At 44.2% G+C, this 288,358-nt stretch overlaps 6 protein-coding genes, 1 long non-coding RNA gene and 1 pseudogene across 14 annotated transcripts; 5 read left to right on the forward strand and 3 right to left on the reverse strand.

Moving 5' to 3' along the window:
• Nucleotides 1-1,660: 1,660 nt before the first annotated feature.
• Wdfy2 (WD repeat and FYVE domain containing 2) lies at nucleotides 1,661-127,370 on the forward strand. 6 transcript variants are annotated; one of them, XM_063274283.1, is made up of 13 exons: nucleotides 1,925-2,041; nucleotides 43,329-43,417; nucleotides 52,143-52,210; nucleotides 65,907-65,980; nucleotides 89,130-89,184; nucleotides 96,261-96,411; nucleotides 100,035-100,147; nucleotides 109,192-109,318; nucleotides 114,943-115,048; nucleotides 118,072-118,173; nucleotides 119,120-119,250; nucleotides 120,927-121,035; nucleotides 122,396-127,370. In XM_063274283.1, exons 3-13 carry the CDS (start codon nucleotides 52,204-52,206, stop codon nucleotides 122,423-122,425), a joined length of 1,005 nt encoding a protein of 334 aa, XP_063130353.1. In that variant the 5' UTR covers nucleotides 1,925-2,041; nucleotides 43,329-43,417; nucleotides 52,143-52,203; the 3' UTR covers nucleotides 122,426-127,370. The 6 variants fall into 6 exon arrangements, with proteins under 6 accessions (NP_001100739.1, NP_001402031.1, XP_063130353.1 ...); NM_001415102.1 differs by lacking the exon at nucleotides 43,329-43,417 and having other exon boundaries at nucleotides 1,722-2,041; XM_039093325.2 differs by lacking the exons at nucleotides 1,925-2,041; nucleotides 43,329-43,417 and adding an exon at nucleotides 40,289-40,443.
• Nucleotides 96,711-106,294, reverse strand: LOC120097010 (uncharacterized). The gene is made up of 2 exons (XR_010058167.1): nucleotides 106,039-106,294; nucleotides 96,711-98,443 (listed from the first exon to the last, which is right to left on the reverse strand). It is a non-coding gene; the product is annotated as an uncharacterized LOC120097010 (long non-coding RNA).
• Nucleotides 127,371-152,471: 25,101 nt separating the features above from the next.
• Defb42 (defensin beta 42) lies at nucleotides 152,472-159,431 on the reverse strand. Its single transcript, NM_001037532.2, has 2 exons — nucleotides 159,321-159,431; nucleotides 152,472-152,766 (listed from the first exon to the last, which is right to left on the reverse strand). The coding sequence occupies exons 1-2, from the start codon at nucleotides 159,376-159,378 to the stop codon at nucleotides 152,561-152,563; spliced, it is 264 nt and encodes an 87-aa protein (NP_001032621.1). The 5' UTR covers nucleotides 159,379-159,431; the 3' UTR covers nucleotides 152,472-152,560.
• On the forward strand, nucleotides 155,924-157,063 carry Rpl23a-ps2 (ribosomal protein L23a, pseudogene 2; annotated as a pseudogene).
• A 13,371-nt stretch (nucleotides 159,432-172,802) lies between the features above and the next one.
• On the forward strand, nucleotides 172,803-176,874 carry Defb41 (defensin beta 41). The gene is made up of 2 exons (NM_001037526.2): nucleotides 172,803-172,887; nucleotides 175,170-176,874. The coding sequence occupies exons 1-2, from the start codon at nucleotides 172,830-172,832 to the stop codon at nucleotides 175,349-175,351; spliced, it is 240 nt and encodes a 79-aa protein (NP_001032615.1). The 5' UTR covers nucleotides 172,803-172,829; the 3' UTR covers nucleotides 175,352-176,874.
• Nucleotides 176,875-189,695: 12,821 nt separating this feature from the next.
• Defb43 (defensin beta 43) lies at nucleotides 189,696-194,590 on the forward strand. Its single transcript, NM_001037528.2, has 2 exons — nucleotides 189,696-189,873; nucleotides 194,280-194,590. Exons 1-2 carry the CDS (start codon nucleotides 189,816-189,818, stop codon nucleotides 194,432-194,434), a joined length of 213 nt encoding a protein of 70 aa, NP_001032617.1. The 5' UTR covers nucleotides 189,696-189,815; the 3' UTR covers nucleotides 194,435-194,590.
• Nucleotides 194,591-212,517: 17,927 nt separating this feature from the next.
• Defb30 (defensin beta 30) lies at nucleotides 212,518-216,279 on the reverse strand. Of its 2 annotated transcripts, NM_001037531.2 has the most exons (3): nucleotides 216,177-216,279; nucleotides 214,439-214,610; nucleotides 212,518-213,247 (listed from the first exon to the last, which is right to left on the reverse strand). In NM_001037531.2, the coding sequence occupies exons 1-2, from the start codon at nucleotides 216,232-216,234 to the stop codon at nucleotides 214,441-214,443; spliced, it is 228 nt and encodes a 75-aa protein (NP_001032620.1). In that variant the 5' UTR covers nucleotides 216,235-216,279; the 3' UTR covers nucleotides 212,518-213,247; nucleotides 214,439-214,440. The 2 variants fall into 2 exon arrangements, with proteins under 2 accessions (NP_001032620.1, NP_001399513.1); NM_001412584.1 differs by lacking the exon at nucleotides 212,518-213,247 and having other exon boundaries at nucleotides 214,266-214,610.
• A 13,412-nt stretch (nucleotides 216,280-229,691) lies between these two features.
• On the forward strand, nucleotides 229,692-231,383 carry Defb44 (defensin beta 44). 2 transcript variants are annotated; one of them, NM_001412579.1, is made up of 3 exons: nucleotides 229,692-229,849; nucleotides 230,007-230,166; nucleotides 231,002-231,383. In NM_001412579.1, exons 2-3 carry the CDS (start codon nucleotides 230,112-230,114, stop codon nucleotides 231,172-231,174), a joined length of 228 nt encoding a protein of 75 aa, NP_001399508.1. In that variant the 5' UTR covers nucleotides 229,692-229,849; nucleotides 230,007-230,111; the 3' UTR covers nucleotides 231,175-231,383. The 2 variants fall into 2 exon arrangements, with proteins under 2 accessions (NP_001399508.1, NP_001032618.1); NM_001037529.2 differs by having other exon boundaries at nucleotides 229,692-229,746.
• Nucleotides 231,384-288,358: the final 56,975 nt, after the last annotated feature.

Raw genomic sequence — 288,358 nt, forward strand, 5'->3', positions numbered from 1 at the left:
ACCCACTACCTCTATGGGTCTCAGAATGCCTTATGCAGCTGAGTTCCTGGGTATTTCATCAGATGACTCCAGGGCCCCAGATCCCCGCCCAGTCTTTTATTACCAGTTTTGCTTGTGGAATGTGCCAGAAAAAAAAATACACACTGTTTGTTACTAAAAGGGTTCATGGAGTTTGCTGTGTCCCTTCCTTTCCTTATCTCACAATTTCATAATTGGCCATCCAAGAGTGAGAAGTTAATCTAAAAGAAGTCATTTTAATCCAATTATTAAAAATAGCCTTGGTAGTAGGCATTAAGAGATGGCTTAGCAACTAAGATCACTTGTTAGAAGACATAACATATTGTGGCTCACAATAGGTTGTAAATCCAGTTTCAGGGGGTCTACCTCTTCTGACCTTGATGGGCTCCTGTGCACATGTGGCATACATACAGACACTCAGGCACACATACACACACTTACTATAAAATAAATAAAAAATAGTCCTCTTGGGACTGTAGAGATGACTTAGTAGTCAAGAGTACTGGACACTCTTCCAGAACTACATTTGATTTAGAGCACCCACTGGGAGCTCACAACTGTCCATAACTCCAGTTCCAGGGATCCAGGCACACGCCTGGTAAATGACATACATGAACCCAAAGCAGCCTAGACTGCTTTATTCCTTTCTCTCCCAATTCTGTGCAGCCACTAATCTGATTATTTTATGTAAGTGGAATCATAAAATAAACGATCATTTATGATTGGTTCCTTTCAATTAGCATTTTGCTTTCAGGGTTTGCCTTGCTTTGCTCTCCTAATGGACACTACAGATACCTAGTAATCCAGTTTCTTTTGGACCTGACAGTAGCAGTGCTTATCCCTTGAAGCAAAACTACATTTTCCCCTAAAAGAGAATGCGCCATTTTACATCCCCACCTGAAGTGTATGAAGGAGCTCCAATTTTCCCATAGCCCAGACAACATTTATCCTCCTTATTAAGGTCATTCTATATTGTGATTGTATTAACTGTCCATTGTCACTGGAAAAGCAAAAATGTTGAATTGCTAGGGATTGGAAACAAGATTAGACCTAAGTGTGAGTCCTTTAGTCATAACAGAAAGAGAAGATTGATGCGATGATTTCTAAACTCCCTCAAAGAAGCTTGTATGAGAATCTCTGGGTTGAGAAGTGTGCGTTATTGCTTTCTAGAACAAGGACGTTGAGGATTGAGAAAACTACAACACCCAAGAGTCCACGCGGTGCAGACGAGAGCCGCTTAACTATGGTCGACAGTACAGCGCCCTCTCCGGTGTATTATTGTTAAAACTTAGAGGTGAGTCATCTGCGCGCATGCACACTCTGGTCTCAACTAGTTTAGCGTCTGTCCTTCCTGCAGGCGCTTTTCCGGTCCCGTTTGACGCAGGCTTTACCCCGCCCCATTCTCAGAGTCTGGAGAGGGTGGGGCTCTGGGCAAGCGCGTTCACAGATTTTCAAGAGGGAGGGGACCAAGCTTTGGGTGTGGAAGTGAGAGGACAGCGGGGCGCATGCGTCCCGACGGCGCTGCCCGCCTCGGCGAGTTACAGGTGGCGGGGCGGAAGTGGCTGCTGAGTTGACGCACGCGCATTGGCTGCTAGTGCCCATCCTCCGGAAGTGGGTTGGCTGCCCAGCGACAGGCCCCGCCCCCGCCCCGCCCCCTGATCCCCGCCCCCTACTCTCTTAGGTGGCGCCGGCTTGCGGCCGGTGTGGCGGTGGTGTTGGTTCTAGGAGCCGGAGCGTGCACGTTCCTCGGACAGGCGGCAGGGCTATGGTCGCCGGCTTACGAAGGCCCGCTCCGTATCTCAGCCCGATCCTGAGCGCAAGCCTGAGCATTCTCTTCAGCCAAGTCCCCCGGCGCGTTCGGCTGCTCCCCGGGCGCGCCCCCTCCGATGGCGGCGGAGATCCAGCCCCAGCCACTGACCCGCAAGCCGATCCTGCTGCAGCGGGTCGAGGGGTCGCAGGAGGTGGTCAATATGGCGGTGATTGTGCCTAAGGAAGAGGGTGTCATCAGCGTCTCGGAGGACAGGTACTGACTGCTTGCCCCTCTGCCTCAGGGAGGTCCGGCCCTTGCTTGGTGGGAGTGTAGACCGCATCTGCGGATTCGCTTCCAAGCGCGGTGGACTCGGTCTCAGCAACTGGCTTCTGGCGAAGTCCAAGTAGCCCTTGGGTTAACAGTGCAGGAGATACACAGACCTGGTCCAGTTTAGGGAATGGGAGGACCAGAGGGAGGAGCCGCCCGGCTTTGCAGGTGTTTTATCTAGGAGGACCCTCCATTCATCGGGATGATTTGGAGCCGCTGCTAGTTGGTCCAATTCTTGGTTACCCGAAACGAGAAAGGGAACGTATTTTCTTTCTTCCATACCGTTCAGCGAATTTGTGTATCTGCAGGACATCTTTCACCGAACTCATGGATTTGTTAAGTTGTAAAGAGAGTAACTTTGGGCTTCTGCGTGTGGTACCCCCCTTTCCTAAAAGTTTATGTCTTGGAGCTCAAGGGGAAATGTCTGGAAGTTGCAAGGGATCACTTTTGCAGAAAACTGCTTGAGTTTCTTCCTTTTGCCTACTTCCTTTCTGATTGCTTAATTAGCAGAAGTAGCTCTGGTTCTGCCTTCAGTATTCCCCCTTGCATTGCGTTTTTGATTTCCAGAGGAATGCCGCTTGAATATATGAACTAGTGTAATTTAATCTGAAATTACTATTTGGTTAATATCTACAAGCATTTTAAAAACAATTGTAACATGGTAGAGGTATGTAGTTGTCTGGGTTTTAAGCTTCTGTCAGGTAGTTAGGTTTTTTTTATATTATAAGTTGATACCATGACAAGGTAGAGTTATTCTGTGACTCTTAAAATTGCAAAGATAGAGCAAAAAGTGTTCACTTTAAAGAAAATAATCACTTCAGCACCTTTCTATAATGTAAATTCAAACATTTTTACTTGATTTGTTTCTTAGGTTTTTGAATATAAAGGAAGAGTCTATTATATGCGTGTATTACATATCTACATCTGCATCATTCTTGATGTAAATGGCGCCTGCTTCATTTCCTATGCAGATCTGTGGGGAAACATTGCCAACATATGTTAATGGCAGTCAGTCCGGGAAGAACTGAAGAAACTGGTTGACAGACGTGGGAGCCTTTTAAGATTCATAAAGAAGTCTTGTGACAGTATTTAATTTTTTTCCTTTGGTACAACATGCTTAGACTGCAATAGATTTTTCTGGGCTTTAAATTTTTGTCAAAGAATTATCTTTTTGGAATATTTTCCATAAAATATATTGAAGGAATATATTGATAAACGTCCCTTTCCAGTACTAGAGGTGAAATTGATTCCTGATTTGTAAGCAATTTGTAAGTTCATTAAATCCAATCGGAGGAGGAGAAAGGTTGTCCGGACCTCAGCTCCATAATATTACTTTAGAAACATCTGTTTCCCATTTCTATGTAGTTTCCTTGAAGGGAACAACTTTAGCGTAGGTAATATTCAATGCCTAGAGGGGCTAAAGTGCATGTGAAGAGTATGTTTCAGTTCATTGCAGCACAAAGGATCTCTCACTTTCCTGGTTTGCAGTGCACATAACAGAATTTCTCTTACTGTGGAGTTACCGTGAAACGGGCCTCTATAGTAATTCTGGGTCCTCGTCTCTGTAAATGTTATTACTCAGGTTGACAAGTCTATGCTTCTTTGGGTCAGTCAACCATGAATGTAACTGTTTTAAGGCAGTTTTCATTATGGTTTTCCCTAGAAGAAAGAATCGATCTGCGTTCTTGCTTTTCAAAGACAATCTTAGTGTCGCTTGAGATGATGCTAAAGATAGGAAGATAGGATATTGATTTTCATCAACACTTAGAAAATTTTTACCATTAGCTGCTTTGCCAGTTCTCCTAGTTGCCCTTCTCCATTCCCACTCATTATAGCCTTTATCTGCACCTTAATGTTTTTTGTTTTAAACAGTGATATACCTATGTTATGTCTGTTTTGTCTTCCGCAAGTTCCCTTGGGAGCTTTGTGCACCTTACTGATGAGTGAGCTACATACTACCTGGCACACAGGAGTCCCTCACCACTTGTTTTATCCGTGTCTGATGTAGGACCACCCATTTCTGAAAATCCAGAACTTAAGTATTCTGGATTAATTGATGTTTGTTAAGTGAGTATTGAGATGACTTGTGAAAACCTTACGTAAACAAATAAACATTTGTGGGGGAAATATTAGACTAGGTGGCCATGCACATGTGCACACGTAATGACAGTGATGGTGATGACCAAGTCTTTTCAAGGTGCTCACGAAGTTGAGTAGCAGAAATTTTAGAGTGTAGGTTTTGTTTTGTATACTCGCGTGGTGCTAGGGATGGAGCTCTGAAGTCAGGGCATGTTAGGCAAGATTTCTACCACTGAGTCACACCCCCAGGCCAAGAATATTATGTAATAAGACCGTTATGTTTAAGACAGAGTATTGAAACCAGAACTTTATGGTGAGGAAGAGTGGCTGGGCTGCACAGTCCCTGCTTCTCCCCCTCAGAGGATTGTTACACTTGAAGTACAATTTCATTCCCAGCCTTCTCTCACCAGTAGGCTGGCGGCTCTCAAATCTTCAAGCTAAAGAGTAGGTGAAAGAAACCTTTGCTTTCGTGGTCACTGTGGCCCAGGTGGGACAACTGGGATCTTTATTTGATGTCAAAGGAGCAAACATAAAGGAATTAAGAACTATAATCAAACCGAGTCGCTGGTGAAGCTTTCTGCCCCCATGCAGAACCTAGTCCCAGAACTCACTGGCCTTGCAGAGGCTCTGGTTGTAAGTAGGTTCTAGTCACAAAGGCTATACCAGTTGTGGGATCTAGGGTCCCTCGTTTCCCTGCTGCTTCTCAGGCTGCCCTTTCTGGACTGATGGTGTTTCAGTGGTCCTGTGTAAGAGCTTCATCTGGGTTGCAGAGATGGCTCAGTGGCTAAGAGCACTGGCTGCTCTTGCAGAGGATCCTGGTTTGATTCTCAGCACCCACATAGTGGTTCATTACTGCTTATAACTCCCGTTTCAGTGAAGAAATGGATCTGTGCACATACATGCATGCAGGCAAAACACTAATACACTCACAGAAGAAAAATAAATGCTAATAAGTAGTAGTACACGCCTTTAATCCCAGCACTTGGAGCCAGAGGCAGGCAAATCTCTTGAGTTTGAGGCCAGCCTGGTCTAAAATGAGTTTCAGGACAGTCAGGGCTACACAGAGAAGCCCTGTCTTGAAAAATCAAAATAAATACTTAGAAAGAGGAGAAAAGTAGGTTGAAAAAAGAGCATCATCACAGACCTGTGTGCTCTGTGTTGGTCAAGGTTTTGTAATTTACAAGGGGTGTTTTATTTAGTAGAGCATAGATGAAGAGAGCCAGGAAGGGCCTCTGTCCAGGTATGACCCAGCCCAGTCAGATGCTTATCTTTGGTCTTAGTTAGGTTTCTATGGCTGTAGTAAAGACCATAACCCAAAGCAACCTGAGGATGATAGGGTTGATTTGAAGCACAAAGTCAGGACTGGGACCTGGAGGTAGCAATTAAAGCAAAGACCTTGGAGGAGTGCTGCTTAATGGCTTGCTCAACCTGCCTTCTTATACAGCTCAGGACCTGCCCACGGGTGTCATGCCCACAGTGGGCTGGGCCCTTTCACACCAACCATTAATTAAGAAAATGCCATCACAGAGTTGCCCACAGGCCAGTCTGGTGGAGGCATTTTATCCATTGAGGTTCACTTTTCCAGAAGATTCTCGCCTGTGTCAAGTTGGCACACTAATCAGCACATCTTCCTACGTTTATTGTCATGCACAAACTCTAACACAGGACAGCTATCTTACCATACAGAGTCTCTGTGACTACGAGTAAGGTAAGACTGGAGTAGCCTATGCTAGTCAGAACTCCGCTCAGAGTGTTGCCATACTGTGGGGAGTTTGGAGGACGAGTGGCTCCAGGAGTAACTAAAGCCAAAAAGGGAAGAAAAAAATTACAGAAACACCTGGGTACAAACATTTGGAATTTTTTTTCTGAATAAAATGACTTGTGGAAACAGGAGTGGGGATGGAAACCTTGTGAGAGGGAACCTGAGGGAGGGGGGCCTAGTTTGATTCCTGCTAAAACACTATGCCAAAAGTATCTTGGGGAGGAAAGGTTTTATTTGGCTTACTGGTCCAATCACAGTCCATTATCCTGGGAAGTCAGGACACAAGCTCCAGGCTGTAGCTGAAGCAGAGCTTATGGGCTTGTCCTGCTGGTTTTCTTACATAGGCAAGGACCACCTGCCTTAGGTTGATACTACTCACAATGGGGTGGGCCCTTCCCCATCAATCATTAATTAGGAAAATGCTACATAGACTTGTCTATAGTCCAGTCTGATGGAAACAGTTCCTCAATTGAGGTTTCCTTTCCCCAGTTGACCTTAGTTTGTGTCAAGTTGACCAAAACCAACTGGCACAGAGAGATTAAGTACTACAACGGGAACCTTGGGGAGCCCCCTCAAACTTTGACTTTTGAGATCCAGCCTTTCAGCAGCTTCCTTTAGGGTAGAACTCATGAATAATAAGGGTCAGATTTACATCTCTGTAGAAGGAAATCTGATGCCCAGTGGCTTTTACTGAGGACTTTGCCAGTTCCTTAAGTGAACTCCTGACTCTGAGAGGTAATTGCCAGAGTTTCCCTAAACAGATACTTAAAACTGCGCCTTAGAGAAATTTAGCAGCTTGCCTGAGGCTGGGATAACCGGGTCTTCCTGGGATAGAGATGCCAATGACCTGGGACTAAAAGGGTTTTATTTCTTTAAAGCTTTACACTTCTAAGTCTCTCAACTGTTGTGTTTCTGAGTGGCCTTATGCTAGGAGAAGGGCGGGGGTGGGGTGGGGTGGGTGTATCTTTGATGGGCCCTTGAGAAGGTGTGCCACCAAGAGATCACACTATGCAACAGAGCTGGAGCAAGAGGTTTGGGGGAATTGGGGGTGTTGGGAGGGGTGAGGGGGGTTAGGGGTGTGTGTGGTAGGGTGGGGGGGTCTGGGGGTGGAGTGGGAACATGAATGAGAGAGAATGAACAAGATAGGGAATGAGAGAGAGGAAGAGAGGGGGGAGGAAGGAGGGAGGTGTAGGAAAGGAGGGCGGGAGAGAGTGGGGGGAGGGAGGCGTGTGGAAGGAGGGGGGCTGTCAATTGATCTGTGGTGGCTGGGGCCTTTTAAGTACTGCACCTGGTGGTGGCTGGTGATGACATAATCTGATGCTGGTGAGTCACTGAAAGGCAGGTTGGCAGAGCATCTAATTTACAACACCTTAATTACTTAATTTTATTTTGAAAAGGTAGGTTAGACTTTTATTTCATCTTATAAATCCTCATAGTGTTGGCCCATTTGCTACTAATTCGTTCATTGTGATGTGAAACTTCACTAATACTTAGACCACAGTTGTTGGTGTTCTCTCTAAGCTCCACCCCCACAGCTACCTGGCAACTGTAGCTTACTCCCCTCTTACCCCCTCTTACTCTTGTTCTTTGCTGCTCTTGCCCCCTTCCTCATCCTTCCCTCCACGTGCCCATGGCTGGCCTTTCCTCTCCTTTACTCTTTCTCTCATTAAACCTCTCCACGTGGAACCATGGTGGCTTGGTGTTTTCTGTCCGGGCGTGGGCTGAGATTTATTTTATGATACTTGCATACAATTTTTTGGAAGAAGTGCAAATCAAAGTTTATCCTACAATTGAAGTTGTGAAAGTTGAGAACTTCTTAGATGGGTTGAAGTTCAAACTAATTTTTGACTATGTGAACTCTTTAATGGTGTAAAATTAGTGAACTTTCACCTCTGCACTAGATCTATCATTTCACATCTGCACTAGAGATCTAACATTTGGTACTAATACTCCTGCTTTCAAGTCCCAAAGGAGTGTACTTCATGGGATTGTTGAAAGTGAGGTCTTTACGCTGCATTCAAGCCAGGCCCAGGAGTCTGCAGATGGGCTGCCTGTATGGCCCCAAGGTCAGGAGCAGGATGACTCCTAGATCTTCGTGGGAAAGCATGCATGTTCAGCTCACTACAAGACTGCTGACAGCTCTGAATTTCTCTTACATTGTGGAACCAGCTTTTCTGTAGGACTATACAGATCTTAATCACTGGAATTGCAACACTGAAAAGTGCCAGGCTGGCACTTCTGAGACTCCTGACATGAATGATTTTGAGACTATGATACATAACCCTAAACAAGAGAAAGAAAAATCCAGAAGACACTTGAGAGAGAGAGAGAATCCAAGCAAAGGAGATCAAAACTTTGAAAAGCAATCCTTTTTTTTTATTTACACAGTATCTTCCTTCCCATAACTGTTTTTGCTTTGCTTTTTGGCATAGAGAGAGGGACATTTTTTTGTCTTGATGTCATTAAGCAAGAGTTGGGAGAAGAGGGGATGTAGTTCAGTTGGTGGGAGCCCTGGATCTTTGGGAGAATCAAATAAACTGGGTGTGGCAGCACACACCTGTCGCCCCTGCTCCAGGGAGATGGAGGTGGGAGTCAGTCAACCCTGGCTACATATGGGTTGTGGGTTTGGAGTTTGGAGGAAATTAAGCCGTGTTATGGCATTAGAAGTTAGTAAATTATGATTTCAGACAGAAGTATTTATGTGCACTGTAGCACTAAACTAAATGGTACACAGTGTATATGTACTTGCTTCCCTAAGTAAGGGCCCCTAAGTGGCTGTCCTGCACACCTACACTGTTAGAGTATCAGTCTGTTGAAGGGACAACATTTTGTATGACTCGGTCTCCTGAGGAGAGTGCTACACATAGAAATCCTCTGACACATAGCCTGACTTCCTGGTGCAACTTCTGCAAGCCATTTCAGTGACTTTTTTCCCCATTCAGAGGCAGGAGGCCTCTTGGTTCGTATGCTTCATTTAATCATTAGTAAAAATTAATCCAGGATTCTGAGAAATGGCCAGTAAGGCCAAAAGAGCAAAGAGGTTGCTTACTTGTCCTCTGTAGCATTTTCTGCCGTGGGCTTTTCTGTTTTTAATTTAAAATTCTTGAAAAAGAACCAGGGCGGGTGCTGAGACCAGAGCCAAGTCCATTTCCCCTCACACTCAGACTGAGTCTCTTCATCTTGGAAAAGGAGGGAATTTGTGTCTCAGAACCACTTTGTGCCCTTGGAGTGCCTGGGTGAACAAAAATTCCCTGCAGTTACCTCCCCCTGAGACCACACGTGAGAAAGAATGCAGTGGGGAGGAAGTGAGTGGCAGCTTGTGTGAAATTGTCCCGTTTCATGGAGCAACTGGCAAGCAGAGCTTTGGAGCTCTGGGCCAGCAGCGGTTTCTCCCGGCTCAGTCTTCCCATGCATTTGTTTTGTTTTGGTACCTAATACCCAGGTGAACAGGAGTCACCACATTTCTGCCTTTAGATTTATCCTGAAGTTTCCAATAGTGAACATTTACTTCTGGGTAGCTTGCTAGCACACAGTCAGCACCAGAGTGGGCAGAGTAGTGTTTTGGAAAAACTTTTTGACCACAAATCAGTTTTTGGCACCTCTTTCCAGCCCCCATCTCATCCCTCTCTCACAGAACTGGAACAGAGGGTCAGATGGGAGCCAGCTCTGCTCTGACCTTGGCATTTCCTGGGTTTCCTATGCTGTAAGCTAGTGGCCTTCTCATATGACAAGCACACTGACTTTCTGCTCTTAGTTCTTCTGAAATCCTGATTGTACACATGCCTTTTGGTTAATTTCCTGACCCGTTAATGGTTTGGGAACCAGAGTTTGCAGTTCAGCTCTCTAGAGGAGCTGCTCAGGTCTTTTCTCTGCTTTTACAGTGTTTGGTTTTGTGGGTTTTTAAGAGTATGAAACACAATAAGATATGGTCATGATGTTGTCAATCCCAGCACTCTCCCGCAGAGGCAGGTGGATTTCTGTGAGTTTGGCCAGGCCTGGTTACATGGTGAGTTCCAGGTCAGCAAGTGCTGTGTAGAGAGACTCAAAAAACAAAACAAACAAAACAAAAGATCTAAAATGCAGTTTAATTTGGGGGCTTATATCCTGTGAGCCAACCCTGGTCTTTCTTGAGACCAAAGTCCTATTAAAATACCTTATCCCTGGTCTTCATAGCCAGGCAGATCTCTGTAGTGTGGTGCAACTTAAAGATGTTAGTGCATTTTCTTGTAACTACATTTTTTAAAAATTGAAAATAAATTTATTTTCTGATATATATTCTGATCACAGTTTCTCCCTCCACATCTCCCAGATTCTGTCTACCTCTCCACCCTTTCAGCTCCAGGCCCCCCTTTTTTTCTCTTAAGAAAACAGCATCTTTACTCTAATTTTTAGTGACCAACTTAATTTTAAGCAATCATAATTCTTCTGGAATATTCTTTTATCTTAATAAATATAGTTATCAGTACCGCAGAGAACAGTGGTTGTTGTTATGCATTACCTTCCAGCAGGTTTCCTAAGGCGGGCTTTAAAACACGATTATGATCATACATGTCCTTATCATTGCCCCACTTAAAACCTTGCCAGGAGCTAGCTCGTCTTAGCTGTCGTGTTGAACATGGTTTCTTCCCCTCACATTCACTGGTGCCTACTGACTGGCTGGCCTGAATGTTCTGGGTCATGGAGTCCCCTTTATCTTTTGCACGTGTTTTGCTGTTCTTGCTGACTTCAAGCACTCCGTGAACTGGATTGGGAATGGGTGGTGTAGTAGACATCTTTGTCCTCTTCCTGATTTTAGTGGAAGTGCTTTGAGTTTTTCTGTTCGGCAGATGTTCACAAGGGGCTCGTTGTATATTGCCTTTATTATGGTAAGATATTTTCCCTCTGTTCCTAGATTCTCTAGGACTTTTATCATGAAAGGATGTTGGATTTTTGTTTTCATTTAATGAGATGACCATGTGGTTTGTGTCCTTGAGTCTATTTATGTGATGAAATAAATTTATTGATTTATTTTTATTGAACCATCCCTGCATCTCTGGATCAAAGCTGACTAGATCATGATAGATGATCTTTTTCTTTTTTTTTTTTTTTTTTCTTTTTTTTTCTTTTTTTTTCGGAGCTGGGGACCGAACCCAGGGCCTTGCGCTTCCTAGGTAAGCGCTCTACCACTGAGCTAAATCCCCAGCCCCGATAGATGATCTTTTTGATGTTCTTGAGTTCACTTGGCAAATATTTTACTGAGAACTTTTGGGTCCATGTTCGTCAGAGATACTGGCCTTACTTAGTTGGGTCTTTGTCTGATTTGGGATCAGGGTAATACTGGCTTTGTAAAAAGAATTTGGAAATGTTCATGCCTTTTGTAGAATAATTTCAATAGTATTGGTTTTTTTTTTTTTTTTTTGTTCTCTTTGAAGGTCTGGTTGAATTTTACGCTGAATTCTTCTGGCCTTTGCTTGGTTCAGTTTGAATGTTTTTAATTACTGCTTCATTTTCATTGAATGTTATGAGTCTAAGTAATTTATTTCATCTTATTTTAGTGTTAATAGACCATATACATCTAGAAATTCATCCATTTCTTTTAAATTTTTCTAGTCTTGTGGAATACAGAGCTTTAAAATGTCTTTTAAGAGTATCTGAATCTCATCAGTGTTTGTTGTGATGTCTCCTTTTTATCTCTAACTTTATTATTTGGATCCTGGTTTCTTTCTTTTGGTTAATTTGGCTAAAGATTTTCCAGCAGTGTTAATCTTTCCAAAGAATGGTCTCTGTTTCATTAATTCTTCGTATTGTTTTTTGTTGGTTTGTTTCAATTTCATTAAGTTTATCCCTAATTTTGATGGTCTCTTCCAGACTACTGTGTTTAGATATTCTTTGTTTTGTTTCTTCAAGGCATTCAGATGTATTATTAAATTATTAACTTAACCCCCCTTTTTTTAATGTTGGTCCTTGTTGTATCCTGTAGGTTTTGAATTAACATTTAAATTAGAATATTCAATTCTAGGAATTTTTAAATTTTCTTCTTGATTTCTTCCTTGGCCCAACTGTCATTTTGTAGTGTTGGTAGGTTTCTCTGGCTAACCTGGAACTCGGTCTGTAGACCAGGCCGGCTTTGAACTCAAGTTTTGTGGTGGTTGGTACCCAGTTTCATTTCATTGTGGTCAGATGAAATGCAGGGTGTTACTTCAATTTCCTATATTGGGTGTAATTGCTTTGTGTCCCAGTATGTGGTGGATTTTGGAGAAAGTTCATGGGCTGTTGAGAAGAATGTGCTCTGCCGTGTTGGGTGGAACATTCTGTAGGTGTCTGTTAGGTCCACCTGATTTGACGTCATTCAACTCTAGAGGCTCCCTATTTAGAGTTTTTAGATGACCTGGCTGTTGGTGAGAGCCAGGTGTCAAAGTACCCACTTATCACTGTGTTGGTATTGATTGTGTGTGTGTTTTAAGAAGTCCACCACAGTTTCTTTTATGAAATTCAGTGCTCTGGTTGGTGCATATTTGTTTATAATTGTAATATCTTGGTGGACTTTTTTTTCCTCTAGTGAAGCTAAACTTTCCTTCCTTATTGCCCCTGACTAGTTTTGTTTGAGGTGTATTTCATCAGATATTAGAATAGCTACACCAGCTTGTTTCTTAGCTCCATTCACTTGGAATACCATTCTCCATCCTTTTATCTTAAGGTGGTGTCTACTGTTGATAGTGAGGTTGTTTCTTAGAGGCAGAAAAAAGGTGGGTCCTATTTTCTGATCCAGACTGATAGTCTATGTATTTTTACTGGAGAATTGAGACCATTAATATTCAGAGTTACTATTGAAAGGCATGCGACTTGTCTATTCTTGTTTTTTTACTCCTAGCCAGGACATACCCAGGAACATTTCCAACTACTGGCCAAGGACACAGATCTTGGTTCCTGTTCCTAAATCTGCTTGACCAGTTTCTGCCTCCCATTCTTTCCATTGACGTCTTTCTGTATCACACACTTCATTGTACTTTTCAAGACAGAGTCTCTCACTGAACCTGGAGTTCACTGATTGGCTGGCTGGCCTGTAATTTTCAGGAAAGCTTGCCTACCCAGCTTTGGGATTGGTAAGTGAGTGCTGCCAAGGCAGGCAGGCATTGGAGACAGTTTAGTATGCTGGGGCCTCTCTTGTACTAATGCACTTGCTAGCCTACTTGTCACTTACAAGTGCGATAGACACTCATTCCCCTTCAAACAGTGCAGCCAACAACCTCAGAAGCCCCTTGGTCTCCCACCTGTATCAGGTACACACCTGCCATTTCTCAACAGCTGTGCCAGTTTTTCTTACCCGATAACAATCGACTTTGCAGTTTCTATTCAAGTGCGTTCTCATCGTGTCTGGGTATGAATACTAGGAGGACTGGTCTAGCGCAGAGTCTAAGCAGTTTGTAGCTTTACAGTAAAACAAACTGTCTGTCCTCTAGTAGCATTTTTGGGAGAGTCCTCCCTTTACCTTCTTATGCCTGTACATAACTGGTCATGCATAGGTTAGAATCGGGCATTATAGGAAGGGGTATGCACAGTAAGAAAGGGAATATGGACCTAATCTATCAGTAACAGCAGAGAACCACCCAAACTATGTCCCTTGGTAGGACCAGCCCCCCTCTTTTTAGACCCCATAAAAAGAGACCCCAGGCAGTAGTGTGGGCCCTAGAATAGCCTCATTCCTGTGGCCTGTTATCAATCTTGATAGTGTGTCTTCTTTAATCTATACTATTGTTTTGCTACAAGTAGAGTTATCTTGCTTCTTTTGCAGATCTAGGTGTTCCTTATTTTCAATTCTTTGGGAAAGAGGTGCTATGTTTAAAGAGACCATCTACTCGTTACCTTGGAAATTCATAGAGATGCCAGGTATGGGATACCTGCCTAGAAGTTATTGGTCCGGAAACCCTAGATGTACCCCAGCCTATTGCCATAGCGCTTGATTACCCACTGGAACTAGATGGAAAGATCCTATTGCTGAAGACACAATACACTGGTTGTAGTCATATAGAAAAACCAAACCGGAACTGACCTGAAAACTTCCTCTGTTGGCTAGCTATCATAGTGCTGGAAGGTACTATCTGGCCGTGTGAGGAGAAGAGCTATTCATGATATTACCCATTGGTAAACTGATCTGCTAAGGCAAGATGTTTCCACTGGTGCAGTAGTGTTATACTGGCTGTTACAGTGAGGGGTGGCTAACCAACCACTTTTGAATTGGATTTGAGGTCTGCTACACAGGAAATAATTCTTTTGCCTTGTACTCTAAGTCTGGTCAAAGGCCCCAGAGGGGAGCATGCTGTTGTTGCCTTGCTAAGAGGACATGTTGTCAAGCTGCCTTCTAAACATTTATGTTTATACACATAGATTAGTGACTGCCCTCAGCCTTGGCCAGAGAAGCGTCTCTGTAGTGCTTAGCTGTTAATGCACACACCCCAAAACTAGTCAAAGTCCTGAGAATGTCAGACTGTCATGTTGAAAAGATACAGATCTTGGGAGCTTGTACATCAAAGATTTATTTCTTACCAATGTTCCACCACAGAACTGATAGGCAAACAAGCCGTAAGCAACTTGAGCAGAGCCTTCCCCCATGCCCAAGAGGAGGGTTTGGGAGCATCTGCCTTTCCCAGCAGGGACCCCTGTATGGTGTGGCAGACCTGGAAGGTGCTGCTCACCCTGGAGAAAGAAACCGTGTTTGGGCAGTTGCTGTGTATGACGGTCAGTGCAGAGGTCTCTATCCCTGTGATGTCTGTCTTCGAGTGGTGACTTGTTCTCTTTGTGACATCCTGGACTTCCTCTTTCCTTTCTGACCCTTTCTTTCCCACAATCCTCCTACTCTTTGTATTCTTTCCATCCCCAGGAACTCTGCTCTCTCATAAACGAAAAGTCATTTCAGGACTTCCCATTCCTCACCATGGAACATTCACAATAGATCTTTCCCCAGAAAAGATCCAAGAGGTTATAGAAAATCTCAATTGCCACTTGAGAACAGTGGCTGCGTCTCAAGCTTCGTTGTTCATTATGCTTTAGACATCCTCTATTGAGATACGCAGTCAAGCTGTCCGAGCCTGGAATTTTCCGTGTTCAATTCTATGACTTACTGCTTTAATTTCACATCTGTAGTCATCAAGCTGGAAAAAGCTTTTAAGGGGTCTTTATATTTCAGACTGGTTTATAAAGGATGACGCTGCCTGTGTTACTCGTTAGTCCCCCACCATTATTCAACAGTCTCTGTCTGACCCTAGAAATCCTATAATGAAACCAGTCACTTAGGCTGTTGTGAATGCTCTTAGATAAAACTTCTTTGTTGATGTATTTTAGTGTCCAAATGTGGAATGCTTTGTCAGGAGAAGCTGTGAGCATTCTCTGAATTCTACAGGATGTTGAGTCAAAATGTAGCCCCCACCTCCAACCGGGCTTTATTCTACATTTGCAGCTCTTCGTTCGGCATATCGAGCAGGAGAGCGAGCAGGGATGAGAATTAGAGCACATGCACACATGCCTCACATAGTTGAGCACTGCTTATGTGCGAGTACGGTACTGAAGTTAGGTCAGTGGCTGGCTGTCCTCACATGACTGACAGTGGTACTAGTGATAAATTAAGAATCAAGGTAGTGCTTACTTGGTCCATTAATGGCTTCTGAATGTCTTGAGGTCAGGGATTATATCCTGTGCCACTGTGAGCCACAGTAGTGGTACAGGATGTATGACCTGCAAGTTACAGATCTTCCCTGACATACAGTGGGGTTGTGACTGCATGCTTATGGGAAAGCACATGAAACTTGATCTGTCTGAGAGCTGATTTCCTGAAGGACAGAATGGATTTAAAAACAGGAAAAGGAAGAAAAGAAAGAGAAGCCTCCTGGTGCCCATCATTAGTAGAAAATAAAGTCAAGTGCATTGATTCACCTGCGCTATCTACTGTCCTAGTTCTACAACACTGACATGGCATCCACTGTTTACCAGCATGCTTTTGACTGGACACTGCAGTTGCTACCATGGAACGCTGGGAGAGAAGAGGGCCAGACTGCAAATCACTGTTGTGTAAAAAAGAACCAAATTCAAAGTTGAGTTCTTACCACAATTTTCACTTTTATACCACTGCAGAGTTGAAACATAAGTCAGAACACTGGGAACCAGTGGCCATCTGTAGTTAGAGGAGTGCTTCCGTGACTAAAGGGATGATTAGATAAATGAGTAAGCTCACGGAAGGACTGCCTGCTCCTCAGCCGGGGTCCTGTGATTTAGAGATAGCTAATGGATCTTGCGCGTAACTACTGAGTGTTAGAAGAGTTTCCTAAGTGGTAGAATACAGTATACTCCGTCTGTCTGTGTAAAGTGAGCCAAACCGTTCCTGCCAGTCTAAATACCACTCTTGGTTCAAAGCGTCTGTCCCCAGCAAAACAACTCAGATTTCTCGAACACAGAACATTATAGTTCTATAAAATGGACACTTGCCAGTGCAAAACAACAAGGACTTAGTGGACCTCTCTAAGGAGAATCCGTGGGAATCCTGGAGGAGGGAGTGCTGAAGAGGGGTGGGCATACCATAGACATTTCCTTCAGCAGTGGTCACTTAGGCTACCGTGCAGTGCCTGTAGGTAATGGTGAACTGTGGAGCCTAAAGGAGGGAGAAGCCAGTGGGCCCCACTTGGCTTGTTGTTCCTTTGTCTCAGCTCTCACCTTCCACTCAGTTGTCACAAGATCTTCCTCTTCTGCTGCTACAGGTAAATAGTCTAGACTGATTTTGTAGTTATTACCCCAGTCCTTTCTAAATTAGACAGTAGGAGTGAGGTCCTTCACACAAGATTGGGGATGGCTTCTCTGATGCTACTTAATGTGTGGTCAGTCTACCTCCAGGCAGAGACAACTCTGTAATTTATATAGACAGAATGAGCTTTTATGTTCTAATAATTGGACTGACATTTCTCATAGGTTCCTTCCTTGTATAGACACACACGCACATGCACACATGCACACACCATGTATTATACATACATATCACACATACATATATACATACACACTCACATACACAGATACATAGACAGACACACATACACACACACACCATGTATTATTATACACACAGATACATGCATACATACTCACCACACATACTCACACATATACATACATACTCACATACACAGATACATAGACAGACAGACACACACACACACACTTGACACAAAAATGACAGCTCTCATTTTAAAGGGAGTAAGAGATAGTTTATTCTGGACCATTTTGAGCGACTATGGCCTGGGAACACAGATTTAGGTTACCCCAAGTTGCATGCTCTAGAGAGAAAGCAGTTTCATGACATTTTACAGTTTTATAGAACAAAGGAAGTCATAAGTCAAGGCAGGTTTATAATACATTGGTGGGTATACCAGAGAGGCAATCATAGCAAGACGGGGAAGTTTTCCTATAAGCCCAAGGTGTTCTCTGATAATGAATGTTCTTAGCCTGGGCTGGTGAAAGTGAGAGGCCTGCTACACTAATAGAGTCTGAGTCTCTTAGTCAGGGGATACTCCTTCCGACATGGATGTGCTCAAGGAATGGCTGCTCCAGAAGGGCAGAACTAGCCCAAGGGAAGGCAGCGAGACCTTGGACCTGCAGTCTTGTAGTCTGCCCACAGCATTGCAGTTCTCACCCGTCATTTAGTCGCTGCAGACACATTCTCTTCAGGAGTTCTACCTCACATTACCCTTCAGTCCAGAAAATGAGTCTATTGCAAGTCTTTTGCCAGATTTTGGAAAAGTGCTTTGTTTGGAAACTGTTAATGTCTCAAATGCTGGTTCTTCACCTTTCACATTTCTCATTAACATGGTGTCTAGGAGAAGGGGAAATGGGTGGTTGAGAAGCTCTGCAGATGCACTAGTCACCTCTGGATCCTGTTTTGGTCGGCTGTGGTCTGAGTTGAAGAGTGGTTAGGGAGGTTCCCTCCTAAGTGTCCTCTGTTGGAGACTCAGGCTGTTCTTGTTCGTCTTGGCCAGGTCATACTTGTGAGTCAGTCTTTACCCAGAATTCCATGTGGGAAGTGTGGTATAAGCCTCTGTACTCTAGGTTTCTCTTACCCTGTGACCAAGCACACTGTAAGAGGACAGGACAGAGTGGGCGTACATGTTCATGCACTTCCTCTTCTGCTCTGCCGTGTTCTCCTGCCCCCAGGTCCCACTGGCTTCAGTGGTGAGCTTCATTCTTTTGCGGGAAAGCTTCTCTCCTCCCCCCTTCCCCTGCTTCCCTCTCTTCCTCCCTTTCTTCTTCCTCTTCTTCTTCCTCTTCCTCCTCCTCCCCTTCCTCCTTCTTATCTGTTCTGTAGCATTTATGACCTGACAGAAGCCTTGCCCAGAAGACCTAACAGTTGGGGTCATTTGTGCTGAGTACATAGCTTTTGAAAATAACCCTTCATGGGGGAACAAAATAATCATGGGAGGCAGAGAGAAGGAGTGATCTAGGTGGGAGATGGAGGGGGAGACAAAAGGGGAACAGGATCAGGTGGGGGGTGGTTAGAGAGAAGCCCAGAGGGCCAGGCGAATGAATGAAAATATGCAGTCTCCGGAGGTGGGGGGTGGGGACCCTCCAGAAAGTACCAGAGGCCTGGGAGGTGAGAGACTCTCAGGACTCAATGGGGGTGACTTTAGCCAAAATGCCCACCAGTGGAAGAGGGAATTTGTAAAGTCTACCTCCAATAGATAGATAGGGCCTCAAATGGAGGGACAGGATTACTAACCCACAGTCAAAAATTTTTGGCCCAAAATTGTTCCTGTCTAAAAGAACTGCAGGGACAAAAATGGAGAAGAGACTAAAGCAAAGGCAGTCCAGTGGCTGCCTTCTGAGAGGCCCGACCAGTAGCTGACTGAGATGGATGCAGATACGTAAACCCAACCATTGCACTGAAGTTGGGGACCCTTACGGTTGAATTAGGGGAAGGAAGCTGAAGGGGAGGGCAACCCCATAAGAAGACCACCAGTCTCAACTGACCTGGACCCCTGAGAGCTCTCAGAGACTGAGTCACCAGCCAGGCAGCAAATAGCAGAGGACTGCCTGGTCTGGCCTCAGTGGGGGAGATGTGCCTAATCCTAGAGAGACTTGAGGCTCCAGGCAAGGGGGAGGAGGGATGGATGAGGAATTGTGGGAGGAGGGGACTGGGATGGGGTCAATAGCTGGAATGTAAATAGATAGTGAAAAAAGTAACCCTTCATTAGATACTACATTAATGAGGAATTGATTACCTTGGAAAACAAACTTAAGACACACTTAAGGACTATTTTGAAGAGTCTGAAGGACTTCATATTTTAAACAGTTTTGAGTAATAAAGTAGAAATGTCTCAGCACTCTGATTAACAGTTTTAAAGGGCACACGGAAGATGCCATATTGTTCCATGTTCCCTCAGGCACAAATGACTAAGGACAATTTCCCCTGAGCCCTCTCAGATTTCACCAAAATAAACTGGCAAAGTTTAAATAGAGAAAAACACAGTTAAATTTATTGATGTATGTACTAGTTACTCAAAATAATTTTTTATATTCATTTAGTTACTTTGGGGGTAGGTACTTCCAAAGCATGTGTGTGGTAGTCAGAGGACAATTCTTAGGAATTGATTCTCTCCTACTCCATGAGTTCCAGGAATTGAACTCAGGTCACTGGCATTGTGGTGAGCACCTTTAACCACTGAATGAGCCCAAAAGGCATACATCATCCTGTAGAGGAAGTTGTGGCAGTTTGAATGAGAATGGACCCCCATAGGCTTTTATGTTTGAATGTTTGGTTCCTACTTGGTGAACTGCTTAGGAAAGATTAGGGGGTGTGGCCTTGTTGGAGGAAGAGTGTCACTGGGGGTTGGCTTTGAGGTTTCAAAAGCCCTAGCCAGGCTCAGTCTCATTCTCTCTTCCTGTCATTTGCTTATGGATCAGATGTGAGCTCTCAGCTATTGCTTCAGTGCCATGTTTGCTTGATTGCCTGCCATGCTTTCTACCATGATGGTTATGGACTAACCCTCCACTGTATGTCAGCCCCCAATTAAATGCTTTCTTTCGTAAGCTGCCTTGGTCATGGTATCTCTTTACTGCAATAGAACAGTGACTGTTTTATTGCTGCGAACAGACACCATGATCAAGGCAGCTCTTATTTTTTCTTTAAAGATTTATTTATTTATTACATATAAGTACACTGTAGCTGTCTTCAGACACACCAGAAGAGGGCATTGGATCTCTTTACAGATGGTTGTGAGCCACCATGTGGTTGCTGGGAATTGAACTCAGGACCTCTGGAAGAGTAGTCGGGTGCTCTTAACCGCTGAGCCATCTCTCCAGCCCAAGGCAGCTCTTATAAGGACAACATTTAATTGGGACTGGCTTACAGGTTCAGAGATTCAGTCCACTGTCATCAAGGCAGAGCATGGTAACTTCTAGGCAGGAAAGGTAAGGGAGGAACTGAGAGCTCTACATCTTCATCTGAAGGCCACTAGAAGACTGGCTCCCACATGGTTAGGAGGAGGGTCTCAATGCCACCCTCACAGTGACACACTTCTTCCAACAAGTCCATACCTCTTAATAGTGACACTCCCTAGGCCAAGCATATTCAAACCACCACAGTGACAAAGACAGAAGCCCATTCAAGTGAGGCTATATTCCTTTGTCTTTTCTGTGACATACCTAGGTGGGACTGAGAATCATTTGAATCCCCTTTTTCCAGACTGTTCTTAATGAAGGTATAGGAATCCCAGAGTCAACTAAAAACTAGGAACCTCAGTTGAGAAAATGCTTCCGTAAGATTGGCCTGTAGGCAAGCCTGAGGGGCTTGACTATTGATGTGGGAGGGCCCTGCCCACAGTGGATGCTGCTACCTCTGGGTCAGTGGTCCTGAGGCATATAAGAAAACAATACGATCAAGTCAGGAGGAGCAAGTCCATAAACAGCATTCCTCCATGGCCCTTGCTTCAGTTCCTGCCTCTAGTTTTTTTCTGATGATAGACTAAAAACTGTCAGATGAAATAAACCCTTTCTTCCCCAAGTTGCTTTTGGTCATGGTGTTTTTATTATAGTAATAAAAGCCCTAAGGAAGATAGATGGTCAGAGGATGTGGTGGTTTGAATAGGTTTGGCCCCTATAGACTCATGCGTTTGAATGCTTGGCCTACAGAGAATGGCAGTATTAGGAGATTGGCCTTGTTCTAGTAGGTGTGGCCTTATTGGAAGAAGTTTGTCACTGGGGCGTGGGCTTCGAGGTCTCTTGTGCCTAAGTTCTGCCCAAGGCTGTGGAATCACAACCTCCTCCTGGCTGCCTTCAGATCCAGATGCAGAGCTCTCAGCTCCTTCTCCAGCACCTTGTCTGCCTGCACACTGCCGTGCTTCCTGCCATGATGATAATGGACTGAACCTCTGAAACTGTAAGCCAACCTCAGTTAAATATTATCTTTTATAGGAGTCGCTTTGTCCTGGTGTCCTTCACAGTAATAAAACCCTAACTAAGGTAAAGGACAACCTGCGGGAACTGGTTTTCTTCTTTTACCTTTAGGTCTTAGGTATCCAGCTCAGGTCATCAGGCCTAGAGGTTAAGCCCCTTCAACTGCTGAGTTATCTCTCAGGCCTGCCCCAGAGTCGGTCTTTTTAAATCAAACTGTTCAGCGTGGACAAACCCAGCTTGTTTGGAGGTATTATTCTCTGAGCCCCAGTAGCAGTCATGATCAGAAAAAAGAAGACTACAATTAAGATTATCATATATGCTGCTAACCATAATAAAAGACTGGTAGAAAGAACATTAAATAACTTCAGTATTAATACGATGAAACAGTACTAGTTAACTTGAATGCTTTTTATAGTCTCAATTCAATTTAAAATACATTTTGATCCTTTATTTGTAATTTGGTTTCCTATTTTGATTGATGTAGAAAAATGAGGTGTTTGTGAGAGAGAAGGGGAGGAGGGGTCTGACTAGTTTACTTTTGTATTAAATGTTGCATTTTAGGTCTTTGAAATTACACTGAACTTGGAGAGCTTTATTCATTCTCTTGTCACAGAGGTCCAGGGGTTACCAGAAGCGCATTTGTGTTCTGACTTAGTGCAGGCAATGGGATGGTGAGGTTTGTGGTGTCTTTGACCCTAAAGACAAGGTTTGAATTTACAAGAGTGTTAGTGCAACACTACCCTCTTTATTTCCTCCCTGTCCCTTTAAGTGGATTGTTTTCATTGTTATTTGTGTGTGCTCGCTGTGTGTTAGTGCATGTGTGAAGGTGGCACCAATATGTGTCAAGCTCAAGGGTCATTCTTTTAAAAAGTCAGTGTTTTAATCCACTCTCAGAATTTTATGCAATGTCTTTTCATTATATTCATCTAGTTCCTTCTCTCCCTAAACTTTTTCCGGATCCACCCTATGGTGGTTGGATGAGACTGGCCCCATAGGCTTATATATTTTGAGTGCTTGGTCCCCAGTTGGTGGAATTGTATTGGGAAGGATCAGGAAATGTGGCTTTGTTGGAGGGGAGTTGTGGTACTAGGGATGGGCTACAAGATTTCAAAAGCCTGTGCCAGGTCCAGGGCCACTCCGTCCTCTATCCTGACACTTCTGCTTGTAGATTGATCCTTCTCTATGTCTGTTAAGGAGGAGCGACAATGTTTGCATGGGAGAAAGAAGGCAAGTTTTGAAGTCAGACTGGTTTGGTTGATTAAATTAACTGTTTGTTTAGGACGCCTGCGCAACTGAAATAAGCCTGTGAGTATTAGTGGCTTCTCTGTAAAGAGGCAGGGTGGAGGCCATACAAGACAGCGTGCACAGAAATGCAGGAGCGTCCTCCATCTACAAGACTCTGCCAGAGGCTCCTTCCTCTTTCTTCACCAGTGAGACTAGATTGTTAATTTTGATTGGCACTTAGCCCTTTAGCTATTGACAGTCTAATTTTGTAAAGGAAGTGTATTTCATTTAGTAAATGATGTGGCTCGTGTGTGACAGGTCTGAAAGATAATTGAACAAATTTAACACAGTTTTATTTTTGAGAATCTTCTGTTTAGAATTTGGTGTTCACAGACACTTGTCTGTAATGCTCTCATCACATGCATTTGGTCTTTGGTAAAGACAGCCACAGTGACATTCTTTATGAGAGACCCAAAGGAGACAGGATGACCTAAGAGGACCCTTGTTATATCACAGATGCTTTTAGCAGGTTTGCTCTGGCGTGTTCACATTCTGTTTGTCTGTTTGTCTGTTTATTGTGGTGCTGGGAGTGGACCTCCGAGGCCTTTGAGCATATGTCTGGCAAGTGCTCTACCACTATGTCTTCAGCCTCGTACCCTGTGTTCAATTAAAAACATTCTTACAGGACAGTTTGTAATATCAAAATGTAACAACAAAATGTTTCTAAAATGAGACCTAATTGTAAGATTGAATAGCACAAAGCAGTCCTGTAGACCTTTCTAGAATATGTATTTGTATACTTCATTAAATATTCTGTCTGTGAATGTGACCCATCTTATGTTTTCAAAGTGCACATCAAGAGTTTCCTCACATTGGAAATAAGGAAGTTGAATCTAGTCTGTCTTCGGCTTGCTTTGAAGTTGAGAATGTGAGATTTCGGTTTTAAGGTGTGGGGATGGTAGTCCTGGGAAGCTGTTGATAAGCCAGTGGCTAAGTGATAATCTGTCTGAAGGAAGTCGTCAGGCATTTGCCGTTCATATGTGGAGGATATTTCTAGAAGGAAGTTGCAGACACATACCTGCTCTATCCTCTGAACAGTATGTTTACAGTTCACTCAGAAACACAGGTGGATACTGATATTAAATAGCTAAAAGACCTGGGGCTTCATAATAGCAGATGTAACTGTGGACTGTGAACAATATTATTCCGTCTTTCTGAAATGCAGTGAATGAAGAGGGTGCTGTTTGGGCCAGTTAAATGTAAATGTCCTGGCTTAATGCAGCTGTGAAACAGGCTCTGGAATGGTGGAAATTTCTAATGGTTTCTCATTGCAAAATAGTCTGGCTCTTTTTATTTTTACTATACATTACTTACTTTTCTTCTTCTTGTGACCAATAACTGACGAGTAGCAGTCTGAGGGAGGAAGGATAGCTTTGGCCCAGGAATTGAGGCTGTTCCATTCCAGGGAGGAAAACATGGCGGTAGGAACAGGAGGCAGATAGATAGCCACGTGTCTGCAGCCAGGCAGGAGATGAGTGCTTGTGTTCAGCTTGCTTGCTTCCTTCCGCCCTTTATTCCCTGTGACTGCCCAGCCCAAAGGATGGTGCCCACCCACACTCTGTGTAGCCTTGGCTGTCATGAACTCGCTCTGTAGATCAGGCTGGTCTTGAACTAGCTGCACCTGCCTCTGCCTCTAGAGTGCTGGGATCAAAGCCTGCGCCAGTAACACAAATCCCAAGCCTTATGGCTTGTGCCTACAGCCTCAGATTGGCCAGCTGAGACAAGAGGTTGCTTAGAGTCCAAGGGCAGCCCTGGCTATACAGTAAGTCCTTCAGTGTGAGACAAAGACTGTATGTACATACATTTGTGGGTCTTTCTTCAGTTGGGCCTCTCCAGAAACCTCCTCATGGTGTCCAGAGGCTTGTATCCTAGGTGATTCTAAATCTAGTCACACGCTGACAAAGATTAACTGTCACCCCATTTTCAATAAGGGAGGTAATAAATCAGGGCATGCACAGTGCTCTGTGAACTGTGCATTTATTTACATGTTATACTCTAGGTATGCTTACCCTGAGCAGTAGCATGAACTTCTTTTGTGGTAGATGATTGGAAATTTTCATATAAATCAACTTGAGAGAGTCCATACCTGAGAAGCAATGGTTTCTCAAGAAACCTATGGGATGGCTGAGGGCAGTTGAGCTTCCTCTTTCCTTCAATATCACTTCCCTTTTATTGCTTTGATTTATACACATTTCTTCTTTTTTTGCTTATACATGTATTCTTAGGAAAAATATAAGAAGTCCAAAAAAAAAATATAAGCAGCAAAAGATGATAAGCTACCCATGATCACACCATCGTGTGCAACCATGATGTATCTATAAATTGTTATATCTGTATATCTATACACACACACACACACACACACACACACACACACACACACACACACACACACACACACACACACACACACACACTGAAGGACTTACTGTATAGCCAGGGCTGCCCTTGGACTCTAGGCAACCTCTTGTCTCAGCTGGCCAATCTGAGGCTGTAGGCACAAGCTGTAAGGCTTGGGATTTGTGTTGCTGGCGCAGGCTTTGATCCCAGCACTCCAGAGGCAGAGGCAGGTGCAGCTAGTTCAAGACCAGCCTGGTCTACAGAGCGAGTTCATGACAGCCAAGGCTACATAGAGAAACCCTGTCTCAGAAAACAAACATACAAAATTACAAAAAGCTTATATTCACCTGACATGATGTTTCCTCTAACTCTGTAGGTAATAGATTGGAAATATGGAATCTGCCATTATAAAGGAATTAAGATCTTTAGCCAACTTATAGCCTTGTATCTTTACATTCTTTTGTTTAAATCATTTTTTTACTTGAAATCACTGATTCAATCTTCATATGAGTAGCAGCCAAACAACACCCTAAACAGAGAAAACTGTTGAGTTTATTAATTACTGCCATGTATGAAGTTCTTGCATGTATGTGTACCTACATGTTTGTGTGTGTGCCCTTGCATATGCCAGAGGTTGATGCTGGGCACTGCTTCCATTGATCTCTGCCTTATTTTCAGTGAACTTGGAGCTAGCTCACTGACTCAGCTAGACTGACTCCCAGCATGCCCTGGAGTTGCTGTCCCAGGAGTGGGACCTCAGGTGTGTACCTCTGCACCTGGCTTGCTTGTGGGTAACCAATAGCCACCTCCCTGGCCTTTAATTGCAGCACATGACTGTAGAGTAAACAGGTACAAGTAGAATTTCTTGGTTAAAGAGGATACCTCCTCATGCCAGCTTATCACGAGACTCTTAAGTTTGGTTTTTATAATTTTTATTGAATTTGATTTTGGGTTATATCTTTCTGTTTTGTTTGTGACACACTGAGTTTAACCAGGGCTTTCTGTGTAACCTTAGATTTGGAGGTCTCCAATTTAGCCTGGTGGGCTCAGCAGTGGGCACAGGACTCAAAAGACTGTGTGATCCTCCTCTGGTATCCTCAGCAAAAGACTGTGTGATCCTCCTCTGGTATCCTCAGCAAAAGACTGTGATCCTCCTCTGGTATCCTCAGCAAAAGACTGTGTGATCCTCCTCTGGTATCCTCAGCAAAAGACTGTGTGATCCTCCTCTGGTATCCTCAGCAAAAGACTGTGTGATCCTCCTCTGGTATCCTCAGCAAAAGACTGTGTGATCCTCCTCTGGTATCCTCAGCAAAAGACTGTGTGATCCTCCTCTGGTATCCTCAGCAAAAGACTGTGTGATCCTCCTCTGGTATCCTCAGCAATTTTCTTTTAGTTTTGTAAATTTTTGTTTGTTTGTTTGTTTAAGCTGGTAGGATTTCCTTTTTTTCTCGTCTTTTCTTTTTTTCTTTCCTTCTCTTTCCATTTCCCTCTCCTTCCTCCTTCGTATTCTCATATTCTCTCTCTGTCTCTCTGTTTCTCTCTGTCTCTCTCCTCCTCCCTCTCCCTCTCCCTCCCCCCACATCTCTCTCTCTGTGTTTCTTTCCTTGTTTTTTTCTTGTTTACTCCAAACGAGGTTTCTTTGTGTAGCCCTGGCTATCCTGGAACTCACTGTGTAGATGAGGCTGGCTTCAAACTCAAAGAGATTCCCTTGCCTCTGCTTCACAAGCACTGGAATGAAAGGCCTAGGCCATCACCGCCTGACTCTTTTTCTTTCAGTGTCTGCAGCATTTCTTTCTTTCTTTTTTTTTTTTTTTTTTGGTTCTTTTTTTCGGAGCTGGGGACCGAACCCAGGGCCTTGCGCTTCCTAGGTAAGCGCTCTACCACTGAGCTAAATCCCCAGCCCCTTCTGTACTTTTCTTAAGCGGCTGCTATGTATTCAGTATTTCTGCATCGTTTGCTTCACTGTTGAACTCAAGAAGATGGTGCTAGCTGTAAGGTGGCAGTACCAGTAGCCTCCTCTCCCACGCCCTCTTTAAAGACAGGGTCTTGTAATATCTAGCCATCTGGTCTCAGACTCTCTAGGTAGCTTAAACTGCCCTCATATTCGTGACTCTTCTGCCACCTCCCGGACCCCCAGCTAGGGCTAGAGATGTGCGTTGTGCCACCATGGCCAGCCTAGGGTCTTGTTTCCTAAGGGTAGTTGACTACCTGCTTGGATGTGCCTTTGGCCTATTTTGTATGGTAGGTTTTAATGTTATTTTTGTTCTCTTGCATACTGTTTTCAAAGTGGTTTTTATTCTCTTTATATTTTGCTCTTTTTTTTTTTTAGAGAAGAAAAATGTTTTTTATGAGCTAGGAGTTTTAGTTTCTGATCTTAGTGTAAGTACATTTAAAAATTGAACTTACTATTTTAACAGGGTCTGTGGGGTTTCCCTAAGCCAGATGAGCACTTCAGGGTATTATTTTCTTCTTCCTTCCCTCATCTTCTGAATTTTGTTGAATTAATAAGAAATATTTGGTCATATGATTTTTTAACAATGTGCTCCCTTACTGAATATTTGCATTGTGATTTCAAGCCATGAGCACACATTGTGTGTACAGTTCAGCTGTTGAGTGTTATAACTTACTGTTACCTTTTGTAGGTACCTCTGGAAGAGCAGTCAGTGCCTTTAACCGCTGAGCCATCTCTCCGGCCCCCTATCGTGAATTTTTTGTTTGTTTCTGATGGTGGATAAGTGCATAGATGTATGTTTGGTAGTGTGGTTTGAATATGCTTGGCCCATGGGAAGTGGTACTATTAGGAGGTGTGGCCTTACTGAAGGAGGTATAGCCTTGTTAGAGGAAGTGTGTCACTGTGGAAGCAGGGCTTTGAGGTCTGTACTGGCTAGTTTTGTGTGTCACTTGACACAAGCTAGAGTTATCATAGAAAAGGAGCCTCAGTTGTGGAAATGCCTTCTTGAGACCCAGCGCATTGTGGGTGGTGCCATCCCTGGGCTGGTGGTCTTGGGTTCTATAAGAAAGCATGCTGAGCAAGCCAGGGGGAGCAAGCCAGTAAGAAACATCCCTCCATGGCCTCTGCATCAGCTCCTGCTTCCTGACCTGCTTGAGTTCCAGTCCTGACTTCCTTTGGTGATGAACAGCAATATGGAAGTGTAAGCTGAATAAACCCTTTCCTCTCTAACTTGCTTCTTGGTCCTGATGTTTGTGCAGGAATAGAAACGCTGACTAAGACAAGGTTACATATACAGATACAGATACAGATACAGATACAGATACAGATACAGATACAGATACAGATACAGATACAGATACAGATACAGATCAACTCAAGCTCCGCCCGGTGTGAAAAGAGACCTGGCAATCTTCTCCCTCTGTCTTCATTTGAATCAACATTTAGAACTCTCAGCTTCTTCTCTAGCACCGTGTCTGCCTGCACGCTGCCATGCTTCTCCCATGGTGATAACGGACTGAATCTCTGAGACTGTAAGCCGGCTCCAGGTTTTTTTTTTGTTTGTTTGTTTTGTTTTGTTTTTTAAATGAGAGTTGCCTTGGTCATGGTGTCTCTACATCAACAAAACCCAAACTAACACAGGTACTGAAAGTGTAAAATCACCGTGAGGCTCCAGATGTATACAGTCTTTGAATCTGGTTAATTTTAGTATTTTTTTTTTATTTGCAGGATTCAAAAAACAAATTATACTTTAATATACTTTGTTATAATAGAATATAAGTTATAATAATAAGATACATAATAAATATTTTTATAATTAAAAGACCCTCAGAGTCTATCATACTCCCCTGTCTGTATTGTGTTAGGTTGGTAAATTATCACGTTTTACTGAATTCACCTAGAAGTCAACTCTGGAGGCAGGGTTGCCTCTTCCCCCATTTCAGACCCGAGCATGTTTGTTTTAAAAGTGTCTTCCAGGGCCCCCTAGTTTGGGGATGGTTGGGCCCCACAAAAGAGAGAACAGCACTAAAAGCCTAAGAGGCAAAATACTGTGCCCTTGAAAAGCTACGTGGTTAAACCAGTGTCAGTATGGTCCATGATAGAACTAGAACTAGAAAAACGATTCGCTTTATGTTTCTTGCAGGAGAAAGAGGACCTGGAAGTGCAGCCAGGGGAGCCTCAGCGGAGTGTAGCTAAGTCAGCTAGGAACACCAGTTTTGGTTGGATGTTGTGGATATCCGGTTTGATGACATTATCAACTGATATTTGTTCTTATTCTTGGAAGCCTCTTCCAACAGGACACTTCTCTATGGGGAACTCAAGCTGACTACTCTAGGGAGGCTTCCACAGTGGCCCTCTGCTAGATGTTTTAACGTTTCCCTCAGTCCTTGCTGTTTATTCTTTTGCTTTGGCTTGCTATATACTTAATGTTCTAGTTCGGTTGCTGTTGCATTGATAAAACATTCTGACCAAAAGCAACTGGAGAAGGAAAGGGTTTTATTCCACCTTCCTGGTTAGTCCGTGGTCAAGGGAAGCCAGAGCAAGAGCTCAGGGCAGTAACCCAGAGGCAGAACTGAACCAGAAACCAAGGAAGAGCATTGCTTGCTCCTAGGCTCACTTTCGGCTGTCCTTCTTATACTGTGCAGGCTCATTTGCCTTGGGATGGCCCCTCCCATGTAGACTGGGACTGCCTACCTCAGTTAGCAACCAACACAGTGCCCCAAGGCACTCCCACACGCCGATTTGGTGGAAGCAGTTTTTCAGCTGAGGTCCTCTTTTCCAAGGTGTGTCAAGTTGACAATCAAGATTAGTATCTCCAGTCATAAACTCACTCATTCAAAACTGAAGATTAGCTACCATAGACTATTATCTTGATCAAACAGAACAGTGTAGAGTATGAAGTGTGTGTGTGTGTGTGTGTGTGTGTAGATGTGCCTCCCTCTTCAGGTATGTCTGGAAGCCATTTTTGTTTATTTTGAGACAGGATCTTTGAGCCTCACCGTAAGCGTAGATCCAGCTCGCTGTTCAGTCTTCAGGATTTTCGTGTAATCTCAGTGTAAGTCCGGTGCTTATTCTTCCCTTTCCCTTTACTGTAGGATTTTTCTTGGCACACAGAGCATTCGTGTTGAGCTTTGCTAACTGCGGAGTGACGACTTTCAACCTGATAAGCTCAAGTTTAAGTTCTGCTCTTCCCCATTACTTGCAGTTATTTCATTTGTAATTTTTTGTTAGATTTGTAGTTTGTTAATTCACCCCCTGTGTTTTCTGAAATCACAGTCACAAAATGCTCTGTGTCTTAAAAGTTAATGCTGATTAAAAGACTCAGACAGCTGAGCACAGTGGTACCTGACTCATTCCAGGGCTTGGAGGGCTGAAGCAAAAGGATTTTTAATTTGAAACTTGTCTTAAAAAAATCAAACAAACAAAAAGCCAAAAATTGAAGAGGCTGAAAGCTGCAGCCCCCTTTCTTTCTTTCCGTTGTGGAATGACTTGGAAGGCCAGAGGAGGCCCCTTGACCTTGGCCTTGGACTTCCTGTGCTCTAGAAATGTGAGCCAGTGTATTTCCATTCACTATAATACCCTGTCTGTGGTCCTCTGGTAGCAGCAGCAGGAGGCTCTCAGATCCACATGTGTTCGAGCAGCTGGTTCTACCAGTCCGGTCTTGTCATTGTGTAATTTCTTATTTTCCATTGGTTTCCTGGGCATCAAGATTGGGTCTCCAAGGGGTTGGGGATTTGGCTCAGTGGTAGAGCGCTTGCCTAGCAACCGCAAGGCCCTGGGTTCGGTCCTCAGCTCTGAAAAAAAGAAAAAAAAAAAAGAAGGTAAAAAAAAAGATTGGGTCTCCAATGGCAGCCGGTCAGGGTTTCTGCACTAGCAAGCCTGCACTTTATTGCCACTGTTATTTGAGGCAACAGTTCTGTGTCTACCTTCAAATATTATATTCTGTTGCTGTTTGTCAACTTTTCTCAAAGTAACCTTCTTATCAGTGACTGCAGTATCTTTTTGGATCACAGAGTGTTCACAGAGAATTTATATTTTAAAAATATTTCTTACAGTTACCCTAATTGTTCAGATTTTTCCACTTCTCTTAAAATAGTCTTTTCTCCTGTGTCGCCTGTTGACTCCTCTGCCCAGTGTGATAGTTGGTTCATTTTAGTTGATTGCATTGTCAGAGATCTGGAGGTCATTGTTAGTTCTCATACCAAACACTGAAAACAGTTACAATTTACCTCTTTTGCTGGCGGGGTTGGAACTGAGATAGGGAGTGTGGGGTGGCAGCTTAGAATTCTAATAATTTGTATGGGATAGGGTTGTGGCTGCAAGGAGTGGGAGATAGCTGCAGGGCAGAGTGGACCTTTGTTCAGAAACAGTGTTCTTTTGTGTCCCCTTGGCCCCTTGAGGCAGGCTGGGGCCTGGCCTTGGCCTCTGGGCAGAAGTGACTACTCTGCTGGTTTCTCCTGCCTTCCTATAGGACAGGAAGGCACTGCAGCAGGGCGGATTGTGGTGGAGTTGGGTGGGTCTTCTGTGGATAGTGGACTGATGGGGAGTTTAAGTTTGATTTCAGTGGCCGTTGTGTTCCTGTCCTAGCTTGGCTTATAAGTGTGTGGTGTGGACCTTCTGTCCACTCTGTCAGCAGTGTTCCTCATGTGTATGATAATTTGAAATTTGTGATGGCTTCAGACACTTAGAAGGATGTCTGGCTCTCATAACTGATGAATGGGAGAAATTTTGCTGTCTTGATTGCTGAGTGAATCCTGTCCTTTCTTTTTCTTTTAACAAAATTCTACTTACTGTGTGTGTTTGTGCACATTTTAATGAATGAGGTAGTAAAAGATCTACAATTCTGTAATTGGTTAAATTCACATTCCTCCCATTATTTTTCCATGTTTTCAGTGTGCTTGCTAGGTGGATCTGTGTCTGGGCTTTAAGAAGACCAGTTTATCATGGCAGGAGAGGACAGAGTTAATGGCATTGGAGGTGGGCCACTTGGGTGTAGATCCTTCAGGCTAATTTTAATTCCTAAGAGGTTAAATAGATTAGTTATGTCCCTGTGCCATTTATCATCTCTAAAGGGACATAGTGCTAATGCCAGTTTATAGGGCTCTAATAAAGATTAAAGCAGGGAATTCTCTTAAAGTAATTAAAACTGCTTGGTTCAGAGTAAGGGCTTAATACAACTTCCTATTCTATTTTGGTGCACACCTTTAATCCCAGAGGCAGGTGGATCTCTGTGAGTTTGAAGCTAGCCTGGTCTACAAATTGATATCCAGGATATCGAGGACTACACAGAGAAACCCTGTCTTGAAAAACAAAATAAAATAAAATGAAATTTTAACTAACCTGTTCCTTTTGGATTTTCTGTTATAGATACAGCTTTCAGAGCTATTGGCAGGAGAATGTAGATTTTCTGTTTTATGATTGTCTTTCCTATTTATTCTAAGAGACAATCCGAAAGGGCTTCAATAACACCAATAGCTAGTTTTCTGTGTAGTTTACTTTATTCCTTGCTGGAACAATGCCTGGCCAAAGCAACTTAGAGAAGAAAGGTTTACTTTGCCTCATGCTTGGAGAGGAAGTTCAGTAGGTGGGAAGGATAGAAGCTGGGTTTCTGGACTTATAGGCTTGAGCCTCCAGACCCACTTTAATATGTGCTTTTGAGAACGAGGAAAACATCTGTAGCCATATTACTCCCAAATGTGTCCGATCTTTCTTAATATTGGAAACTAAACAGGTCAGGCCTGGTCAATACTTGGATGGGAGACTACCTGGAGATTCTGGGTTCTGTAGGCTGAGAAAGGAAGGAGGGAGGGAGGGAAGGAAGGAGAGAGGAAAGGAAGGAAGGAAGGAAAGATGAAGAAAAAAAGCAACTTTCAACCCTTTTTATACTCAGAGTTTTAAAATATCACAAATGCAGGCAAGAGTTAGTTGAGCTAGTGTAAATATACAATACCTATCACCCAGTGAGACCTCAAAAGACTTTTCCTTCACATGTTCACTACCAAAAAACAAATCCTAGAACAAGGAAGCTCTTTCTTTGCTAAAACATTTACGTGCTGATCAACTAGGGATGTTATTTGAATTAAATGAATCTCTGTAGTGAACAAAGCTAGGACAGCATAGAGATCTGACCCGAGAGATGTTCTGAAGCTTTTGAATGACAAGAGTTGACAGCCAATGACTTTGAAATGAGCATTGTTTTCTCTGAAGAACAACAGCTCTGTAATAGGCACATGACAGCCTGGGCTTTGCATGCTCTCCTATACCCACAGGCGTAGGTTAGGATGTGGGGTGCCCAGGAGCTTTCGCACCCTGGCTTCTCAGTACTAAACATGTGGCATGCTTCTGTTTTCACCCTTCGTCCTACTGGTCTGAGTTTCTCTTCTCTCAGCATTAAACAACTTCAGAAACAGTTGTGGCACGGGCTGAGAATCTCCAAAATCTGAAATTGGCAATGCTCTAAGTTGGGACAGTTGAGGACCGACATAAGTCTACAAGCGGAGAATTCCATGGCTGACGTCCTGAGCTAAGTTGCCGTCAGAATGCAGGTGCACCGAGGCTGTAGAGAACATAGTGAGGCTTGTCTGTAGACTTGAGTCATGATTCTAAGCTATTTACTTATGTGTGCATAGGCATCCTAAAACATGGAACACTTCTGGCCGTAAGCATTTCCTTTTTTCTTTTCAAACAGATTTTTATGTAGCCCAGGCTAACCTCTAATTCACTGTTAAGCTGTAGGCAGCTTTGAATTTTCTGATTTCTTGCCTCTACCTTCCAAGTGTTGACATGTACCAGACACATCTTGTTTTATGTGGTGCTCAGAATCGAGCCCCAGGGCTTCATTTGTGCCAGGCGAGCGAATCTGGCGGCTGGGCTTCACTCCCAGTATTAACCTTTCTGGTGAGAGACCTTCAGTCGGCCCAGGTTTGCCTCTACTGTTTCCACGTTGCTTCCGAATGAGAATGTAAACAGGATCTCCATCCTAGAACCTGTGTGAGGTTAAGCACTATAAAGAAGGAAAGCACCGTGTCCTGAAGGACAGCTGCGTGGCATGCCCGCTGTCACTCTTTTGTTTTCTAGTCTGTTAACTGTCTTCTCTAGTAGCATGCTATGGTTTGGAGTGTTCGCCAAGGGCAGTCTTTTGCCAGTCTGTGGTGCTATTAGGAGGCGGTTTTTAAGAGGTGGAGTCTAGGAGGAACACTAGTCAGTGAAGAGTTTCCCTGGGCCTAGCCTTTTGATTTTCTGTCTTTTTGCTTCTTGACCTCAAGAGATGAACAGGTAACTCTGCCACAGACTTCCACTTACTGTGTATGGTGCCTCTAGGGGCCGACAGCCTTCTGGCCAGGCAACTGTACTCAGATCAGCCTTTCCTCCTTCAAGTGGATTATCGCAAATATTTAATCACAGACAGAGGAGAGGTGGCAGCTTTGATCACATCTCCACTCTCCATTCTCCTCCCATATCTGGGTGGGATGGACTCACTTCCTCTTTAAACTCTTATCAGAGAGATGCAGTTTTGTCTTTTGCTAGGTCACATGGACGTTTACATACTCTGACTTATAAACTCATTTAGACTAAAAGGCTCCCTCCTTTATACGTATCAAGTTATTTTGCCTGAGTTTACAGGCCTGTTTTTTCTACCGGAGGCGATTGAGAGGGAACTGACCTTGATCTATTTTGGTAGGATAGAAACCACTAGTACTTGTGCCTTGTGCTAAGGAAATTCGTTTTAACCATGGAAAGCAAAATCCAAAAGCATTCAAAAGACTTTGAAGTGTATTTATGTTGTGTAGGCAGAGGCAGAGGAGGAGGAGTGGGAGGTGGGCCCTGTCCCAGGTCTTCTATTTATTTGCAGAATATGTTTGTCCTCGGATCTGGAGCCATGAAAGACAGCTATGAGCTTGGCCTAGAGCATCCGTTCTCAACCTGTTGGCTGCAACTCCTTTGTGGTCAAATGACCCTTTCATAGTGGTCACCTAAGACCATTGAAACTACAATATTTACATTATGATTCACAACAGCAAAATTGCAGTTATAAGGTAGCAATGAAAATAATTTTATGGTGAGAGGTCACCACAACATGAAGAACTGTGTTAAAGGTCACAATATCAGGAAGAATGAGAGTCATTCATTAGTCTAGACAGACAGATGCAGGACAGACTACAGCTCACAAAGAGACCTACATAAACATGGTCAATTTGACTTTTGGAAAGAGCAAGAGAAAGTATATTCCTTAAAATAGGCGAACAGTCGGATTTCCACCTGTGAGAAGGTAACTTCAAGCCGTTACAGACCTCTCTCCACATACAGAAATGAACAGGAAGCAAGTTATAGATTCAAATGTGAAACTTCTAGAGGAAACACAGGCCAAATTATTTGTGATTGGAACTCAGTGTGTTGGACATGCCTATGATCCCAGCCGTCTGGGAGGCTGAGACAAAAGACCATGTGTTTGAGCTTATCTGGACTATGTGAAGAATTCAAGGACAACCAAGTCTGTCTCAGAAGAAAAGCAGCTAGAGTTTCAGTTAACCTAGCTTGTGCACAGCTCTGGTGTGTTGGTTACTTACAAAATACCTGATCAAAGGAATGGAAGGAAGAGAGGGAGGGAGAGAGAGAGAAAGGAAAGGAAGGGAGGGAGGGCAGGCAGGCAGGGCAGGTGGGTGTATTTTGGCCAAGTTTGAAGGTATAGCCTTTTACGATGGGGATGTCTGCAGGAACGTGCGGCAGCTTGATCATACTGGGTCCACAGTGGGGAAGCGGAGAGAGGAACGCTGCAACTCTACTCACTTCCTTTTTATTCAACCCAGGACTCTCATCCTTGGGATGGTGCTGCCCAGTCACTGTGCCTTTCCTCCTAAGTTAAATCTTTGTTGAAACTCCCCCATAGACACACCTAGAGATGTGTTTCCACAGCATTTCTAAACCTGTCAAATACATACTCAGTACCAGTATCACACCTGGGCTGGATTGCTAGCTCTGCTTACAGGTGTGCAGACGTGCACACACATTTACACATCGCCAGAATTCCCATCTCATTAAGATGCTCAGGCTGTCTTTCTATGTGTTAAAGTTGGAAAAGTCCCTGTGGTAAGGTGAGTATTGAAATTCACTAGCTGAGCGGATGGAGGAGGTTGGGAAGGACAGGATGCTTCAGCAGAAGGCCAGTGTGCACATTCTCAAAGGAATGGTGAATTAGGGCAGCAAACTAACAAAACTAGTTTATACAGGTTTTCAAGTGTGTGGGGGTGACACACACATAGAGATCAATCCAATCAAGATTTTCATTTTTAAAATGTAATTTGTGTAAGTTTTAAAATTGTAAGATCATATTTCATAGCTTTTTAAAACAATAAAATGAAAGTGTGAACAAATTATAAGTTGTTCTTATTTGAACTCTTTTTTGTTTACGTGACCTACCCTATTGGCTGTTTTTTGATATTGTTCTTCACAATGTATGAAACTGAAAATTGGCACGTGCTGAGTAAGAGCGCTAACAGCAGTTCAGCAGAGTACGGGCTGTTGGGAGCTGGATGTATAGGGCGGGAGCAGCCAACGAGGTGAGATGCTGGAACTGTACTTGGCCCTGTGAATATTGCGTGACTGTTGTAATAAGGTTATTTCAGTGGCTTGTTGTAGAGGACCAGAGTCTCTAGGAGTCTCTCACAGAAAGCAGTGAGTGTAAAATAAGGCAGTGCAGATAGCAGACAGGACTGATCTCAGATTAAGGGTAGAGGTGTAGAATTAACGGGTTAGTAATTTATTGGATGGTAGAGGCACTATTATTATTTAAATTATTCTGACTTTAATTTTTGTTTAATTTAATTTTCTTGGGTAAGTGCAAGTCAAAACTTAGCAATGGGTTGAAATAACGAGTGATTGAGCTTCTGTGCAGTGTAGTCTCTCAAGACAGAGAAACTCATTAAAGTGTTATCAGAGAGCTAATCCATCCTCACACCCTCAGTACCCATTCATGAGAAGCTATGCCATGTGACTCAAAAACTGCAGATCTCATTCATTGTTTTACTCCACCCCTTGGGACAGGGCTGGCTAGCGGTAATACTGGCGACTGCTAAGCTGCATACACTCTCCTCCCCACAGGCCTTCTCTCCATACTGGTGCATATTACGTAGAGCAGGGATTTCCCCAGCAAGCCTCCATTATACAGTGGCCTCGAGGGCCCAGTGCCAGGGATTGTGTGGCTTCTCAGCTTTCGCTCTGAGGCTTAGGCATTCAAATATTTTTGCAGTTTAGTGAATTCTTGAGAGTTTTAGGAAATAATTAAGTTGTAGCTGTTCCTTTACTCCCTACCCCAGCCCAAGAAGCATAGATTCACTAATAAATGAAGACTCTGTTTCTCCCGCTTACGTTTAGTCAGTTTACTTTTATGCTTTTCAGTAAGTAACACTTGAAACCAAGCAGATCAAGAAATCATCAGTTCTTTCTGTTGATAGTTATTTCTCCAGCCAACAGAGAGAGGCATTTTTCTGTTGTAGTTCATCTCTGTTGTTTTGTACTGTGCATTTGGCACGTTGGGGAGCAGTGATGAATAACTCTGGCAGTTACAGGAAAGGCTCAGTGTGAAGGAAAGCTAATGTGATTTCACTCTGAGGCTGTTAGCATTCATGAATATACATTAGCATAAACACCCACAGCAAGACATTGATATCTATATGCTTTAGTCTATCTGTCTGTCTTCCTTCCTTCCTCTACTTCTACCCCACCCCTTTCTTTGAAGAAATGGTCTTACTGAATAGCTCTGACTGTCCTGGAACTGTGTTAATGAGGCTGGCCTCTGGAACTCACAGAGATCCTCCTGCTTCTGCCTCCCGAATGCCGAGATTAAAGGCGTGCTGTACTATATGCCCTTTTCTCTATGGCTTTTCAGGATACCAAGAGTTTTTGTTTGTTGTTGTGGTAAATATTAAATAAAGCAGGCAGGACACCAAACACCATGCCACTCTACCTCCTGCTACTCTCTGTCCCCGGCAGTCTTTCTGCCTCCATGGCTAGCCCCACCTTGACTCTGGCTACTCTCTGGCCCCAGCATTGGCCACCTTCTTCCAACTCTCTGCTGTGAACTCTCTTCACAATCCCAGCATCCCGTAAAACCAAAACTCTAGCAGCTTGTAATTTATCAATCAGATTTATATCATTAAATTCTCACTCCACAAAGCTTTTACATAGTAAACTCAAGTCAATAGATATTTATATAAACTGCCCACCTAGATAAGACAAATCATCCTGTAATAATCCATCCGTTATAAGATATTCATAGCTACTATGACTAGTAAAGCCACAAGGGTGGGCCATCCTTCTCCTCCATCTCTCTTCTCCTTTTTCTTTCTCTGCCTTATAAAAACTCTGTCCCCAATCACAGGCCTTGCCTTCCCTCACCTGCATATAGACATCAATCCACATGTTGTTTTAACCATTGATTCTAATTCATGACTTCATATCAAACATCATCACGGAGGGCAGGAGCCACTCTTGTATGCTCACTTGACTAGAGTAAAACTGTAGTATCCTTTATTGTCATTGATTTTCCTGGTTCCTTTGTATAGAACATCAGTTTTGTATTAAGTTTGTCAGAAATATTAGTCTTAGTTACCTAACAAATGTGTTCATGAGTTCCTAGAGGCCGGAAGTGGGTGGCAGGTAGACCCTAGGGGCTGGAGTTAACAGGTTTTTGTGAGTCAGGTGACATGGGTACTGGATCTGAGTTCCTGTCTCATAATTAAGCAGTAGCAAGTGCTGTTCACTGCTAAGCCACCTCCCCATCCTGTTCCAGTTACTTCCTAATCAAAGGGCTTGAGTGACTCCAGAAACTCAATACTTGTCTGTGTCATAAAAGAGAACACACACATGTTCATAAGCGATTGGATTATATAATGTGGAGTCTTGAATTATTTCATGCCACAAGTGTTTTGCAATTGGGAGAAGCCTTTTTTTTTTTTTTTAATGGAATTATGGACAGCACTGTAGAAGTAGACATTTTCAATTCTCTCTGCTTCCAGAAAGCCTATTTACCACGGTGCTCTGCTCTGCAGTTTGCTGCTGTTCTATTGAGAAGTTTCGATGTCTCTGAGAACTTAACATTTTCTTTTCTGGTAGGAGGATTTGGTGCTACATATAAATTTCTTAACATTTGGGTACATATATTAGATAATTAGCACTAACAGGTCAGAGTTTTAAAAATATAACCCATGCAAGATTTGTCGCTCTGCAGAAGCACAGAAGGTATATTTATATGTGAACTACTTACCAATATCAACAAAGGCTATTAAACCAACTCAAATTGCAAAGTGGATGGCAAGTGCTTAGTGCCACTGGAATTAATGTCCACTATGGCTTTCCTATTTATAAATCTCTGTGCTCCCAGAAGAGGGTGTCTATATAGTTAGATACAGTTGTTGGTAAGAATCAGGAGCTCAAATAATCTAGAAGCAATTTACTGTGAACAGTCTCCAACATACGCAAGACCCAAATACAGTGTCCTCATCCGTACCCAGTCAGTGCCACCTGTCTGTTGTTAGTTGTAACTAGTCCACTGTGTGTAGGTCCTTTTGTCTGGAGAAACTGTTGGGGGCTTCTGTGAAGTTGAGTGTTTCAGTCAGCCTAGGTTTGTTTTTGTTCCTGTGTTGCCTGAGGACAGTATGAAATAGGACACTTGAGACTTTTTTAGATGATGCAGTAAGATTTTGCACCTATCGCCTCATTTTAAAGAAATCTCATTTTTATCCAGACAGGTTTCCTTTGCCGGCAGCTTTTCCCAGGGCAGGATTTATTGTCACTCATCAGCACGCTTCAAGGTCACCCTTGAGACCTCCATTGAGGTTCTTGACCAGAACCTTTGCCTTTGCTTCTGCATTCAGACCAGTGCATTAAATGGGTACTGGAGTCTCCAGAGTTTAACAGGAGCTCTTAGGGCTAAAACATGGAGGTAAATTGTTAAAAAACCTTTCTGTTGCTGGGTTTGGGATCTGTGGTTGCTTTACTCACGTTGGCAGGGTTGGTTGGGTTGGTTGTGGTTTTCAGACACACACACTCCTCCTTTCCTGGTATGATGGTTCTGTCAGGTCTCCTCTCTCACGCCGCTTCAGCTCACTGAGCTTTTCAAATAGTCCTCTCTTGAAGAGTGGTTTGACTTGTGTTTTGTTTTGTGTTGACTGTGTTTTCTTGTTTTTAAAATATGGGTTAATAAGCCTGTTACAGTAAGCTTGCAAACTAGAACAATTCCTTCTTCCTTCCTGTACCCCAGTTGTTACTACTTTTAAAGTCAGCGTTTGGAAGCATCCTCTGTCATTATCAACCGTGGTTCAGAAACTCTTTTTGTTCCTTCTTTCTTAGGGCATCACATCTGACTCTTTCTGCCCAAGTCTCAGTTGGATTTTAGTGCTGCCCTGCTCTCAAGTGGCTGAGTGGGTTCTGTTATCTCGACCAGGATGGCTTTGGGCCACTCGACTTGCTGTTGCATTCTGAGTGCTGTGTTATTGGCAACTCTATGAAGATAGCCGTGTTAGCAAGGTAGTTATTCCTCTGAGTTGTATTTATTTAGATTTTCTTAAAGATGGGATCTCTCTAGCAGGCCTGAAGTTTCTTATATAGACTAAGCTTGCTATAAGCTGGCTCTGGACTTACAGTAATCCTCCTGCCTCTACCTCCTGAGTGCAGGGATTATAGCTGTGTGCCATTTGCTTATTTGTTTTTATTTTTTTACCACACATACCCACCTGCAGTTTTAAGTGTATGTTTTAGGTGGCTTTATGTAGATAACCAGCATTGTAAAGCAAGCAGCACCATTTCCTTCCAGAACATTTTCATCATCAGAATGAGTCTGTCTTTTCTTTCTTCCCCAAGAAGGAAATCTGAGAGAGTTAAGGCAACTGGAAGAGAACAGTTGGCTCCATTTGCAGATTTGGGGCACTGACAGCCCAGAGTCGATTCTCTTGCTGCTCAGTATTTCATGAAGTTTCTCTGGAGCCTTCACCCCATGCCTGCCGCTTTCACCACAGGGCACAGGGATGTACTGGTATGTGATGAAACAGACCATCCCTCTGACCGGGGCCAGGGACAGTATTTAAATATAGGTCATTCCTCCAGTGACTTCCAGAGCTTTCCCTCTGCGCACTGCTGAGAAGCACAAACAAATCACTTAGGGTCAAGGTTTCCACTCTCCTTTCTGTTGTTGTTGGGGCTTCTGTGAGGACAGATGACACACGGCTAACAACCAGGACTCTGCCAGCCTCTGATCCCTGTCACGGCACTCCTGCTGCTCACTGGATATAAATATGTTTACTTTCTCTTTACTTTTTGTTTTTGTTTTCCTTTTATATAGTCACTTAACCTTTGCAAAGCAAGTCCCCTGTGTTAAATGCTGTATGTGATAAAAAATATCAGTATTGCAACATGTAAATCCAGGGTTATTTTTAAGAGTTAAATATAAAAATACTCAAAAATAATTTCCAAAGTTGTCAGAGGACTCGTTGTCTCCCCGGTGGGCAGCCTTGCTGATTAGTGCTGATAGCTGATGTCATGTGTCCTCAGGGATTTGTGCAAGGTGCAGGGTGACACCAGAGCTTCGTTTTGCCTGAGAAGCCCCACAGACCTCAGATGGGGGTTCTTCTTTAAAGAGAAGTAATGTGTAGAAACACTACAAGTAGGAGAGTGTCCAGGAAGCCAGAAGTCCAAAGCAGTGAAGACAGAAACTGTGTAATACACTCAACACTAAAATCAAATCACAGCTGAGGGAACAGAACAAATAAAGGCTAGACCACAGCCCAAAGACAGTTTGCAGACATGATCCCTGCTTACTGCCACAGCTACTCAGTAAAGCCCATGGGACTTCCTCCAGGGCCCTGACTGCTACCCTAGGACTCTGCTTCTGTTTTCCAGTACTTTCTCACATTAAAATGGCACACAATAGAAACAGAAAAAAATAAATCTACTTATGGTTTTGCCTAAAAACTGATGATAGAAAAAGTCTTAGCCTGTGTCTACTTGTCCACAGTGCTATTACAGTTTCCAGACATGGTGGCAGGGAAGCTCAGGAGCACTGGGCATGCTCACAGTGATCTAGTTACCAGAGCTGGACTGAGAGTTTATTCCTTTTCCCATCATGGAACTTCCTGTAGGAACCCTAACCCGTAACCTCATTGCATGAGTGCTGACAGTTGACAGTGCAGTTGTAGTCTTTCTAAAGGTACTTACGAAGCTGACAATCAGGCCACTTGGTGTGGTTTTTATAATCAATGTAAACTGTTAAGGTTCTCCCAGAACCTTTTCACTTTGGAGTAAGAGAGACATGCCTCAGATGGTTAAAATGCCCAGGGGAGGTGGCTGTCATGTGTATGCCTCACTGGCTCTTGTGTGACTTCAGTTGACCAAAGGCTGATAATGTTTGTAGTACATGACACTTCTTTAGCCACCGGCAGATGGGGCCTGTGAGAGTTACTGCATCTGAGAACATTATGGTGTCTGTGAGTCAGCAAAGCTGTGTAGGTCTTTCATAGTAGGGTCCTTGATTGGAGGAATTGAACTGTGTGGCAGAAGGGACCAGGGACTGAGTGGTACCCAGCTTGAGCTGCCTTTATGCGCTGAAAGCTTTTAGGCGTCAAAAATATATTGGGCATTGATGGAGACCAGATTTAGTTTATTTGCTGTGCGAGTTGAACGTGGTGTTAGGAACGACACAGTGATCAGAAATCTAGTAAACGGAGAGAGAGCTTTCTTCTTTAAGTTATTAATCTTTCACATACACTTTCTCAGAATCTCTGCAGTTGCCTTTCCATTTGGAACATTGTATCCTTTAAACAAATTACTGTAAAAAACTACCAAAAGCCGTTGCGGGGCATCTCATTGCCGGGCATCTCATTGCTCAAACTTCTCCTATTAGCAGATGGCTTCGGGGCAGGCTCCTGGCCCGTGTACGGTGTGTTGCTGCTACAGTGACTAATCTATTGAAGAGGCATTCCCTGGAAATCCAGACCTATCACACACAGTGGAATTTGTTCTCTACCCCTCACCCCAAGTTACTTCAGTGATACAAAAACAATTGTCCTCAGGGAAATGAGGCTCGTTGCCGTGGTAACTAATGAAGGTTGCTTCATTCTCAGGCACAATTTTAAAGCCTAGATTTCAACATGGATAGACCTTTTTTTTTTTCAGTAGCTTAGCAACCTGTGGTACAATGTTTGTTGACACCCCTAGCCCTCCTTTTTCTCTTTAGAAAAGAGTGAGCTCTGGAGGTAGTATTTCATTGTGTGCTCGCTGTGAATTTGGTGCAGTTCTTAGGCATGTTGTTGACAGTGCCCTGACTTTCTAGATCCCAAATCACATTCTGTCTCTAAAGGGCAGTTCTTTTACTCTTCAGTGATCTCTGAACATGCTTTTCTTCCACAACCCTTGCCTAGGTGAATCGTTGGTGCTATCCAGGGGGCTGGATATTCTCTTCTTACTTACTGATCTCAGCACTGAGCTCACACCTTACAGTGACTACCAGGTAGGTGGTTCATGCTACCACAGCCCGATTGAATTGTCCAAGGTAAACATTGCCTTCCATAGAAACTCACTAATGAAAGGCTCCACTGTTCACAGATGCCCACAGCCAGCCAGCACCCAAGCCTGATGAAACACTTCCCAACTGCTACAAATGCATCCTTGTGGTTTCACACCCTTGGCTTGCTCTCTCCCTACCCTGCTTACTCACCCGCTCACTTTGATAGATCAGGATAGATCAAGGCAATCTCAGCAGAAGCAGAACAGTTGAAGAGTGCCAGTGTCTACCTGGTAGTGGGGTCTATATGGCTTAGGGTTGCAACTTTATAGGACAGAAGGGGGACTTTTGGGGAGGAGAGTTTTATCAATGGATGTGTCCCTGATGGTTCCAAGGTTGAATGAGTTCAGCATTCAGCAGATGTCCTGTGTGTTGGCTTTCTTCTTAGGCAGGCCTTCTTTCCCTGTGTTAAATCTGGAGTTTCTCTGCTGTCTCAGGTTCTTTGTTTTGGGTCATTAACCCTTCACTGGGGGTCTGGAGATGGGCTGTACATGTTAGACAGTGTTCTACCACTTAGCAAAATCCCCCCCTTTTTTTGCCTGGTATAAGTTGAAGTTTCTGAAGGTCGGGAGGTGGAGGAGAGAAAACAGGTTTGTGTTAGTACTTGAATCACTGATAAAATTCTGTGACTGTGGATGGTTAGAATATTGCAGAACCAGAGCCAGCTATCTGGGGACTATTTTTAAGTCCTTTGAAAGTCTTTTGTTGCCCACTTCTATTTCTGGCCTGATATCCTTTTGATTATCTCTTTTTTTTTTTTTTTCTTTTTTTTTCGGAGCTGGGGACTGAACCCAGGGCCTTGCACTTGCCTAGCAAGCGCTCTACCACTGAGCTAAATCCCCAACCCCTGACTATCTCTTAAACCTTTGACACATATTATTTTCTTATTATTTTCTTTATGTCTTCACTAGCATATACTAGTTATACATAATAGGCATCGTATCATTTTCATACATGTGCATAATTATTTCACTGTCTTTTGTCATTGTCTGCCTCTTTTCTTTTTAAGCATCTTCTGAGCAGAGCACTAACTTCCTGCAGTAAACTAAGGATGTCATTAGCTTGTGGTTCCCACCAGTGAACTGTTTTTGGCCTGGCTTATGGCTTTGTTTTGCTCAGTAACTAATAAAAGCTCAAGTATTTACTGTCAGTGTAGAACATGCTATTTGGTATAATCCAAATTCCTCTTCATAGATTGTGGCCTCTCATAATTGGCTCGGGATAAATTACCCCTTATAACTTTGGGGAGACAGCAAACCATTTGCTGTAGGGTAACCAGGACTTTCCCTGGCTTCCCACAAACAAACAAACAATTGGGATTTTGTCTCTGGATCCTTGTTCTAAGTAGCCTCTCCAGCCCTCTGTGGCCATCTGGCTGGTCCTTTACACATTGCTGCTGCTCAGTAGGACGGCCCCCTGGGCTGTCCATTTGCTTCTCTATCAGGAACTTACTCCCATTCCTCTCCACGTTGCCTTACTTGGGGCCCCATACTCAGTGTCCAGGGCCTCCACATGCTGCCAGTCTTTAGTCCTTACCTCACTGTAGTTCCGCCACCTGCCAACTCTCCTCGGGCATGCGCAGCTCTCCCTAATCCAGAAAGATGGCAGGGCATTCAGCAGGGATTCTGTCTCCCCAGCACACAGACCTCTACTGCCTTAAACTTGTCTCTGAGTTATAGTTATTTTCCTTTCTTCTTCGCTTCCCTTCCTTCATCCACCCCTCCTCTCCCCATTTATTTTATGTGTATGGTATCTCGTCTGCATACCATGCTTGTAGTTGTCAGAGGAGAGTGTCAAGAGTCCCTGGAGCAGAGTTACAGATGATTGTGAGCCACCATGTGGATGCTGGGAATTGAACCTGAGTCCTATGCAAGAATCCCTGTTAAAAAATAAAGATAGGGGTTGAGGATTTAGCTCAGTGGTAGAGTCTGAAAAAAAATAAAGATAGGGCCTTTGGGTTTTGTTTGTTTGTTTGATCAAAACCAAAATCACTTCCCTGTATAGATCAAGCTCACAGAGAACTTTCCAGAGATCCCTCGGTCTCTGCCCCTGAGTGCTGAGATTACAGGCCTCAGTGACCAGGGCTGGCCCTCCCTCTCCTTCCCCTGTCTTCCCTTCCCTGCCCTCTTATGTCTTGGCGCTGGGCAACAGCCCTGGGCTTTGCACACTGCCCATGCAAGTACAGGGTCAGTATCCCTGGCCATAGTTGATTGTTTCTGAAAAAAATCTTTCAAGAAAAAAGGTTTGCTCTTACTCTTAAAAACTTTTTGTATGGTTTTTAAAAATATGATTTTCAGAAAAATTAAATCCTGTAAGTTCTTTACAGTGGAATTTGTGTTCAGGAAATTTCTACTCATCTAAATTTCACTTCTTATCTCTAGGATGCACCTTCCTTCCCGCCCCCTATGCCAATACAATGTAAGTCTCAAGAAGGCAGTATTTAGTGAGGAGAGGAGTATTTGAGGGCTTTTCTGAGCATGAATGTCAAGCTGTTGGGGACCAGACATTTCTTTAGAAATATTTATGTTTTTAGAAACATAAGCAATTTTCTGATCTTGAACCTTGCAACCTTGCTTATTTTTTTTTTTTTTTTTTTTTGGTTCTTTTTTTCGGAGCTGGGGACCGAACCCAGGGCCTTGCGCTTCCTAGGTAAGCGCTCTACCACTGAGCTAAATCCCCAGCCCCAACCTTGCTTAATTTTAGCTTATAATAGACTCACAGGCATGCACAGTGAAGTGTTTGGTTGTGCATATGTACACGTGTGTGTGTGTGTGTGTGTGTGTGTGTGTGTGTGTGTGTGTGTGTGTGTGTGTGTGTGCAGGTGCAGATAGAGCACTCCTTTTCCAATGTAGATGTCTTTACTCGTTACTTTTCTTGCCGGCTGTGGGTATAAACTTGACAAGAAGTAGCTTATGGGAGGGAGGAACTGTTTTGGCTTACAGTTAGTTGGCTCTGATAACAGTCTCTCAGGGAGGCAGGGGTATGTGTCTGCAACCAGCAGACAAAGGTGAATGCAGCCCTCTGCTTGTTTTCTCCTTTTTATTCAGTGTAGGGTCTGAGCCCCAGTCAACTTGACAAGATTAATCAGCACAGCTTTTATCTATTTGACTATCCAAGTTGTGTGGCAGTGGTTCAAAGGGTTGGGTTGGGGCAGGGGAGGCTTTCATTCCTTATCAGTGAGTATGCTGTTAGTGTAAAGTTTTCACGAATACTTTGTGTGGTGTGGTTCATTTTCATTGTTGCTTACCTGGCTTTGGAATCACCTGGGAGACATATCTGGGTATGTCTGTATGGGCATTTACAAAGAGGTAATTTAAGAGAGGAAGACTCACCACGATTGTGAATGATTCAGAGTCATAGCAGTAGCAAAATTACAATTGTGAAGTAGCAATGAAAATAATTTGATGGTTGAGCATCACCACAACATGTGGAACTGTATGTATTAAACAGTTGCAGCATCAGGAACGCCAAGAACCACTGAGTTCTTGACTGTAGATGTTTTTCCTTATTTTACTGATAACTGTGATTTTCTTACTGACCCTTGCATGTTGGATTAAGTCCCATGTGGCCATGACATGGTCCTTCAGTTGTGCTGTGAGTTTGCTTTGCCAGTATTTTGTTGAGAAACTTAGCATTGTATTCATATGAAATATGAACTTGAGCTTTTTAAAATGACATATTTGCCTGGCTTTTGTATCATAAAGCCAGCCATTAGAGTATGTGATCAGGTATTCTAGAGTATGGGATCAGGTATTCTCTCCTCTTTCTGGAAATTTGAGCAGCATCCTTGTCAGTTTCGTCTCAGCGATGTGGCTGACCTCGTCGGTGAAGCCGCTTTGGTCCTGTGCTTTCCTTACCTTGAGGTTTTTGCTGTAGATTCTCTCTCCGATGGGTAATGATTTCATTTCCTCTGCAGTCTGCCCTATAGCTAGTATGTCTCACAGATTATCTCACTTGCAAGCATATAGAACTCTTAGAATATTTATGATTTCTGTAGGAACCCCACTTTCATTTCCAATATAATTCAGTTTCCTTTCAGTTTTTCTTAGCTTAATGAATTCTTTTAGTTTAAAATTTTACTACTTTTCTTCACCTTTATGAAAATTGACTTGGTTTCATTGGTCTCTATTACTAGTGTTCGGTGGGGTTTTGTTTTCATTTTTTCTGATCTATATTGTTTCATGTTTCTGGAGTGTTAGGTTTTCTTTTTCTGGTGCCGTAAGTATACCATTGGGTTGCTGGCTTGTGATCTTGTCTAACTAGATACTGAATGTCGTATTTCCCACCGAAACTGTGACTTCACCTCCTAGGTTTTGCTATGTTTGCTTTCAAATCAGCTTATCTTAGTGCTTTTTAATTTTCCTGACAATTCCCCCAGCTCATTGTGACTTTTTCCTATGTCCCTTCTATTGCTGATTTTAGCTTCATTCAGTGGTAGCTATGTGCCTGTCAGATGTGTGTCCTGCCATTGAGGTGTGGTGTGCCTGTAGGTCTCACTGATTGATGGCGGAACTTGGGCCTATAACTTCCTTCTTGATTCTCTGACTAGTTGCTTTATCTGTAATTGAAAGTTATACATGGATGCATTTTATTAGCTTGTGTTTATCTGGGACAATCTTAATTTTTTCTTCATCTGTGGGAGAGATTTAGGAAAAAGAGGTTTTAAGTTATTAGCTCGTGGAGAGTTTTGGGTTTTGTACAGTGTGGTTTTGTACACTATTCGCCTCCTTCCCTACCTCTTCCCACATCTACTCCACTTTGTCCACTGAACTTTGTGACCCCCCACCCCTTTTAAATAAAACAAACAAAATTCCTTTAGGACCAATTTGTGCTGCCCAAATATTCTTAAATATGTACTCTTCCACTGGAGCATGGAGAGCTTATCAGATGTGTTCCTTTAGAAAATTGTCTCTTTTTTTCCGGTACCTAACGATTGCTAGGAGTGGAGTGGAATTGTACATCTGACTTTCCTCCCACGCTGGGATTTGGTCCAGCATAGTCTGGCCCAGGTTTTGTACATGCTGTCACAGTGGCCATGAGTTCCTGGTGCAGCTGTTCTGCTGGGTCCAGAAGATGTCTCCCTGTACTCACCTACCACGTTTGACTCACTCCTTCTGCTCCCCTTTCTGGAATGATCCCGGAGCTGTGGGGTGTTTGTGTGTGAACTCCTGATGTAATGATCCCGGAGCTGTGGGGTGTTTGTGTGTGAACTCCTGATGTAATGATCCCGGAGCTGTGGGGTGTTTGTGTGTGAACTTCTGATGTAATGATCCCAGAGCTGTGGGGTGTTTGTGTGTGAACTGATGGGGCTGAGCGTTCTACAGTCTCTTGTTCTGTGCTCTTCAGCCAGCTTTGGTCTCTGTTCGTCACTCTCCACTGCACATAGGCGCTTGCTTAGTTGGGGTTTGGAGACACACTGATCTGGTGATCCCCTTGACCGTCCTTCAGGTCTGAAGGGAAGGTCATCTAGGTAGCTCTTGGTTGATAGTTGTTTTTTCAATATCGCCCCTCTGTGCCCTCAGATTCTGAGAGGTCGGCTGTTGATACCCTATTGCAGAGTTGTTTTTCTCTTGATGCCTGTAAGAGTTTTCTCCTTGGCATTTGATGGCTTGATTCTGCCTGCCTGCCGTCTGTCTGTCTGTCTGGTCTGATACAGTCTGTCTTCCTTGGATGTGTTTATCTTTTATCAAATTTGGTCTTTTTTTTTTTCCTGAGCTATTTCCTGTACCTTTCTCCTGAAGGTCTCTACATTTGTAAGTTGCTAACTTATAAACTGCTCAGGTCTCTGAGGCAGCCTTTTGTTGTTCTTTGTTTTGCTTTTGTCCGTTGTTCTTTTCAGTTTCAGCTCACTTGGATTAACTGTCCTAGCTCAGACCTCCTGGGAACCTCTCTAGTCCTAATAGTCTTGTTTCAATTACTGTGATCTGCAGTGTTTCAACCCAATTTTCTTATAGACTCTCCGTTAGAAGGACTATTCCTGGTCCATTCAGACATTCTTCTCATCCTGATTTTATGGCGTTGTCTGTGAGCTCTTGTTAGCATATTTTAGACTGTCTGCAGTAAGACCAATGCTTACACCTCTTCCTGGGTAGTTTCTGTCAGTTTTGTTCCAGGGCCCCAAGATGATCTATACTTCTGTTTCATGAGTATTTCCCAGTGTATTGTTGAGAACAGATAAGAATGCAGTAATTCTGGAAGTCAGATTCTCTGGAATATAGCTCTCTTACTTATTTTGTGGTTCTTATGTGGACTGTGTTTCCTGTGTCTGATCAATGAAAGCTCTTTTCTACTTATTTTCTCTGAGGTCAGCCAACAATCTGGGTCCAATGAGGAAAAGGAATGTTTTTCTATGCCAGTCATTTCTTTTGAAAGATTCTCTTCGGGAAGCCCTTCATCTCTAAGAGGGTTGAGTTAATGAGTAGCCTCTGTTCTGGTCACTCACTGAATAGTCAGGTAAATCAGACCAGGCCTTAATTGTAGACATGTTTGAACCCTAGCTCTAGCCGGCTCCTTTAGGAAACAAGCCATTTGCCAGAGCTTTCCAGGATGCTGGAAGTTACTGAATGCTAATTCAGCGAAGTACCTCCAGCCCCCTTTTTTCTACATAACACTTTTCCAGGTGCTACAAGCATTGTTTAGGAGACCTCAGTCTGAAACTGATTTTAACAGTTCTTATCGACTTATTAGTTGATGTGGTATGGGGACTGATTTCAGAGTATTTACCCCAGCATTCTAGGATATCACTTCTGTATTGATTGTTAAATATAAAAGGTGTACTCACCCTTCCCCTCAGGCTGCAGCAGTTGGGAAAGAGGGCCCTGCTCCTCACCTGGGCAGCATAGTAACTGGCTCTGGTAGAGAGGACATGGGTGAACCAGCCCTTAAGGCAAGAGGGAGATAGAGCTGGCCTCACTGCTGGTCTGCCATAAGATGGCATGGGTGTGGGTGTGACACTCTCCTCTCTTCACCCCTCACCACCTCTGCCAGTCAGGAGAGCTGGCCCTGGTGTCATGAGGGTGGGTGAGCTGGCCCTGTGCCTAACCCACTGTAGTGGGTCCAGCATCTTACCTGAGCAGTAGGGTAAAGCTACTCCTGATGGAGGGGGCACAGGAGAGCCCCCCCCCCCAGCCCCACCAAGGGCAAGAGCAAGGGAGAGCTGGCCCTCTCACTTATGAGGTGGCCAGGGAGAGGTCCTCTCCCACTCTCCCTTGTCATCCATAGTAGTTAAAAGAATTGACCCTGGGGTCATGGGAGGGGTGTCAGCCATGACCCCACTGATGAGAGTAGGAGAGCTGGCCCAGCCCTCCACCAGTTTCGGCACTTGGGAAAGTGGGCCCTGTGTCTTGACTGGGCAGCACCGTGGAGCTAGCTCTGGAGGCATGGATGCTAGTGAGCCAGCCCCGAGGGCATGAGAACAGGAGAGCTGAGCCTACCCCTCCTGATGGCAGCGTTGAGTGCCCTGGCTGGAACAGTGCTGGAGAGTGTGCCCTAGTGGTGTGGTTAGGTAGGGCCAGGGCGCTGACTAGCTGGTCTACCACCCAGACCCAGATCTGGGGCTGAGTTGGCTTACCCCAAAATCTGTTATCATCTGTGAATGATTGGGATGTGTTGGGGGTGGGGGTGGAAGGGTCCTGCTGATCCAAGACTGCAGGATCTCCATGGCGTAGGACAGCAACGCATGGCTGGGAAGAATCCTATTTTATTGGTGTATCCCAGGAGTGGGAGACCTTGAGCCAGACTAATGACTCATAAATGACTCATTGCAATGAACATTTTTAAGTGGAGATATATGGACAGAGATGGATATACTGTGGGACACACTGTGACACACTACAGCTTCTACGATGAAGTGTTTCCCCCCCCCCCTCTCTCTCTCTCTTCTCTCTCTCACTCCCCCTCTGTGTGTGTGTGTGTGTGTTTATTTGGCGGATGAGGCGGCCTGGAGGTTGCAGGAGCTTGGGGAGGATGTGAGGGGACAGAGAGATGGGTAGGACTGGAGTGCATGATATGAATTCATGATTCAGTGAAAAGTTAAAAATGTGTGTATATGTGTGTTGATGTCTGTTTGTATATGCAGGTGTGTGTGTTTGTGTGTGTGTGTGCGTGCATGCATTTATACTGTTCTTGAGATCAAGGCCTGGCACACAAGATGTAAACCTACCGTTTGACCCTTCTCCTGTCACATTTGTATATTATGTCATGTGTCTCTGCACTTCCTCCATAGAGCAGCTCCCTGTGCTTCGCTAGTGAGCTCCTGCGGCTCCCTAGCACACTGGATGCTTCTAGGTCACTATGCAGAGGCCAGGCATTTGGAAACAGTGAAGGGAAAAATTTTAAAAAACATTCAAGATAGATATATGCATTCCTATATGAAGGTGGCATTTGGGTTATATAATTCTGAGTGCACAGCACCCTTAAATTTAAGGAATATGGAATCCTCAAAGAATTCATAAAATAGTTTTTAAAATATAAGGAATATAGGATCTTTAGTATGTTTCTTTAGTATGTGGTATTTTTTTCTGTTTATTAGTGTGTGTGTGTGTGTGTGTGTGTGTGTGTGTGTGTGTGTGTGTGTGTGTACTTACAGTGTTGGGAGATTTGGTTTCTGAGTGTCACCGTCTTTGCATGGCCCAGTGTTGAGATGTCATGTATACCTTTTCTCCTGTTGCAGGACAGTTCGTGTTTGGTTAAAGAGGGACAGCGGACAGTACTGGCCAAGCATTTACCATGCAATGCCTTGTAAGTATTTGGGTTTCGTGAGAACACAGGTCTTTACCCCCAGTGACTCTTCCTTCCCTGTTTACTTTTTCTGTATTTTCTTCTTGAGTAACTAAGACTAAAGGTTGGGGATCTTATTAAACTGGAAAGTACCATATTAAATACTTTTCTAGTTTCCTCAGGCTCTCACTATGGAAAATAGGAGATTGTTTAGAAATTGACTATCTACTGGTAGTTCTAATGAGAAGAATGGAGAACAGACACAGGCTCTCTGGTTACCTCAGTCCATCTTGTCTCTAACTTTGCTTTAGCTCTTCTGAAGTCAGTCTGTGTCCTCAGGCAATTCAAAGTTCTGCTGACTAATTACATGTATGAAGTAAATTTGTCCTATTATTTTTAAACCTTTTTAAAAAAAATTCATGACATTGTGCTTTGAGCATTGAGTTCTCAAGGATTTGCTGAGGCTTGAGGCATTCTAATCAGAAGTGGATTCCATTTCACCAGATCTTACCCAAGGAATACGCCCTTGTACAGACTGGCACAGTAGGTGTACCAGCCTTGATGCCATCCACATAAGCCATCAGGGCAAGGGTGGACTCAAATCAAGGGCAACAGCCAGTTTTCCACTCTGGAAGATCATAGAGCTGAAAGAGAAAGGAGAGGAGAAGACTGGGGTGGGGTGTGGGGAGAGTGGGGGTGGGGAGGAAGAAAGGATTTCTTTTCAGTTTGTTCGGTTAGTACAAGTTCCTCTACAGATGAGGAACTGGCCTGTTAAGTTAGAAAATTACTTGTAGTCTAGAGATTTTATTTTTTAAAATGAATAAGACATTCTATTTTATTTTTCTGTAAAATAATTGAATTTATTATAGTAAACATCTTTCTTTTTTCTTTTAAAGATAGGGTTTCACTATGTAGCTGTGGTCTGGCACTTGCTATGTAAATTAGATTGGCCTTGAACTCACAGAGCTCCATCTGCCTCTGCCTCTATCTCCCCCCCCACCCCTACCCCCTCACCTGCACCCCCCAGTTTTGGGGTGGTATTGGGATTAAAGACCTGTGTGACCAATCTCCATGGTTTGTTCGGCTCACACACCCTTTGGCTGTCTGTAGTATATATCTCATCCCTTCAGAAGTATCCTGGCTTCAGAAGCTCATGGCACTATGCCAAACCAAAGTAAGCTCTAGGTGATTGTGTTTGTTTATGCCTCTGGCAGAAGAGGACTGTAATATTTTGTGTGTTCCTGAGTAATTGGTTTATGTTTTATAAAATTTTTTCATGTAGTATATTGTGAGTGTGTTTCCCATAACTCATCCTAGATCCTCCTTACCTCCCTACCCAACCAATTCTGTTTTCTCTGATTTAAGAAACATAAAGCCCTCCAATGAAAATCAAAATAAACAAGCAAAACCCAGTAAGACCTAAAATGCCAAAACAAAACCAAAAGCCTCCCCAACACACACACACACACACACACACACACACACACACACACACACACACACACACAGACCAAACTTGAATTCACTGTGTTAGCCCACTGCTATGGACATGGGCCTACCACAGAGTAAAATCTAAAATACATAAGAGTAAGATAAAACAAAAACTAGCACATCGAAGTTGGATAAGATAAACAGAAGGAAAAGAGCCCAAGAAAAGGCATAAGAATCAGAGACCCATTCTTTTGCACATTCAGAAATTCCATAAAAACACTAAACTGGGGACCATAATATAGGACCTAGTGTCTCCACAGCAGGCCCTGTGCATGCTTTAGTCTCTTTGAGTTCATAAGAACTTGGAGCATGTTGATTTAGAAGGCCTTGTTTTTTGATGTCTTCTATTCCCTCTGGCTCTTAACATTTTTTTCTGCCTTCTCGTCATCAGAGTTCCCTGAGCCTTGAGAGAAGGGATTTGATGGAGACCTCCTATACATTGTACAGACGCTCTCTGTACAATGTCTGGCTGTGGGTCTCTGTATTTGTTCCTGTCTGCTGCAGGAGGAAGTTTTGCTGATAAGACTGAGTAAAGCACTGATCTATGAGCACAATACAGGGTCATTAGGGGTCGTTTTATCACTGCTTTGTTTTTAAGACCAGTAGTATTTAGCTTTACCCTAAGTCCCTGGACTACCTCCTCTGGTTCTTGGTCACCCAAACAGTGTTGGGTATGGACTCCGTTTTCTTGAGTGGGCCTCACAGTCAAACTGCACACTGGTTGGCTCCCATAGGCATTGCGCCACCATTGCCGTAGCATAGCTTGCAAGCAGGACACCATTGTAGGTCAGAGGATGGCTGACTGACTTGGTGTCTTAAGTTTTTCTTTGGATAGCATGCTGAACCAGATATGCTAAAACATAGGAGTGAAGGCTCGGTGTAGGCACCAGCCTGACTTCTCCGTGTTCGGTGAGCTCTGTAGGTTTGTCTTCAGCCATGAGGTCTTTATGGACAGTAACCTATTTATGTTGGCCACAGCTTGGGTTGTTTGGAGATTGTTCCTTGGCTCCTTTGGACAACAGCTCAATTAGGTGCAACCCAGTCTTTGTACTGGAATCCTCTTTTGGTGACAAAGGTGGCCAGTTTGGACTGTCTCCCCATTATTTGGCGACTTCATTTAGATTGCCTTCATATTTGTATATACTTTAGGAAGTATCCACTGTGAAAGCTTCTCAGACCACCCCTCAGATGGTCCTTAATCTCATCTGGCTCTTGCTGTGTTCTCTCCCTCATCCTCACTTTCCTTATCATTCCAACTTGACTCTCTGGTTCCAGTCCCTACTCCCCCCTTGACTATCTATTCTATCTCCCTTTCCTAGTAAGATCTATCTGTATCCTCCAGTTCCTTACTCTACACCTGTCATCTGTGGATTATAACCTGATTTTCATCGATTTAACATCTAACGTTCACATACAAGCACACAGCATGGTGTTGGTACAAAAGCATATTGATTAATGGAATTGGTACAACAGCATATTGATTAATGGGATTGAATCGAAGACCCAGACATAAATTCACACAGCTGTGGGTGCCTGTTTTTGTTTGTTTGTTTTGTTTTTTTTTTTAATTAAAGAAGCCAGAAACACGCAGGAGAAATAAAAGCATCTTCATCAATGGTGCTTCAACTGGACGGCTATATGTAGAAAAATACAAATAGATCCATACCTACAACCCTGCATGAAACGCAACTCCAAATGGATCTAAGGCCTCAACATAAAACCAATTGCACTGGACCTGAATAAGAGAGAGAGAGGGGAATAGCTGTAAACTCACTGGCACAGGAAAAGACTTTCTGAACAGAACACCATTAGCACAGGCACCAAGATCAACAATTAATAAATGGGACCTCATAAAACTGAGAAAGAACTGCAAAGGACACCATCAATCAGACAGCGCAGCAGCCTACAGACTAGAAAAAGATTTTCACCAACTACACCTATTAAATCAAAATTTATAAAGAACTTATAGCCTACATGTCAAGAAAGCAAATAACCCAATTAAAAATTGGGTACAAATTTAAACAGGATTCTCTCGGGTTTTTTTGTTTGTTTGTTTAATTTTATTTTGCTTTGTTTTTTTTTGTTTTTTTGTTTTTTTTACATTTTTTCTTTTATTGGATATTTTTTCTTTATATTTTAAATGTTATCCCCTTTCTCAGTTTCTCCTCCAGAAACCTGCTATCCCATCCCCTTCCCCCTGCTTCTATGAGGGTACTTCCTCACCCACCCACCCACTCCCTTCTCCCTCCCCACCCTGACATTACCCTACACTGTGGCATCGAGCTTTGGCAGGACCAAGGGCCTCTTCTCCCATTGATGCCCGACATAGGCATCTGGAGCCATGGGTCTGTCCATGTGTACCCTTTGGGTGGTGGCATAGTCCCTGGGAGCTCTGGGAGTCTGATTGGTTGATATTGTTGTTCTTCTTATGGGGTTGCAAACCCCTTCACCTCCTTCAGCCCTTCCTCTAACTCCTCCATTGGGCCCTGTTCTCAGTTCAGTGGTTGACTGAGCATCTGCCTCTGTATTTGTCAGGCTCTGGCAGAGCCTCTCAGGAGACAGCTATATCAGGCTCCTGTCAGCAAGCACTTTTTGAAATCCACAGTATTGTCTGGGTTTGGTGGCTGTATATGGGATGGATCCCCCAGTGGGGCAGTCTCTGGATGGCCTTTCCTTCAGTATCTGCTCTACACTTCGTCTCCGTATTTCCTTCTATGAATATTTTTGTTCCCTCTTCTAAGAAGGTTTGAAGCATCCACATCTTGGTCTTCCCTCTTGAGCTTTATGTGGTTTATGAATTGTATCTTGGGTATTCCAAGCTTTTGGGTTAATATCCACTTATCAGAGAGTGATCCAGTCTGTTAGTCTATGTCTTTTTAGTGGGGAATTGAGTCCATTGATGTTGAGAGATATCAGGGACCAGTGATTGTTGTTTCCTGTATGTTTGTTGTTAGAGTGGAATTATCTTCTTTTGGGATAGTTGAAAGAAGATTATTTTCTTGCTCTTGTACGGAGAGCTGTGGCACAGGGTCAGCTCCAAGTGCAGACAGAAAGGATCCTGTCCCAGACTGCTCCTCAATTCCTGTGTCCTGAGGGCTTCAGGCAGGTTCCTCAGAGCGGACCTGGTGGTCTCGCCTGTGCTCTCAGGTGTGTCAGCACTAGTGGGAGACCAGCTCTCTCCCAGCAGGATCTGGGTCCAGAGAGCTGTGGCAGAGGATCAGCTCCCCTAAACAGGATTCTCAATAGAGGACACTCAAATGGCAAAAAAAAAAAAAAAAACACTTAAAGAAATGTTCGATATCCTTAGCCACCAGGGGAATGCAAATAAAAATGACTTTAAAATGTCATTTTATATGTTTAAGAATGGCTGGGATCAATAAAACAAGTGACAACTTGTGCTGGTAAGGATGTAGACTAAGGGGAACGCTCCTTCATTGCTGGTGGGAGTGCAAATCTGTGCAGCCACTATGGAAATCAATGTGGCAGTTCCTCAGGAAGTTCAGTATCAATATACCTCAAGATCCAGTTCCACCACTGTTGGGCATCACCCAGGAGGCATTTCATTCTACCACAGAGACACTTACACAACCATTTTCTTTCCTGTTCTATACATAATAGCCAGAAATTGAGAACAACCTAGATGCCCCTCAACTGAAGAATGAATAAAGAAAATGTGGGTACTAACTAGGCTGTGGTGGAGCATGCCTTTTATCCTAGTACTTGGAAGGCTGAAGCACGTGGATCTCTTTGAGTTTGAGGCCAGCCTGATCTTTAGAGCAAGTTCCAGGACAGCCAAGGCCACACAGAGAAACCCTGTTTTGTAAAACTAAAAAGAAGAAAAAAGAAAATTGATATATTTACACAATGTATATTTATTCAGCTCCTTAAAGAAAATCATGAAATTTGTAGGTAAATAGAAGAAGCTAGAAAAAAATCATCCTGAGTGATTTATCCCATACCTAAAATAACATACGTAGTATGTATTCATTCACACACACACACACACACACACACACATGCACGCACGCTAGCTCTTGTGATTTTAACAAAAAAACCCTAAAAACATTTTCTATGATTTTGACATGGTTTTCTTCCTCTTCTTTCATACCTATAATCTAACCGTAGTGTCCCTGATTTCCTGGTGTGTGTGTGTGTGTGTGTGTGTGTGTGTGTGTGTGTGTGTGTGTGTGTGTGTGTGTGTGTATATATATATATATATATATATATATATATATATATATATATAAATAAACAAACATTTTCTTTGTCTTTTTCTTCTACATTGTCTGTAGCATGCCCAGTTGTCTCTCCCATGTCTTGAGATTTACTTTTGGTCTCATGTCCTATAGTTTTCATTGTCAGTTTGGGTTTCCTTAAGGACTGATTGTCTTTGTTCGTTGATTCTACCTTCACTCTTGAACTGCCTTCCCCATGGCTGTAGCTGTTTGTGTTTCTATGATCTTCAGTAAGGCATCCGTATCCTCTAGGGTCCTTGAGCATATTCATAGTGGATCCTTCGAGGTCCGTGTCTTGTGCTTCAGCCACTTTTCTCAGAGCCTCTTACCGTGTGGTTGTTGCCTTCTGGATGAGGCATGTCTGGTCTTTTCATGTATGTGTTTGCACTGAGATCTAGGCACTGGGTTACAAGGTTTGAAGTTGTGGTGTTCTTGGTGTAGATATCTGGGGCTTTCGTTGGCTGGGTGTTTGGGTCTGAGTCAAGAGTCAGAGTCTCTATGAGATGGAGGTGAGCTGGACATGGGCTTCTGTGGTTGTGCTGCACCATAACCAAGAGCAGTGTGGAGAGACCAGAACGGAGGGTGGGAAGGGCCTCCCTGGGTCCCAACCTAGTGTGGCCACTGGGGTCCCTGATACCCTAAGACTTTTAAGCTCTGGCAGGGATGATGTTTGGGAGCAGGGGGAAAAAGGAAAAATTCTGTTTTCCCTTTACTTCTCCTTCAACTTTAAGTAAAATAACCAGTCTTTGCTCTGGTTTTGCTCATCACACGTGACATTAGCTGCCACGAAGAGGCAAGGAGAGGCTGTAACTGAACAGGGATTTGTAGCTCCCAGGGCTGTGCAGAGCAAAGAAGCAGAGGCACCTGGGCAGTATGGCAGTTACTGAATAAGCACTGTTCAAAGGTGGCATCTAACCATAGAATGATTTCCTGAAGAGCGACAGCTTTGTATCTGTGGCACATTGGCTTTGAGATGTAAGACTGTGTAGGTATTTGTGCAGTCTTCTGAAGGGAATTAGGACAGGCCTTCATTGATCCTTAGACAGTTTTCAGCATCCCCTGAACAGTAATTGGAATTGTGCTATTGGGTTCTATGCAAAGCGGCTGGGCCAGAACCTTTGTTTTAGTAAAATCTCTAGGTGACTTCAGTGTGCGTGAAAGTTAGAATGTGGTCTTGTCATGTGCTGTTGAACAATGTATACATGTTGAAATGAACCCAGTGAGGCCTCATGCAAATACAGTATTGATTTAAAAATATGTAAATATAAGCCACTATGTTAGTCAAGTATTTACGACATGTCTACTTTATATAGGCCACTGATGTAAGTGCCAGGGTTGTGTAGACAGAGAAGAGTTGGGGGCAGGGCAATTTCTGAAATGTTTACTCTTGGGTGCTTTGAGTATGGCACACAGGTAAAATATAAGGGGGGCTTATAGTCATCAATAACTAGACTTTATTATCACAATGGAACCCTCTACATTACATGCTAACTTTAAAATACATTGAAGAGGTTTGGCTTTTATTTTCTAGAATCTTACATAGTAATTAACTGCTCAGGAAGCATTTCGGCTTTGTTCAACTTGAGAATCGGATCACATAAGGAGATAAGCTACTCTTGATCCTGGAGAACCTGAAGTGGGTTTAAGCTTCTAATGGATTCTTCTGCAAGCTTTCATATTGAGTGTTTTTTAAAAAAAATAAATGAGATTACTCAGTGCTGTCCCTAATTAATGGTTATGTGGCGATGGTTACACAATAAGTGAACAGGAAAGAATCAAGTGAATGGCTGCAAACTGTGTGCTGCAGTCGCTTATGACCGTGACCTTTGTTTATATGGTATGTGAGAAGTAGTGTTTCAAATGCAGAAGGCTGCTTCTTGATGTTGTTAGAATAGTTACAATATAGTACTTGTTTGGCAAGAGAGTAGAGATTCTGTATCTTTAGTAAGGGGTTAAAGCTTAACACAGGGAAGGGGCACTCTGAGCTTGGTGCTGAGTAACCAGCAAGGCAGTGTGTGAGATGCTGGGTGACCTAGAGAAGTGACACGCAGGGGAACAATGAACAGCAGATGCATTGCTGTAAATCCCAGGCATTGTCCGTGCTAGTGTTCCCAGTGTCTGCTCTAAGCTATCCAGTCAAACGAAGGAAGCCAAGAGGATTCAGCCTTGTGAAAATAAGATTGTCTCCCTTCAACCCCACCAGCCCAGCCCACCCTGTTCAATCTTGCTTTCCCAGGAATTTGGCAATTTGACTAGGAAACTGTGGTCTTGGTTCTGTCAGAAACCTAGGACTGGCAACATTAAGCCCAAGAGCATCTATGCATTTGTGCATTTGTGCATGCAGATGCAGTAGGGACTGAAGACAGAAAAGGAAGGACAGCAGGCAGAGGACCCTCTGGCTCCCAAGGAGAAAGGAAGCCCATGTGATGATGCTGGGAGGCTTCCTCATTTTGCTAAACCGGTCAGAAGCCTGGCAGAGCTCTGGCTCCTGGCCTCCTAGTTGCACCCACATGAGCCCTTGCTGTAGCTCCACGTATGTAGCCAGCCTTGGAGCTGTAGAATACTTCCCTTCTTGCCTGCACACTGCCCTGAACCTCTGTGACCTTTAGATAGACGGGCTGACTCAGGGCCTCTTGTGTCACTGTGGTAACTGTGCACTGAACATGGTCTAATAGGAGAGAGGCCATGTAGATGTGGAGAGTAGAAAAGAATCACTTATCCTTCTTTCTTTAGTTTCTTAGGACACTTTGTCCAACAGATGTTAACATTTCTTCTGACTACATGCAGTGTCCAGAGGACGTCGGGGTAAAATATGGCAGTTGGTTTCTACACTCATGATGCTCACACTGTGTGAAGAAGGCAGGTCCTAGGTAAGCACTCCCCCCAATTCATTGAGGATTATAGCAGGAGAAATAGTGCATAAGGACCTGGTCATTAGTATTTCCCGAAGAAAGTTTACTTAAACTGTTTTCAACAGAATTTTTGCATGTCTGTGCTGGGAATCGGATCCAGGGCTGTGTACCCCTAGAGCCTCTGTAGAAAATGTAGGGTGATTGTTGCCTTGTTTTGAAGGCAATGGTACTTATATACATACTTATACATGCATGTATACTGTATACATACTTGGGCTAAAGAGAAATTGGAACACATATCCTTTATCTGCCCCCCTGGTGTGTCTGTGCTATTGGTGCTGACTGCTGGGATGGCATCAGCTTACAGCCTGCTCAGCTGGGACCCTTCTACTCATGTTTGTTACTTGTAGAGGAGCCTTCCCCCGGGCCCAAGAGTGCAATTTCATTGCAGCTCTACGTGTGTTCTAGGCTTCTAATGGAGGTACTATTTCAACCATCACATTCCCATTATCCTACAGACAAAATAGCACACGGCAGTCCCAGGGTCCGTGGTTGAGATATTTTAGATGTACTCTACTAATTAGCTTTTTCACTCATGGGCTTAAAACAAAAGACAGGCAGGAGGAACCAGATGTGTCAGCCATGATGGCAGGTGGTGGAGACGTGAAAGGATTGGGTTCACGGTTGGCCTCTGTGCCAACCTTTCCTTTGGGAACAGGGGACAGGTAAACTACCTTGGCTGCCAGAGATACAGCGACTAGAAGTCAGGAGGGCGAAGGCCTTGTGCAGGGCAGCTGGAGGTCTGGAGGCCATGTGGGGTCTCTTTTTCAGGTCAGGGGTATAAGTTAGCTCCTGGGTTTTTATGAATTTATCCCCAGGACAAGACAGAACCCCCCCCCACCCCCACATAGCAACAAATCCAAAGATAGGCCCATCACACAAGCCACTGAAATAACTTGTGTTGCCATCAGTCCAGTGCCTGCCCTGTCTCTTGAGTGTGAGTTTGTGTTAGACACTGAGATTTTACACAGGTACAGCCACCTGGCCACCCTCTGCTCAGCTGACAAAGCATAGGAACCTGAATGCTTACTGAAATACTGATTCTGAACCGCCTGCTTCCCAGATCTGATCAAGGCCTACTTGAGAAAGAGGCTGTATGGTGGGCGGCATGAGCCTTCACCTAAGTTCTGAGTCCTACACTTGTAACCCCTCCTCGTACATGCCCCCATTCTCTGTGCCCTCAGCTTACATGCATATCAGTGGGAAATTCTCTGCAGCTATGTTCTGTTCTAAGAAAATAAGAGACAGTTTATTGTGGTCAATTTGTGTGGCCATGGCCCCAGAAGCATAGATTAAGGTTACCCCAAATTAAATGTTCTCTTGTGGGAGCAGTTTCATGAAGTCTTATAGTTTTATGGAACAAAGTCACAAATCGAGCCAAATTTGAAATATGCTGGTGGGTACCTCAGAGATGCAGGTACAGCGAGATGAAAGGCTTTTCTGTAGGCCCAGTGTGCTGTCTCATGACATTCTTAGCTCATGGGTTGAAGGAAACTGGTGGTCCACAAGGGTTTTATCTTACTCATGGGATGTTAGTTCTGACACAGATATGGGCAAGGAAAGGCTGTTCCAGGGGCTAGAGGTAGCCCAAGATAAGGCGTCACTATAATATTACACCCCAACCACTGCCAGTTTTAGATTTGTAAAAAGATAAATGTTGCTTAATTTTTTAATACTGACCGATTATGCTGTGGCACAGTTCAGATTCTATTTAGGTGAAGAACATCATCCTTAAGGCATGAGCCGTCATGGATAGTGTGGTTACTACAGATAGTCATTGTTTATGTAACTTACCTAAGGAGAGTCAGCCCAGAGTCAGCCCAGATCTTAGGGTCTTCCTAGCAAGATGGATAGAGTTAAAGTTTAAATTAGAAACTTTTGCCTGCTTTAGCCAAACTACACTGAGTAATAAGAATATATATATATATATATATATATATATATATATATATATATATGTGTGTGTGTGTGTGTGTGTGTGTGTGTGTGTGTATTTATATATATAATGAAAAACGACTCAAGCAAACATAAAGAATAATGTGGGCTTAGTACAAGCAAACAGGCATAACACTTAGACACGATGAAGTAAAAGTACATAATACCTTCATTTGGAACCTTATTAAAACCAATATTTGTATGATTTTATCATTTGAAATATACTAAGTAGAATGCTAGATATCATAATTTTTAAAATCTAATCACAAAATTTTTAAGAAACATGAGCAGATAAAAGTATAGCTTCTCAGGGTACTCAGTTGTCAGTGTCATTGAAGATGTACATCCAGAATTTTCCAGGGCCAACAGGAACGGGCTCCCAGATAATGTGAGGAAGTCCCTGCCTCCCAGGAGTGAGTTAGAAGTTCCTGGATGCTGTTGTGAGCTTTAAATCAGAAAGAGTCTTTGAGGTACTGGACTTTTTCTTTTAGTTGATAAAATCATATGGCTTTTTTGTCTTTTGCAAAAGGTTCTAATTTTGAACTTTAGTTTTCATAGATAAAAGTGGGGAGGGTTCTGGAAGGGCCTGGGGTTGGGAAACAATATAGTGAAAAATGTAAGAAAAGTCTTAAACATTTTTTTATATAGTAAGAATATTTTGAAGAAATCATTCAAATTTTGTTGCCCACTATATAACAAGATAACGTTTTATATAAGTAGAATCTGTTTTGGAAGGAAATCCATATTAAAGTTTATGTATATAATATTCACTTTTATAGATTGATAAAATCTTATAAATAATAAATGTCTTATGTAAACAACTAGTATTTTAAGATTTTAAAAACATTTAATATACCCAAAGTCATTATGTAATAGATTTTAAGATGTTTAGAATAACCACATTTATAAAGTAATATGTATTTATCAGACCTTACTATATGGCCATAATATTTAAACCTGAATGTGTTCATGCACTCAGTTTGGACATACCAAAAGCCTAACAATAATTTAAGCACACAACAGACATGAATTGTACAAAATGGGAACTGAAGTGGCCACAGTTAAGAAATCTCTGTGATACAAATAACATGATAACATCAGAAAAACATCCGAGAACAATGATCATAAACACCTGTAACCCAACTGCATGAAATTAGGTTCACGAAGTTCAGCAAAAGAAGGGTAGAAAGTTTATTGACCTGTCCTTTAAGATGAGAAGAGGCTTATTAACACAGAGGATCTGCAGGTGACTAGACTTAAGGTTCCCTGTCTCTCTGTAAACGCCGGCGGAGGGGGGAGTTATTTCATTGTGCCCCAGCCTGCATTCTAGGAGTTAATCGGAGGGAGCCATGCCTGGCCACCTTTCCTCAACAAGCCAATCTAAAATGTCACAAGTGGCAAGGAAAAAAAAAAAGGAAATGTATGTCCCCCACATTGAGAAATGGGGGACAAAGATGTCCAGCAAATCCCCAGACTCCATCTTTAGGGTCCTGAAGTCAGCTCAGAGTTTAACGAGAGGGCCAAGGATGTGCACAGTTTTGGTGCAGTTGCTCCCGCTGTTGTCTGATCATTATTTGTTTCTTACTTGTATCCTATAAGGTAGTTTGACACATTGTTAGAACTGCATGCACTCTCTTTTCTCTCTGTATGGAGGGTTACAATAAAGAAACTGTCAAAATGACTGTTCACCTGGGGACTTCAGACCTTTGTCAAAGAATTAATGCAGAGAGTAGTAGAGGATGACAGTTGGACATTTTAATTGGACATTTCAGGTGGTCTATGGATGTGTATTCATAAGTACATCCACCTGCAGACTCCTTTCTCTCTCTCTCTCTCTCTCTCTCTCTCTCTCTCTCTCTCTCTGATAAGATGAAATAAAATGATGAAATATGGCGGTTCTGTTTTTTATAAGGGGTGGGGAAAATGTACTATTTTGTTAAAGGAGCAGAGCAGTAATGATACATTGTTGTAGCCATAGACCAGTGCACCTCTCAACCTCAACCTCCACCCCGGAAGCTTCTTGTTGCAGTTGATGGCAGTTAATTCAGAGACCCACAAGTGGACAATGTGCAGAGAGTGAGACATTTTAGAAAGAGTGTGCCACATAGTGAAATAACTCCTACCATAGTTTTCTGGGGCCACCACGATAAAGTCCTGCAAGGTGAGTCAGTTCAACAGCAGGGCCTTCTGTATTGCCTCAGGGGTCTACAGGCTGAGACCTCAAGGTTTCTGCAGAACTTTGGCTCATCTGAAGGCTTGAGGGAGTCTGGGCTTTGCTATTCTCTGACCTCTGGTGGCTTCCTGGCCTCACACTTACCTCAGTCAACATCCTCATGTTCTTGGTGTGTGGGTGTGTGTGGCTTGTCTGGCTCTGTCTGGATTCTGCTCTTTCTAAGATATTCATGATACTGAATAAGGTCTTCCCCCTAACTCCACTTACAAATAAAACTACTGTATACTTATGACCACAGACCTGTATGCTTTATTTGAATTTAAACTTAGGTCTCTTTTAGTTTCATACAAAAAAAAATGCTGCTTAATTATTTTCAACTAGGACCCTCCGGTATACCTCATAAACACTCAAAGTGAAATCCCCCAGCACTCAGTTACCCCATATAAGTTCAGAACCAATACGCTGCACTGGTGGGTATATTTTTAGCCGAGGCTGGCCTCGAACTCATGATCCTCCTGCCTCTGCCTCCTTCAGCAAATCCTACCGGCGTGCACCACCACAACCGGTGGGTATATTTGAGTGTTTAGCATCAGAGAGTAAAATCTAGTTTCTCTCCAACGCAAAAAAGCAATGCTTGCTCCCATTTAAATTGTGGTTTGAGTGGGATCAAGAGAGGAGGATCAAAGGTTTGCGCAGCACAAAGCGGAGTCAGTCTTGTACACAAGCAAATGTACATCCTGAATGGCCAGCACAGGCCAAGAGTGTCTTATTTTTTATTCATTAAAAGGGCAACTTAAAAACTAGGGGCTTGGTCGTAAAAGTGCTGTTTTTTCTTTGTTGGCGAGTATGGTTTAAATGAACTGGTTGAGGAGACAGTGGGGTGAATTTAGCCACACACTTACTCATTAGAGGCTCCTGAATCAATGAGGATCATTGTTTGTTAATTTCATCAACATGTTCATTTCTTTCAGCTCCATGTTCATGCATGTCTTTTAACCCGGAAACGAGAAGACTGTCCATAGGTCTAGACAATGGTACAATCTCAGTAAGTACAAATAAGTAAGATTTCCAGTTGAAATACTTGCCTTCCTGCCCACTGTTATGTACTGTGATAACAAGTTGTCTGATAGTTTTTCAAGTAACAGTCATTTTCTGGCTAAGTAGAGTGCATGGAGCACAGGAGCTTACAGTGAGGGAGAGGTTCTGTTCGGAGAGAAGCTGTCTTTACTTATGTGCTGTGGGCTCAGTGTACCCTGCCACGTTAGTGGTTGCTGGTCATGGATGTTAGTAGGCAGACACTGTAGCTGTGTGCGTTTGCGTCAGTGAGGGAGCTGATATCCCGCACTCACTCGCTGTGCTGTGATCATGAATTTTGATCAGATGCATCATCTGAGTGTTAGCCACAGACACACAGGGGATGCTTTCCCTTCATCTGCATATCTGATCTTGTGTTTGGAGACTCTATGTTCTCTTGGCTCTCTCTTGTCATCTGAACTCTCTCTAACATGAATAGAATGCTGTAAACGTGAATGAGTTTGTTAAGAAAGTACAGATCAAGATTTTAGATCTAGACCCAGATAAATATTAGACTCATTGTAGGTCTTGAGAGAACTGAAGGGCATAGGGGTTAGAAATTTAGGTTTTACCTGTCTTCTTTATCTTCTTACTTACTGACTTTTAACTAGTGTATTAACTAGTGACTATTAACAGGTGTGATCTGGTAGTTTCTCCATTCAGTGAATTATCCTAGCTGGGTGTGGTGGCCCACACAGTTAATTTCAGAACTTGGGAGGCAGAGGCAGGCAGATCTGTAGTTTGAGGCCAGCCTGGTTTACAGAGCATGTTCTAGGATAGCCAGTGCTATGTAGAGAAACCATGTCTTGAAAAACAAACAGCAAAAACAACAAAACAAAACATCCAGTGTGGCCTTTAGTCCTGGGCAAGAGAACCTTTGCTGTGGCACTGAACTGGGAGATCAACTGAAATGCTGTACGCTTGTAACTGCAGATTCTGGGCAGGGGCGGAGCTCCAGGCGAGGCCTGGAAGATGCTGGGACCAAGCCCACCATGGGCACCATGCTAGAGAAGGGGTAAGGAGCGGGGAGAGGAGAACACAGAAGAGATGGAGAGGAAGGCGAGCAGAGATGTTGACAGAGTTGGGCATGGGAAGAGAACCCTTTATGCCACCACACTATGGCATGGTACACCAAAGAATCGAAGAACCTGTCCTTCCTGGTAGTTGAAGGAGAATTGTCAATATCAGACTATAAGGTCATATTTTATTTAATAGCTTAACCTAAAATTTATACATAATAGAATATAAGCCTCTACCTGTACTCTTTCCTCAGCTCTTAGGAACATTAGAGATGTGTTTAATACTTTGTCATCTTGAAGTAGTTGTTAAATGGCCTTAAAGGAGATATGACTAATATTTCTAAGCATAAATAAGCTTATCAACAGTATTTGTGGGCCTTATAATGCTTATCACCTGGTAGGATTTTGAAGTTTCATTTGGTAGTTCTGTGTACTGCTGCTGGGAAAGCAGAGATCATATACTGATCCTTATTCACTTTAAGGAGGGCCATATTTTAATGGAGGAATGTGTATAGCATAATTTCTTATTAATTTTAAAATGTTATTTTATCTTATATGTATGAGTGTTTTGCTTATATGTATTTATGTGTGTCACTTATGTGCCTGATGTCTGCAGATACTGGAAGAGAGAGCATCAGCTTCCTTAAAGGAGGTTGTGAACTGCCATGTGCATGCTGGGAACTGATCCTGGGCTATCAACTGGCACATCAAGAACAGTTGACTGCTGAGCCATCTCTCCAGTGCCAGTTAATTTTAAAAGAGAAAAGAAACAATTGGACTGCTTAGTGAAGTGGAAGGGCTCATTGCAAAGGAAAAGAAAAGATGGGCTGAGACCTGGGTGTTGCCTACTGGGTCAGGATTGCTTATGCGAGGTTCACTGCCCCCGAAAGCCTTGGACCTCATTTACTTATGAGTGGTTCTTTGCATCTTTGAAGTTGATATAGATGGTTAGTTGACATGGACAAATTTGACTTTAGAGACAAGTTATGGATAGATGTAGCTGTTTATTTTATAGGAGTGGGGAAACCACTGACTCTTTGGTCCTCTTAGGAAACAGATCTGCCAGGTAACAGGAGCATGAGGGGCAGGGACTTTTGTGCTTCTCTGGTTATTCACTACAGGGTCAAGGTGCCACTCTACCTGCCGCGAAAGCAGTGGTCTCAGGCCGTGTGGGTGGAAATCCCTGTAGGTGTCAGGTGACCTTCTCACAGGGCTTGCCTAAGATCATCAGAAACCACAGATATTTAATTATAATCCGTAGCTGTAGCAAAATTACACTTACAAAGTATCAGTGGAAATAGTTTTGTGGTTGGGAGGAACTATATTAAAGGGTCGTGGCATTAGGAAGGTTGAGAACCATTGCTCTAAAGGCCTGAAGATGCTGACTTGTCCAAGTGCCTCCTTTGTCTCATGGACGTAATTAATTGCTTGCCTTCCTGATTAACATCTGAAGCCTTATAAAATTGTCCTAGAGGAGGGAAAGGTAATTGAGAGACCAGCCTGTGTAAGGGTCTGACTTCTCATAACCATAATAGATTCCTTGTTAAAAAAAAATACTTAGGGGGTTGGGGATTTAGCTCAGTGGTAGAGCGCTTGCCTAGGAAGCGCAAGGCCCTGGGTTCGGTCCCCAGGTCCGAAAAAAAGAAAAAGGAAAAAAAAATACTTAGAATCTTGTCATTTCAATAGTTTACCCTCTTAGACACAAAAAAAAAATCCTGTTTCTGAGACTATGTGTCCTCTGTTCCTTGTATATCACAATGTATTTTCGAGAAGAACTAGTGATTAAATTCTAAAACATGGAAGGATAAAGCCAGGAATTAAGTCCGTATTTTACTGAACCAATCCCAGAATCCGTGCACACCAGGTCAGAGGTGAAGAACAAACACCTTTGACCTTTGGATCAAGAGTGAACAGGAGCCGAGCAGCAGGAGAAGGGAGGGTGCTCAGGAGACTTGAGCAGCACAGGCAGGCGGGGCAGCTCTGAAACAGAAGGGAAAGACAGCCATCACTTGGTTGTGGGAGGGAGGAGAGGACAGCATCCTATTCTTGTCATGAAGTAGCTAGTGCGAGGCTGCAGGTGGTGAGGACTGTTTTCATCTGCCCTTTCACTCTTTTCGAATATCCTGGAACCCATTTCACCACCTTGGGCAACAAAGCTCTAATTACCTTTTAAGATGTTGCTGAGATGTTATATTTTACATTATTTCCTATGTTAGTTCATGCAGATTGTTTGTAGACATCAGTCATTATAATTCATCACTATAATGTTCCTTTAGTAGGTTTGCTGTGTTGCCAACTTAATTTTTGTTTCACTAAAAGGTTTTTAAAATTATCTATCAGTCCTGTCAAAGAACTGAGTAGTAAGACCTTGACAGTCTTTTTTTAAAAATGCTTTTTATTCTTTGACAGTATCTACGATGTATTTTGATCTTATTCCTCCTCTAACCCCTAACTGGTCCCAGACCCTTCCCCACATCCCCCATCTGTCCAGTTTCACACACGAACACTTTTGCCCACATTCAAGTCTAGCTTGTGTGGGCGGGCTGCTCTGGGCTTGGGGCCTGCCCTGGAATGTGGTCAAGATACCAGGCTGTCTTACCATGACAAGCTCCCCTTTCCTAGCAGCTATCAATGCCAGTAGGCCCTCAGCTAGGGAGTGGGGCATCGTGCCACCCTCCCTCCGTATATATCCATGCATTCGCTCTGTCGGTTCATTTTCTCTAGAGAATCTTGACCAATACACCCCTTTAAATATGGTGTAAAGTATTGGGGTGGGGAGAGGGAATCTTCTTCCACATTAGGGATCTAGCTCCTTGACATAGGCTGACTGACCATTCAGCCTCAGTTCAAGGCTCACTAATCCATTGTTTTCCATGCTTGACTTCTTCCCAAGCAGTTTTTGTACTTGATTACCTCTTTTGCTTGATTTCTGTTATCTGCTTGCCTTTCTACCTTTAGCTACTTAAAAACAGCTCTGACCAGGTCTCTATACCATAACCTCAGTCCATCACCTCCTACTCCTCTGTGACCTCGCTGCTTGTCAACATCAGAATTATCCCTACTGCTCTGCTGCTTGTGTATGTGCATATGTATATTGGATGCTAGCTTTTGAGTTTAAATATGTTTAAACCTTGTAAGGGACCAGAGGGGCTCTGGAGATCGTCCAAGGAAAGGGAAATAGAGGACAGTGTTTTAAAAAGATAAAGGGGAGACTGGAATAGGAGGATTACGTGGGGGAGGGGAGGGAAGGGCAGGATAAAGGAGAGAATGTGGGGAAGGACAACTAAATGTCTTTGGGTAGACGCTTCCAGTAGTAGTCAGGATTCTCTAGATGAACAGAACTGGTAGAGTGAATGAGTGTGTGTGTGTGTGTGTGTGTGTGTGTGTGTGTGTGTACGAGAGCATACATTTATTAGAGCTTTTAAGTTCTGATTGTTTCAATAGTGGCTGCCACCCAGTGGGAGGTCCAAGGATCCAGTCCATGAGGCTGGCTCCCAGTATATGCTGGAGTCCAGAAGGCTTTCATGGCAATGAGAGAGTGGACTTGCCAGCAAGAGCAGGCAGGCAGAGGGCCAGCACTCCTCCCTCCACGTCAGTGCCTTCCTACAGTTGTGGTCCTTTTACACAGTTCCTCTTGCTGTGCTGGCCCCCAAGCATAAAATTATTTCCATTGCTACTTCCTAAGTGTAATTTTGCTACTGTTATGAGCCATAATGTAAGTATGTGTTTCCTGATGGTCTTTTTGGGGGTCTCAGCCCACTCCTATTCTATGTTCTTTGGGCTGACACCAGATTTAAGGTGGATCTTCCCACCTCAAAAGATTCAAATTTAGGGTGTATCTTCCTACTTCAAATGATTCAATCAACAACAATCCCTCACAGGTATACCCAACCACTTGGCTTTTAGTTAATTCCAAATGTAGTCAAGGTGTTAACTTTTAACAATTGATGGGGAGAGATGTCAATATAGAAATAGTTTCTGTTCAAAGAATTTTCACCAGTCCTGCTTAGTAGTAATTTTAGGATAGTCAAGACATGAGAAATGTTTATCTTTGTAAAATTATACTTTTTCACTAAACTGTTACAAAGTCAACATTTTTATTAATATTCTGTCAAGATGAATTCGTGTCTTTAAAGAGTTTTGAACAAGTACTGTTTTTGAAAGTACATGTTTTAAAAAAACATATTTATTATGTATTTTATTTGTGGGGATGTATGTATCACTATATGGGGTCCTGGGGATAAAACTCAGGTTATCAGACTTGGCGGCAAGTGCCACCTCCCTGTGGCCCTCAACCAAGTTCTCAGAACAATGTAAATTTTTTCTTTGGCGCTGGATGTGTCGTTATGCACTTGTAACCATAGCCCTTGGCTACACAGTGAACTAGAGACCAGCCTGGGCTCTATATGGTCTGTCTTAACAGAAGGAAGCAAACCTAACCTTCTCTGAAAGTTGATCATACACCTGTGTTAGAGGAAGTTTGGCTAAGACTAGAGGAGAGAATTAATCTATATTATTGTTATTATTGTGTAAAATCAATGTAGTTGATCATATATGGACTTGCTTGAGTCATGATTTTTCTGCTTGCATGTATATGTATGTACATGTGTGTACCTGCACATGTATATGCCTGTGTGTGGGGATAAGAGGTTAGGGTTGCTTGTCTTCCTCAATCACTTACAATTGAGACAGGGTCTCTCACTGGACCTAGAGCTCACCTAGCCCAGACTGACTGGCTGGCAAGCCCCAGGAACCCTCTTGCCTCTGCCCCTCTAGGGCTGGGATTATAGTTGTGTGCCACAGTACCCGACTCCCCGACCCTGTTTGTGGGCATTGGTATCAGGCCTGCACACCAAGCACTTCACTCACTGACCCATTCCCTGGCCCTGTCTTACTACCTTTGCTTTTACTAGTTGACATGAGTTAAGGGAATAAACAAATAGGAACTAGATTGTATCAGTTATGCCCTGATAAGGCACTAAGCTTTGCCACCCTGCTGCACCCCTGCTTCACATGAACCCCAGGATGCAGGTTGTGTTCCTTACGTGTCTCAGATGGAGACGGTAACGCCTGGAGAGCTTACGTATCTCATCCACTAAGAAGCAGCTCGTGAACAAGGGGAGTCCATCCATGGCCTTGGGAGCCATGTTGTCAGATTGGGAGTCTGTCTTCTTCCCAGGCTGTGAAAAGCAGACAGTGCTTGCTTCCAGTTTGTGTAGAAGCAGAGTTCCTTGGACTACTGTGGTGCTGTGCCAATGTGAGGTGACTAAAGGAGAGAACGCATCTGAACCCATCCCACAGGGCATGAAATCAGTGATCTCGGCTGACCACGTAAGCAGGTTCTGTGTTCATGTGGTTAGCTTAGGCCTAGAGACGCCTGCACACCCACATTCCTCTTCTTGCAGTCCTCAGACCTGTGTTAAGCAATCAAGTAGAAAACCTGAGGTTGGGGGTGAGCTCACGTAATACATGCAAAGGTGAAGGGAGGGAGGGCGATGAGAATGGCAAAGGGGGCATAAGAAGTCGAAAAAGAATGTCCTGACAGCTTGGGGGAACTTAAAGCATCATTTCGTATACATTTGGAAATCTCAGACTTTTGCCTTGCTTCCTGCACTGTTCTGTAGGGATCCATATTTTGCAAGTTAAATGCAGCTTCTTGAAAATGTCACTGTTTTCTTCTGTTTTGCTAGTATTCTTCAGGTGGCTTAGCTTGATGCGGTATCACGTGATGGAGCTCACAGTGGCGTGTGTTTTCACAGAAAACCACAGGGACAGAATTTGTGTCCCTGGTAACAGGAGATTCCCAGGTAGACTCTCTTGAATCTTCAGAAGCTTCCAGAGAAAAGAATGTAGTTACTGTAGGAGAGGTTATTTCTTTTTCAAGTAAAAAGGAGAAATTGTGCCTTTGAAGGTAACAGCATTTGCATCCTTTAGAGAGGGATCTGGGCATCTTTAGGGATGTTGCCATCCCCTAAGGCCAGTGTCTACAGGTGTGCATGGGAGTGCAGTGTGTAGTGACCGGCAGGGGCAGCAGTCCGTTGTCTGCACCTGTTTCTGCAATTTCAGTTACCCACAGACAGCTCCGCTCTGAAAACAGTGAGCGCAAACTCCAGAAGTACATGACTCCCAAGTTTAAGTCATTATTCTATCTTATTTTTCATTATTAATCTTTTTGTGCTTACTTTATAAATTAAACTGTATCATAGTTATGTGTAGGGAACATAATAGAACTATAGGGTTCAAAACAACGTCATTATAGGAATCCATTGCTGGGCTTGGAAGTTGGGCATCCCTTACAGATGGGAAAGGAGACTGAGTGACTATCCCTGTGGGAGCAAAATGAGTCATTGGTAGCAGTAATGCTTCAGGTGGATACCTAGCCAGCTACTTTTCTGGAGTTGCTACAACAAATGGCTTAAAACAACAGACTTCATTTTCTCAGTTCCAGTAATTTGACAGAGAAATCAAGATGTTGGCAGGGCTGTGCTCATTCTGAAGTTGGCAAGGGAGACTCCTTGCTTGCTTTTGCCTTTAGACTCCTTACTTGGCAATCCTCGGTGCTCTGTGGCTGGTAGACCCACTGCTCCTCCTACCTGTATCCTGATGTTATGTCCCCCTGTGAATTCATCTAACAGGACACCAGTCATTGAGGTTAGTCACTGCCAACCCAGTGTGGCCTCATCTTAACCTGTCACATCTTCACCTACCCCACTTGTAGGAAGGTTGTACTTCGAGGTTCCAGATAGTTGTGAATTTGAAAGGTTTCCCTCAATTCAGTTGGCCTACTAAAATCTTATCTCCAGTTTTCTCTAACAGTGCTCTCACAGTTGTTTGACATGAGACATGATGCCTTCAGGAAGAATATCCAAAGATGTTAAAGAGGTTAAGCCGTAATTCCTCCTGAGAGAAAGATGAGAATTGGAAAGAACGTTTTCCGCAACTAGCGCCACTGTCCTCTAGATAGGTCACGTGTCATGATAGTGGTGACTGAGCTGACTTCCCTGACCCTGCATAGACAGATTTCTGAGTATTGCTCCAGGCCGATTCTCATTACTATAAGGATAGTTCAACTACTAGGAGCTGTGTAGAGTGTTTACAAGGGAATTGGAAGCATTTGGGCAAAATTTGTATGTTTAGCCATTGTTTTTAAGAGAGGAGGGAAGACTTTTAAACATCTATCTGAACGAAGTTTCGAGTAGCTTTTTCTTATTAGTGCTTGCCATGAATTGTTCTGAGCCTACACGGACTACACCCTACACCACCACACCTATGAGATGAGGTCATGCTGGGCAGTGATGACTGGGTGCCCCCAAGGAAAGCATTTCACTGTTTTCCAGTCAAGCATACAGTCAGTTCCCGACCGCTGAATACAGTTCTTTGAACCCTTCCCCTTCCCACTTAGCCTCAGCACTGCTCGCTGGCTCCCCTCGCCAGTCATCACAGCACAGTCCAGGGTTTTTACTCTAGAACTGAGGTTGCTTTCTGGGCTTTCTAGTCTGACTCTGTCCAGGAATAAAACCCTAACAGTGAATGGTTTCAAAGAAAGTTCCCAAAAGTTATGGTTACAGAAATGTGGCGCTGGGATCTTTGGGGCCTTCCTTCAGAATGGTTATTTTTGCAGTTCCCGACAGTACTGATGACGTCTACATTACAGCTCCTTACGAAACTACCAGTCCTCCTCAGGGCTGGTGAGATGACTCAGCTGGTAAAGAGTCCTTTTCACCAATATAACCACCTGAGTTTGATCCCTAGAACCCTTAAGATAGAAGAGAACTGACATCCACGAGTTGTCTCTGACCTTCAGACATGGCACATACATGCATCCATGCACGCATGTGCAGCTCTCTCTCTCTCTCTCTCTCTCTCTCTCTCTCTCTCTCTCTCTCTCTCTCTCTCACACACACACACACACACACACACACACACGCACGCACGCACACACGTGCACACATGTGCACACATACACAAAGTAAACACTATTTCTGGGTTTTCTAAACAGTTAGAAGCCTTCTAATGCAGGCATTGGTTAGTGGTATGTGCCTATAATCCTGGCACTCAGGAGACAGATAGAAGGAGTTCAAAACCATCCTCCAATGCAGAGAAAGTTCAAGGCCAGCCTGGGCTACATGAGAATCCTCAAACAAAGGTCTTCTAAAACCTAACGCTCTCTAATGTGAGCTTTCTCTAACATTAGGTAAGTAACCGTGTCCCCTACATTTGTGCTGAGTTACAGTGGACTTAGCACACACGTTGTAGCTGGAGCTCCACTCAAGGGAAAAGAGATCTAAGACACTGACGTGCCGGTGGCTTGCTGTTCATGAATGTAGTTAATTCCCCAAAGGGGATTTTATTAGAGAAAACTGTGGTGGCTGCTGTGCCTTTGGCATTTGTGTAGGTGGTGGACTTTTCTGGAACCTCTGAAGGCCAAGCCTGTCTCCCTGTTGTCATTTTCCGTGTGGCCCATTCATGTCTTCTTCGGTTCCTGTGTGTTCTCGTAAGGCTTGGTCGAGCAGTAGTGAGTGAATTCAGTGCCCACAGCATTCTTTGGCCTGAGGTTATTTTGTACTACCTGCACTGTAATTATGGCTTTTAATTTGTTTGTGCTTTGGGGACAAGATCTCACTGAGTTTGGCCTCAAATTCTTGATCCTCCCACCCCGGACTCCTGAATGCTGGGCCACCATTTCACCCTGCAGCTTTAGGTTTTAGAAGACCTTTGTTTGAGAAGGACTCTCCTGTAGCCCAGGCTGGCCTTGAATTTTCTCTGCATTGGAAGATGGCTTTGAACTCCTGTCTCTGTCTCCTGAGTGCCAGGATTATAGGCACGTGCCACTAACCATGCCTGCATTATAAGGCCTCTTGACTTAACATTGAGTAGGCCAATTTCAAAACCGATTCTCTAGCATAGATACTTACAGGAGCACCCAGATTGTCCTGGAAATTGGGCTAAGGAGACTCTGTAGTGTTGAGGGTGGGTTAAGAATCACTCATCTTCTGTATGCAGCAGCTGTTGGTCAGTTGCCACAGCTCACTTGTGTTTGTGACAAGTAAATGACAGATGGCCCAGTACTTCTCCTCATATTAAGACTCTGTACCCTAAAGTGTCTTCCTCCCATGGTTCCTTTCCATTGGTTTAGACATTCTCACGCTTCTTAGAAACAAGAACTGAAACATTGTAACTCTCAGCCTTTCTCTCCTTATAATCTCACTTCTTAAAATCTGACTTCTCAAAAGTGTTCTTTACAGTCACCATAGTATAGGTCCTCAGATGGAACTGAGTTAGGGTTTCTGTTACTTTGATGACACACCATGACAAAAAGCACGTTCAGGAGGAAAGGGCTTAGTAGGTTTATATTTACACATTAAATTTCATCATTGAGGGAAACCAGGATGGGAACTTCAAATAGGTCAGGAACCTAGAGGCAGGAGCTGACGCAGAGGCAATGGAGGAATGCTGCTTACTGGCTTGCCCCTCATAGCTTGCTTACCCTGCTTCTTTTAGAACCTGGACCACCATCCCCCATCAATCACTAATTAAGAAAATGCCCCACAAGCTTGCCTGCAACCCAATTTTATGGAGGCATTTCCTCAGTTGAATGGCTCTAGCTTATGTCAAGTTGATATAAAACTGTCCAGCACAAAACTCAAACCTCTGTAGTCTGCCTTACAGGCCCTTCAGCCCACTCAGGTTACTGGCTGATTTGAAAGGCCACTGTGCACTTACCACACTGTCTGACGTCTGCAGCAGTGTTGAGATTGGCTCTATGGGTCTAGCCTCCTCACGCTTGAGCTCCCTCTGGATGCAGCATCCCTCACTGTTTGTGCAATGCTGCTTTTGTACACCCTAACATGAGCTGCTGCCGCCTTTCCTCTCTTCTCCAGCCCCTCTGTCCTTGCTGGTTCTTTAGCCAGCGCTCCTCTGCTGCTACTGGAGTTAATCCACATTGCTCTGAGGCCATGGCTCGTTTCTCTTCATACAGCCTCAGCCTCATGTCACTTGCTATGCATGTGACAAAATGAGCTTTGTGTTTCAGTCTAGACCTTACTGGGAGGTTCTGACTTTCTATGTTTCTTATTGAAGATGAACCCCAAACTACCAAGTTTAAAATAAAGCTCCTTCCTCCCACATGCCAGTTCCCAGTGCTTTCACTGCAGTGACTAAGGCCACTGTTGCATAGGTCAAGGACTTGTCCCTCCTCTGACTTGCTGTTTGTCCGTCACTTACTGATTCTTACCTGTTTACCAGCTTCCTTTCCCTCCCTGTTGCTTTCTTTTCCCTCTTCTCATTATACCCCTCTCCCACCCACCACCATTCCTTTACTCTTGTCTTCCTTCTGAACCTTTCTCAGTTTCCCCTTCATTGGTCACCTCACAGGCTGACCAAGTTCATTTTCCCTATTAGGACTAAAAGGCTCTTTACGGAGGTAGATTTTTAATCTTGCCTCCGGGTGAAACCTTTAATGGCTTCTGCTGGCACTTAGGAAACAGGGAAAACGTTTTCAGACAGCCATGTGACCTTGCAGATCTGGTCCTTCCCACACCCACAGCCTTGGTTTGTACAGTGCACTTTCTCTCAGTATTACCTAGTTTCATACCTCTGCTCACATGTCTTCACAGGGTGGGGACTGAGCCTGATTGTTTCTCTGTGTCCCTAGCGCCGAGTACCTTTCAATTTTAAATGATCATCAAGTGAATCAACAAGTGAGTGAGTGAGTGAATAAATGAATGTAAGGTCTGTTGAGTTGACTTACAGAGTTAGGAACCTAGACTCAGGAGTCTCACTGCCTGAATTCAGTCACAGCCCTTCCTGATCAACTGTCGTATTGCACAAGGTGCTCTGCTCTCTGCCTCAGTCTAGAGTGGGGATGAGAACTGTGTTCATTTGATGTATTTTGTTCCAGGTTGACACATGGAAAACTCCTAGAACAGCCCGCCCATAGCGCAGATAAATATTAGCTCCTGCCAGTGTCATTGGCGGCAGCAGCGGTCTCTGGAGCCAGTGTCCATGAGTCTTCAGAATCCGTGGCAGGTGGATTGAGTTGAGCGTGTCTGGGTGGGATCTCTGAGTGGAAGCGCGGATGCTCAGCTTGCTTCTGTTCTCACCTTTTGTCTTTGCTGTCAGCACAGTAATTCTCCAGTGATTTACAAACTACAGACCACCAAAAGCTGTATTTTTCTGTAGACATGTTTAAATTACTGCCGTTTCATCTTCATCACCCTTAAAATTAGGGCTGGTCAGATGGCTCAGTCGATACCCTGCCTGCCCAAGGATCAGTTAAAAACCCCAAGCATTCGATAAAAAGCCAAATATAGTAGTATGTCCCTATATGGGAAAAGCAGAGACAAGAGTGTCCTTGGAGATTGATGTCTGTCTGTCACTGTCATATCAGTGAGTGACCCAACATCAATCTCTGTCTCTGTCCTCACATGTGCTTGCATTCCTGCTCATGCACAGAATACATGCATGCACATATATTACACCCACCCCGCCCACTCAAAAAAAGACTTTGACCTTAGAAAACTGTATATAGTGCTAGGGCCTAGAAAATTTCTTATCAGAAGGACTTGCTTTTTCTGATAGACTGCTGAGAATGTTAGCAGGAAAAATATTTCCAACCATTAAGGCTGTATTGCTTTTTCTCACCCTAGGAATCTGGCTTTTATAGGCCCATGTTCAGAGAGCTTTCTGTGCTTCTCTCTCTACAGTGTGTTTCTATGTCTTTCTGTGTCTTTCTCTCTGTCTCTGTGTGTGTGTGAGTGTGTGTATGTGTGTAGTGTGTGTATGTTTGCGGTGTGGTGTGTGTGTATGAGTGTGTGTGTGTATGAGTGTATGTGTGTGTGGTGTGTGTGTTTGTGTTGTTGTGTATGTATGTCGTGTGTTTTTATGTGTGTGTGGTGTGTGTGTTTGTGGTGTGGTGTATGTGTGTCGTGTGTGTGTATGTGTGTGTGGTGTGGTGTATGTGTGTCGTGTGTGTGTGTGTGTGTATGTGTGTGTGTGTGTGTGTGTGTGTGTATGTTTGACTGAGCAAATGGTTGGCAGGGGTGAATGTGATTCTCTGTCTCTACATCCTGTGCTGGGGTTACAGGTGGACTGTCACATCTACTGACTTTTACATGGATTCTGGGGACCAGAACTTGGTTCTCAAGTTTGTACAATAGGTGTGTTACCTGCTGAGCCATCTTACCAGGCTCCTACAGTATTTTTCAGCAACAGGAATCAATTTTCTTACTATGCCATCCAATTAAAGACTATTCTCTGTAGACATAAGATACTTTACTACTTTTCACATGGGCTTCTTCTCTTAGGGAGATTAGAGTCATACCAGTTTTCTACAGTCACTGTCAGAGCCCAGATGGGCTGGTGTGACATTTCCACGTTAATCATGGGTGAAGCCATTCCTCTGTCTAGTAGCATTGGGTCATGCCCCCCAAAGGACCTTCTGACATTTGTTCTTGTGCTGTAAAGAAACTTGCTAGAGCCAAATGTGGGGAGGGGCAGTCGTTCTTCCTGCAGAGTGGCAGCCAGCTAGTTTTGGTACGGAAGGCTTATGTCAGTGAGGAGGGTGTGGTACTAGGTCTGCCCTAGTCTCTGGGATTCAGTGCTGGGCTTGTGCAGTGACCCAGGGTGTTGTCACTAGGGTAGGTTTCTTTCCAAGGCATGTGCTTCTTGTTGTTTATATACCCCCACCCCAACCTCACTCGAACTTGGATCCAGGGTCCACAGCACACATTCTCCAACTTCTGATTACAGATGTGGGAGCAGCTCTTCCCCTAGTTACCAGGGAAAGCGCTAAATTTTCATAAACCTAGGCTCATGTCGTGTATCAAGGAAGAACTCTGAGACTGCTCACCCCATTGACGTGAAGACCAGCACCCTCGCCCATCAGCATCCGTCGTGTGGGCCCAGTTGGCTTCCCAGATTAGAGAGAAGTCAAAAACATTGGCGCAAGCCACACATGGTGTCAGTGCCTGTAATTCCAGTGCTTTGGAGGCTGAAATTGGGGAATTTGGAATTCCAGGCCAGCGTGGCTACTTAGTGAGGCACCCCACACACCAAAGGAAGGAGGTAGAGCTGCTTCTTGAGCTTTCTGTTTGATGTGGGGCGGGTCAGGGTTCCGTGTTTGCTATGGTTTCCCTCCAGATCCCTCTCCACCTGCCACTGTTGAGTTGATGCTCCTCCCAGTTCTTGCCCTCCTCCTGCCCACGGTTGTGAGTCTGCCTGCAGCCCAGCTGTCCTGCTCCTATACTTGCCAGGGCTATGCTGGGAGCTGCTTCCCAGACTCAGGCTGCAGAAACAAACTAACGCCTTCAACCTGGCCGTCTCCCCAACACTTTAGATTTAGCAGACTCTAGCTAGACTTAATTCTCCTTTGCCTTCACTGAGCCCCTTGTCCCTTTAGTAAATGGCATCACATGGTGCCCCATCCAGAAACATCACCCCTTAACCCCACAACTGTCCACAGTCTGTGTTCACTAACTAGATTTTTTAAGGATTTTCTGTTCCTTACAGTTTGGGCTTTGGCCTATTACAATAACCCATGAGATTGCTTCTGCTGTCTCTAGTCTCTTACTTCCTCCTTTCCTCATCCAGACTTGTAGTTTCATTTTCGCCTTCCTTAGGGTATAAGTTCTCAACAATTTTGGAAAGAATAAAGTTCAAAGTACTTTTTTGTCCCCATTTGGCAACCTACCATCAAAATTTTGCTACCAAGTATCAGATATGGGTGGTTCACATCCGTACCACAAATAAGGAGCTTCATTACTGAAATCGGATGGCTAGCCCTCACCCCTGACCTCTGCTCTCAGCCCTCACCCCTGACCTCTGCTCTCAGCCCTCACTAGGACTTGCTTTTAAGACAACCTGGAGAAGCCAAGCCATAACTGGTTCTCCATGTCACTCTTTAGCAGTAACTCCTTACAATAAGGGTAGAAATTCTTTCATTTCAGTGGTAGATAAACTTTACTTTTTGATAAATGCAATCGTTTCATCTGAAATGGAAGAGAATTCCATTTTATACAATGATTTTTATGTGAGCTTATCATTTTCAAACAGTTTCCTTCTTCCCTACCCCCAGTTTCTGTTGGTGGCATGGGAACATTGGGCTAGCCCAGAATTCACTGTGGAGGCTTGCCTCAAATGTGTAATGGTTCTCCTTGAGTTCTGGGGTTGCACAGATGCCCCACCACCATGTCTGGTAAGCTAGTTTGCTTTTTGTGAGTATTATGTTTGGCTAATAAGACTTGGTTTTATTTGTAATTTTGACCTTGTTGTTGTTCCTTATATTTTATGTACATATTTATTTCTTAAGTAGCATTCAGGTCTTAAAGAGCTGTGGACTTAAAGCCAGAAAAAAGATTTATAGTAAGATTTGAATGGACACCTTAGCTAGAAAGAGCTTGAGACACAGCAGAGGGAGTTTCTACTGCCCAGGAAGTGAACATTGGTTAGTCTTGAGGGTTGAGATCAGATGCCTTTTGAAAAGCTCTCCTACAGGGAAACAAGAGCGTAGCTGAGTGTTTAGTGTAGCAACCATGACATTCATAAATGGCTTCCACTTCTGTAGGGAAGCTTTTTCATATGTTCAGAATAATTTTCTCAAAAGTTTTGAGCCATTTTAGAGTATCAGCAGCTAGCCTTCTGTGGTTTGAGTGAGAATGGTCCCCATCACCACATGTATACTCGAATACTTGCTGAAAGGATTCAGAGGTGTGTCCTTGTGGGAGGAGACTCATCACCGGGGACAGCCTTTGAAATTTCAAAAGCCAGTGCCAACCCAAGTTAGCTTTCTCTGCCTTGTAATTGTGTCTCAAAATGTAGGCTCTCAACAGCTACCCCAGGGCCATGCCCACCTACATGCTGTTGTGTTCCCTTCCATGATGGCCGTGGGCTCAGCCCTCTGAAACTGTAAGTCCCAGATTAAACACTTTAATAAGTTGCTTTGTCCTGATATTTTATCACAGCAATAGGAAAGTAACTAAGATACCTATATAAGCCAATCTTCTATGTTATTTCCTACTTAATATTACAGCCTAACTTTTATTGTATTCAAATGATGTTTAATATATCCATTCTCTTTTTCTTACCATGAGATTAATGGGGCTTGAACAGGAACCTTCTTTGTGTAATACATGTGTGGTTTTAGCCTTAAATTGGACACTCCCATTTTTTTTAACACCTTCCAAGAACATTTGTTCCCAAGACTCAAGAGATTGGCCTGGGGCTTCTATCTTGAGCCTCCATGCATCTGGTTTTTTACACTCAGCATTGAGAAAACATAAAAACGTTGTTGAGAGAAGATGATAGCAAACAATAAATCACGCGCCCAGGTAAGCCGCTGGGGAACAGCCTGACAATTAAGCAGTGTTGAAAGGTCTTGAAATTTCTAGTTTCCTGCTGTGTGTATAAATTGAAGTTTGTGGAAGAATTTGTAGGAAAAAAAGCATGTGTTAGTTTTTTAATCACTGTGACAAAATACCCAAGATTTAATGCAGGGGAAAGAAGCTTGTTTTGGCTCTGAGTTCAGGAATCTCCTTCTGTGGTTGGTGGCACACTGCATCATGGCAGGAGCATGCGCAGAAGATGTCCGCCTGCTCTGCAGTGGCTAGACACAAACGGAAAGGCAGGAGGTGGCTGAGTCCCAGTGTCCCCTTGGTGGGCACACTATGATGCCTTCCTTCCACTCGGCGCCACCCTCACAAGGGCCTACCAGGAGTGACACCTGCGACTAAGAGCCTTCAACACATGGGCCTGGGCGACAGTGAACGTCTAGACTAGCAGTTTGCACTCCTGCTTCATGTAATGATGCTCTCAGTATAGAGAGATGATCGACTTGTTACTGCACATACCCCAACTTTCCTTCCTTCCCTTATTCCACACGCTTCAGTGTGCTGTGGCATATTAGTCAGAAATGTGATCGGAGGTTTCTTACACAGCTGAGAGGCAAGGCTGAGCAGGGACTGAAGCTAAAGTGTTTCCTTCCCTCCACTTCTTAAAAGAACCTTCATCCGAAGGGATAAGGGATTCCTGGGTGTAAGATACGTGATAGGCGGCAGCAAAGCCTCTTTTCATCTGTCTTCCCAGATAGATTGGTTGGGTGGGTGGTCGGGAGCAGCATAGGCAAGCCAGCAGGGTCAGGCAAGCCTGAGCAGACCCGAGGTCAGCTGTCTGACTGAAGCCAGCAGTTCTCAAACTGAGGCTAAGGAAGCTGAAACCACTCCATCACAATTCTAAGAGCCTGTCTTTCTGCTCCCACTTCTTGCCAGATGTGCGGATTGAATTCAGAAGCAGCTTCAACTGCTTCTCTTCATTCAGAAAGCCATTAAAATGGAAAACAGACAACTCTTGTCATTAGGTTTTGTTTTTAAAAAGTTCCATTTTTATGGACATTATATTATATTATATTGAGGTAATATTTTATAACTTTATCAGCTGTTACTTCTAGTGTGTTAAATATGTATTCATACAACTTACATAAATGAATATCCTTCAAAGTCCTGGGGAGTTTTGAGAAGCATGCAAGTTCCAGGACACTTGTTAAAATCTGGAGATGCGGAGTAAGGCACATGAAACTCAAGCAGCTTGCGGACCTTGTGCCAAGCTCACCCTCTCTTCTGAGTTTCAATTCAAAAAGTCTAACTTCCCTTAGTTCCATGTCAATGGATGCCCACCAAAAGCCTCCGCCTGTTTCCCTAGCATCCTGGCTTCCTCATTGTTCTCCAAAGACCCTCCCTTTCTGACACCTTCTTGCCTAACACAAAAGGCATGATTGTTCTTTACTATCTCTCTTCTCCCCCCAAAGTGTTGGGGTTTTCTGCTTACCTGGCCTGTTGATTTTCTCTCAAGCTTTAATAAAAAGATTCTCAAGTTTGAGAGAAAAACCTCCAACCAATTGTAGGTCATTTTGAGCACTATTATTCTAGGATTTGAAGTTTTATTAATGGACTTCTTGAGTCTCTTACGATGTACAGCAAAGTAGAGATGCAGGTATAGAGGTTTTGCCTGTGCTCCTGTCCTCCCACAAGTACCCTGCCCCAGTATGAACATCTCCTAACAGAATGTTTATGGTCAGTGATGAACCCATGGATGCATTGCCCACAGTCCATGGTTCAGGGTTCATTCTTGGTCCTCTGCATTCTGTGGGTATGGACAGGTGTCAATGGCATATGGCTATCACTGTATCATACAGAGTAGTGAAATTGCTCAGGTTCTCTGTGCTCCGTGGGGCCTCTAGGATGCTTCTGTGATGAGAGAATGGAAGCTGAGGTGTTTTGCATTCACTGGGTTTTCTCACTGAGAACAGCAGACATCCCAAGAGAGACGTTGAGTATGAAACAGGTTGGCCAGCACAGCTTCCTTGCAAGGCCTCTGGTCACAGACTCTAACTCTAAATGGAAAATCCTCTCTCCTGCCTACAATTCCTTGTCACCCAAAGAACATGCGTAAAGCCTAGAATATCCTACATACGCAGATGGTTAGGAACAGTACAATTAGAATGGCTCCCAATCCCCGAAAATCGAGGCAGAAAGTCAGCACTGCGGCTTCGGAAGGTGTGTGATGGGAGTGAAGGCACTTTCAAATGTCGTGACACTTTCACAATGTCACACTTGTATGTAGGGTTTCCTTAGATTATTGAAACAAACTCCTGCATGATCCAGCAGTCCTACGTATGGCCTATCTAGTGGGAGTTAGAGCAGATATTTGCAGAATTCACAGTAGCCAGAAGTAGGCTAAGTGTCTGTCCAAAGACAAATGAAGAAAATGTGGCGTGTACATATGATGTTGACCATTACGCATCCAACCCTGGTCCATGTGGTGAACATCAATAAACCAGGCTTTTGACAGGACCTGTCCTGCCTGTCCCCAGTACTCCGACCAAGTCTCCTCTGTCTACCTGACTCCATTCCACCTAAGCCCTTTTTGTCTTCTAGCCTAACCTGCCTACACATCCTCTCCTATGCCCCAACCTACTCTGTCCATGTCAGACCTAGAACTAATAAAAGAAGTACACATACCCAGGTCTGATCAAAAAAATATAAACAGTATGAAATATCAAGCCAGGAGTACTTCACCTCCAAAACCCACCTGTTCTGTAGAAATGCTTGCTAATGAGAATTACCCAGATGAACCTAATACACAGAATTAAAAAAACAAAACAAAACATAAAGTTCATCAAAAAATTCAAGGAATTTAAAGAAAACAGCTTGGTGAAATTAAGCGAAAAGAACTTGAGAATAAAGGTCGGAGTGATGCCCGAAAAAGCAGACATGAGACTGATGGAAATGACAGACCCAGGACTGGAGCCTGGAAGCAGTAATGGGATAGAAAACAGAAGAGGACTCGGGCTGAAACAAGGGTGGCATCCAAACTCCCAGGCCTTAGCTAGACATGTGAAGGAAAACACCAAGTCAGTCAGCCCCAGGATCTTGGAGACAACATACAGGATCCAGACAAAGTGAGCAAGGAGCATGGGAAACAGAAGTAGAAACTCAAGGAAGGGACAGTGTGGGGAACCGAGGGGCAAACCAAGCTTCAACTCAAAAGTTGTAGGTGAGGGAGAGGACTCCCAAGTCGGCGGCGTAGACCAGCTTGTCAAACTCTAAATGTGTGTCTCCTCCTTCAGGAGGGGCTTTCTGTACTGCTTTGAACCTGGCGACTTCTCTGTGACCTTTATCTAGGTAGTGAAGCACACGTTTATTCTTTATAAACGTGGGTGTGACCCTGGTGACTGCTGTTTATATTTCTGGAAAGAAAGCTTTTATAGGGAACGGAACTATAGTTTTGTTTTCTTGATAAAAGTAGACATATCGGGCTGGGGATTTAGCTCAGTGGTAGAGCGCTTACCTAGGAAGCGCAAGGCCCTGGGTTCGGTCCCCAGCTCCGAAAAAAAGAACCAAAAAAAAAAAAAAAAAAGTAGACTTATCATGCATTCAGTCGGTATATATCTTTGATACGCTGCACACTCGGCAAACAGTTGGTAGTTAATGATCTAATTTTAGATTCTATTTTTATCTGTAAAGTAGTGTTAGATTTTAAGAAGTAAGAGAGATTATTGGCAGGCTTTCAAATAAAGCAAGACATTTAAAATGTGAATTTAAAAATGTTTTATTAGTATGTGTATGGTGTATGTTGGGGGAGGGGTACACACATGCCGAGGACAAATCTGTGGAGTAGATTTTCTCCTTTTTGTTTATGTGGGTTCGGTGGATCACACTGTCCTTAGCAGGCTTTCACGGCAAGGGCTATAGATACTGAGCCATCCTGCTGCCCAGCAGCTTTTTTAATGTCTAAGGTGCTGTGGCTTCATCACCAGGGGGCCATGGATCTGTCTCATTGATCCTTACATGAAGTGGGGGACATGCTAAGAAGTGTGTAATATTCCTCGACTGACCACACAGAGAAAGAGACAGAACGACTCAAGACTGAGTGAGTGGCTTATGTTTCCGAGGGACGGCAGAGTTCAGCGTCTGAGTCAGCAATCTTCTGTGTGCACCAGCCATAGGAGTATATGTGCTCTTGTCTAGTAGTGAGTTTGAAGACAAATAAGGGACCGTTTCAAAGAGAAGGGTTTGAAAAATGAATGGTACACTCATTTTATAGGGCGTCATAGAGTTATCAGAAAGAATAAGTTAACTTAGTGAATTCTAGAAAGGTAGCTCTGGTGTATTTTAATGGAAAATATCCATTATCTTATTTTTATACAACCTAACTAAACAAAACCACTGAGTGTGTATTTCCCTCTTTGTAGATTTACAAAAGTGTTTACATGTTTAAACAAAGTGTACAAGGATATGCCAAGTCATCTAAGTCCATTTGCTTAAAGAGTAAGCTTGAATGTGCACACAGTGACTGACATCTCCTGTGCGTGCCCCTTGTATGCTGTGTTTGGCATTCAAATTAATGAGGTGGTAGGCAGACAGTAGAGTGGAAAAATAAAAGGGTAGATTTTCCCCAAAACAATTTAATCTGATTTTTATTGGTCAATCCTAAGGAAATAAATGTAAGTTTTAGCCAGAATTTCATGTTAGATTTTTCTGGGAGGTAATATATTAGCTATATATAAAATTCTGACTGGTCAGCATCTATTAGGCCTTGAGTGGACATGCTTTCTCATGTAACCTACCTTCTGAACATCACAGCATACTGTAAAAGAAAAATGAAATTGATGGATAAGAGGTCACTGCCAACTTTGTAATATTAAAAGGCATCAAGGACTGGAGAAATGCTTCAGCCATTAAAGGGCTAAGCTCAGAACCAGAGACAGCATCACCAACTAGTTCTCACAGTCTGTTTTATTATAGATAGTATTATTAAACTATATAACAGTATTATAGATATAATTTCAATTATATTTATATCAAAGAAATGATATCACAAAGGGACCTTTAAATATTTATCATTGACATATTTAGAATAGCTTATAGTTTTCATGATTAAAAAATACATACATAGATCAATAAAAAGGGCTATCTCCCCCAAATTTTCCCTGCCTGTATATTTTTAGTATTAAAGGAAGAAAATATTTTTAAAAATTAGTTTATAAGTACAGTGAACTGATAGTTTTTATTTTGTATGCATGTCTTAAATCCTACATGAAAACCTGCATCTAATATTTTTATTGTGTGCCTTGCCTTTTCCCAAGAGGAAGTAAGGCCTTTTTGCCCAGGCCAGTGAACGACGTCACAAATGAAGCAAACTTGTCCACTTATCAGTTGTGTTTACCGCAGACAGGTTTTCTCTGTCTGTGTTGGAGGCTCTGTCCCAGTCAGGCAGTCACACACACTGTCAGTTCGTCTGGAGGAAGATGTATGTATTTTCAACTTATCTATTACGTTTCATGTTGAACTCTTCAGAAATGAGGAGATAGAGTGCCACTCCTTGAAGGATTCACGATGTAAGTTTAAACTGGCAAGTTCAGTAACGTTTTCCCCAAGGAAAACAATTTGAAGAAAATTTCTTTGTAGGTAAGCTTCTTACCAGGACTATGACAGAAAAACAGACCCAAAGAAGCTAGTATGTCCTGTCACACTATACTGTTTTACCTTTGTGGTGTCTGTCACAAAAGTCATACAGTGTTTTCACCTAAAAACATTGCATAATCTCTATGAACTCAGTAAGCGTCTAATAGCAAGAAGGGGGTTGCCATGTCTGTCCTCCCACCCTGCTTTGTAAGTAAGTCATCAGAAAAAAATTCTGGATGCTTCCAACTGTTGTGAAAAGCTTCATTGTTCTGTGGGAAGCCTGAACAAAACACTGTTTTATAATTCACCCTTTAAGGACATGTGGGTGCTTGCATTTGAGAAGGTTCAGGAACTCAACTGCCTGCCAAGCCAGCCTTGTAAAAGCCTGGTTGGTGTCTTGTTGGGCATGGCCAACTGCTCGAGTGCTGAGGTGAGGCCAGTGCCTTGGCTCATCAGCTTAGGAGGCTTCACACAGCTGACAGACACTTGTTGGACTCTGTGCCATCCACGCTCTAGAGAGACAAGGATTGAGCAGGAGCATCCCTGGGAGCTCAGCGTAAGGGAAAGTGAACTGCTGATGTCATCAGCAGCCTCCAGACAGCTGACCTCTCTTCTCAGTGTGAATTGCTGCCCATCTGCTCACTGATGAAGTCTTTCAAATGTTTGCTGTGGCACCAGTGAGGTTTTGAGTCAAGATTGGCATTGACCAGAATCCAGACTCAGAATAGCATCTAATATGATTCTTCTTAGACAAGAAAAGTCAACTTGAGAGTTGTGAGGTAAAGTTCTGATCTTACATTGTATCAGAGTTTGGACAAACCACTAATGTTAGCTGTAATTCTGTTATGCGGTCTGATTGCCAAAGCATAATTGTTCATTAAAAACTTTGCTTTTGCTGGGGGCCTGGAGGATGGCTATGGTTAAGAGCACTTGCTGCTCTTCCAGAGGACTGGGGTTCAATCTCCAGGACCCACAAGATACCACCCAACCATCTGCAATGCTAGTTCCAGAGGACCTGACTCCCTCTACTGGCCTCCGTGGGCACTGCACGCATGGGGTGCACAGACACAGACCAAAACACCCACACACATAAAAATCTCAAGAGAAATTTCTTTTTGCTTAGTGTTTTTCTCTTGTCTTGTAGGAGTTTATTTTATCTGAAGATTATAACAAGATGACACCTGTGAAAAACTATCAAGGTAGGTGTCGCAGGACAGTCGGAGCCTAAACTGTTCCTTCATAGTTTCCACCCTCATCAAGAACACTTAAATTACATGGGGGAACAAAAAGAGAAAGCCTTGGAGGTCAGCATCACCCCAGTTTGTGAACTAAGTTGTTGAGGCCAGAAGAATCTGGGTTCTACAGAGGTCAAGTACCAAACCAGCCTAGAGCAGGGTGACTCCAAGTCCGTCCTGCTTTCTGGGAATGGTACAGCAGGCTCAGGAAAAGTGGAGTCAGCATCAGGTTGCTTCAGATGAATGAGCCTCATTTCATGTTTGGTGAAATGCTTTGGCATGTTGGGGTGGGGGTAGGGGCTACAGTTTCAATGATGTCTTTAACAATGGCCAAATTCACTCTGTCAATCAGTAGTGTCTGGAGGGGACCCTTATCCAGACCAGCAGTATCCTGGAATCAGGTCACTGGGCTCTTCAGGTCCAGATGTCATTGTATCCAGATGTCTTGAGCTCATTCATTGTTTGTGGCTTTCCAGCATCTCGCCCATGACCTGTAAAAGACACTCTGCTAGCATAGGTTTGGAAGGTTCTAGGCATTGCTTTCTTAAAGATTAGGATCTAAATTTATTTTCATGTGGTTTTATTCCTTAATTGTTTTTTATGCATAACTAATAAATATTTATTGAATACCTACAGTGTTCCTTTAGCTCAGGAGTGTGATAACAAACAGAAATATCTATAAGAGGCTTATGTGAGAGATTTTAGAATGTGCTCTTCCAGTGTTTGCTTAGTTTGTTGGAACCATAAAAACGTGAGTTTCCCCTCTCTTCAGCCTCTTAAATAGCTACAGAAGGGCCTATTCTCTTCCTTCTTTGATTATCTTCATTCACTTCTCAAACATAAGCATCTTATGTCTCAACTTTTTTTTTTTTAAATCAGCTATTCTATGAAAACATGTTTGACTTTCTTACTCAGATTTGAGCTCTCATATCGTACCATTAGGACCATTTTAAACTACAACCTGGTATGTCATGTAACTTTTTGTATGATTCCTAATGTCCTTCTCTTCCCCTCATAAGGGTGAGCTAGACTTAGAACATGGTAAGTGGTGGAGATCACTTCCAAGATTACGTGTAGAAGCTGGGGCATGCGTGACGCTCACCTTCCTGCTCCCCGGTGTACATGTCTCTGGATGTGAGCTATCCTGTGGAGAAGCCTTCGTGCTAATGAGCCAGGCAGCAATCTCATCAGCAGTTGTGAGGGACTAATACCCCCTGCTCAGCAGCCCATGAGGAATTGAACCCAGCCAGAAGCTATGTGAAATGATTAGAAACTAGCCCACCCTCTGTTAAGCTTTCAGATGACACCGCACATGGCAATTTCCTCCTAGGAAAAACCTTACGGCTGAGACATTTTGACCCACAGAAGCTCTGAGATAATAAGATGCTCTGAGACACCAACTTTGGGATAGTTTGTTACACAGCAGTAGATGACTAGTGCGTGCATGCAATCTGCTGGGTGGGTCCTGCTTCTCTCCTCCCCTGCACACTGTGGCAGTAATGCAGAGGTGAGTTCTGGCATGTGTTACACTGTGGCTCGTGTGGGGCAGGCAGCACTGCAGCATCCTATGCTTGCAACGTCTACTTTTCTTCTTGTACTAAATCTTGGATTTGCCCTTCTGTTACTTACCATTTCATTTTCCTTAGTTTGTCTACTCAGCTTATCACCATATTCTGAAATTCTAGTTGTCGTTACATGCATTAACTCCCTTAGCTTCGTACTTCCTGTCTTGCATCCTTGTTAATGGCACTGGTGAACCCGCCGGGTGCACATCTGCAGAGCCTGTTACTAGGATCCGTTGTTCATATGCTCTGGCATGTCCGGTTTTCTAGCATAGTCCACATGCTTTCTGTCAGATGATTACAAAACCTCAACAACCAGACTCCGTGGATGCTTTTCTCATAGAGTCCTAGAGCTGGTGGTAAAATAGTCTATTTTTGTTGTTTCCTTTAATCCATTGTTAAGCTTATAAGAAAAAACAAAGTTTCCCATTTGCCGGAGTAAAGAGAAAACCAAATCCCAGAGGGTTTGTTATACCTGCACTGACTTTGCAGCTGCCTTGGGGAGGGAGAGAGAACCCCAATAACTAGTTGCCTGTGTATGGCTGTGCCCTTAACAAGAGGTACAGCCTGGACCTGAGTAAGAAAATATTTGGAACTGAGATTTTTACAGAAAGTCCACAAAGGATTATGTCCTCATGAAGAGGAAGGGACGGAATTCCTCTGCTCCAGGAGACAACAGGGGAATTTATTCTGATCTCAACTCTATAGATAAAATCTCCTATTAGTCAAAACCCATCTGAAAATCCTTCAACCCATCTGAAAATCCAAAACAACCATATAGAGCTAGAAGCTCTACAGTTTGAAAAATGATTATTAAAATATATTAAAATATACTATATATAGTATAATATGATCAGTGGTATTCCCAAGCATCACCAGAAATAAACACAGACCTCTTTAAGACAAACTGCATACGTGTCCCAAGGAAAAAATCAAGAACAGTTGGTGTAAGGCTATGGGTCAGTGTCAGAGCCTTGGAATTGAGCTCTGGACAGAACAGTCAAGCAAAAAGGATCGCATAGGATTAAGTTTTATTTTTAAAAAGTATTACAAAAGCAGACAAAGCCATCATAAATAAACATTAGCAGAAATCACAGAATTAGAATACCAACAACCTTGTTACATGACCAGTAACCTGAAAGAGGTTATAACCTCATATTTTAAATTTTTAAAGAAAACTAAGGCTGTGTGGTGGCTCATGCATCCTCCCTTGGTCCAGGTTGTGTCCAATAGATACTGATCCCTTTGTTTTCATTTGTATTCAGTTTTGCTTTAAATTTGATGATGAATAGGGCCTTGGGAAATCCTAAAGCATTTAGAAGATAAATAATACACTTCTAAATAATCCATGGGTTGAAGAAGAAATCATAAAGCATTCTGAACTGAATAAAAATGAAAAAAGATAACCGTACTTATAAAATATTACCATGGGAGCACCTAGGGGGAGAGAGACAGCTCAAATATTCACATCATAGAAGCAAGTTTTCAAATCAGTGACCTTGATTTACAACACACACACACACACACACACACACACACACACACACACACACACACAGAAAGAAAGAAAGAAACATAGGAGGAAAGGAAGAGCGATTGAGATAGTACAGAGAAGCCAGTGATATCAAAGGCTATTTTCCGAGATTAATAAAAGTGATAAACTTCTAGCTAGACTAGCAAGGGGGTAAAACGATGGGAATTATCAGTGCCAGGAAAGAATGAACTAACACTCTTATAGAAGCTCCCTCTAGGGCTGGAGAGATGGCTCACAGTTAAGAGTACCAGCTGCTCTTCCAGAGGTCCTGAGTTCAATTCCCAGCAACCACATGGTGGCTCACAACCATCTGTAATGGGATCTGATCCCTCTTCTGGTGTGTCTGAAAACAGCTACAGTGTATTTATATACATGAAATAAATAATAATAGTTCTTTTAGCAACAACAACAACAAAAACAACAAAAAACAAGCTCCCTCTGTGTGCACAGTGGTAACAAATTCCTTGAATATTATGAACTAACATCGTCCAGAAGCTCCGTGTGATGCTGTGTTGGTAAATAGAACAAATGAAGTCAATAGGTCTTTGAAAGTCACAAACGGCCGATCACTCAAGAAGAAATAGATGATTCTTAAGCTCTGTATGTGTAAAAAGAAGTTGACATTTTAGTTTAAAACCTTCTCCTAAAGAAAACTTGTCATAGGATTTTAACAAAACTGAGAGAGGGAAGATGATGATTGAAAGATAGGTAGGTAGGTAGGCAGGCAGACGGATAGATAGACAGACAGGTAGATATATAGTCAGACAGTCAGACATAGACAGACAGACAGACAGATAGGTAGATAGATAGATAAACAGATACATAGACAGACAGATAGATTGATTGATTAGAATGGCTTGCAGGTTGTGGTTCAGCTTATTCAACAAGGGCTGTACCAGTGACCAAGGAATGGTCCAAAAATCCAGTAGTCATTCAGTCCACGGTGAGGATGTCTACACTGGTCTTCAACATACAGTGGAAGCCAAAAAGGTCAGCTCTCGTGGCAATAAGGAATGGATTTGCTAGCAAGAGGGAGAACAGGCAGGGAAAGAGAGCAAGCTTCCTCTTCCATTCCCTTCACATTCTTAGATATAGATACATTCCTAGGTACATTCCTAGATGGTTTTACTGGTTATATTTTATGGAACATTAAAGAAAGAAAATATGTGAAACTACAGGAATTCTTCTGGAAATTGAGAAATAAAAGATTTCCCAGCCCATTGTTAGAAAATCTGTATTTCCTGATACTAATGCTATACAAAATCAATATGCGAAAACTAGGATGCCATACGGACAGATGCAACAAATGTACATATTCACCACATCCAGCAATAGATACAAAAGAATACATTGTGGTCACGTGAGGTTTGTCTTAGGAATGTGGTATGGGATTCACAGTAAAAACTAAATAGCAGCAGGCACAGGGCTAGACACCTTCAATCCCAGCACTCGGGGGGCAGACAGAGCTTTCTGAGCGCTAGGCCAGCCTATTTCACACAGAGAGTTAGTTCCAGGACAGCTAGAACTATACAGAGACACTCTGCCTTAACAAATAAATAGGCAACACAGGAAGGGCATTTGGTGAAATCATGGTCACAACTCAGAAATCCAGGAGAGAGAAAAGCACGCCACCAGCATGGCGAGGAGCTGCCTGCAAACCCGGCTCTGGTGGCGTGATGTGCAGACCGTGTTCCCCTCGCCCCACCTCCCACTCAGCAACCCAGACAGCAAGCCAGGTTTGCTTATGCATTTCTGAAGCTTAGTGATAAGAATCTGCCTTCAAAGAATTTCCTTCTGAGTAAAAGAGTTGTCTCTTTAGAATATGTATGGTTTTTTTTTTTGAGTTTTTTAGAGTTTGTTTTGTTTTCCCACTGACAGCCACACACTAAGAGAACTGACTTCACATAGAAACAAAGGTTTGCTTTGCTGTTTACATGTGTGAGAGGCAGCTGGGCGGGCTTCAGATACGCCACTTTCCGTCTCTGCAGTGACTAAGAGAATGTGTTTAACACTCTGCAATTGGCAAATGGTTTTACTGCAGTGGGGCTGCAGACAGCCACCCACACTCTAATGCGGCCTGGTAATGGAGGTGGAAAAGCTGCACCTCACCATCCTCAAGGGTCCTGCCCCAGCAAACCCCTAGCCAGGCTTCAGAGTATCCTTCCTGGACATTCTAATCCCTTGTATTTGTTGCCCGGCATCACATAGTTAGAAAGCAAAATTCCTGCCTGAGTTTGTTAAGTAGTGGAGAAGCCATGAGACCTTAGCCAAACACAGCTTCACTGCACCTCAGATTGTCCAGGTGAGCAACAGAGAGATAGCTGGAAGCTATGAGTAGTCTTTTGTCACTCTGAAGTTGTGCGATGCAACAATTTTTCTAGAGTAACTGTGCTTGTATGTGAGTAACCATAGGGAGTCAGTCTCTCTCTCTCTCTCTCTCTCTCTCTCTCTCTCTCTCTCTCTCTCTTTCTCTCTCTCTTGCACATCTGTACAACAGACATTTCATTCTTAATCTCAGTAACTTCTCTATTGTGGTAAAACACTATAACCAAGTCAACTTACAAAAATAAAAGCATTTATTTGGGCTTATAGTTCCTGAGGGAGAGTCCGTGGTGGCAAAACAGAGACATGGAGATAGGAACAGCTGAGAGCTAACATCTTGATCCACAAGCTGGAAGCAGAGAGATTCCATGCTGAGAAGGGCATGAGTCTTTTGAACCATCAAAGCCCATTCCCAGTGACACACCGCCTTCAACAAGGCCACACCTTTGAATCCTTCCCAAACAGTTCGACCAACTGAGGACCAAACATTCAAATATGTGAGACTATAAGGGGCAGTTCTCATTCAGACTACCACCATTCCCTTTATTCTCCAAGCATTTGGGTTCTGATAGGAAGCTGTCAGAATTTTTTTAAATGAGTCAAAAGCAGATTTCATCAAAAAAGATCAATATACTTTTCCTCTGGGGAGAGTGCACATAAACTGACCACAAGTGACTATGTTGTAAATGTCATTCCTAATGTGTCTTGTAGTCACACTAATCCAGTAACCCTAGCATGCTTGGCCAGGCTTTGGTGTAGGAAGCTTTCTGAGGCAGTAATTCTTGGGTTCACATAAACAGTGGTATGAGAGCAGGAAAAAAGTTAGATTATTAAAATAAAAACAAAACAAAACAGGTGTTCATAGGGCATCCTTCCCAGCCATTGATGAGAGCTACTGTTTTTCCTTGTCCCTAATGGCTTTGTCCTTCAGCCTCTTCTGGGGTGGGGTGAAGAGAAGGATGTAACACCGGGCTGCAGTTTTTTGGTGTTGGGAGAAGAGAAGGATGTAACACCAGGCTGCAGTTTTCTGGTGTGTGGGGAAGAGGAGGATGTAACACCAGGCCACAGTTTTTTGGTGTTGGGGAAGAGGAGGATGTAACACTGGGCTGCAGTTTTTTGGTGTGTAGGGAAGAGAAGGATGTAACACCAGGCCACAGTTTTTTGGTGTGTGGGGAAGAGGAGGATGTAACACCAGGCTGCAGTTTTTTGGTGTGTGGGGAAGAGGAGGATGTAACACCAGGCTGCAGTTTTTTGGTGTGTGGGGAAGAGGAGGATGTAACACCAGGCTGCAGTTTTCTGGTGTGTGGGGAAGAGGAGGATGTAACACCAGGCCACAGTTTTTTGGTGTTGGGAAAGAGGAGGATGTAACACTGGGCTGCAGTTTTTTGGTGTGTGGGGAAGAGAAGGATGTAACACCAGGCTGCAGTTTTTTGGTGTGTGGGGAAGAGGAGGATGTAACACCAGGCTGCAGTTTTCTGGTGTGTGGGGAAGAGGAGGATGTAACACCAGGCTGCAGTTTTCTGGTGTGTGGGGAAGAGGAGGATGTAACACTGGTGTGCAGTTTCTGTTTTCCTCAGGAGGCTTTCTCCATCAATAATTTTTCTCATCTCTTAATTTTTCAGCACATCAGAGCAGAGTGACGATGGTCCTGTTTGTTCTGGAACTGGAGTGGGTGCTGAGCACAGGACAGGACAAGCAGTTCGCCTGGCACTGCTCTGAGAGTGGGCAGCGCCTGGGAGGTTACCGCACCAGTGCTGTGGCCTCGGGTCTGCAGTATCCTTTGCTGGACTAAGTCCTTTCTCTTTGATTCATAATTTAGGAAATGCACAACTTAAAGATTTTCTGTTTTGTATTTACTGTTTATTCCCTGTTGAAAAAGATGCTCAGAGAACTTCTTAAGGCTCAATGTATTGGGGGTTTCCGTTTAAGGGAGTGGAGTGAGGCAACATCATTAAAGTAACCCGCCTGCTGACTGCTGTTACATAGTTCTGACACCTAGACAGAACACAGCCAGATGTGTGATCCCTAGTTGTCAGGAGGACTGACAGATGGACTTACAACCAACAACAAAATACAACATTCAGTTTTAATAAACAAATCATTTTCCTTGCAGGACACCTCTCCTAATGTTATAAATACCCGATTGGTGCTTAGAGAGTGGGCCATGAGATTCCCGTTTGTTTAGAAATATTTTGGTGGCCAGTGGGATGAGTTAGCAGTTAAAAAATATGCTTGCCGCACAAGCTTGGAACCTGAGTTCAGTCCCTAGAACTCATGGGGAAGAAAACAACTGACTGTTGGAAGTTGTCCTCTTACGTCCAGGGGCTGCACACTGTGGTACACACTAATGATCATAAATTACATTTTAAACATTTCTTGACAGGCTGCCATGCCAAGGCACAGCGAGCTAGCTGTCTCTAAATGGTATCCTGCAGTCTTTGTTCCAGGCATGAGGCTTTCTCTGAGTCCATAGTACGATATTCTTGTCTCCCAAGCTGTCAGTCTGTGTACTTGGGTTGAGTGCCTACTAATTAACACCAGAGAAGCTCTCTTCTTGCTGGCTGGGCTCTGAGAAGCTGAGTATCAGTTAATGTGGGACATGTTTCTCCTACAGCAAGCTGGAAAGTTCTCTTGTATAGAAAAGTGGAATCCTTCTGTTTCTGACAGGGAGAACATGGACGCCGACACTGACCAGTTTCCTTACACCCGTGTGGTAGGGCGTATATTTATGGGCACACATAGGCTAATGTTGATACTGTTTTCTCAGTGGAAGGGCAAGGTGAAAGGATCAAGGTGACCATAGTGGAAGGTTGTAAAGATGGAGAGTTAGCAACAAGATGAGAGACAGAGTTGACGGAGAGGGAGCTTATCCTTGACAAGGTAGCACCATAGGAACATAGAGGACCCTTCCTCACACTTCAGACGAGCCAGCTGCTAAGAAGACCAGGACTGCTGTTCCTGAGGTCTCCTCCCTTGGACTTCTGCTTTTCTCCCTTTGCTCCTCAATCCCAGAACCAATAGCATCCTGTGGCTTGTACTGAGGTTTGTGTCACTGACCACTGTAATGGTGTGTCTCATGTCTTGCATAGCCAAACCAGCCAGTGTGAGCAAAGACAGGGATGACTTTTGAAACTATCTGAAAATAAGCAACAAAATGTACAATTAAACAAAATTACAATTAAACTCACCTTGGTCATAGTACCTTTGTTTAAGGTTCCAAAAGTCACTTTAATTTTATGACATTTTACTAAGGACAGAATCATGTTACTAGTTACCAGAAGCCCATGTGTGAGCGTGTGGGGGTGGAGTGGGGTAGGATTGTATATATGTGTGTGTAGGTATGTGTTCACACAGTTCCTTCCAAAGGTACATGCCCCACCAAACTTGCCTTTAATAGCCCCAGTTTTCAACTCCTGAGTATCTTTGCACTGCTAAACATTGGTGGCATGGCAGTCCTATGTTTTTGCTAACAGGGGTAGGGAGTCTAAACCAAGAACCTTGTGATTCTTCCAAAGCCAGGGGCTCCGCCCCTACCCACTCCCTGGAACTAGCTGGCAGATTATTAGGCAAACTGCTACACTATACAGTCCCACCTTCACCTGTTTCCTTTCCTTCCTCCTGCCACTCACCACTCTCTGAGTTTTGTGTTTGTTAACTAAGGGGAGATCCGATGAAGCAGCATAAATCCTTACCTTTGTCTTGCAGAGGATGGCTGCTGCTACAGGATGCCTTACCTTTGTCTTGCAGAGGATGGCTGCTGGTACAGGATGCCTTCGCAGATGACACAGTGCTGTCCCATCTCCACCTGTCGTTCATCAGAGTTAACAAAGTTGACTATTCAAACCACATTCATGTGTTCTCTTCTTCCAGGCCTCTCAGTAGAGAGTAGTAGCGACAATAACCAGAAACTCAAGCCAGGAAACCAAGGTGACAAAGAGACTGGCCAGGTGAACTCTCAGTTCCCAAGAAATATGACCAATCATAGCAACAGTGGTCAGGAAGGAGGGGAGGGAGAAAACATCTGAGCTTTACTGTCCTCAGAACTCAGCGACCTTCTGCACACACGCACTGCATGCCACTGGCACCAATGTGCTCGGATCCAGATGTAGCAGCAATTAGGAGCCCAGGACGGCCAAGGGGTTTGCTCCAGGTCCTGGGAGAACAGGATGCTAGAACTTGGATACTAAGATTTCTTAGCTGGTCCTCTGCACATCTGCACAGACCAGAGTGGCAGGGCCCACGAAATGGGAATGTTCTCTTTGTACTTAACCTGCTAGTATTTAGTTTAGGAACTGTCTTACCCTGTCAGTATCTCATTATTTGACCATGTTTTAACCATTTTTTTATGCTTCCCCAAAATAATTTAAGTCCCTTCATGTTTTAGCTTATTCTTCAGGAGTTGTTGGAAGTAATTCTAAAACGTCACTCTGTATCGTGAGATGTCTTCCTACTAATATCATCTCGTAGATGTATTCACAGTCAAGTCCAGAGTTCTTAAAAAGCCACTAAGATTATCTTAGTTTCTGTCACACTTAATGATACTGTCCTTCTGCTTCAACCCCTAAGTCCCCTTTGGTTTGTTTGGGGGTTTCGTTTTTTGTCTTTCAAGACTGGGTCTCTCTGTGAGGTTGTCCTGGAACTTGATCTCAGGGTGGCCTCAAACTTAAGATACCCCTCTGCTCTGCCTCCTGACCGCTAGGATTAAAGGTGTGCCACCACGAGAAAACATTTTAATGGATACTTGTGTGTAATCACATCCCCTGTGATACTTCTGTCCCTTTTTGCCACATTATTTCTAAGCAAATTCTAGACCTTAATGTCATTTTACCTAAACATACTTCATTATGAACCTCTAAGACAAAATATTTGTTTATAATCACAAATATATAGTTATCTCTGGAAATTAATAATCCTTCCTAGTACTAAATTTTCTATTCTCAGCTTACAGTACCTGCGTGGCAGGTTACTTTTTGCAGTAGATCTGTTTGAAATTGGGTCTACCACTGCAACTAGTCTAGACAGTGCCCCGTATTCTGATTCCTCCTTTGGAACAGTTCCCACTGTTTCTGGAAGCTTCTGCACTTCCAGCGACATCACACACTTTGTTCATCACCCTGCTCCTGGTTGGGAAGAACACACCTAGCACCAAATAACATGTTGATATTTTTGTTGTGGTCACGTTAAATGTATAAAGTCATCTATTAAGTGACAGCGTGGTCATGCCGAGTCTGCATGTCTAGCAATATGTATGTCCTTCGTGTCTTCCAGGGCCTCTCTTCTAGCTCTGCTAGCGCAGTACTGCACATGCCTGCTTGAACTAATAGAGATTGGCTTTGTTTTGTTTTTTTAAACTCTCATAAATCCCCACTTTGCAATCCTTAATGCTTACATGATAGATTTGATGTTGAAAGCCGTCATGTTTTTATTGGTGATCACTCGGGCCAAGTAACCATCCTCAAACTGGAACAAGAAAACTGCACGCTGCTCACGTCCTTTAGAGGGCACACAGGTAAGACCTGAGCAAGCCTCCATCATAGACAAATGTGCAATAGGACGGAGGACACTTCGAACATCCAGTGTTTGAAAGCGGCGGAGAATAACCTGGGCTTGGGCAGAAGTACCGATGGGTCAGGGGCACTTAGCTGGTTGTAAAATGGTCCAGTAAGGCCAAAAGTTTTCCTTCCTGATTCAGACAGACGAGGAACCATTCTATCCTCAGAATGCTAAGAGTTAGTTTTCATGTCGCTGCGGAGAAGTGACATGCTTAGCACACTGATGAAGTACTCAAGACCATGCCACAAGGGCACAAAATCCAGTAGACTGATAGGACCAAGAAGTCAGTGCGCACAAAAGATTTCCCATGTCCAAGACAGAGGAAAAGGAAAGCTAGACGACATAAAGGGTCAGATTCATCTTTCTATTGGGCCTTAAGGTCCCTTTCTGTAACCTTTGCATCACTAGTGTGCTCAGGATCACCTCTGCAGGATACAGAATAGTCGTTCACAGCCCTGGAAAGACTTGAACTGATGGCAGTAGTTAATATTTTACTAGCACCATTTGGGGTGGCATTGGCTCCAGAAGATGTAGATTTGGGGAAACATGTTACTGCCTGTTTTTATGATTGTTAGTAGGCTTTGGTGTTGTTTTGTTTGTTTTGTGTTTTTTGTAGAGATAATAATCCATTTCGATGTCATAGGAAAATGGAAGTCGATGGGAAAGTGTTTTTAGCTAAATAGTGTCCACTTAGGTATAAAGAGATTCCAGGGGTGGGGCAGTGAGGGCCGGAGAGATGGCCCAGCACTTTAGACTGCTTGTTGTTTCTGCAGAGTACACACAACTGCCAGGAACCAAATCCAGGAATCCGTCCTGTGTCTCAAGGCCCTGGTACCTCCTTCCTTTGCCACATGCTTCCTGGTGTGCTTATGTCCTCAGTTGATAAACTAAAAGTGAGACTGACTACCCCCACCTTCTTTGCTTGTGCGGGCCAGGAGCCCCATCTGCTACCCACTCTTGAGATTTAGACCATCAACCAGGGTGTGATTTCCCAGCCCCGTGCACAGAGCTGCCTACTGTCCCCTCTGCCTGTGCTTAGTGTACCCCCGATGCCTTTCTCATGACACCCTCTTCTCATCCCATCCCAGCCTCTGCTGCATACCTAAACAACCTTTCTTTTGTCCCTTCTTTATGGGAGCCAGCCTTCCCATGGGCCCAGGCTAATTCTCAGTTCCTCACATCAGCATAGACTCCTCTGGGCACAGCCCTTCTCTGTTTACTATTACACTTAGGTTTCGAGCCCTCTCAATCCTGTCTGTAGCCTCCTGTAGCAATTCCCATTACTCTTCTAACACTAGTCTTAAATTACAAGATTTGCAAAACATAGACTTTACTATTTTAACCATGTTTAGATAGTTTGGTGGTGTGAAACACACCAGGGTGCTGTTATTGTGTTATCTCCAGCATCCATCCCAGAATGCTCCATCTTGTGAGGCTGCTGCCTCTACCCTTCGATAGTAACCCCTCCCCCAGCACCCTTAATTCTTTCTGTGAGTGTGACCACTCCAAGTACATCAAGTAAGTGAGATCATCTTGTACTTCTCCATTGCCAAGGGGCTGTTTCCATGCATACTGTAGCAGGTAGTTCTTATAAAAATGCCATTCCCAGCTCCTCCACAGGCTTCACCTTCCATTTGCCTCCCAACCCTTCACATCTGGTTTATATCTGTTACCTCATTTGACTGCTCTCCCTGAGGTGACCCATGGTCTGCTGGGATGTGTTTAAGACCTTGTCATGCTTAGTGTTTGACAGCATCTTCCATGGTGGCTGCTCCTCCCTGCTGTTGCTGCCCTCATTCATGTCTGTGGAATAACCTCCACCCCCGACTCTCCACCCCCACCTTCTTCTGCTCTCAGAATTCCCAAGCCTGCCTCAGTTCCCCTTCTCCTGACCCTTTGCTCTGTGGAGTTGATCTCAGTGAATATTCCTGATCAGAAAGAAAAGCATAATGCTCCATCTTTTGTCCTCAAATCCCTCACAGCCCTGTGGGAGAGAGACAGGCTAAGGTGCAGCGATGCCTGCTGACAGAGGATGGGAAGGAGCACCAGGGCCTCCAGAAACAGAGCAGGCTTACGTGGAAGGAGAGGCATTCAGGGGAGCTGGTGCTTGACCGGAAATCCTCGGGAATGAGTGCGAGTTGGATTCTTAGGGAAGGTGTGGTGGTCACCCAGGAGAAGAACACTAGGACAGCCAAGGCACAGAGATCAGAGAGCCTCTGCTGAGTTTACTGGCCCTGATGCTCACCCCTCTGATGCTCACCCCTCTGATGCTCACCCCTCTGAGGGTGCACCCCTCTGATGCTCACCCCTCTGATGCTCACCCCTCTGAGGGTGCACCCCTCTGATGCTCACCCCTCTGCCTGAAGGAGGAGTGGATGCAGCTGTGACAAGGTAGCCAGAAAGAAAGCCACAGTTACTTTAGATCCTAAGGCTTATCCCAGACTTACTTTGCTGTCCTTGAAAACACATTAATGAGTTTGAAGCCAAGAAGCAGAGTCATCCAATCCCCTGGAGCTGGAGTTGCAACAATTTGGCCTTTAAAAGCAGTTTTCACTCTTAACAGCTCCATCTCCCCAGCTCTTGAAACCGTGTCTTAGTGGGCTGTTGATGGAGGGAGGGGAGTGGAGAGATTCTAGACAAAATGTAGGATGTTGAAAATCATCCCGGAGGGGACTGCGAGTATAACTCAGGGGTGGAGTGCTTGCCTAGGGTGAGGCCTGGAACAGAGGGGGTTACAAGAAGGTTGTGCCTGGTAACTAACCAGATTTGATTTAGGCAGAAGTGACCTCTTGACTCTTTAGAGGCCACTTGGGTCCCCTCAGTTCTTTGTTGTTATTGCTAAGTCCTCAGGGTGAGCAGCTGTTTCTGGCCACCGTGTTTATGGCTGAATTTTATGCGTGCTTACTGTTATGTAAAGTGTTACGTGGGCATTTGGTCTTCATCTTTTTTTTTGGTCTTCATCAGTTTGAGGCAGTCTCGTGTCATTTTTATCATGAAGTATCGTTGAGGCAGACGGCGCGGCTCAGGGAGTTTGTTAGCTCATGGGAGAGGAAATGTAGCAGTTGAGTGCTTCTTGGAGAAAGGAGCTGCACCAGTTGCACAGCACAGCTACCACGAGGGCTCAGTTTATGGAGTTAAGCTCTTCCTATGAGGGGCTCCTCTGCTGTGCCTTGTACAGTCCCAGACCTGACCAGGTACCATTCCTAGAAAGGACTTTTAAATAACAAACAAAGACCACAGCAAGATACATCTGGGTAAGGAGGTGTCTCTTCCATCTAGACAAACAGGTCCTCAGTGTTTGTAGATGGGGCCATAGTCGTTCACCCCAACATTCTCCTTCATAGGGAGCCATGACTCTCTGCACCACCATTTTCTTTTCTTTCAGGGGGAGCCCTGGGCATTGTTCCCACTGTTCTCTTTCTCTGGGAGCCCTGGCCATTGGTCCTGTGTGTCTGTTTCATGAGGAGCCATGTCCGTTGGTCCTGTTGTGTTCTCTGATGATGCAGAAAGTCATACAGAAGTGTGTAGTAGGGAATCAGCCCAACTGCAGCTCTAACCAGTGGAGATGTAGGGAAGTAATTTTGTTTCTTAGCTCCCTCTGCTGGTGTCAGGATTCTTTTCTGAAGTAGCCCTAAATTGAGCTGAACAAATCAGAAAAACCTATTTTGACCACTGTAAGTTTGACCATGAGTAACATCTTTATTTGTGTAATTTTAGTTTTGTAAGGTAAAGTCTGACTGTATAGTGCAGGCTGTCTCAAACTCACAGTAATGCTCCTGCTTCAGTCTCCCAAGTGTGCTGGACTTACTAGTATGAGCTACCATGCCCATCCAAGAAGTATTCTGATTAACACGAATATATGAGAAACAAGAGGGTTTGAATGTAATCCATCAAAGTCTTCTGATATAACTCAGCCTTATTCACTCACTGTTTAGGAGAATATGAAGGAATATTGTTGACTAACAGTAACTGCACAAACTAAGAAATTCTTATGCGGATGTGCATCTTCAAACAGTAACTTTGAGAACTTCAGTCAAATGGACACTTGCACCCATCTTTCTGTGAGGTTTGACTCTGTGGATTGCCACTGAGCTGACAGCGTTAGCTTGCCCTTTGTGTGAGTGGTGCCAGCGTACGAGGTCAGTAGAAAAAGTGTAATCCTCACCATTACTCACCTTCAGAGCAGCCTGGAATCACATCAGATACCAGTTGCAGATAATTCATCAAGATGCAGTGTGGGTGAGAGATGGTCTTTGGTGCAGTTGGAGAGAAGCTCTCCAGGGCAGTGGAGTCAATCGCACGTGAAGGGTGGAGGAAGATCTGGTCTTAACCACTGGAGATGGCTCAGCAGTCAGGAGCACTGGCTGCTCTTCCAGAGGACCCAGGTTCAGTTCCCAGCACCTATTTTGCAGCTTAGAGCCATCTGTACCTCTACTTCCAGGGGATCCAATGCCCTCTTCTGGCCTTTACAGGCTCCAGGCCTGCACATGGTGTATATGCAGACAAAACACCCAACATACAGTTAGTAAATAAGTTGAAACAGGAAGAGAGAGGGGCCTAGACGGGGAGTTTACAAATTCTCCTCACTTCAGCCTGGAGTGTAATGTAGTGACTTTGATGATGTTTTATTTAAAAAACACAGTGTTCCGAGTATTGGCTCAGGCCCTCTGTTAGCTAATTATTAGCCTACCCAACGAGGGTATGATGCCGCAACCTAAGGAAGTTACCCTGTCATGCTTTGGCAAAGGCAGATCCAGCGGCTTCTAACTCTTGAGTTCAGTTTTGTAAGGCTTTTGTATAGGTCTCAAAAAAATTACCAAAATAAGCATTTTGTTAGCAGGTCTTAGGTTTCTAAAACCATTCAGTCTCTGACCCTCTTGTACATTTGACATTCTTGTCTATGAAACAATAAAACTGTGGAGAAGGGGGTGAGGTTACACAGCTGCCCAGGAGGCTATGGCAGGGGAGTTACTTAGCCAGAGCTGGAAGCCAGCATGAGCAGTGTATACCAAGCCCTCGTTGTTTAAAAGCAACAGTAAAGAGAAGCCAGGGAGATGTCTACACCACAGTAAGCTCGCCGCTCTTGTAGAGGACCAGGGTTGGTTACCAGCACTCACAGTCAGAGGCCTTCAGGGCGGCTGGTACCCCTTTGTGGCCTCCACAGGCACACGCTGGAAGGCACATACTCATATACAAAAATTTTGAAAGTTGAAAAACTAATGAAAGAAGTGTGAATAGCTATGAAATGCTTATTTCAACAAATTTATAATATTCAGTTTAATATTAACAAATCTAAACATTCGGATAGCATTGAAAGCAAATCTAGTAAGAAAAAATAACACAATACCCATCCATGTTGTAGGATATTACTCCACCAGTAACAATTGTGTTCATTAAAATGTGTGTACCATAGATTCTTACCATTTCAACTCTCGTGGCGTTTTGTATTTGTTTTGCAGAGTCTGCACTGGGGCCTTGTGCATGCTAGGCAGGTGTTCTGCCACTGACTGTGTTCCTGGCAATTTCGTTCATTTGTTAAGTGTACAGTAGTTCAGAGAAGTATTTCTGTACTTACTTCATAAAGAGTCCATCATCAATGAAGTCTCAGTGCTGATGAATCTTTTCAAGCCATTCTTTCTCACAGAGCCCACAGTGGTGTAAGTCTGTTGTAGTTTAGGAATCTGAGCTGTTCATCTTACAAGTTTTGTGGGGGAAAAAAATCTGTCACTTTGCTTTGTCTTCCCGAGTGTGGTGGCTTCACCAGTGAAGAGGCCACTTCAGCTTCCCTAGCATCTGATGCTGAAAAGGTCAACTGGGTGAAGGCACCATGTTAGCAACACTGCTTACCCCAGGAAAGGTATCTTGGCTCTGCCTCATCTGCTGGCAGGAAGGCGAGGGGTGTTCATTCCCATTCCTTGTTGTTCGGCGCTGGTTCATCTGCCTCTGTGCACTGAATATCTGTGCAATCCAGGCAGGGTTGTTTATACTGAAGACACCATGACCAAGCCTGGGCTCTGGGCTCTAGCCTCTCGGAGCCTCTTGTCTATGAAGTAATAGCTGCTCTAGGGGAAGACAGTTTGTGAGTCATGAGAGCACCGGTGGAGTCACCTCTAAGGATGTGGGATTTAGGTAAGGCTTGGCATGGACTGGAGAGAAATGTTTTGTACTTTCATTTGCCCTGTGTCCTGCCCTGGTGCTGTGCTTGGCTGCTGTTTGGGAAGATGGAGTGGGTAAGGGTAAGGATGTGGTTAACCACACGTTGCTAGGGGAATAAACTGAGGATCATTGTGAACAGCAGTGAGTGCAGAGGGATTTTCTATGATCTTAAGAGTCTTCTGGGACAGTTAACATCCAAGGCATAAGACCTATTAAAGCAAGTTGATTACTTCTAAAATATTAGCTTCCAATAAACATGAAGCTCTTTAATCTTCTCTGAGTATTTTTCAGTAATATGAGGAGATTGCTGGAGAAGAAACTGTCATAATATTGGGTAGCCACACACTAGAGCACTACAGCATAGTCCTATGTAGTTAGTCCAGTCAATTCTCATCCTGTGGGTTCTGAGTAGTGATCACAGTGGTCCCATCATCCCGCTTCATAGGTGAGCAGTGCTCTAGTTTCCTTTCTGTTGCCAAAACACTCTTGACTTATGAGAGGAAAGCATTTATTTAGGTTAGACGTCCAGGTCACAGTCCATCATTGAGGGAAGTCAGGGCAGGAACCCAAGCATAAATCTGAAGTAGAAACGGTGGAGCAGTGCTGTTTGCCGAATCGCTCCCTGGTTCATGTTCAGCCAGCCGCTGCGTGTGTTTCAGGACTACCTGACTAGAGCTAGTATCACCCACCATGGGGTAGGTCCCCTGCTTTACCGAACCAGAATCTCCCCCAGAGACATGCGCACAGACAACTTCACTTGCGGTATCTCCTCTCGGATGACTATAGACCAGCGGTTCTCACCTTCCTAATGCTGCGACCCTTTAATACAGTTCCCTGTGTTGTGGTGACCCCAACCATAACATTAGTGTTGTTGCTGTTTCATAAATCTAATCCTGCTACTGTTGTGAATCATAATATAAATAATCTGATATGCAGGAAACCTGATCTGTAGCCCCTATGAAAGGGTCATTTGACCCCATGGGGTCGTGACTCACAGGTTGACAACCACTGCTCTAGATGGTTGAGCAGGCAGTTAAAGCTACGCCGGACAAGGGCACCACCACTTAGGATGTAGCTGATTTATGAAGAATTTTGAATCTCACACTCCCAAATTCCTACCTTTGATATTGTCCCTAATCATACCTCATATTCAAATATAAAAACACATCATAGTATTCTCAAATAAAGACATACAAAGAACCAGTGTCATTTTCCTGCAGGTGGAATGGTGTGTTGTCTAGTTTTCTGTCAGCCTCACCCAAGCCAGAGTCATTTTGAAAGGGAAAATCTCAATTGAGAAAATACCCACGCCAGATTGGCCTGTGGCGCATCTTCTTGATTGGTTATTAATGTGGGAGGGCCCTGCTCATTGTGCACAATGCTGCCTCTAGGCTGGCGGCCCTGTATGCTACAAGAAAGCAGACTTCCTGAGCCAGCCGTGAGGAGCAGGTCGGTAAGCAAGCCCTCCATGGCTTCTGCTCCAGTTTCTGCTTCCAGGTCCCTGCCCAGTTTGAATTCCCTCAGTGGTGGACCGTTAGCTGGAAGTGGGAGATTGTAGAACCCTCCCCTTCCTTCCCATGTTGCTTTAGGTCATGGTCATAATGGTGGATCACAACAGAAACCTTGGCTAACACTATTTAGTGTTGAAAAATAGGAGTGAGCGGGGCAGAGCTGTGGGGAAAGGTGCAGCACACTGGTAGGAGAATTGCAAATCGTTTCAGCCTTTATAGAAGGTATCAGGGAGGGTCTTCAGAAAACTAAAGCTCACTTGTAGGCACAGTGCCACATGCCTATCTATATTCCTAGAACTCAGTAGACAGAGGCAGGAGGATCACCCAAAGATTGAGGCTAGGTTAGGCTACATAGTGACACCCTGTCTCAAAACAAATGAACAAAAAATAAAACCCCACATTATCCAGCTACTAAGGTTATATTCAAATAAAATGGAGTCTGTATACCAGAGATAGCTGTCCCCTTGTTGTAGAATTCCTCCCACCTCACATAACTACGAAATGGGACAGACAACCTAATATATGATGAATGGTTAAAGGAAATGTTATGTGTGTACACATGTGACGGAGCTGTCATGCTATATAAATGAATGGAATTTGTCACCCGCATTGGGTGGGCTAGATGACATTATGTTAAGTGAAATAAGTCAGACACAGAAAGAACTACCACCTGATCTCACATGGAATTTTAAGAAGTTGGCCTCATAGAAGTAATGGATAGAACAGTGGTCCCCAGTTGGTCCTGGGCACTAAGTTAAGAGTAAATTCTGGTATTTTGTTGCACATGGGGTAACCGTTATTAACAGGACGGTATTGTGTATACCCAAAATAGCTGGGAAGGATTTTGAATGCTATCACTGATGAATGGTTGATGAGATGAATATACTTATCACTCCTTTGGTTTGCTCCTTATATGATGTATACATAAATTAAAACATCACACTGTACTCTACAAATATGTAGTTACTGTGTGTCAAGAAAGGAAGAGATCTAATTGAGCATTTCAGTTCTCATTTGTTATTGTCGGGGTAAGGAGCAGGCACTAGTTAAGAAAACACAGTTAAGACTGTTAATAATGAGATGTTTCCATTCTCAGAATTACAACAGGAGTTGTCCTCTGTTTATAGGAATTGACTTTATGGTACATTACAATGGATGTAGATGCTTAAACGTTTTATTTTGGGGAGCAATTTTTCTTTTCTGGGGCTTCCTCACCCACTCATTTAACAAATACTTTGTTCAGGGACTGTGTGTGTCCTGATGCCTTCCCATTCCCATTTTGTGGCAAAGAAACTGTCCTGTGACTAACACCTGGCTGTGTCTGTTCTCTTAGGAGGGGTGACAGCACTCTGCTGGGACCCGGTCCAGCGCGTGCTATTCTCAGGCAGTTCCGATCACTCTGTCATCATGTGGGACATCGGCGGGAGAAAAGGGACGGCCATCGAGCTCCAAGGACACAAGTAAGGCTGCTGCTAGTCTTCCATGATGTCTCTCACGGCCTCCTGACTGGAGCAGAGCAAAAGCACCAGAGGGGGCAAGACAGGAACATAGTAACAGCAGGCACCTTGACTCCATGTGCACAAAGGCATGTAGCTATTCCTGCTTCAAGCCCATGGGAGTGCTTCTGAACTCACACAGGGAAATAATGGCTGTGAATAAATAAAAAGGAAACCATAGAGAATATAAGTGAGTGTTTGACAGTGAGGGAAGACATTGTAAAGTACATCACAAACCTCGTCCAGCACTTGATTCCAACTTGCCCTCCGTAGTTGGACTAGACCAGTAGCCAGTCGGCCTTGTGTTGGCCAGCAAGCATCTACCCAGGCACAACAACTGTGAGGGTGGACGTTACTCTGGTGATGTGGTGTTTCTTTTCAGCTTAAGTTCAAGATTGCCTCTTCCTTAACAATTCCTGGTTTTCTTTCTCTGTCCCAGGATGACTAGTGGTCAGAGTTAATGTGAATCAGGGATGTAATTGACCTTAGGGTCTGGGGAGCAATCTGGCATGGGCCTCTTAGCCATGCTATTGAGACAGTGCCACATGCCTTTTGTTCTGTTGCTTCTCACCAACTCTCAAGGTAGCTAACCACTGGTCGAATAAGGGTGTAATGGGACTGAAAAATGTATAACTGTGTTAAACACACAAATGGCATCTTATTAGAAGCCCCAGGAGAATTCAGCATAGGGACAGGCTGTACGGGCTTGTATCCAATGTAGTCAAAGTGTAGACCTCGGCTATACCCTTTAGGCCTGTACACACAACGATGGACTCATCTGACACACCACGCTGTTCTCAGAAACCTGTCTCCACCATTCAGACAGACTTTATACGGATGTCATCAAGCCTGAGAAGGCTATAGCAGATGAAACATGGAGATAAGGTGGTGTCTTCTCATTCCCTCACTTAGTTTTTAAGTGTGAGGTAGTTGTCACACCTTAAATTAGGAAATGCGCAAGCAGATTAGTACAAAGACTAAGGGCAAGCATTCACCACTGTGTTCCACTCTCCCGGGTGGAAGAGTAACAGTCCTGGAGCTCATGACACAGTGTCCCTGAATGCAGCCACCAGCCGTGGACAGTGAAACACTTATTCTGAAGGACTTTTTGGCTTCAAGATCATTGATGTATGTATCAGGATGCCTGAACACAGTGGTTCTCAACCTGGGGGTCAGAACTCCTTTGAGGGTTAAACAATCCTAGCACAGGGATCACCTAAGACCACTAGAAGACACAGATATTTACTTTGTGATTCATAATAGCAGCAAAATTACAGTTAAGAAGTAACAACAAAAATAATAATATGGTTTGGGGCCAGTACAGCATGAGGAACTGTATTAAGGCCACAGCATTAGGAAGGTTGAGAACCGCTGGCTTAACAAATGAACTGTGGTACAAGCATGGTTTCAAGTCTGTTCAGCAGGATAAAGGACAGATTCTCCCCCATGCCCTCGAAGGTCAGAGTAGAGCCACCCCATACTTTTAAAAGCATGACTTTTTGAATGAATGTGAGTTTTATATTAGTCATTAGTTAATTAGAGAAGTGCTTAGACATTACAAGTAGTTCAAAGGAAAATCTATACACAAAGAGTAGAAAGTGCTAAAGCGAGGGCTGGAGAAACAGCTCTATCTATGAGGGCCTGAGTTTGATATTGGGAGCCATGTAAGAAACTGGGCACGTCATGTTATAATCACAGTGCCGGTGAAGCGGAGAGAGGTGGCGGACATTGCTGTCCAGCCAGGGAGGCCTTAAATAAAACCACCACAACAAAACGGTTTACACAGTAAACCTAGCCATGGTACCCAAGGTTGACCTCTAATCTCTGTATGCACACCCTTCCCACAGAATGCTGAAGTTAATGTGTATGGATGAACACCTGGCTTCTTCATGGTATGGGTCAGGACTGGGGCAACCTTTTGGTACTGTCAGTTTTCTATGATACAGTATTGTAAAGTAGTGGTCAGATTTACTATTAATATAGATCTTGTAGAATTAAATAACCCAGAAAAGTGTGTGAGCTCACAGCTGACCCAGCGTGAAAACAGACCTTATCATCTCCTATCTCTGCCTCCCCAGCACCGGGAAGTTTGCTTAGCTTTTTATGTGAGCATTGGAGACCCAAACTCAGGTCCTCATATTTGAGTGGTAAGTAGAGCATTGATCGCTCCATCTCCCCATTCCCTACGGATGGATCAGTTGTTGTAGAACTCATTGAATAACTATTATCATGAAAATTAACGGAAGTCTTAACAGCTTGGAGTTGTAGATGGTGTGAGATTGGCTGTTTTTAAAGGTTTTCGTTTAGATTATAAAAGTAGAATTTATTACATTGTAGGTTAGATGTGGCTTAAAGGAGGAGGAAAGACATCATTATATTGAGAACATAGAATATTAAAACATCAACAGGATTCTAGGCAACATGCCTACTTGTTCTATGAGTAAGCTGCAAGTCTCATTCTGCTGTATCCTGGTTTAGTCGTGCCTGTTCGTGGTGCCATCTGCAGCGAGAACAAAGTGAGTTCCCATAGTTTATGGGAATCCTGATTAGTCGACTGCAGTCTAAAGTCTGTGCAAGAATGTGATAACACTCCGTAGCCTGTGACCAAGGGTCTGTTCTTCACGTGACAGTATTTTAAAGTACTGGTACATGCAATTTCTCTCTTGAGGCTCTGGAGCCATCCTTTGTGGAAGTCTGTCTTGATCGTCAGACAGACATCAGAGTAACAGGAAGGATATTTGTAGTCTATAGAGATTTAAGGGCTTGATGACTGGTGTGTTGCACACAAGATAGCCCAGACTGCCTTGGACTTAGTATAGCCCATCCCAGCCACAAACACAGTGCAGTTCTCCTGCCTCAACCTCCCCCTGCTAGGATTACCAGTGTGAGCCACTACCTGGATCCTTTTTGTGTGTGTGTGTGTGTGTGTGTGTGTGTGTGTGTGTGTGTGTGTGTGATGTTGGATTTTGAACCTAGAGCCTCACATATACCAGTAGCATTCTGCTACTGGCCCTAGCACAGACCCTGATTCTTCAAATAAATAGTAACATGGACTGCAGCTGTGTGTAGTAACATGAGCTGCAGCTGTGTGTGGTAACATGGACCGCAGCTGTGTGTGGTAACATGGACTGCAGCTGTGTGTGGTAACATGGACTGCAGCTGTGTGTGGTAACATGGACTGCAGCTGTGTGTGGTAACATGGACTGCAGCTGTGTGTGGTAACATGGACTGCAGCTGTGTGTGGTAACATGGACTGCAGTTGTGTGTAGTAACATGAGCTGCAGCTGTGTGTGGTAACATGGACTGCAGCTGTGTGTGGTAACATGGACTGCAGCTGTGTGTGGTAACATGGACTGCAGCTGTGTGTGGTAACATGGACTGCAGCTGTGTGTGGTAACATGGACTGCAGCTGTGTGTGGTAACATGAGCTGCAGCTGTGTGTGGTAACATGGACCGCAGCTGTGTGTGGTAACATGGACTGCAGCTGTGTGTGGTAACATGGACTGCAGTTGTGTGTGGTAACATGGACTGCAGTTGTGTGTAGTAACATGAGCTGCAGCTGTGTGTAGTAACATGGACTGCAGCTGTGTGTGGTAACATGGACCGCAGCTGTGTGTGGTAACATGGACCGCAGCTGTGTGTGGTAACATGGACCGCAGCTGTGTGTGGTAACATGGACCGCAGCTGTGTGTGGTAACATGGACCGCAGCTGTGTGTGGTAACATGGACCGCAGCTGTGTGTGGTAACATGGACCGCAGCTGTGTGTGGTAACATGGACCGCAGCTGTGTGTGGTAACATGGACCGCAGCTGTGTGTGGTAACATGGACCGCAGCTGTGTGTGGTAACATGGACCGCAGCTGTGTGTGGTAACATGGACCGCAGCTGTGTGTGGTAACATGGACCGCAGCTGTGTGTGGTAACATGGACCGCAGCTGTGTGTGGTAACATGGACCGCAGCTGTGTGTGGTAACATGGACTGCAGCTGTGTGTGGTAACATGGAATGAAATTGGTGAAGGACCAGATCTTTATGATTTTTTTAGGACCTTTCTGAGAAGTTTCTTGAGAGAGTCTTGATACTGAACATCTTGAAAATTATATTTTTTCTGAATAGTGATTCGGTGTGAAAAGTCAAAATCAATGGTGCTGCTAAACCAGGGGACTTGGCTTAGACAAGAACACTGGCTGTCTGTGCAAAATAGTAATGAATAACCCAGTTTAAGGAATGGAGCTTCCCTCAAGTGATTTCCCCTATCTCTCTCCCTTAAAAAAAATCAAGGACGTTAGTCAAGTTCATATGAAGAGCCAAACATAGTTCTGCAGTCACACTGCCAGCTAGGCTATAAGATAAAACGTGTCTTCTTCCACTGCACGCAGGCAGTAATGGGGACATCAGAGAGCAGCTGCAGCCGAGGAGCGCAGCCAATGCTGTAGTGTCTCCGTGGACTTCTCAGATTCTATAAAACAGAAGCAACCACCTCCTTCCAACCACCCCGGTCTGGGACCACTTGGCATTCTCCTTTCTGAGGTGTGCAGTAGGGCTTCCTGGGCTAGATGCTCAGTGGCCTTGATGAATGCAGGAGACTGGACATTAGCCTCTCACTAAAGCCAGTAGGAGTAGACAGTAGGAGAACTTTCAAGAACATCAAACGGTAGATTTTTCCCTCCACACTTTTGGGAAATTATTTTTCCATGTAATATGTATAATGTCCACATAGAGTAGATTCCTCATTGCAGTTTTCAAATGAATCTGTTCTCATTTTAATATAAAAATAAAGTAAATATTGTATCAGTGTTTTAAACCAAGGTTCTTTGGTTTCCTCACGTATGTAGTAAAAGTAAGGAGAGGGCCTGGGCAGTGAACCCTGATCCTAGCACCTCAGCTTCTCCAGTGCTGAATTACAAGTCTTCATTACTGCAGCTCACCAGACCAGCTGGCATCGTCTTTATTACTAATTTTTTATTTTATGTATATGAATATGTCACCTACCTGTTTATCTCTGCACTGTGTGCATGCTTGCTGCTTGTGCAGGCCAGAAGAGGGCATGGAATCCCCTGCAGGTACAAGTGGTTGTGAGCCACCACGTGGGTGCTGGGAATCAAACCTATTTCCTCTAGAAGAGCAGCCAGTGCTCTCAACCACCGATCCATTGCTCCAGCCCCTTAGTTACTCATTTTAACTCATACTTACCAAGATAACTAACTGATATTTCATGGGGCTAGAGACAGTTGAGACCTGTCTTATGCAAGCATTTCAGAGACTAGCAAAGCAAATGCACCAGAGTTTCCCCTGCAACATGAATATTTACTTACAGGAGGATTAAAAAGATGTTACACTGAAGTCAGCAATCATCCCTTATTTGACTGTTGATAACTGACCAAAAGTACTTTCTCCTGGGCCTGGGAAGGCTAAGGTAACACCTAAACTCATTTTAGGTCTCACCATTAGCTTGTCGGACGAAGGGTCTGTAAATCTCCCTAGCTACTCTTGGTGTTGTCTGGCTATTGATGGCTTTCATGGTGGTGTCTGCTGTGGAGCCTGTTACTTACTTTGCCAGAATTGCTCCAACCCTTGGTTTCTTTCACAGTGACAAAGTCCAGGCCCTCTCCTATGCGCAGCACACACGACAGCTCATCTCCTGTGGTGGCGACGGTGGCATTGTCGTCTGGAACATGGATGTGGAAAGGCAGGAGGTAGGTGAGGCCTACAGGTCTGCCTCTGCTCCTCTCCTGCTTATTTCTATAATGAGTAAACCAGGAAATAAGATACACTGTATTGTGTTAGAAAAATCCCACGGAAGGGTAGTTTGGTTTTAATGGAAATACATATTTTTGTGATTGTTTGTCATGTTCCAAACAGTCCCCAGATATGAGACTTTGTCTTCTTAAGCACAGATTTAAATTTTATAATAACACTAATTTAAAGTTTTGGTTTTAGTCTCTAAGCATTTTAACAGCTAATATGTTTACTGAATATTCCCTGAACATATAGTTTAAAGTTAACCATTTTCTATCGACCTAGAATCATTCAGGGTAAACCTTCCCTTTGACAGTAGCATTCTTGTCCTGTATTCCTTACAGGGTGTGAGAATTAAAGAGAAAAGCACACTTTATAAAGACAAAAGGAATTTCCCCAGGTTTTCTGTCCATTCACCCAGCCTCATCCCAAGAGGGTCACTGGAGTTAACCACAGTGTAATAATGCCCTCAAATGCTAGGAATTAAATGCTTAGGAAGACTACAGCTTTATTTTGTGGAACCATAAATCCACAGGAGTTTTATTAGCAACTAATTAAAATGATCGTTACTGTAGGAAGCAGAGAAATGTAGAATGTTGCTCTTGCAAACCACACTTGGCCCCACCCATATCCTGGCAGAGGATCGTGGCCCATGATCAGAGCCCATGCCCAGCAGTCTCCCCAGAACTAGAGATCGTATCCTGCTCGCTTTGAGTTGGGTACAGTCACGTTTAGCTTTTGTGGACTTCTTTTTAATGGAAGAACAACCCAAAGGAATATAGCAGTGCTGTTTCCAAGATGAAAGTAGGTGCTTGGAGCCGGCTTTGAGCCATTGTGACATGCATGTATATGAACACTGAGCACTTGTCGATGGGTTAAGATCTTGCTAATTGGAAGCGCTGATGAGCAGTGGGAACTAGTCCATCCATCTTTTGGAAACACCATACTTTATAAGCATCTGGGAATTCCTAGTATGGCGGAGGCTGCGGGGTGCTAACAATAATGAAGTTTGTTCTAACCTGAAGTGCTGCTGACAGAGTTTCTAGAAAGTTCCAAGGACTATTAAATGGTATAAATAATGAAATCCCAGTCGACACTAGTAAGACAGAAAGTCAGTGCTGGCTACTTTGGAAGGGATGCTATTACTAGCGTCAGAGTCGGGCCTGCACGTGCCGTTCCTGGGAGGTCCGTGGGCTTTGCAGGCAGAGACACACAGGAGTAAGAGCAGGTGAGTGTTGGCTTCTGTGGTGGGTTGGTACTGATGGGAAAGTAGCAGCTGTCAGGTAGGAGCTGTGGATGAAGGACAGTGTGGGACTGGAGTGGGAGGACCATGTAGAAAAGAACAGGTCTGTGACTCAGGATACCACTATATTTACAACATCTATAACTTCACAAGGACACTCCATGTTGGCAAACATCCATCCTTCTGTTTTTCTCTACATTTACAAAAAGTCTGTTAACACAAAATGGAATCAATTAAATGTATTGACTTTTTTCCCCTGAATGTCCTAGTCTTAGATGCCCACTATGATGCATTTGACACCCAGATGTGTGTGAGTGTAGGTGTGAAGGTGTGAGTGTTATGTGTGGGGCATATGTATAGATGTGTGAGTGTATATGTGGTGTATGAGTGTATGGTGTATGTGTGTGGTGTGTGTGAGTTGTGAGTAGGGAGGGTGTATATATATGTGTTGGGAAGGTGATATATAAACATACATGTGCATATCAAATATTTATATATATTTATATATATATTTACAGTATATGTATATATGTATGTGTTTGTATGAGAGTATGGTCTATGTGTGAGATGGGTATCTATATGAGTAAGTTGAGTAATCTATGAGATATGTGAATGTGTAGTTTATATGTAACACGTGTATATGAGTATGTTTGGTATATGTCTGTGACTGAGTGGTAATATGTGTTAGTTGTTTGTGTATGTGAATATGGCTGTGTGTGCATGCATGTATATTTTTTATGATTTTGTATGGTGCATGTGTGTATATATGTATGTATTTGTATATGGTTGTATGTACTGCATATGTGAGAGGCATGTGTGTATGTGTGAATGTATAGGTGTGTATAGTGTATATGTGTGTATTTGAACTTAAGCAAGCAGTGTTGTACCACAAGGCCAATTCTGTTTCCACTTTCTATACCAGAACCATTTTTGAGTTCCTCCCCAACCTGCTATAGCTCAGTGACAGAATGCTTACTTAACAAGTATGAGGTCCTAGGTTCAATGCCCAGTACAGCACTCACACATACCCATGCAGCAAACATGTATGCATATGTACACACGTGATATGTACATAGCATGCATACATACATAAGATCTGCTAAGGAACACTTTTAAGCAAAACATGCTTTTTAAACCCATCTGCCTTATTTAGACTACTTATGGTGAGGAGCGTGCATATATATGTAATGTGCACTTAGACATCATAGTGTGTAATTAGAGAATAGGCATTGAATTTCTCAGCATGGTGGTCAGGAGCCTGCCGAGTATGACCCTGGCACCCCCTCCAGTCTCATCTCTCCAGCTGTCTTCCAGGTGTGCACAAGTCGCACTTAGACCCCGCTTTCCCCATCTCTCCTCCCTCCCTGCTTCAGGTCTCAGCTCACTTGCCCTCTACAGAGAACCCCAGCCTGTGTCAGAGCCTCTCTTAACCTTGCCAGAGCACTCTGTGTCCCTTAGGCTTTTAAACTCTTAGACACTTTGATTACTAATAATATTTTCACGACCTCTTCCCAGGCAAATGATAATCTTTATGATTCTAGGTTCTGTCTATCCACCACTGTATCCCTTCCTCAGGGCCTGACAACTAACAGACCTTCTGTAACTACTTCTGAGACTGCTTGAGGAATCAGCTGTTTCTGACGAGTGTGTCCAGATCTGGAAGTGTAAGCAGTGCCTGTGGTTCCTTTGTCCATGCCACTTCTCACTGTGACTTGCTCTGTGCTTTTTTTTGCCAAGACCCCTGAGTGGTTGGACAGTGATTCCTGCCAAAAGTGTGACCAGCCTTTCTTCTGGAACTTCAAGCAAATGTGGGACAGTAAGAAAATTGGGCTGAGACAGGTAAGTGGCATGCGCTCTAGTATTGGAAGGGACTTAACCTCGTAATTGTGGAAGCAGTATTCTTCCCGTCATGGGAGCTGTCGTGGAGTAAGTGATCTCACTCCTGTGACACCTCCATGTCTACTGCAGCCCCTCCCTAGTAGATGGGTTTCCTAGAGGTGTCTTGTAAGTACTGGAGCAGTAGGTACAGTTTTAAAACTCTAACAGTGTCTACTGGGGGACACCTTAGTAGTAGAGGTGTCACATTAGCTCAAGTAAGTTCCCAACCATGAAATTACATGAGCATGTTTACTTCTTAATTAGTCACTTTTCCTCCTTTTTTCCTCCCTTCCTTCCTTGGTCTCAGTTGTTTAAGATCTGTTTTATGACACAGCATTTGCAAAATCTGATTCTATGGTTCAGTTTGGTCTTCCCCGTGAAAACCAAATGTTAGGTCACCCAGGTTAAACACTGCTAAAACCACAAAGATCTGGCCACTGGGGACCTCTCCTGTGTAGCTCACAGCAACAGCATTTGAAGAAGATGGAGATGGGGAACTTTCCACAAGTTCCCTCTCTGACTAAGACCAAAGTCAAAGGGCGTAGAAATCTGTGTGCCCTTGGTGGCTTTCAGGACACTGACACATTGTATGTTTATGTGCAGTGTGTGTCTGGTATCTGTCATGTCTATGTATTACGTGAGTTACTGGGGATAACTGCACTCTAATCCTTTAGCACTTTATAGTTCTGTCTATTAAATATTCTTCATCAAATATAAACTAAGCCCTTCTACCTACGACACAATAAGTCCCAGTTTAGGTACCAACACTTGGTCGCCTGGCATCAGCTTCCTCGTGCTGGGACTGTAAGACTGTGCTATCACGGCCAGCTCTGGGGCACTCTGTTAGTTTATGAGTGTGCCAGCACTGCAGCCAGAGCCATGGCATCCTGTCTCCCTCTTCTCCCAGCACCACTGCCGGAAGTGTGGGAAGGCCGTGTGCGGCAAGTGCAGCTCCAAGCGCTCTTCCATCCCCCTCATGGGCTTTGAGTTTGAAGTGCGGGTCTGCGACAGCTGCCACGAGGCCATCACAGATGAAGAGTAAGTCCCACACCATGCACCCTCCAGGCTATGGACAAAGCCCAGCCTGAGAATTCCACTCCAGAGGGATTCCACCTGCCAGGCTTGCCGGGGTACAGTATAGACTGAAATGTCAGTCAAAGGCCTGTGTCACCAGACAGTCCCGTGAGGCAGGTGAGGAGGGGGTGCTCAAAAGCAAAGCTGTGGGCTTTCTCATTGAGACTCTCTGGGGGAGCCACGGCCAGGACTCACCTTGGTGCCCCGGCTGGCGTCTTTACAGATACTGGATCGGTCAAGGGTTCCAGCAGTTGTTAGTTTCCAGGAAGAACGAAACTAAAAACTATCTGTTTTTTCCAAGATGGAAATAGTCCCAGATGCCCTCCTCTCTACTGGTGAATTCAACCTGGTGTCCTGAGATCTTACCTCTGATTTGGGACAAGCAACTCTGTGAGAATTGAAAATTACCCCCAGACACTAACACAATAATAGCACAGAGACAATTTGCCGCTAGTGGGTGCTGGCAGTCTCCAGTCCTCCCAGAGCTCTGTAGCATAGTCAGATCACATCACCCTGTCGAATACACATCAAGATGTCCTTGCCGAAGTGGTTGTTCATGTGCACTGATTATTTGCCTCTTGCACACATGATGAGATTAATGAGAGTTCTGATCATTAGAGAAAACTGCAGGGGCCTTAGAATCTTCATCTTATCTAGACAGATCTGAGTCTACGAAGTTTCAAGCTGAGCGGAAATCATTTACAGCGGTTATTGTACTGCTGAAAGTCTTTCCTGTAGATGCTACTACAGCGACACCTTCTGAGAGCTCGCAGCAAGGTAGAGACCCTGGACCATGATGGGGCCTGCCCAGCTCTACCTCTGGTCTTCTCCTCTTCTCTAGCAAGCATGCTAGACCTGCCTGTCAAGGCAGCCACCGGGCCTGACCAAAGTTGGCAGCAAAGCCATAGGCCAAAGAACACAAAACAGGCAGTGCTGAATGTGTGTTAAGATATTTATGTGGTTTGATATACACACACACACATGTATAGGTTACTTATGGAAGCTTTAGAATACTGTTTTTAAAAACTCGTATTTGCAGTTACACCGGGGGAAAGAGAAGGAAGCGTCGATGGCCTTCAGTTAGACAGACAGACAGACAGCGCTGTCACTTTAACAAGCACTTTAAAAAAGAAGCAGGCCAAGCCAGCGTAGAGTCCTTCCTCCTAAGCACAGACTTGGCAAAGGTACTGTGGTCTTTAAAAGCCTTCTCCACAGCACAGGTAGAGATTTTCATGGATGCTGTTTCCTGGAGGATTTTTCTATTCTGGAGGCCAGAAGAATCGCTTTACCTTGTCATCCTTGTGAAGTCAGAGCCAGTGAGACAGTTCAGTGAGTAGAGGCGCTTATGCCTAGGCTGACGAAATGAGTTCAGCCTCTTGATCCCACGAGTTAACGGGAGAGAATCGACTCGGAGAGCTGTCCTCTGATCTCCGCTTGTGCACTTCTGCTCACACTAACACGCACAGGCAAGCTCGCATACAAAGTCAGTAATCACATCATGTTACTGACCACCAAGGAGTGAGAGCAAGAGCGTTTCTAACAGCAAAGCAGTCATCGGCCATTAGGCTGAAACAATCCCATTTTATCCTGGATCCCTGTCCTCCATATGTCCACTCTTACTCTTGTCTTGCTCCTTCCAGACGCGCACCCACAGCCACCTTCCATGACAGCAAGCATAACATTGTACATGTACATTTTGATGCAACCAGGGGATGGCTACTGACTGCTGGAACTGACAAAGTGATTAAGGTAAGATGCCATTTTGTTATACCTTCTGCTGTGGGCCTTGAATGCAGATAGTAGATCAAGAGTGTGAGGCTTTGTTCAGGTTATCCCTATAAGTGAGCACTGGGAGCCTGTTGCACCCACCACGCCAGTGCACAGGGTAATTTACTGAGACTGATCTTTAAAAGGCCTGGCTGTGGGCTGCACACCTTCAATCCCAGCACTTCAGAGGAAGAGGCAGGTCGGTCTCTGAGTTTGAGGCCAGCCTGATCTACAGAGCAAGTTCTAGGACAGCCAGAGCTACACAGAGATACCTTGTCTCAAAAAATAAATTAAAAAAAAAAAGAAGATGAAGAAGAAGAGGAGGAGGAGAAGGAGAAGCAGCAGCTGCTGCTGCTACAGAAATAGTTCGGTTGATAAAGTATTAGCAAGAACCAGAGCGCATCCCTAGAACCCACATTTAAAAAAACACAAGTGTGGGGCTGGGGATTTAGCTCAGTGGTAGAGCACTTACCTAGGAAGCACAAGGCCCTGGGTTCGGTCCCCAGCTCCGAAAAAAAAAAAAGAACCAAAAAAAAAAAAAAAAAAAAAAAACCACAAGTGTGGGCAGAGACAGAATCAGGTGTGCCAGAAGACTCAGGCAGTCTAGCTTAATCAACGAGTCACGGGTCTCAGTGAGAGATGCTGTCTCAAAAAAAAAAAAAAAAAAAAAAGGTTGTTGGCTCCTGGGGAACAATGCTTGAGGTTATCCTATAACTGTCACACACTAGAGAGTGAGTCCCGTGTGCAGAAGTCACAGGAGTGACATGTGAGCACTAGCGATTGGGACCCACAGAGGGAGGTGTGCTGCTCTCGAAGCTCTGTGAATGGTGGTCTTGAACTGGATGTTGGTTGGAAGGCAGACCTGGAGTCAGTCACCGAGTAATGCATAAGCCTTTTTCCTGCCAAGCTTAATTACTCCAAGAGTGCCTACCCAGGCCTGTGAAGTCTGTGGCAGGCCACAGTGGAGACCCAGGACAGAAGGGTGGACTCTGTCACCTTGTCCTCTTTGGAGGCAGCAGTAGGATGACATTGTTAGAAGTGCTTTCAAGCAAGCTTCAACCAAACTTGGAGGCCTGGCCCTTCCTTTTTGATGTCTTAGAGAATTGTTTGGAAGGTCACCCGGGTGTGTGCTGGCTGCTCTCTCCCTCGGTGGATCTGATATGCCTTTCTTCTCCTTAGCTGGAGCAGCATGACAGCAGCCCTTATGTAGAAGTCAGGTTAGTGCTACGTGCATTTGCTTGATAGCTGGGAACAAAACCAAAACACCTCTCTGAGCATTGTTCATCATCAATCAGTACAGTTTGATCTTAATTCATCCTTGGCTTCTCTCTCTTCTTTGCAGTTGTGGGACATGACCCCAGTGGTGTCATGACTCTCCCAGGGACTAGGAGATGATAGTTTTCACTGAAGAAGCACTTGAGTCCAACATCTTTACAGGAGGAGTAAAGCATCCGTGTGAGCAAGAAGAGAGACTGAAGGCTCACAGCGAATGTGTATCCTCCCTCCACTGCTACCGTGCACTAGTGAAAGTGCATTCCCTCCTGGGACTCTCCATTGTCCATACCACAGAAAAGAAGATATTTTTTTATCAAATGGTTTATACAGCCTGGCTGTGCTGCATTGTTTTGAGTATATTGGAAAACTGTGTAGATGTTGAAGCTTCTGTATGTCAGCTGTCCGTTGTACTCATTGCTTTCTGTGTCAGAAAAGAGAGAGAGAGAGAAATATCTGTTGAAGGGATTGTGTCCTCGTAAGCAGTCTCCTTGTTTCCACCTCAGCATGTCCAGTCGGTCCTCTCTTTCCGTGATCTTCCTCCACTGGCCTCGCTTGCCTCTCACTTGTCACAGTGGACGATCACAGTTTGTTCCAGTGTTTTTCTTTCATGGCCTGGAGTAAGAGTTGGAGAACCATGTATGTCCGGTACTGGCCTCTTGAGTCACCTGTAGGGAAGGAGCAGTGGTTGTCGGAAGTCCCTGAGCTCTGTTTTGGCTTTCTCTGCCATCCACATTAATTAGAAATGCTGTAGAGGCCACTGCTGCCATCAGCCGGGACACAGGTCCTGTAACGAGCCTCCCCCGCGTGCCTGCATCTCTCAGAGCTCAGTGAGAACCTTCTGAGCCTGCTGAGCTTTGGACTATGGAGATTTGTCTTGTTTTTAATTTTTTTGTAACTTTCCTTCATTCACAACATGAGAGAAAAACAGAACTGTCTGTGCTCCAGAAGGACGTGTCCTGACGTGCGTCTTTCTACCTGGCATTGCCTGTATATGACATTAGAAGCCTGTTCTCTTCACCATTCATAATTTAGTTTCTCTTCGAGAAACCAGGTATTTAAGCATCTCTATGTTAATGTGTACTTCTATAAGGCCAGCATGTGATCTAAACAGAGGTACTAAGAGAGGATCAGAATCCCCCAAAGGGAATCCGTCCAGCTTGATAAGGTACAGTAAGGTCTCACTTTGGGCTATCAAGATAGGATTAAAAGGAGTAGCAAGCCTGTGCTGGGAAGCTGGCCGGCCTCTCCAAGCCCCCAGTCAGGAATGTCACGGCATTGCCAGGTCAGAGGCTTTCTGGGGAAGCAGGCTGATTGTTCGCCTGCCCTCTCCACGCCAGCCACACAGTGTCTTGTTCACTTCTGACCTGACACGTTGCCTGGCACTAAGTACTTGAAGGAGACACAGTTCTCCTGTTACTTTTGTTCTGTTCCTACAGAAGCAGTTCCTTCCATGTCATTATTGCTTCTCTTTGTAGCGGAAGTAATAGTCGCTATACTTGGATACCAACCACCCCTAGTACTGGCGACCCAGAGTGCCTCACACAGAAACACCCCTGGAGGCCAGTGACTGATGTGAGCGCAGAACTCTGCCCAGGAAGCCATCACCACTGTGATTTAATGGCCTGGCCCAGGAAATGCCACCTAACTTCAGTCAGGCCACTTTAACTGCTAGGAATTTTTTCTGCATGGTCGCTCCATCACAGAGCTTTGAAGATGAAATTAGAGCTAAAAGATTCAAATATCAATGGTGTGGTTGATTGCTAGAGTCTACAGCCACTTGGCAAGTTGTAGAGAACGGTGTGTGGCAAATCACTCTAAAGTAAGTCTGTCTGAACTGGACCATGACTGCACAAGGGAAGGAAATACAGTATTAAGGAAGGGGAGGCTCTGTCTCCCAGCAAGCCTGTGTGGAGTCCCAGTCCTGCATTCAGACCTTCAATAGAACGTCTTAACACTGTCAGGTGGCCCTACACACCATTCTGGTCTCATCCCAGCTACGGACCATCCCCAAGAGTACCCAGAGATGGATAGTTGACAGTGATGAAAATCATGGGTGTATACCACAGATTGGCCAAGGATTCCGTGACTCCGCCCTTTCCTCTCTCCTTACCCAAGTGGCTGTTGATGGAAAAGAATGTATCAGAAAGCCATATACGCATGTGATACTGTGAATTCCTCTACTTGCCCGGTGTCTCCATTAACGCATAGAGAAATGCATGCTGGTGCTGACAGGTGTCCAGGCATAGACCTCGTCCATCAGTGCGTGGCTCATTTCTCTCCTGGGTAAAAAATGGCAAATCTGTCATCCCCTTGGGTTTACGCTTGACTTTTCTTGCTGTACTGTGGAAACCACAACTCCAGTACCAGTAGTGAGGACAGCCGTGCTGGGAAGTGGGGAGAGCCGCACAGGAGATGTTCTTCCCAGTTGGTGGGAAGAACATCTCTCAATCTTAGTTTTCCAAAGGAAGGTAATTAGTGAGCCACCTGGGCGTCTCCACCTTAGCAAAAATGGTTTTAGAATAAGTACTTGGAATTTTGTATCATTTTATAAAAGGTCAGCCAGCATAATGTGTTTCTCGTTTAGTTGTTTGAATTATTCATGAAATTACAAAAATTACAAAGTTGGGAGGAAACTTGAGGTCTCAAAAGTTGCAGGTTAGTCAGACCAGGCAGTTGGCAGAGATGAAGTGTAAACAAGAGAATCTCAAAGAACATTCAAAGAATAACGGCATTTGCTATACCAGTGGCATCGTGAGTAGGCGAAGGGCAGGAAGTCTCTGGACTTGGGTATGATACTGTTTTGAGCAAATTTGACATAACTTTTGGTGCCTGCCTGTGGTTGTGAGTGGGAACATGTCCCATCAGAAGGCCGTGGTGCCACTGATCTGTGTGTTGGCCCCTCCCACATTAGTCCCTACCGACCGCCCTGCTGGCTAAGGGCTGCTCCTACAGCATCCGTCTTTGTGATGAGAGGCATCGCCTTAACAGAATCTCAGAGTTATATTTTAAAAGCATACTATATTTTTGTTTAACATCCTTAAAAGACTTGAATTTGAGCTTTAAAGCAGGAGTAGCTCTGTACCATGTGTCACTGCAATGCACGGATATGCACTAATGAAGGGCTTTTGGCTTTGTCTTTTCATACTGTTTAAATACATATATATTTGTATATAAGTGAGCTTGTTCACCAAGATCTATATTTTAAAGCAAAAGAAAAGCATTTTCCAAAGTGCTCTTATTTTTCTTTCCCTTAAAATAATGTTGGGTTGAGGTGTGTCCTCAGCATCCCATGAAATGACCCTGATGTTAATCAGTTTGCTGCTTTGTCAGGCTGTAAGGTCCGACCAGGGAAGCCTGTGTGCTCCTGGAAGCTACAGTTCATCTTGACAGCCAAGAACTACACACCAACCCTCAGGGGTTTAGGTCTGCATTTTCTCCTTTTAACGTTGTGTTCCCACCAAAAGCCTCAAGGCTAGTACGGGCCTGGGGCCCTCCCTTGTACTTCCCATGCCAAGGCCTGTTGACAAAGATTTTGAAAAGATGGTCAGATCTCGGTGTGAGACATGGATTCAACCACAGTGCTTACAGTCCCCTCTAGACCTGTGAGTGGAGTGCGGTTCTGTGACGGTGTTTATTACAGGACTAACGCACATTGACCACTGATCATAGAACTGACCTCACTTAGGCAGATGAGAGACACTGTACTGGCAGATCAGACAAGTTACTCTCTGGTCTTTTCCATCGAGGGCTCTGTCTTAGTCAGGGTTTTACTGCTGTGCACAGACATCATGACCGAGGCAACTCTGATAAGGACAACACTTAATTGGGGCTGACTTACCGGTTTAGAGGCTCAGCCCGTTATCATCAAGGTGGGAGCAAGGCAGCATCCAGGCAGTCATGGTGCAGGAGGAGCTTTATGTCTGCATCTGAAGGCTGCCAGCAGAATAAGGATCAGGGTCTTAAAGCTCACACCCATGGTGACACACCTACTCCAACAGGGTCACACATTCTAATAGTGCCACGCCCTGAGCCAAGTATACGAAAGCCATCACGGGCTCAGTGGGTGTGGTTTTAGAAAGATGATGAAATTGTTGGAACCATCTAATTTAAAAGATACCTCAAAGTATTCACCTTCAGGGGTTGAGACTATCTGACCGGGGCGACAATGTTGAGGAAACTTAAATTGGTTCAAAGGGTAGATTTCAAATCTTATTTAAAAATACAGCTTTTTTTTCCCCCCTCTTGGTTCTTTGGAATACATGAGAGGGTCTTTTTTAGGGACAGCAGTTTAAGTGCGTTGTTCCTGTATAGGTCTTGTCATTTGGATGGGTCCAGCCTTCCGTTCATAGCATGTCATTGTGAAGTATGAACCAAACCACTTACAATTACCGTCGGTCTGCGTGTGCTTCTGTCTCATGCCGTTTGTCTTGTCTTGCATTTTAAATGGCTTTCCCAAGGTATTGTCATTTGGAAAAGAGAAAAATCTCACACAACAAGTGTAAAAACTGTTCCTAACTGGACAGCAGGGAAGGTGTTAGCCCCACAGTGGTGCCTGCCCATTGCTGAACTGTAACCAGGTACTTTGCACAGCCGCCACCCAGGGCCCACATCTGGATGTGGCTGCCACAGGCTTGTTACTGTATGGGTGTCTTTTTCCAGAAAAATCAAGAATTAGACTAGGCAGGGACTCAGCTAAGTGTTGTAAGCCTGAAGCTAGAAGCCAGAATGGGTCTCTCCTGTGGTAGTTCTAGCCACACCCTCTGCAGCTGCTGTGCCCTCTGCCACTGGACTCCACCAACCGGGCCCACCTCTCATGACTCTAGCCTTCTACATGTGCTGAGGCGGTCCGGAGTGAGGATGTTCTGGGACATTAAGATGACTGACTCTCCTGTGCCGCTGCTGCATAGCCATGAATGTTTCTCTCTCCTGTCTTCCCATGTACTGCCCTCCAGCCTTTCATGTGTGTGTAGCCATTCCAGTGTACGGCTCTCTGAGCAGTGGCCTCTGTGGCTTAAAATAAATGGCCGAACACTTGCCTACCATCTCGGTCTCATCGTTGTCAAGTGTGATCATATAAAAGCAGTAACTCTTATTGCTTCTACCTTTGTGGGTTCTGACCATCAAGAAGGGATGGGGTAGTTTCCAGGCCATTCACCACCCAGCTACGTAGACCTTGAGAAGAGTTGCCATCTCAGGTAAGCCACTATTGACCAGCCTGAGGTTAGCATGTGGGCTGCAGCCATGAGTTTCTCATTTAATGTAGGGTGCATTCTCCTTGCATGGAAGAGTTTCCAAGTGAAGACCCAAGAACTTGAGGAAAAATAGTCAGGAATCTCATTGGCTCTTGAGGTAGACAGAGTCAGAAACCGCGTTGAAAACTCTAGAGGTCCATTTTGTAGAGAAGCAATTAAGTACGGGGAAATAAAGGTCTCCTGTGACCAAGAGTTAGGGAAGGGTACTTCCTAGTGCTCCAAGCCCCTGTCTCTGTCCTGCCTCAAGGTACCACCCATGCCCAGCACAGCAGGAAGCCCAGGTTTTCCTCGCACAAGAAAGAAACAAGGCCATAGACACTCAGTTTTGGCTGTGCCCACGCCACCCCTCATTGCTGTTCATCTGGCCCATACCCTCCAAGCAGGTCTCTCCAGGGATGTCACCTCCTCAGTGTTCCCTGGCAGTCAGCCAGTCAGCATCTGAATGTCTCCAGCTATGGGGAAGAGCAAAGTGCATTCAGTTTACCCGACAACCAAGAACGTGTACAGCAGATTGTAGATGCAGTGGCTGGCTTCATCCAACTCGGAAGATGCTCTTCAACTAGGCCCCATTCGAATGCCCCTGTAGGCACATTGTCCTCGCAGGCATGCACAGCCAAGCAGTGCGCAGCCTTCTGCCTGGGCACAGAAGCAGCCACCCAGTGATCAGCATGTCCACTCAAGAGTCCCCTCAGACTGACAGGGTTAGTGAGAGATTTAAACATGAAAAACCCTGGCACCTCAGTGCTCTGTCATTGTCCTTGATAAAGGATCCTGCTTTCAGTCCACATCTCTGGCATTTCCCCATCGCTGTTGGTCCTGCACTGGGTGTGGCCTGGCCCATTTCAGCCCAATTGTGAATTTCAGTAAACTCTTTGTCGATAGGCCGACACAAAGTAGGTCTGTGGACCAGCAGGTAGCAACCAAGGCTGGATGGCAGGGTACGTCCATTATCCTACCCAGTACACACGGGTCACTCAAACACGTATGGCTGCTGTCAGTTTATCTAAGCCGTTCAGAACTGTTTCTGAACAGGTGTTTCTCCAAAGGCCCTAGGTGTAGCTGGGTTTAAAATGCTATGTGTCAGACAGGGAGTGTTTTGGGCCCCTATGTTCCCCAGGTATCTAGGCACCTGAGTCAGCCCATGCCTAAAAGATCACGGTTCTTTCCGCAGCTGCCAGTGACTTGCCCACGCTTCCCCAAGGAATTCCAATAAACTCATTGGCTTCCCCCCAGGCCCCTGCATTGGCTGTTCTTCCTAATGTCCTAGCCTCTCTCAGATCCTGGCTGTGGACCTCATGAACTGTTGGCATTTGCCTCTTTTTAGGGAAGAATCCTCCCATTTTCTCTGTGTCTCCTCCACATGCGTGAGAGGCAGCATTCATGGTGCTTGTTCTGCCTACCCCTGTTCATTAGTACCCAGAGCATCCCAGATGCATGCGGGACCCAGGTGCTCTTTGCCTCCGTCAGACCTCGGAGCAGTGTCTCGAAGTGGAATATGTTGGGGATCAAGACAGATCTCTCAAGAAGCCAAAGGCAGAAGAGAAACAGGGAGCGGGAGGCAACCAGGACCCACAGATCTCAGGATTCCAGAGAAAATTCACCTAATCTAAGGCAGGCTCGCATTTTCTAAGCTACAAATAAAAACTTGTTTGTTATGGGAAACTTAGGATATATTGAGTTTTTTAAAAAGGAACTTCTTACAGGATTCCTAAGACCACAGATGGTCACTACTGGAGTCCCCATCAGCCCTCTAGGGCCTCTAGCCAGATAGACACCAGCAGAGAGAGGGTCTTCGTCTACTCTCTTGCATGGGGACAACACATGGTCAACATGGCCAATTACTTGGCCATCAGATCCCAGCAGAGGAGTTGGTGGATAGTGTGGATACATGAGTCAGTGTTGGCATTTTCAGGATGGCAAACTTGCAGTTTCAGATGCTGGAGACCTGGGTAAGAGGGACCAAGTTCTCCCATGAAGGAGGAAGAATTGAGAAACTCACAGGCCAGAGGCATGTGACCTTCCCTAGAAAATCTATTTCTACACACCCCAGGTGAAAAGGGTGATGGCATACCAGAGAAAGGAGCCCACCGGACCCAATGAACCAGCAAGTTCAGTGGTATTAGATGCTGGAGCATGAGAACTTACTGAGAGCTATATTACAGATGCCCTCCACCCCAGTAACTTAATTCATATATGCTGGGGCCTGAAAGACACTCAGAACCCTTTCCTTCCATGGGGAAGTGTGAATGGAGCCAGTCTTGTGAGGGTCTCATGTAGGTAATCACACCTGCTTTGACTTCTGCCCAGAGGACAGAGCTCCATACCTCATCCCCCTAATGTCCAAGAATGTCCTTGTGAACGTGACAGGAAGCTGTCACTATCCTAGTCTGACAAGCCCCTGAGCTGGTGTTATGGAACCATTTTCTCCCAGTTGACACCCTTCCTGGGGAGAGAAAAAAGGCATGCACGTCCTCAGGCAAGGATGCTCCCCACATCACAAGATTCACGAGACCTGGCCCCAAGGTTATTAAGGCAGCAGCAATTACTGGCAGGAGAAGGTTCCTGGCAGTTGAGCTGCCTATAGGCAGACAGGGAACTCCAGGGGCTAGGGCGGGCTTTTGGGTGATGTTGCTGTTGTCTGAGTCACCCATGCTCCCCTAACCCACTGATTCACTAGGCTGACATTATTCATGTAGGTGAGATTCATTCTTGGGTGAATGGATGTCTCTTCCCAGGAAGAGTCACAATACCAGTTCTCTGGGATGCAGCCAGCACCAATGTATACTTTAATCCTAGAGGAATGATATTGGGACGTATAGAAGATCCTAGGACCTGTGTGAACTGTTTAGAACCAACCTGTCTCTAAAACCAGAGATGTCAGGGGAGAGGGAAGTGGTGGGGGAGGGTGGAGAAGAACCTGTTACCTGGGCCAGACAGCTCTCACCTGTAATACAAACACTCAGAGAAGTCTGCAGCAGAAGGCTCAGTGATTTGTGGCCAGCCTGATACACCCAGAATCCCAGACCAGCCTGAGCTATCTGTTGACCCCACTCCCCAAAATAAAATGACCCTGCACGTCTTCATTTGATGGTCCAATGCAGAGGTCACGTTTTGCCACGCACACGTATCAGTGGGAGGAGAGTCAGGCAAACGTGTGCTGGAGCACCATGGTTCTAATCCCATCTTCGTTCACCAGTGCTGTAATGAACAGCTTCACGTTCCACATCTTTATGCCTTGGGGTGAATATTACAGCATCTGTGCAAGCATTAAATTTGCTAGCACACCTTGGCTGTCGACACTTACACCTGCAGTATGTATGAGAGCCAGTAGTATCTGGGAGGGCATGGCCTCTTGTGCCTCAGTTCCCTCATTGGCCAACAATGTGATGACAAGCAGTGCCCAGCTGTATGTATGGGATACTCACGGGCTGACTGAGGGTTTGCATTTCCTGCTCTATGGAGGTCCCCCACCACCACGAGCTACCTGAGGTAGCCATTATATGAGGTCATTGCTGGTAGCAGATTCAGAAGAGAGCTATGCTGTCCTCCAGTTCTGTTTCTACCGTGTTCTGCCTGCTTCCAGATAATTCCAGCCGTCTCATTTTCTCTGTGCATCCATAATTTCCAAGTCCTGGGTGGCATTAAGGTGACCCAGATGGCTTAGGCCTCCCTCCATCATCTCAGTCCACGTGCAGTCCTTCTACCCTAAAAATAATCATGCTCACCAGGACACAGTGACACACCAAGTGCCTGCTCTCAGTGTGCACAAGGTGGGTGGGGGGTTAAGCCTCTGCTTTTGAGGATGAGGTTCTCTCTTCCTTGTCCAGGTCCCTGTTCCTTGGAGAGCCAAACAGCTCTTGTTAAACTGGTTTTAGGTCATTCCAGAGAGATTCGGGCCTGTGACAGCTGTACAGTTATTTTTAGATGAAATGTAAGTGACTCAGCCATCGTAAGTGTTGTACCCAACTAGAAGGTACTGAAGGAAGGGGCTAGCCAGGTTCACCCAAGTCTGGATCCATAGCTTAAAGCAATAGATTCTGCCCCTTAAGGTATGGGAGTAGGGGTCTGGAAGCAAGTGCATGAGGCAAGCCCCGGCACAGCCTGGCAAGGACTCGGGTGCATGCTTCTCCCTGATTTCACTTTCTTCCCGAAACGCCTTTACCCATCAAAGTTAGACTTAGATCCAGTACTGGGTCCTGTCTCCACTGTAGGGGGGAAGTATAAGGAATGGGAGCAAGTTCTAAGAGACACTGCCAGCTTGTATGCCTCCAGTGTCTCTTAGAGGGATTTCCCCTTCAGTCACTTCTGTGCCTGTTCTTTTGCTGTTCACGGAGAAAGGGGAGCATTTGTCCAGCTTGCTGTTCCTCAGGGACCAGAGGAATGGGACCTCAGAGAAACACTAGCATGGAACAAGTAAGCAACTAATATGGTAATTTGCTTCTGCCCTAGAGTGAAGTAATCAGCCCCCATGCTTAGAGGAGACAGTCATCAAGCTGCTCCCACCTCTTCCTTGAAACCTCAGCAAGCTCCTCCCACCTCTTCCTCGAAACCTCAGCAAGCTCTTCCCACTTCCTTGAAACCTCAGCAAGCCACTCCCACCTCTTTCTTGAAACCTCAGCAAGCCCCTCCCACCTCTTCCTCAAAACCTCAGCAAGCTCCTCCCACCTCCTTGAAACCTCAGCAAGCCACTCCCACCTCTTCCTTGAAACCTCAGCAAGCCCCTCCCACCTCTTGAAACCTCAGCAAGCTCTTCCCACCTCCTTGAAACCTCAGCAAGCCACTCCCATCTCTTCCTTGAAACCTCAGCAAGCTCCTCCCACCTCCTCCGTGGAACCTCAGACTGTTGTCCTGCCCACATGGCTGACCATGCCCTACAAGAAGCTCAGCTCTGGGCCTGAGGAGTGACCACTAACTAGGGTGCTGCCTGTTCTCTGGGACAAATAAAGAAACACAGCCTTTCAGATTTGAAATTGAGACAAAGCATTCCTGAAATGAGAGGGAAGGGTCAGCGAGCAAATGTGGGACAATTTAGGGCCACAAGAGCAATTTCTGTTTTAAACGTAGGACACAATTTATTAGAGCTTAAAGGAGAAGCTCGGGGCAGGCAAGCTGTAAATCTTAGATGCCATCCAGAGGAGAATGGGGGGGGGGGGATGGGGGAGAAGACCATGCTCTTAGAGTTACTGGCACAGCACGGAGGTGTCAGGCAGCTCCATGGTGGCGGAGGAGGCTCCAGAGAAGGGTAAGGAAACCCAGAGTGTTGGAAGAAGCATACTTTGGTTCTGGTAAGGATCTGAAAGAGACAGGAAACGAAGGGAGGGAGAGAGGGAAGGAGGGAGGGAGGAAAGGAGAAAGGGAGGAAGGAAGGAAGGAGAGAAGTAGAGAAATTGGGGCTGGGGATTTAGCTCAGTGGTAGAGCGCTTACCTAGGAAGCGCAAGGCCCTGGGTTCGGTTCCCAGCTCCGAAAAAAAGAACCAAAAAAAAAAAAAAAAAAAAAAGAAATAGAGAAATTGTGTAATTAATATATGTTAAAATCTCTGAGGCTGAAGTCCAATCCAGTAACACAAAACCTCTACTTAAATCAGTCTACGTTTGTACGTTTGGTAATGGTTACAAAGACTGGCTTAAAGGGCAAAAACATATATGATCAAGGTTTGTCCACAAGTGTTCAGTTTAGATGAACATAGTTATGATTGATACTTTGAAGTCCGTATCCTTTGCTTCGGCTTGTGTCTTAGCTATTCAAAGAGGCAATTCATAGCAGGCTTACATCCAAAAATCAGAGAAATAACATTTTAGTAACTTAGTGACACACCTGAAAACTCTAGAAAAACAAGAAGAAATAATACCTGAAATAATCAAATTTGGGGCCGAATCAATAAAATAGACATAAATAGCAAATAAAATACAGCAATACAAAAATATCAATAAAACCAAGACATTGAAGCCAACAATTAAGAAATGGGACCTCATGAAACTGAAAAAGGACACTGTTGTTTGAGCAAAGTGCCAGCCTAAAGAATGGAACACTTTACCAATTATACATCTGCTAGAATATTAGTATCTAGAATATATTTTTTAAAAACTTAAAAACATGAACATAAAAAATAACCTAATTAGGGGCTGGAGAGATGGCTCAGTGGTTAAGAGCACTGACTGCTCTTCCAGAGGTCCTGAGTTCAAATCCCAGCAACCACATGGTGGCTCACAACCATCTGTAATGAGATCTGATGCCCTCTTTTGGTGTGTCTGAAGACAGCTACAGTGTACTTACATATAATAAATAAATAAATCTTTAAAAAAAATAACCTAATTAAAAGTGGGTTACAGAACTAAAAACAGTCTCAAAAGATGAAATACGAATGGGTAAGAAACACCTTTCTTTAAAAGGTTTGCTTGTGTGTTTTATGTGCATGGGTACTTTGTGTGCATGTACATCCGCATACTGCAAGACGCTATCAAACAGTTGTGAACTGCCATGTGGGTGCTGGGAATTGAACTCTATCTTCAAAAGAGCAGTGAATGCTGTTAGCCACTGAGCCACCTCTCCAGCTCTCAAGAAACACTTAAAAAAAAAAATTCAATATCCTTAACCATCAGGGAAACACAAATTAAAACTATTTTGAGATTTCATTTTATCCCAGCCAGAGTGGCCAAGATCAATAAAATGAATGATAATTTGTGCTGGAAAGGATGCAGAGTAAGGACGCGTATTCTCTGCCAGACAGAGTTCTGCTTCTGCTCTCGGGGTACTCACAAGACCTCGCTAGGCTTGAGTGCCAGGGAAAAATAGCCTTCTCCAAGCTGGTGTTCTGTGAAACTGCGCCTTTTTATTGGGGGGGGGGGGGTAACAAGAGCTCTATAACTGTGGGGAGCAGGTAGGGGGTTTTTGAGGTGAGCATACATTATTGTCTGCTGCTGAGGTGCTGGGACTGTTTCATTTGCATGAAGAGGAATTCAGGTGCTTGCTGAACCTTATAGGGAGAAAAGAGTTAAACCTATAATTTGGCCACCAGATTGCATGACTCCTCAAGAGTGGCAGAGGTGGTGGTCATACAGGCTCATGTCCTGGAGCATGAGGCCCAGAAAGAGCAATCCTGCTGGTCTCCAGACAAGATTTTCAGGGTTGAACACTACTTGACCTCACTCCGGCTCTGGGCTGGCTCCCCAAGTCACGCGCTATCTGGCCCCACAACTCATTGCTGGTGAGAGCACAAACTAGTAAAGTTACTCTGGAGGTTCCTCAGAAAGCTGAAAGATCAATTTACCACGCTCTAGCTCTAACACTCTTGCACATGTACGTGAAGGACTCTACATCCTACTGCAGACACTTGCTTGTCCATGTCCGCTGCTGCTCTATCTGTAATAACCCAAAGTCTGAAACAAGCTAAATGTGTGAGCTGATGAATGGATCGTAAAAATACAGTACATTTACATAATGACTGTATAAAAATGGAATCATCATGAGTGACATAACCCAGGCTCAAAAGACAAATATTATATGTTTTCTCTTTCATGTAGATGTTCACTTTGAAGCTTTAATGTGTGTTTCAGTCCAAATAGCCATGGAGGTTAGGTACCTAATAAGAGACCAGAGGTAGTGGGGGGAGGGAGGGCTCTTTCAGGGAAAGGGAAACAGAGGATAATGTTATAAAAAGATAGAGGGAAACTAGAATAGGAGAATTGAGGGGGAGGAGGGTGGGAGGGCAGGTTAAAGGAGGGAATGTGGGGAGAGACAGCTAACACTGAAGGTCTTTTGAAAAGCCATATGGAATCCTGCTGCTGTGGAAGCTTCCTCTAGGTAGTCAGGGGTCTCTAGAGGAGCAGAACTGATGAAATGAATATACTGGTAGATGAATGCATATTCAGTCATTAAATATGAATTTATAGAATATAGATGTATTAATCAAATACCTAGTATATGAATATTAATGGACTACTATATAAATATCAATTATAATTGAATACATAATCAGTGAATATCACTATATTATATATATTCACTCCCATAAACATCATAAGCTATTGCTAAGATGTAGATTGCTCTATACAACCTGGTAGCAAGGCTCTTCTACCTCTGAAGCCAACACTTATGTCACTGAACATGGAGAGGTCAAGCTAGTGCCCAACTAGCAGACTCATCCCTGCTGACCAGTGTTTATGGGGTTGTAAGTTACTCTGAATGCTACTGGAGGAGAAAGGTAAGCATCATTACCCAACTACAAACCCTGTAACCTACAGCAGCGATCTGTCTGCAAAGTATACTGGGGCAGTGGCAACACAGATGTTATCATAAGAGCTATCCACATTCTGATTAGGCCCACATCTTCAGAGAGGACTCATACCTGACACTGCAAAAGTGCCTGAAACCCCAAGACTAGATAAGTCATGCCCTAGGGGAAAACCCAATACTGTCATCAAAGGGACCTAGTGATAGAAATGAGCTCTGGACAGTGAACTACCCATGGGTCGGTGCATCATCGAGCAACCCTCACCAGAAAAGCTGCTTCTTGCACAGATGGGAGCTAACACGGAGACTCGCAAATGGACAGTCTGCAGAGAGTGGGAGACTTCGGAGTGCCCAGGCCTAAGTAGGATATCGTCATCAAACCGCTTTCCCACCACAGCTTTCTGTACCTCCTGTTCCTGGGTCTGGACTTAGCTCTGTACAGAGGCAGAGCCAGGGCCTGATTTGAAACAGAATCAACGTAGCCAACCAACACAAGTCTTTTGGGTTTGGTTTGGTTTGGTTTGGAGCGATGTTTATTAAGCCAGGGATGTGTGCACGCTAGCCAAGTGCCCTACTACCAAGCTATACCTTCAGGCCCTAACATAGCAAGCACCTTACCCAAGTTCTTTACTTATGGAGGGAAACTCATAGCCAGCCAGAATACTACATGGGCGCTGACATGGAAATGTGTGTATATGTTCTACAAGGCCTGGACATTTCACTGGACAAGTCAGTCCCTGTGGCGTTGCTGGTTCCTCATCTGTGGTCGTCTCGCTGTAACTACCCCTAAGTAGAGCACTTAGCTCCCCAGGTGCAGGCCAGTTCTGTGGGTTTCTGCCTCCTTCGTTCTTGTGGATTTTCAGCCTTGGTTTCTGATGGCTGTCAAGATTTCTGTGCATTTTCATGTTTGCTGCTGGTTGGTTCCTCTGTAGCTGCATCAGGGAGAGTGACAAAAGACTTCTGCTGCCTGCTCAGCCTGCTCTGATGGAGCATCATGAATGACACCTTGGAAAAGGCAATGAAGACTGACAGGAAGGGCTAGCTAGCTGTGCCTCCCGGGCTTCTCTCTCCCCACTCTCTGAGAGCAGGCCCCGCAAACACTAGTGTGTGTTCACAGTCCCTTCCTTCCCTACATGGCGTTGTTCCCACTTAGCTCCCTGCCTCCTCTGTGGAAGCATGCCTGTCTAGTCCAAATGCTTACAGAGTCCTGAAAGAGGATTTGCTGGGCTGTTCATTGCACCAGACACTCCACGGGGGCCATCTAGCACACACGGCAACAGTGATGCTGCTGGAAACAGGCCTCCAGAATCGTTTGAAGTCCTTCTTTCCCCAAATGCATATCGGGCAGTGCAGCTCATACATGTAATCTCGCTCTTCATGAAGTTGAGTCATGGGGTCCTAGGTCTTAAGCCAGTCTAGGGCCTGTGATGAAATCCTATCTCAAAAAACAACTTTTTAGTTAAAATATTTAAATCCAAAGTCCACAAAAGGAAGGCTCATCCTTCAGAGCCCAGCATGTGTCTCCCTTGAATTGTCAGTGATGAGATTTTGTTACTAGGGATGGAACCCAGGGTGTCACTGTCACTGAACTGCACCAGTAGCCTGAGGTGGAATGTGTTTCTCTCTGCCATTGCCTGCCAGAAAGGCAGACTCACATGACTTCTACTACCTGCAGCAGGAATTGTCCCTCCTTGAAGACAGGGAACAGCTGCTATTTACCTCATGTGACTTAAGAGCCTCCACTTTTGGAGGCTTTGCAGGCCAGCAAAGGGATGCACAAAATAAGATAAAGGTCTATGGATATGCATGTCTATATAATAATTGCCATATGGAATCTCAGAGAGATTCAGTCACCCATCCAAGTTCCCACAGAATGGACAAGAGGTGGCGAATCAACTTTTTCTTGAGTCACTAGCCAGCTGAGTCTCAGGTAATGCTGAGTGGCAGTCTATCTTGTTCCCTTGATGAGCATGGTGCCAACTACTCCCAGCCCCCTTTGTGAGGTCTACACACAGGCCTGTCAGTGACATATGACATGTCACTTTCCTGTTCTTAGAATTCTTCAACACTCTGATTCCCTGATGAATTAATAAGCAACCTCACTTCCAGAGAGGTTCCCTACCCTCTATCCACTCCCGGTTTGTAGCAACAGACACACACGTAGTTCCTAACCCTGGAATGGGGAGCTGTGTCTGTCCCATGTAGCGTTGTCCCACTAAGGCAGAATGGAGTGAGCCTGGGTTTGGGAGCCTGGTCTGACCTGTTTAGGGGAACATCCCCTACGTGTAGAAATGGCACATTGGACGGGCACGCCAACAGCTGCATTTGACCCTCAACGTTGGATGAAATTGCTAAGCAATTGATAAGAGTTAGTGGGCACAGTTCTAGAGAAGCAGAGGTCACACCAGTTACCCATAGCTTTCCTGCTGGCCTGGCCCTCCTGGACACCAGCTCTGCCTCGTCCTTCAGAGAGTCGGCTTGAGTAGGTTTCTGGTTGTGTTGGTTTTTCTTTTTAAAGATTTGTTTGTTTTATTTATTGAGTTCACTGTCACTGTCCTCAGACACACCAGAAGAAGGCATCAGATCTCATTGCAGATGGTTGTGAGCCACCATGTGGTTGCTGGGAATTGAACTCAGGACCTTTGGAAGAGCAGACAGTGCTCTTAACCACTGAGCCATCTCTCCAATCCTGGTTTCTGTTCTTTGTAAATAATCTCTAGGACACACATGAGTTTTCAGAAATCCTCCTAGGATGGCCAACTAATGTTCAAAATAAGAATGTTTCTCTGGAAAGACAGGACCAGCCAAGGTTGGAAATGGTAATGGGTAGTTTCAGTCATCATATTTCAGCATGAGTCAATCCAAGAACTTCTCACTAAGACTCTTAGCTAATATTGGGGGCAATCAAGAATTTGATAGGGGTTCGGGGATAGAGCAATAATAAGGGTATAGACTTCTCCCAGGGGAGGGCAGGCCTGGGATGGGGAAGGCACTGTAGCTATTGGAAAATTTACCCAGAATTAATCCTCCTCCCAGTAACAAGGAAAATAGCTTATTAGGATTGCATATGTTATAAAAAGTACTCATCAGTATCTCTAATGTACACAATTCCTCCCGAGAAACTCATTATGTCAATGGAGGCTCATTACAGGAGATTTGGGAGTGGTATTTATATTGGACACAGTCTACTAAATACAGCAGCAAGGACTTTTATTACATGGGTACATGACTTGGAGCAAATGTCTCTCAATAAACTCATTAAGAAAGGATGTAAAACATGCTCTGGGAATGGTGGAGGAGAGATGCTTTGTTCTTAAAGCATCCCTACATAACAGACCCACAGATGCTGAAACTATGCAGTGTCTCTGGTGTGAGCAACTGCAACAGCATTGAAGGCAACTGTCTGATGCAAAGGTACAGATTGCAGAACTGGCTAGTTTTATGCCAACTTCAGGCAAACTATAGTTATCTGAAAGGAGGGAACTTCAACTGAGAAAGTGTCTTCGTAAGTTCTGACTATAGGGCGTTTTTTAAAATTAGTGATTGACAGGGAAGGGCCCAGCCCATTTTTGTGGGTGATGTTATCCCTGAGCTGGTAGTTCAACTAGAAAGCAGGCTGAGCAAGTCATGGGGAGCAAGCCAACAAGCAGCACCCCTCCATGGCCTCTGCATAATCTGCCTCCAGGTCCCAGTTCTGTTTGAGTTCTGTCTTCTGCTAATGAACAGTCATATAGAAGTGTAAACCGAACGAGTCCTCTCCTCTCCAAATTGCTTTGGTCATGGTGCTTCATTACAGGAATTGCAACTATAACTAAGACACGGTTTTTAAATTTAGCATAGGAAAACTAATTAATGTTTTCCTTAAGATACCTACAGGGGCCTAGGATGTAACTCAGTGGTAGAGACCACTTGACTAACTTGCAAAAGGCCTTGAATTCAGTCCTTCGTGTAGCAAAATGAAGTACGTGCATGTAAGAATGCCAGTGGGATGACTCCAGGTGTAAAAATACTTGCCTGAGGACCTGAGTTGTATTCCTGGGACCCACAAAGGGGAAAGAGAGACTCTGGCCTTCCTCACAAATGCTGTGGTGCATGCACACAGGGGCACACAAATAAAGTAAGTAATAAGTAAGTAAAGTGATTTGAAATTTTTTATTTTTAAAACAGAAATCATCGCTTCTCGGCCTTTTGGCTAAGATCAAGTGTAAAACAGAAATCTTCAAAGCCATCTCGAATTAAAGTTAAAATTGGGATTGGCAGGGTGGCTCAGCAAGTGGAGAGGCCTTACAAGCCTGATGACCCGAGTTTGATCCTTGTATCCCACAATGGACGGAGAAGACAAAGTCCTAAAGACTGTTCTGTGACCTCTATGAGTGCACTTGTTCACACACACACACACACACACACACACACACACACACACACACATGCAAATAATACAATTAAAACTGTTTACCTAAAAACTCAAATTTTTAGCTTAATTTTTAAGACCACTTTAGGAATTGGCTGATGGGTTAGATGTTCCAGGCACTGTGTTGTCCACTAGGGAACACCACTGCCTGGGACAGAAAGACAGACTGCTGCACAGACTAACATCGTCTGGTGACCTGAGGCACCCACATGCCAACTTTACAAATTATTCTTGGGTGATGTCAGAGATCTCCAGGGAAAGCCAGGGAAGTCTCACTAGAAGTCTATCTGGGGATATCAGCTTGGCAAATGGGGCTCTGGGAATGGGGTTGGAGTAGAACAGGAAGAGACGGGCCCTTCTATCTCATCCCAAGCTTCGACACCTCCTGATGCTGTTCCATTCAGTCCACAAATATGTATCCGGGGCCAACAAGATGGCTCACTGCTACACAGTATTCACCAGGTGTCACTGGGTACCACACAGCCAGCCTCCACCTCCACCTCCACTGGAGGTGATGACCAAGCTCAAATAGTGCATGCTACCATGAACACATGGGGGTAGGGCAGGATGGCCCATGCAACAGTGACATTTCAGCTAAGTCACATGAGACACCAACACAAGGAAGAGTAGGCGGAAGGTCAGAATGGGAGCGAGCGTGCGAAGGGAGGGGTCGACCAGGGAGTAGCACTTAGTGAACAAATCGGAAGGCAGGGTTACATAAGGCAGGAAGCGACAGTGCCAGCAAACGCTGTCAACTTGTATGAAGCTAAGAGACAGACTGAAGCAGCAAAGCAGACGTGCGTGTCTAAGATCCCTCCGTGTCTAAGATCCCTCTACTGCCTGTGTTAAAGAAGCCTCTCTTGAGAGTCGGCTCCATGAGCACACAGCTTCACAGGGGCCAAGGTCATCAGGCCAGAGTGGCAGCATCAGAGCTGAAGGAATGGCACCGATGAAAGGCAAGTTTCAGAAGGATCTGGAAGGCGTCGTGGATGGAGTGGGCGGGGCCAGAGGGGAGGTGTCAAGGATGCATGAGTCGTGTGCCTGGGGATGATGCCAGGTACCACTAGGGGCTAGTTAGAGAGGGAGCAGGTCACAGAGGGCTGACAAAAGGCCAAGGTTGGCCATGCTGAGTTTGAGAGATTTGAAATCTGGACTTGAAGTTCAAAGAAGAAATCTGGTCTAGGTAGAGGCCCCACAACACATGATAGAGTGAGAGATGGGGTAAAAGAGAGAAGAGAACAGGATAGGGCTGGGAAATTCAATGTCTACAGGCTCTATGAGGAGAATCTATCACTTATAGCAGGTCTTCTTTAACTTGCCCACTCTGGAGCCTTTTCGCATAAGAAATCTATACATGACCCCGGATATAAAGATATAATGTAGGTGTTCAAGTAAAGCATTTATTGATAATAAGCTTTAACTTCCCTCCACCACCCCTTCAATCCTGTCTTGCTCACCATTTTTACTTACTCAGGATCACCTTCTTAGGGATGACACCACCCCTGGTGGGCAGGGCCCTCCCATACCAATCATTATTCAATAAAACACCCACAGAATTTGCCCACAGGAAATGGGGTGGTATCATTCTTTCACTTGAGGTTTCTCTTCCAAGATGATTCTAGCTTATGTCAAGTTGACCAAAACCAACCAGGACATTAAAAAAAATATTTTAAGCAATTCATATGTATGTATGTATGTATGTATGTATGTATGTATGTATGCATGCATGCATGCATGACCATTTATATTCAATATATAACATATATAACATATTACCATTTACTAAAGACAATAGCAGATTTACATACTGATAAGAAGGACATGATTGCTCATTTTTAAGTGAAGAATTAAATCTCGGCTAAATGTTTGATACCATAGGACACACACTACCTTTTGTAAACTTCATGCTGTCTCGGGACAGGGAAGTCACGTGATGTGCGCTATGGACGCTCACGTGATCCAGAGTCTCCTCCACCCAGGGAAGTCACCCAGCACTCACTCACGTTGATTTCCACCTTCTGAGAACTCAGGTAGGAAGATGCACTTGAGTTTCTGATGTTCAACTTGAATGTTAGGTTCGCATCCTGCCTGCCAGGGGCAAGCACTGGGGACTTGCCTCTGTGGTTAACACCCTGGGCCATGAGATACTTGGAGGCTTCTGGAGATCTCAGATCAAGTATAAAGGTGGCTCAGAGTGTGAACAAAGCCTTGGAGGATTTAGTGAGGGTAGAAGAGCTTGGGAGGGTGGGGGAGACCACACTACATAGACCTACCATTGCGGCAGTTGTCAGGGGAGCATGCAGGCTCCCAAGACCCTGACTGTGCAAACTACATTGAAGGTTCTCCTGCTGGTGTTGAATTGCCTCTCAGACTCCATAGGTGACAAAGTGGACAGGGAAGTGAGCTACCCTAAGTCTCTTGGCCTGTACACACGTCTCAGCCTAATAGAGGATCATTTATGTGTACCTTCTATGTTGTGATGGTTCATGCCAGTGTGGCTTGCCCCAAAGAACATTGCCTCTGCTATATCAAAGCTGGAAATGGCCAGGGATATAAGGTGGATGCTTCAAAGGTCACCAGGTGTGATGTGACTTGTGTCCTGAGGGAGCCTGCCCATGTGCTTTTATCCATTCAGCAGACTGATCTCAAAATGCCCGGTAGGCAATGTAAACAGGGCTCTTGGCCCCTGAATACCAAGTTTGGAAAGTCCGGCAGAGAAAGCTCAACAGGTTCCTGCGGCTGTAGATGCTCAAGAGAATAGAGCAACCAAGAGAAATCCTCTAACGGGAAAGTGCTTCAGGGACTCAGCTGCCCAAAGCCTGCTCTGAACCTCTAGATGATTGAATCCACTCTGCCAGCCAACAGTTGTTATTCACCAGTTCAGACACAATTCATGGTTCAGAGGGGACTAGGGGAAGAACTGTCCTAACAAGGAAAATTACCCCTTGTCACAATTCTGCCAAGCTCCTGTCTGCTCTGGGCGAGAAACAAAGAGCTAAGAGGAAGGAGAGTGAACGAGGGCAGAGGCTTCTAGTGTTTTACTCTCAGTCTACTTGCTGACCCCAGGTACTGTGGACACACTGTGAAATCTGAAGGCAGAACAAAATGACTCACCCTTAAGGAAGTCCCCATTCGTCTGATCTGTCCTTGTCTGCTTCCCACCTGCCCTCCCCAGCACCAGCTCCCACCCCCCTCACCTCTGCCCCCCAGCTGAGTTCCTGAGAATGTCGATTTGGATGTGGAAGAAACTGCCCAGGGTTGTATTAAAAGTTAAACCCCAGAAAGTTCCTGGATTCTTAGGAGAAGTCTGCAGCGCCCTCTGCTGGAACTCATTGGTCTTGAGCAGAGTAGACAATAACTCACCGCCCACAGGCAAAACCACTTTTATAGATATTTCCTGTAAAAATTTCCTCTTGAGTTTCTATATAACACACTTCATTGTACTTGAGATGCATTTCTCAAATAAATTCTGTTACTTTACACTTTCAGTCTTTCATTTTGCCACTAATGCAAATTGACATTGAATATTAATCCAAGCTGTAGTAATGCTGGCCTCGTAGGTTTTTTTAAGTAGGTGTATTTCTGAGATTTAAATTTCAGTGAGTGAAAAGCTTACTTGCTATTAATAATGTAAAAGAAGAGTAAAGGAATCCGAGTTTTACTTTAGAGAATGCCAGCCTTGGCATAATAGAACACAGGTATGATGCTGTGAAGTAGAAGTGGGGAAATGCGGGTGTAAGAGAGGGAAGGAGAAGGGTATGAAGGTGCTGTGAAGGGGCAGCTCATAGCTTAAGAGCACGGGCTACTCTTCCAAAGGACCTAAGTTTGATTTTTTAGCACCCACAATGTACTTCCCGACCTTCTGTATATAACTCCAGTTCCAGGGGAGTGATGATCACCTTCTGGACTTTGCAAGCACTGGTTCACATGATGCACAGACACAAAAGCAAGCAATGACCACATATAAATAATTAAACAAACACATAAATAAATGATAGCAGGGGCCTGGAGAGGCAACTAATCAGTTAACCTCACTGGTTGTCTTATAACAGTCCCAGGTTCAGTTCCTAGCACAGATTCATGCCTAGTATTCTAGCTATAGCTGACTACCATGGCTAGATGAACTGACGTATATATAGTCCTTTACAAATGTCCTTCTGATGGGCTGGAGAGATGGCTCAGCAGTTAAGAGCACTGGCGGCTCTTCCAGAGGTCCTGAGTTCAGTTTCCAGCAACAAATTCCCTTCTGAGTTAGAGCTGAGGTCCTGTTACATTCAGCTAAAGTAAATGAGACCCTGGGGTGGATGGAGCAAGATGAAGTGTAGTCAGAGTGATACTCTGTCAGGAAAGGTACCAAGAACAGCCTGTGCTCATAGAAGTTTGCCATGATCGACAGGAAAATGGTTAGTTAGTTAGTTAGTTAGTTAGTTAGTTAGTTAGTTTTTTTTTTTTTTTTTGGTTCTTTTTTTCGGAGCTGGGGACTGAACCCAGGGCCTTGCGCTTCCTAGGTAAGCGCTCTACCACTGAGCTAAATCCCCAGCCCCAGTTAGTTAGTTTTTTAAGACAGGGTTTCTCTGTGTAACAGAGCTCTGACTGGCCTAGACTCAATTTGTAGACCAGGCTGGCCTTGAACTCACAGAGATCTGTCTGCCTTGACTCCTGAATGCTGGGATTAAAAGTGGGCACCACCACAATCGGCTCAAAATGGTAAGTTCTTATGTGAGGAAATTATTAGTCTGGGTAAAAATAAGACAAGTACCATCTCATAGTTCCCTGGACCCAAATCCTGTGGGGAGGAGAGCTGAACACCCAGAAGTGCAGACACTCCTGAGAAATCAGAGAATACTCCGCCCACATTCCCAACCCAAGAGGGAATTGCCTAGTGCCAGCTATGCCAGCAGGGACCTAAGAGCAATCAGGGGCAGGACCCATCTGATTCCTGCCCTCACTGAGAACTGAAAGAAAGTCACCATGGGCACCTACACACCTGAGAGCAGAGCACCTGTTCCCAGAAATGGCTGAAAGAAAAAGGAAAACAGTTCTATAGGAGTGCTAACACAGAGGCCTACAGCAGGGTCAAGTCACTGTCAGAAACAGCAAGACACGCTACCACCAGAGACAACCTGATGGCGAGCAAGAGGAACCAAGACGACTTGGCATCATCAGATCCCAGTTCTCCCACCAAAGAAAAATACTGGATATCCAAACATACCAGAAAAGCTAGATTTAGATTTAAAAATCACATTTTATGACAATGATGGAGAACTTTAAGCAGGACATAAATAACTTCCTTAAAGAAATGCAGGACAACACAAGTAAACAAGTAGAAGCCCTCAAAGAGGAAACACAAAAATCCCTGAAAGAATTACAGGAAAACACAACCAAACAGGTGAAGGAATTGAACAAAACCATCCAGGATTTAAAAATGGAAATAGAAACAATAAAGAAAGCACAAAGGGAGACAACCCTGGAGATAGAAAAGCTAAGGAAAAGACCAGGAGTCATAGATACAAGTATCACCAACAGAATACAAGAGATAGAAGAGAGAATCTCAGGAGCAGAAGATTCCATAGAAATCATTGACTCAACTGTCAAAGATAATGTAAAGCGGAAAAAGCTACTGGTCCAAAACATACAGGAAATCCAGGACTCAATGAGAAGATCAAACCTAAGGATAATAGGTATAGAAGAAAGTGAAGACTCCCAGCTCAAAGGACCAGTAAATATCTTCAACAAAATCATAGAAGAAAACTTCCCTAACCTAAAAAAAGAGATACCCATAGTCATACAAGAAGCCTACAGAACTCCAAATAGATTGGACCAGAAAAGAAACACCTCCTGTCACAGAATAGTCAAAACACCAAACGCACAAAATAAAGAAAGAATATTAAAAGCAGTAAGGGAAAAAGGTCAAGTAACATATAAAGGCAGACCTATCAGAATCACACCAGACTTTTCGCCAGAAACTATGAAAGCCAGAAGATCCTGGACAGATGTCATACAGACCCTAAGAGAACACAAATGCCAGCCCAGGTTACTGTATCCTGCAAAACTCTCAATTAACATAGATGGAGAAACCAAGATATTCCATGACAAAACCAAATGTACTCAATCTCTTTCTACAAATCCAGCCATACAAAGGATAATAGATGGAAAACTCCAACACAAGGAAAGAAACTATGCCATACAAAAAGCAAGAATGTAATCTCCTTGTAATGAAACCAAAAGAGAGACACACAAACATAATTCCACCTCTAAGAATGAAAATAAGAGGAAGTGATGATCACTATTCCTTAATATCTCTCAACATCAGCAGACTCAATTCCCCAATAAAAAGACATAGACTAACAGACTGGATACATAAAGAGGACCCAGCATTTTGCTGCATGCAGGAAACACACCTCAGAGACAAAGACAGACACTACTTCAGAGTAAGACTGGAAAACAACTTTCCAAGCAAATGTTGTTTCAAAGAAACAAACTGGAGTTGCCATTCTAATGTCGAATAAAATTGACTTTCAACCAAAAGTCATCAAAAAAGATAAGGAAGGACACTTCATATTCATTAAAGGAAAAATCCACCAAGATGAACTCTCAATCCTAAATATCTATGCTCCAAATGCAAGGGCACCTACATTCATTAAAGAAACCTTACTAAAGCTCAAATCACACATTGCACCTTGCACAAAAATAGTAGGAGATTTCAACACCCCGCTCTCATCACTGGCAGATCATGAAAAGAGAAGTTAAACAGAGACGTAAAGAAACTAACAGAAGTTATGAAATAAATGAATTTAACAGGTATTTATAGAACATTCCATCCTAAAACAAAAGGATATACCTTCTTTTCAGCACCTCATAGTACCTTCTCCAAAATTGACCATATAATCAGTCACAAAACAGGCCTCAACAGATACAGAAAGATAGAAATAATTCCATGCATCTTATCAGATCACCACGGACTAAGGCTGGTCTTCAATAACAACAATAACGACAGAAAGCCCACATATTCGTGGAAGTTGAACAATGCTCTACTCAATGATAGCTTGGTCAAGAAAGAAAAAAGAGAGAAATTAAAGACTTCTTAGAATGTAATGAAAATGAAGGTACAACATACCCAAACTTATGGGACACAATGAAAGCTGTGCTAACAGGAAAACTCATAGCTCTGAGTGCAGCAGAAAGAAACAGGAGAGAGCATATGTCACCAGCTTGACAGCACACCTAAAATCTCTAGAACAAAAAGAAACAAATACACCCAAGGGGAGTAGAAGGCAGGAAATAATCAAACTCAGGGCTAAAATCAACCAAGTAGAAACAAAAAGGGCTATACAAAGAATCAACAAAACCAGGAGCTGGTTCTTTGAGAAAATCAACAAGATAGATAAACCGTTAGCCAAACTAACGAGAGGACACAGAGAGTGTGTCCAAATTAACAAAATCAGAAATGAAAAGGGAGACATAACAACAGAATCAGAGGAAATTAAAAAAAATCATCAGATCCTACTACAAAAGCCTGTATTCAACAAAACTAGAAAATCTGGAGGAAATGGACAGTTTTCTAGACAGATATCAGGTACCAAAGTTAAATCGGGAACAAATCTAAACACCTAAACAACCCCATAACTCCTAAAGAAATAGAAGCAGTTATTAAAAATCTCCCAACTAAAAAGAGCCCAGGACCAGATGGGTTTAGAACAAAATTCTATCAGACCTTCATAGAAGACCTCATACCATTACTATCCAAACTATTCCACAAAATAGAAACAGACGGAGCACTACCGAATTCCTTCTGTGAAACCACAATTACTCTTATACCTAAACCACACAAAGACCCAACAAAGAAAGAGAACTTCAGACCAATTTCCCTTATGAATATCGATGCAAAAATACTCAAAAAAATTCTTGCAAACCAAATCTAAGAACACATCAAAATGATTATCCATCATGATCAAGTAGGCTTCATCCCAGGGATGCAGTGATGGTTTAATGTATGGAAATCCATCCACATAATGCAATATTTAAACAAACTCAAAGATAAAAACCACATAATCATTTCATTAGATGCTGAGAAAGCATTTGACAAAATTCAACACCCCTTCATGATAAAAGTCCTGGAAAGATCAGGAATTCAAGGCCCATATCTAAACATAGTAAAAGTCATATACAGCAAACCAGTAGCTAACATCAAACTAAATGGAGAGAAACTTGAAGCAATCCCACTAAAATCAGGACAAGGCTGCCCATTCTCTCCTTACTTATTCAATATAGTTCTCGAAGTCCTAGCCAGAGCAATCAGACAATGAAAAGAGGTCAAAGGTATACAAATTGGAAGGGAAGAAGTAAAAATATCACTATTTGCAGATGATATGATAGTACACTTAAGTGACCCCAAAAGTTCCACCAGAGAACTACTAAACCTGATAAACAACTTCAGCAAAGTGTCTGGGTATAAAATCAACTAAAGAAAAAAATCAGTAGCCTTCCTCTACTCAAAGGGAAAACAGGCTGAGAGAGAAATTAGGGAAACGACATCCTTAACAATAGTCCCAAATAATATAAAATATTTTGGTGTTACTTTAACCAAGCAAGTAAAAGATCTGTATGACAAGAACTTCAAGTCTCTGAAGAAAGAAATTGAAGAAGATCTCAGAAGATGGAAAGATCTCCCATGCTCATGGATTGGCAGGATTAATATAGTAAAATGGTCATTTTTGCCAAAAGCAATCTACAGATTCAATGCAATCCCCATCAAAATTCCAACTCAATTCTTTATAGAGATAGAAAGAGCAATTTACAAATTCATTTGGAATAACAAAAAACCCAGGATAAGGGAAACTATACTCGACAATAAAAGAACTTCTGGGGGAATCACCATCCCTGACCTCAAGCAGTATTACAGAGCAATAGTCATAAAAACTGTATGGTATTGGTACAGAGACAGGCAGATAGATCAGTGGAACAGAATGGAAGACCCAGAAATGAACCCACACTCCTATGGTCACTTGATTTTTAACCTTAACCCTAACCCTAACCCTAACACCATCCAGTGGAAAAAGGATAGCATTTTCAGCAAACGGTGCTGGTTCAACTGGAGGTCAGCATGTAGAAGAATGCAAATTGACCCATTCTTAGAACCCTGTACAAAGCTTAAGTCCAAGGTGGATCAAGGACCTCCACATCAAACCAGATACACTCAAACTAATAGAAAAGAAGTGGGGAAGAGTCTCGAACACATGGGCACTGGGGAAAATTTCCTGAACAAAACACCAATGGTTTATGATCTAAGACCAAGAATCGACAAATGGGACCTCATAAAACTGCAAAGCTTCTCTGTAAGACAAAGGACACTGTCATTAGGACAAAATGGCAACCAACAGATTGGGAAAAGATCTTTACCAATCCTACATCTGATAGAGGGCTAATATCAAAAATATACAAAGAACTCAAGAAGTTAGACTCCAGAGAGCCAAATAATCCTATTAAAAAATGGGGTACCAAGCTAAACAATAAATTCTCAGATGAGGAATATCGAATGGCTGAGAAGCACATAAAGAAATGTTCAACATCTTTAGTCATAAGGGAAATGCAAATCAAAACAACCCTGAGATTCCACCTCACACCAGTGAGAATGGCTAAGATAAAAAAACTCAGGTGACAGCAGATGCTGGTGAGGATGTGGAGAAAGAGGAACACTCCTCCATTGTTGGTGGGATTGCAGACTGGTACAATCACTCTGAAAATCAGTCTGGAGGTTCCTTAGAAAATTGGACATTCCACTACCTGAGGACACAGCTATACCTCCCCTGGGTATATACCCAAAAGATTCTCCAACATACAACAAAGACACTATGTTCATAGCAGCCTTATTTATAATAGCCAGAAGCTGGAAAGAACCCAGATGCCCTTCAACAGGGGAATGGATTAAAAATGTGGTACATCTACACAATGGAGTACTACTCAGCAATCAAAAACTATGACTTCATGAAATTCATAGGCAAATGGAATAAACTAGAAAATATCATCCTGAGTGAGGTAACCCAATCACAGAAAAATACACATGGTGTACACTCATTGATATGTGGATATTAGCCCTAAAGTTCAAATTATCCAAGATGCAATCCATAGACCACAAGAAACTCAAGAAGGATGACCAAAATGTGGATGCTTCCTCTCCTTCTTAAAAGGGGGAACAAAAATATCCATAGGAGGGGATATAGAGGCAAAGTTTAGAGCAGAGACTAAAGGAATGGCCATTCAGAGCCTGCCCCACATGTGGCCCATATGTATACAGCCACCAAAACTAGATAAGCTTGATGAAGCTAAGAAGTGTATGCTGACAGGGATGGGATATAGATCTCTCCTGAGAGATACATCCAGAGCATGTCAAACACAGAGGTGAATGCTAGCAGCAAACCACTGAACTAAGAATGGGACCCTCTTTGGGGGAATTAGAGGAAGGATTGAAAGAGCTGAGGGGGCTTGCAACCCCATAAGAACAATGCCAACCAACCAGAGCTTCCAGGGACTAAACCACTACCCAAAGACTACACATGGACTGACCCAGGGCCCCAGCCGCATATGTAGCAGAGGATAGCCTTGTTGGGGCACCAGTGGAAAGGGAAGCCCTTGGTCCTGCCAAGGTTGGACCCCCAGTGCAGAGGAATTTTGGGAGTGGTGGTAAGGGGGGGAATGGATGGGGGAACACCCTTATAGGGGAGGGGCTTATGGACAGGAAATCAGGAAAGGGAATAACATTTGGAATGTAAATAGAGAAATATATCCAATTTTTTAAAAAGGCAAGTATAATCTGTAAATGAGTGTGCCATTTGTTCATAGGAGCAAGACAACAAATGTTACTTGATGTGCTACCTGGTCATATGTCAACTCGATACAAGCTAGAGCTTTCTAAAAGGAGGGAACCTCGATTGAGAAAATGCCTCCATAAGATTGGCTGTAGGGCATTTTCTTAATTAGTGATCAATTCAGAAGGGCCCAGCCCACTGTGGGTGGTGCCATCCTGGGCTGTGGGTCCTGGGTTCTAAAAGAAAGCAGTCTGAGCAAGCCATAGAGAGCAAGCCAGGAGGCAGCACTCCTCCATGGCCTCTACATCAGCTCCTGCCTCCGGGTCCCTGCCCTGTTTGAGTTCCTGTCTTGACTTCCTTCAGTGATGAACAATGCTATGGAAATGTAAGCCAAATAACCCCTTTCTTTCACAACTCGCTCTTTGATTTTGCTGTTTGGTCACAGCAATAGAACCCCTAAGGCAGCTAAGACCTTCCCTTTTGAAGTATGTAACAAGCATTTCCATTGGTTGGTGAAGCTGCACCCAGCAGTGGTGGTGCACACTTTTAATCCTAGCACTTGGGATGCAAAACCACATGGATCTCTGTGGGCTTGAGTTTCAGACAGCCAAAGACACACAGAGAAACCTGTCTCAAACTCCCACTCCAAAGCAAGCCGTGAGACTTTCAGCCTCTTCTATTAGCTTTCAGAGTGCCCCCCTTCCTGTCAGCCCCCTCCGGTTTTTTCCTTTGCTTTCATATGTTTCTGATTAATTCTCATGAACTTAAAATACTGCTCCAAATTACTTTCTTCAAACCTTACTCCAGTTCTCTCTCCTCTCCCCTCTCTCTATCCTATTCCTCCTCTCCCAGCGATATCCTTTCCACTCTTACATGATCTGAAAACCCTCAGTGTCCTGTCATTTAACTTATTGGCTCTATCTGTGAGTTATTTATCTGTTTTATAATTTCATCTTCATTGTTGCCAGTTGTTAATCTGTTGAGTCTCTATTACTGTTTTTAATTTGTATTGCTTTTTTGCGACAGAGTTTCACTGTGTGGCCCTGGCTGTCCTGGAACTTACTCTGTAGATCGGGGTGTCCTCCAATTCAGAAATCCACCTTCTACCCCCCAAGTGTTGCGATTAAAGACATATACCACAACAACCAGACCTGGAAACAGAATTTTAAAAATGATTTTTATTTTTATTTTATAAGTGTTTGTGTTTAACCTCATGTACCTATGTGTACCAAGGGTATGTCTGGTGCTGTGGAGTCAGAAGAGGGTGTTGGATCCCCTGGAAGTGGAGTTAGGGATGGCGGCTGTAAGACAACATGGGTGTGCTGGGAAGTGAACTCAGGTTCTCTGGAAGAGCAGCATTTCTTTCTAACTCAAAGAAAGTTTCTTGATTTTCAAATCTTTTAGTCGAATTTTGAAATGTCATAAAGAAATGATATCTGGGCATATTTGGAATCAATATTTGTTTATTGGCAAGCTGAATAGAACCTGGTTAAAGAGCTGGAGATGTTCGGTGTGACACTGTGTCCTTCTCGTGTTACTTCATCTTAGTCTGGAGGGGCTCTTGATAGTCTGAGAAGATAACTGGGGTTGGAATGGGCAGGAGAACCCACCACAGCCTGCAGCATTTCCATCTTCTCCGGCACGCGCCAATTTCGTCTTCTATCAGTTTACAAATGTCTCTTCTGCAAATGCCCTGAAGGTTGACACAGTGCGTCTCGGCTGCTCCTAAACCACTTCTAACTGCAGAGAAGAAACCAGGGAAGTGATAGGTCAGGGGGTGAGTGTCAAAGTGCAGTCATTCTTATGCACGAGGACAGAATGATTCTGAGCCGAGTGCCTCTCTGTGAGGAAAAGGAGTCAGACCAAAGATCCCCTTAGCAGCTCCTGCAGGATGACCCGCCTGCAGTCACCTCCTCGCCCTTTCTCCCAACAGCTTATTCACACTTATTCACAGCTTGCTCCTTAGTTTTCTTATAAACATATGAAAAGTCTAGATAAAGCTTCAGAAGTTACTGTGTTCAATGTTAGACTGAAACAAAACAAGATAGATGCCCTAAATATGCTGCTCTCTTCATCGCCTTGTTCCTTTATACAGAATGTCAAACTCCCTCTGTTCACTCACAAAACTTTTCTATTCATAATAACACAACGGTCCAGATGCCTTATTTACACAGAGGTTACATTCGATAGAGAGAGCTAATAGTACCAAAACCAAACCAAGCCAAACAACAACAAAAAACTAGCTCGAGTAATGAGGTGATTCAAAAAGAGGCAAACGTTTTGAACAAAATCATACATTGATGAATAAGATATACCCTGAGAATGGAATCAAAATTGCCAGAGATTGCTTTCTGGGGTCATGAAAACAATAAGGAAATATCCAAGGAAGAGAGCAGTGGACACACAGGACACTGAGGGCTGAGTCCCCAGAGTAAGTTCTTCAGAAAAGACTTGGATGGATGGATGGATGGATGGATGGATGGATGGATGGATGGATGGATGGATGGATGGGAGGATGGATGGATGGATGGATAGATGGATGGATGGATGGGTGGGTGGATGGGAGGATGGACGGATGGATGGGTGGATGGGTGGGTGGATGGGTGGGTGGATGATTGTGTGGAGAGTGTGTGGATGGGTGGATGGATGGGTGGATGAATGGGTAGATGGAACATGTCAGTGAAAAACATGTAATATTAAAAATGTGATCCATCTCGTACCAGGCTTACAGGCCGTGGTAAGAGTGAAGACTCACATCTCTGATGTAGTGGCTGCTTTATTTCATCTCCCTCACGATGCATACAGCAGCTGTCTTGATGTTCACTGTTCTCACTTTTTCTTACCTTCTTTTCCTCTCTCCCTTTTGATAAGGCAGAATCAAGTTTCCATGGGAAAACATTATAGGGGTAGCCTGTTGCAGTGCTAGTCTCTGGTAAGCTAATAATCCTATTTTATTATTTTTAATTGATATATACATATAATGTTATATAACACGAAGTAGTATATATTATACATATATGCATATGATTAGTTCATATTGTGGAATCACAGTGCCTCCATTGGATGAGGCTGTCTATGTGACTGATCTGGTGCCTGCAACACTGATATTTACTGAATCTGGCTCCAGATCTAGGGTCTAAGTTAACTCCTTATAGCAGTGACTCTAAATGCAGACTTTGACCACTGGTGCACATGGCTACAGTGACTCTAGGAACTAGTGCATGAGTGATATCACTGTAGTAACTGACTTGGTAATTGGTGCATAGACATGCACAGAGAGCTGTTAGTGCATGGACTCTGCCTGTGAAGTGGCTCAATATACAAATGGTTCAGTATTTGAGGAGTGAGTGGGGTTGTAAGAAAGAGAGTGGGTCCTGATACTGGGTCTAGTTAGGGTGTTTCCAACTTTGGTGCTCAAAGACATGATCTAGGCTAGGAGAGTAGTAGACCCAGTCCTGGTGTGAACCAACAGTGTCTACTTCTGTGTAGAGATGGCTAAGGTGAGTCTCATCTCTCTGTTTCCATCTCCCTGGGAGGACTGGTTATTGGTTACCCTAGTGGTAAAACATCTGAGTGCCTCTGTAGAGCTGCTTGAGGACCATGAGTGTGCTCAGTACGGTAACCTATCTTTCCTCTTTGTTCATAGTCATCCCTGGTGGTTTTGGATGCCAATCTCACAGACATCCTTTTTTGTATGGCTAATCAGATTTTCTTTTCCATTTCCCCCACTGTGCTCTGGGAATCCTGAGAGGGCCCTTGAGCCCTCATAGGAGATTTTGGTTAAGAATTGTTATGAGTATCTCATGTGTGAGAGGGACGGAAGCCAGTATCTTACTCTCTATCTTGATGGAATCACCTCTTCAAGCTTAGAAAGAAGCAGAAGTTGCCTTTTCTCTTGTGTTTAATCTTGCACTATCTACTTCAGTGTTAAAGTGTATCTTGTGTGTGCAATGTGCTGGGGTGGGATAAAAACAACACGAAAGCACCAGAGATGATAGAAAGAATGGGCAGGTATGAAGAAGATAAACTACAGATGAAAATGTTGACAAGACAAAATATTAATGACAAATTATACATTGGTGACAGGAGAATTTATCACAAAAGAGACATTTAAATTATTTACACAGTAGACAGCAGTACTGAAACCAAAAGGCTGCTGTGACCATAACAAATCACAAAAGGAAAGCATTGGGGACCAATGTTTACAGAGATTTCATAGTAAGTCACGTAGAAGAGTAAATCAGTAAATCAAGAAGAATCCTTTAGAAGAGACTTTACAAAATGTCAATTAATTATAAACATTAAAAGCCAATACAAGATAGCAACTCTGAGGCATGATTGTTTTTGTTTTTCAAGACAAGTTACTCTCTGTAGCTCTGGATGTCCTGGAGCTCACTGTATAGACCAGTCTGGCCTCAAATTCAGAGCTCCACCTGCCTCTGCCTCCTGAGTGCTGGGATTAAAGGTGTGTGCCACCAGGCTAGGCTGTGAGACATAATGCATAATGAAATAATTTATATCACTGTCACAGCAAAGAATGAAAGTAAATATAAGTATGCTTGTAAAAAAAAAGTCAATAAAATATCTGTTGTGGTAGAATTGTGTTCTCAGTAACTCCACCTTCCAAGAAAAGAATTAAGCAGGCATCTGGAAAGCTTAATTCAGAGCACTGGCTGCTCATCCCGAGGACAACCATCTGTAACTCCAGTTCCAAATAATTCAATGCCCTATTCTGGCCTCCATGGACACTGTGCATATGGTGTTCATAAATACATTCAGGCAAAGCACCCAGATGCATAAAACAAAAACAATTAAACTTTTAATAAAACAAAACATCATTAAGAAAGAAAATCCTAAAGAACATTTATGGAGGAAACAATGTAGTGGAGATGGACTTCAGATTCAAGTTAAAATTCTGTGTTAATACCACTAAACTGGCTGTATTATTGAGTGTTCTCCAACATTTGTAGATCTGGAAAGAGCAGAAATAAATGTGACTCAGCTTGGGGTACAAAACGTTACAAAAGCATTTGTTCTTTTCCCAAGAAAGCACGCAAGTTGGATAGAGCTTTTAAAGTAGATCCTCGCTTGGTTCTAAGTTCACTGTAGGAGCTTGGGTCTCAGTGAAAGCTAACAGCTTTGCCCAGCTAAAGGGGAGAGACCGGCAGATGGTTCATGTGTGATTGAGTGGCAAAAGAAAAAAACAGCTGCTGTTGGCAGATATGAGAAGAATGTCCTAAATTTTAAACAAACATCTGAAGGTGTAGTGATGCTTTTTTTTTTAAAAAGCATTCCCAGAGTCTCAGTTACATTCAGATTCCCTCTCTTTCATGAACTTCCGGTGAGTATTCGAAGATAAATACAGCAAACAAGAAAAAAACTACACATAGCAGGCATTCACAGGCTATTCCAGTTTGAGGTCCGAATTGGAGACTATTAAGAACTTACTAGGAGGAGGTGGAGAAATGGCCCAGCGGTTAAGAGCACTGACTGGTTTTTTTCGCCAAGATGGAGCCGAAAGCGAAGAAGGAAGCTCCTGCCCCTCCCAAAGCCGAAGCCAAAGCGAAGGCCTTGAAAGCTAAGAAGGCAGTGCTGAAAGGCATCCACAGCCACAAAAAGAAGAAGATCCGAACGTCACCCACTTTCCGGTGGCCCAAGACTCTGAGGCTCCGGAGGCAGCCAAAATATCCTCGAATGCACCCAGGAGAAACAAGCTTGACCACTATGCTATCATCAAATTCCCACTGACCACCGAGTCGGCCATGAAGAAAACAGAGGACAACCACACGCTTGTGTTCACTGTGGATGTTAAGGCCAACAAGCACCAGATCAAACAGGCCGTGAAGAAACTCTATGACATTGATGTGGCCAAAGTCAATAATACTCTGATACGGCCTGACGGAGAGAAGGCGTATGTTTGCTTCGCTCCTGATTATGACGCTCTAGATGTTGCCAACAAGATTGGGATCATCTAAAGTGAGTCCAGATGGTTAATTCTAAATATATACTTTTTTTTCCACCATAAAAAAAAAAAAAAGCACTGACTGCTCTTCCAGAGGTCCTGAGTTTAATCCCCAGCAACCACTTGGTGGCTCACAAGCATCTGTAATGGGATTGATGCCCTCTTCTGGTGTGTCTGAAGACAGTGACAGTGTACTCACATATATGAAATAAATAAATCTTTAAAAAAAAACTTACTTGGAGTCATAGATCATATCATTCTCCCCTATAAAATGAACGCAGGAGCTGAGAAAAAAAATTTCTCTTTTACAAATATACAAGTAGAGACTAGTAAGGTCTGATGAAAGGGCAGAAACCAAGACATACTCAGGATATGGGGTACCCCAATACCCCAAATGAAGTGAAAGACAGGAACCCTAACAGATCCTACAGCAATGGAAAATTCCTAAGGATAAGTGGAGATCCAAGGAGTCTCCCTGGCATGACAGCCACAGCACTGAGATACAGAAACTCCCCACAGAGCAATCTGAGAAACAATCATGATTTCTATTTTAGACATATTAGTTTTGAAAATGAAACATCAGCCGCACCATTGGCTCCTGTATGCCATTCTGGAGTTCTAGTGAAAAAAATCCAACAGAGAATTTAAAGGAATGAGACTCTCTAAGTCCCTTAAAATAAATTGGAATCGAGTAGAGAAAGGGCTCAAGGACTGAGCCCCGGGGCTCGCCTCCAAGAGGAATCACCAGAAAAGATGAAGAAGTGGTGGCGGACACTGAGGAGGAAGCACCGATGAGCTAGGCTAAGAAGCAAGTGAAGCTTCTTCACTTCAGAATGGCTGAAATTGGAAGATTATGGAGAGGGGAGGAGCAGACACTGGAAAATCAGCCAACGGGTAGTTAACAATGAGGAAGGGATGGCAGTTGGGTCAACAGCATGGTGATTATTAATGAGTGTGGAGGGAGAAAGGGAAAAGTTTTCTATGAATGGCTCAAGGCAAAAGCAATTTCAATAACAGAGTGGGAGGGTTGGGGGAATGATTGATGGGGATAAGTATACTTAAGAGAGAATGAAAAGGGGATGATTTCAAGACCAAGACTTGAGGTCATGATTTTAAGGTGTTTTTCACAAAATAAAACAGGAAAAGCAAGGAAATACTCTTTTCTTAAGAGGAGGTAAACAATAGCATATTTGTATCTTGGTGATGATAATTTAGTAGGAATCTGATCAATGTAAAATCACCTATACAATGAACTGCGGCAGGAAGAGCCCTAAATATACAAGAGTAGGAATACGTTACACACAGTTGTAATAATCCTCTAATTTCTCAGTCTTGGGAACGTGTGTTATGGTATCAACTCCATCATGTGTGAAATGGCTATTTTAAATGTGGTCTAGTCTTTCCTTGATCAACAGTACCAGGTTGCTATGAAGTACGCTGTTCTTTCAACAAAATGTTTTTGTTTTGTTACTCTTTTGGTCCCTTTGTTTCTTGTGTTTATTGGCTCTTTCACTTTCATTCTTTGGATTTATTATGATATTGTTGTCCTCAAGTCACATAATCCATGCTCGCCTACTAAATCCTGGCACTCATTCCCATTCCTCACACCCATCCTTATGTTTCCAATTACCCTACGCAAACCTGTTTTGCTCCAAGACATTACAACTTGGTGTCTTTGCTTAGTATTTGTCCACAATTCTTTTTCTCTCCTCATCCCACAGGTTCATTTTGGGGTGCATTTTTCATGTATAACAACTTTCACAAGGTGTGTTCCCTTGGGTTTTGTTGGTTTATATTTTGACCTATGTCACGGAGCCAGTGAGCTAATTTTCTAATGAGAAGATCCATTGGAAATGTGTGTAATATATTCCATCTCCACTTGTATATGTAGAGATTTTTCTGCTGCAGTTCATTCCCAAGCTAACTTCCCGTTGTCTAACAAGAATTCTGACTTTTCACTTGTGTTGGAATATTTGTCTCTTCTCACAAAATGTCCAGACCTTTGGACCCTCATTGAACATCACCTCTCCTTGAGGAGTTTCCATCTTCTGAGAGAGTAGGTGTCCTCAGAAATGCTGCTTAAGTGCTGCTACAAAATGTCCTAGAAGAACTAAGCATCTACAAAGAACTCCTCGCATCTCCCAAGGAATACAGAGAAAGAATGTAGTCACTTGACATTTGGGTTAATGGCAATGTATGCCTGTTTTATCCTGATATAATCTTAGCAGAACTGGTGGATATTGGGCTTCTGAAACTGTGAAATTAATTAATCTCTGACCTTCCAGAGAGACTTTTAAACTGGATATGTCCCTATAATTAGCCACCAACTTACCTCGGGGTAAGAGGCCCAAGAGGAAGAGTAGCGTAGAGAGGAGCAGATACAGTCTCATGGCGGAAGGGTCTGTGAAGTGAAGAGGTAGAGACCTTTGGAGTCTGGACTCTTGGAGGATGGCAGATCCAGAGCTTTTTATGATGGTCCTGGGTCTGTGGTTTGTTCTTGGCTAGCAGAGCCTAACAAACAGAGAATAACTTATTCTCCCACAGGAAACCTTCAGACACACAAGTGGACATAAAAGCAGCAATAACTCAATGGAGGAGAAAGAACAGCAGACGCTAAATGGCCAATGCAATTGATAAGGGAAAGACAGAAGTAAAACAAACAAACAAACAAAGCCAACAGCACTGCCTAGCTTCGATACTTACTGTAATATAAATCACAATAATTAAGATGGATTGTGAAAGAGTAAATCAATGCCTCACAGCAAGAGGAGAGAAGTCCCAGAATTAGACTTATACAAAAATGGTGACAAAAACCAAAGGTAACTCAATGGAAAAAGATAGCTTTCTCAACAAATAGTGCTGTAGCAAAACTTGAAACCTACATCTGGAGCGACGTATCTAAGGACATGTCTTATAACTGTCACAAAAAAAGTAAGTTAAGATGGGTGATATTGCTCAAACTCTTGAGGTTTGGCACTGGCTTTTTAAAAGATGAAACTTCAAAAACATGATCTACAAAAAAAAAAGAATTAACAACTTAGACTTCATTAAAATTAGCAACATTTTATGGGAAAGGCACGCTTAAGATGTAAATAGAAGTCATGGAGTTGGAGTGATGGAAGCCTGTATAAAATATCTAATAAAGTTTTGGTATCCAACATATACAAACAGTGCCCACAAATCAACAAGAAAGCAAGCAACATAAAATTAGCTCAAAAGAATGAGCAAGCATTTTGCCAGAGGTGGGCAGTAAGTAAATGTGCTCAAAAGAAAAGAAAACCCATATTAAAGTAAAATACCATTACAGACAAAATGGCCTAGACCTGTAACACTAGCCCTGTTGAGTATCCAAAATGGTGTGAAGAAATAGGAATGTTCACTCACTTCTGATAGGATGCAAACACAACTTTACCATTGAGTTAAAAGAGATTAGCAAAATTGACCTTTACCATGTTAACCCTTGGAATTTATCTAAACATTTTATACTAATACAAAGCCTGCCCAGGAACTATAGTTAATAACAGCTTTTTATAATTCATCAAAATTTAAAAGCTAACAAGGTACTTTCCAATAGACGTCCCAACACCGGAAGCATTTAGAGTCAAACTAGGCATGCCTAAAAGAAAAAGAACCACAACACACTATAGTTAAAAATGCTAGGGGTTGGGGATTTAGCTCACTGGTAGAGCGCTTGCCTAGCAAGCGCAAGGCCCTGGGTTCGGTCCCCAGCTCCGAAAAAAGAAAAAAAATGCTAAAAATGTTGTGACAAAGGAGAAAAATTTAAGCTGCAAAGAAGAAATTTCAAGTCAGAGATAAAGACAAAATAATCATTAAAAAACCTGGTTTCTCACCAGAAATTATAAAACTCAAGAGGGCATGAGTTGCTGTGTTTCAGACACTGTGAGAAAATGACTGCCAAATTCAACTACTATACCCTGCAAAGCTATCCTTCAAGGCTGAACAAGAAGTAAAGACTTTCTAAAACAAGCATGAACTGAAATGTATAACCACTAAACTAGCATCACATATAACACTGAAAGAAATCTAGATGCAAGAGAAAAATAATACAAATGCCACCGTAAGCACACAAGAAAGAGTAATTATCACTAGAAGATAGGAGAATTGGGAAGAAGCCACAAATGACTGAAGCCATTTGTAGTAAAATGCCAAACCTCCAAGATGAATGAAGGAAAAAAGAACATAACTAAGAAAAAAGAAGAAAAACTGAAAAAAGGTAGAAATTAGTACATCCCTTTAAGTAATAAACTTGAATATAAATGGTTTTGATCCTCTAGTTGAAAGAGGTAAGGTGGATGATTTTATTTTTCTTCATGAATAAATAAAATTTCAACAATTTTCTGCCAGCAAGAAACTCAGCTGACTGATGAAGGTACTCAGCTGACTGATGAAGGTGCTCAGCTGACTGACGAAGGTGCTCAGCTGACTGACGAAGGTGCTCAGCTGACTGACGAAGGTGCTCAGCTGACTGACGAAGGTGCTCAGCTGACTGACGAAGGTGCTCAGCTGACTGACGAAGGTACTCACCTGACTGACGAAGGTGCTCAGCTGACTGACGAAGGTGCTCAGCTGACTGACGAAGGTGCTCAGCTGACTGACGAAGGTACTCACCTGACTGACGAAGGTGCTCAGCTGACTGACGAAGGTGCTCAGCTGACTGACGAAGGTGCTCAGCTGACTGACGAAGGTGCTCAGCTGACTGACGAAGGTGCTCAGCTGACTGACGAAGGTACTCACCTGACTGACGAAGCTACTCACCTGACTGAAGAAGGTGCTCAGCTGACTGACGAAGGTGCTTAGCTGACTGACGAAGGTGCTCAGCTGACTGACGAAGGTACTCAGCTGACTGATGAAGGTACTCACCTGACTGATGAAGGTACTCAGCTGACTGACGAAGGTACTCACCTGACTGACGAAGCTGCTCACCTGACTGACGAAGGTGCTCACCTGACTGACGAAGGTGCTCAGCTGACTGACGAAGGTGCTCAGCTGACTGACGAAGGTGTTCTGAGAGTGGATATGGAAAGAGTGGAGCACTGTATACAGATGAACGGAAGCTGAAAAGCAAGCAGAAGGAATCAGATCCCTGATACAGCAGAATTCAGGACAAAATCAGTCTGAAGAGACAAAGACGGTCATCACATATAGAACAATTGGCCGAGGAGGTATGAAGTGTGTGTGTCCGCTTACATATCTATAACCTCATATGTACAAATGATGTCAGACTACACAATTTTATAAAAATATAATACTGGGCATAAATCACAAAACAGGTTCAATAAAATTCTAGTGAGTGAATTTAATGTCCCTCTTTTATCAATAGATAGATATCAAAACAAAAAAATTTAGCAAGGAAACCCTAAAGTTAAACACCACATTAAAAGGACTTGACACCCACAGCATATCCCATTGTAGTCTTCGAATACAAATCCTTTTGAGCAGCTCATGGAACTGTTTGTTTTTTCCAAAACAGATCATGTGAATCAGATCTGAACAAATACCAAGGAAGGACATAATTTCTTGCACTTTATTGGATCATAACTGAATTAAACTAAAAATAAATAGCAAGAGAAATTTACAGAATGTTCTTGATATGTGTGGAGTACCATTACACTCTAGAACAGCGTCACTGGGAGGTTGCCGGGGGGTGGGGGAGAAATTAAGTTTTCAGCGTCTTAGGGAAATGGAAATGCTGTATGCTACAAACCTATGAGGTACAGTAAACACCGTCCCGAGAAGAAGGCTTATATGTGTGGATGTTTGAATTCATAAGAAAGAAAGATATCAAATGAGTTTTCTTCAGAATCCCGGGGAAAGAGCCATGAAACGGTTCAGCAGAAGAAGGCACCTGCTGCCAAGCCAGACAACCTGACTTGGATCTTTGGGTCACACACGGTGAAAACAGAGAACAGACAACTGCCAGATGCCCTCCGACTGCCACACATCACTGTGGCACACTGGAACCTACACACATGTGGCTACATGCAGACATGTGTGCATACGCGCGCACACGCAGGCAGGCATATACACGCACAACAAACAAGCAAACATAACAGAAATAATTAATTCAGCAAATATCAGGATATAAATCTAATAGCTTTTCACTGCATATGAATTTGCCGGAAAAGAATCAAGACAACTATCCCATTAGCAATAAGGACAACACTTCTTACACTACCTTAACAAAAAAAGAAAAATGTACCTAAGAATAAACCTAACCTGAAACGAGATATCAATGCAAAGAAAATTATAAAACACTGAACAAAACAGACATGTGGACAGATAAAACAGTTATTAAAATAGGAGACCCATTTCTAAAATGTCACGCGTAACTTCCTGGGAAGATGGGATGTCCATACGCTGAGAAATGACACCGAATGCTGCCTCTCAGGTACAAAGGCAACTCCAAGTGGCTCAATGACCCCAGTGTAACATGTGACATTTCTAAAATAGAGGAAATTGTGCATAAATAATTGTGATATTGACACAGGAAAGGACACATTACTAAATAGGACAATGAACTTGCATCAAATTCAAAACCTTCAGCATAGCAAAGGAATTGATTTCCAAAGTGGAGAAAAGACTTCAAGGCTGTCAAGATGGCTCAGTAGGCAAAGGTGCCTGCCGTCGATCCTGACAACCTTGGTTCAATCCCCAGGACCCAGAAGGTGGAAGAAAAGAACCAACTCCAGGTGAAAAAAATTTTAAAATAATAATTATTATTATTTTGGTTTGTTGAGACAGGATTTCTCTGGGTAGCCCTTACTGTCCTGGGACTCACTCTGTAGATCAAGCTGGTCTTCAACTCAGACATCCACCTGACTTTGCCTCTGAGTACTGGGATTAAAGACGTGCTCTACCATCAGGCAAGAAATAATATGCAGGATGGACCAAAAACAAAAAAAACCTGGCCAGAAAGTCATCCATCAGAGGATCGATAACAAGAATGTATCAAAATGCAAAAAGTAACAAGAAGAAACAATCCAGTCACTAAAAATGAACACAAGAACTGAGCAAAATAGTTGAATATGCCCAATTCCATGAAGACACATTCAACATCTTTAGCCGTCAGAAAAATGCAAATTGAAACTATGCTGGATTTTCCCTTTACCCCAACCAGAATGGCAACAACAAAACCAACTTAATGGTTGAGGTGAAGGCAAAGCAAGGCTGGAGAGGGTTCAAAGGCAGGGCAGGGATGAGTGTTTATAGACTGTTATTACAAATTTAAATTGGTATAACTGTGGTGGATATCAGCATAGATGGTCCTCAAAAAGCCAAAGGTAGAATTGCCTCATGACCCTTGGATAGATGTCAAGAGGAATCAAAGCCAGCACATGCCGTTGATGCCTACAGCCACGTGTCTGTCACACTCTCTACACTGTCCGAGGAACCAGCCTAAGTATTTATGAGGGTTTGAAATGAAATGTTCCCCCTAGAACTAAGTGTTTAAACACCTTGTCCCCAGTTGGTGGCACTTGTTTTTGAGGGTTTAGGAAGTACAGCCCTATTTGCTGGCTGTATTTAACTGGCTGGGCGTGGAGAAGACTTTAAGAGTTTTAAAGCCTTGGGCTGCTTCCCTTCACTCTCTCTGCTCCCTGCTGGCATTTGAAGATGTGAGTGTCAGCTTCTTGCTCCTGCTGCTACTGTGGGGCTTGCCTCGAGGTCCCTCTGCAGTGACATATTTTTATTTCTCTGAAACTCTTCCTTCTGTAAATTGCTTCTGCTTACCGTGTATTATCTCAGTAATGGAAAAGTAACCAGAACAATGTCTATCAAGGGATGAATGTATAAGGCAGAGACAATGGCCATAAAGAAGAGGGAAACCATGTCCCTTAAAGGAAAACAATGGGACTTGAGACGGTTGTGTTGGATGAGAGAAGCCAAACTCAGGAAGATGGTCATCCCGTGTATTCTCTCACAAGCCTTCCAAAGAATAAGCCAGAGAGATGGCTCAACAGTCAAGAGCCCTTGCTACTCTTGCAAAGGACTCCCATTTGGTTGCTGGAGCTTATATCAAATGGCTCATAATCATCTGTAACTCCAACTTCCTTCAGGTGATCTGACATCCTGGGGCACCCACATGCACATAAGCAGGCACATATACAAAATAACTAATAACAGTAATAACAGTAATAATAATGATAAAATAATAATACAACTCATTTAAAGAACAAATGAATTTTAAAAAATTTAAAGTAAGACTTAGAGATGCAAAAAGGCCTGTTTGAGAAAGGAAGGCATCTGGAGTAATGGAAAGGAAGCAGGGGCATGAGTGGGGGCAGAGTACGTTATTGTATGGATGTCTCACTATTATTCTGTATAGCTGAAGTGTACCTTAAAAACAAAACAACAGCTAAAAATAAACTCTGCCCAAAGAGAGGTATGACTTTGTCCTCAGTGACGAGGGGGTCCTGAAGTTTTCTCTTTGAGGCAAGTAGCTTTCTTTTTCTCGGGCCGTGATACAAGATTGTCTTCAGGATGAGATTTTGGAATGTTCTGTTTGGTTCTCACATCCGGAAGAAACAGAGACTACAGTTTAGTCCAAACCTTAAAGGTCTGATGGAGACTACAGGTCATAAGTGTAGGCAGGATGTGGCTAGAGGTCAACCAAAAGTCAGAACCAGACGCCTGAGCTTCCGGCCCACAGACACGGCTGCTTCTTGTCTGTGTTGCTAGACCAGCCGCACATCTTTAAAGATGCTGTTAGGTCTGATGCCCGGATGCTTCCAAGATACTCGCCTTAAACAGTTTTCCTTCTCTTCACCCTAGTGTTTAAAAGTTTATATTAAAGTGTCTTTACAAGCTCCAAATATGCTTCAAAAAACATTATCACTATTTACCCTGCTTTGTAGGTCTACTGTTATATTCTATTATTTACATCATAGGGATGCACCCATTTCTTCTAAGTAATATCTGTATGGGCCACAGTAGTTTTTCACCAGTGCATCTGGTTTTATCTATTGTTTGCATTTTTCAGAGAGTCAACTTCTGGTTCCACTGGTTTTCTACTTTCTATCCCCTAGACTCACATCTTTTCCTTTATTTTATCCTCTATTTCTCTGCCTCAAGCATGGTTTACTGTTTCTCTCAGAAATCTGTACTTCCTTGTGGTCTATCATCAGCATTGGAGGCTATACACACCCCTCTTCACACGGACTCGGATACATTCTGGAAAAGTCATACACTTTGGTTTCATTTATATTCCATTCAAAAAATTAATTTCCATTATAAATTTCTTTTTGGCTATATTATTTGGAAACATGTTGTTCAGTTTTCAAACATTTGTTACCCTCCTTCATTTCCTCCCCTCCCCCACCGCACTTCTTTCCAGTTTCATGCTATTCAGACCAAAGAATATCCTGTTGGTAAAGAGAGTCTCACGGAGTTTTCGCCCTCTGGTTGACCACATAAGAACGAGTCAGGGACACTTCACCACTGAGATATGGAGGAACCACATGTCCTGTTCTGGGATTATTGCTCTGTGTGGGGGATATCTTTCCTCCGGGTTTCAGATTCAGCCTGTTCCTTTTTCTGCTTAAGCAGATTTTGAGGTTACCAATTGATAAGGTTGCAAAATAGCTCCAATGTCTTCCGATGCAATGCACTATCCCTTGGCAGATCAGAGGGCTCCTCTGCGTGTTCATACTGAGCCCTCTCATTGGCCCCCAGAATTTCTAATCAATCCTAAAAATAGCGACCTTCTTAGACTACAGCTAAGTGCCTTTTAAACCAACTCGCTCAATTTCCTGCACAGCTGTGACTAAGAAGCCCCTGATGTTTAGAATCAAGAGATCAGGTGCTATGGAGGTAGTGTTGGTGTTTAAAGAAGGCATTTTCCCCCTGCCTATGCCCATACCTCAAGACACTAGCTGATCTAGAGACTTAGAACTCAAATCCAGGATTCCTGCTCTCCCTCTCACACAGTGGCATTTCGGTACTTCCGCTGATGGAAGCCCTCAGAATAGATAACCACTCAACACCTTCCTCAAGTCAAAAAGTTCACAGCTCAGAGTCGGAGGCAAATCTACATGCCATAGGATAAGTCTCCAGGATGAGCAAAGCCCTATGGAAGTTCAAACCAAGAACTGGGTATGCGATTAATCATTACCAAGTCTAATAATTCTGGGAAATGGTTCCTAGCCAAATATCCAGTCATGTAGTAAGCCAGCAGGCTCCCCAGGAGCCTAACCCACTGTAACCTAATATAGATGACTGTATGGTCACCAACTTCCATCTATAGCCAAAATGTTTGGAGACCATGTTCCTATTTAACAAGGTTTCCTGATCAAAACTGTGCGTGCAACCACATCCTTGGTGAATCCAGTAACCAAGAGAACAAAGACCCTTTAGTCTTCCCATGCAGATCACTCTACAGATCACTGCCATGAACATCCCTAATGAGGTACAGAGGGACACTCATTGTCCAGACAAAGGCATCGCATGATGCCAGCAAGCCACAAGTCATCTTCACTGCCTCCTGAGCGCAAGGCCACCATGAAGATCTGTCCTCGGCTTTGACACTGTCTTCTTTATGAGTCAAGTTCTACCAGGTAACAATAAACTCTGCAGGTGCTTAGGTAAGAGGAGGATGTCAGACATGTTGTGGGGACATCTTTAAAGGCTAGCCACTCTCACCTATGGCCCCCAAAGGCACTCTCACAAGAAATCTACAAGGCCCATGGTCAGTTGTCTCCACTACAACTGTAGCTTAGAGAAAATGAAGTCAGGGGTGTTCCAAGTGTTTGCAACACTTTTTATCCCATTGTAAGTGTGAATTTAATTGGACAAAGTTACTAAAGCATTCCTAGATCTGGATAATTTAAAAACTGGGATATTTCTCATAAATATCTTCAGAACTCTGTTTACTCAGCAGAGAAGTTACTTATCTTGACCACTGACCTAAGAGCTCTACAGGTCCAGGTGGGAGGACTGGTGGGACTTGTGGCCTTGGGACCACATGTGAGACTGCAGCTTACAATATCCCCAACCCATTGCTGGAAAGTGCCTGCTTCCTTGGTCTCAGTCCTGTGCCTGAAGGCTTCAGCCCAGGTCCTGGCTTCCCTCTTCCTTTCAACACCTAGGCTGTTAAAGAACTGAGATGTGGGAACAAGAGAGTATATCTGCATTCAGCATGAACCATCTGAAATGGCACTTTGCTTGGAGTAACATATATAGGCTCCTGGCTTTAACCTGGCAAAGAAAACAAATCAGGAAATCTAGAATTCCTAACTATGTAGAGCCAAGAGATAATAAGTAGCCTTGTGCTTTACAGCAGAAGAAATCCATTCTCATCCACATTGGTGTCTGTAGGACCTCTGGATCGGGTAGAGTCAGAAACTGGCCCTTTGTCTCAGTTACCTTGGCTGCGTGCTTTGTATGTACAAAGAAAGATTGTGTGTGTGTGTGTGTGTGTGTGTGTGTGTGTGTGTGTTCATAGTGCTTCATGCTGGGGGAGTGCGGGAAGGCTTTTAGCCCAATTCCAACTATGCTTTGGGAAATATGATATGGAAAAGAGAGAGGGCAAGATGAAAGTGGGAAGAAAATGGAGATTTTTGTAAAAAAAAAAAAAAGGTTTAGCATTATAGATACTATGAACTCAGGACCTCTGGAACCTCTTAACCACTGAGCCACCTCTCCAGCTCAGTGTTCAGTCTTTTCATCTGTCAGGAAAACAGAAAATCAAAACTCCATTCCAGGAACTGAAGAGACAGTTTGTCCCCTACCGGCAGTTCTCTTGCAGAGGATACTGTCGGAAAGCAAATACTCAAAGAACAAAATCACATGCTGACCTCTGATCCCCATAAAGTCATACACTACTCAACTTTGGCTGTTACATGAGACCATATCTCAAAAAGTTTTACTTAAAAAAACTTGATTTTGGAAAAGCTGTTCAGTTTTTTGAGGTATTGGTTTGTGGGTTTATCATTTTGGTTTGTTTTTGTTTTTGTTTTTAATAAAACAGGGTTTCTTGTAGCCCTTGAACTGGCTACTTAGCCAGGGATGGCGTTGAGCTTGTGACCTTCCTGCCTCTGTCTCCCAAACGCTGGGATTCCAGCATGTACTATAAATGCCTGTGGTGCTGGGCTCAGACCCTCATGCATGCTATGTATGCAAGCACGCTAGCCACTGAACTACATTCCCACCACTGCTGCCCTGATTCATTTTCTCATTGTCATGCAAACATTTGTGAATTTGTTCTGTGTATAGATTCTGTTTGCACCCCAAGGACATGGAAATGACGGGACCCACACTGTGCAGTGTACAAGGTTTAGGAGCAAAAGAGACATTTTACAAAGTTACCTAATGTTACATCAGAGTCTACACGACATATTACAAATGAAGTTCTGTGAATCTCAGGATTTCCATGTTCTCTATATTCAGCTGCACACCTAAACATTACAAGGTATGTGAACTGAGGGGGACAGCAATTGTCCCCCGCCGTGTGCTGCGACTGGAAATAACTATAGCTCAAGCCATTGCTTCTCAGCCATTTCCTGCATTCTCTCTGTATGCCAAAACCAACCCTGGCTCTGAGTGCCCTCGAGTGACTCATCACCAGATGACACTGTGGTACGAAGCTTGACACTGAGATGGAGAGACGCTCGGTGACTCAGCACAGTGGCCATCTCCCTCGGCCTTCCTTCCATGCTGTGGTGAACTTTCTTGCTACCATGGGACAGTCTAATCCAAAGGGAACCTGCATTTACAGTAGTTGGCTTAATGGAGAGCCACAAAGCCCAAGAATGAATCAATTCAGATTTGAATCAGCTTCTACTTAGTATTCAACACTTCGAAGGACCATTTTTTAATGGTCCCTTCAATTTGTACCCTTAAAAGTATTTCCCAGTTTACATTCTAAATAAAAAACAGGCTATGGTGTGAGTGTTTGTTCTACTCATCAATGAAGTAAATTTTCAGTATGAACCACAAAGAATTAAATCAATTTAATGCTGTGGGGCTAAGATAATGCAGAGTGGATCTGGGGAGTGACACACACACACACACACACACACACACACACACACACACACACACCGATGGAATGACCTCCATCAGCTACTGAGGGTGAACAACAACCTGAACGCTGGCTCAGAAGCAGTAAACTACTGGGAGAGACTGATGGAGGATTTAACAAGCTCAATAGGCATGCTTTTGTTTGTTTCTTTATTTGTTTGGTTTGTTTTTATCACACCCAGAAGCAAGGGCATCAAAGTGAAAATATACAAATGGATAAGACCAAGCTATAAAGCATCCTTCTCTTGAGAGGAAACAATCAGCAGAACCAAGGGACAAACTACTGAATGGGAGAAGATGTTTGCACACCATTTATCTGAGGAAGTGATGTTCAGAGTATATGGGGAGCTCAATATACAGTGAGAAAAATCTAATTTTCTTACAAAGACAAGATTATTTGAATAGACCTTTCTCAAAAGAAAGCACACAAATAGTCAAGAAGTTTATGGGAAAAATTCTAAGTGCCCAGAAAATGCAAATTGTGCACATAATAAAGGCATCCTGTCACCCCAGTTGGGTGGTTATTATCACAAAGGGAAAAAATTATAAAACCAGTGATATGGAGATGAACACACACAAAGCCAGCAGGGATAGAGATCAGTACAGTCAGGAGAGGGAGCAGAGTAGAGGCTGCTCAGAGTTACCAACAGAACCACAGGATCCATCAATCGCACGACTGGAATTTTCAAGATCAGTATCTTCACTCCAATGTTTATTGGAAATGATTCACATTAGGAAGGAAACGGAGCACATCTAATTCCCTGTCTTTGGAGGGATGGAGAAAATGTGATATCCAGATCACAAGTACAGTACAGTGGCACAGTCATTTAAAATGGACAGAATTCTACCATTGTCAGGAATGTGTGTTGAGTGGAAGATCAATTACAGTGTTCTGTGAAACCAAGCAGAGGAAACAAACATAACATCATCCCACTCTATGTGCTTCTCTCCGTGATGTAGACACTCCCCTACACTGGCAACTTATTCTACTGAGCTCTTCTCTCATGAAGCTCTTGAACATCGCTTTCATCTGTGACAACATGGGTAGTGTCAGAAAATACATGAACTGAAACCAACCAGGCAGTGAAATGCAAATGCAGTGTGTCCTCACTCATTAGGGAAGCTTAAAGAATCTGATAATGAGAGGAGGGTGGACTGGCCATCAGCTGGAGCAGGGATGGGAGACGTGAGAATGAGGAGAAAGGTGCCAAGATACAGTGCCAGTGAAGGGAGAGAAGCTTCAGCATGCAATACTTCTAAGATGGGCGTTTGATTTGTGAGAATGTCATACACATATTAAAATACAATCATATTCATCCTCCCTCTAAGTCCTCCCAGATCCACCTCTCCTCTCTACCCCTCCCCTTCTTACCTACTCCCAACTTTATGTATCTTTTTGTTGTATCTTTTGTTGTAGTTGCAAGACATGACCATAGGCAAAATAGTATTAAGAACATTATCAGGTTATCAATAGTTTTCTGCTCCAATTTAAAGCCCACTCTTAAGAAGGAAATGCATGCAGTGCTGTAAATCTGGCCAAGGTCTCGTAGTTGGGAAGCTCATAGGTTCTATTAGTAAACCTACTGCTATGATTTGATGAAACTTCCAAGGTATTGATCGTATTGTCCTCTAAATGTGCAGCTCTCTACCCATAGATCAGAGAGGACTTAAGCTCATAACTGGTCAAAGTGTGAAGAAAACTAACTATAGAATGTTAGCCACAAACAAGACACCTGTATCTCTCTCTGTCTCTCTCTGTCTCTCTCTGTCTCTCTCTCTCTCTCTGTCTCTCTCTCTCTCTCTCTCTCTCACACACACACACACACACACACACACACGCACACACACGCACACACACGCACACACACCATGCTCAGGAAGCACTGAAGAAAAGAAGGAAAGATTCTATGAGACAGAGGTGAGAGGACAGCAGGGCAAAACAATCTCTTCTGGACATGACAGTAACTGCCCTCAGGAACTCACAGCATCTGGGATCTGCCTGCATAAGACCTGCACCAGATCAAGCCAATATTTCAACACAAAGGGGCTCACAAGCACCCCACATCTGAGACGCTATGGACAGTTGACAACTTCTGGGGGAGGAAGAGTTGGTTTTCTTCAAAGGCATGGCCCTGGTAGGTGAACCATGCTCTAGTGGACAAACTCACACCCTGAGCACACAAGGCAGCACAAAGGGAACTCAGTGGGTTATTAGAAAAGGATGCATAGGGGTTGGGGATTTAGCTCAGTGGTAGAGCGCTTGCCTGGGAAGCGCAAGGCCCTGGGTTCGGTCCTCAGCTCCGAAAAAAAGAACAAAAAAGAAAAGAAAAGAAAAGGATGCATAATGTTTATACAGTTCAGAACACTAGGGGAGAAGTGCTCGATCATGTTTGATGGCAGAGAGTTGCCATTTACTCTAATTTGACCATTACATGTTGCATACACGGAGCTGATCGCAACACTGCTCTCCACAAACAGGCATAACTATTGTATGCCATGTAAAAAATTCAATCATGAATTGTGTTTTCAAAAAAAAAGAGAATTGGCTGAAGGTTCTGACCACTGGTGGAACTGAGAACACATAGGAAAGAGACGGAAACCATTAACCATCTGGTTCTCTATTGTTCGGTTAATTTGTCACAAAATTTAGAAACTCTAAGGTTTGGAAATACTCCCACAAAAGCAGTTTTTACTTCTTTGCATGTTAAGCTTCACTGACCAGGAGGAGCCACAGGCCCCCAGAAGTGAATAAAAGCTCAGTGCGCCACCAGCTCTGACCACCTTCCACATTGCTGGCCACTCAACCATGAGATCCCACTCCTTCCTGTCTGCCCTCTTCCTCTTAGTGATGATGATGCCGAGAGGTAAGCTGGGAAATAACTTCTGAAGGACTTCGTAGGAGCTCTACTGGGGTGCACACTTGTGTTTTGTCCCCCATACATGCAAACCACATTAGCCCTCTCTTGAATGTTCCATGCAAAGCCTATAAAACCCTTTCCCCACTACATTTTGGAAGAAAAGGGGTTTGCTGGATATACCTCAGGGAGCAGAGGACTGGAGTAGTAAAAGCATCACCCACCACCTGCAGGGTGCCCACATATCTCAAACTGCGCTCTGTCCTCACTGAGAGAGCCCTTCTTGGTTCATCTCTGAGATTATTTTTAAAGATTTATTTATTTATTTACTTATTTATTTATTTGTTTGTTTATTTATTTATTTATTTATTTATTTATTTATTTATTTATTTTAGATGGCAGAAGAGGGCATCTGATCCCATTACAGATGGTTGTGAGCCACCATGTGGTTTCTGGGATTTGAACTCAGGACCTCTGCTAGAGCAGTCAGTGCTCTTAACTGCTGAGCTATCTCTCCGCACCCCCCTCCCCATCTCTGAGATTCTTTTAAGCACAGCCTAAGGCTCCCACTGGTGAATTTGAGTCTAATTTATGAGCATCCTCATTATCTACCTGGTACAGTGCTGCGCTCTCACAAAGGAGATGGTCTGATCCTCCATTCATTTCCCAGCTGTGGTCAGAAAGCTTGGCTGCGGTGGGCAGACTCGCAGGAACCTGTGAGGTAAAATATGACAGTAACTATCTGAAGGCACACTAGCGGCCATGCCTTCCACATTAGGTAGCAGAAGCCGAGCCTCTTGACTGGGTATTGGGGAAGCTACGGAGATAGATTTTTCCATGTATGACAAAATTGAAAGACCGGGGTGCTACTAAGGATCTGAATAAAACAGGTTATGTTATTTCACTTATACAAGGACTTAAAATAATCAAACTCGGAATAGATACTACAGTGATGGTTATCAGACCCGGGAGGTGTGGCGGAAAAGGACAGGAGAGTTCGATATAAAAATTCAGTTAAACCATTTGATGAATAAGTCTTATGGATGAATTCTTAAACTTCATCTCTAGCTCTTAAAAATGTTAAGAGGTTGGGCCTTATGGTAAGTGAGAGGCTGGTTAGGATGAGGAGAGAGCTAACCTCCTGCAGAGCTCTCAGGGAAATCAGAGAGAGGCCTGCATTGCAAGTCAGGATCCCAGACGCCTCCAGAGCAAGCTCCTCCTTCCTTTGCTCCTCCCAAATGGGTTATACTGTGAGGACAGAGTAAGTCAAAGTCCTGCAGGTCCTCAGTGGAGGGGAGCGCTTCACATGGCCAGGTCTCTTGTGAACCCAGGAAATTAAGACAGGAAAAACTTTTATTGCATCTTTTTATTGCTTGAGAATTTAATACACACATAAAATGTGTCTTGATCAAACCCACCGCCTAACCCCTCTTTCCAATCTTCAGTTCCCCCACTTTTTTCCCTCCCTCCTGATATCATGGGCTTTGTTTTTAAAACCACCGAGTCCACTTCTACTGGGGACCAGAAGCAGAAGCATGTTGTTCTGTAACACTGGCCGTCATCACCAGTGGAACTAATGAAGCTTCCTGGTGCTGGAAAGGCACGGACACATAGCCTTAGCTATGCTCTCCCCAACAGCCAAACAGACTAAGGAAACATGTGGACATACTTGAGGAAAACCTTCCACTCCGAGATGTCTCTCCAAGCATGTAGACACAAAAGGCATGGAGTAATTCAATAAGCACGTTTCTTACACAGTTTTGAAGTGGGGGAGATGACTCAGAAGCAGCAGAATGGACTGATTTTCTACAAAGAATGTTGGGGATGAGAGCATCTGTATCTTATGAGGATGCTATGAGCATGGGCGAAGTCCTGCTGTTGAAACTGCTTCTGGGTAGATGTATCATGCTTCAGTCCAGGGTGATTCACTAGAGAGGAAACTGAGCCAAACATTGCTTGTCCACTGAAGTTCCAAAAAGCCAGCTTTTCCAGCATGGTAAACACCTCCACACATTCCAAGTGTGCTGCCAGGACGAGGACCACATCTCTGAAACTTCATAAGTTACCGTGCTCACTCCAAGGTGTATCCTATCTCAAACGCTTAACCCCTCCCCCCATTGGCCAAAAAATAATAATAAAAAAGGCATTATTTCTGTGTAAGTATTTGATCTCCCTGTGTAAACAATATCGTGCCTCCCATTCCAGAGCCATTCTCTAGGACTGTGGCTTTGTGCGCATTTGCAGTACTTTGAAAGTGAGTTAACAGTGTTGTCTAATTTCTTCCTGTGTAGGAAAGGCTGGCGTTGTCCCTGGGGAAAAGCAGTGTATTCTGTTAAAAGGGGTATGCAAAGACGTATCGTGCACATCCACAGATGACACCATTGGCGTATGTAACGACGAGAAGAAATGTTGTAGGAGATGGTGGGTGTTTGATCCCTACCCAACGCCTGTTCCCAAAGGAAAGTCTCCTTAGAGGGAAGAACATGATAAGCCTTTCAAACTCCAGAAAATGTGGACAAACGTTGTAGACTTCTGCTCACCTACACTCACCTTTTCTCTTGCCTGGAAATAAATATCCTGAGTCCAAACTTCCTGGTTGCTGCAAGCCTTTTAAAAATCTACCAGAAGCTAGCTAAAAGAACTGAGGGGGGACCCCTGGCTGCTTTAGGGTGTACTGGGACACCTCTGTTCAATTAAAACAGGGTTTAAGAAATTATTTGAGATTTATCATAGCAATACTGTCACCTCTAAATTTAATAATAATAACTAGAAGAAAATGTACAAGAAGAATCTTATACCCTGAAAATATTTAAGCAAAATGAGCATCCAATTAAAGGATCAAAGTGAAACTTTAAACGTGTAAAATAATGAATATGAAGTAGATAATGTTTGCTCGTCCACCTTGGGCATGTCTGCATTTCATCTCTTTCATTGGCTTCTGGAAGCGTAGCATTTTTCTGGGCTGAGAGTGAAGCTCAGAAACAGGGCACTTGATTAGCCCTGACTCAAAACACTAAAAATAAATATAATTTTTACTGAGATCACTTGGAGCATATGGGTAGAAGTCTATCAATCACGTGACCTTATTGCCAGTGACCTGAGAGTTAGGCTACGGTCCTTATTCCCTCTCCCAAACACAACTTCAAATGACATAATCCAAATTCTTAAAAATCTAAAACAATTATATTTCTTTAATGTCTATCGCAAAAGATAAAAAGAAAAAAATTCCTGAAGTATAATTCTGGAAGAAAATAACTTTAAAATTTCCTTACATTCATTAACATAAAAAAGTAATTTACCTGTGAAATTTTAAAACATGACAGAACATCTTTTAGGCTAGAATATACAACAGCACACATGGTTTTGCATAATGATAATGGTTACATAGGTCTAACAACTATGAACCGATCAGATATATCATAAATACGCCAAAGTGAATACTGCTGTGATTGGTGAGTGTGTGCTCTTTATAACTATGACAGCTTAAAAAATCGGTGGGCACATGAAATTTATTAACAAAATCAGCCAAAGATATGAAGAATCCCCACTATCCAGAGCCAACCCCTTTTTATCTTCCACAAAAAAGACATGTCTTTGTTCACTGACGGACTCTCAACATTTCTGTGCATATACCCAGTTCTGACACATAAGGACACCCTTTTATACTCTGTGTACTGCTTTGGGTACATAAAATCTGGGCTGGTTGGCTTTTGTCAACTTGACACAAATCCAGTCATATCTTGATTGAGAAAATAACCTCTGTAGAACTGGCGATAGGGCAAGCCTGTGGGACATCTTGATTAGTGACTGAGGTGGGAGGGTCCAGATCACTGTGGGTGGTGACACCCCCTTTCACCTGAGTTGCATAAGCAAGCAGGCTGAGTTAGCCAGGAAGTAGTGTTCCTCCATTGCTTCTGCTCCACTCCCGTCATTGAGTTCCTACCCAGCTGCCTGCAGACTACAAGCTGCAAACCAAAATAAACGCTTTCCTCCCCAGATTGCTTTTGGACATGGTGTTAACCAAGACAAAATCCATTCCTCTTGTTTCCAGATTTGGACCCAAATTTGACAAAAATCACCCATTAGCATCTTTTAAATGCATCTTCTTCCTTTATGGGTCATGTGTTTATTTCTAGGTAGACAACTTTCTGGTTCCTTCAGGCAGAGAGCTTTGCTTCACTGAATTCTCTTGTAATCTCATCAGTTGGAGGGATGCCAATACAGGCCAAGGAGAGGTTGTTGTTGGTGTTGTTGGTGGTGGTGGTGGTGGTGTGTGAGTGTGTGTGTGTGTGTGTGTGTGTGTGTGTGTGTGTGTGTGTGTGTACTAGCGTGTGTGGGTGTCTGCAGAGGTAAAAAGAGGGCATCAGATTCCTTAAAGCTGAAGTTGCGAGCGGTCGTGAACTGTCTGACATGGAGCCTAGGAACCAAACTTGAGTTCTTGGTAGAAGAACGGCAAGAGCTCTGAGCCACGGAGTTGCTCTCCAGCTCCTCCTTGCCAAATGTCTAGGGAGAAGTCTGAAGCCAAAACTCAAAGAACAAATCTCTCTAAAGACATCAAAATCCAAATAAATTAATGCCTGAAATTAAATTCTCTTTTCCACACTGGGATCCAAAGTTTTTGATTAAATAACTGAGAACTTGAGTATTCAGTTTTGATTCTTCATCACAAAGATCCTTCGGATGAGCTGGGAAGCTTTAGTTCATTCAGTCAGTATGGAGTCTCCTGTGGTCTTCACATTTCATCAGAGCAAAGGGTTAGATAAGGAATGGAAACTGACAAACCGAGGAAGCCCAGGAGATGACTCATTTGGTAAAGTGCCCACCACACTAACAAGACCTGAGGTTAGATCCCCAGAGCCCTATTATAAAGCCTAGCACGGAGCTAGGTGAATGGAACAGGCTGGAAGGCCAAATTAGAAGGCCTGGAATCCTCACAGTAGCTCTGCCTCAGGAAACTTCCCGCTGCCTGAAGATCTGGATATGGAATTCTCAGCTCCTTCTCTAGCGCCATGTCTGTCTTCGTTCTGCCATGCTTCCCACCAAGATGATGTGGACTGAACCTCTGAAAGTGTAAGTAGGCACCGATTAAATGTTTGCCTTTACAAGAGTTGCCTTGCCCCACCCCCCACTCAGCTGAGACACCACAGTGCTGTCTGCAGCAGTCACTGTGAGGATCCATTCTCCCTTGGGAATTTCAGTGTACGAGCATCTTTGGGATTCCATCATACTTGCTCCAAATCTGTAGCCCCACAAACCTATATAGACCCACCAGGCAGAACCCAAGACTGTGCAGCGCCCTGCAATACAGCGGCAGGTGCCCAGCACAGTGGAATCCTGTGTCCCCTCAAGCCTGAGGAACCAAGAGGTTTGACCCTGTGATCGGGGACTGAGCTCCCTCCCCACCCCTGGTGCTCACTGCTGCCTTCCAGTGCTGACCTTTGGAGAGTGCACCTTCCTTGCCTACTGCATCAGTTAAAAGCATAGGAGCACTAAAGTGAAGGGCTGGAAAGAGAGATCCCATGCAAGTAGAAAAAAGGCGTAAGCAGATATAGCTACACTCCGTCAGCTAAAAGAAATTTTAAATCCAAAACTGAGAGTGGGAGGATAGAAGAAGAAGGGATAAACGGATCAATTCAATAAGAGGAGACAACAGTTATCTATACACGCACTGCTGGAGTACCCAGTTACACAAAGTAAACATAAACATGGTTAGGCCGTATGGTGATTAGTGTTAATTTTTAGCTTGACACAGTCTGTAATGGCTAGGGACATGCGGCCTGTGCATCCAGGTGTAGTGTCTACCCACTTCCTCAGAACGCAAACATTTCATCCTAGACAGAAGAGGGGGACTCATAAAGACACACAGCTCTTACAATACCTGAAAGACTCAGGAAGTTCAGAAAGTCACAAGATCCATGAGGCTCCTAAGCACTAAATGATTACTGGGGCAGAGGAGATTCCTCAATGGAGACGTCTGTATGTTGGTCAAGGAACCTTTGGTTCATGAGTCCTCACCTGTAAGCCTCTGCACAGGGCCAAGGTCACCATAAGGATATGGCCTTAAGGTATTAAATCAGGCTCAGGTTGGAGAGGCCGCAGCTCAACTAAGACTGTGACAACTTCACTGAGAGCAAGCAGACTTTATACACCTCTATCAGAAACAGGACAGAATGGCAATTGCCAAAATCAGTACAGTTGTAGTTGCCAGGATACAATGTTTGCAAGCTGTGGGGCTGCGAGTTGTGAAAGGTACCCTGATTCCTGGTCCAGACAGGTTGAATCCCCTGGGACCCTAAAAGGGTCGACAGGCACATTCCCAGCCTCCCAGATCAGGGTGTCACTAGCTGCAGCCCCCCACAAACCCCTGCAGAGAGGTTTGAGACAGACCAAGTCACACAGAGCAATGCCCCAAGTCCCTCCTCCACAGGTGAGGACATAACCACAGGTCACATAGAGACAGATCAATCATAGAGACGGGACCACGCCCCTGATTATGTAAATGAGGTCTGACCCATCCCCAAAAAACCTATATTTAAGGGTCGTGTTCAGAATTAAAGGTGTGCAAGAATCACTCCATCCTCTGAGAGCTTCTGTCATAAGAGCTCTAACACCGCCTGGGGAAGAGATCTGCACTCCCAAAATCACTGCCAGAAGCCCTCCTGCATGCCTCACTGGCTAGTTCGTCTTCTCTGCCTGAGGGAGAGCCCAGCCTGAAACCGAGGCAGAACAACACCTGCCCAAGTTCTCCTCCTTTCTTCTGTACCCGCCAACCTAGCTGGACCAGAGATCTCCGTGGAAAACCTCCGGCACAGAGGCCCACAGCAAGCTATACAGGCCGTATCAGATTCACGTCTAAGACCAACTGTCCTGTCAAGCTCCCATGCTTCCTTGACTTCTAAGGGAACATAGAGAAACACAAAGAGGGCTGAATGCTTCTCTGCCTGAGGGAGAGCACGTTGTGTCCCAAGAGTCGTGGACTCTAACCTGAAAAACCTATGAACCTATGAAGATGCCCCCAAAGGTAGCTAAGCCAGGCCAACTCGGTGGTTCCCTTCACTCAAGTGCCGGGGAGGCTCCTGGGATGCATCTCCATCTGAATCATCAAAGTGCCTATTAGCAAAGCCTCACTCATGCTGTTGTGAGGAACCCGCAGTAAATTAATTGTTTCACCAAGCAAAAACTGAGGGATATCATCTTGATGGTCTAATATCCATGCTCTATTTGGCTGAATAGACATTTGTTCACACACCACCTGACCCAAGCCCAGTACACTTTCAACCCTCCATACACATGAAGGTTATTTGCAACACCAGGATCCATATGGTAAGAAAATTGGATCAGAAATTGGTGGATATACATAGTAACAAGTATTATAAATCCCAGTGTGGGGTTCCTTCCATCCTTAGACTATTTATGTTCCCAGATAAAAGACACCCACAGCCTTTATATTTTTACGTACGCCTTAGGCAGCACAATAGCTGGGCAGCTGCCCACCATCCATGCTGTTAGAATGCACCTTCCTACCAATAACCCATTATTACTCACTATGTTTGCTTTGGGTTGCTCTTAGCTCTAATTCTCTTGGCCCTTAGCCCACAGCAGCTTTTCTTTCTCCTCTCCTGTTCTTCTATTCCATGATGGCTTCTCTTTCCTTCTTCTTTCTCCCTCCACGTCCAAGAAACCTCAACCCCACCTATGTCTCTTCTGCCTAGCTATTAGCTGTAGGCATCTTCATTCACCAATCAGAATTAACCTGGGTCCCAGGGGCTAAGTGCCAGGTCTTGGAAACCAGCACTTAGCACTACAATAGACAGTGAAGGACAAACCCTCAACAGAAATACGACAAGGTTCCCTTGAGTAACTTTACAACATCAAATAGTGAAGGTACAAACACACAATAAGAACAAATAAAGATATGGTGGAATATCCATGAAGCCTATTCTGTAGCAGTGTGTTTACACTATTCTGAAAGGAGACTGGGCGTGATTCACGTATGATATGTGCACGTTGGAAAGGTTACAGTGGAACATAATTAGTGTAACTGGTGTGCATTGTTTGCTTTGGCAGCACATATACTAAAATTGGACTTGTGCGAAGATTAGCATGGCTCCTGTACAATCAGTGTGCAGCAGTGACCATAATTTCAAAGTGTTATACAGACAGAATGGGATAGAGAAATGTTCACCGTCATGAAACATCATGACCAAGGCAACTTATAAAAGGAAACATTCAATCAGAAGTTTGTATATGGTTTCAGAGTGTTCACAGCCCTCATAGCAGGGAGCATAGTGACAGGGAGGCAGGAATGGTGGTTTTGGAACAGTAGCTGACAGTTCATTTCTGATCCACAGGAGGCAGGGAGAGAGAGAGAGAGAGCGAGAGAGAGAGAGAGAGAGAGAGAGAGAGAGAGAGAGAGAGAGAGAGAAAGAGAGAGAGTGAGGAGGAAGAAGAAGAAGAGGAGGAGGAGGAAGAGGAAGAGGAGGAGGAGGAGGAGGAGAGGATAGGGAGGGAGGGACGGAGGGAGGGAAAAGCAAGAGCCTGGTGTGTGTCACACCCCAGTGACATATCTCTTCCAGCAAGACCACACCTCCTAATCCTTTCTAAACCGTTCCACTAACTGGGAACAGGTATTTAAATATATGGACCTATGGAAGTCATTCTCATTCAAAACACTACAAGATCATGAAAGGGAGAGATGTGACCAAAAAAATAAATAAATAAATCAAAATAGTAAGGACTTTTTAATTTAGAGTGACATAATATACATACTATTATGTTGAGAATCTTATTTGTTTCCTGGTGTTCAAACAAAAACATACTATTTAAAGGAGGTGAGGAGGGGAACAGGGATGGGGATTGGGTGTGGGGAGAGGGAGTTGGGAAAGGGTCGAAAGAGAGAGTGAAATTGGTGGGGGAAATCTCTGGAACTAGCCAGAGAACTGGGTTGGAAGAGGCTCCCTGTAGCCTAGGGGCATGACCCTAGCTGAGACTCCCAGCAATGGGGGATATGGAGACTGAAGTGGCCACTTCCTGTAGCAAGGCATGACTTCCAATGAAGGGAGGGGGACATCAAGCCACCCACGCAAAATTTGTTCTACCTACAAGATTTACAGGGATAATGATGGAGCAGAGATTGAAGGAATGGCCAAACAATGACTGACTCAACTGGGGACCCATCATCCCATGGGAGGGAACCAACCTGACACTTAATAATACTCTGCTATGCTTGCAGACAGGAGCCTTGCATAACTGTCTCCTGAGAGGTTTCATACAGCAGTAGGTAAAAACAGATGCAGAGACCACAACTTTAAATGGAGCTCTGAGGAGTCTTGTGGAGGAGTTGTGGAAGGACTGAGGAAGCTGGAAGGGTCAAGGACACCACATGAAGACTGCAAAGTCAACTAACCTGGGCCCATGGGAGCTCACAGAGACTGAACCACCAACCAAAGAGCATGCAGGAGCGGGATCTAGGTCCCCCCCCCCATTTGTAGTAGATGTGTCTTTACATGGGTTGCCTGCCATTGGATCCCCTACCCCTAGCTGGACTGCCTTGGTGGGCCTCAGTGGGAGAGGATATGTTTCTTAGTCCTGCTGTTACTTGATGTCCCAGGATGGGGAGGTACTCAACGGGGGAGGGGGGTCCCTTTCTCTGAGGAGAAGAGGAGGGGTGATGGGGAGGGATTCGTGAGGGTGGGACTGGCAGTAGAGGAGGGAGGGCTGCAATGCAGATGTAAAGTGAATAAATAAATTAATGGAAAAAATAGTGAGAAAGAAAATATGGAGTAGACTAGGTGTGCTGATAGACGCCTTTAATCCCAGCTCTGAGGAGGTAGAAGCAGGTGATTCCCTGTGAGGTGAGTTCCAAGCCAATCAGGGCTACATAGTGAGACTGTCTCTCAAAAATAAACAAACAGTGAGGATGCATAAGTTCACACATCTATGTCTGTTTGTACATATAAGAATTACTTAGTATTTTTAGTTACTAGTAATTTAACAGAGTACTCAATGAGAACGGAAGGAAAGCTACTGAAATCCATGGGGTAAGGAGTGAAATACATTAACCCAGAGCACAAAGACATTTATTTTCCCAAAGCAAAGTGGGGATGGGGGGGTGGGCTTAGGGTCAGGGAGAATTAAAATAAGAAGAGATAAATAATTTTATGTTTTCTTTTTCTTTTTTCTTATTTATTCTTATGTTTATACTTATTGATTTTTTCATTTATTTTTTATTGAATATTTTATGTATTTACATTTCAAATGTTAGCCCCTTTCCCCCCTCTCCCATAAGTTCTCTCCCTCCCCCTACTTCTATAAAGATGCTACCACTCCCACCCACCCACTCCTACCTCAGCACCCTGGGATTCCCCGGGACCAAGGGCTTCTCCTCCTACTGATACCAGACAATGCCATCCTCTGCTACATATGTGGCTGGAGTCATAGGTTCCTCCATGTGTGTTTTTTGGTTGGTGGTTTAGTCTCCGGGAGCTCTGGGGTTCTGGTTGGTTGATATCGTTGTTCTTCCTATGGGGTTGCAAACAGCTTCAACTCCTCCTGTTCTTTCTCTAACTCCTCACTGCGGTCCCTGCGCTCAGTCTAATGGTTAGGTGCAAGCATCCTCATCTGTATTAGTAAGGCTCTGACAGAGCCTCTCAGGACACATCCATATCAGGCTCCTGCCAGCAAGCACTTCTTGTCATCCACAATATTGTCTGGGTTTGGTGGCTGTATATGCACACCCATGTGCGGCAGTCTCTGGATGGGCTTTCAGTCTCTGCTCCACACTTTGTCTCCATATCTCCTCCTGTGAGTATTTTTGTTCCCCTTTCTAAGAAGGTCTGAAACATTCACATTTTGGTCTTCCTTCTTCTTGAGCTTCATGTGGTTTGTGAATTGTATCTTGGGTATTCCAAGCTTTTGAGCTAATATCCACTTATCAGTGAGTGAATACTATGTGTGTTCTTTTGTGATTAGGTTACCTCACTGAGGATGATATTTTCAAGTTCCATCCATTTGCCTAAGAATTTCATGAAGACATTGTTTTTAATAGCTGTATATTACTCCATTGTGTAGATGTACCACGTTTTCTGTATCCATTCCTCTGTTGAAGTCCATCTGGGTTCTTTCCAGCTTCGGGCTATTATAAATAAGGCTGCTATGAACACAGTGGAGCATGTGTCCTTGTTATATGTTAGAGCATCTTTTGGGTATATGCCCAGGAGTGGTATAGATGGGTTCTCAGGTAGTACTATGTTCAATTTTCTGAGGAACCTTCAGACTGATTTCCAGCAAGTTGTAGCAGCTTGCAATCCTATCAACAATGGAGGAGTGTTCCTCTTTCTCTACTTCCTCACCAACTTCTGCTGTCACCTAAGTTTTTTATCTTAGCAATTCTGATTGGTGTGAGGTGGGATCTTGAGGTTGTTTTGATTTGCATTTCCCTGATAACTAAGGATGTTGAACATTTCTTTAGGCGCTTTCTTGGCCATTGGATATTCCTAAGTTAATTCTTTGTTTAGCTCTGTACCCCATTTTTAATATGTTTATTTGATTCTCTGGAGTCTAACTTCTTGAGTTCTTTGTATATATTAGATATCAGCCCTCTATTGAATGTAGTATTAGTAAAGATCTTTTCCAAATCTACTGACTGCTGTTTTGTCCTAATGACAGTGTCCTTTGCCTTATAGAAGCTTTGCAATTTTATGAGGTTTTATTTGTTGATTTTTGATCTTAGAGGATAAACCATTGGTGTTTTGTTCAGGAAGTTTTCCCCTGTGCCTATGTGTTTGAGGTGCTTCCCCACTTTCTCTTCTATTAGTTTGAATGTATCTAGTTTTATGTGGAGGTCTTTGATCCACTTGGACTTGAGCTTTGTACAAGGAGGTAAGAATGGGTCGGTTTACATTCTTCTACGTACTGACCTTCAGTCAAACCATTTTTTTTTTTAAATTCTGTCTTTTTTCCATTGGATAGTTTTAGCTCCTTTGTCAAAGATCAAGTGACCATAGGTCTTCACTTCTATTCCATTGATCTACCTGTCTGTCTCTGTACCAATACCATGCAGTTTTTTTTTATCAAGATTGCTCTATAATATAGCTTGAGGTCAGGGATGGTGATTCCCCTAGAAGTTCATTGTTGAGAATAGTTTTCACTATCCTGGGTTTTTTGTTATTCCAAATAAACTTGCAAATTGCTTTTTCTAACTCTATGAAGAATTCCAACTCTATGAGTTGGAATTTTGATGGGGATTGTATTGAATCTGTAGATTGCTTTTGGCAAGATGACTATTTTCACCATATTAATCCTGCCAATCCATGAGCATGAGATGTCCTTCCATTTTCTGAGATCTTCTTTGATTTCTTTCTTCAGAGACTTGATGTTCTTGTCATACAGATCTTTCACTTGCTTGGTTAGAGTCACACCGAGGTATTTTATGTTATTTGTGATTATTGTGAAGGGTGTTGTTTCCCTAATTTCTTTCTCAGTCAGTGTCCTTTGAAGGCTAGTGATTTGTTTGAGTTAATTTTATATCCAGCTACTTTGCTGAAGTTGTTTGTCAGGTTTCGGAGTTCTATGGTGGAATTTTTGGGGTTACTTAAGTATACTATCATATCATCTGTATATCATATTATTCTTTGACTTCTTTCTTTCCCATTTGTATTCCTTTGACTTCTTTTGGCTGTCTAATTGTTCTGGCTAGGACTTCTTCAAGTACTATATTGAATAGGTAGGGAGAGAGTGGGCAGCCTTGTCTAGTCCCTGATTTTAGTGGCATTGCTTCACGTTTCTCTCCATTTAGTTTGATGTTGGCTACTTGTTTGCTGTATTTTGCTTTTACTATATTTAGGTATGGACCTTGAATTTCTGATCTTTGCAAGACTTTTATCATGAAGGGGTATTGAATTTTATCAAATGCTTTCTCAGCATCTAATGAGATAATTGTGTGGGGTTTTTTTTTTCAATTTATTTACATAGTGGATTATGTTGGATTTCCATATATTGAACCATCCTTGCATCCTTGGGATGAAGCCTACTTAATCATGGTGAATGATCATTTTGATGTATTCTTGGATTAGGTTTGTAAGAATTTTATTGAGTATTTTTGCATCAATAGTCATGAGGAAAATTGGTCTTAAGTTCTCTTTCTTTGTTGGGTCTTTGTGTGGTTTTGGTATAAACATAATTATGACTTCAAAAGATGAATTGGGTAGTGTTCCTTCTGTTTCTATTTTGTGGAATAGTTTGAAGAGTATTGGTATTAGGTCTTCTTTGAAGGTCTGATAGACTTCTGCACTAAACCCCTCTGTTCCTGGACTTTTTTTGACTGGAAGACTTTTAATGACTGATTCTATTTCTTTAGGGATTATGGGACTGTTTAGATGGTTTATCTGATCCTGATTTAACTTTGGTACCTACTATCTGTCTAGAAAATTATACATTTCATCAGGATTTTCCAGTTTTGTTGACTATAGGTGTTTGTAGTAGGATCTAATAATTTTTTTTAATTTCCTCAGTTTCTGTTGTTATATCTCCCTTTTCATTTCTGATTTTGTTAATTTGGATACTATCTCTGTGCCGTCTGGTTAGTACGGCAAAGGATTTATCTATCTTGTGGATTTTCTCGAAGAACCAACTCCTGGTTTTGTTGATTCTTAGGAAAATTTTCTTCTATAATTTTGTTGAAGATATTTACTGACCCTTTAAGTTGGGAATTTTCACTCTCTTCTATACCTATTTTCCCTAGGTTTGGTCTTGTTATTGTGTCCTGGATTTTCTGGATGTTTTGGGTTAGGAGGTTTCTGCATTTTGCTTTTTTGTTTACTATAGTGTCAATGTTTTCTATGGTATCTTCTACCCCTGAGATTTTCTCTTCAATCTCTTGTATTCTGTTGGTGGTGCTTGCATCTATGACTCCTTATTTTTTCCCCGGGTTTTCTATCTCCAGGGTTGTCTCTCTTTGTGATTTCTTTATTGTTTCTATTTCCACATTTAGATTCTGGATGGTTTTGTTCAATTCTTCGTCCTGTTTGCTTGTGTTTTCTTGTAATTCTTTAAGGGATTTTTGTGTTTCTTATCTAAGGACTTCTACATGTTTACCTGTGCTCTCCTGTATTTCTTTAAGGGAGTTATTTATGTCCTTCTTAAAGTCCTCTATCATCATCATGAGATGTGATTTTAAATCCAAATCTTGCTTTTCCAGTGCAATCCAGTACTTGTTGTGATGGAAGAACTGGGTTCTGATGATGCCATGTAGTTGTGGTTTCTGTTGCTTAGGTTCCTGTGCTTGCCTCTTGCTATCTGGTTATCTCTGATGTTAGTTGGTCTTGCTGTCTCTGACTGGAGCTTGTACCTCCTGTGGGCCTGTGAGCCTGTGAGTCTGTGATCTTAAGAGTGAGTGCATTCCTGGGAGACTAGCTCTCTCCTGGCAGGCTTTGGGTCCAGAGGGCTGTGGGACAGCCTTTGCTATGGGTGCAGATGAAGACCAGAAGGAGATTGTAAGGATCCTGTCCCAGGCTGTTCCACAGTTCCTGTGCTCTGTGAACTCCTTGAAGGTCCCTCTTTGGACAATTGGTGGAGTGAAAGTGGGGTCTCACCTGAGGGCTGAGGAGTGAGAACACTCCTGGTAGACCAGCTCTCTCTGGGCAAGTTTTGGGTCCAAAGGGCTGTGTTTTCTTTTTTAAGGGTTTTCAGGGTATTTAAAGTAAGGTTACTTAGTCCTAAGTAAAGAAACCCTTAATTTAGAAAGGTTGCATCTAAAAGAAACTGATGTGAATTTTCTAAACTGTTGCGTAGAAATGGGGTGTTAATTATGTATTGCCTGACTAGTGTCTTTCGGACAAGGTATACTCAACAAAACCCATGATTCCTAGGCCAAATTTACTATCTGATAGTAAGTTTTTTTCTTTTCCCTTCTGCTGTAACAACATGTGCCTAATGGCTGATAACTCTTTGACCTTCGAGGAAAGGCACTGGCGATTCTATCTGTCCTCACAGAGGCCCCAGGTGATTTGGCAATACCCTGGTGCTCACCAGTCTATAGCCTGAATAGAACAGAACTAGTCCTTTGATGTCTGTGATGGCAGTTGGCAGCTGGGCATCACACAGTGTTCCTGCGCATCCAGGCAACACCACCTCATCCCAGATCTACCACACAGGGAAACATATATCAATTGAAAATGTCTCAAAGTCACTAAAAACCCTGCTTTCAGTGTTCCAAAAAAGGACTCCTATTTCTTCTCATAAATTTTTATCACTTTTCTATGTAAACTGTGCTTCAAAAAGACCAAGGGTTTGCAGATAGGAGATGACAATCAGTAAATTCTGGACTCCTGATCAATGATGGGACAAACCCAAGCCAGATTCCCCTGAGTGGATGCAAGAGTTGTCACTAAGTAGCACATACAAGGACCATCACATAGGTTACCCTTTGAGCTTCTAGAATTCTAGAAAAGTGGGGGCCCAGGTGCCTCTGTTTCATAACTTAGAGGAGGGAAGACCTGAACCTGGGCTTAGAGACAGACACACCACACCCCTAGAGAATTCCTTTCCCTCACTTGTCCTCTTAGTCTAGAATACATCCATCTTCTTTCAGGACCTCCAGTCATATTCCCAGGTCTCTGTTCATTCATCGTCCTAACGATGGCATCTTCAAAGTCTCAACATTCGACATGAACCTACAGCAAAAACATAACTACATGTTCCATCCACCGAAATCCCTAAACAGGAGGAACACCCTAGCAGGCATTGGCAGAAAAATAATTCCCATTTTAGTGATAGAAAGTTCCCAGCTTGGAATGAATCCATCTGGAAGGTACGAAGATTGTGGGGTGGGAGAGACAGCTTAACAGTTGAGCATTTGAGTTCAGTTCCCAGGATCCACATTAGATTGTTAACAACCACCTGTAACTCCAATTCCAGGGGAACTGTCACTCTCTTCTGACCTCTTCAGGCACAGACACTCATGTGCACATTCCTGTACAGAAACACTTTTTAAAAAAATGTAAAGTTATAAAGATTGCTATAGTTGGGGATTTAGCTCAGTGGTAGAGTGCTTACCTAGGAAGCGCAAGGCCCTGGGTTCGGTCCCCAGCTCCAAAAAAAAAAAAAAAAAGAACCAAAAATAAATAAATAAATAAAGATTGCTATAAAGGATACGGACATGTTTCATAGTTTTCAAAGTTGGGGTGCCTCTGCCTTCTGTAAACCTTCCCTGGGCCCCTCAGACTACTCTAGAATACACTATGTTTGTCTCATCAGAGCCCAGTAGGTAGGTCATTTACTTAGAATTATACTCGCGTTCCCCTTCCATTTGCTTTTGTGCCGTGTGCCTCTGTGTGCTTTATAACATCTCAGTTCTTCCTGTGTAACTTTACAGCTGGGAAGTGTGAATGATTTACGTTACTAAGATTTTTTTTAGTATAGAAGTTAGTTGACCTCATTCGGTTATTAAAATGATAGTTGAAGCTCTCCCCCACCCCCACACACATACATCTCACTAGCCTATATACAGTTTTGAATCTGAATGTCTATTCCCCAAAACACTGACAGCAGCATGATGTCAAGGGTGTCTCTTCCCATTATCAGGGAATGAGGGGAATAGCTTGCCTCTGTAAATGCGGCCTTAACTGTCATAGCTCCAGAAACCATGAGGGACACAGATTGTTAGCTGCATGTCTCCCCACCTTCTCAGGACTGTTGCTCCCCTCCTTGCTCTGTGTTTACCAGAGCCCACACCAGCCAGCATTTCATAAACATGCTTAAAGTGAGGGACAGTCATCTCCATTGCATGCAACCTCCTGGTACAAAGCCTCATTGGAACCCAGAAATGTTCTAGCTATTGAAAGGTTCAATAACCATGCAGCAACTTACCATTCCTGGGCCACATCCACAGAGAGGCTCTCCTCATTTCAGCCTCTGGTTCTCAGCATCCCTCCTCTGCTATGAGGCTGCTGCTTTCAATCCTGGGGGTCCTCACCTTGTTATCCATACTTCCTCTGGGTAAGACAAAGGCTTTTCATTCCAGGGGTATGACAGCAGAGGTATAGGAGACACACGGTATGTAAGAAATTTGAGGAGTCCAGAAAAGGAAACTGGGCAATTAGAAGAAGGTAGAAGAAGGGAGAAGGGACACATCTGCCATTGTCCTGGGTCACAGGATGCTGCCAGCAGGAGGCAAAGGCTTGTGTTATGTGTTTCTTTAAAGTTGGTTGAAACTCATATGGTTTTACTTAATCTGTGTGGGCATTGTATTAGGTAGGAACAATGGCTTCACCTGAATTCATTTTTAATGTTTATCAGCATATATTAATTATACATAATAATGGGTTTCATTGTGATTTTGCTTATATTCAATTCCTTGTCTTGCCCCATCTCCTTCCTCAAAGTCCCTCTCCTCTTGCTAGTCAGCCTCCTCCTACCTCTGCCTGCATGGGCTGTTTCGTTTTGATCTGGGAATTGTTTTGGTTTTGTTTTGTTTGTTTAGTATGGGGAATTCCTTTGGGCTTGGGGTTTTTGTTTTGTTCTGGATAATAATGTAATTACATCATTTTCTCCCTCCCTTTTCTCCCTCAAACCCTCCCATATACCTCTCCTTGTTCAAATTTGTAGCTTCTTTTTTTTTAAATTAATTGTTACATGCGTATAGGAGTGTGTAAATATATATACACATATTGGTAAATATAACCGCCTGCTCAGTCTGTCTAATGTTACTTGTAGGCATGCTTTCAGGGCTGACAGTTCGGTACTGGATAACCAAGCATGTGCTCCTCCCGGGGAAGTTTCTCCCACTCTCGGCACTCCTGGGTTGCCTGTAGCTCGTTGTGTAGCGGTCTCTCACGGGCTTTCCCCCCTACACTTATCACATCTGTTACTGTCACCCTCGTTCAGCTCAGGTCTAGGCAGTCATGTCAGTGAGACTTTGTGGGTGTGATGTCTGACATTAGGAGACACAATTTCAAAGCAAAACCCCTGCTCCTCTGGCTCTTAGACCCTTCCCCTCCCATCCTCCACGGCGTCTCCTGCGCCTGAGGTGCAGGAGTGCTTTGTCTCTTGGGACTAGACTCCACGATTCTGTGTTCTGATTGGTTGTGGTTTTCTATAGTGGTCTCTGTTTATGGTTTGTTTGGGGCTTTTTGGTCTTTCTCTCTTCCTTCCTTCCTTCCTTTCATGTGTGTGTGTGTGTGTGTGTGTGTGTGTGTGTGTGTGTACACGCGTGTGCGCACGCACACATGCACACATGCACACACATGCATGTTCCAGTAAGTCCCATTAGAGTTGTTTATAGAAGTATTTGAAGCATGTGCCAGGGTTCATTTGCAAAAACATGGGGAAATTACCAGTGGTTACACCACTGAAGAAAATGTTTCTCCCTCTTAGCTGAGTGTTAATATGCAGGAAGGGGTGTGACCCAGTAGCCCCACCCTTCCATGACAGGATGTTGATGGGCCCCCATAGGAGTCTTGTGCAGGTCATCATAGGTGCTGGGAGGTCATCATGCCAGACCCAGAATTCAGTGTCCTGTCTCTGTCTCTGTCTCTGTCTCTGTCTCTGTCTCTGTCTCTGTCTCTCTCTCTCTCTCTCTCACACACACACACACACACACACACACACACACACACACACACACACACAATCCTTGTCCCCATCCACAATGATCCCTGGGCCCTGGGCGGAGATGGGGCAATTGATCCCACTGTCATTATTCTCTTTACTGTGACCATCGTTGCAGTCACTGATATCGGCCCAGTGCAGAGGGAAGTTCTTCTGCCAGGCTCTGACAGCAGCCCTGATCTATGGGCCTAAGCCTTCATGTCCATTAGCAAAACAACAGCAGCCTTCCACTAGGGCCTATGACCTCCCCAGCCACTGGCTTTTGACCAGGTTTGCAGCACCAGATGTGCTCACAGGATCAATCATTCTGAGTCAAGATCAAATCCCATTTGAAAGTGGTTGTCTGTGTGGTGGCAGAGTTGCTGCTATTGCACCAGGGGGCTTAGTCTGTATTGTACACAGAGCTTATGGCTGAGGAAGACTGTTGCTGACAAACCTCTCTGCACTGTGAGAGGGTGAGGCAGTGGGAGGAAGCTTCATCACTGTTCCAGCCTGATGTTCTATGTCCTGTGATGAAGGCTTATGGTGTTGTCAGGGTCTTACCATCGAGTTCTGGTGGGCAATCAACAACAGTTTCACCTTAATCATTAGCCAAATGCTAAATAATCAATTTAATCTTCCAAATTTAAGTTTAAAAATCTACCAGTATTCTATAACAAATACCTGTCCCTGGATTTTCATTTATCATCTGTTGATTTGTCTTTTTGAACGCACACTAGCTACAATTAAGGGTTCCCCCGACCATTGGTGTTGCTCTATATTTTTACTGAGAGATAATTTACTCTTTTCAAGTTTTGTCCTTAAGTAGTTTCAGTGTATTTGTAAGTTATGCAGCCATTGCCACTCTACATTCCACAGACATTCACTTCCTTCTCCCTCTCCTGATGCCCTGGAAGTCTCCCCCGCTCTGCACCTCAGATATAGACACAGCAATACAACCTCTGGCCCTCTGGTCTGCCTTCTTCTACTCAGAACAATGTTTCTAAGCTCTGTCTCTGCCTCAGTTCACCATTCCTTCTGTTACTGAAAACCGTTCCACTGTGCTGAAGAGAGGCAGTGGTTTGACTCCCAGCATCTCCATGGTGACTCACGACCCTCTGTCATTTCTGTATAATATGTCATACATCCTAAATGACGACAGATGAGGAGAAAGGCATTCTTCTCTGTGTCAGCAAGGAAGGTCCCCAAACTAATCTCTGGTGGGGAGTTACAGACAGTGCTTCTGGATTAGCCTGGGCATGTTTATGTGTAGGGCATCTTGAAGAAGAACAGCCAGACAAAACAGGACTGTACTGCCAAGGATAGATGAGGGCATTGCCCCCTGAGCATGTGTGTCTCTAAGCTGTCACCTACTTTAGTCATTCTGCTCTAGACTTCGTGTAAATGGAACTGTGTTTATGTGCTTTTTCTGTATGCAAAAATGTTACCTCACATCACATTCGTGACGTGCACCTGTGTGGTCTCTGTGAAGCATTGCTTCCTTTGGTGGAAATACTATATTACAGTATCTATAATACAGTATTCCATTACATATCCGGGGACTCAACATGAACAAACGAATAGGCATGACGAGCCACAGTAACAGAGTGAAGGACAGAATCCTTCTTGGTAGATGGAGAAAAGGCATTTGACAAAATTCAATGTCCTTCTTACAGTAAAATCTCCCAACAGATTGTGTGTGAAAAGAACACACCACAACACAGTAAAGCCTGCATACAGCAAGCCCATAATATTCGACATGAAAACTTGAAGACTTCTGAGATCAGAGACAGAGATGCTTACTCAGTTTGTGCTAACCCAGGACTAAAATTCCTAGCCAGGGCAAGTAGGAAAGCCAAGGGAGTAACAGTCATTTAAACTAAAAAAAAGGCCAGCTGCTTCCAACTGTGCCCCAAAGCCCCATCCCAGCACCAGCATCCTCCCCTTCCTGAATCTCCACCCCCTGACCTTCCTCCCGCTTCACTTCTTTGATAGTCTGTATCGTGCTTAGATGTTTTCATTTATTCCAGCTTCCACTTATGACAGAAAACATGCAAGGCTGAGCATAGTGACACACCTGCAATCTCAGCACTTCGGAGGCTGAGCCAGGAGGATTGCCATAAGTTCAGAGATAACCTGGCCTACATGATAAGTACCTGGCCATTCAAGCCTACATAGTGAGATTCTGTTTCAAACTCCAAAGGAGGAAGAAGGGGGGGGCATTCATTGCTTTCTCTTTGGTCTGGGTGGTTTTGCTTAACCTGACGGTCTTTTCATTTCCTGCAAATGACATCTTCCCATCCTTCTTTATACTGATTCTTTTCTTTAACCACTCATCTGTGATCAAGCACATAGACTGATCCTACAACACACACACACACACACACACACACACACACACACACACACACACAATTTTTTCATTGATTATTTATTCACTTTATATCCTGATGGCAACCCCCCTTCTCCTAGTCCCACCCTCACAAGCCCCTCTTCCCTTCTCCTCAGAGAAAGGGAGGCTCCCCATGGGTATCAACCTGCCCTAAGACATCAAGTCACAGCAGGATTAAGTGCATCCTCTCCTCCTGAAGCCAGACAAGGAAGCCCAGTCAGGGAAGGGGATCTGAAGGAAAGCAACAGAGTCAGAGACAGCCTCTGCTCCAGTTGTTAGGGACCCACACGAAGACCAAGCTGCCATACACAAAGTTAAAGTAGTAAAAACGAATCCTTTAAAAAATAATAACCAACCTCTGCCCCGCAAAAATAATAACAAATAAGCAAATACAGTGAAATGTATTTGTCTTCTCTTTTCAAAGCCAGAAGCTTCCTGGCGAATCAGGAGTGTTTTTCCGAGTACCGCCACTGCAGGATGAAGTGCAAAGCCAACGAATACGCCATCAGATACTGTGCGGACTGGACCATCTGCTGTCGGGTGAAGAAGAGAGAAGCCAAGAAGAAGATTATGTGGTGACACACTGAGCTCCCTCTTCTTAGATGCCAGGGAAAGGCACCCAAAGTGTACAAAAGTTCCTTGTCTACCTGCGGATAAACGGTGTGACAAGTAGAAAGGATTTCATGATAATTTCATGCTTAGATGGTCACGTGCACACAAATACATGTCTTACCACACTGTGAGTCTGTTTTCATGTGTATAACTTTCAGCAGATTGTGTTTTTAACCAAATCCTCCATACATGCAAGATTGGCCTTGGCAATGTGGGTTGTTAAAAGGAGGAGGATTGAGAAAGGTAGGAAGAATGCAAAGGGCTCAGCAGAAGAGGAGAGATAAAGGAGTAGGGTGGACCTGACCAACATGTATTATACACACACACACACACACACACACACACAAAGTTGTCAACAAATATGTTTTAAATTATTTTAAAATTTAAAAGGAAAATTTCTGGTCTTGGGTAAATTATTCACCATTTAAATGTAATGAGCTATTAAGATGATTACATAAATTAGAATGTAATACCCAATCTTTCTTTTTTCCTGAAAGAAATGAACTTGCTTTATTTAACAGAAAATATATTTTCAAATTGTGTGTGATATCATTTCTCACCACTTTAGTATTTATTTTTTAATTGCATTTTATTTACATTTTAAATATTATCCCATTTCCCGGTTTCCCCTCCAGAAACCCGCTATCCTACCCACCCCCCTACTTCTAGAGGGTGCTCCCTCACCCACCCACTGATTCCCTCCCACCTGGGACACTGGGCCTTGACAGGAACAAAGACCTCTCTTCCCTTCGATGCCGGGCAAGGCCATCCTCTGCTACATATGCAGATGGAGCCATAGGTCCATCCCTGTATTCTGTTGGGATGGTGGTTTAGTCCCTGGGAGCTCTGAGCTCTGGTTTTACGTGTGTGTGTGTGTGTGGGGGGGGTATCTGGTTGGTTGATATTGTGTTCTTCTTATGGGGTTGCAAAGTACTTCATTCCTTCCTCTAGCTTTTCCACTGGGAACCCTGTGCTCAGTTGAATGGTTGGCTGGGAGCATCCACCTCTGTATTTTTTTTTAAAAAGATTTATTTATTTTATGTATGTGAGTACACTGTCGCCTTCTTCAGACACACCAGATGAGGTCATCGGATATCATTGCAGATGGTTGTGAGCCACCATGTGGTTGCTGGGATTTGAACTCAGGACCTAGGGAAGAGCAGTCAGTGCTCCTAACCACTGAGCCATCTCTCCAGCCCCACCTCTGTATTTTTAAGGCTCTGGAAGAGCCTCTCAGAAGACAGGTAGATCAGGCTCCTGTCAGCAAGCACTTCTTGTCACCCACTATATTGTCTGGGTTTGGTAGCTGTATATGCACACCCATGTGCGGCAGTCTCTGGATGGGCTTTCAGTCTCTGCTCCACACTTTGTCTCCATATCTCCTCCTGTGAGTATTTTTGTTCCCCTTTCTAAGAAGGTCTGAAACATTCACATTTTGGTCTTCCTTCTTCTTGAGCTTCATGTGGTTTGTGAATTGTATCTTGGGTATTCCAAGCTTTTGAGCTAATATCCACTTATCAGTGAGTGCATACTATGTGTGTTCTTTTGTCATTAGGTTACCTCACTGAGGATGATATTTTCAAGTTCCATCCATTTGCCTAAGAATTTCATGAAGACATTGTTTTTAATAGCTGTATATTATTCCATTGTGTAGATGTACCACATTTTCTGTATCCATTCCTCTGTTGAAGGCCATCTGGGTTCTTTCCAGCTTCGGGCTATTATAAATAAGGCTGCTATGAACACAGTGGAGCATGTGTCTTTGTTATATGTTGGAGCATCTTTTGGGTATATGCCCAAGAGAGGTATAGCTGGGTCCTCAGGTAATTCAATGTCCAATTTTCTGAGGAACCTCCAGACTGATTTCCAGAATGGTTGTACTAGCTTGCAATCCCACCAACAATGGAGGAGTGTTCCTCTTTCTCCGCATCCTCGCCAGCATCTGCTGTCACCTGAGTTTTTGATCTCAGCCATTCTCACTGGTGTGAGCTGAAATCTCAGGGTTGTTTTGATTTGCATTTCACTTATGACTAAAGATGTTGAACATTTCTTTATGTGCTTCTCAGCCATTTGGCATTCCTCAGTTGAGAATTCTTTGTTTATCTCTTTAGCCCATTTTTTAAAAGGGTTACTTAATTCTCTGGAGTCTAACTTCTTGAGTTCTTTGTATATGTTGGATATTAACCCTCTATTGGTTGTAGGATTGGTAAAGATCTTTTCCAAATCTGTTGGTTGCCATTATGTCCTAATGACACTGTCTTTTGCCTTACAGAAGCTTTGCAATTTTATGAGGTCCCATTTGTCGATTCTAAATCTTAGAGCATAAGCCATTGGTGTTCTGTTCAGGAAGTTTTCCCCTGTGCCTATGTATTCAAGGCTCTTGCCCACTTTCTCTTCCATTAGTTTCAGTGTATCTGGCTTTCTGTGGGGGGTCCAAGATCCACTTGGACTTGATCTTTCTACAAGGTTTCAACAATAAAAGAACTTCTGGGCGGAATCATCATCCCTAACCTCCAGCTGTATTACAGAGCAATAGTGATTTTAAAAAATGTATGGTATTGGTACAGAGACAGGCAGGTGAATCAATGGAATTGAAGACCCAAAAATGAACCCACACACCTATGGTCGCTTGATCTTTGACAAAGGAGCTAAAACCAACCAGTGGGAAAAAGACAGCATTTTCAACAAATGGTGCTGGTTCAACTGGAGGTCAACATGTAGAAGAATGCAAATCAATCCATTCTTATCCAATCTTTCTACACTTGTATACGTCCTTCTGGTTCTAAAGGTTTCTGTTAAGGAGTCCAGTGTTATCTAATACCTTAGCAAGAGTAGGGTCCTCTCTCTCCTTCAGTTTTCAATGTTTTCACTATAATATGTCGTAGAGAATTTCTTTTCTGGTCTTGTCTACTTGGTGTTCTATAGGCCTCTACCTGGATAAGCATCTCAGTATGGATTTGGGAATTTTTCCTCTATGTTGGCACTGAAGGTATTCTCTGTGCCTTTACTGTGGTATTCTTCTTCTCCTATGTCCACAATTTGGAGGCTGGGTGTTCTGGGTCATTTTTATTAGGGAACATCACTATGGGATTTGTGTTTTTCTAGAATGACAAATTCTCTCTCTCTCTCTCTCTCTCTCTCTCTCTCTGTGTGTGTGTGTGTGTGTTTGTGTGTGTATGTATGTGTGTGTATTGTGGTGTGTATTATTGTGTGTGTGGTGTGTATGTGTGATGTGTGTGGTATGTATTATTTTTATTTCTGCATTGGGATTTATATATCTAGAATTAGTTTGTTGGTTCAGTTTTTCTTTATTTTGTTCCAATCACCTTTCTTCTTTCAACAGAGGTGTTGTAATGTTCAGGATTAAAATGATGACCTCTGTGTTTATGTGGTATTGGAGATGCAGCTTCTCTTCCAGGTCTTGTTTCTCTATCATCACTTCGTAACTTTACCCATTTGGTCAAGAAGCCTGGAACAAATTTCCCCTGACAGTGCAGACTGGTCCTGGGTCTCAGAGCCAGATAGATCAACTGTGGTGTCCCAGTCAAGTGGTTGTTAGGGCTCTGGGACTCTGAGCTAGTTGTGGCTACTGAGTCCCTTGCAGCCAACAGGCTAGGATCAGCTATAATAGAATTTGAGCCATTAAAGAATACAAGTATCAGCCAGATGTGGAGAAGTATGCTTTTAACCCCAGCATGCAGGAAGCAGATCAGATGGATCTCTGTGGATTTGAGGCCAGCCTGGTCTACATAGCAGGTTCCAGGCCAGCCAAGGCTACATAGTGAAAGGAAGCAGAGAAAGAAGAGGAGGAAAAGAAGGAGGAAGAGAAGAAAAAGAACAAGGGGGAGAAGAGTAGAAGGAAGAAGAAAAGGGGAAAAAGGAGGAAAAATAGAAAGAAGAGGAGAAGGAAGAAGAGGAGGAGCGATGGCTTACTTGGATCTATAGAACACTTTGGTAACATGAACCTTCTAACAATATTAATTCTGAGGATTCTTCTTTTCTTCTGATGTGTCCTTGAATTTATTTTTCAGTTCTCATAGCTTCATTGTGTAGGACTCTAACATCTCTGTGCTAGGCTGTTACATACAGGGAGAGGGAGTTGAACTTGCATGTCTTTCCTATGGTTGCTTAGTCTGAGTGAGGAAGGCTGGTGACCACCAGAGACATTTTTCATGGCAGTACTATTTCTTTGTGTATCAGAGGCTTCTGCTGGCCACACTTGGAGTTTCGTCCTGTGGATTGGGCAGGTTCTCTCACCTTCTGAAGGCTCCTCAGACTCACCTCTAGGAATGGCTGTTTTAGGTAAGGGATGTCTACATGTATCGACTGTGTGGGAAACAGCCATAGCACTGAGACCTCTGCAGACAGAACCGCTGTCTTCACACTTTCAAGGTAATAATCACCCTGCAGGGAGGATGTAGCTCAGGGTCTCATGTACCCCACACCAAGCTCAGAGCCCTCAGGCATTAGAGCAGTGAACAACAGATAGGTTGGTCCAGAATGTTTAGTGCGTACTGATCTCAGGCTCCAACTCCAGGGTAATCCTCAGTTGATGAGACCTTTTCCTGGCTGCTATGGGCAGAGCTCTCTCCTAGACTAAGTCAGAAGCCTGCCTGCCTCTTGCAGCCCTCTTGCTCACCACAGCTGTCTCACTGGACTGTCCTCCCAGAGCAATGGCTGGCTGAATCGAGCCTCCTGGGCCTTCCACCCGACCCTGTTGTTACTGTACAGTTATCTCACAAGACACCCTTAGTTTTTCTGTCCACCGCTGACCAGTCAGAATTGTTGTCCAATCCGATCCAAGGCTTTCGAGGCTGTGGCTAATGGGGACAGAACCGCATGGCTTTCGATTGGCTTTCCCTTTCAGAAGTGCTCTCTGTTTCCCTCCCTCTTCCAGACCTGGCTGAAGTAGATTGGCTTGCTTCTCCTTGTCCTGCATTATTTTCTCGGCTCATTTCCAGTATCTGCCACTCCTTTCATGGCTGTTAGAAGCCCTCCCTCTGTCTCTGTCTTTGTAAGACAGGCTTTTGTCTTGTTCGTGCCTCTCCTTCACCAGCACACACAGAGACAGCCTCTGACCCGTCCAGCGGGTCCAGTTATTCAGGGTCCCAAAGAGGCTTTCTAGCTGTGGGTCAATGGGGGTGAAGAGAAGAAGGAGACCAAGCAAAGTTCTGTTGTCAAGGTCTCATTTATTGGGATGAACGTTACAGCTTTTAAGGCTTTCAGGTAGGGGGAGTGACCTTTGTGAAACACAAAGGAGGGAGGGATGAGGGTATAGGCAGTGATAGCAGGAGACAAAGAGGTCAGGAGGTGGAGACATCTAGTGTTTGCCCAGGAGACATCTGGTATTTACTCAGGCTGAAGTATTCTGTGAATGTTATCTTCCTGTGCCGTAAATTCATGGGAGAGGCTTTTGTCCAACAATCTCAAGGCTTTATGGCAGTCATTTCAAGGTTGAACATCTGTGGCCATGGAGCCAAGAGTCACGTAGGCATTCTGAGCTATACAGTCACAAAACGGCCAGGCCCAAATCCAATACAGCTCCCTACAAGCCTCTAGGCCACCATCTTACCCAAACGTTCATTTTCGCTAATGGTCATCCACAGTTTCATTGCAGATGTAGACAGCCTTTATCCATTCATCAGTCGGTGAGCATCTAGGGAGGTCTGCGGGTCAGTTGTTGTAGCTTTTGTGGTTCCTTCTGCAAGAAGACTAAGATGTGTGACATCTATTTGTGTTGCTGACTGAGATTCCTTCAGATACAGACCCAGGAGGGAGCCAGCGGGACCACACGGTCATTCCATATTTAGTGTTTTTTCCAGACCTCTGGCCCGATTTCCATAGCAGCTGCATAAGTTTATTATCGCTAGCAGTGTATAAAAGTTTCTTTCTTTTTCTTTTACAACTTTGCCAGCATTCGTTGTTTGATTTCTTTCTTTCTTGTTTAAAAGAACCTTTATTTTTCATTCAACTGACATAGTATCATGCATTTTTTAAATAAAAATATATTGGAAGGATTGTCATCAAAATGTAATTAAGGTCTCTTGATTTCTATTTCTCTGAACCTTCTAATTTTCATAAATTTTGTTAATTTTTTATAATAAATGTTTTTAAGCCTCAAGAAAATTCTTTTCACCATCTCCTTTTCCATAGCTTTGATCAGTTCACAACTGCCCTGGGTTTTCCTTCAAACCATCATAGCGTCTCCTTCGTTAAAGGTATTTCCGATTAACCAGAGTTGAAGGGTGACCTCTGGTAAGTCCCGGTTTTCGATGAAAGCTGTGTGTACAAAGCTGCCCACAGCTAAGTCTTGGGTTAGAAAGCAGACGCTGTGTGCTTAGGCAAGCCACACTTCCGACCTTTCGATTTCCCGCTTTATAAGAATGATTTGAGTCATTCTTAAATAACTTAAAATTTTGTTACTATTTCTATATTCAGTGAAAAATTCGACTTTTAATTACCGTGGAATTTGACAATTCTGGCAAAGGTAAAGCTGACTTTCTTGATATAAATAAGAAGCATACTATGTAAGACTGCAGATGTTTACCTGGTGAAAATAAGAATACACTCCAGTAAAGAATGTGCTATCTAAAAATTTCAGTTTCTGTCAAATAAACAAATAAATAGTCCTTCTGCAATCTCTGTTTAAAATAAATATAATATTAACACAGCCAATTCAATACATTTTATTCCTTAATCATAAAACCCTGCTGTACACAATGTTTCCATGTTTTCCAAATCTCCACTCATACCAAACATCACAAAAAACATCACTGATTCTAAGAATGGAACCATCAAAAGGAGGGAGGAGAAAGAAAAAAGGAGGGAGGAGTTAATTAACATACATTCAAGGAGTGAATTATAGACATGCACAATTTATTTGACACTTTTCATGAATATTGTAGCATTTTCTTGTCAGAAACAGGTTAAGCATTCAGCTTAAGCAGCTTTCAAACTCCAAGCGATACCCAGTCAGTTTGAAGAAGCAACCCATAACCGGTTTCAGAATAAAGTCCAAACCCTCCAACTCTCTATGTGCTTCCTCCTGTTTCTTTCCAAACACAAATGTGCACTCTCGAGTAAGACACTTTTTGTGTCTTTCGATAAATTATAAGGAATACGAACTAGGTGTGCACAGAGTTTTGTAGGTACTTTGTAAACATCCGCGTCACTTGGATCCTGTGTTGCAAAAGCCGGAATCAAATTGAATCAACAGGGATCACTACTTTCCCAGACGCATTCACTCGCTGCACACTGAGAGAGAACTAGAAGTCCTCATAACCGATGTTCAGGTGAGGGGGCAAGAAGACGATCTCAGCCAGTCTGATTTGCCACGGGGAGAGCCTAATGGGCTGTCCACAGAATCACACTTCGTTAATAAATTCGGTTCTGGAATGAGGCAAGCTCAAACACATTCGTCCTGGGTGGCTGTCACAACTCTGCTGAGGATCTGGAACAATCTAAGCTCAAAAGTTCCTGTTGTCGTTTTGAAATTTCTTCCATCAGTCTGAAATTATTTCTCCCGAACATACCTTGGCGATCTTAGACGCTGAGGTAGGAGATCCCCATGGCCACACGCCACGACATGATGTTCGCCACGTCTGGAGGCTGTGTTCCAGCTCAGTCATCAACAGATCTGTGCGCACCGACAGTTTGTGCGGTGTCCGGTCATCCGCGAACCAGCGCAGCCTGGTGTACACCTCAGCCGGCTCGGGTGTCCATGTACGGGTGAGGGTGAGGGTGCGGGTGCGGGTGCGGGTGCGGGTGCGGGTGCGGGTGCGGGTGCGGGTGCGGGTGCGGACTGGGTAAAGGGTTCCCACGGTCGGCCAGAAACTTGGGGAGCCACCAACTCCAGCTTCAGGTGCCAGAGCGCATGCGCAACACTGAGATGAACGCTCAGTGCTAGCGGAACAGTGTATGTAGTGTCCGCCACACCAGTGCCTGAAGCTGGGCCATCATCCTGAGAGTCCGGTGCTGCCTCCTCTCAGGGACCAAGCACTCAGATGTGGCTTGCCCCCGTGGCTCCACCCCCCACTGCTGTGTGACTGCTTAATGATAGCCACAAGTGAAATGGAATCTAGAGACATTTTTATAATTTTAAGAAAAATGTGTATGTGTGTGTGTGTGTGTGTGTGTGTGTGTGTGTGTGTGTGTGTGTGAATGTGTGTTATGCTTGCGAGTGCTTATATGCACCACGTACATAAAGGAGCCCGTGGAAGCCAGAAGAGGGAGCCGGACCCTATAGAACCAGAATTACCAAGGTGAGCCACTGAGAATGCTGAGAGTTGAACTCAGTTCCTCGGTAAGAGCACTGCCGGTAGCGGATGAACTGTCTCTCCGGTTCCTGGAATATAGTTTTGATTTTCTATCTTTCCGACAGACAAAAAGACTGAACACTGAGCTTGAGAGATGGCTCAGTGGTTAAGAGAACTGGCTGCTCTTCCAGAAGTCCTGAGTTCAAATCCCAGCAATCACATGATGACTCATAACCGTCTGTAATGAGATCTGATATCAGCCCTCTTCTGGTGCGTCTGAAGACAACTACAGTGTACGTATATATAATAAGTAAATTTAAAAAAAAAGACTGAACACTTTTCAGAATGTTACTGGTCGTTTAGATTTCTTTTTGATGTCTGAATAACTCATACACACACACACACACACACACACACACACATCTTTTTAGAGTGAGGAAGCTTATTTTTTGTAGTATCATAGTGTTGACACTACGTTTAGCCTCCTGGGACAATTCTACTCCTCCATTAGAGTAGATTTCTATCTGACCTTTAGTAGTTTCCTTTGCCTAGTGTTGACAAATGCCTCTCGCTCCTTCAGCTTTTCTGAATTGCACCTTTTAAATGTGTAGCCCAAGGGCAGATGGCTCTAGACACTTCATAGAACGCCATTTGACTTCTATACTAACTACTAGACACTAGGCAGACTGGTGGGTGGACATGGGTGTGGTGTGTTCCTAAGGATGTTCTTTCAGTTGCTGTTGTCCAATAGTCTTACTGTTTAACCAAGACAGTGGTCTAACCTTTGGCCGTTTTAGCTCTAGACTTCCAATTAAGCATTAGTGTTTAAAAGTAGTTGGGCTGGAGATTGCTTGAACTACATAACAGGCCTGATTTTACGTTGGGTCAGTAGGTCATGGAAGCTTAAGAGCTCTCTACTCGCTAACTCTAAACCTAGTAAACTCTTACTTAATGCACTTTCATTTTTAGTCCATTTAGAGTTCTAGCAAGTCAACATCCTGTGCAAACTCATGGGTATTTTTTCCTTTCCAGCTTTCTAATCTACTTTTCGAAACTGGGTCTCAGACATTGAAGATACTCATATTAACTTATTAGTTTTCCTTGCCATGGCGACATCCCTGAGGACGCCCCTTAGAGGAAGAAGTGTTTATCTTGGCTCACACAGGAGAGATTTCAGTCCTCAGTCATGCAGATCCTTGCTTCTGCTGTTCCCCTGGTAGGACACCGGGGCAGGGAGCGTGTAATAGCAATCTGCGGACCTTGGAGTAAGGAGGTGTTTCCAGGAAGAAGTCGGGGTAGCATGAAGTCCTTGGTGAGTGGTCAGTCAGATCTGGCTCCCTTCAGCTGGGGCCCAAAGCTTATCAAGTCAGGAGCCTGTGTTGGGCTGACCCACTGATGAAGTCAAAGCCCTCACCATCTCCTCATCTAATTGCTCCTCTAAAACCATTGTGTTGAAGACCACGTTTGCAACAAATAAGGTTTTGGAGAACATTTCAGATTTGAGCTCCCTTTTCCTCCCCACAAAAGAACAAAAACAAAAACAAACAAACCAGAAAACGCAAAAGCAAAAGGACCCATGGGAGCATGATTTCCAGGGCAGAGAAACCACAGAGGCAACAATTAAATGTTAGTAATTGTCACTACACATTATGAAAGACTCAAGTGACATAAATAGAGCCAGGAAGACTGCTCAGTGGGTAAGGAGCTTGTGCCACACCTGACAGCATAGCTTCTGTTTCTTCACGTGGTGAAAGGAGAGAACCAGGGGCTGGAGAGGCGGCTTGCTCTGTCGCTAAGAGCTCTTGCTGTCCTTTTAATGGACCTGAGCTCAATTCCCAGCACTCACACCAGATGATTTACAACTGCCTGGAACTGCAGCTCTAGGAGATCCTGTGCTGCCCCACGTGTGCGCACACACACACACACACACACACACACACACACACACACACATACACACACACATATATACATACACATACATAAACACATATGTACACACACAAATAAAACAAAATAAATCCTTTAAAAAGAATAAAAGGAGAAAGCCAACTCTCACACGTTGTCCTCTGACCTCCACACACGTACAACGGTGCTTATGGGCACTCACGTGAAAGTAACATAAATGCAATAAAATAAAAAGTAATAAATACCGTTGAGTTTTGTATGCTGACTTATTATTTGGTAACCTTACTGAGCCCACTTCTTTTTTTATGCAGCTTTTCAAGACAGGGCTTCTCTGTGTAGATTTCATTTCACACACATAAAATTAAAAAAATAAAAATTTGAAAGTAATGCATGCAATAGGTATGAGCAAGTATCTTTCCTACTGTCTAATTCTTTGTGGAAATACTGTGCTTATCGGCAAATAATTTACATCTCAAGGAACTAAATGTCAAATGTCATCCCTCCAGTTTACTCTGCCATCTATCCTTTCTGGTTCTTTTCAACATAAATTACAGACGGGTAGGTGACAGATGAGGTGTGGGCGAGGCGAGGCTCCTGTCAGCGTATAGTGCATGCGCCACCTGTAAGCGACGTACAAACTTTGTTTAATAGAAATAAGTACATACGTGAGTCAGGATAGGGAATCTTAGAAATGCGGTGAAGAAGGCAGCTTCGTCAATGAGATTAAAAAGTAACCTGATGGCTAACATTATTCTCAATGGTGAAACACTGACCGTGTTGCCACAAGAGTCAAACAGAAGGCAAAGGGGTGTCTCTCCAGAGATGGCTCAGAGGTTCAGAGTAATGACTGCTTTTCCAGAGCCCAGAACTCACATGGTGACTCGCAACTATCTGAAACTTGAGTTCCAGGGGATCTCAGGCCTCTTCTAGCATCACAGACATACATTTAGACAAAATAAACTCATTCACGTACAGATAATAAAAAGGAAAAAATGTAAAGCCATAAAAAAAATTCCTGTTCCCAAAACTCAGTGTCCTGCCAGGGTGGGGGCCAGGTTACTAGTCAGTGCGGTGAGAAGGAAAAGTCAAATCCTGTTGAGGTTATCGATTAATCTCTACTCAAATTGTCCCAGCAATGGTGGCACATTTCTTGCTACAATCCTCAACGTTCTGGGTTCCCAAATGAAACACACACACACACACACACACACACACACACACACACACGCACACACACACACACACTTACGTTTTAAGATGTCTTGAACAGCTCAATGGCTGGGCTACTTCCAAACCTCTACATGGCTGATGTACTTTCCAGTGATCCCAACCCATCACTTACTGAAACCTATATCCCATCTTTACATCTTTACTGAGCCAGACCCAGACCTCTAGCCCTCCTGGGTCACGATCCCAGACTCTTACACGATTGCTATGTTCTCTCTTCTGCACCTCTCAGACCTGCTCTTTACTTCTTTTCTGGCATGAAGGTCTCTCTCCCCTCCTGCTTCTTCCTCAGTTCCTTGTCTAGGAATCCCAAAGTCCTGCCTCTGTCTCCCTGCCCAGCCATTGGCTGCTGGCAACCAATCAAAATCAACTAGGGAAAGGATCCCTCAGTGTCTTGTGTGTAGTCATGTAGATTTTCATATAATTTCATGTAAAGGTAACATAAGTAGTATTATACCAAATCTACAACAAGATCCCACAAATCAAATACAAAGAAACATCTCTTGTCTAAGAGTATGATTAGCCACATAGACAAGCTCAAGGCATCTATTTAAAACAACTATGGGAACTAAGAAGTGAGTTCATGCCTGACAGTGATGGTGCACACCTCTATTCCCAGTCCTCAGGAAGCAGAGGCAGATGGATCTCTGAATTTGAGGCCAGCCTGGTCTACAGAGCTAGTTCCAGGACTGCCAGGGCTACATAGAGAAACCCTGTGTTGAAAACCAAATGCATTTCTAGAAAACATCCATTAATAGTAGCACTAGCCATTTTAACACAGAGAGATCATAAGGCTTACAAGCTTAGAAAATTATGGGACTCACAAAGCCCATCTTCAAGGTTACATATACAGTAAAGATTCCAGGAGATGCTTCAGTGGTCCGGTTTGCAGAGAGCTACAGGGATACAGCACCCATATTGGAATGGGCTTCTCAGTGATGCACCTGCCTGAGGGTCTGCCCCTAACCTTGTAAGAAACTCCAATAAACTCATTGGCTCATTCATCTTGGACAGAATCATCTCTTGGTTGTGTCATCGGTGCGCTGTCGGGGGCCAACAGACATCTACTCTCATATTCCTAGAAAATGCACAGTCAGAGCCTGAACAGGACAGACAAAACTAAAGATGAAGTCAGGAGGAGCACATGCATGGTCCCTGCCATGGGGATAAGGCTGTACCTCAGACTGATCTGCTTGGACATAAAGCAGTCATGAGGGCAAGCCCAAGTTGGCTGCCGGTACTGAAGGCTATGACTTGTACTGAAGCGGCAGTTGTATATCTCTGTTGTGAGACATGCAACCAATGTCAAGTCGTCTGCATGGGAAGCATCTCAGGGTGCCAAGAAGACACATGACATACTGTGGTGCAGAGAAAGAAAAGTCTTAAGCTCTCCCTGCTCCACCTTTTGCTGTATTTGGATGCTCAGCAGAACAGAGGGTGCTCTCTCTAAACAGAGTGGCATACTTCCTTAACAAACGGAGTCTGCCACACAGATATGTAGATATGAAATCTATGGGTCAATAAGTACAAGGGGCTTGATAATGGGCCAAGATAGGAAACTATGATAATTGGAAAATAGTCTGTGTCTGAGCTACTTGAATGGAAGAAGGCTTTTAAACAGGAGTGAGAGAGCCTCTCACGGCCTGGCCGGTGCGATCACAGGGCCTGGTGACAGGTGGAATAAGTCTGAGGATTTCCCTTCCTTGGGACAAAAGCTGGGTAGTGTGAGCTGATGTGAAAGAGTGCCTCCTGCCAGCCATTCAGAACACTTGGTTATCGCTGCTGGGGTTAGAACAAATGATGTTGATGAGAAAGCTGGACGTGAGAGGGGCAGCGTTTGGTTTCCAAGGTTACTTGGCCTTGCAGAAAATGAAACACGAGTTAACTCCCAGGGGCTTTGGGAGCAACACAGGACTTTAGTTAGTTAAGGCCCATGGTGGGATATGACAGTCATGAGACACGACAGGCTGTGGAACATTTGCCGATTTGGACTGGGACACATGAGCTTTAGGTGCTAAGGAATCCAAGATGAAAGGGGGGCGGGGAAACCAGATGATGGAGCCTGCATGGGTATTCAAAGCATATGTGACAAGATTTGTACTGAGTCCCAGTTCCCAACAAAAATATTTGAGAGAAAAACTAAGCGCCAAGATAGCAAGTCTCTGAAAGGCTTTTTTTTTTAATTTATTAGATATATTTCTTTACTTACATTTCAAATGTTATTCCCCTTCCCGGTTTCCTGTCCATAAGCCCCCATCCCCTCTCCCATATGGGTATCCCCCCATACATCCCACTTACTGCCCCCCCATATTCCCCTGCAGTGGGGGTCCAACCTTGGCAGGACCAAGGGCTTCCCCTTCCACTGGTGCCCCAAAAAGGCTATTCTCTGCTACATATGCAGTTGGAGCCCTGGGTCAGTCCATGTATAGACTTTCGGTAGTGGTTTAGTCCCTGGAAGCTCTGGTTGGTTGGCATTGCTGTTCTTATGGGGTTGCAAGCTCCTTCAACTCCTCTGAAAGGCTTTAAAGCCTGGGTAACAATTTACCAGGGGGATAAAAGAGGGAATGAATGACAGAATAGAACAAGTTAAAAAAAAAAAAAGATCGATTAAGCTTGTCCTAGATTTAAAGAATTGTTTTCCACAGAGAATACGTGATATAATTTTTTTCTCTGCCAAAAATATGTATTCTTGGAGGCACAGTTGTTTGCATAGTCCAAGGTCCTAGTATAGCCAGGTAAAGCTAGAAAGTCAACAGTCCTGGAGCCAGCCTGTCAGACTTGAGAGATGATCCCAGTAGCAAGCATGGGCGTTGAGAGCACAGCCATGAGGATGCATAGGGGAAGGGTCTGCACACTGCTCCTCCCGTGTGCACCAACAGGAATTTGCTCTTAGGTTCACACCATTGGCTCCTTGGTCTCAGACCTTTGAACTTAGTCTGAATTAGACTTCCCTCAGTTCCTAGCTTGCAGATGGAAGGGGCCTAAACTTCTCAGCCTCTAGAATCACATGGCTTAAGTTTGCCAAATAAACACATGAACAGATTATCAGAATGCTTAATCGTTAGGGACCCACAAGGGTCACAATGAATTAACACTACATATACTAGTAAGGGTAATTTTTTTTAACTGAAAATACCAAGTACTGGTAAGAATGATGAGCAATTGACACTCTTCTCTCTGCTGGTAGAAATGCAAAGTAGTGTAGTTTGGGAAATAAGATAAATATGTAGGTTCTTTTTTACATCTCTTAATAACCTTACTCCTAGTCTGTAGCATGTAATTATTGAAAAACAATCCATACTAAAGTTAGCTATGCCCTGGCAGTGGCGGTCTCCTCACCCCCAGTTTCCTGTGGTTCACTGCTGTGTAACTGCTCATATCTTCCCAGGCCATCCTCCCCCTGGCATGCCCTGCGGCTAGCCTGCTGACACTGGCGGCCGAAGGCTCTAAACCCCTAGCTGCGTTAAAGGAAGACTTGAGAGGCTTGTAGTTTTTCAGCCATATTTATAATAGTAAATCCTCAACTCCCTAAATGCCCACATAAAGAACTCAAAATTCAATTGATATAAATACAAGACTCACACCTAGATGAGACAGATGTACCCTACATTACTCTATTCTCCTATGCTATCCATAGCTACCTGTGACTCTTTCAAGCCATGTAGATAAGGTTCATCTTCTTCTCCATCGTTCTCCCCTCTCTCTTTCTCTCTGTCCCTTCTCTAAAACGTTTAGCTCCACCTTCTTTTTCTATTGCCCAATCACAGGCTCTAGCCTTACATTTCACTTGACCTCCTAACCTATGTACAGACAGCAATCTACATTTCCCCCTTTTTGTCCAATTAAAAGGCTCTTTTCTCTCAGATATAAATTGAGCACAACTATTACCATTCTGTAATGTATAAAGTATGAGACACACCTAACACCCAGTGAAATAAAGCACTCTGACATCTATCCTAACTTTGAAAGACATAATTTTTTAATATTTTAACCTTTATTGAACTCAATAAAGAAAAAATATATACAATTTTTACTTTTATGTATAACTGAATGAATTGTTCAAATTGATTATAATTTTATACCTGAGTTATATCCTGGTTTTAGATTGTATATCATCTGAAAATCATCACCTCAAATCTACAACATTTTTCTTAATGCTAAACAGCTTGGGTTGGGGGGTTGGGGATTTAGCTCAGTGGTAGAGTGCTTGCCTAGGAAGCGCAAGGCCCTGGGTTCGGTCCCCAGCTCCGAAAAAAAGAACCAAAAAAAAAAAAAAAAAAAAACAGCTTGGGTTGGCTATGAGACTAAAACCAGTCTTCGACACCATCAGAAATCTGAGAATGACTAATATTACCTGAAAGTATAAGGAGCACAAAACATAGCTTCCAAAGCTTAGCCTATTTATAGAGACCACTGAACCTGGACAGTCCTCCTTCCTCAAAACTTTGGAGCATCAGTCTTCAGCCTTCTGACCCAGGATCATGTGACAGACCTTTGTAACACAGAATTTTGAAGGACTGATTACCCTGTCTTGGCAGAGATTATCAGTCAACTATTCTGCATAGTGTGTCTTTTTTCTGGACAGTATTTTGTCTGTAGATGAATTGAGGCAATTCTTGCCTAGTAGCTGTCTCGCCACAACTGGAACAACTCCATTGATGCTCAATTTCTTCTTTGAATCCAAGAAGGGGTGCTGTCAGGAGCAGACAGGTCTCTAGTCAAATGATCTTTAATAATGAAATGGTCTTAAACATCATATTCTGTGGACTTCTGATGCCTTTGAAGACTATCTATCTACACAAAGTACTTCTGAACTGTTAAGCCTTGACTACTCTCAGTCATTACTATTGAAATATCTTGAAAACACGTTAACATTTAACTCAGAGCCATGAATTTGCCATCTGGCCAGTAACTCATATGCTTAATCATCTAAGGTCAATTTGTAATGTCAGGACAGGGTCTAAGCTTTGTATACTTAAATGTGTTGTATGGGCACAATGCCTATATGAGAGTAACAATACTAATCGCTATTTTATATCAATAAAGAAATCCATACCAATGAGAGACTTAAATTTGTATCAATTAAATTTCGTATCAATGTAAGAGATTATAACTTCAACTTCGTATCAATTATAAAGATTTCTACCTATGTAGGATATAGCAATGTAATGTTTTAATGTATATTCTCACCACCATGGAGATAAAAAAAAATACAGATATAGATAGATGCTCAGAAACATCTTTATATTTCACCCAAACTCACAAATCACATGATTTTTATCTGTTAAACAGATGAACATTGTAAGTCGATTTTCTTTGATACAAAGGAGTAGTCCCCATGGGTCTAGTCTGGTATACAAACAGATTGAAGATGGTCACTCACCCTAACAGGTAAGTGATGGAAATTAAAGTTCACTGTTCCTCTTAGAAGCACAGAGACTGGGGCCTTGAGAAATGAGCACAATTTTAGACTGATTAAAGTAAGCACTTCCCGTGGTTCTTCCCCAGGCTCAGCATAGAAAGAATGGACATGATATCAAAGTCCCACCTTCTACCTGGAAGAGGTTTGTCTGCTCATTCCCAGACAATGCCTTCAGATCAGGGTTCTAACTGGCCTGGATGAGGTTGCCAGAAAAGCACCTATCTCATTAGTAGACCCCTTTCAGACAGAACTCCAATGAAGGGACTATAAAACACCACACAGCACAAAAACAGAAACTTCATAGCAGAATAATACAGTAACTGGATTGAAATCTTCAATGAGGAAATATTATGAATTGCGGTCTGTTTTTCTGCTCCCTCAAAGGGGGTGCCTGTTCTCAGGTGAGGTGAGGTGAGGTGAAATCTTAATTAGTCAAATAAGACTAGAGCCTGTGATTGGCCAGTAGAAGGGAAGGTGGAGCTGAAAGTTTTAGAGAGGGGACAGAGAGAGGGGGACAGGGAGAGGGGGACAAAGAGAGGGAGAGGGAGAGGGAGAGGGAGAGGGAGAGGGAGAGGGAGAGGGAGAGGGAGAGGGAGAGGGAGAGGGAGAGGGAGGGGGACCGAGATGGGAGAGACAGTATGGAACCTGAGGGAGAGGATGTTGACTCAGAAGCACATGGTCCTAGGAGCCATAAGTAACTGGGGATTTCACAGATGGACAATTGAGTAATGTAGGGCACATTTGTCCAATCTAGGTGTTCAGCTTGTATCTATCAATTGAGTTTTGAGTTCTTTGTGTGGACATTTTGGGGGTTGATGATTTACTGTTATAATTGGCTGGTAAATTACAAGCCTCTGGAGTTTTCATTTTAAGGGGCTAGGAGATTAGTGGGGCGGATGGCTTGGGAAGATAGGGGTGGTTTGGCAGCCGGTTAGCCATGGGAAGATGGGGGCGGCCAAGACGGCCTTTGCTGATGCTTAGTCGGACTTAATGTGGATTGTTTTTTATAATTACACACTACACGGAAGTATAACATCAGACAAGGTCAAGAAGAAGACAAGATCAGCCAGGCTGGAGACATCCCCAACAATCAGGCAAACTGAAAATAGAAAAGAAAAAGAATATAAAGATGCAAAGTTGAATTATTATGAGATATACATACAGAACAGTCAGGCAGATAGTGTGTTGAGAGTACCAGAGAGCCAGGAAGAGTCAGGAAAAAAGTGCAAGTTCTTTCTAATAATCCTTTATTTTAAATATATACATATATATATATGTTATATATATATATATATATATATATATATATATATATATCCCTTGCATCTAAGAATTTAAGTATACCAAAAAAAATTGGCAAATCTGAAAGGAGAAGTTGATGACCGTACAATATTAGTAAAACGATTTCAATGTCCACTTTTCACAATGAATAGAAAATCCAGAAGCCAAGTGTGGGGATGCATACCTGAGATCGCTGGGGAAATGAACCCAAGCGTTCTACACACTGAGCTCCATCCCCAGTACGACAGCAATGTCTAAGCGATGTAGATATACTAGGCAATAGAAAGTCCCCTGTGTCTTATAAACTGCAACATACTCAATACTTCGATTTAGGTATTTTCCAAATGACCTTTATTTTTACTAGTTTTTACATCAAATTATGAACAAGCACATCGTGAATAAGGATACATAGGCAAGTGCTCTAACCTCCAGCTCTGCCCCAGTCACAACCAAAGACACATGACCATTTAGTAAACATCTATTAATCAGAGCGGAAATACAAATTCAGTTACCATGTATCATTAGGATGCATACCCCAGAGGGGGTTAAGGGATAGAAAACAGTAGCTAGGATCCAGAATATTTAATAACAACATAAAGAATGGAAATTGGTGCAAGCAATCTGAAAATCAGAGGTGAGATTTCTGGGTCCGAAACGGCACGTGGATCTACTAAAACCAAATGTGACCTGTTTAAAAAAAAAAAGGAAGAAAAAATGTTTATCACAACACTATAAAAGCCCCAAACTGGAAACTGTTGATGCAATCATTTAACTACACAAGAATAGTCACAGACATGTCCCCGATACTGCTCATGGTGGAGAGGTGAGTACAGTTACATGGTACAATGGAATGCATTTCAGAGTAAAAGTATGACCTGAAAAAGTACCAGCCTGCGCTGGGGAGATCTAGATTAGTCATAGAGACCTTGCTTAGAATGAGTGAGTCTCTGGGCTCCATCTGCAGCTCTACAGAAGTACGTGTGTGTGTGTGTGTGTGTGTGTGTGTGTGTGTGTGTGTGTGTGTGCGCGCGCGCGCGTGCGCGCGCTCTGCAGGAGTTTTAGTCTTTATTTTTTATTGATTATCTTATTTATTTGCATTTCAAATGTTATCCCCTTCCCAGTTTTCCCTCCAAACCCCCTATTCCACTCCTACTCTCCCTTGCATCTGTGAGGGTGCTACCCCACCCACCCACCCCCACTCCCACCTACTGCCCTAGCATTCCTCTACACTGGGGCATCAAGCCTTCACAGGACCATGGGCCTCCCCTCCCATTGATGCCAGATAAGGCCCATCCTCTGCTACATATGGAGTTGGAGCCATGGGTCCCTCCATGTGTACTCTTTGGTTGGTGGTTTAGTCCCTGGGTACGGATGCTTGCAGCCAACCATCAGACTGAGCACGTGGACACCAATGGAGGAGTTAGGGGAAGGACTGAAGGAGCTGAAGAGGTTTGCGACCCCATAGGAAGAACAACAATATCAATCAACAAGACCCTCCAGAGCTCCCAGGGACAAAAGTGCATCTTAAAGAAGTAACTACTTGATGACACCACTGATATAAGGTTAAAAATGGGTTTGGGACTTTTCCTTTAGAAGCATCTTAGAAAATGTTCCTTACGGGGTAAAGAGAAAAATACTAGTGACAGGGAATTTAAAGTATTTCCTAAAGGAAGGAAACCAAGAAACACACTATACAGAAACACCGTCTGGCAGAAGCCATTGTTTTAATGGGATGGATGGCACAAGGGCAGCAAACTTGCTTGCTGCGTGTTCACCAGCCCTGTGGCTCCACTCTGGGGACAAAGGAATCAAGAGGACACAGGGTGCAGTGTCCATTCTGACTGTCTCAGAATTCCCAGAGGAACCCTGGATACTCACAGCTACTTCACGAAGAGAACGGGCATTTCCTTTCTTTCTATACAGCACAGAAATTGAGTACCACAAAAAATGTGAAAAATTTCTTTTTTTCCACATACATTCCTGCAATGCCCTTTTAGTTTCCAGCATGTATCGTAAATCTGTCTTATGTACATGTTCACTCCACTTCTAACTGCAAACAGAGGGGGAAAAGTTAATATATAGTTATTGTCCTCCAGTGTCACATGGCCAAGGATAAGTTAGACTTCCGGCACCTCATACATTTTAAGTTGAAACTCTACATAATCAAATATATGCCTCTTTTTTTTACCTCATTTTCCAAGGACTATATTAGGAGCCATTAGCTCCCATGATTACAAAAAATTACATGATCTGCTGATCATTTATATGCATCTGACAACACAATGTAATCAGCTTGCGGCCATTTTCAACGTGGAAAGATCAGTCACGGAAGGAGCTCCAGTTATACACAGAGTCCATACCAGGAAAAACAAGCATCTCCCAAAGCAGCTTTTGATTATCAAAACCTGAGTCCGAAGAAAGGAAGATCAATAGCCTAGAATTCAGAAGCCCTTGGTTAAAGCCCTGTATTTCCAATAACCTTCAGGATAACTTTTTGTTATGTGCACCATTATCTGTCCTAGCTTAATGACAAGGGAGTCAGAGGTGTCCTGTAAGATAATGGGTAAGAAACAGTAGGAAGGACCTAAAACCCATGCAACATTGAGACCTAAGTGCCTCTGGAAGCCAGGAAATAAGGGGCAGAGTGGGTGGGGGGAGGAGGTTATGGGAAAGGGTGTAGCCCTGGGTATAACTCTTCTGTGGTAAGCCTTGGTGTCTCGCTAGCTGCCAGCATTGAAGCATGGATTAAACCTTTATCTGCAGAAAGAATCAATGTGTGCAAATAATCAATATTGTGTAATCAAATTCTACCAGCAAGCAAACTTGCCTTTTGTGTGCTCACTAGCCCTGTAGCGCCTCTCTGGGGACAAAGAAATCGAGAGGAGACGCTATGCGGTATCCAGAGATCCTACCTCACACGAGAGCAGCAACCATCTCAACGTGTTTCCCAGCGTCTGCTTTTTAAATGTTTCACACTTGGTCCTTAAGTGGCAGCTTGTGAATTAGGTTTGAGGTAGGAGGAAGGAGCGTTCTGAACATCCCCAGAAACCTACAAGCCAAACTGTGTTTTGAAAGCCCAGGCTTCAGTTGTTAAGTGGAGTCTTCTCCATATGCATTATTTGCTTCTGTAAGAGCACAGAAAGTCTGGCTATTCATTCTGATGCCCTCACAGGATTCCCACTGTTACAGTCATTTAAAACAGACTGACAGCTAGCTAGTTTTTAGATTCTTCTCACCATAACATTCGCCTTGACTTCTGAATAAACGGAAAGTGCGGAGAGCTGAGTGTGAGAGGCAAGCTCTGAGAGTTTCAGCTTTCTTCCACCCCAGCTCCTATCTGTGCTCTAAGAGTCCCATCACTCCACTCTGCCATTTCAGCCCAGCCTTACCCACAAGCATCACAGATGCTCAGGAATAAAATTCAGAACCAGTTTCTTCTCAGAAGAAAGCGATCTCCAGTCAGTGTCCCCAGCATCTTCATTCCCAACAACAGCCCACACTGTCCATCTCTGCCCATGTCCCTCCCTGCTTCTGCTTCTCTTCTCTCAGCACCACCTTCGTCTTCGTCTTACAGAACCTCATAGCCCAATTCCATAAGGAAAGGAATTCATTTTACCTGGAGGAACATCGGAGAGCAAGACAAAGAGCACAAGGATCAACTGTAGGCTCCCCATAGTCAAACCAGCGAGCAAAGAGTCATCTGAGGTGCAAAGGAAAGTCACTCTCTGTGTAGCTTTCTAGATATAAGGACGTACATGGCTAGTGAACCTTTGGGGACAAGGACATCTGCTTGCTCCACTGAGCAGCCCAATAAAGGCAAGATCTGATTCTGAAAGAAACATCTGATCCCTAACACCTGCTTGCTGCCAGCTGCTTGTGAATTAGCAACCTGATTTATACCATTCCTAGTCTCTTTCTAAGCCCTACTGGGAATGCAGGGTAAATGTTGTTGTATCTTCAGAGTGCACGTATTTAATAGATGCCTAGCATGTTTATGAAGCTGTATGTCTAGCACATGTCCTTGGTACTGTTGGTGCTGGTTATTTTTGCTCTTACACATTCAAAACTCGGACGGGAATTCTCCCCATTTGAAAAGCAAGTCCTCTGAATCGTTACTGGAATAACAGCTTTCCCAAGTCCGTGCAAATCATCAATGCCAACAGTACAATGTGCACACGGGTCTTCCTGAGTCTTGGCACATTGAAGACTGGCCTATCATGATTCTGATTGGGCTCAAAGCTCTTTAGAAAGTAAGAACTCCCTCAAAGAGTGCAGGATTTCCCCTGTGATACCACCAGCACCCAGCACAATTCCAGAGAACACACTGAGTCATGGTTTTCTACTAAATTCTACAGGCATGTTCTTAGGCATGCACTGGGCAATGGGAGCTATGCACAGGAAGTTCAAAAAGCCTCCATTGACACTCACGTCTTCATAGTTACATCCCACCACTAGCAACTTTTAAGTCATCCATCAAAAGTACTACTAATCCTGACACAATTCTACTTCATGAAATGTTTGAGAAATAAGAATCAGCATTCCTAATTACTTAGCAGCTTACTTAATTTTAAATCAGAGGAAAGTGGAGCAATGTGAGTGGAGTACAGAGTTGCTGCCTTCTGTGACACAGTGACAACACATAGTAGGACTACACAACTATGGCTGCTAGTGTGTGGAGTTAAACACTGGGTTAGAGCTTGTCAAACTCCTGATATTTTAAATTTGCACTTAGATTCTTCTTTCTTTCTTTCTTTTTAAAATTGTTTTGTGTTTTCAAGGTGGTCTTTCTCTGTGTAGCTCTGGCTGTCCTGGAACTCTCAAGGTAGACCAGGATCTGAGACTAAAGGTTTATGCCGTTACTCCAAGCTTTGGGCTTAGATTCTTCAACTTTAAAATCAGTGGTTGAATTGTCTTTTCTCTATTGGAAGGCCGTGGGCTTGCCAGTGTCAAGCCAGTACCCGAGACCCACCCTTCAGGTCCTCTGTACACCCAAGAATCCAAACTGATCCTCATGGATTCATTTCAAAGTCTATTTTTATAGACCTGGGCTCTAGATACAGCCCTACAGATCTAGGCACCAAAGTTGCATACCTGCTGACCCCGACAGCAGGCGTGCCTCTGTGAGAGATCCAGGGGGCAAGGGCACCTACATGCCATGCCGGACAGTTTGTGTGGTGAAGCCCTCTCAGTTCAAAGATAAGAATAAGGCCCACTTCACATCTGCAGATGCCAACACAATGCAACCCAACAAACATAATAAACCAAGGAACCAAAACATCACATGAATTCAGGCACAAGCACAAGCAGAAGATTAAGCTTCTGAGACAAGTGGAAAACATAAGGAGAAAGCAATCAAGACACACCACCACCACCACAAATAAGTAAACAGATAAACGACAGACAGACAGACAGACCACAAAGGAAGACTTTAAAGATCCGAGATAATTAACAAAATGTAGTGGTTTTCTCCAAAGTTCGATAAGGTTCTCATGTCAGGTTTCTTTTCTTTTTTCTTTTTTTCTATATCCATTTAGTTTCCCTAGCTTATTACCGCTGTACATGATTTGCTTAGGGTGATCGTTGCGATCTCACATGGAGAAAACCATGAAAAGGCTCTGAACCAGAGTGATACAAACCGGAGAAGCCTTATCTCTGCCTTTCACATGAAGGAGACCTAGAAGGAAGTTGAAGCTCCTGCTGTGTTAACTGAGAAAACATCCTGGTCCAAGTCATCCGCCCTCTACCGCCCTTTGTGACTAGTTTACTGGACCTGGTGAGGAGCGCTCCTCTCTCTAAAAGGATACATGATGTGGATGGAAATGCACTCTGGCCACCAGATAAGTCTCGGAATTAACGGTAACACTACAGAGATGTGGGAAGGGATGCGGGCTTCGTGGGAAGGGATGCGGGCTTCGTGGGAAGGGATGCGGGCTTTGGGACTCTATCAGTTTGGGGACCACTGCTGGGATACAGGGATGAGGAACAATAGAGAGGGGAACAGCAGCATACAAGTGATCTGATCGGGGCGTTGGGAAAAGGGGGCCCTTTAGAGAGGAGGAGGTAAATAAAGACTCTGTTGGGGTGTTTGTTTGTTTGTTTGTTTGTTTGTTTAGTGGTGTTGTTTTGTTTTGTTTTTTGAGATACGGTTTCACTGTGTAGCCCTGGCTATCCAGAACTCACTCTCTAGACCAGGCTGGCTTCAAACTCAAAGATCCTACAGACTGTTTCCGAAATGCTGAGATTAAAGGCATGTGCTGCCACCACCCAGCTGGTTTTTGTTTGTTTGTTTGTTTGTTTGTTCTGCTTTGTTGTTTCTAAAGCATAAAAATATCCATGTTTCTATCTCCCAAGAGCTATTGCATACCCCCCACACCCCCTTTTGCAACCAGATAACAGAAAAAATCCTTAATGCCTATTTCTCACCAGAAGTTTGTATGGTGCTCTTATAAACCAAGCCTATAGACCTGGTTGATATTAAGCTACTCCTGGGTGTACTTTAGGGAAGGTTTTTTGTTTTTAGCGAAGACAGACTGTGGATTAAGGCAAACAATGTAACACATCCTCTGGAACTCAGTCACTCTCCAAATATTGGCATCGCCAGCGATCCCTGCACACCTTAACTCAAGTGTTATTGTTCTTAATAACAGTTGCATGGGGGACACGACCTGCTGGAGCCCTGCTTCCACCTAAGGCAAGCCAGCAAGGGATGTTGCCCTAAGAGCTGATGAAACAGCCGGGGGGGGGGCGGGGGGGACAAAAACTCTAGCTCCATTAACAGCAGCCTTCTCCTTAAAACCATCCCTACACGGAAGTGCTCAGGAGACATGCGCAGACAGGAAACCAACCTCTCTACTCCTATTCCGTCTTCATCAATGGAAGTTTCACCATAGCCTTTAATACCACCTGGCTGTAACGACCTCACCAACCTTACCTGTATCCGTTCCTCATACTCTGAGACAAATAAATGCATGTTCATAATCCATACTCTCGGGCTCTGTTCAGCTGCACCTATTGTGTGTTCTTGGGATCAAGCCTTCCTGGACTTTCTAGAGTATTCCTTTCTACTTACTCTTAAAGATTTTACTCCAGGCATAATCACTTTTAGAAATTCTTTGCTACTTCTTTCTAAGCGTAATATGTTGCCCTATAATATTCTATATACAAACTCACCTAGGTCTTACCTAACTATATTAAAATTATAACCTTGGGAACAACAAGATGGCTCAGTAGGAAAAGGTGCTTGCTGCCAAGCCTGGTGACCTGAGTTTAATCCCAAGAACCCACATTGCTGGAAGGAGAGAACCAACTTTTGAAAATTGTTCAATAACCTCGCTGATCCCCGCCTGCAGCTCACTGCTCCCAAACCCCGTGAGAGAGAGAACTCACCGCCCGGACAGGTGGGCACTCCTGAGACTGAAGAGCGGGAGAGACCACCAACACTGCCCACCCCTGCCCACATCCCTGGCCCAAGAGGAAACTGTATACAGCCTCTGGGTTCCCATAGATAAGGGCACAGGAGCAGCAGGTCCCCTGTGCCTGAGACACCGCCGGAACCTGAGGGGACCGACCGGATAAACAGTTCTCTGCACCCAAATCCCGTGGGAGGGAGAGGTAAACCTGCAGAGAGGCAGACACACCTGAGAAACCAGAAGAGACTACACTCTGCCCACATTTCTGACTCCAAAGGAAAACACCAAATGCCATCTGGGACCCTGGTGCACGGGGGCTCCCGGAAAGCGCGGCGCAGGTCCTCCTGGTTGCTGCCCTTGCAGAGAGCTCATAAGCAACACCCCACGAGCAAACTTGAGCCTCGGGACCACAGGTAAGACCAACTTTTCTGCTCCAAGCAACCTGCCTGGTGAACTCAGGACACAGGTCCACAGGAACAGCTGAAGACCTGTAGAGAGGAAAAACTACACGCCCGAAAGCAGAACACTCTGTTCCCATAACTGGCTGAAAGAAAACAGGAAAACAGGTCTACAGCACTCCTGAAACACAGGCTTATAGGACAGTCTAGCCACTGTCAGAAATAGCAGGACAAAGTAACACTAGAGATAATCTGATGGCGAGAGGCAAGCGCAGGAAGCCAAGCAACAGAAACCAAGACTACATGGCATCATCAGAGCCCAATTCTCCCACCAAAGCAAACATGGAATGTCCAAACACACCAGAAAAGCAAGATCTAGATTCAAAATCATATTTGATCATGATGCTGGAGGACTTCAAGAAAGACATGAAGAACTCCCTTAGAGAAACGCAGGAAAACATAAATAAACAAGTAGAAGCCTATAGAGAGGAATCACAAAAATCCCTGAAAGAATTCCAGGAAAACACAATCAAACAGTTGAAGGAATTAAAAATGGAAATAGAAGCAATCAAGAAAGAACACATGGAAACAACCCTGGATATAGAAAACCAAAGGAAGAGACAAGGAGCCGTAGATACAAGCATCACCAACAGAATACAAGAGATAGAAGAGAGAATCTCAGGAGCAGAAGATTCCATAGAAATCATCGACTCGACTGTCAAAGATAATGTAAAGTGGAAAAAGCTACTGGTCCAAAACATACAGGAAATCCAGGACTCAATGAGAAGATCAAACCTAAGGATAATAGGTATAGAAGAGAGTGAAGACTCCCAGCTCAAAGGACCAGTAAGTATCTTTGACAAAATCATAGAAGAAAACGTCCCTAACCTAAAGAAAGAGATGCCCATAAGCATACAAGAAGCCTACAGAACTCCAAATAGATTTGACCAGAAAAGAAACTCCTCCCGTCACATAATAGTCAAAACACTAAATGCACAAAATAAAGAAAGAATATTAAAGGCAGTAAGGGAAAAAGGTCAAGTAACATATAAAGGCAGACCTATCAGAATCACACCAGACTTTTCGCCAGAGACTATGAAAGCCAGAAGATCCTGGACAGATGTCATACAGACCCTAAGAGAACACAAATGCCAGCCCAGGTTACTGTATCCTGCAAAACTCTCAATTAACATAGATGGAGAAACCAAGATATTCCATGACAAAACCAAATTTACACAATATCTTTCTACAAATCCAGCGCTACAAAGGATAATAAATGGTAAAGCCCAACATAAGGAGGCAAGCTACACCCTAGAAAAAGCAAGAAACTAATCGTCTTGGCAACAAAACAAAGAGAAGAAAAGCACACAAACATAACCTCACATCCAAATATGAATATAACAGGAAGCAATAATCACTATTCCTTAATATCTCTCAACATCAATGGTCTCAACTCCCCAATAAAAAGACATAGATTAACAAACTGGATACGCAATGAGGACCCTGCATTCTGCTGCCTACAGGAAACACACCTCAGAGACAAAGACAGACACTACCTCAGAGTGAAAGGCTGGAAAACAACTTTCCAAGCAAATGGTCAGAAGAAGCAAGCTGGAGTAGCCATTCTAATATCAAATAAAATCAATTTTCAACTAAAAGTCATCAAAAAAGATAAGGAAGGACACTTCATATTCATCCAATGAAAAATCCACCAAGATGAACTCTCAATCCTAAACATCTATGCCCCAAATACAAGGGCACCTACATACGTAAAAGAAACCTTACTAAAGTTCAAAACACATTGCACCTCACACAATAATAGTAGGAGATTTCAACACCCCACTCTCATCAATGGACAGATCATGGAAACAGAAATTAAACAGAGATGTAGACAGACTAAGAGAAGTCATGAACCAAATGGACTTAACAGATATTTATAGAACATTCTATCCTAAAGCAAAAGGATATACATTCTTCTCAGCTCCTCATGGTACTTTCTCCAAAATTGACCATATAATTGGTCAAAAAACGGGCCTCAACAGGTACAGAAAGATAGAAATAATCCCATGTGTGCTATCAGACCACCACGGCCTAAAGCTGGTCTTCAATAACAATAAGGGAAGAACACCTACATATACATGGAAGTTGAACAATGCTCTACTCAATGATAACCTGGTCAAGGAAGAAACAAAGAAAGAAATTAAAGACTTCTTAGAATTTAATGAAAATGAAGGTACAACATACCCAAACTTATGGGACACAATGAAAGCTGTGCTAAGAGGAAAACTCATAGCTCTGAGTGCCTGCAGAAAGAAACAGGAGAGAGCATATGTCAGCAGCTTGACAGCACACCTAAAAGCTCTAGAACAAAAAGAAGCAAATACACCCAGGAGGAGTAGAAGGCAGGAAATAATCAAACTCAGAGCTGAAATCAACCAAGTAGAAACAAAAAGGACCATAGAAAGAATCAACCGAACCAAAAGTTGGTTCTTTGAGAAAATCAACAAGATAGATAGACCCTTAGCCAGACTAACAAGAGGACACAGAGAGTGTGTCCAAATTAACAAAATCAGAAATGAAAAGGGAGACATAACTACAGAATCAGAGGAAATTCAAAAAATCATCAGATCTCACTACAAAAGCCTATATTCAACAAAACTTGAAAATCTGCAGGAAATAGACAATTTCCTAGACAGATACCAGGTACCGAAGTTAAATCAGGAACAGATAAACCAGTTAAACAACCCCATAACTCCTAACGAAATAGAAGCGGTCATTAAAGGTCTCCCAACCAAAAAGAGCCCAGGTCCAGACGGGTTTAGTGCAGACAGAATTCTATCAGACCTTCATAGAAGACCTCATACCAATACTATCCAAACTATTCCACAAAATTGAAACAGATGGAGCACTGCCGAATTCCTTCTATGAAGCCACAATTACTCTTATACCTAAACCCCACAAAGACCCAACAAAGAAAGAGAACTTCAGACCAATTTCCCTTATGAATATTGACGCAAAAATGCTCAATAAAATTCTGGCAAACCGAATCCAAGAGCACATCAAAACAATCATCCACCATGATCAAGTAGGCTTCATCCCAGGCATGCAGGGATGGTTTAATATATGGAAAACCATCAACATGATCCATTATATAAACAAACTGAAAGAACAAAACCACATGATCATTTCATTAGATGCTGAGAAAGCATTTGACAAAATTCAACACCCCTTCATGATAAAAGTCCTGGAAAGAATAGGAATTCAAGGCCCATACCTAAACATAGTAAAAGCCATATACAGCAAACCAGTTGCTAACATTAAACCAAATGGAGAGAAACTTGAAGCAATCCCACTAAAATCAGGGACTAGACAAGGCTGCCCACTCTCTCCCTACTTATTCAATATAGTTCTTGAAGTTCTAGCCAGAGCAATCAGACAACAAAAGGAGATCAAGGGGATACAGATTGGAAAAGAAGTCAAAATATCACTATTTGCAGATGATATGATAGTATATTTAAGTGATCCCAAAAGTTCCACCAGAGAACTACTAAAGCTGATAAACAACTTCAGCAAAGTGGCTGGGTATAAAATTAACTCAAATAAATCAGTAGCCTTCCTCTACACAAAAGAGAAACAAGCCGAGAAAGAAATTAGGGAAATGACACCCTTCATAATAGTCCCAAATAATATAAAGTACCTCGGTGTGACTTTAACCAAGCAAGTAAAAGATCTGTACAATAAGAACTTCAAGACACTGAAGAAAGAAATTGAAGAAGACCTCAGAAGATGGAAAGATCTCTCATGCTCATGGATTGGCAGGATTAATATAGTAAAAATGGCCATTTTACCAAAAGCTATCTACAGATTCAATGCAATCCGCATCAAAATACCAATCCAATTCTTCAAAGAGTTAGACAGAACAATTTGCAAATTCATCTGGAATAACAAAAAACCCAGGATAGCTAAAACTATCCTCAACAATAAAAGGACTTCAGGGGGAATCACTATCCCTGAACTCAAGCAGTATTACAGAGCAATAGTGATAAAAAAAAAAACTGCATGGTATTGGTACAGAGACAGACAGATAGACCAATGGAATAGAATTGAAGATCCAGAAATGAACCCACACACCTATGGTCACTTGATTTTTGACAAAGGAGCCAAAACCATCCAATGGAAAAAAGATAGCATTTTCAGCAAATGGTGCTGGTTCAACTGGAGGGCAACATATAGAAGAATGCAGATCGATCCATGCTTATCACCCTGTACAAAGCTTAAGTCCAAGTGGATCAAGGACCTCGACATCTAACCAGATATACTCAAAAAGAAAAACTGGGGAAGCATCTCGAACACATGGGCACTGGAAAAAATTTCTTGAACAAAACACCAATGGCTTATGCTCTAAAATCAAGAATCGACAAGAGGGATCTCATAAAACTGCAAAGCTTCTGTAAAGCAAAGGACACTGTGATTAGGACAAAATGGCAACCAACAGATTGGGAAAAAATCTTTACCAATCCTACAACAGATAGAGGGCTTATATTCAAAATATACAAAGAACCCAAGAAGTTAGACCGCAAGGAGACAAATAACCCTATTAAAAAATGGGGTTTAGAGCTAAACAAAGAATTCACAGCTGAGGAATGCCGAATGGCTGAGAAACACCTAAAAAATTTCAACATCTTTAGTCATAAGGGAAATGCAAATCAAAACAACCCTGAGATTTCACCTCACACCAGTGAGAATGGCTAAGATCAAAAACTCAGGTGACAGCAGATGCTGGCGAGGATGTGCAGAAAGAGGAACACTCCTCCATTGTTGGTGGGATTGCAGACTGGTACAACCATTCTGGAAATCAGTCTGGAGGTTCCTCAGAAAATTGAACATTGAACTACCTGAAGACCCAGCTATACCTCTCTTGGGCATATACCCAAAAGATGCCCCAACATATAAAAAAGACACGTGCTCCACTATGTTCATAGCAGCCTTATTTATAATAGCCAGAAGCTGGAAAGAACCCAGATGCCCTTCAACAGAGGAATGGATACAGAAAATGTGGTACATCTACACAATGGAATATTACTCAGCTATCAAAAACAATGACTTTATGAAATTCATAGGCAAATGGTTAGAACTGGAAAATATCATCCTGAGTGAGGTAACCCAATCACAGAAAAACACACATGGTATGCACTCATTGATAAGTGGCTATTAGCCCAAATGCTTGAATTACCCTAGATGCATACAACACATGAAACTCAAGACGGATGATCAAAATGCGAATGCTTCACTCCTTCTTTAAAAGGGGAACAAGAATACCCTTGGCAGGGAATAGAGAGGCAAAGATTAAATCAGACACAGAAGGAACACCCATTCAGAGCCTGCCCCACATGTGGCCCATACATCTACAGCCACCCAATTAGACAAGATGGATGAAGCAAAGAAGTGCAAGCCGACAGGAGCCGGATGTAGATCTCTCCTGAGAGACACAGCCAGAATACAGCAAATACAGAGGCGAATGCCAGCAGCAAACAACTAAACTGAGAACAAGACCCCCGTTGAAGGAATCAGAGAAAGAACTGGAAGAGCTTGAAGGGGCTCGAGACCCCATATGAACAACAATGCCAAGCAACCAGAGCTTGCAGGGACTAAGCCACTACCCAAAGACTATACATGGACTGACCCTGGACTCTGACCTCATAGGTAGCAATGAATAGCTTAGTAAGATCATATATTATATATATATATATATATATATATATATATATATATATATATATATATCACCCTTCCCAGTGATGTATCCAACTCAATTAGAGAGGCACCTCTACCTCTTTCTAGATAGTTTAAGGTCTGGAATTGCCATTGGATTTGAAAAAAAATAGCAACTTACAAGACAAACCTACTTTCTGACATTGTGTGTGCCTCCCACTAATAGGGATGGGTACAAGTCAAACAGAGACGTGAGAGCACCTACCTGCACCTTCCCTCACATCCCCCGAAATTCTCAAAGGACTGAGGGGATGTGTCAACAGAGATCCTCTAGACGAGTGGTTCTCCACCTTCTTAATACTATGACCCTTAACACAGTTCCTCATCTTGTCAAAGTGACCCTCAACTATGAAATTATTTTTGTTGCTACTTCATAACTGTAATTTTGTTGCTGTTATGAATCTTAGTGTAAATACCTGTGTTTTCCTAATAGTCTTAGGTGATCCACTGGTTAAGAAACACTGCTGTAGAAGATGGCTAGCCTGGGCAGTTCATAATCTTTTTGATAATTGATAAATCCATAAAAAGTTCCACATAGGATAGTGAATACCTATAATTTTAGTGCTAAAGAGGCTGAGGCAGAAGAATTAAAAATTCAAGGCCAGTCTAGGCAACATTGCAAAACCTGGTCCCCCCAAAATAAACTAAAACCTTACATATTAAAAGAAAACACACAAGCATTGTGCAATGTTTAAATCATGTTAATTATTCATATTTACAAACATTTATCTCTTTTTGGTTAAAACCTTGTTTCATTTTGCTTGAACTCACTGAGGCTGGCCTTGAACTCTTGATTGTCCTTCCTCCAGCACTAGAAGGCTGGGCTTGTGGACGTGAGTCATCATGCTTAGCTGGTGACAATTTTAAAACCCTTCTCCTAGCTGCTTTAAATGTACAGAACATCATTGTCATCTATGGCCAGCTAGTGTGCAATAGCACACATAACTTCTTGCTTCCATCTAGTTGTGACCTATACACAGTGAGGGGATTGCCCCACAGCCCTCTTTTCCTGCCTTCCCTCCTCGAATAACCACACTTCTGCTCTCAGCTTGTGTGAGCTCGATGTTTTAGATTCAGACATTGTGTGAGTGAGATAGTGTGGCACTTCTCCTTCTTATCCCGCTTTACAGGATCCCTGTTCCATTCACGTCAGATGACTAATGTTGAATATAGGCACCTTTCTTTTTTCCCTGCCCAGTCATCAGTTGACAGACATATAGTTTATTTCAATTTCCTGGTATTGTGAAGAGTTTTCATAATTGATATGGAAGCCCCCGGTGTCTTTTTGACATGCTGATTTCATTTCTTTTTAATAATTTCCACTAGTGTCACTTCTGATCATAAGGTAGTTCTCTTTTAATTTCTAGAAAATCCTTGGGGTTTGAATATGCTTAGTCCATAGGGAGTGGCGCTATTAGGAGATGTGGCCTTGTCAGAGGAAGTGTGTCACTGTGGGGGTGGGGTTTGGAGGTCTCCTCCGATGCTCAGGCTCTACCTATTGTGGAAGAGAGCTTCCTCACACCCGCCTGAAGAGGCCAAAGTCTCCTTTGAATGAAGATGTAGAACTCCCAGCTCCTTCTCTAGCACCACATCTGCTTGGATACTGCCTGCCATGTTTCCCACCACCATGATGATAATGGGCTGAACCTCTGAACCTGTAAGCCAGCTCCAATCAAATGTTGTTCTTTTTTTTTTTTTTTTTTTGGTTCTTTTTTTTTTTCGGAGCTGGGGACCGAACCCAGGGCCTTGCGCTTCCTAGGTAAGCGCTCTACCACTGAGCTAAATCCCCAGCCCCAATGTTGTTCTTTATACGAGTTGCCTTGGTCATGGTGTCTTTTCACAGCAATGAAACCTAATTAAGACAACTCTCCATGCTATTGCCCACAGTGGTCCTACTAATTTACATCTCAACCGATAGTCCATAAATATTCCCTTCTTTCACTCTCCCCAACACTTGTTATCTTCAGTCTTTCTATTGTAGCCATTCTTACTTGACTCAAATATTTAATCCCAGTTTTTATTTGTATTTTAGGTCGTAGTGATGCTGAGAATATTTTTATAAAAGGTATCTCTTCTTCTTATTATACTGATAACCATCATTCTTGGGAAAGTGGTCCGGCATGAGAATATCCATTCAAAGCAAAAACATGGTTTTAGGTTTGTGAGACACACACATCAAAATACCATGACTAGAAAACAGCTCCGAGAGATTGTTTTCTACATGCAAGCCCTTTCTACCCCCTCTGAGCCTTGATTTCTCTGTCTCTACGAAGATGGCCAAGCCTCTTCCCTGTATTTATGATAGCGGAGGCTTGAGAAGGAACGGAAGCTTGTGAGACTGGGCAGCCAATGCAGGATGCCCTGCAGCCTCTCATTAGCAATCCTTCCTTGAGAGAGACATTGCACCACTGGTCACCAATACACTCCAGTGTGGGACCCACTCTCACGGTCTCACTCTGAGTTTAATCCACACTAGTGCTCTCAGTTTTAGAAGCATCAGTGGAGACCGAAGTAAAACTCTCACAGCAGGATTCTGCCTTTATCAGGAAGGCATTTGGAAGTTGCTGAAGGAGAAAGGAAGACAGATGCTACAGTGGAATTTAGTGATAATACTAAGTACTTGCATATACCAACACATGTGCCAGCAAGATGGCTGAGCTGGTAGAGTACAAGGAGCGGAAGCCCCACAGCTGGTGTTTGATCCCCAGCACTCACATAAAGGTGAGGGAAGACATCACAAAGCTGTCCTTTAACCTCCTCCACGTGCATGCTGAACATGCGCATGCGCGTGCGAGCACACACACACACACACACACACACACACACACACACACACACATTATATTTTTAAAATAAAGTATACCTGGGTTGGAGAGAGATAGCTCAGCAGTTAAGAGCACTAGCTGCTCCTCCTGAGGTCCTGAGTTCAATTCCCAGGACCCACATGGTGACTCACAATCATCTACAATGAGATCCGATGCCCCATTCTGTCATGCAGACATACGTGTAACTAGAATGCTTAAATAAATAAATATTAAAAAAAACAAAGAAATGTACCAGCAGAAATACATTATTTTATTTTATCCTCATATCCTCAAAAAAGAACTTTCCACAATGCATGTGGTTTTAGAGAGGATGAAGACAGAGTTGAGCTACTAAGTAGTCTTCAAAGAGAGCACGCCTTCAAAGCACAGTGTAGTCAGTAAAACCACACTCTATTGGCTTCTTACAGACTGCAGTGTGTGGGCCACTTGGCAACAAGCCTACCTCAAAGGACAGAACAACATCAAAGTTAGTCTTAATCATTCATGACTGACCCCAAAGACTCTTTCCTGTGGGCCTAACGACTCTTTCCAAAGGCCACATCCTTACCTCCAGGGAACTAGTGTTCAGTTCCGCCTCTGGATCTGGGCATCCAACCTTGAAAACAGCACAGAACTGGCCCTCCCATGAGAAAGCTGAGTAAGTTCCAACACTACTACCCAACTACCCCAACCTGTGAGCTCCTCCCTGCCACCTGAGGTCCTCAGACCCAGATGGGTGTCTCAAGCCATTTAGAAGAGGAAGCTCACTGGGGACTTTCTCACAGCAGTCTCTGGTCAGATGAGTAAGTAAAACTGACTGAGGAGTCTTCTCCACTCACTGAACAAACCCACTACTCTTAGACAAATTCTGTTGACATGTTAAGAGCCTTTTGCTTCTTGAACCCTGTGAGTATTCTTTCCCTGTGTCCCTCCTATCCTTGCATTGCCTGTGTTCTGTAATACTTTTTCTGGGACCCTGGGCTGAGTGCCTTCATGTGCTTTGAAGAAATGAAGGTGGTGCTGAAAGGCACAGGGCCTCTCTCCTCCTCTTCTGATCCTATAGAAGCTGGGATCTCCCTGGAAGAGTGAGCCCGAATCCAGACCATCTCTATACACAAGGCTCCCCAACAGCTGTCTGGGCAGTTCCAGCACCACACCCTTCACAGCTATGGACCTGCATCTTTTATGTTTACTGCTCTTCCTGGTGACCTCATTGCCTGAAGGTAAGAGATGGACCGTGGGTCTGAATATAAAAGGTTTCCTGAGGCTAGAGAGATGGCTTCCAGAGGACCGGAGTTCAATTCCTACCACCCACATAGTAGCTCACAACTATCTATAATGGTATCCGATATCTTCTTCTGGTGTGTCTAAAAACAGCTACAATGTACTCATATAAATAAAATAAATAAATCTTTAAAAAAAAATGAAAAGATCTCCCAAAAGCTCAGCTCCTAAAATTTTAGATAGATACGTCGATTGATAGATAGATAGATAGATAGATAGATAGATAGACAGACAGACAGACAGACAGACAGACAGACAGACAGACAGACTATGAATATAAGCCCAGCATGGGATGTTCTACCCACAGGATATGGGCCATCAGGTTGGAGCTAGGATGTAGCTAAGGGTTGCCTTTCTCTATACTAGCCATTGTTCATTATTTCCTAAAGACCTCCAGGATCTTTAGGGGAGTCCTTTTCATGATGCATACATCTCTACTCACCAAATTCGTATTGTTTTGTTTTAATTCAGAACCTCTCTATATAGCCCTGGCTGTCCTAGAACTAGCTATGAAGACCAGGCTGGCCTTGGATATCTAGAACCGACTCAGTATCTACAGTGCTTAGGGTTGAGGGCATGCACCAACATGCCCAGCTTAAATCTGTCTTCATAGACCTAGACTCCACAGTCTTACTGAAGTAGAATAGGACGTAAGAGGATGGGTCCCCAGAAGAAGACCGAGCAGATACCAAACTCTCCATCAGCAAGAGTAAACAAGACCAGGTTCATTCCCAGCTTCATGAAGACTCATTTTCCCCTTCTCTATTCCTTCAGGTTACTGTGTGATCGGGAATAGTGGCGTATCCTTTAAGCCATGTACTTCAGAAGGAGGCTATTGCTTTTTTGGTTGTAAGCTAGGCTGGATATGGATTACTTACTGTAACAACATAATGTCCTGTTGTAAGAAGGATACTAAGCATTCACTTCCTCAAACCAAAGGTGTGTGACCTAGCTTCAGAGCTCCAATTCAAAGATCATGTGAGTGATTAAAAGCTCCAAACCTGTCTGTGAGGACGAAGAGCTCAAGAAACAGTGTGGGTGACAGATAGGGGTGACGCTGGCCAAGTTTCTGTTTACTGGCAAAAGCCCAGATATATTTTGAAGAAAAAAAAAAGCATTGTAATAAATGGCACTTCATGGTCTTCCTCACCTTAAATCATAAATTCCTGTTTCAAATTCACCTGTGTGGAACTGGAGAGATAGCTCAGTGGTTAAGGGCACTGGCTGCTCTTCTAGAGGACCTGGGTTTGATTCCCAGCACCCATATGGTAGCTCACAACCATCTGTGACTCCAGTGCCAGGGGATATAATACTCTCTTTTGGCTCTGTGAGCATTTTATATATGTGGTACACAGATATACATTCAGGCTAGACACCACATACATACAACTAAATTAAATTAAATTAAAAACAAAAAACCAAATTCAACTGCTCCGTACAAGCCACGGGCCCAAGGAAATGACATTCTCTGAGAAATATCCGTGAGAATAAGCCACAGCAACTGCCCTGAAGCCCCCAGCCTTTAAACTGTTTTGCACATATCAAGTTACTTAACCTTTAAAACAAAATCTGATGTCTTTAAATGATGGTGACCACACATGTAATAAATTAGTTTGTCCTGGGTTTGTACCCAGTCCATCTTCACTTTTTTCTTGTTATTATTAATTTTTATTCCATCAAGCTTTAAGCATACCAATTGGTTATCCAAAACCAAATGGTCAGCCATGAAAAACACAGAGCTACAACTACAAGTAGTCTATGAACTGAACATGTATTTGCTTATTTGGAAACACATACACATGCATCCCACCCAGCCTGTCTTGACTGCATCTGCTTTTGGTTGCACCGAATTCCTCCCTTGGGAATACAGGAGTCTGGCTTCGTTGTAGTTTCAATGAGTAGTTATGAATCCAACCAGAAACAGGAGATACCGAGCCGTCAAAACTCTTTTTAAGGCTCAAGGCCATAAAGCTCTGCTCTAAGTTCCGTTTCTGACTCTTGGCACGAGTTCCACATATTAACATCATTTTGTTTGCCCACACATCACGGACCCTCATGCTCAGAGTCAAGCTCTCCACACAACTGCCAGCGTGCTTCCTTACCATCCATTCCCATGTGCCCCTGCCCCAGGGGCAGAACCACAAGACTCCATCAAGATCCTCATAACTCACTGTGGATCAATGAGAATGGTTGGCAGCCTCAGGTCATGATTGGTCTTCCCCAAACTATGGCCACAGGAACACGCTATGGCAGGAGGGAACCACCTGCTCACAGGCCTCCCTCCAACTTCGGGTCCTCACACTTCCAGCAAAATAAAAGATCACGATGGGTTCACACAGCTAGACTCTCATGACACGATACTTTGCTTAGCCCGTTTGAGACCGTCTAGTAACACCTACAGTATATGCAAGCCTGCACTGGCTCTGTAGAGCTCGTGCACTTACCACAAGAAAAATGGGAGTGTATGGGTTTCCTGCTCTCATGGACTGTCGGCCGATTCAATCCATGAGGGCAGAGGGAGCAGAGACATCGAGGAGGGTGGGGGTGGAGGGGTGCGGGGTTGGGGGTTGGGGGTGGTGGGGAATGATGGAAGTGGGATGGAAAGGGTTGGGAATGTTCTGAAACCCTGTGAGTACCACACTGGGATCGTGGAGGGGGCGGGGGGGGGAGATCAACTTTACTTAGGGAGATTCAAGGCCTATAAAGTTTTTTTGGGGGGGGGAACTAAATGTAGCACCGAACTGTACAATTAAAAGGAATTGGGAAGAAGACTGGCAGAATGGTTCAGTGGATGAAGGCACTTGTTACCAAATCTGAGCTTGATTGCCAGAACGGCCATGGTAGAAGCAAAGAGACTCTGATGCATGCATCAGCACATGTCTAGATGTGTAAACACACACACACACACACACACACACACACACACACACACACACCACCACTACCACCACCACCACCACCACCACCACCACCACCACCACCACCACCACCACCACCACCACCACCACCACCACCACCACCACCACCACCACCTGACTGAAAACCAGTGAGAAGCTGAACTGAGACGGAGATAGACAATTAGAGTTGTACCAACCTTTTCAATGTTCATTGAGAAAATGGACAGATACCAACACTTGGGTAAGATTAAAAAAGGGCACAGATCAAAATTCAGTGCAATCTGCTGCCGGTTGTGCCGACCTTTGAAAGCTCTGGGGTTCCCTCAGCACCTGAGGCTTGGACAAATGAAAACCACAAAGGTAGGAAGGCCAACCCCTAGTTTTTGCTTTCAACACCAGGGGGCGCAAGTGCAATCTTCCAACCTTGCCACATCCCGCTGGAAGTCTATAAGCTAAAAAGGTGTGAACTTGAATACAAAACTCAGAGCAATAGAGGGAGCCAGACCCGTGGCTTTTACGCTGCAGCTTGTGGAGGAAAGGGATAGGGTGGGGCGCTTACTAATACTGGCTGTGAGGACAAAATCCATTTCTGGTTGCTTGTGGTAATGAAGACCCTTAGCAACAGCAGCGTCTGGATTGGAGGGTTTTTTTTTTTTTTTAATTGTACATGAATCTAGACTTGGAAACCATCTATCTGAGCTTGATTCCTTGTCACTCTTTGTTAAGTGACATTAGAAAATGTCACTCAACCGGAGCTGGAGAGATGGCTTAGCGGTTCCAGAGGTCCTGAGTTCAATTCCCACCAACTGCATGGTGGCTCACAACCATCTGTAATGGGATCTGATGCCCTCTTCTGGTGTGTCTGAAGATAGCGACAGTGTATTCATATACATAAAATAAACAAATAATTCAAGGGGAAAAAAAAGAAAATGTACAATGCACTTACCAAACTCTAGCTGACCATGTGAACATGGAAAATACATAACTACATAATATACCACAAGGAAGCTGGTGACAGAGAGAGCTTGAGGGGGTCTAAAATAGAACATTCCAGGCTTGGTCTTAGACTCTAGGACAAAAGGCCAGAAAGAACGACTTCCGAGACATGTGGAAAGACCTTCTCATACAATATTTCTCTATATATTCCTTTTAATCACCTGAGAGCAGTGGACTTTTGAAAGGTACAAGTTTTAAGGTTGCCCCCCTAGACAAAAGTTTAGAATAGAAGAAACTGGCCGGGCCCCGGAACTGCAATTACATCGGCCGGTTCAACAGCTTTCTCTCAGGAACTAGCTGACCATAAAGTTAGATTAAAATCTTAGAGAACGGGGCTGGAGAGATGGCTCAGCGGTTAAGAGCACCCGACTGCTCTTCCAGAGGTCCTGAGTTCAATTCCCAGCAACCACATGGTGGCTCACAACCATCTGTAAAGAGATCCTATGCCCTCTTCTGGTGTGTCTGAAGTCAGCTACAGTGTACTTATATATAATAAATGAATAAAATATTTAAAAAAAATTAAAAAAAAAATCTTAGAGAACAATCTTGAGAAGCAGGAAGCTTCTCCCAGGAACTAGCGGACCATAAAGTTAAACATTCTTGAGAAACAGAGAGTTTCTCCTTGTGATTTTTCACTGGTATTCTCCACACTTTCCAATGACGCCATCCCTGCCCCCTTGGGTTGTGGTTTCTTCCTTTAAATACCTCTTCTCCCAGCCTCTTGGGGTCAAACTCCACTGCTCCTGCATGGGATACAAGTCTTGACCCCAGTGCACTGGTTCCTGTCAATAAACCTCATGTAAATTACAGCAAGGATGGTCTTACATGAGTTCTTGGAGGGTCGAGCCATCCTGAGACTTGAGTGAGGGTCTCCCCGCTCCGGGGGTCTTTCACTTTCATGGGGGCTTTACACACCATCTTTTTAAAAATTATTTTATTTACTTGCATTCCAGCCATTGCCCCCTTTCCCATCCTCCTTCCAACAGTTCCTCATCCCACTCCTCCTCCCCCTTTCTCTGAGAGTGTGCTCCCCCACAACAGACTCCCCCTTTCCTGGGGCTTCAGAAATTAGACACATCCTCTCCCACTGAGGCCAGATCAGGCAGTCCTCTGCCTTATATGTGTAGGGGGCCTCAGATCTGCTCACCTGCTCCTGTGTGCTGCCTGGTTGATGGCTCAGTCTCTGAGAGTTCCCTGGGGTCTGGGTTAGTTGAACTTGGTAGTCTTCCTATGGGGACACCCTCCCCTTCAGCTTCTTTAATCCTTCCCCTAATTCAACCATAGCTACCCCATCCTCTCCCCTCCTCTTACCCCTGCCAAAGTTCCTGCCTAAATCTTTAACTTCTGGTATTCCTGCCGCCCACCGCCACTACTGTCATTGGTCTACCCCCTCCCCCCCTAACTCCCACTCTACAGCCCCAGAACCCTGCCCCATCTCCCATTAAAGCTTCCTTCCTTCTCCCTCTCATGGCCCTTTCTAGCATCCTGGGCTCTACAGATTCTTCCAAATTAAATACACAAATACTTCAAAACCAGGAGCCAAATATGAGGGAGAACACGCAGCATTTGTCTTCTGGATCTGATTACCTTACTCAGTGTAAGGCTTCCCAGTTCCTTCCCATTTTTTTCTACGAATTTCATTTTCCTTTGTGTGCGAATCACATTTCTGCTATGAATATATGACCTGATGGACGTCTACACCGAGTCCATTTCTTAGTGATTCACGCAATATTTCTAATATTCTAAAACACCCAGCTAGATCATCAGACACCCCTTATTCAGAGTTGGAACATATAACCACCACCTAAAAGACAGTGGGGGAAATAAAAACATCCTCATGCTTGAATTAATAGCGTAGATAAAACAAACAAATAAACCTCTTTGCAAAGAAACAACAACAACAAAAAAAGCAACACGTAGAAGACGGTGTAACAAGGAACAGGTAAGCAGCTGTGAAGGTGGCTTTGAAGGCACTGAAAAAGATGTTCATGGATGGAAAGATAAAGACATCTAATATAGCAGCCAGGTCACACGCTTCCTGTCAACTTTAAAAATGCATGTAACCCCACAAAATCTTTGAATCACACAGACTAAACCTCGAGCTCCTTAATAAATTCTAAAGTAAGAGTGTCCTCAGAAGCTCTGAAGATGAGGAGTCTGCCTAAGTCTCCTCCTAGACATTCAAGCCTATTATTCCGTCTTAACAAAGGAAGCCGACAGCAGTGTGTGGCCGGCCGCATTGTCAGGCAGCAAAGGAAAGTCAGGGACCTTTCAATAAATAGGACTAACAATGTGTCATTCAGTAAGTGGGGACACCTCTCTGAAAGAACAAGGTTGGTGGCTCACTGAACACCTTACCCTAGAATAAACTCAAAATGAATCAGAGCTAGAGAATTATAAAGAAGGAACCATAGGGTTATCATTGTCTTACCTGAAATAAAGCACAAATGCCATTTAGAAAATAATAGGCTACATCAAGTGAATGATACATGAAAAAGTTAAAAAGGAAAATAGTCAGAAACACAACAAATAATAAATTCTTAGAAGTTGGGTTAAAAATTCCAAGTAAAGCCTTTCAAAAGTTAATTTAAAAAAAAATCCCTTGAGATTACTTCTATAAAGATAAGGTGTGTGTGTGTGTGTGTGTGTGTGTGTGTGTGTGTGTGTGTTATGTGCATCTGCATGTGTGTGGTGTATGTTCAAGTGCATGTGTATGGTGTATGCATGCATGTGCGTGTGTATGTGTGTGTGGTGTGCATGTGCATGTGCATGTGCATGCTACAACCCATGTATGGAGGACAGAAAACAGCTTTTCAAGTTGTTCTTTTCCCTTCTATCTTCGTACATAGGTTTTAGGGGTAGAATAGGGGTGACCCCCTGAGCTGTCCCACTTGCCCAATATTGGGATGCTATTAAATGGAACGCATCCGAGCTAAGAATAACTTCTGCTACTCACAACAGCACAGCACTGCCCGCAACCTCCCAGATAAAACAATGGGGAAGAGAAGCTAGATACAACGGGAACACCACTGACGGCCACTCACTTGAACGTGAAGAACATGGCACTGTGTCAGAAGCAGGGAAGTGTCTGTTTCTGGTGGGTGGGTGAGAAGGAGGATGGAGAATGTGTTGAGAACACTCTGGGAACGTGTGTAGGAACCCAGGTATTTTAAGAGCCCATCAGTCTACTTGCATGCAAAAGACCTGTCACTCACATTTCTTAATGAGTTCTTGGGCCTTGCAGACAGATTGGGAGCTTCTAATCAGTGAGTGGAGCTAGGAAGTGGCTCACAGCTGTCCTGGGTGGCCTCTGAAAACCTGGAAGCTGGAAAGACTTCCTAGGATAAGGGCAAACCCTGGAAGTATTTCAGAGTAACAGCTCAGATGTCTGGGGGAGCATAGTTGTTCCTTCTGCATGCTGTAAGCTTGTTCAGGGTCCAAACAGGGTCCACTTGACCGAGAACCCTAGAAGAGGAGAGCCCAGCCTTTTAGCTGAGCTCCCATTTTCTCTTCCAGACTTCAAGCATGGGCTGCCCGGCCACTCCCTGCCCTTCGAGTCTCTTCTCATCATTCCCAGCATGAGGCACTGTCCAGACAAGACCCAGGCTGTACAGCCTGTGGCGCCAGTAAGGGGAGAGCAGACAGCATGGCCCCTTGAGCTCCCACCACCTCCCTTCCCCTGGCACCAAAACAAATTACCTCATCTGAGGAACCAGCTCCTATCAGCCACCAGCCTCACTCCAGGCCAGCAGAGGGATCATCAGGAGGGGAGGAGGCTGGCCCTGGGTTCTGCCTACTTTGGCACAGACCTGGTTCTGTGGAGCATCAGTTATAGCCTTCAAGTCAGGGAGACCTCAGCTTTGTTCTTAGATCCTGAATACTGGGTGAGCCCTACTCCTGCATGTAGCCCTCTCTCTCAGACATCCTCCTCTGCATTATCCTTGGGTATACACAACTACAGAGGATAGCCACCACACAAATAGCCAACAAAGGACTGAGGAGACTCCACGTGTGCGTGCACGTGTGAACAGCTGCAGGTATTGTTTCTTATGTGTACATTGCAAGTACCTCTTGTCTTTAGAAATTATTAGAAGAGAGCAGGGGTGTGGCTAAGTTGGTAGAGCACTTGTCTATCATGCATGAAGCCCTGGTTCCATTCTGAGCACTACATAAATGGGCTATGGCCCTACTCAGTGCAGTAATCCCAGCAATCATGAGACAGAGGCAGGGGGATCAAGTGAGTTCAGGCTAGCCTGGGATACCTGAGACTTAGGTCTCAAAAAGAAGAAGGGGGTAAAGGGGAAAGTGGGAAAAGAAGAGAAGAGAAGGAGAAAAAATAATCATTAGGCAAGAGGTAGATTTTGTTAAACATCAGGAAAGACCTGTATCAAGTCTCTCCCTTCCCTGGAGGGCAGCAGATGAAGAGGTGCTACCTTGAACGTTCCCCCAGTAAACAGAGTCGCCAGCCACTCAGTCCCAGTGTCTCTGCAGAGACTCCAGCAGAGTGACGTCTCTTCAACACAAGGGTCACTAAAGGTTGGCCTCAGCACCATGGGGTAGATGGTCAGATACTAACTAGAGACAGAAGGAAGGGCCTTGGAGGATCTCTGTTACTCCCCAGAGCCTACATTCTCACCAGCTCCTGAGTGCCCACAGGGGCTTCCTATGACTTTGCCACACATCTCTCCTTCAGCAGGTACTACCCTCCCCCGCCATCACACTCTGTTGGGAAAGGGATTACTGAGAACTCTGAGAAAGGGGAGTCAGCAATCGCCCAAGGGCTCAGCTACTGTACATGCTGTTTTCTGCCCTTATAGAAATACAAGGAAAAGAAAACCTTTTAATGCATCCCCTCCACTATTTGTCTGATTTCGGGTTGTGCTGAATTAGAATGTTAGATTTTCAAAATTGCTATTTGAATTGCTGAGTTGGGTTACCAAAAAAGACACCAAAAAAAAAAAGTGGGTGTCTTAGCATTCTATTGCTGTGAAGAGACACCGTGTCTACAACAACTCCTATAAAGAGAAGCATTTAATTGGAGCTGGCTTACAGTGTCAGGGCATTAGTCCATTATCAGCATGGCAGGAATCATAGCACCAGGCAGGCAAACTTGGTGCTGGAGAAGCTGAGAGTTCTGCATGGGGATCTGAATACATCAGGAAGAGAAAGACCGTGGGCCTGGCTTGAGCATTAGAAACCCCCAAGCCCAGGCTGGAAAGATGGCTCAGTGGTTAAGAGCACCCAACTGCTCTTCCAGAGGTCCTGAGTTCAATTCCCCACAACCACATGGTGGCTCACAACCATCTGTAAAGAGATCCGATGCCCTCTTCTGGTGTGTCTGAAGATAGCTACAGTGTACTTATATATAATAAATGACTAAATCTTAAAAAAAAAAAAAAGAAAGAAAGAAAGAAACCCCAAGCCCATCCCCAGTGACATATTCCTCCAACAAGGCCACACCTACACACCTCCTAAACCTTTCAAATAGTGCCACTCCCTCTGTGCCTATGGGGGCCATTTTTTCCTTTTTCTTTTTTTTTCAGAGCTGGGGACCGAACCCAGGGCCTTGCGCTTGCTAGGCAAGCGCTCTACCACTGAGCTAAATCCCCAACCCTATGGGGGCCATTTTTATTCCAACAACTACCTTGGGCCAACAAGCTGGCTCAGGGATTAACTCGGCATTTGCAAACGAGTCAGATAGCCTGAGTCTGAATCATGGGTCCCATGTGGTAGTGAGAGGGATAAGGCAGGCTGACTCCATGGCAGGCTTCAAATTGGCAGTTAAGGAGATTCAGCCTAAGAACTGGGCAAGTCCAGGCAAGTCAATTACTAACAGAAAAAAAACTAGGCTGCAGCTCTCATGCCCAGGTAATGGAATGTCCCAGCCACCTGGCCTGAAGCAAGGCCAATGGGTGAACAGCAGTTTCCAGACTTCCTCAACTGCTTTCTCAGTAAGGGTTCCCAGACCTCCCCAGCAAGTTTCCAGCCCATACACCATTGTAATGGAATCTCCGTAGAGAGGGACTCCACCTCAGAATTCCCTAATGTGCTTAAAATCAGGCCTGCAAGCTCACTTGGGTGTCTCTCTGTCTTGGTAATGGGGAGACCCCAGCGTGCTGGACGTCTGCAGAATAAAACCCTCCTCGTGCTTACATCCTGTTTGAGTCTGGGGTGTCATTCTTCAGCAAATCATGGGCCCTGACAGTAGAAGGAGAGGATAGAGTCCCTCAAATTGTCCCCTGACCTCCACGTGTTATGGGTGTGTGCGCGCGCGCGCACACACACACACACACACACACACACACACACTAAAATGACAGACGTGTTATTAGACCAATTCTCCTCTCTCACTTGAGCACACCAACTCCTCCCCCAGGAGGCTGCAAGCCACCAGCTGGCCGGCCCCTATTCCAAAGCAACTAAATGTGACGGGAAGGCTGTGATTTAAAATAAAAATAAAAACAAGCAAACAGACAAAAAAAACCAGACATCTCAGAAGAAAAGCAACAGGACTCATGACTTGTGGAGTGGCCTACTCAGACACTGGCGAAGCATAACATAGAAAATGATATTACCACCCATATAAAGAAAGACTTTGACAAGAAATTACAATTTTCCCATGTTGGGCAAAACTTCAGTAGCCCCGTGACACAAGAAACCACTGCATCTATTTCTACCTGGACATTCTTCTGTTCAAATCTGGTTAAAAGTGATCCATCCCAAACCAATAATAACATCGTAAATCCCAAATCCCAGCGGCTTGCTAAAGGAATCCTTTGCTTTGATTCTGTGGTGTGTCGTCCTCTGTGTAAGACAGCATCCATTTCTATCTGTATTCTAGTTCATACTTCTGTGCCTCACACTACCCTAATCCCTGCTTAGGCTGCTCCTTTAAAAAATAAATTTGTTGGAGATGTTAAAAATTTAAATACAATACAAATAATGCACTCGAAAGACATGACTCAATGAATTTTATCTTGAGATTAGGACAGAATTTCTGACAATTTCTGAAATAGTCCCAAATAGTCTCAGAATAAGACATTTATAAATTAAAAGCCCAGAGTATTAGAACCATTACACTACGGAACCAGCATGGCAATTATAAATTCAGTCTCTAGGTCAGATCTGAAAGACGGTAACTATCGCCTCCAATATGCAACACCCAGCCACACTTCACTTCTTCGTGTAAAAATCAGCAAGCATGTTTTTTTTTCCCATTAGCATGCGATTTTACTTTTAGCAAAAGCAAACCAAAGGAGTGTTTTAAATAAATTGCTTAGGGCTGGAATGAGGACTCCATGGAGTCCCCTTTGGTCAAGGATGAGAACTCTTCCTGAGGATGGTGGTTCAAATCCCTGAGTCTATAGCAGAGCCTGCAACCCCAGCTCCATGGGTCCCTACTCTTTGTTTTGGCCCTCATGGGCACACAGAGGCAAGTTTTCAGACTCACACATACACATACATGGTAAAGTCAATAAGTGTCCTTATGAATTATTATGAGTAAATGTTTGCTTTGCGTGTCTATATTATAGACTATATACCTGAGATCACAAAGAAATTTCTCAGACCAAAAAGGATCAAATGTGGGACAAGTTTAGAAGTCCTGTTCTAAATAATGACACAAAGTCATGGGGACCAGAGTTCGGATCCTATTACGCACATGACAAGCCAGATATCCAACTGGAACCCCAGCTCAGATATGGGACGGATGTAAGAGGGTCATTAAGCTTTGCTGTTATCCAGCCCAGCAAAGAAAACATGAGAAGGGGACCCTGCCTCACAGGATTGTTGGAGAGTAATGGAAGTAACCGATGCCGTCTCCTGAGGCCTGTGCAGATACACACACGTATGCGAACACACAGGTACACACACACTCATCCATATGTACAAAATGAAAATATAAAAAAATTAATGACATGAAGTAGACACACACATTTCCAGGATACAGTGTAACTTTTGATCTGAATAGACAATGCACCATGATCAGGTATGTGTGATTGGAACGCCATCACCTCAAACACCAGCCATTTCTGAGGGTTGGGAAGGCCCCACACCTTTCGGTGTGTATGTGTGCAGTGTACGTCTGTGCACATGTAGCCCTGAAGAGAGCGGCTTGTGTCTTCCACTCTGTGCTATTCTTTTGAGGCACAGGGAGCTCTCCCCGTCCCCCACGCCCATCCCCAACTAAGCTGGGAGCTGGTGAGCCCCAGGAGGTCCTCCTGTACCTGCTGTCCTTAGTGCTGAGATATAAACGTGGATATCACTGCTCCTGACTTATCCGAGATGCCAGAATCCAAACGGAGCCCTTGTACTCCAACCCATGTCCCCATCTAAGCCAGCTCACCAGCCACCCCGGCGTCATGATTTAAATGACAGGTGTGTGAACTAAGGACAGAACTGGTCCAGAGGAACATCCATACTTTGCTGATGGCAGTGAAAAGTGAAGTCATGGTTTTGGAAGGCATTGAGATGCTACAGTCCAAAACACTTAAAAACTGTGCCCCACGTGCTCCTGGCTCTCCTCCTTGACTCTGCCCTCCGACTTCAAACCTCTGCCTGCTCTGGCTCTGACCTCTTCACCCAGTTCCACATCACCCGTTCCCTCAGAGCCTCTGCCTCAGTCTGGCTACTCGATCCACCAGGTAGCTTTGGTCTTCCTGACCTTAATTATTTTTACAATTTTTTTTTTAAGCTAGACATGACTAGCTTCTTCTAGTCCTAACAGGTGCTGACAGGACATTCCTTGGGTACAGTTCCTGACGCCTGAGCACAAGGCGACAGGGGCCAGGCTGTCATTTCCTCTGGGAAATCAGTTTTCAATAAGAAAGTAAAGCCAGGTCTCAGTTGGACTGGAGAGCAGAAGTCTCGGTCCCTAGAGAAAGGGGACAAAGAGCATGAGAGCTACAGACACGTGGCCCAGAGCACCACCTGACAGGCTGCTTTTCAGTCTGCCCTGATGTTTCTTCTTATCTTCTTAACCCCACTGCATCTCAGTGAAGGGGCTGAAGAGAGTAGAGACACAACTCTCCAGGTCCTTGCCTTTCTAAGAGTGTACACCAAAATCTGGTTGCCATGACACCAGCTACACACACACACACACACACACACACACACACACACACACCTATAGATACTACTGTAGCCTTCTATGTCAATTAGCAGTCAAGAAAATGTCCCCGAGTACATGCCCCCGGCCAATTCGATGGCATCAGTTCCTCAGTTGAGGTTTCCTCTCCCCAAGTATGTCAAATTGACGACCAAGGTTAGCCATCACACCAGCTTTCAAGATGAAGTGACTGAACTCTTCGTTTCCCAGCCATGCAAGCCTGAGAGTCCTTTGCCTTCAGCTTCCTGTCTAAATGCAGATTTCTTTGGGCTCTAACCTTCGCTCTAGCCCTGACTACAGGGAGGAGAAGCAGGCTGCTCATGGTACCTAGGATCAGGGTGAAACTGGCTCCCAGCTTCAGAAAGTGAGCAGAACACCACACGCACCCACCGGTCACCAGTGTATCTCCCACACTTTCAACAGACACATGGAAGGGATTCCTTAAAGTGCAAGTCAAGAGTGGCCTAGATACATGGGGCTAAGACCACAGGACCAGATGCAGCTCTCACCAAGCTACAGGAGGAGACAGATCATAAAGCCAGTGAGATGTGGGAAAGAGAGAGCAGGGAAAGACAAGCAGACCTCATCCTTCCCAGTTCTTTGAAAATGGGACAAAGAAAGGAAGGGGGCTTGTGAATCTGTGTCTCACCTGCTCCAAGCTCAGCCACTTGCCATCATCCCCCTTAACACAATGTCTGGATTCTCCACTGTCACTAGGGCAGTAGTTCAAAACCTGTGGATTGCAACTTCTTTAGGGTTAGGGGGTTATCGAACAACCCTTTCACAAGGGTCACTTAAGACCATTGGAAAACACAGATATTTACGTTACAACTCATAACAGTAGCAAAATCACAGTTATCACGTAGCAACGAAAATCATTTTGTGGTTGGGAGTCACCACAACATGAAGAACTGTTTTAAAGGATCACATGCTGCATTAGGAAGGTTGAGAACCAAAAAAAAAAAAAAAAAAAAAAAGAAAGAAACAAAAACAAGGGGCTGGGGATTTAGCTCAGTGGTAGAGCGCTTACCTAGGAAGCGCAAGGCCCTGGGTTCGGTCCCCAGCTCCGAAAAAAAAAAAAAAAAAAAAAAAGAAAGGAAAGTTGAGAACCACTGGCCTAGAGACTCTAACCTGCTGTCCTCTCCTGGTGGTCCAAGGAAGCTGACAATTCCGAGGTGCTCCCACCTGTGGGTTCAGCTCCTCTACCTTGGCTGTCACTGTCTACTCCTCTGGCCTACTCCAAGTTGTGTCCCTGTCCAACACAGCCCTGATTTGGAAACCCCAGAGTGGGGAAAGCTGCACAGAGGCTGCCAGGCTGAGTGTTACTGTCCAGATCTCGGCTCCCACTTATCTGGGTCGCCCACATGGGGAAATGAGATAGTCCAACAGCACTTTCCCATTAATATTCTTATCTCAACTGAAAAGGATGCTCTTTGTGTGTAGCAACACGTGGGCGTAAGCCTACAAACTCCCGGGTGCCCTCCTTTCTCTGTCTCTCTGTCTCTGTCTCTGTCTCTGTCTCTGTCTCTCTCTCTCTCTCTCTCTCTCTCTCTCTCTCTCTCCCCCTCATCTTTTTCTGACCATATGGATGTATATCTGGGTCCCTGTATAACTGTGATTACAGAGTATGAGCATATGAAATATGCCTGTTTGACATATTATAGAGAAGCAGGGAGGAGGGGTGGGAGGTATGGAGTGGTGCACACTCGATCCCATGCATCTTGGCCATGCTAAAGGAGGAAAACTACAATGGGGGAGGGGCAGAAATCTTTTAAAAGAGCCAACCAGTTCTGTTGAGATGATGGAAAATCAGGTCATTTCATTCATTGGTCATAAAAAAATAAATAAGTAAAGACGTGTTAGTCCAGTCCTCTTGGAAAGCCCGTTTGAAATACCAAACCATCAGAAAGCTAAACGTGCCTTCCCTTCACTGGCAAGTTTACCTTCCCCGATTACACAAGAGAAAAACTTTTGTGTATACAGAGTTAGTCATAGAAGCAAAAGTTACAAACAAGCCAAATGTCAATTGACAGACTGATTAAATATACTAAAGTATAATAAACCAGGTCTGTGGGTCACTATGTATCAGTCAGAAACAGAAAACATCTTCATACACAAAGAAAAATTTCCCAATTTATATCGATTATACACATCATTTAATCTCCTCTCTGCTGCTATGATAAAATACACGAACCAAAGGCAAAGCAGAGAAAGAAAAAAATGATTCCAGGCCTTCGTTCATCATTGAAGAAAGTTAGGGCAGGAGGTCAGGCAGGAACTTGAAACAGAAACCATGTAGAAAAGCTGCTTGCTGCCTTATTTGGGAGTCTGGTTAGCTAACTGTCTTCTGTAGCCCACCACTACTTGCTTAAGGAATGGTGCCGCTCACAGTGGGCTGAACTCCCCCATGTCAATTAGCAACTAATACAATTCCCCACAGCATACCACAGGCCAATCCTATCTAAGCATTCCCTTAATTGAGGCTCCCTTTTCAGATGACTCAAGGCTGTGTCAACTTGGTAATTAAAGCTGACTATGACACCACGTAAGACCCCCAATGGCAGGGAATAGAGAAAGATCTGGGAGGTTCGCACAGCAAAATAACAGTAGTGGCTGCCTGCCTCTCTAAGACGGGACTGGAATGAAGGTGACTGAAGTATCCTTTGCATAGGACACGTGATCTGAGATGTTCTACAATGGAAGGAAATTTCACTATGTTATAGTTCACTAATTTTAAATCTAATGATCCAAAGGCTGGAAAGAGGGCTCAGTGGTTAAGAACACTGACTGCTCTTCCAGAGGTCCTGAGTTCAAATTCCCAGCAACCACATGGTGGCTCACAACCGACTGTAATAAGATCAGATGCCTTCTTCTGGTGTGTCTGAAGACAGCTACAGTGTACTTATATATAATAAATAAATAAATCGTAAAAAAAAAATCTAATGATCCAAACACAATTAGGATTTGTTTTTAAATGATCTTGATTTCAGTGGCAAATGTATGTCAGAGGTTAAGAAGGAAGCCAGTCTAAAACGCGAGCCAGTGAAGGTTCTGGGTCACATGCCCTATCTAGTGCCATGGTAAAAGAGGCCTTGACTGAAAAGTGGGGTCTAATTGAGAAAAGAGCTTAGTTAGAGCTTACCTTTTTATTTTTATTTTTCTTCATCTCATTCACCTGAGGCAAGTGCTCCCCTTGAGCCTGAAGCTAGGCCCATGGCCAGTGAGCTCCAGCCATCCTCCCTTCTCTGCCCACTGCAGTGCTGAGGTTACAGACAAGCAGACATGCCTAGCATTTTAAAGGGTCTCTGGGGATTTGAACTGAGGCCCCTGTACTTGTCCAGCAAGCACTTTTACATGTTGAGCCATCTCCCCAGCCCTGATGTCCTCTTTTGTAAGGCAAAGTAACATTTAGTTTTATGCATATGTCACATTTGTCTGTAAGTTCATCCCTGGGTGGACTTCTGGGTCGCCTGAGACCAGTGTTTAACATGGAAAATGTTTGATCTTTGTCCCATTTAGAGCACTAGGCAAAGCCTCCCTCACCAGCAGTGGGGTTTTTTCCCCCAAGAATGCTCCATCTATTGAGCATTCTGTCTTTCTTTAAAAAAAGAAAGAAAGAAAAGAAAAGAAAAAGAAAAGATTTATTTATTTAATGTATATGAGTACACCGGAGCTGTCTTCAGAAACACCAGAAGAGGGCAGCAGATTTCATTACAGATGGTTGGGAGCCACCATGTGGTTGCTGGGATTTGAACTCAGGACCTCTGGAAGAGCAGTCAGTGCTCTTTTTTTTTTTTTTTTTTTTTTTTTTTCGGAGCTGGGGACCGAACCCGGGGCCTTGCGGCAGTCAGTGCTCTTAACCACTGAGCCATCTCTCCAGCCCACATTCTGCCTTTCAAGGGTCCTAATTTAAGAAGGCCCCTGGATCTGCCTGTCATTTACAGGCCTCAGAATCCATCAGCCCACCACGTTTACAGACGCGAGACACAAACCCAGGCATCTGGTCAACAGGCTCTGCTTCCGGATCCACAGCCACTGCCTCGCCTGAACTCCAGCCACCGAAACAAACTTAAACTGTCTTTTAATCCCCTCTCCACCCCTGGAACCTTAGGATTCTGTTCCTGCTTTGAAGTAAGCAACTGAAGACATTAAAAAAACAAAACAAAGCAACAACAACAACAACTGGAAACACAACACAAAACAGTCACTTAAATCTGAAGCATAGTTTATTTTGAAACACATGGAGACAACCTAAAGAAAATTCACATACGATATAAATAAAAGTACAGGATGTGCCTGGAGCATTTTTCTAATACATTATAAAACTGCGTGGGACAAGTGTGACCGAGAATCATAGGCCTGGAACAAGAATGAGGTATCCAAACCATGAAAATCCCGCCTTGAGACCAAAATCTTATCTTGAAACCAGCAGGAGTAAGGATCCTCCACACGCACTAGTCTCGGCCTGCTTGCCTCAGGACACATAGCTCCGTGACCCCCAACCCCAACCCCGACCTCTGTCTTTCTACCCCGACCTCTGTCTTTCTCGAGGAAGCTACATAGCCTCTTGACCACATTACAGACCTGGAATCCCTCTGCATGCAAATAAAGCATTCTGTCACCTCAGCCCCAATACTGTACACTCTCCTGCCCACTCCCCAAGATTTATACAGCCCTGTCACCCCTGAATAAAACTGCTGTTTCACAAAGTATAGTCTAAGAGAGCTGTTTCAGTCTCACACAGCCCCACCTCCCCACCCCCACACATCGAAACCCCATGGCACTCACTGTTCCTGACCAAGATCCTGCCAACCCACGTCCTCAAACCTGTACCGGAATCGTCAGACACTGAGAACTCAGTGTCCAGTGCTGATGGCTCTGAACTGAGGACTAACAGGGGGAGAGTGAGGTGTGTGACTATGTCTACAACCAAACCTTGACATGTAAACAACTTAGCAACTTCCTTCTGCCTTCCTGTGGGTTCTTCTTGCAGAGTCCACATTCCATGTTGCTGCTGTTCTGATGGTTCCTGCTGAGTCTTCCCAGAGGATGGTGGTTTGCAACAAGATAAACCTGTTACACGGGTCTTCATATTGTCAGGTCTGCTGAAGAATTACACTGTTCTCTAGGCCATACACGAGCCTGGTTGCTACTCAGTTACCCAGATCACTCCAGGAAATCTGTGGATGGCGACAGCTATCAGAGGGCTCCTCAGTTACTAACCCAGCTCCTGCAGGAGCCCAGACAACACATTGTGCATTTTTATGATAGGTGTTGGCCTTTAAGGTCTAATTTTTTATTCTATATGTATTTGTGAATATCTGTGTGTGTGTGTGTGTGTGTGTGTGTGTGTGTGTGTGTGTGTGTGTGACACATGTGTCTGATGTCTGGGGAGGTCAGAAGAGGGTGTCTGATCCCCTGGAACTGTGAGCTATCTTCTGGGTGCTAGGACCTGAATCAAGGTCTTCTGCGAAGGCAGCAGGTGGTTTTTAACTGCTGGGCCATCTCTCCAGCCTACGACTTTGCTGTTATTTCTTGCCCTCATATGAATGAGGTATATAACACGTGATGAATTGAAATCTCATATAGCATAATAAAGACTAATTACTGCCATGGCAGGCTATGTTAAACACAAAGAAGCGTTTATAAAGCCAATTCCCAATATGAGCACCTGTAAGCTGTTGGGGTTTTTTTGTGGGTGTTTGTTTTCAGAGACTGGGTTTCTCTGGGTAGCCATGACTATCCTGGAACTCACTCTGTAGACCAGGCTGGCCTCAAACTCACAGAGATCCACCTGCCTCTACTCCCCAAATGCTGGGATTAACGGTGTAAGCCATCACGCCTGACTGCACACGTAACTTTCAGTGAATGGTAATATCTTGCCACTCTGGCTTCAGACACCTTAAGAAGAAAAGCAAATCATTACAGATAGAGCATAAATCTTTGTCATTGCCGCTATTCTAACCCAGACAGGTGAGCCTGACACCCAGAGGCTGTTTTCATCATTTACAGTCATGTTGTGAGCTATTTCTGAGCATATACTTCTAAGTAGCAGACAGAGCTACGCAAGCCCACGTTTGTTTTAAACCTAAGATTGCATTGGAACGCTACAGGCAATGCAGTGCCTGAAACTTCCAGCAGATGGCACCAGAGTCTCGATTAGTGAGGCTTTTTTTTTTTTTTTTTTTTTAACATTTAGCTGTGTTGGGCAGATGAAGAAAACTACTAGCGAAACAAAAGGGCTTCAGTTTTCCGTTTTTGGAACCGATAACACCGGAATCATTTCTTCCAACTCTTGCCCTAGGGGCGGACGACTCCAGAGTAAAGGACATCAGCAGAGGTGTGGGACTACTTTTCGGCTGTTGAAGCTGCTCACGTCACCTATGTGTGGATTGGAGGTCCTGCTCCAAGGACAGGTGGCTCAGGCACAGTTCATCACTGCATATGGTACCTCTGACTCCTGTCACATGGTTGTGGCTCCTACCGACTGGTGTGAACAGAAAAGCAGGAGCTATTTCTGAAGGTCCGGAGTTTGGAATCCACCCCCTGCCGTCTTGATGTACAGGGAAGGGATAGACTCACAAGCTCAGGGCTTTGAGCATCATCCGCTTGGGTACACACAGATTTGGCTGTTATTAAAGGAGAGTGCTGTAAGATGAGGCACTAGGCGAAGACTCGGAGTCAGAGCATAGGCACTGGAAACCTCCCAGAGCTGTGCGGACTGTGTTCAGCCTCTTCTGACGATTATCTCTGGCCCTCAAATTCATGGCAGCCAGGACACAGGCATCCACTCTTAATCCTACTCATGAAAATAGCTAACAGATACCGTTAAATTGAAGAAATTGAGCAGGGTAGGAAAGGAAGGGCTCACACCCTGATGACCCCTCAGGGCTCTGGTGCCCATATGGTCCTAATGTCTGGCCTAGAGGTAGGGATATGGACCCACAAGCAGGTCCTGGGGGTCCTGGAGACCTCGGGTTCCCAACAACTACCCAAGAGGCTTAGAGACGTGGCCACACTGCACCACCTCCTCTCCTGGCCCCTCCCTGACCTGCCCTCTCTCTGGCCTCTGGGCCTGAGAAGGCCTGCAGAGGCCGTGGGAGTTTGGCTACCATTATCTGGCCCTTATCACCACTAAGTTCAGGCTGACACGGAGCCCTCTTAGTTCAATGACGAGGGGCCCGCCCGAGGTCATGCCTGTCTCCAGAGAGCCGGGCCCTATCTCAGCGACCTACGGAAACCTTGGCGTGAGCTCATGCTTTCTGACGACAGAGAGGGTCCCTGCCCTATCACTGCCCAGACACCCACCCCCATGGCGTCTGGCATGAGCCTGGTGAAGGCTCCACCATTCTTCACTGAAATAGCAACACTGATAACCGCAGCAGACAGAAGTACATTGACGAATCTCCATTCAGAAAAGCACTTCTCCCTCCTCCCTCTGCCTTGATGCAGTCCTCCTGGGATGGACACGGCCATACAAGGCAGAATATGTCCTGACATAACAATAAGAAGATGGTGTGTCCATAGCCCTGCAGAATCCAGGCTAAAGCATACTTTTTCTCAGGCAGAAACACATCTTTGGATGCCAATCCCCACGGGCCAAGGGTGCTGCAGAAAGGATCGTGCCTGGATTGGTGATGTAAGCAGAGCACACTGGGAAGAGCCCTTGTGTAAGCACCCATAACAATTGTAAATCCGTTCTCCTTGTGGCAATTTCATTTCTTTGGGTACAAAGTTATCTTTCCTGTGTCAGGCCCATGCTACTGGAAAAATTGCTTATTGAAACTATTTCAGACCCAGATGAAACCACTTTCCTTCAAAGAGAATTCTGCTTGCTTATGCCTCAACAACACCACCTTAAACCCAATTCAAAGCTTAATGCTCCTTGGACTACCCAGGAGGCTATGTGACTCCCACCCCTAGGAAACGGGTGTGTATTTGGTTTAACCTGACGGTAGGGATACAGCACAGGATCCCTGCGCAGTGTAGGGAAATTTTCCTATTCAGTCTTTTGATTGATTTGGGATCAGGTTTATTTCTGTCTCCCATTCTTTGAGAGGCTCTCAAAATAAAATCCAATTGGCTAGGAGTGACGAATGTCCTGCAGGCAAAAGTGGTTCCTAGATTCTATTAGTAGCTTTAGGGACTGGTTGAGACTGGGGTTTGGGCCTGATTTGGTCCATATTACTAATGACTTATCAAATACTTGGGAGAACATTCTTGATCTAAAATTTGTTCTCAGGGGGTTGGGGATTTGGCTCAGAGGTAGAGCGCTTGCCTAGCAAGCACAAGGCCCTGGGTTCGGTCCCCAGCTCCGAAAAAAGAAAAAAAAAAGAAAAAAGAAAAAAAAATTTGTTCTCAGGGTCACCCAACAAGGTGACTGTTGGCAAAGGAAGGAGGCATTCTCTGAAGGCTTGACGAGGGAGGGAAGTACTTATGAGTCACCACTGCCATTGTGTGTGAGGAGGGGATCCCTAGGGGGATGATGGAATGATGGCTCAGCTCCCATTGGTCGAGTGGGCTCTCCTGTGCTTGCCATATGATCCCCACATCTTATCTTGTCAAAACCATCAAGGGACAGTCTGACAGAAGACCAAAGTCAGACTCCTGGGGTCTAATCACAGAAGTGACATCCCTCTTGTGGCAGTTACTAAATTAACCAGAAGCGAGCTACTATAGGAATTCATGGGGTGGGAAAACCAGGCAGATGGAACCCCCAGAGACTTTCAGAGCTGCCGGCATGTCCATCCTAGGCGTCAACCTGGACTTGGAAGTGTTCTGTGGGACATCTCCTCTCTGCCTGGAAGACACCATTCAAAGCCTAATCACACAAGTGTCTTGACTATCTTCCTCAATCATTGATTTACCTTCAGCAAATCATCTCCCTGAAACTTTGTATTCTGGCCTTTAAACTAGAATAATGAACCATGCCCCCAACTCCCCAAAACACTCATCCACCATCACAGCTTTGCACTATACAGTGTTGAAATATTTATAGATTGCTTGGCAAAATCCTAGTTTTTCCGGATGTCCCTTGACCACTCTGAGTCTTAATCCTGCCTCGGGGTCCCCTTGAACTCTTCGGTCTCCAGCAGCATGGTGCCTGTTGAAGCCAGAAGGGGGCATTGAATTTCCTTAAACTGGAGTTACAGACAGCTATGAGCCACTATGTGAGTGCGGGGAATTGAACTCAAGCCTCTGGAAGAACAGCCAGTGCTCTTAACTGCTCCGCCTTGTGGAGTTGCTGGACTCTTGGGTAAAGGTCTTCTGACCCTCCTCAGCACCACCTTCTACAAGGGAACAGCCAGCAACGGGCTGGATCAGGGGGGTCTCTTGTGGTTAAGGTAGTAGTAGCTGATGTGCTTGAAGCACAGCATTCCACAACAGTGGTGCAGCCATGACATTGCAGAAGAGGTGGGCTAGCAATCACAGAGAAGGCCAGCAACAAAGGACAGTGACAGCTGCCATCTTCATTACCTTTTCTGATCACCCTCTGACTTTGGTGAACGTGTTTCCAAAGCAGGAGTCTTTAGCCTCTGCAAAAGAAGCCCCAGAAGTATCTGACCCAAACCTCTCTTTTACCAAACACAGCATCTGGCACATAGGGAGGAGGCATGACTTACCCCCAACCACATAGAAGCCACGCACGTTGTTTGACACACAGCCCTATGCCACACACTAGAGGAAGCTATGTAGACAGATGAGGTGCCCAGAGAGAGTGTGACAGGGCTGTGGCTAAGGACGAGTGGCCCTGGCCCAGCCACGATCCAGTCTCTTCCCCATTCCTTCATCTCTGATGGCCGTTTCTCCCTTTCCCTGCCTCCCTCACCAGCATACCGACTTGTAGTCCTCGTAAGTGGCAAATTTGAAAGTGTGATTCTTAAAGCATTTTCCAAACTTGGATTGAGTCTCAGTACCTGTACCCAGCCCCTCCTTGCCCACCAAAGCAAAGGACACAAGACTGTCCTCGGCTCACAGAGTCTATCTGGAAAACACTGCTCAAATCTAAATCCCATCCCCAGGTCATCTTGGTAATAGGTGTTTTCCTATATAGAAAAGTGTCACTACTGGATGCCTACTAGGATCTACTAAATTTCTAGGGAGTTTCTACTTTACATCTTTCTGATCCATCTGCTAAAATAGCCATCGGTCACCTGCTATGCATGCATGCATGCCATCCTGTGCTGGGCAATAGAAACATGGCCTCTGTCACCAAGGGAGCAAAGTCAGCTCGTGAGCCAGCCGAGTTCCCAGGGCAACAAAACTCAAAACAAGAAACTGGGAGGTCTGTAGAAATCAGGTCAGGCTGCCGTACCTACCTCACTGCAGGATTCCCAGGGAAAGAAATACCTAGGTTGAGTCCCAGATATAACACAGGCAATGATCTGGCTGCAGAGAGAGGAGCCGCCCACAAAAAAGGAGGTGGGAAAGAGTAGAGCTGTCTCTGTAATTGTGACAGAGAAGTGGTTAGTATTGATTGTCACCATGAGAAAATTTAGAATCACCCGGGAGACAAACCTCGGGAGTGCCTTGAAGAAGCTTCTAGATTGGGTTAATTGAGGTGGGAAGACTCCCACCCCTAACTGTGGCAGCACCATTGCATGGGTCGGGATGCCAGGGGCATAAAAAGGCAAAAACAATGAGCTGAGCATTTGCATTCATTGCTCTCTGCCTCCTGACTGTGCAAACCACCAACTACTTTAAGCGCCTACTGCCATGCCTCCTTCACTGCTAAGGACCAACCTCTTAAATGGTGAGCTAAAATAAATCCTTCCCTTCCTTCCTTCCTTCCTTCCTTCCTTCCTTCCTTCCTTCCTTCCTTCCTCCCTTCCTTCCTCCCTTCCTTCTGTTCTTTCTTCCTCCCTCCCTTCTTTCCTCCCACTCTTCCTTCCTAAAGTTACTTCCCCAGGAGCTGTGTCACAGCAGAAAACACTGATGCAGGGGCCGCTGTAGCACCAGCACTGGGTTATGCTCAGCAGCAGCACAGGAACCAAGCACAAAAGCCACAAACCCCTCTGCTCTGCATCACGTGAGAACCCATGTGGATTCTTTCTCCAGGACTCTTTTCCAGAGTGGTCTTCCCTCTTCCCTCTGTAAACCCCACCTTCCCCTAGGCTGACCTCAGAATCCTTCATTCCTCAGACTTGTGCTCACTGCTGTTCTCCAGCCCTGTCCCTACAGCCAGCTAAGTGACTGCCTGCCTGGGCACAGGGTCTGTGGCCACATCCATACTGGTGCCTCTGAAGAACTCCCAGACCAATGGCCAAGCAGGCAGCCTCCTGGGAAGACCCGGGTGTCAGAGGGTGCAGAAGGAGAGGGCAGATGGAAAGTTGGAGCTGTTAAGAGGGGAGCCAAGACCTGCTGAACAGTAGAGGCTCCAGGTCATCTGGCTCAGAGGAGAGCTGACCCAGAAACACCACTGACCACACGATCGCTGAGGAAAACGTTTCCATGTGCTGCTGTGGGTGGTACCTCAAGGACCCTGGTCCTTCATTCCTTCAATAAGGACTTTAATAAGGGGCTATTGCTATATGTCTGACCTGTCCCTGGGGTTAATGTTTCCTGAACATTCCAGGTGTGCTGCTGCTTCTGGCATTTTTTGTTCTTGTTTTTTGTTTTTCTTCTTCCTGGAATTATATTCCTCTTCTCCATTCCTCGTGTCACCTGCTAAACAACGTTTTATATCATCATCCTATTTAGAATGATAGAGCTCCTCCAAGCTCACCCCACCCTACTTGCTTTCAAAATTCCTTCCCCTGACTTCCTAGACCTGCCCTGTGAGCTTAGAGCCCAGTTCACTGCTGTTCTCGAGAAGAGCCTATTGTACACACTCACACAGATGGGAATTTTACACTTTGGTCACTGACACACTCTTAGGTTATTTACGCTTATAACAGAATCTGACATACATTGGTGCTCAACCTGGAGAAAGAATAATGGATTTGAAAGTTTCCAGGTCCCAAGAGAGAAACCAGGGGAAGGGAAGATATGTCTGCATAAAGCTTTGTTGTTCTAGAAAATTCTGACAGGAAGGTCATAAGGTGAGTGAGGTACAACTCCTTTGGAATGGACAAAGCTCATCAAGGACACTTTAAGCTTTATTTCCTGAAAGACAGTGAGGAAGGTGTGCTGGAGTTTTGCAGTACCATGAATAATGCTCACATCGGTGCATATACAGTCATATCCATGGTGACTCAGCTTCAGCCAGTCTCCTCAGTCCCACTCCTCTGTCCTGTCTCAGCTTTGCTTACCTTGGCAAAGAATCCTGCTGGGTAAGTTTAACAACAATCCCTGTGTCTTGATATCCACCCCACTCCAGATGTGATTAAGTTCCCTGTTCCCTGAGTCTTTGACTTGCCTTCAGCCAGAATCCCTCTGCCCCTGAGGTTCTTTTTTTTTTTTTTTTTCAGAGCTGGGGACCGAACCCAGGGCCTTGCGCTTGCTAGGCAAGCGCTCTACCACTGAGCTAAATCCCCAACCCCCTGAGGTTCTTTATTAATGTTCAGTCTACTGGCTTTCTCACCCTGTCCTTGGCTATAAATGCTCCCCCTTGGCCTGGTTGCAAGTTGAGTCCCAGTAGTCTCGTCTCACTGAATTTGTCTTAACTGTTTTCTGATGTTTAGACAATTATCAGAACAACTTCCCTTTAACAGGAATCCAAAACTCGATTAAACAGGAGCCCTGATCTCAGAGTTCCAATCAGTAGGAATTCAGGAGCATAAGTCAATAAGCAAATACAAGACCATGATCAAATGTAGAGGTGGCTATGTATTGTAATGCTAAATTCTGTGCTGAAGGTCTAGGCCCGAGTGAATTCTCATGTTTACAAGATCTTGTTGTGCAAACCTTGTTCTTTGATTTAAAACTATTAGTTAAACAATATTGGCCACAGCCAATTATCGGAAGGATTAGAGGTAGGTAGGTTTTGAGTTACCTGGTGGGAGTGAAAAAGAAAGAGGAGAGACCAGGAGAAGGAGGAGAAGGAGGAAGAATGAGGAGAGAGGAGGGAGCTGCCATGAGGGGAGATGGACCATGAACATGTGGCCAGGAGAAGCAGCAAGTACCTGGGGTACACGGCTGGGGTGGTAGCCAGGCCAGCAGCTAGAGGTGGATTAGGGCTTATCCACCCCCTCCCCACCAGTAATTGTCAAAGCCAAATAAATTAACCACATTCTGAGTCTCATTCATTTGTAAACTAACTGGGGATAAGCTTATATTGCTTGTATACAATGATATGTTGTCCAACTACCCACCGAACCTCTGAGATTAGCGCTGCCCTCACCCTGGCCAGACGGCCCATTTTCTGCACTGGGCAACAATGCAGGGACTCACAACCCATCAACATGCAGAGAAGAAGCAACCTGAGTGCTCGGCCTTGAGTGGCTTGTCTGTGTCGATCCACCCCAAGCTCTGGGAGCCTTGTGGGAGAGGAGAGGAGGCAGAGAGAATGTCAGAGCTGAAGGACTGGAATGAAGTCTGTGGAATTCTGTCTTCTGGGTGTGAACATTACACTCTTGGGAGTTACTGCAGCTATGGTCACCTGCACCAGATCAAGACAACACCCCAGCTGGCAGGGCTTGCTGGATTGAGAGAGAGAGGGAGGGGTGAGGGGGGAATGGAGGGGGATATGAACAGGGAGTTGGAGGTGGGCACGATCAAAATATATTGCGTACATGTATGAAATTGTCAAAGAATGTAAAAAAAAAGTGTATTCTAAAAAAAAAAAAAAAAAAAAAAAAGCATGGATAGTTACTTCAGCCTGCAGGGAAGAGTAATGTGGGCTAAACTTGAAGGATACATAAGAGCTCGAGCTTCTAGACATCCAGTGACTGGAGGTAGAAAGTGACTCTGTCTACAAAGATAATCAACATATACAATCCTCGACAGCTAGAGTAGCTGACTCTTTTCTCCCTTTCTCATGTGGTGTGTGTGTGTGTGTGTGTGTGTGTGTGTGTGTGTGTGTGTGTGTGTGTGTATTTTCACAGGGAAGAAAGAGTCTTTAATGTAGCAGGATGTATCCAATGAAAATTGAGTAGTCTCCTGGCGGGCACTTTTAGGTGGGTTGTCGGAAAGGAGGAGAGATTGCTTCTAAGCCTGGAGTTTTCCTTGCGGAGTTAGCGAGTGATGCTCACTTTTCCTGCAAACTGGGTGGATCCACGTCGACTTTACAACCATGAACAGTGGAGATACGAACATATCTCATCCTCACTGTTTGGTTGGAACCCCTGCTCATCCCCTGTACACACTAAGAAACCCTTCCCCCAAGCCTGCCTGCAAGGAAAAAAACTCCGGGTTTAGAAGCAATCTCTCCTCATTTTCCGATAACCCACCCAAAACCCCTCCCAGCGGCTGAGTTTCTGCTTAGGTCTGAGCCCAATCCCAGCTCCTCCCTGGCCCGTCATCACACCTCAACTGAACTGTATAACGCCCCCCCCCTTGCTTTATCCCAGATGCGTGACTTCACTGACCTCTACCTATGGGATCAGTGAACCCACACGAGAGCTGCCGCCTAATAAACCTGCCTTTATCTATTTTTAATCTGTTCTAATCTGGCCTATGTCTGTGTCACAGAGGGACACCCTTCAGAAGGGCATGTGGGCTTCCGGATGAGTAGCTGATGAAATGTTTCGTGGTCAAAGGAGTGTACGTCCTGCAGTGTGAAGATGAGGAAGACAAGAGTCCTCCCGCTGGATGCCGGGTAGTTTGAGTTAAGATGGGAAGATGAAATTCAGGCCAAATCTAAGGCCTGAAATGAAAAGGCAGGAGAGTCTTTGGGTCCCTGATCTACCGGCTTGGGGTGGGGGTGGGAGGTAGGGAGGTAGTGGTGGGGTGGGGCTTCGAAGCAGGCCCTGAGTGAGAAGGCTTTCCTTTCAACACTGACACCCACCCTATCTCTTTCCATAGGTGACAAGATGGTCAGGACAAACACAATGGAGTCTAGCCCAAAGTCATCTGACACTGAGTCAGTCTGGGCCTAGAGGACCCAGGAGTCCCGACACCTGGAGTTTGGGGAGGTACAGGTTTCGGGACCAGTGTGTGGGCAGGGGTGTGGAGTGCAGACAGCAAGGAGGTGCGGATGCAGAAGATCGAGGTGGAGGTGCGGAGGAAATGAAGGCAGAGTTGTAAGGAAGGTGCAGATGGAGTGGAGTAGGCACAATTGCAGGTGGAGAAGCAGGTAGCAGGTGATGGACAGGTGGGGGTGGGGGTGACACATGGAAACCAGGTGCTTGCCTCGGGAATGTGCTGCAGGCCCATACGTCATTAGACGATGTTATGAGAGGGTTTCTCAGCTCCCCGAGTACAGCCCTGTCTACAGACCCCGGAGACCGGAAAGGAGGAACACCAAAGTCACAGCGGAAGAAGTCAGGGAGGACGTCATCTGTGTGAGGAGAATGCTCTTCCTGGATGGGTCCAATTCGCTCCAGATAATTGATTGTTCTTCCACCAGGTCAGCCACTTGGTGGCGCTGTGAGCATGAAAGGAGGGCACTGTAGCCAATAAGCAAGACTGGAGATCTAACTAGAGTCTAGGCAACTTAAGGAGCTCCGCCTACATCCAGGCCCCACCTGGAAACAAAGACGGACTTGGAGAGGTCCTGTGAGACACCAGGAGACAGACGGGGCAGGGATGACGACTGTCTGTCTCATGACAGGAAACTGGGCTCTTGAGGTTATGAGACCTATGCAACTTTCCTTGACTCAGTACTGTTTGGTTAGGAAAGGGCAGCGTATGTGTGCAGTAAACAATTTGGAGGGGAGTCACAGAGAACTGGTGAACTCTAGCTGCCCCCTACAGACCTCCCGCATCGAGGAAAAGGAAGACACACAAAGTGAACCAAACCTGGGAAACCTACAGCTCAAAAGAGTGAAGCAGGGCCGGGCAGTGGTGGCCCACACCTTTAATCCAAGCACTAGAAGGCAGAGGCAGGCGGATCTTCATGAGTTCAAGGCTAGTCTAGTCTATAGAGCAATTTCCAGAACAGCCGGAGCTACACAGAGAAACCCAGTCTTGAAGAAACTAACAAATAAACAAATAACAGCAATAAAAAGTGAGGTAGGGCCTGTCAGGAAAGGCTGATGACAAGGCCTTGACTGGGCACGGCTGTTCTCCAACCTCTCAGAACCCTGTGCCTGCTAAATGTGACAGTGTCGCGGTAGGGTGACTATGGATGACAATAATAGACCATAGGTTTAAAAAAAAAAAATGAGAGCTGGAATTTGTTTTTGAGTCAGGGTCTCTGTGTAACCTCGGAACTCACTACATACGCCCAGGCTCCCCTCACACTCAGAGACTGCCTCTGCCTCCCAAGCTCTGGGAGGAAAGGTGTGCACCACCACACCCTGCCTGAGGGCTGGAGTTTTAACTCTGAGGTAGATCCCTTGCCCAGCATGTAGAGAGACCCAGCACCGAAGAGAAAAAACAGGAGAGGCTAGAAAGATGGTCCAGGGATTGAGAGAACTCACTGCTCTTGCAGACAATCTGAGTCTAGTTATTAACACCCAGTCAGGTGGCTGACAGTCACCTTGGACTATCAACTCTAAGGGTACCTGATGCCCTCTTCTGCCCTCCTTGGGCACTACAGTCACAGAGCAGCATAAAATAAAAATAAATATACTTTTTTAATTGGTGTGTGTTTGTGTTCTCAGGAGCCACCCACCTTGTTGGTTTTTTTTCTTTTCTTTGTTTTTTTATTTACATTTCAAATGTTATCCCCTTTCCTGATTTCCCTTCCAGAAACCCCCATCCCACCCTCCTTCCCCTGCTTCTATAACAATGCTCCCCCACCCTCCTATTCCCTCCCTTATCACCACCCTGGCATTTCCCTACACTGAGGCATCGAGCCTTCACAGGACCAAGGGCCTCTCCTCCAATTGATGCCCAACAAAGCCATCCTCTGCTACATATGCTGCTGAAAGATCCATCCCTGTGTTCTCTTGGGATGGTGGTTTAGTCTCCAGGAGCTCTGGGGGGGGGGGGGGTTCTGGTTGGTTGGTATTGTTGTTCTTCTCATGGGGTTGCAAACCCCTTCAGCTCCTTCAGTCCTTTCTCTAACTCCTCCACTGGGGACCCCGTTCTCAGTCCAATGGTTGGCTGTGAGCATTCACGTCTGTATTTGTCAGGCTCTGGCAGAGCCTCTCAGGAGACGGCTATAGCAGGCTCCTGTCAGCATGTGCTTCTTGGCATCTGTAATTTTGAGGCAAGGGTTCTCATTGGCCTGGAGTTTGGTCGGGTGGGTAGGGTGACTGGCCAGCAACACCCAGGGAACCTTCTCCACCTTCCGGGGCTGGGGTTACAATCACCACCATCATGCTCCACTTTTCCACTTGAGTCCTGGGGATCAAACTCAAATCTTCATGCTGTGCGGCAGAATCAACTTCACCTACTGAGCTACCTCCCCAGCCCGGTGAAAACTAGCTGGTACATAATGACAATTGTGCATATTAAGGTATACTGTGTGACGGTTTGATATATATACATATATGCACACATATATGTATATATATTCCATAATGTTTAAAACACATTAAATATTTTCTCAAAAATTATTTTTATTTAGAAAAATTTTTTTCCTGACACACCCAAAGCAAACCAAAATTATCTGTGTTTACACTAATCCCCTTCTCCAGTGTTGATGACACTATTGGTGACAAAAACCCCCCAGTGCAACTTTCATTACAAGATCAAGGAGTTTGGGTGTGGAGACCCACGCCCCTAATCTCGGGTAGAGAGACAAAAGCAAGAAGATCAGGAGGTCAAGGTCACCCTTGACCACACAGCAAGTTCGAGACTCACCTGGGCTACATTGGATCTGTCCCAAAGAATCACACAGCAAAGCAACACCAGAAGGAAGTCAGGGAGGTCGAGGGTGTGTTACTCAGGGGTGGAGATTGATCCCCAAAACCACAGAACAGAAGAAAGGGGGAGGGGAAATTTTTAATCAGGAAAGTCTAAAAGTTCCATCGTTGTTTCACACTATGAAAAGGCTATCTCTTTGTGCTGAATGCTTTTTTTTTTCACATTGCTGGGCACCATGGGGAATGCTGTAATCATACCCAAGATAGTCTTCGATGACCCTGCCTCCAGAAGTCACACTCACGCGGTGGCCTCTGTCACAAGCAGCCATCTGCAAAACCGTTTGCAGAAATGATGGTCTGATTTCTCAAAAACCAGGCCATAAAGACTATCCTGCTTTCACTGTGAGGAAGTCAGCCGCCCTGATGGGGAGAAGCTCCTCCGCCAGTACCAGCTTGCCAGCCATGCAGCAAGCCACCTCAGAAGCAGATCTCTAGTTTCAGTGGGGTCTTTCAGGAACTGATGCTCTAACAGACAGTGTGATGGAATTCCTAGAGACGCTGAGCCACGGCAGCCTCCCCTCTGCCCTCCCCACCACCACCACACTCTCGGATCCCAGATGTCCCATCACTGTTCCAGATTAAATAGGAAATGTCATCCACAGGCTTGTGGATTTGAAAATGGGCTCTACCTGACAGCCCCATTTTCCAAGGCTGTGGAAACTTCTGGATGGGGGCTGCCTGGTCTGCCTTGCAGCGTACCTACTTTCTGCTTCCTGGCTCAGCCTCGACTTGACAGCTCAGCCACAGGCTCCAACTCTTAGACCATCATCAGGGACACCAGTCCCCTAGACCATGATCCTTGAGTTGCTCCTCTGGGTTAGTTTGTCACTGCTGTGAGGAAAGTAACCAATCCAAATGTAAATGATTATCATAGCTGATGCTGTGCTTGGGAGTGAGTTGCTGCTCAGCAGAACAATTGAGCAGATGGAGTGTTTGCCAAGCAGCATGAGAACCAGAGTTCAGATCCCCCAGATAAAAGCCATGGGGGCTCCCTGCTTGGTGGCAGACACCTTTAATCCCAGCACTCAGGAAGCAGAGGCAAGTGCCTCTCTGTGAGTTTGAGGACAGTTTGATCTACATAGTGAGTTTCGGGACAGCCAAGGCTACGTAAAGAGACCCTGTCTCAAAAAAAAAAAAAAAAAGCAAAACAAAACAAAAACCCAGATGTTCATTTTCAATCTCAGTGCCCTGATAGCAAAGACAGGGGATCCCTGGAGTGAATGAACTAGTTACGGTAATCAAAAGGGTGAACTCTGGTCCATCAAGAGACCCATGTGTATAAACAAGAGAGAGGGAGACAGTCAGCATCAACCTTAAGCCTTCATATATATCCACACCAACATACACACACACACACACACACACACACACACCACACACACACACACCACACACACACACACACACACACACGCACACACGCACACACGCACACACGCACACACGCTCGAGCACACAGAGCAGACAGAAGCAGAAGAACTAAGTTTTGGTTCCTGTTCTTCCCCTTCTGCTATGTCATTTTACCTTTGAGCCTTCATTGCCCTTACACAATTAAAGAGCTGTGGGTGGAAGTCAGTAGCGAGGCTCATGCTTGCTGTGTGTGGTGAGGGCATGAACTTGCTACTTGCCTCACACATGCTTAAAGGACGGAGCAAACATGAAACTGACATGGTGCCAGGCTGAGGGAAGGGACAAGCGCTGGTCCTGCTAAGGACACGCTTTACACTGTCACTCTAACTGTAGAATGGGTCATTCTGTCTGTCTGCCTTCAGGGCTGCTGTGTCGGCGCCAGCACCGACCTGGTACCGAGAATCGGGCGAAAGCCTACGGGATGAAAGAAACACACATACCCACACACAGGTTATCGTGTCAAGCCAGGAGAGGAAGAGAGGAAGAGAGAGAGAGAGAGAGAGAGAGAGAGAGAGAGAGAGAGAGAGAGGAAGAGAGAGGAAGATGGGAAGGAAGAGTGAGAGTGAGGAAGAAGAGTGAGAGGAATAGTGAGAGTGAGAGGAATAGTGAGAGTGAGAGGAATAGTGAGAGTGAGAGGAATAGTGAGAGTGAGAGGAATAGTGAGAGTGTCCTGTAGCTTTATTCACCACTTATATACCCAAGTCTCCAGGTAGAAAATAACTGGGAAGCACAGTGGGAAACCCTGGCTCGTGACTACCTGGCTCGTGACTTCGGTAACAAAAGACCAACTACGAGACCTGAATTAATTAGGGAGAAATCTCAGAAGACCAGCCTAAATCTCAAGGATAAAGGCTGAGGAAGTAAAAGGCAGAAGTGAATTGACCACCACCCAGGTGTGGTCCAGGTGTGTCAGTTCCACATGCATCAGCCGGGCTCAGCAGAGGTCATGCAGTGGAGATATCGGGTGTTTACTACTTGGTCTTTTCTTCCTGTGCCGTAAATACATGGGAGAGGCCTCTGTCCAACAATCCCATGACTTCTTAACTGTGGCCATGCAGTTACAAAGCAGCCAGGCCCAAATCCAATATGGCACTACATCTCCCCCGTTATTCTTTTATAAAAAACCATTAGGTGGAAGTAGTGGTCTGAGAGAGATCAGACATGCCTCACAGAGTGCCCAGCTCGGCCATGGCGAGCCACTCTTGCAGTTAGGACTGCACCCCAATGGCCAGAAATGAACTTATGCTGTAACACACTGTTCTGGGCTATACGTGTGTGTTTATTGGGGGAGAAACTGGGCAGAGGAGCATTTGACCGGCCCGTACGTTTAAACGGGGTGTAGCCACCTCTGTCTTAGGATCGACCTCTCAAACCCCAGCCTTATCTGTCATAGGATCACCTTGTCGCCCCCAAGGTTCCTGCCTTAGATTGGTCAAGGGTCAGAGGAAGTTGCCCGTCCCTGAGGATAGCTACATTGGATCATCTTGTCATTCCTCTTACTTGAGCCCAGGGGCGAAAGAGTAGGAGCCAGATGGCATTAATTTAAGAGATTGTGGAAGTTGAGCCTCTCCCGATAAGTAGTGGGCACCTCATCTGGTTCTCCTCAGCTGCTACCACCAAGGGCCGTAGTCAAGCCGCTCCTATAATAAAATTTAGAATTCCCAATTGTTAGCAACTACTCCAGAAAGTTCACCCACTGTGCTTGCCTAACAATAGATTGGGGGAGGGTAACTCCAGACACTGCAGACACAATGGCTGCAGCAGTAATGGCTGCCACAATAGCAGCGAAAATGCCTAGGTCTTTCCCAGGACAGTTCAGGATCGGTCATTCTTCTCTGGACCAACCAGCAGGCAATGGAACCATGTCTGAGATCTGCAGAACCAGGGCAGAGTTCCCCAGTCCACAGCAGCTTCCAGCAAGCAGCAGTGCACAGAGGGTCGGAGGGCAGGCCGAGATGGGACAGGACACAATGACTGCAGCAATGCCAGAATTTCTGTGATGACAAAAGATGAGGGGGAATCCTCCGTCTTCCTCTAAGGGCACAGGAATGACTCCAGGAACCAGAACCACGAGAGCTGAATCTTCATGCTCCCAGGATCAGCATGGCTCACCAGACTCTCAGGCAGCTGGCACACTCCTGTAGCATTCTGTAGAAAAAACACAAACATTCCCTCTTCCCCATATAAAATACCTGGACAGGATCATGCCAATATATGGACCTTTCTATTTCACCTAGGCAGAAGTATGCCTAGTTGTACGGTGCCATAAACCTTGGCATCCAAATTTTAAAATTGAAATAAAAGGAGCATTATTAGCATTCAGGGATAGTTCCCCCTTTTATTTATTAAAATTGTTAAAATATCATTTATTAAGATAAGTCCTCGAGGATTAAATTGAGGACACTGAGCACTTGTATTTATAAATTGACTTGTATACCAAATTGTTTCCAGCATTATTGTTTTGATGATATAAAAATGAGACTTTTTGACTAATTGTTTCTATGTAAGGCCTATAATCTGCCTGGTATTATTGTCGTCCCTTGCTAAGGGTTCCAGGCAATCCAGTTTGAGTTCTTAAATGGCCTATAAAGGAACAGTACTTAGTGCTCTTAACCACTAAGCCATCTCTCCAGCCCCTCACCAGCTTTATTTACCTAAACATAAGCATTAATTAGAAATGTCAAATCCTGTAAACAAGGTCCAGTTTTAGCCTTATTTAGAAATCCCTGAGTTGGCAGGGTGAGGCTGGGCATTGAAAGTAAGCAAATGGAGTCTTCCTCTTTTCATGAGGGTGTGTTATCAACTCCATTACCATTTTCAAAGAGCTGGGTCTATGGTGTTGTTTAGTTCTCTGAGCCAGAGCACTGAAAGGACAGTGAGTTGTCAGACATTCACACTGAAATCATCACTCACTGATTTTATGTAGAAAACCTGCCTCTAATAAAGCATTAAGTAATTGTAAAATTTGAGGGCTAGTAGTATCTAAAAAAAAAAAGGAAAACTTTTTAATCAATTGTAAAACCACAAGCCATTGGCTATCAGTATATGAATTGAAAGCTTGATTTTTAACATTTAAAAACAGTGGCTACAGCACGTAATTTAATAGTCTGTATTGAAGCAGGGGAAACTCAAGAGAATAAACAAGTGATCCAATCATACATGTAGCCTTTTCATTAGATGAACCACCTATAAATACATAAGTGCATTTTCTATGGGTTGCATGCACAAATTTACAGGAAATACAAAAGCATGTAAAGAGTAAAATTATCAATTTTGCCTGAAATTTGTATATGTAATAGGCCAAATATCAGTATTTTGTAATAACCAATTAAATTGCTGTTTGGACTAAGGTATGTTTCACCAGGTTTCTTTTTAAAATACTTCCATGACTCTAGCCTACAATTCTGTATTAACACAGCTGAAGTTTTATCTCCAATGTGCATAACAAAGACCTAAGTCCTCTGGTAAGGTGAGGTAGTTAGCCAATTAACATATCCTTAGAAGCTTAAAATTAGCTTCAAATATTCTTTTCTGGAGTAGTGTAACAGCTACTCCCCAAATATTAAAGCTCATTTTGAGAGCAAAGGTTTGTAGTAAAAATTTCCATATACATTGAAAGATTTAAGGTTCTAACTTCTTACATCGAAGAAGCAACAAAATTACATAAGGCTATTAGCCACTCTTTTGTAAAAATTTTTAATGATATCACTTCATGGGCTCTCTAAAATTATAAGCAAGCTCACAAAATAAAAACTCACAATTGCCAGGATGTAAACAAACTGCATAAAAACAATCCTCTAAATCTATCTTGAAATGGCAGTTGAAGTAAGCAAACAAGCTGTAATGCTCTCCCAAGTTCTAAAACCTCATCAATCCTTCGTAAATCTTGTAACAATCTCTACCTGTTTGATTTTTTTCTCAATTATAAATAAGTTTGAGTTACTCAATGTAACACTGGCAATCCTTAATCACAATCCTTACGTTCTCCTTGTAACACCAGAGCACAACCACAAGGTCACCTGAGTTCTGAGTAGTGACTAGGCAGCTGTCCTTGGGGCAGTGGAATTAGCATTAAAATACAGATAACTTCAGGGCAAACCACAACTTTGGAAAGCAAAACTTAACCTCTAACAAACTAGTCTCCAAAATCCAGTCTCCAAAACACCGGAGTCTATCCTTCATGCTACTAAGTTTGACTGCCAATTCCTACATATGAACGCACAATGGTGCGGTCTCTAATACCTCAACAAAGAGACATTGCCCTAAATTCTTTTAGAAGCCTGGTTTCTAGAATAAGAGTTCCATAAAAATATTATCTCAATTTAGACCTGTTTCCCTAGGTTGGCTCATGCCACATGTTGTCTAGAATGACTTCATCCAAATTACAGTTTTAAGCCAACTTTCTGTTACCAATATTATACTTTTTTTAACCATATCCAATAACTTGAAAGCCAATAGTCCATAACCAAGGCATGTAGAGCATATTTATACATTTAAAACCAATCAGAAACAAAATTGAAGTGGCTACACCTATCTTTAATATTTAGACCAAGCACCATTTTTACTTTTCTAGCTATGATTTTAAAAGAAGCACCTTGTCACCTGTTGAGTCAAACAATAAGTCAGGGATTTTTCTAAGAGAAACAGCCATCCGCTCCCTTAACATAGAAGCTGAGGAGCTGCTGGCTCCTTTAAGATTGGCTAGTGTAAACATTTAGCCAGCCCCCTGGGGAGCTTGCCCAGCAGATTTAGGCTTCTAGCTACAGATGTAGGCTCCAAAAGCCAATTGAAACTTTTTATTTATTTGTACCTTTTTTGAAAGGAGTTAAAACTACATCAATGGGTGAATCAACCAGCATTTAAAATTTTAACCTTTTCTTTTAAACATGAAACACAAAACATTTAAACAACGAGAAACAAAAACCACAGACATAAACTGACAGACATGGACAGCTTGGTGCACCAAGGACAAACAATAGACATAAAGGGAAAAAACTAGATGGTGTCCCACCGAAGGGACCCACATATCCTACCTATGGAACCCAGAACCAGAAATAAGCATTTCTCCAATAGGAGCCAGCAGAGAGGCAGGACGTCTCCTGCTTTCCCTCTGTTCCTAGGAGAGCTCTGAAAAGGTTTTTCTTTCTCCAAAGCAACCGTGGAGAGTCCGGGAGGACTGTTTTTCCCCAACCCGTTCTCTCTCATGTCTAGGGTGTAAACTATCTCTAGCCAGGGTCCAAAGACTAAAATATAACTCTAACAGAACGCATATGCAAAAACACTTTACCGTTACCTTGTCCCTTTTTTATGACAAGTTTTACTCAGGCTAGCCCAAATCATCCAGGCCTTTCCTGACCCATCTTACGTCCAATCCGTCCCTTCTCCTCCTATGCCGGCCGGGCTCCAGGGACGTCCCGTAGGTGGTACCCCCTTTCTTCTCCGATCTCGGTGGGACCTCCATTTGTCGGCGCCAGCACCGACCTGGTACCGAGAATCGGGCGAAAGCCTACGGGATGAAAGAAACACACATACCCACACACAGGTTATCGTGTCAAGCCAGGAGAGGAAGAGAGGAAGAGAGAGAGAGAGAGAGAGAGAGAGAGAGAGAGGAAGAGAGAGGAAGATGGGAAGGAAGAGTGAGAGTGAGGAAGAAGAGTGAGAGGAATAGTGAGAGTGAGAGGAATAGTGAGAGTGAGAGGAATAGTGAGAGTGTCCTGTAGCTTTATTCACCACTTATATACCCAAGTCTCCAGGTAGAAAATAACTGGGAAGCACAGTGGGAAACCCTGGCTCGTGACTACCTGGCTCGTGACTTCGGTAACAAAAGACCAACTACGAGACCTGAATTAATTAGGGAGAAATCTCAGAAGACCAGCCTAAATCTCAAGGATAAAGGCTGAGGAAGTAAAAGGCAGAAGTGAATTGACCACCACCCAGGTGTGGTCCAGGTGTGTCAGTTCCACATGCATCAGCCGGGCTCAGCAGAGGTCATGCAGTGGAGATATCGGGTGTTTACTACTTGGTCTTTTCTTCCTGTGCCGTAAATACATGGGAGAGGCCTCTGTCCAACAATCCCATGACTTCTTAACTGTGGCCATGCAGTTACAAAGCAGCCAGGCCCAAATCCAATATGGCACTACACTGCTGTGAGAGCCCAGTGGGAATCCGTGGTCCGCAGCTTGCAGACTCTGAAGGACCCGTAAACATGCTGCGTCTGAGGGCCTATGTCCGGGGACTCTGTTGAAGGTTAACAACGGGGTCCACCAGAGGTGTTTTTGCCGCTGTTATCGAAGAATTGTAGGTGGAGAGCAGCAGGAAGCCGGTTCCCCGCTCCAGGGACCATCTGAAGTCACAAAGCCAGGCCACTGAGAACTCAAACTCCGATGTTGATAAGGCATGTGACTGCCGTCAGGAGACTTACAGGGCGTGATCTAGAAAGGAAGCAAAAATCCCAAAGTAAAAGGTCTTTAGTGATGACTAAAGAAGAAATACGCTGACCTCCGCTCTGCTGGCAAATCCGCCCTCTGGGCAGAGCAGTCCAGAGTCCACAGTTCAGACTCAGACTTCCTTCCCCCTTTCTGCCCGAGAGTCCCTGCGGCTTGGTGACTGACCTGTGAGGTGGTTCTGGTCAGATTAAGCAAGTGACCCTTTTAAATCACTCCCTGAAGACCAATATGGGCTTCTGCAAGCTGGGGATAGAAAGAGGAGCGAAAATAACAGTGACCTCATCAAAGGACCCCCTGAAAGTTGGTTTTTACAAAAGGTTGGGTCTGTGAAATTCTATTTCAAAATCTGAATTTTTAAATTCCGTTCTCCTACAATTCTTCTCATTAAGCAAATATGTAAAGAAAATTTTTTCAAAAAATAAAACCGGGAGGTGAAGATGTAGCTCAGTGGTAGAACACATGCCTAACATGTACCACAGAAGACAGTTTTTATGTCAGACAAAGAGAAAAACCACTGCACATGGTAGTAATCATCTGTAATCCAGGTTCTTAGGACCCTGGGGCAGGAGGATTGTGAGTGAGGAAGATCTTGTTTCAAATTAATTAATTAACTAATTGAGAGGAAGGAAAGAAGGAAGGAAGGAAGGGAGGAAGGAAGGAAGGACAGACTATAAAAAGAAATGTAGCTGGAGTTGGTGGGCACACACCGTAAGCCTTAGAGGCTAGGGCTGGTCCAACATTGGTTTGAGAGTAGATCAGACCACACAGTGAGATCCTGTCACCAAAAAATAAAAAAGGAGGGGAGAAGGTAAGGAAGGGACAGCAGGCTAAGGGCCCCAGAGAATTCTGCACAGTGTACATAATTTTAAAAGAAAGTAAACAAACTGTTGTGCTGGGTTCCCAGGCCAGCCAGAGTACACTTCCATGAACTGGATGGCTTGAACCCAGACAAACGTTTTTCTTTCAGTTCTGAAATCTTGAAGTACGTCTGACACGTCTGACATCAAAGTGTCTTGCTCTCTTCAAAGACTTCATCAAAAGAATCCTTGCTCACTTCTCCTTCCTTTTGCTGACAGCCCTTGGAACTCCCTGGGGTGTGGAGTATGGTGGACACCCAGTCTTGGCCTTGCCTGTCTCTGTATTCGTCTTCTGTTAAGGAAACAGTGGACCTAAATCTAGTGTCGGACACGGGTTGTAGGGTACCTTGTTGAATGCATAGCTTGGATGCAACCCTTGGAAGTAGCAAAAGCTGGTTTTAAAGTGAGACGTAGGTGGGCTGCTACGGGCAAGCAGTCCAGGTTGACGGGCTGTGGCTCCAGGGCACACTGAAGGAAATTTGCATCCTGGGCTGAGTGTACCTCAGAGATACCTCACTTTACCCAGCATGTATATGACACTGGGTTCAATTCCCAGGGAGAATCCACTGAAAGATTATGGAGAGCTGTGTGTCCTTCCCAGTGTGTTAGTGTGGCACTTGGGAGCAAGGCTATCTCAGGCCAAGGACAGAGGTCTCAGGAATGCCACACCTCTGAGAGGCAGGGCTGCTGTCTGTGTGCTGCTGGGTTACAGAAGGGAATCAGGTCAGCGCCTGGATACAACGCACGTCTGTGCTCTGCTCCTTGGTCCTTCACAAGGTCCCATTATGGTATTGACCAAGGTGACAGGATCTGCCTCTGAGCTCTCCTGGGTGGGTGTTGACAGATTCACTTCATTTTAGAGAGTTAGCCTGAGCCTCAATCCCTGGGTGGCTTTGATCCAAAAGCCACCTCAAGTTCCTAGCTGAGATGGCTGGACAGTCAAGAGGCTGCTTGAAGCATCACAGTCACACAGGCAGCCCCTAACTGTCCAGCAGTCTGGGCAAGGGACTCTGTTGTTCATTCAGGGATGTCTTCTTCCGCCCCTCCCCCTCCCCTGGCCCCTCCCCTAACCCCTCCCCCTCACATACCTCCTTGCTATTCTGATGCAATAGGCATTCATGGCTTCTACTCTTACTAATTGCTCAACCTAAAATGTTCTTCCTCTAAAGTGGATGGCTCAGCCGATCACTTCCTCACCTTCTCAGGCCTTTCCATCAATATTATGATTGTGAGGGGAAAATGAAAGTGAAGTGTAAAGCCCTCACCCCTTGTTGGTGCCAGAACCCACCCCTCGGTTTTCATCTGCATCATTGCTTCTTATCGCCCAGCCTAGCACAGCACTGTTACTCGTGTCATTGACTTCTGGCTAGGCAAGAACTTGTCTCATAGAAACAAATACACTGGACCTGAGGGCACAGACTTCTTGGGAGGCTGAGGCAGGAGGAGCTCAAGGCCAGCCTGGATAACTTAGCCAGACCCTGCTTCAAATTAAAATTAAAAAAATAAGAACTGAGCTCAATGGCGAGGCACTTGCCAAGCATGAGAAAGGCCCCTGGGCTTAATACCCAGTATTGGGAAAGTAAAGCAAAATAAAACATCTTGGACTACTTAATGGGCTCCTCAGCGATGTGGGAAAGCTCACCATCTCCCCAAACCCTTTGGTAACTCTGGGCTGCTCCCCCAGCCACTCTCTCAAGCTGCACGGAGGCACAGGAGATGAGGAGGAGTCTACAGAGAGCATCTCGCTTCTTCCTGGCAATCCTCTTGTGTGCTCACACGCTCTTTCCCGAATGCTGCCTTCACTCCGTGTTGTTTGAGTGAGCACCCAGGGCCCTGTTAGCTCTTCACAAACCAAAGTGTCTAAAAGATGCACGTTCTGTCACAAAGCGGAGGATATGCCTGCATTTCCTTTCTTTCCCCAAAATGAGGAACTGACTTGGTACCCAGAGGCTCCCTGAAGGGGTAAATGGGGACATAGATGCTGGTTCTCCGTGGGACCTGGGATATGGGCATCCAAGGTGAGCAACATGGTGGAGACCAAACCCTGGAGCCTTGTTATCAGGGAAAAAGTGTGTTTGTGGAGACAAAGTATCACTGTGGGCCATCTCCGGAGGACCTTGGTAACAAGAACGCAGAACAGACGGCAGGGTCTGGGGTGAGGCTAAGAGGACCCCAGGCCTGACAGTTGCTCAGGAAGCTGTGAATAGGTTCCACCAGTGACAGAGTGGGGAAGCCCAGCATTTCCCCAAATCCTGTAAGGTTACCTGGGCAGAAAGTCTTCAAGACAGAAAGCTGTGCCCCAAAAGCACAACCTCTGAGGACAGTTCTTTCTCCATGATGGTCATGTTTTTTCATCAAAACCAATATCTCATTTTAAAAGATTTTAAAATTATATTTATGTATTTATTACTGGCATGTGGGAAGGTCAGGTGACAACTTACAGGAGTCAGTTTATCCCTTTTACCATGTGGGTCTTGAGGTTCAAACTCAGGTAGTTCATTAGGGTTGGCAGCAAGTACCTTTAGCCGATGAGCCATCTTGCCAGCCTGTGAAACCAACGTCTTAAAAGCAGGAGTCAAACTGGAGAGATGCCTCAGTGGTTAAGAGCCAAATGCACTTTTCAAGGACCCAAGTTCAATTCCCAGCACCCGCTTTATTTGGCTAACACTTGGTCCTTAGTTGGTGGCACTGCTGGGGAGGTGGTACATCTCACGGGAAGAAGTGTATTACTGGGGCAGGCGTTGAGAGCTCATATCGTCAGAAACTCCCTGGTCTCCCTGCCTGCTCTCTGATTTGAGATTGCAGCTGAAGAAGCAATCCTGCTCTGGCAGCCTGTTGCCAGGCAAACCCCATCATTATGGACTTGCCCTCTGGAACCCCAAACCAAAATAAAACTCTTAAGTTGCCTTGTGCCATGGGCTTGTCGCAGTAATAGAAAAGTAATGAGTACAACCACAATGGCAAAGTTTGAAGGTTTCAAAGTCATGAAAGCAAAAAGAACAAAGGACAAAATAAGGAGGTTTAGGGGCTGGGGTCGAGGATGAGGCTCAGTTGGCAGTCATAGCCCAACATGCATGAGGTCCAGGGATCCATCGCCAGCACCACATAAAACCAGGTGCAGTGACACACGCCTATAATGCCAGCACTTGGGAGACAGAAGGAAGATCAAGCATTCAGTCACTCCATGATACAGAGAAAATTCAATATCAACCAGAACTATACAAGTCCTGTCTTGATAAAAAACAAAAACAAAAACATGAAAAAACAAATACGTTAACATAAAGAGCAACTGTCCAGAAGGCTTCTCTCACAATGCACCTATTCCTGAGACTGCAGTTGACCTTTGCCACTGCTGAAGCTAAAAATCCTGGCAAAGGGGAAAAAGGCAGTCAACCACTGCAGGCAAGATAGCTGCTGCCCAGAAAGCAGTGGCCGGAAAGCATCACTTCCTTCAAAGGTCAGAAGACTCCGGCCCAGACAGCACCTGCTCCAGAGGCAGTTGGCACAGGAGCAGAAGAGAAGAGCAGAAAGAGCAGAGGCTGCCAAGATATGTTGGCTCATGACTGTCATCCTGGCATTGGGAGGTGGAGGCCGGAGGATCGAGAGTGCAAACTCTTACTGAACTGTCTGTGATGCCTGAGACTCTGTGTCAGTGATGGTGATGATGGTGATGACGATGATGACGACGATGACAACAATGATGATGAGGGGGAGGGGGAGGAGAAAGAAGAAGAAAAAGAAGAAGAAGAAGAAGAAGAAGAAGAAGAAGAAGAAGAAGAAGAAGAAGAAGAAGAAGAAGAAGAGGAGGAGGAGGAGGAAGAGGAGGAAGAGGAGGAGGAGGAGGAGGAGGAGGGGGAGGGGGAGGGGGAGGAGGAGGGAGAGGAGGAGGAGGAAGAAGAAGAAGAAGAAAAAGAAGAAGAAGAAGAAAAAGAAGAAGAAAGAAGAAGAAGAAGAAGAAGAAGAAGAAGAAGAAGAAGAAGAAGAAGAAGAAGAAGAAGAAGAAGAAGAAGAAAGGTTCTGACAGTCAAGTGGAAATTTCTCCTCCTACCCAATAACCCAAAAGATAACAATATTCTTTTAGCTTTCCGGAATAGTGGGAACCTGCCTGAATGGAAGTCTTGTTTGGTTTCATTTTATTTTCTCTGTGGTGCTTGGGTTGAATCCAGAGCCTAATGCATGCCAGGCAAGCACTCTCTAGCATAGCTGTGCTCCTCTCAGAAAAGAAGATGCCCTTTCTCCTCTCCATGTGAGGGCTTCATATTTCACTGCTTCTCCCCAGTCCCTTTGTTTCTCCCCAACTCTGAGGCCAGCTGTTACCACTTGTCCCTTACTTCTTCTCTTAGGACAGAAATGACTGTAAATGTGATTCTCAAATGGGGTGGGGGAGGGGGAGGAGCCTAGTGCTGATCACTCAGGGAGCCTCTGATGAATTCTAATGAACTGTGGAAGGGGCTCACCCCTGAGAAACTCACTCCACTGTACATGTGAATGGGGTACCCAAGGCTGGCACAATGAACAGTTTCCACAGCCAAGCAGGGCTTTTTGCAAGCACAAAAAAAAAAAAAAAAATTGCATATGGCCCAGACCTGAACTAACAGGATGGGCCGGCTATGGTCAACAAAGCCCTTTCAATGCCTCTGAAGAAAGAAGGAAGAGGGAGTGAGACTGGGGTTGTGGGTATGTATGATACAGAATATAGAAGAAAATGGAGATACTTAACCCAGATCTGCTTTTATTTTGCAGTGCCTGGGCCCAGAGTACAGAAGGCCTCTCGGCTTCCGGGTGCAGTCTGTAATCCCTAGCCTGGGATTTTTGGAAGACTGCAGATATGGGTTTAACCGTTTCCTGGACAAGGCCTCATCTTGATTCTTTCTGCCCTGTAAAAAGGTTTCTGGGCATCAGGAGGCAGAGACAAGGGCGAGAACGTAGCATGGGTAGAGTGCTTGCCTAGCATGCACAAACCTCTGTATTCAGTCCCCAGCATGAAACCTGACGGTAGTACACACCTATAATCCCCCTGCACCAGGGGAAATGGAGGCAGAAGAATCAAAAGTATATGGTTGGGGTTGGGGATTTAGCTCAGTGGTAGAGCGCTTGCCTAGCAAACTCAAGGCCCTGGGTTCGGTCCCCAGCTCCGAAAAAAAGAAAAAGAAAAAAAAAGTATAAGGTTGTTTTTGGCTATATAGCAAGTTTGGGACTGTGTAGGTGCAGTGTGCGCGTGGTGCATGTGCGTGTGTGTGAGAGAGAGAAAGAGAAAGAGAGAGAGAGAGAGAGAGAGAGAGAGAGAGAGAGAATATTTTTTAAAGATTTATTTACGTATGTGAGTATACTGTAGCTGATACTGTAGTCTTCCTGATAAAGGGTCCATGTCCTTTCAACAACTTCCTAAGGCCCTTTAGTGACAGAAGAAACTGAGGCACAGGGACTAGGGTAAGCTCTCTGGGGCTGTATAAGTACAAACTCAACAACTTAGACGAGAAACTGGGAAGGTGTGGGGAGGAGGGATCAGAACGGGCTACCTCCAAGGAGCGGGAAAGTTAGTACCTTGGTGTATGACATCACAGGTGAACATCAGAACAAGACTTCCTCTTTCCTGTCATTAATCCTTAAACAATACAGTAGGTCAACTGTGTGCCTGGCATTTACAAAGCACACCATGTACTGTAAGTCATCTTGAGATGATCTCAAGGTTTCAGGACCTTGTGTAGGTTGTATGCAATTCTGTACCATTTATATAAGGAGTTTGACCATCTGAAGGTTATGGTGGGACAGATACCTAAACCAATCCCTTCAGACAGCAAGGGAGGAAGAGGTTACAGTCAAACCTCCCTTTGAAAAGTCTTGCACCCAGAGGACAGAATTTACTTCAAGGGAAGTAAACTGATTGGGAAAGACTGATTGATCCTTAGGCACACAGTGGCCTGGAACTGTTCTAGAAACAGAAAGGATTCCCAGCATCCTCTTGGCAGCCAAAACCACACACCAGGCTTTTAGAAACCCATAAAATATTTAGGACAGGCCTCTGCTCAATCGGAGCTGCTGAAGCCAGCCAACACTGGTGACATTGTCAAGACCATTGCATAGGAGAGGTGAGCTAGAGGTCATAGTGTGCTCCCCGGTGTGGACAGGAGAGATGGCCAGCAGCCTAGGGATGGGTGTGAACACCAGAAGTCGGAGGAAAAGACCCTTTCCTTGCTAGCATTGATGAGCTCTGGTCATTCTCCAGGGAGCAGCACTAAGTGGCTTCAATTCCTTCTTCCATCAGTCCAGACTTGATCCCTTTCTGAGGCTTTTCGAAGACATCAGTACATACTAAGTAGCCAGGATGATGTGAGGTCTGGGCACTGATCCAAGAGCATGAGTGGATGGATCTAAGCCATTTGGCCCCACCTGGGCAGAGAGTAGCATTGGAAGCCAGAGGAGGGCTGGTGGCCAGGGTTCAGATTCACTCCATATCAAGGAATTCAGAAAGGCCTTAGAAAGGATTGAGCACACCAGTCCCCAATGTTAAGTGGCCAGTGGCCAGGGTTTGCATTACAAAAACAGAGCATTGTTGAGCTGTAAGCCTTTTGGAAATAAGTTCTATGAGATAATGTTAGAGGCTAAGCTTCGTGGGGACAGAGAACCTGTCAGGTTCTGTCCTTGACAACTAGGAAGGTGCCTGCACATAAAGGTGCCTCCGAGGTGCCTTCTAATCTTATGATGGTTTCGTCTGTCAAGGACTAAATAATAAATGATAATGCCTGGTGTGTGTGGCTCATCCGTAATCCCAGCACTTGGGAAGGGAAAGCAGAAGGATCAGGAGTTCAAGGCCAACTTCAGCCACACAGTGAGTTCGAGACCAGCCTGAACTATGTGAGCTTCTCTCTCGAAGAATCCAGATAACTAAAGAAACAAACAAGGCTGAGAGAAACCTTCTTACCAGAGAAGCTTTAGCCATGACATTTAGTCAGTAATGAACCTCGTGTACCATTTGGGCCCCAAAACTACAAAGGGAAACATTTCACACTGAGGTGTGCTACCAGTGTGCCCTAGACACACCTGCTGTGCCCAGTGCCTAAGACTTGACAGAACAGGCTGTGATGCATCACACATTTGTCTGTCGTGCTTTTATCATGTTTAAGAGTGTTTCGTTACTCAGGAGGCAGAGGTGGGCAGATCTCCAAGTTCAAGGCCATCCTGGTCTACAGAGTGAGTTCCAGGACAGCCCAGGCTACACAGAAAGAGCTTGTCTCAACAAACAAATGAAACTAAGTGTTTTGTTTTGAGGCTTTGTTTTTGTTGCTTGTTTGGTTTTGTTTTGGGTTTTTGTTTGTTTGTTTGTTTGTTTGTTTGGGGGGTTTTTATTTTTTTAGGCAGGGTCTCACTGTGAAGCCTGGTTAGCCTGGAACTCCCTATGTAGATCAGGCTGGCCTAGTTGTGCAGTACCATTCCCGACATGCTTTGCTTGTTTTTGTCTCGGGGAATGGATCTGGAGCCTCACGCAAACTAGAAAAATGCTCTGCTACTGAGCTGTATACCTAGCCACTGTCAGTATTGTGTGTGTGTGCATGTGTGTATGAGTAGGTGTGGGTGTGTGCATGTGTGTATGAGTGGGTGTGGGTGTGTGCATGTGTGTATGAGTATGTGTGTATGTGAATGTGTGTGAGTGGTGAGTGTGAGTGTGAGTGTGTGTGTGTTTGTGTGTGTGTGTGTGTGTATGTAATTCCAGTAAAGTGACTGTCTAAATGAAAATACCCTGGGACCCAGACAGTCCTGAATCAACCATTGGGGGATGTCCCCAGGGAAGGTATTTTCTTGCTAAGGCCAAAGAGAGGCCCAGATGTGCTTGTCATGAATAGTCTCGTCTCCCCATGCCTTTAATCCCAGCACTAGAGAGGCAGGTTCTTGTTTATATAGTGAGTCCCAGGAGTACTAGGCCTACATAGAAAGAACCTGTCTCAAACAAAACAAAACAACAACAAAAAACAATCATCTTGGCCAAAAACCAAAGATGCACACCTAACATGTTCTGCCTGTGTTGGACCAGTAGCATTCAGCTCTCAGCTCTTCCTCAGCCTCACCAGTGCTCCATGGCCTTGCTGGATGCTCTTTTATTTATAGTCAAGGACTTTCTGAGGCTGTTCCAGAACTTGGCTCAGAACAGCACTAAGCAGCCATTGCTCAAGTGATGGAGAGAAAGGCAAATAAGTGAATTATGGCATTTAAACTTCCCATGCAGAGACTTGGTACACCCACTCTAGACAGCTTTCAAATCCCCAAACTGCATCCCAATAACATGGGTGCTATAACATTCAGAATCAATTAGATTCAACCCATATGGGAGAATTGAGATGGATTAGGCTAAAAAATTTACATAAAGGCACTTGCTGCCAAACCTAATAGTTTGAGTTTAATTCCTGGGACCCACATAGTCCAAAATTTTCCAAAAATTGTTCTCTAAGCTTCACATGTGTACAATGGCATGTGCATGCGTGTGTGTGTGTGTGTGTGTGCGCGCGCGCGCGCATGCACGCACACACACACACACACACCAATACTATATATAATACATACATACACACTGAGACACAAACATACACACATAATTCAATATTATTTATATTACACATGTACAGATCACTTGAACAAAGTGAATCCCAAATGCCTGACTAAGTAAGAATGGTGGCTCTGACCCCCCTGCCCCAGGCTGCCTATCCTAGAGGCACACCCAAATGACTGTGACACAGGCGTTCACCTGATAGAGATCATCGTCTGCTGTGTCTCTTGAGCCAGAGTCAACAAGGCTAACATCACAGCTGGTGTGAGCTGTTACCCCAGCCCCAGGCTAGTGTCCAGACTGGCAACACCACTGGGAGCTTTACCACATAAACCATGGCATCCAACCCAGTGGCACCCCAAACGCCAAGTGACAAGACCACCAAGGAGATGACTCTGTCCACACCACGTTCAATGAGGCAGGTACTGGGTCAATAGCAGTGGTGAAGTTCACACTGATATCCACAGTAGCTCTTCCAAGGTAGCTCACCAGAGCAAGGATTCTGCCAGGTAGTGGGTGCTACACCATCTGACCTCATCTCAGACTGAATTCAAGCTGCTGGTCAGTGCACAGGGCTTTAGGGCTTCTTGGTTTGCCACAGCTGGATGGGGAAACTGACCCTGGTTCATCTGTCTGCTGGCGGAGTGATCTCTGGTGATTACAGCAAGAAGCCAAGCTGGGGTTCTCCACTGCTTTCTCCAGGTTTCCACAGGTATTCCTAAGTCCGTCCTCATCACCCACACCCTCAGAGTGCTTAGATTTTGTCTTCGTGGTAGACAAGGAGCCTGGGTACCAAGTGCCCAAACTACACTAACCTCAACTTGCTTGTTAGCAAGAACATATCTTCCACCACCACTCACACCAGATTTTATGGAGGCTTGAATGTCAGTCTGGAAGATTCCATACCAACTTGAAACCCTACCCTTACATATACCTCTATGTAAAAACATAGACCCCTACTATCTCTGCTGAGAAAGTCTATCCAAGCATCAAAGAAACCTCAGAGGGGACGCCAACACCTCCTGGTCAAACTTACCAATGAGGTGTGATTTGACCAAGAAAGAGCTCGAATTAGAATTCCCCATTTCTCCCTGTGTCGTCCATCTGTCTATAGTCTGTGATTACTGGTCTTCCGTCAGTCAGGCTATTGTGAGATCTGTCCCCATTGCCTATTGAGTTGTGCCTGTCTCTAACAAAGGGCTTTGCTGTGTATGTATTTACTGACCAGCACATTAAAGGGATACAGCAAAGCAATGAGGAAACAAAGTTTTGCAAGGGAAAGTTATTCTACCGACTCCAACTGACCCAGAACGGCACTCAAAGCTGCAAACGGGTGTTATCAACCATAAAAAAAACATTTATGGATTACTTGTTTTGTTTAATGTTGTTTTTAAACTCTTGAATGCTTTCAGCAAATGATTATAAGACACACATGCATTATTCTGGGTCAGGGGCTAGAAGAGTACGTAGTTTAAAGTTACATATTTAGCTTAGGTTATAAAGCTGAGTACATGGGGATTCCAAGGCATGATAAGGCTGGTTTCATTGTTCTCTTAAAGGCAGGTTAAACTTAAACTCTCCGAGGACAGAGTAGGATATCACATTAACTACATACTCTTAAAGGACCCTAAGGCATATTATTAACTTGGTGCCCAAGCCCAGCAAAGGTTCAGTTTCTTTGAAGCCAAGAGATATTTTCAGGGAAAAAAAGTGGGGGGGAGGTATCACTTTAGCCTGTCACGGGCAGCTTTCTGTAACAGAGGTACCTATGCCTCCTCTGAGCTGGCCAACCTGATGGTAAAATCTGACCCCTACCATGGTAAACCCATGGCTTGCTGCCCTCTGTAGCTTTTGGATGGGATTCAAAGATGTGCCTGCTGCTGTTGCTGCCATCCATTCCAAGCACAGTATTTGGTTTGTGGACTCACCAGTCCTGTCAGCTTCAAGGATGGTGCTAATCACCAGCTTCCCACTGTGGTACCTGGAAGATCAAGCCAAGGCACAGTTCACTATGTACCACGGCCACTGCTGAGGCCTACCCTAGCCAGGACCACAAGTTGACCCAATGCCTCGTTCACTGGTTCATGACTAAGGGAATGAAGAGAGGAGACGAATGCTAATTATCCACTCCTGTCAGCCCTGCAGTGGGTTGTACTCCTAGAATGTCAGCTTTAGCCTTGCTGACAACCACTCAAATTGTATTTAAAAAAAAAAAAAAGGCTGGGGAGGTGGCTCAGGGGACAAGAGCAAGAGCCTGTCCTGCTCTTGCAGTGGACCCGAGTCCAATCCCTAGCAGCCATGCCAGGCACTCACAAGCTTTTTTGATTCCAGTTCCAGTTCCAGGGGGATGCCCTCCTTTGACCTCCACGGGCACCCACATTCATGTGGACATACCCATAGAGATACGCATAACTGAAAAACAATAAAATATAAACTGTTAAAGCCACCATGGTTGACCTGGCCTCGGGCCACTGAATGAGCATCTGCCGTGTCACCAGCTCCTAGATTTGAATTCGGGCAGATTTACCATTCAGTCTCCTTTGCCCAGAATGGTCCCTAGTAAATAGCAGACCAGGGGAAGAGATAAATATTGCAAGCCTGTAGAAGAACATCAATTTTCTCTTTTTAGAGACAGGGTCTCTCAACATAGCCCAGGCTGGCCTTGAACTCACAGAAATAAGCCTGCTTCTGTCTCCCGAGTGCTGGGGTTAAAGGTGTGCACCAGGTCGTTTTTACATGGACACAAACATGGATATAGTATTAGAGAGTTTAAGTTAAATTATGTGTGTGTATGTGTGTGTATACACATTTACACACACACACACACACACACACACACACACACACACACACACACACACACCAAGCAGTCCAAGATGGAGTCCACCAGGTTTCCGTAGCTGTGGTCATGACCTATTTCTCCATCCTCACCTTCCACACCACTTGGAGCACCATTTCCGAAATGCTGAGATTACTGAAGTGAGTGAGTCTGGAGGCATGGTTTATGTTGTGCCAGGGACTGAGGCCTGGGCTTTGGCCCTCCTAGGCATCACTGCCGAGCCACATCCCCGCCCTTTTCCTGTTTTAGTTGTAGTTGTTCCAGAATTTGTTACTTATTCTTTGAGAATATTATACTTGTATACAACATATCTTAACCACATATAACCCAGTCCTCCCCTTCCACTTCCCCAGACCCTCCCCCCTCTTCCATCCCCCTCTCCATCTCCCTCTCCCATCCCCTCCCACCTTAGCTCCCTTCTTTCTTCTGTGTTGTTAGATGACATGTATGGGACAAGCGTGTTCTCCAGGTAGATTCTTCCTTCAGATATGGCTGCCCTCTGAGGGAGCTGGACCACCCTGCTTGTCTCTTACCAGCTGCTGGGTGTTTTCTGGTGGCATGTCTAGGCTGTGTGAGAGGGGGCACAGCTCAGATCTCCTGCACAGCCAACCCCACAGCATCCTACCCTGCCTGACCTCTTTAGTTGAACCACAGAAATAAAGACAGAGGCCTGTTGAGCCCAGCGCTCTAATTTAAGGGGACTCTCTTTAACCAGACACACCAGGTTGGGATAGATAAGTCTTTGTATGTTCAAGTCCAGAAGGTCTGTGAAGAGACTCTAGTAGGCCAGAGCAGGGTGAACATGGCTCTGGCGGGCCTTGCCATACTCCCTGATCCTTAATAAACCCTTTAGATTACGTTCCTAAAACGAGCCACCAAGGTCCATCCCCTTATGTGGCCACTTCCTCCTCTGAGGGTGACCACCAAGGTCCGGTTATCCAAGTGTTGAAGTTTAGCAATCACAAGCCCCTGTGGCTACCCTTATTAACATGTCCAGTCAAAATCAAATATCTCCTCTAAGATCAACAATTGATAATGAAACTCCATGAAATTGATCAAAGCTTCTGTAAGGCAAAGGACATGGTCAATAAGACAAAACTGCAGCCTACAGCTTGGGAAAAGATCTTCACCAACCCTACATCCGACAGAGAGCTAATACTCAAAATATATAAAGAACTCAAGAAGTTAGACTCCAAAGAACCATATAACTCTATTTAAAAATGGGGTACAGAGCTAAACAGAGAATTCTCAACAGAGGAATCTCGAATGGCTGAGAAGCATTTGAAGAAATGTCTTTAGTCCTTAGTCATCAGGGAAATGCAAATCAAAACGACCCTGAGATTCCCATCTTAGACCCATCAGAATGTCTAAGATCAAAAACTCAAGTGACAGCACAGCTGGCAAGGATGTGGAGCAGGGGACCTCTCCTTCATTGCTGGTGGGAGTGCAAACTTGTAAAGTCACCCGGTAATCAATCTGGCAGTTTCTCAGAAAATTAGGAATACTTCTACCTGAAGACCCAGCTATACATTCCTGGGCATATATCCAAAAGATATACCCACCATACCACAAGGACATGTGCTTCACTGTGCTCATAGCAGCTTTATTCCTAATAGCCAGAAGCTGGAAACGACCCAAATGCCCCTCAATGGAAGAATGGATACAGAAAATGTGATTTATTTACACAATGGAATACTACTCAGCTATTAAAGATAAGGACATCATGAATTTTGCAGGCAAATGTATGGAACTAGAAAATATCCTGAGTGAGGTAACCCAGACACAAAAGGACATGCATGGTATATACTCATTTATGAGTGGATATTAGCCGTTAAGTCCAGGATAATCACGCTACACTCCACAGACCTAAAGACGCTAAAGACGCATAAATCTCACTTAAAGGAGGGAGTAAAGTACTCACAGAAGGGAGGGAGGGAAGGGAGTAGGAGGGGGATATGTTCGGGATCAGGTGTGGGGACAGACAGGAGAGTAGTCCAGAGATCTGGGAGAATGTATGGATATTGGCTGCTATTGGGGGTTGGGGTGGAGGGCATCTCTAGGATGTGCCAGAGACATGGAGTGGGGCCTATCCCTAAACCTGCTGCCTACCTGTGGATCCCATTCCCCAACAGGGCTTCATTAGATGTGCCAGGGTGGGGGGATGCCCAGGGGTCCTCCACTCTCTCAGAGGAGAAGGGGAGGGGATGGGGAGAAAGTGTGTGGAGGGGGCCAGGAAAGGGGGAATGAATAAATAAATGTAAAATGAATAAATAAAGTAATTATTGGGAAAAAGAATATTGGAAAGAGATCTAGTTTATCATATTAAAGTTTGCTTTTATATTCAAGTTAACAGTTTGATATTTCAAAAATAAAATATTCAAAATTGAAATAAAAACAAATTAAACACCTCATCCTAACACAGATTCCCCCTTTTACCTTTATAAACTGCTATTTTCCAATGTGCCATGTCTCTTTCTTCTATCTGGAGGCAGTCTCTTGTCCTCTGAGACACTTATACCTTCTCTCCCTCGTTCCCTTCCCCCTCTCCCTTCTCCTCTATCTCCTGTCTTTGTCTCTTATTCCCCGCCCTCTGTTCCTCTGGGGTAAGTGAATCTCCTCTGTGGCGAGAACTTGGTCTTGTGGTGTCTTGTGCCAATGAGATCCTTCTAGTCTGAGCCATTGGAGAATAAGGAGGCTGGCACAGGGCTGGGGGCCGGGGGTGGGAGCTGCAAGGCTGTGGAACGGAAAGAGAGATCTGTGAAGGTGGAAGGAGACGGTCAAAACCACAGAGGAATCAGTAAAATCCAGATGGGCCTGGGAGTGGTGGGGCACATCTGCAACCCCAGTGTTTAGGAAGCTGAGGCAGGGGGATTGCCATGAGCTCAAGGCCAACCTGGGCTACAGAATGAGAACCTCTGGGAGGGAGACAGAGAGGGAGAGCGTGCCCTGTGTTATGGATGGATATATTATCATGCTCCATTGCATGGCCATTTCTGCCTACAAACTCCAGAGTTTACTTAGCTTTCCATGATTCAGATGTGTGTGGAAATCAAGCAAGGGGCCAAGTTTTAAGGCCAGATTAATGTGTGCCCAAGGCTCAGAAGCCAGAAGTGGCTCAAAGACACCCACAGCAGGCTCCTTCAGACCAAGGTGCTTCCTCAGTCACAGGTTTATAAACACACCTATAATCACAGCACTTGGGAGGTGGAGGCAGGGGAATTAGAAGTTTAATATCATCTTGGCTATATAAGTTTAAGGCCAGCCTGGGCTACATGAGACACTGTCTCAAACAAACAAACAAACGGAAATTCCTAAAAATGAATAGATAGATAGATAGATAGATAGATAGATAGATAGATAGATAGATAGATAGATAGACAGATGATAGAAAAAATAGTTTTTCCTCCTTTTTAACAACTCCTGTTTTTGCATTTTTAAAAATTACATTTTAACTGTGTGTGTGTGTGTGTGTGTGTGTGTGTGTGTGTGTGTACATGAGTTGTGACACAGGGCAGACACAACAGTCAGACAACAACTTTCAGGAGTCCCCTCTTTCCACCTTTCTATGCAGCCTCAGGGTTTGGCAACTTTGCCTCTTTTTTTTTTTTCATCTTTATTTTTTTTTCGGGAGCTGGGAACCGAACCCAGGGCCTTGCGCTTCCTAGGCAAGCGCTCTACCACTGAGCTAAATCCCCAACCCTCTTATATACAGTTTGATTGTTATTCCCTTTCCCAGTTTCCGGGCCAACATCCCCCTACCTCCTCCCCTTCCCCTACTATATGGGTGTTCCCCTCCCCATCCTCCCCCCATTACCGCCCTCCCCCCACAACTTTGCCTCTTGAGCCATGTCTTTGGCTCCAGTGAACGAGGACAGAAAGCGAACTTCTTTCTAGTTTTAGCTCCATCATAGTTCATAGTGGAGCTGTGAATTCAACTTCTGTGCATTGAGGTAGCCAGAACAATTCTGTGGGGCTGGAGAGAAGGCTCAGCAGTTAGAAGCACTCACTGCTTCTCCAGAGGTCCCAGGATCAATTCCCAGCACCCACATGGCAGCTCATGACTGTCTATAACTCGTTTCCAGGAATCTGGCATGCATGTGTGAGCACGTGCACACATACATGTAGGCAAAAGACCAATGCTCATAAAATCAACCAATCAATCATTTGATTAATTAAAAGACCGATTCTGGGGTTGGGAATTTAGCTCAGTGGTAGACTGCTTGCCTAGCAAGTGCAAGGCCCTGGGTTCAGTCCCCAGCTCCGAAAAAAAAAAAAAAAAAAAAAAACCGATTCTATATCCAAAAGAATCCAACATGTGTCCTTCCTTTGAGTTGGTTATTGTGAAAGTCAGGCTTTCCTTTTAATGCCATTGACTTTTGAGGCAATAGGAACCAGACATGACTAGCCACTGCTGACATCTGTCCCACTGACCCACTTAGTAAAAGGGATTAAAAAGACAATGCATAGGGTTGGGGATTTGGCTCAGTGGTAGAGCGCTTGCCTAGCTCCGAAAAAAACAAACAAACAAGCAAACAAACAAACTTTATAAGAATAGCAAATGTGAGGTGGTACACGCCTGTAATGTCAGGGCCTTGGGAAGTAGAGACAGGATGATCAGGGGTCTATACAATCCTTAGCTATGTAGTAAGTCTAAGACTAGCCTCGGATATCTGAGGCTTTGTTGATGATGGTGGTGGTGGTGGTGAAGAGGAAGAAGATGATGAAGAAGGTGGTGAAGGAGATGGTAATGATGGTGGCAGTGATGATGATGATTTTTAAAAAATCAATAGGGACTAGAGAATGTCTCAGCAGTTAAAAGTATTTGCTGCTCCTCCAGAGTTTGGCTTCCACCACCCACATTGAAGGTTCATAACTGTCTGTAGGTCTAGTTCCAGGGGATCTGTGGCCCTCTTCCATACAAGCATGGCATGCATACACTTACACACACACACACACACACACACACACACACACACACACACACACACATTTTGTAAATAAATGAATAAATATTTTTTTTAAAAAATCCTAGAAGCCATGCAAATGGATTGCTTCTGCCCATTTCTCCTAGATGAGGGCTTAGTGTAAAGCTAAGTCCCATGAGTCTGTATCTATGACAAGTCAGCTAACTTCCTGTCTCTGCCTCCATACCTACACCAGCCCAGTTCCATAGCACCCTGCCTCTGGTATTGGAGGCATCCTTTGAATTACTTGCCTGCAACCCCAGCCCCCATTCCATGCATGGCTGTGGGCTCTAGAGAGCACTCCTTTGTGATTGACAAGCAGAACAGAACAAGAAGTGAAAGACTGGTGTGAGGGATGTTCCCTGCACCTTCTGCCTTCCAAGCCCTACTCAGCTCCTACTGCAATACCCACCAGTTTCTCACGTGTCCCTGATGACTGCTCCACTCCACCCTGCACAGACACGATTGCAAGGGAAAACAACAGGAAAATGCTTTGTATGCCCAGTCATGGACATTACAACTATCAGAAATCATCTTGCCTTGCCTACACAGCACTTTAGATAAACAAACAAGGATGGAGAGCCCCTGGCAGGCAACCAGCTGGTGAAACAAATGATTTCACGTCTTGACACGAACTTCTAAAACCCAAAGATATCTGAGTGCCACAGTTCATGAATAATAAAAGACTGGCAGCAAAAATAATTTGGTTTTGCTGTTGTTGTGCTGTTGATGGCACTCAGGATAAGAGCTTTACCAACAAGCTACAAACCCACTTCCTTAAAACCAATAAATTACTGAAAATTATGTATTGGCCATCTTCAGCATGCCTGCCTGTGTTTCCAAAATGGTTAAAGCACTCAGCACTCCTCGAGGCCAAGAGTGCAGGTGCCAATGTGAGACAGAAGGAAAACTACACACTAAAGTAGAGACCACTTTCTTGTTGTTCTTTCAGTTTTGTTTTGAGACAAGATTTCAGGTTCCTCTGGCTGGTCTCAAACTCTCTGTGTAGCTGAAGACAGCTTTGAGCTTCTAGTCCTCCTGCCTCTGCCTCCCCAACCCTGGGATCATAGGTGTGCACCACTTACACTATAGTTACATTCTGAAACAGGACAGTTAACTCAACTTCTCTTAAGATGGGTCTCAGTCACACTGTTCTGCTGACCTGCAACCAAGAAGCTTCTCTCCCATCTGACCTGTGAGCTGGGTCAAAGTGACAGAGAAACACAATGCAGAGTCCCCTCTTGTCATCCTCTCTGATCACAGAAGTCGCCTGAAAGCACAAAGCTGTTTCTCAGAGAGCTAAGTTAATAATAGATCTGTCCCGAGGGGAAATTGCATACCCAGAACAAAAACCCTCTGGAACATTCTATAAGAGGACCAAAGAAACAAGCTCAGTTCCTGCAACTCAAAATTTCCCTGCCTGCTTCTCCAAGACCTTGGAGAGCATCCAAAGAACACTTCGTGGTAAGATGTTGACTGTGATCTCAGCAGAAGAGCCAGGCTGAATCAGCAGACCTGGCTGCTAAGGACCATGTGACTTTGGCAACCTCTCAGCACCTCTTATATTTTCTCATCTGTAAAGTGCCTACTTCCCAGGGATGCCAAGAAGCTCAAATTAAACTGATTATGAAGATGGCAATGTGCTGTAAACATCAAGGAGTCACCTGGATGTAAGCATTCTTTCTCGGAGTTTTCAGGATGGGCAGCCCTCAGCATCCACAGGCTTCAGATCTGCAGATTCAACTAACCACAGACAGAAACATTCTAAAACCCTGAGTGTGCATGCCTCAACATCTGCGAGCTAAAACGGGAGGATTGCGTGTTGAAGGCTAGCCTGGACTTTGCTGTCTTTAGAAGGGAGGGAGGAAGGGAGGGAGGGAGGGAGGGAGGGAAGGAAGAAGATGTGGGAAAAGAGAAAGAAGAGGAAAGAGGGGATGGGAGGTGTATACTATAAGTGAAGCACTGTAGTGTATACCCATAATTCCAGCATGGGGTAGGGGGGACAGTGAGATAAAGACTTACCTCAGCTATGAGATGAGAGAGAGAGAGAGAGAGAGAGAGAGAGAGAGAGAGGAGGGGAGGGAGAGAGGGAGGGAGGGAGGGAAGACGAAGGGAGGGAAGGGGGCACAGGCTGCTAGGGCTCCCACGTCTTTTTCCTAGGCCTACATCTAAGCCATGTTTCCTACCCCAAAACATCCAAACAGATCTCATCGATAGAATGT

This window comes from Rattus norvegicus, chromosome 15 (genome assembly GCF_036323735.1).
Source record: "Rattus norvegicus strain BN/NHsdMcwi chromosome 15, GRCr8, whole genome shotgun sequence".
Taxonomy (NCBI): Eukaryota; Metazoa; Chordata; class Mammalia; order Rodentia; family Muridae; genus Rattus; species Rattus norvegicus.

Coding starts and splice junctions, on each gene's coding strand:
- Wdfy2 (NM_001415102.1), top strand. CDS start 1,905: ATGGCGGCGGAGATCCAGCCCCAGCCACTGACCCGCAAGCCGATCCTG. Junction 89,185..96,260: donor ACCTGTGAAAAACTATCAAG/GTAGGTGTCGCA, acceptor TTAATTTTTCAG/CACATCAGAGCAGAGTGACG. Junction 96,412..100,034: donor GCTGTGGCCTCGGGTCTGCA/GTATCCTTTGCT, acceptor CTTACATGATAG/ATTTGATGTTGAAAGCCGTC.
- Defb42 (NM_001037532.2), bottom strand. CDS start 159,378: ATGAGACTGTATCTGCTCCTCTCTACGCTACTCTTCCTCTTGGGCCTC. Junction 152,767..159,320: donor CTTGGGCCTCTTACCCCGAG/GTAAGTTGGTGG, acceptor TCTTCTCTGCAG/TTAGAAGTGGTTTAGGAGCA.
- Defb41 (NM_001037526.2), top strand. CDS start 172,830: ATGAGATCCCACTCCTTCCTGTCTGCCCTCTTCCTCTTAGTGATGATG. Junction 172,888..175,169: donor AGTGATGATGATGCCGAGAG/GTAAGCTGGGAA, acceptor CTTCCTGTGTAG/GAAAGGCTGGCGTTGTCCCT.
- Defb43 (NM_001037528.2), top strand. CDS start 189,816: ATGAGGCTGCTGCTTTCAATCCTGGGGGTCCTCACCTTGTTATCCATA. Junction 189,874..194,279: donor GTTATCCATACTTCCTCTGG/GTAAGACAAAGG, acceptor CTCTTTTCAAAG/CCAGAAGCTTCCTGGCGAAT.
- Defb30 (NM_001037531.2), bottom strand. CDS start 216,234: ATGGGGAGCCTACAGTTGATCCTTGTGCTCTTTGTCTTGCTCTCCGAT. Junction 214,611..216,176: donor GCTCTCCGATGTTCCTCCAG/GTAAAATGAATT, acceptor CTCTGTTTGCAG/TTAGAAGTGGAGTGAACATG.
- Defb44 (NM_001412579.1), top strand. CDS start 230,112: ATGGACCTGCATCTTTTATGTTTACTGCTCTTCCTGGTGACCTCATTG. Junction 230,167..231,001: donor GGTGACCTCATTGCCTGAAG/GTAAGAGATGGA, acceptor CTATTCCTTCAG/GTTACTGTGTGATCGGGAAT.